General features: G+C 40.0%; 1 protein-coding gene and 1 long non-coding RNA gene across 15 annotated transcripts; both read right to left on the reverse strand.

The window, feature by feature from the left end:
- Positions 1 to 3,136: 3,136 nt before the first annotated feature.
- Positions 3,137 to 120,043, reverse strand: map3k7 (mitogen-activated protein kinase kinase kinase 7). 14 transcript variants are annotated; one of them, XM_069887078.1, is made up of 19 exons: positions 119,759 to 119,817; positions 74,692 to 74,758; positions 72,685 to 72,795; positions 72,239 to 72,304; positions 71,414 to 71,459; positions 59,687 to 59,761; positions 57,392 to 57,530; positions 53,290 to 53,414; positions 52,217 to 52,345; positions 36,934 to 37,064; positions 36,474 to 36,555; positions 33,177 to 33,328; positions 27,644 to 27,809; positions 26,843 to 26,923; positions 16,616 to 16,683; positions 14,617 to 14,731; positions 8,138 to 8,199; positions 7,301 to 7,416; positions 3,137 to 4,942 (listed from the first exon to the last, which is right to left on the reverse strand). In XM_069887078.1, exons 2-19 carry the CDS (start codon positions 74,728 to 74,730, stop codon positions 4,762 to 4,764), a joined length of 1,884 nt encoding a protein of 627 aa, XP_069743179.1. In that variant the 5' UTR covers positions 74,731 to 74,758; positions 119,759 to 119,817; the 3' UTR covers positions 3,137 to 4,761. The 14 variants fall into 14 exon arrangements, with proteins under 14 accessions (XP_069743179.1, XP_069743178.1, XP_069743177.1 ...); XM_069887077.1 differs by lacking the exon at positions 74,692 to 74,758 and having other exon boundaries at positions 16,616 to 16,680; positions 119,759 to 120,043; XM_069887076.1 differs by lacking the exon at positions 74,692 to 74,758 and having other exon boundaries at positions 119,759 to 120,043.
- Positions 120,044 to 147,674: 27,631 nt separating this feature from the next.
- LOC138736902 (uncharacterized) lies at positions 147,675 to 170,654 on the reverse strand. The gene is made up of 3 exons (XR_011340650.1): positions 170,571 to 170,654; positions 148,096 to 148,188; positions 147,675 to 147,753 (listed from the first exon to the last, which is right to left on the reverse strand). It is a non-coding gene; the product is annotated as an uncharacterized lncRNA (long non-coding RNA).
- Between the last annotated feature and the right edge of the window lie 117,704 nt (positions 170,655 to 288,358).

Raw genomic sequence — 288,358 nt, forward strand, 5'->3', positions numbered from 1 at the left:
AAGGAACTGAAGACATTTTGGTTTGAGAGCTTCCATCAGTCTGGAAACATTGAACCTACCCTCCCCCCAAACCCAACCCTGTTATCATTGCAGAGGCTGTTTGACCTGCTGAAATATTGCAGCAGTTTTTTTTGGTCCATATTCCAGCATCTGCAATGTCTTCTGTCTCTAGATGCAATTAACAAATTGATAAAAAATCTATCAGGCAGTGCCATATATGAAGGAGAAAGGGCACTTACCTGTAGTAGCAAAGAGTCTGTCTTCTGTTTGAGGCCCTCTCTGGAGAATAGGTTGACGAGGTAGCTGGTTGCAGTCAATTAAACCAGGACTTCTTGATTAAAGTACTCTTGCTCTCAATTAGTTGAGCAGTGCTATGTTAGAAGTAGTTGCACAAACTTCTACAGTGCATCATTGATGACTTACCTTTTGATCTTCACAGGCTGCCAGATCAATGGAAATGAACCCAAGGCTCAATTTTAGGAGTGCATTTGGCCTCCTCATCTGGATGTGGAATCTGCTAAAGAAAGCTACTTATTGTTGCATAAATTACACAGTGAAGAATAGGAATCCTCTTGTTAGTAAATTTATGGTGAAAAGTTTTGTGGGCATTCAGTATCCAGGTGGAGACTGTCAGATTCCAAGTTTTAAATAACACAAACGTAAGCAATGGTTAAAAAAAGTTTTGCTGTCTGTCCAAATGAATATACCCAAACAAAATGAAGTATGTCCAACTGCTCTCTTCAGTAGAAGGCACAGAAGCCTGAAGTCCAACACCTCTGGGTGCAAGAACAAATTTTATCCAACAGCTATCAAGATCTTGCACCTCCCTGTAATGCTCTAAACCTAACCATAAACTACACTGGGACTACCAAAAGATCTGCATGCAGTATTGAGATGTCACTTCCCTTTTCCTGCACTAACTGCAACTGTGTATATTTATCAATCTATCCTTTTATATTATTTTTTTTTTCTGACTTTGCATGCTATGGTAATTTAATGTATATTATCGTAGTTGGGTGCCACAAGAATTTTGGTGCATCTGTACATTGTAGTTGTGTGTACAATAAACTCACTAAATGTTGATGTACCAAAATTTCTTTGGAATTCAAGAAACCAATATGCAAATTATTAGATGCACTGAAGTAATATGAAATAGATACATGTAATTTGGCAAAATCATAAATATGGCAACAGTGCTTTCAAATGGAGAATACAGCTGAATTATGTAGTTTGAAATTATGTTTAACACTGCAAGCTCTGCAAAAGGCACAGCAAATGTATATTTATTTGGAATTCTTTCAACCTATTCATGCAAACCTGGTTATTTTGCTGTTAAGTGATTATTTTCATTTGGAAGACTTTCACAATACTTCACAAAAATTTGCATAAAGCAGGGCATTGTGAATTAGTTATATGACAAAGGATATTATTCCTGTTCTCTTTTATGTCAGATAACAAATTTGTTTCGAGACAAAAAAAAATTGAAGCATTATTTTAGACCCTTCTTAAAATATTTAAAACTGAACTTGGAACTTAGCTAAAATAAGTTTATCCTTAATTAAATCTAAGGCACCACATTAGATTGAAGGAAATGAAAATTTTCTAAACTTTTATTTTCCTTTGTATTCTTCAGAGGACTCATCTTTTATATTCAGTAACAGCAAATGTCTTAAAATAGAGCCCTCATCCCTAAATAAATACACAGCCCATGTTTTATACAAAGCTCTTTTCTAAAGTTTTTACCCCCACCTTGTCCACCTGTATTCCTTCTCCATCGTATACTAATATAATTTTTTTTCAGTTACACTATCTCATGCATAGTTCTACAAATGCCAAGAGCTCACAAGTAACCTGCATACATCACCATTGTTCATCCTGGACTTCTGCTGCGAGCTAGCAATCCAAATGTGGGAGAACAATCCCATTCTGACTCAATGTCCGCACATCTTTCTGGCATAGACTGTAAGAGTGAGATTTCTCTCCCTTGCCAATCATAGTATCCCCAGTGCAACCCTGTTAGGGAACTTAAGATCACAGTTACTGGTCAGCAATGGTACTATGCCATTCTGGAGAATTTATAAATGATTGGAGTGTTTTTCAAGTTAAAAAAAAGACAACAATACGTTGGCAGAAAGAAATAACCAGGTTGGAAGGATATACAAGGAGAAAAATCATAACTTCTCAGGACCCTGGGAAAGGACCCTATTCAATATTTAAAAAGTGCAAAACTTAACACACAGTTGGTTGTTGTTTTAAATTCTCACAGATGGTTACAAAAATAGTCCACTAAGCAGTCTCCACTAATTTTGTTGAAGTATTTCAACTTTCTATTGACAGTCAGTAATGTTCAGTTGACCAATGAACATTATAATTTAACCCAACCCACTGTGGGGGAAAAAAAAACTTTGACCTACAAAATACCATTCAAAATAAGCCACTCTCAAATAAATGCGTACAGGCAGTTCACGGGTTTTGAACATCCAACTTATGGACAATTCGTACTTATGAACGGACTAGACGCAGCTTCCGGTGCGTCGGCTCGAGTAAATGAGAACAGCATCTGCCATTTTAAGGCAGATCAAGTTACCGTTAACACTATTTTGAGTGTGCCTACTTCAAGAAATCGAATCCAGTAGTTTTATATGCATAGTATACGGAGACAAACATTTGACAGTTATAACTGATGCTAAATAAGAACCATATGTACCTGTTCCAACTTATCTACAAATTTGACTTAAAGACAGACTTAGGAATGGATTTTGTTCATAACCTGGGGACTGCCTGTATACAGTTACTGTTTTACAGAATCAGTTGAAGTTTTTCCATATAAAATCTACAAACACTAATTTTTTGCAATGATGAAAATCAAGCGAAATATGGAAAGGGAGAAGCACAGAATTTTTTTTTGTTACCGCATATTGGAATAAACCAAACAAGAAAACTAATCCTAATATTTTGATGCATATATGCTTGTGCAGTACTCATGGCTTAACAGAATGGCTTAAAGTTTTATTCAACTGTTGAACAAGACAGCTGATTATAACTCAATGACTATCCTTTTACTGGAGTGAATACATTTAAACAAAAAGACAAGCTTTCTTTTGAACCAAACAAGTAAAACAAACTGCTCAATGAGTTCTTATCTGATTGTTTTAATCTAGCTTATATACATCCTTCAAAAAGGATACCATCTCTAACAAAAATACTTGCTTTGAAATTGTGGTTGTAACTTTCAGAATTTTAATCTCCCTTAACAGTGAGCAAGTGTCTGGTTGAGCACAAATCGCAAGGTTCTGGTCAGGCTACCAAAACAACCAACATTTCACTTATGTTGCATTAACAAATCCTTTGTAGATTCTCTGCCAATTGTAATTTAGAGAATGTAAACAATTACAGTACTGTTAACTCCATCTGGCCTGGCTGTAAGCCCATCCAATGCTCCATGCTAAGAAAAAAATAAAGTGCAATTTGTACAACTTGTTGTCTTCTATTAAGGTTCATTCTGTTACATGGACATAGTTTCAAACTTAAATTTTATTTTGTGGTAGCTAATTATAAAATAAAAGGAAACTTTAGAAAGGCTGATTGAGAGCAAATTTGTAATCTTCTCTTGGACAAATCTACACATACATTTTAGAGTCTTACTTAGGACAGTATAAAATGAAAACATACAAGAATAGGTCTGTGATCCAATACTCCCAGAAAACACAGGAAATGAATGATTGTGGGTTGAGTGCATTGTAGTACTGTTCCCTGCATACTGGATCACCCCATATGTTTCATCAATGACTTTATTATTTCAGATTCAGCTTTCTAATATAAGTGGTATGTTAAACATAATATTCTATCTATATATCTATATTGATATATAGATATATATATCTATATATATCTCTATATATCTATATATATTTAAACTTAAAGCTGTACGACACATACCATCCATATCAGAGAACAACAGAGAGTACTGTAGTGGCATCAGCTTTGAAAAAAACTATCAAGGTATTGTTTTTCCAGCTTATAAAAACTTCTGTAATTTAAAAAAGGTAGTTTTCCTTCTGTCGGACAAACTGGTTGTGCAATACGAGTTTAGAATAGCTACACTCAATGCACTTGATTTGATTTACATTACAAATACCTCAGAGATTAATACTACTGGATGCTTTCAGAACTTTCAAAAATATCCAGCCAGAGGACCCTTTTTTTAATTAGCATAGAGCTCTGGACAGCTACAGTTACTGTAGATCTGTCCCAATTAAAGGATATTATAGTTAACGTATGGCGACCAGAGGAAAATGCTGCTAGCCTCCAAGGCACATTAGCATCCAGCATTATCAGCAATCAAGTCCATAACAGGCAAGAATTATGTCGGGCCCAACCATCAGTTTGTTTTGGTTTAGATATACCCTTCCCTTCTTGTAACATGTTAACTGAATTGCAATTTCTTACAAATAATTTATTGCCACAATTTTATCTAAAACATCTCTCAAATCTAATTGGTGATTGAACTAAAATATGCATGGAATGAAATTAAATACTATCCTATTTAAAAAAAAAATCAACTAAAGACAATGTTTTTCTGATGTACAAGGCTGCAATGGAGATGCACAGAAATCCACTTCCAGAACACAACAGAGAGGCCCGAACACTGAATGAAGTTATTCAGAGCAGGTCATCTCCCAATAAAAATCAGTCTTTGTGTAACTAAGCAATAGTCTCGTGCACGTAGCATTGATACAAGGGCCCACACATTCCATTGCCTCAGGATGTGCCCTGCCGCTTCTGCTGCTGGGCTCTTATGTATTCTAGCCGCTTCTTACATTCTTGATAGTATGTAGATAAGCTTTTGTTTTCTTCCAAAAGTTTCTTATGTTCTTGAACCAGTCGGGAGGTATTCTGTTGATCTTTTTCATCCTGGTCCAGTTCTGCTATTAATTCTTGCCTGTAATTTGCATCAATTTTTAAAACATTACCTAACTCCACACATGATAACACCGGACTACAAAATATGCTCTGAATTAGAGAGAGAGGATGCAGATGAAATTTACTGGGATGATATCAGGGAGAATATTCCAAAGTTTAGGATCTCAGCAACAGGAAATAAATTATTTAGAGGCATGAAAGAGGTCTGTCTGGTGCAACACAAATATACTAGTCTGAAAGGAAGGCAAAGCTGTGAAGGTATTTCTCAAATAAAGACAAGAATATCAAAATTGAGGATTTGTTCAACCAGGTAAGAACAAACAGAACTTTGTTTGGAAATAGGATAGGAAATCAAGATGATTTCAACTTCATTCTTAGCTCATCATTCTCTCACCTGAAATTTCATTGTACTCTCTTCATTTATTGAGTCCAGAGAGATTCTGCATGTCTTTCAGACTCCTGAGACTATGCTGAATCCTTTGAGATGTATAGGTTCCCTCAAGAGGAAAATAAGGAAGGCAAAAAAGGTGTGCAAGGCATATCAGGCAGATAAGGTTAAAGAGAATCCAAAGAGATTCCATAAGAATATTAAAGGTAACAGTAACTAGAATAGAGAATATGGGTCTTAAAGATCAACGTCATCTACGTGTGGAGCCACAGGAAAGAAATGGCTGAGTTCCTAAACAAGTATTTCTCATCTGTATTTACTGTGGAGAAAGACGTGGAGACTAGGAACCATGGGAAAGTAAACAGCGATGTCTTGAAGAGAATCCGGATTACAGAAGAGTAGGTGCAGGAGATAAATTAATTGGGGCTTAATGAAGTATATCCTCAGAAAATCTGGGTATCTAGGGAAAAGAAATGACAGGAGACCAGAGATATTTGAATCATTATTAGACACAAGTGAGGTGCCTGAAGAATTGAGGTTTGCTCATATTGTGCCTCTCTTTACAATAGGCTGCAAGTATAATCCAGGGAACCACAGACTGATGAGTTTGACAGTCATGGGCATGTTACTGGTGGGGATCCACATGTATTGGAAAGCTTAGGATTTATTAAGGATAGGCAGCATGTTTTTTTAAGAATTGACGAAGAATGTTGATGAGCACTAGACATAGTTTACATGGACTTGAGCGAGGCCTTGACAGGGTCCTGCATGATATGCTGGTCCAGAAGATCAGATCCAGAGTGACCTGACTAACTGGATACAAGATTAATGGTAAGAGATTGAGTGTGTTGGTAGACAGTTGTTCCTTGCATCGGAGGTCTGTTACCAGGGATGTGCCGCAGGGATTGGTGCTGGGTTCACTGTTGCTTTTCATCGATGATAAAAACTTGGATGACAATGAAATTAGCATAATTAATGTTTGCAAATTACATCCCAATTCGTGGTATTGTTGACAGTGAAGAAGGTTAAATCAGACTATGTCAGGAAAATGGGTCAATGAATGATATTTAATTTGGACCAGTGCAAGGCATTGCACTTTGGCAGTTTAAACCAGGGCAGGAATTACACGGTGAATGGTCGGGCCCTGGACAGCATTACAGAACAGAGAGACTTAGGGAATCAGGTAGTTAATTCTATGAAAGTGGCAACAGGATGGTGAAGAAGGCATTTGGCTCGCTCACCTTCATCCATTAGGGCATTGAGTCCAGGAGCAGGGAGGTTATGACATTTGTGAGACTGCACATTTGGAGTATTATGCACAGTTTTGGTCACCCAGTTATAAGAAAGATACAATTCAGCTCAAAGGATGAATAAAAGATTCAAGAGAATATTACTGGAACTGGCGGGCTTGAATTTAAATAATTAGCTTTTCAAAATTCCTTCCAAAATGGAAAACCTCACACTTTCCCTCACTATAATCCTTTAACATTTTATCGCAATACTCAACCCATTTATATTGCACGGTGACACTGCTATTCCTTGGTCATGGCCAATATTCCTGGATTAATACAACTGTTACAACACCATTACCACAATAATGGGTTTCTTTCATAATTGCTATTTTTGTCCTTCGTGAGAATTTGTGTTAGAGGGTTGCTCTTGAAGTAACTTTGAAGAACTCTGGAAAAGAGGCAAGCCCCTGGATTTGGAAATGATTGAAATATTCAATCTCTCCCTTGCTCTTATGGCTTGTCTGCCACTTACTTCTCAAGACACAAGGATTAGCCTTGATGACAACATCCCAAGCACAAAAGAAAAACTGACAGACACATGTACCAAGTGATTTTCTTGTTGTTACTTCTTTCTCTTAGAAATACTCTGAAATAATACAGCATTATCAGATACTCTAACAACAGCAAAATCTGCAGGTTTGACATGTTAATTTAAACTCCTTGTACAACAAGGAAAATACAAGTAACTTTCACTTACTTTCTCTGTAGTAACAATGCTATTTCAGTTTGAACTTTCAGGTATTCCTGAGCCATTTTGCAATGCTGCTCAAATACAGACATGGATTCTTTGGAGTTTGGACATGGAGCTAGTGGCTGTAGAAAAATGTAAATGTCACAAATGAAAACTGTACTAAATCATGTTTAATAATCAAATTAAAATTGATTAAAGAATTTAATCAAAAACATATTTTGAAAACTAAATACTGTAGGGTTTATCCAGATTATCAGGAAATAATAGATTTTCAGGCTTATATTCAAAGAACATTGTGGAAGAACAGATAAGAACAAGGCAATATTTACTAAATTATTAACTGCATCAATACACAGGCAGAGATGTGGAAAAGGCACCCGCCAATTTTGTGGAAGTGGAAGGATAATTTCACATACCTTTGAACCTAATCAATCAATAAACAAAACTATATTCCTGCTCTCAGTATCAGAAACTTCCATGGAAGCAAACACATGAAACTTAAATATTAACTTGAATTCTTTCTCTACAGATAATGCTTGACCAGCTGAGCACTTCTAGCATTTTCTGTCCTTATTGCCAAGATAACAGCTGAAACAAGTGCTTGACAAATTCCCCTTGTCTGCAGTCACCAACATTTCAAAGTGGACACAGGCCATTTAGAGAATATAAAGCCTTATCTTTGTTATAAGAACATGTATCCAACTGCATATTCACTGCATGAACTAGTACATATTATTTCCTTGAGAGAAGCATTCTATACATAAGTACCAGCCATTCAAATAAACTTCGCAATGATTATTTTAAATACTGAGAAATACTCAATGAAAACAGTGGCATTCTTACCTGTAACTGGTGATCCAGTGTTAGATATGCCATTGGAATAGAGTTATCAGAACCATTTGTATCTGGAAAGTAATTGTTAGAGCATTAACTCAAATTATTAGGTTACATATATTTTGTTATGTTTATTTATGGGAACTGACTTCAAATCTTGTCAAAGTCCAGCTGTCTGAAGGCAGCTGCTTGCTTAGTCTGGTAAAGAACATCATTTATAAAGCAAGTTCAACAGACCAGCTGTTTGTTCAAGTGGATTTCTGCTATCTATAGATTCAGTAAGTGAGGACAGATTTTTCTCATATGTTTTCTTCATTACTTAAGCTTTACCTTGGAACTTCACATTTCAGAAGAGATGCACACATGATGGAGTTACAGTCATTATAATTCACGACTTTTGCATGCAAGTGGTAGGTGGATTTTTACCAAGATAGGACATGATCTTGCTTTCAGATGGCAACTCAGCAGCAGTGGTACCAGCAGGGCAGGGAATGGGAATACAATTGAAGGTGATCAATTGATCACCATATACTGACTCATCTTAGATCAACATTGGTAACATTGTTTCCTGTCCCAGCCAAAGAGTTCATAATGTTGTGAGCTTTAAAAAATAAGATGACACTTAAGGTATGAAAAAAATAGCTGTTAATAATAATTTCTTAAATTATTTCATGAATTCTGCATCAGATTGTGGCTGTTATGAACAAAACTGCCTCAATTCAATGCCATTTTTTGGATCCAATTAACTACACCCACTACAGCATGCAAGCTGAAGTTATGTTGCTATACAATTAAGAAATTATTTGAGTTGATTTGCTATCATTTTGGTTGTGTAATTCACTATTCTATTAATTTTCTTAAATATTTTCCAAAGTCAACTAAGATCACAAGAGGACAAATTATATCGTCAATATCTGAACTACAGTAGACTGCATATAATGGAATCTAAAGCTAAACACAATCTGCTGGGGGAACTCAACAGGTTGAGCAACATCAGTGGAAGAAAAATAATGGTTCATGTTTTAGTTACAGCTCTTCATCACGATTCAACCTTGATGAGGGATTCCAGCCTAAAACAGCAACCGTTCCAGTGTCACTCAACTTGCTGAGTACCTCCAGCAGATTGTGTTTAGTCTCTGAATTGCAGTATCTTGCATTTAGCTTTTTATTCACTTTTCAGGGATCTGGAAATTGCTTGAAATATCAGCATTTACTTATTCCCCAACCCTCAATGCCCAAGAACTGAGTGGTTTGCTAGCCCATTTGTGAATCTGGAGTTACATATAGACCAGCCAGGATGCAGCTTGCAGATTCTCCTCCATGAAGGACCACAGTGAGCAACCTAGAACAACCTGGAAATTTTTGGCCATCATTATTTTGATAAATGATTGAGCCCAGCTCTAAGATCAAAGCCTACTCCTCCTGTTAGTTAACCATATATATCATTACTTATATTTTAGTTTTTTTTCCCCCCAAATGCCAGATTATTAACCAAATTTTAATTTCACAACTTTTCTGGTGAGATTTCACCTTTGATTTCTGGATAATTAGTCCTAATTTATCTGTTGCACCAAAGTATGTGCAGGGAAGGCAGCCTAATTAAACAAAAAGGCAATGTGGCACATAACTATTCAACTGCATACCTATAGCACATCACAAACTCCTTTTTTCTTTAATAATTTATAAATGATTGTGAAATTGAAATGGATAGATGATTTAAAATCAACAATACAGCAGCCTCAATCACAATATATTATCTGGTGTTTTCTGTTGACCGATGTTTCCAGTATACAAACAACAGTTTATTCTGCTCAGGCCCAAAACCTTGGCTACCCTTTACTTTTGATAATGCTGCATGACCTCCTGAATTTCTCCAGCAAATTTGGGTATTGTATACAACCCAAGTGTCTGCAGACTTTCTTGTTCAACTCCAGCAGCTTAATTCCATTAGTTCTTGACAGAGTTAACTTAATCAAGTGCACAATAAAATCCTTGTGGAGTATCTCACAACAGGCTAGTAGCTTAATTGCAAACATCAATAGTGTTTAAATTATATTACCAAATGTAAAGTACCAAGGATTTGAAGTTTTGATTGTTTCACCATTGTCAGAAATGTATCCAAAGAAATGTACAGGTCATTTTGGCCCTTGAGCCTATGCCACCCAATTCACCTACACCCATCCCCACCCGTTCCATCTTGCAGTGACATTCAGGGATGATCTTTTATCTCAGCATCACTTCCCTGCATAAATCCCACACCTTTAATTTCTTTAACACTCCAATCTATCCCAACCCCAACCAACCAATTTTCCCCTGCAACCGTGTCTGCCTGTCCCGCATCGGACTTGTCAGCCACAAACGAGCCTGCAGCTGACGTGGACATAAATCTTCATCCGTGAAGCAAAGCCAAAGGAATCTATCCTGTGTATATTCAGTGGCTGAGTCTCTATAGCCCTCTTCATTAATGAACTCCAAAGTTTCATTACCCTCTGCATGAAGAAATTTGACCTCAACTCAGTCTTGAACATTAGTTTACATGGTGGGTCTCTGCCAATTACACACATTCCATTGTATTTACCACACTGCACCAGATTTTCAAGCACAGGTACATTAACCCATTGTTAATGACTGAAGCTGCATTGATAGAGGTCACTCCAAAACCCATGTCTTTTGCATATTGATCCTACACTTAATTCACCTTAAAAGAGTAAAAATTCAGTCAATTGATCCACTATTTGTATACTCGGCTCATGACCAATTGAAACCACTTACTGGTCTGATTACTTTCAGCTGGTGCAATTATTTGAACTCAATTTAAATTCAAATTAGTTTATGGCCCTTGACCTGTCAATAATTGCATGAATATCATTAATGAAGGCAACAACAATCAACATTTATCTCGTATTGTCAATGTAATAAGCTATCCCAAGGCACTTCACTGATTTGATATATAAAATCTTGACTATAGAGATGGATTTCATGGGAACCTACAGAATAGAAAGACAAGAGAGGTTGAAGAAATTCACAGTTTAGATGCAAAACAACTAAAAACTGGATGGTGAAGGGTGCAGCCATGAAAATTGGTGAAATTCAAATGTGTAGTATGAGGAGAGCAGAGAGCTTGAAAAGTTGGTGGGGAAGAAGGAGTTGCAGAGAAAAGATAGAGTATTGATTTTGATGACAGAGGACTTCACACTTTTGGCTCTCAGAAAATTTGGGGTGATGTCCTTTGTTGCAGCAAAAATGAATTACAAAAGATTTTTCTATTTTTGTGTCAGAACTCTGCAATGGATAATTTCCTCCACTTCAGCTGTAAAACCAATACAGCCTGTCCTCTGAAAGTTCCACTTTACAACTCATTCAGATGCTATTTTGAACTGCCACATGATGGAAAGTCCTGACGTAGAGTTCAGGACAAGCAAACAGGAATGCCTTCACCACCTGATGAGCAAATCTCCCAAAAGTTTTATTCTCTTCTACAGCATGCTGAGTAAAAATTTGGATGATATTTAGCAGTTTTTGCATCATTTTAATTAGTGTCAGACACCAAGCGATAAGAGAATATTTAGCTTTCCGAAAATCAGTGATCAAATGCAAAATACAAAAGAACTGGAGAAACTCAGCAGGTCATGCAACATCCATAGGAAATAAAAGGTGACCAATGTTTTGGCTCTGATCAGGTTATGCAGCATCCATAGAAAGTAAAAGATAACCACATTTTGCATCTGAGCCCTTTGTTTAACATGGCCTTGCTTATCCTTCAATAATCAAATGGTATTTTACAAAGATCTAGTTGTTTCATACCAGCTTTCTGCACTTGAATTTCCATCACTAATATGTTAATGTGAAATAAGCAAGTTCAATGGATTTATCCTTGCAATACACCTGAGATAACTCTGAAAGTATGGGAAAGGAAGCCATTTCTCTACCATGATGAGAAAATAAAAATATACTTAGGTTAGAATGATCCCACCCAGCTGAAGGAAGATGTTCTTTCAAAAGGCCTCAACTGGACAGTGGAGGATGAGAAAGAATAGTTTTAACATTCAGAGTCACTTGGGATACTATTTTGAACTTCTTCTAGAGGTGTTTTAAGGCAACAACTTGTTTGTTGAACATGAATTTGGGAGTCAACAAAAAAAAGGTTGGAGACTATAGTGAAAATAGTGCTGGGTATAAAGGGAGAAAGAACGGGAATTTAGATACAAGATCAAGTGTGGTTAAGGAAAATCCATTTTTGGCTTCATGGGATAATGGGAGGGAAACAATCAAAAGATGTTTTTCCTCATCAAGGGTTTTAGCCTGAAACGTTGACCATCTATTGGCCCATTGAGCTCCTCCAGCATTTTGTGTGTTGAAAAGATATTCTCCTTTTTTTTGACAAATTCAGAATTAACATCTTGCACTTGTTGGAAATGTGTGGGGGAAAAAGGAGTGTAAAAGATGAAGAAATAGTTTTTAATAGCATAGTGATGCCAGAAGCTGGCTTTATTTTGCAGATCACGGAAAGCATCTCTCATTAGTGAAAACATCTCATCATCTCCTCTGTCATGCTCCCTGAAGGCCTCATGTTTGAATAAATAATTATTAAAATTAAAATTTAATTTAGACATACAGCATGGTAACACATACCTAAGCAAAGATCTGGCCGCACTGCAATTCGCCTATTGTCACAATTGCTCCACAGCAGATGCAACATTGTTGACTCTCCACTCAGCTCCGGATTACCTCGAAAACAGCATACGGTGGCTCTTCATTGACTACAGCTTGGCGTTCAATACCATTATTCCCTTAGTGCTGGTTAAGAAGCTACAAACTCTAGGTCTCTGTACCCATTAAACCACTGGATTCTTGACTTTCTCATCGGAAGACCACAGTCAATATGAATTGGAAATAACATCTCCTCCTCACTTATTATCCACCCACTGCTCTGCTCATTATACACCATGACTATGTGGTCAGGTACAGTTCTAATGTTATCTACAAGTTTGCCGATGACACCACAGTTGTCAGTAGAATCACAAACGGCAATGAGGAAGTGTGCAGGAGGGAGATGGAGCAGCTCTTTGAGAGGTGTCACAACAACCACCTTGTGCTCAATGCTAGCAAAACCAAGGAGATGATTGTGGACTTCAGGAGGGAGTCAGGGGAACACAGGCCTGATCTCATCGAGTGGAGAGAGTCAAGAGCTTCAAATTCCTGGGTGTCAACATCTCAAAGGATCTGTCCATGATGATGCAATCACAAAGAAGGTTTGCCAGCGGCTATACTTTGACAGGCACATGAATGTAAAAAGAAAAAAGAGGGTTATAGGCTGTAAGCTTGGTAAGAGTTAGATTAATGCTGGAATAGGTTTATATAGGTCAGCACAACATCATGTACTGAAGGGCCCACACTGCGCTGTAGTGTATGTTTTATGTCTGCACTATTGTAAGGTTATACTTAATTACTTCCTCTTGTCATACTGCTTGCATTACAGTCTGGGTCTTGAATTTCTGCTTTAAACACACTTGGGAAACTATGCCCAAAGTATGCTTGAAATTACAGTGGTTAGTTCTAGTTCAAAATAGTAGTGCAATTTATGTAAATATAAGATCTTCTATGAACCAGCAATCTCTACATAATAATTTAATGCAATTATTTTACTTTAGTTAAAAAAGCATTAATTGAAGTGTTTGTGTGGGTATCTGGTTCAGTTTTATTAATGCAGCTGCTAATGGGGTGACAGGCAAAACTAATACTTACTGAGATTACCAGTCCCCTTGGAATAAATAATACAATTTAATATCATTGATATGCACTTAAAATACTTATGTATGACTGTGCATGAAAATATACAATTTAAAGATTTTTCCTGAACCAAAGAAATTAGCTGAATCTCACAATTCCAACATGGCAGCATGCCAATTCTGCAGACAGTGTTCAATCTGGGCAAATAGAATCCTGAACAGGTATAAAAGATGAACATAAATGGTTATGGGCTTTAGTCAGCTTTAAATCATCTCTAATACTTGCACTGGTTTCATCAATGTCACCCTAACTACATTGCTATGTAGTGAGTGGAAAGGGCATTTTTAATTGAATTGCTGGCAAAGGGTTGGTGGGACCCCAAGGATTGAGGCTGTCATTCACACGAGTGAAGGTGAGGAAGAGGTTGGGGGTGGGGGTGGGGGTGGGGGTGGGGGGGGGGGCGTCCTGCACTACAATACACTTGAAACAGAACAACGGCATTTGTGACAAAAGTAGGACTCTGAGGACTACGCGGGAAGTGCATGAAAGAGTTGTACTGTAACGTATAGATGTATATTTGAGACAAACCTTCAAAGAATATGTGGTTATCACGTGTTATGTATTTGTTATGTGCCCCTATACATCCAACTACAGTTTGAAGTTAAACTTAGTTCTTTTTTTTATTTCCCCTCTGCTGTTTCTCCCAGGACAATTCCATCCCACATATTGGACTGTTTAGAACAAAACCCATAACAAACCTGCTAATTCATCTGGTGTCCATGCATAGTTGCGAGTAGTTTTCTCAGAAGGATTTCCTGTGGCAGTAATCATTCTCACACTTGGACTAGACGAGCGGCTGCTATTTCTGCTGCCCTGGATGTGAGAAATGGAATAAAATTTCTTATAACTTTGTTTGAATTAATCATATTTATTATAACATTTGACCAGTTTAAAAAAAATAACTATCACAATGTCAGATGACCAGTGATATTTTGACATACTGGAGCTCTTAAAAGTTAGTAGAGTTGTGTTTGAATCACTCAAAACAAGTTTTAGCTATTCTGAAAGATTCAAGTAAATATAAAATCTGACCAGATTTTACCACTTGGTTAAAAAATATCCATGAAAATAAATTTCCATTATGGGAAATTAACTTTTATTTCGCTACTAACTTTTATTTCAATAAAAGTTATTCTATGTGATAGTAACCAGTAAGTGTCACTCTAATTTACAGCATGTGTTACAAAAGTTAATAGAGATGGGGCAGTGGTCAGGAAATAGCAAAAACCTGGAGTTAGAAAATGTGACAGAAGAAATATTAGAACTATTATCTTTTGATTTCTGAATAACTTAAAAACTGCACAATAAACCTTTTCTGTGGAACACACTCAGTATAACCAGTGACTGAGACATTCAAGCTAGGAGAGTGCCAACTTCATTATCTTGCTAAGTTTATAGTTCTTCTATTGATGAACTGTGGAATCGTAGAAGGAAAGCTAGAACAATTAACCTCAATATCATTATGATAAAGAAATTTAGCCAGGTCATTTGTTCCTGATGGCTATCTGGTGACCCCTGGTGGATGCAGATGTATTAGCAAATCTGGTCTGATAATATTTTTTACCAGAGTAACTGTCTTGTCTATTCATTTCTTGGAATACATGAATAGTGTCCAATTTCACAGAGAAATATACAAAATCATGGACTGTGATATTCAAAACATGTTGAATTCTTTCCACCTCTTTGCATTTTAATTAAACTTAACATAAAATCAGCCACAATGAATCAGTAATTTCAATTATTTGGATAAGAGTAATTTGTGCCTTTGAAATTAATACTTTTAGATAGATGGGAAGTAGTAAAAAATATTTATCACTTTCTTAAACACAAAATTTCAAATTTTTCAGCTTAGTTTACCAAGTAAAAGTATACTATATAAAAAAAAAACTACAATACATTGCAAAAATCATCCAACGAATCAAAGCTTGTCATATGATGGTACATGTTTTCGATGTTATTTTGCTGGTTGATTATCATCCTAACAGTGACCTGCTGCCCAAATACACAGTTTATGTTGAGTGGGGATGTAAAGAGGGGACTTAGCAGTTTCAATTCAATCTTCACATTTTGGGTTGGGTGTGAGGTGGGCGACAAGACATTTTTTTAAAAACTTAGAATAATATATTTGATGTCATTTAACAAGCAATCATTGATCTTGAAGTGGCACATCAGACTTGCAATGTTCAACATTAAGAGAAAAGTAAAAGATTACTTTCCACAACCTAAGCAATGTTACCATGGAGCTCAACTGTTGCAAGGATATAATTTGATTCAATCAATATATTTTCCTCATTCACCTGTAGATCTGTTTATACTATTTCTTAAAAGTCTAAGAGTGAAGTTGTTGTCTTAGAAGAGTCATCACCAGCTGACAAAAAGTATAGAAATGGGATAGATAAGATAAAGGAACTCAAATGATGAATTAATGAACTTAATTGTCATACATCCTTTTCTGCTTAAAAATATTAATTTATCATTTTCTCTTCATAATAATCGAATCTGTCGCTTATTACTAATTTACACACAATCAAGCACCTGGTGAATTTGTTAATAATAACAAGTCAATGTTTTTCTACCATACTCCCTTTTAAATACACAAAAAGCCTTCTTTATACCATTATCCAACATTTCAAAATGTTCTAAATTGTTAGAATAATTGCATGTTTTAGGATTATATTCACAATCGGTAAGTCTTACCTGGTTAGACTCAGTTCCAACAATTGTTAAGTCCTGAATCGACCTGCGTCTTTGTTGTTCATTGCCTGCTGAGCAAAAGAAAAAGACAATAATGGTTTGAGAGCAAGAGTTCAAACGCAACCTGCTGCTGGTGGATTTCAGAGAGGGGAAAGAGAGAGGGAGGGAGGGAAAGAGAGAGGGAGGGAAAGAGAGAGGGAGGGAGGGAAAGAGAGAGGGGGAGGGGGAGAGAGAGGCCGAGGGGGGAGATGGGGCCGAGGGGGGGAGATGGGGAGAGAAGGGGGGGGGGGGAGAAAGAGGGGGAGAGATGGGTGGGAGAGAGCGAAAGAGAGGAGAGAGGCAGCTGCAGTGTTCTAACTAGGAGCATAGTGTTGTTGCCAACATAACTAAGTCTAATCTAGTGACCACTCCTCCCACATGAATAGCTACTTCAATCTCTTCACCATTTTTTGTCACAAGCTTTGAGAGACCATATGCAGGAGACTAGTGTTGATTATGGCAACTATTTAAGGACTCTTACGTGATGATTTGCAAGAACAGGACTGCTGACATTATTGCTTCTTTACTCTTAGACTTCTATTCTTCTATTCTTGTTATACTTTCCCAGTGTAAAGGTAAGACAAAATTGATTTTGCGATAAAATTTCTGGCAGTGTCTAACTTTTAAAAAAAATCACCCAGACTATTAATAGAATACTCCTTTAAATATGCAAGTATTTTCTCAGTATCTATTAATTTGTCTTTCGCATATTAAGTAGCTGCAAACCTAAATGTTGCTTGCTAGTGTATTTACTACAACTCTTGAGCTAAAACAAATGCCACAACTTTATATTCACCCTGCCTTGTCAGGTAACAAACTGCCGACAGTGTGGTTTATGGCCAAACAAACCATAATCACTCCAAATTCTGTAGTGGCATCTGAATATCATGTAGTTTCTCAGGGTGCAGGGTTTTAATTGGTAAACATAAATTGACAGACAGTACCAAATGGCTGTCAATTTGGATCACCAGAAGAGTTTTTTTTGGGAATTGACAGTCAAGTTGAGACATGACAATCAAAGACTTAACGTTGCTTTAAACTATGAGGGATTTTGGTCATTTTTTTAAAACAATGAGCTGGAGGCTTTGAGCAAGGATATGCATTTTAACTTGTCCTTGTTTCTTTTGCACAATATTTTTTTTAAAAATCCTGTTTTTCTTTCTGACGTGACATTTTAATTATTACTACTGCCCTTTCTTCATACAGGTACTAATATAAAAAGCCAGCATGCACTACAACAATAAAGACTGATCACCAGTGACAGCCAACTTACAACTAAGCCAATAACACTTAACAGTGAATAAACTGCTTGTGTAATAAACAAAGCCTCTCAAGGCCAGGCTTAGGATTCATATCACACAAAATACCCTCCACTCACTTCTGCACCTTGATAGATATTAAATAGTATCATTACAATTGAGCATGGATTTTTGAAGGGAAAATCATGCTTGATTAATCTTCTGAAATTGTTCGAGGATGTGACGAGGAGGGTGGACATGGGAGAGCCAGTGGATGTGGTGCCCTTGGATTTTCAGGCTTTTGATAAGGTCCCGCATAGGAGATTAGTAGGCAAATTAGAGAGCATGGTATTGGGGGTAGGGTACTGACATGGATAGAAAATTGGTTAACAAACAGGAAACAAAGAGTTGGGGTTAACGGATCACTTTCAGGATGGCAGGATGTGACAAGTGGGGTCCCGCAGAGCTTGGTGCTGGGTCCTCAGTTGTTCATCATATATATTAATGATTTAGATAAGGGGATTATAAATAACATTAGCAAATTTTCAGATGACACAAAACTGGGTGGCAGTGTGAAGTGTCGGAAGAATGTTAGGAAAATGCAGAAGGACTTGAGTAGTTTAGGTGAGTGGGCGGATGCTTGGAAGATGCGGTTTAATGTGGATAAATTTGAGGTTATCCACTTTAGTGGCAGGAACAGGAAGGCAGATTATTTTTTAAATGGAGTCAAGTTAGGGAGTGGGGAAGTGCAGTGTGATCTAGGTGTACTTGTGCATCAGTCACTGAAAGCTAGCATGCAGGTTCAGCAAGCTAAGAAAAAGGCAAATGGTACGTGGGCCTTCATAAAAAGGGGAACAGAGTATAGGAGTAAAGATGTCCTTCTGCAGTTGTACAGTTGTGTGGTGAGACCACACCTGGAGCATTGTGTCCAGTTTTAGTCTCCTAATTTGAGGAAGGACATTCTCGCTATTGAGAGAGTGTAGCATAGAGTGCAGGTTAGTTTCCGGGATGGTGGGATTGACATATGCCGAAAGGTTGGATAAACTAGGGTTGTACATGTTGGAATTTAGAAGGATAAGGGGAGATATAATTGAGGTATATCAGATTATTAAGGGATTGGACACAATAGAAACTGATTACATGTTCCCAATGTTGGGGGTGACTAGGACTAGAGGTCATAGTTTAAGAATACGGGGAAGGCCCTTCAGGACAGAGAGGAGAATTTTTTAAAACTCAAACAGTTGTTGGTCTGTGGAATGATTTACTGCAGAGGGTGATAGAGATGGGTTCTCTGGATAAGTTTAAGAGGGGGGTTAGATAAGGTTCTTGTGAACAGGGGAATTCAGAGTTATGGGGTGATGGCAGGGAGAGGGTTCTGATAGTGGAAGATCAGCCATGATCTAAATGAGTGGTGCTGGCTTGATGGGCTGAATGGCCTACTCCAGCGCCTATTGTTTAAATTGTTTCTTGCAATGCAATGGGATTGATTAAAATTGACAGCCTGCAGTCAGTGGCGCACAAACAGGGCAAATCCCTTGCAAATGCCCAAGATTTTCAATGAGTCTCTCAATCAAAAATCTACTCAGCACTCTGAACAGGAAGTTTGGGGCCTCTAAAAAGAGCAAACAACAGTGGCTCTGAAACTGTATTAGTGAATTCTTCAGATTCACAGGCCTTGCGATTGAATGCTACCATTTTTTTGGGTCCAATAAACCACTGTGGCCATTTGCATTGCTTTCAAGACCTTGTAAAAAAAAAAATTAGCCAAAGCAAAATGTTTGACAGAGCATTAGGGTGGTTTACAAAGAAAACATGCTAAACCAGAAATGACATGGTTCCCGATGGGATTACATTCAGTGCAGCTACTGACATTTTGCTGCAAGACTGTGTCAGAGAGACACCAAGCCTTAAAGACAGGCAGCCAGTCAGCAACAATACACAAAGGCATGGGCAGTGGATAATGAGGACAACAGTAAATTGAATGGAAAAGTAAATTGTAGAGAAGATGCAAGGTCTGCAGAGAGATATAGATGTGTTAAATGAGTGGGTAAATGTCTGGCAGATGGAGTACAACATTGGTAAATGTGAGGTCATCCATCTCTAAAGGATAAATAGCAAATCAGACTATAGGAACAAAATTTACCATGGTCTGGTGCAATTCAATTTAAGAGCAGCATGTTCTGTTGCCTCTGTACCAACATTGATGAGGGTGCCACCTCAAGATTCCTTTATTGTCATGTCATAAAACAGATGTAAAATATACAAAATTTGCTTTGGTTTACCATAAGGCACACAAATTTTGCCATCAGCCAAAATTGCTGGGCACCTCTTAGTCAGAGAAAGAGAAACAAAAGAGAGCCTACCCAGAGTCACCAAGAGCCCATGGATTCACCTCCATTGGATTTAAGACCTTTTGGCGCAGCCGTTTTGGTGCAGCCTATTTGGTGCAGCCCAATTTACCGCAGACCCATTCGGCGCAGAACTTAGTTAAAAACATTAATGAAAGCAAGATGGGAATTGATAATACTTTATTATGTTTACATGGAGCTAAAAAAATGTTTATTCTCTGTTGTAAAGATCTTAGATAGTGATGTTAATTACGAGCAATCTAAAATATAACCTTTATTCAAAATTATGGGATATCCCTCTTCAATACTCAACATAATTTCTCCCACTAGATTTTCTTACGAGTGTTTGTATTCGAGCGTCTGCTTCCCTGAATTTCTTTAATTTCAATGGATTATCGTGCCCAGCTACAAGATGCTCATAGTTCATCTGGAAGCACATCAGCCAAATGTTCAATAGCTTCATTAATGTTTTGAATTGGAATAAATGCAAGACCAATTATCATTTTAGCTCTCAAAGAAAATTCCAAGTCAATGTTATACCTACTCAAGTGTCCCAAACTGACAAGATGTTTTCTCACCACCTTGGGCCCGGTCCTTGAAACAATTAAGGAGCTGTCAGTGCCCAAGGCCCTTCAGGAGCCATGCTTTTGCCATTACCACCTTCAAATTAATGTCTGAATACCTGGTTCCCACGAGCCAGAAGCCCACATCCTCATCTTGGTGTGAGGCCTTTGTCTGCCAAGTCCTGTGCTGGTCTGCTGTGTTTTCTACCCTGTAGAGTCCTCGACTTGACTTTCTCCTTCTCATCAATAGTGAGGAGGGTGGGGGAAGAAATGTTCTCCTCTTCAGCTGCCCTGTACTGCCGATCTTGTCTACAGGCAGTTTAAACATGTCAGATGGGACAGATGGGCAGTAGGACCCTGCAGAGGGGTGCTGGAAGACCACGACTCCACTCCCCTGATCTCTCTGGATCCCCACCAGTGGCAATGATGGGAGGAAAGGAATAACTATGATAAAAACTGGAAGGTTGTTTCCATTGGCTTGGCAGGTGGGGCTAAAACCAGGGGACATAATCTCAAAATTCAGGATTTACGATAGAGATGAGGTGGAATTGCTTTTCCCAGAGAGCAGTGAATCCATAGAATTCTCGGCCCAATTAAGTATCAAATGCAGTTAAGAACAAAGAGAGATTTTTGAAAAATAGTGGAATTATCAGTCAAATGAAAGGGAATGAGGGTAAGTGGACTCTGCATGACTTTTTAATCCCATAGACCACAATCAGTGAGGACCAGTAACAACACCTCCTCCACCATCATCCTCAATAATGGGGCACCACCACACAAAACATATTATTCACACAATTTTAAAAGATATTTTTCTGTTATTAATGGGTTTCTTGGAAATTATTCATTTTTTGGTATTCACATCATCTTTCAACTGCTGCCATTATTTGAGGAATGGACATCCAAAGATCATGACAGATAATACTCCCATATGGTTTTTTGTAAAAGAAGAAATTAACTATATTTCCTCCACTGAATCTGGTTTAAAATAATACATGCAGAATTCCTAAATGCAAAAGCGCTTCCCTGAGCTTCGCCAGAACCAAGCACTTGTGAATATTTTGGGAGTTAAAACACTAAAATGATTGGTTATGATGAGGTGCCAATGTTATTTTGGTTCTCATTACAAATATATGCACTGACAGTTAAAAAGCCAATGACATTTTAATATTGCTAACTTGCTAGAAGGATAACTGAAATAATACAAAATGGATATTTGAAGATGCTTCTCTCTAATCTTTATGGGTGAAAATGTCAATAGCCATCAAACCAATAGTATTACATTTTTTTTCCAGATTTAGAAAAATCTCCTATTCCCTCATAAACAGCACCACTATATAAAAAAAGGCTCTACTAATATAGGCCCAGTGGGTGGTGGATGAGTGAACTCTCACGACTTTTTAAAAATATCTAGACAAGAATGTGAATTGATGAGGCAGGGAAAACTGTGGTCAAGTGCTGGTAAAAGGTATTAGTGCAGATAAGTACCCGATGGCCAGCATTGACAGGATGGGGCAAATAGTGATAATCATAGAGGAATCTCTTTATGTTCAACTGCTGGTAAAAAATAAATGAAACTCATCCTGGCAAAAGATGATGCCCTTGCTCAGTTTTAACTGTAGCTTTCTTTATACCCTGTACTATTTAACTTATTATAACACTACTCCTTACACTGTTGTTTATTTATTTGATATTATTCCAATATCCATGTAGCCTTGATAGCATGCAAACATAATTTTTGACTGTTTCTTGGCAGGAAAGAAACTGTACAGTTTCAAGTACATGTATTTTCTGCCTGATGGAAGGAGGTCTGTGGTGGGATAGGCCCTTTAATATGTTGGCTACTTTCCCAAGACAGCAGGAGGTATCAATGGAATCAATAGAGGCAGGTTGGTTATATGGCAGTCTGAGCTGCTTTCACAACTCTCTACAGTTTCTTGAAGTCTTGGACAGAGCAAGCAGTTCCTGTACCAAACATCTGGACAGATAATGTACTATAGTGTTCCTGTAAAAAAATAAAAATGAATGGGTGAAAGACTTCAGGGGCATGCCACATTTCCTCAAGCTTCTGAGACTGTAGAACCTTGGTGTGCCTTTATAGTTGTAACATGAATCTGGTTGGACCAGAACACCTGTGGGTGATGTATACTCCAAAGAACTTGAAGCTCTCCACTATCTCTGCCTCAGCACCTCTCTTTTTTCTGAAGTCAATATCATTTTGCTGGCAAGCTGAGATAAATTGTTATCCTGACTCTCTGTCTCATCTTTGTTTAAGGTTTATCTTGTAGATGGTGTCAGAGGGCTGTGTTAGAAGAATGTCTAATGATAGAATTTTTTTTAAAAAGTAGCTACTTTATGGAGATCTGACAGAGGGAAAATTGTCAGGTGATGAACAGAAAAAGATATTCAAGGTCTTAAAGAATCCCTGAAGAGTTTTAAAATTTATAAAATAAAGGTAAATAATTTAATTCATATAAATGGTTAATTTTTAAAATCAATTTTAATACCCAAATATTTAATTTGATCTGACCATTTAAATTGAACAATATTCTTACAAGAAGTATAATCAGCCTCAATCAATGGAATAATTTCACTTTTTTCCCCAATTAATTTTATAACCAGATGTTTCTTGATATCGTTCCAATCTATCATACAAGAACATCAAGGATTCTTTTGGTTCAATTGAATAAATCAAAACATCATCTTCAAATAAATAAATTTTAAATTCATAGATTTCACTTTAATATTACTATCTTGTCTTATTAACTGAGCCAAAGGTACAATAGCCAATGCAAACAACGCTGGTGACAAAGGTTAGAAAAGGCATGGAGTGATAAGGGAAAAGAGATTTGCACATTAGGGACAGAATGGAATTGGTGGGTGGAAAGCTAATTTCTGTGCTCTACAATTCTATGATTTACAGTTCACTAAACTTTATCATGATTCATCTAACTGGATTAAAATCCATCATCTATTGCACATATTGCAATTGCTCAAATATTCCAGTGTTCACTGCTCATCAAACCATGACATTTCTTTCTTACTTGCCCAGCTACTCTCTTTCCAATATCTCAAGGAATTCTGAAATTCCAAACACCTCAACTATTGATTGTAGACCACTGTATGGGTGTCAGAATGTCAACAAACTTTGAAATGATAATCCAAAGTCTGTTAGAATGAACTACTTTTAACACAAGTAATGCCCAATTGTGATCGCGAGGAGGTGCAGTGAACAAACCCCGGTAAATCGGGGGTCTCTGCCCCCGTGAGTCCTTAGCTCCGTAACCCGGTTCGCTTGCAGAATGGCTCAGCCTGCCATACTATGTTCTTTTTAGGCTGATTGGAAAGGAAAATTTAAAACTGTAGAGGCAGTGCACATATTAATAGCTTTCTCAAAGAGACTTAAATAAAATAGAATTATAATTGTTCTTTACAGAAACTAAATTTTAAAAATAAACTCAAAGAATTTGTAATTTGAACAACATGTCCAGACAAAGTTCAAACATTCAGACACAAAATTATTTGCACCTTTCAAGTTGGCACTGTCACAGAATAAGCAGTTAGATCACAAACAACTAGGGTCTTCAACTTTTCTTTTGAAAGCAGCGAATTGTTACAGAAAAGGCACTGATCATATGCTTGTTTTGTATACATTGTAAAATTTGTTAAAAAGCAAAAACAAAAGTTGTCTTTGAATAAATGTAGAACTGTCACTACAGTATTCAAGACAACTCAAGAATTTAACATGTTCTGTGAATACATTTCTTGTTTTCAAAGTACAAAGTCTCAACGTGACTTACAGATATGCAAAAACACACATGATAAACACAAACACTAAAAGTCATGCAAGTGCTGAAAAGACACACACACACACAAATTTATTCATTGTGCAAGCATAGTAATCAAAAGCTCAATTATCAAAGAGAATAATTAAGGTGAAGAAAAATACTTTTTGCTCCAGAATAACATAACAACAGATTAAGTAATTCATGACATCAATTTAGGAAACTGTTGGGCCTGCCATGTGTGTTCACTTTACACATTGATTCCTTTTTATTGAATTTTAGTGTCGATTCCTACATGCCCTTGAGAAAGCAGTGGCGAGCCACCTTCCTGAACTACTTAGTAAGTTCCGGAATTGTGATCCATCTATAATCAAGGAATAATGATGTATTTCCATGGGAGGACTATGTATGCTTTATGGGGACATCTCCATGTGGTGGTGCATCTGTGGAGCTGCTATGATAGTCCTTTTTATTTTAAGTGGTACAATCAGTATGAGAGGTGTCCTCATGTACATGTAAATGCAGTAAATTTTGAAGAGAATAAATAATTAATCCAAGGGCCAGTGATGAGGGAGATACGGTGCTAATCAAGCAAGATGGATGATATCAATCATCAAATGTCAGAATTGCACTTAAAATGGCGTGTGAAGAGTATTTCATCTTGATTCATTGAATTACAAACCTACGTGGAAGATTAACAATTTTAAGAAAATCTTCAGGAAGAGCAAATACACTCCCTCTCCCCACCGAATTAATTTGCAACCAAGTCCATACAACCCACCACATCCCCCCAAGCCCATTAAAGTTGCTCCAGGCTTCATAGATGTTTATAGGCTCCTTAGGATGTCTGGTCATGAAGGTCATTCTGAGATCAAAGGATTGCCTTAATTTTTTGTTTGTAATTTCCCCAATTCAATTCTAATTTTCATTAAAAGAGGTCAAAATTCAGTTATATTATAAACTTTGAAGGATTTTCCCAGAATAATACTTGATACTTTAATTTCAAAAAGGTCTAAATTTTTCCCCATTTTTTTGATGTTAATGAATTTAGCTTAAATAGAGTGGTATCAACAAATTTTGCTAAGAATATAAAATATAGAAAATAGCTATAAAGTTTATAAATAAAATAAAAACCATTAAGGCTTTGAACTTGAGTAAAATACTTTAAAAAAAAAATGTATATTCCCCATTTCAGAGCTCAAGAATCATTGTTCAAATCAGATTCTATGCAAGACCAGTCCTGGATTCAAATCCAAATGGTTATTCTGCATTTGTCGTATGTATCATTCAATAAGCCCTGAACTGAGAATGGGCAATTACAAAACCCAGGATAACTTTCGTGCAATTGGTGAACATTGGTGATTCCTTTGAAACATCAGGCCAATGTGACTTAACCCATTATTTCCATTTCTCTTTCATCAGATTCTTCTGTCTGACTTTTGGTGTCTCCATCAATTTTGGTTTCAATTTCTGATTAGTATCTGATTTCTTGCATTAGTTAGTAGTTATTACATTGGCATTAGACGCAGTCAATTGTGATCTCACTTTTCTCATAGGAAGAAAAGAAAAATTGGATTAATGAATGATGATAAGGAGAATGTCAATGAGGATGCTTCAGAGAGTGTACACTACAAATGGAAGTGATGTAGTTAAACATTTGTATACATCAGGTTATTAGAAAATCGCAGTAAATAAGGTATCAGGAAAGGATGGATATGGTGTTTTTGGAAGGTTATGGAGGATATGCAGAAGAGGGCATTGATAACCTGCCATCAGCTGTTGCTTCCCTCTTTAGGTGGTCCTGCATTATTGAGATGGACCAGTCATCGATTTTTTTGCACATTTACATACATTTTATTTTCCATTTGAGCCATTTCCTGGAGAAGCAAATTTTCAATGCAGTGAATGCACAGTTTGGAGGATTTGATCCAATTTTTAAAAATAATGTTTCAGTTATGTCATTTATACAAACCATGGCTCTTTATTCTTCTCCTATATGACAAAAGTGTTTTAATTCAGTCTTTAAAATACAGACACAAGTCACATCACCAGTGGAAACTTTAGTACTAGAGTTCAGTCAATTTTGCTGAATAAAATAACTACTACCCTTTTTCCACTGCATAATGTAGAAACTTACATCAGAAAATTGTCGAGTTTTATGTGGATTCTGCAGCAGTCTCTGTAATTTGGAGCAAGAAGTAACAGTTGAACACCATATTTATCAGCAGTTAGCCAGACCAGTAGTTAGAACTGGTACCTGATATGACGATCTGTGGAACATCCAGTATGTTACCAAATGAAGCAGTTTTACGGTGGCCTCGTTTTGGCTTTGGACGGGCTGCAAAATACACACACACAGGTTCGCATGCAACAAATAGCTAAAACAGATATGAAGCACATTACAACTTGGAACAATGCCATTCTCCTCACAGAAACAAAAATTTTACGTGGGTTCAGTTCATGCACCACACAAGGCATCATGCAAAAGCAAAACATGTTACACTTCACCCAGACTTGTGGCACAGGAAAAGCAAATAAAGCACAGTACAGCCAACTTCGTCATGGTTTACAAGATATTTTACCCATTAAGCCTTTGAAAAGCACAATGCACATTCACACACCTCTAAAAGGCTATATTCAAATAACAATGCGTAATCAACACAGTACAGTGCCAAATATAACTGCAGATATGGTTGAGAAATGAAACTTATTTGATGGAACAAGATTCCATAGAAAATGTCTTCCATGGCTGGGGAAGGGTATGGAGGGAAGGTGAGAATAAACCTCCCTCCTTCACTGCTATCCCTCCAAAGATTGGTTAGTTTGTAATCAATTTCTTTTTGTAAAGTAGTGACATGAGCAAACATATTCCTGGAACATCGATATGTAAAAAGACACAAACCAATGGTAACTCCAAAACTAGCACACGCAGGATTAATCGGTTTTAGCCTGACAGTTCAATCTTGAAAATAGTTAGCTTCAGAAACCAGTTCCAAAATTCATCTTTAAGGTTATTATTACTTTATCTAATTCCCATCTGTTATTTATAGATTTTTACCTGTAGTAGCATTCATGATTCTGGCCTCCAATTCAGAATAACTGCTGAGGTCAGCACTCAATCTCTTTTCCTCCAGTGTAGCAGCCGCTGATTGAGTTCGCCCTCCAGAAAGACTCTCCACACTGCTCCCTCGAGACAGTGGCAGATTTAATCTTGTAGAGTCACCCTGTTAGAACAACTAAATTTAAGCTGTGTGCTAAAGTGCAGTGTGTTTCCCTTATTTGCAAATTCTTCACGAGTGGCATCCTTTGTGTTCACAATGAGCACAACATTTTGCAAACTTACTGATAATGATATCCATTGCAATATTCATTTCACTGGTCTCTATAGAAAAACGATGCTTTTCAGAAACTGAGCAGGCTTTTAATCAGTACATTACACCCCTTTCAGTTAATATTTCCTCTTAAGCTGTGTAATATAGTACTCAGTCTCATTTTCAAGAAAAGTTACTACTTACTCATACGAATTTCCCCAGTTTGGAACCCGAGAGATATCCAATTTAAAGGAAAGCATTCACAGAAATGTTTGATAATTTTAAACAAATTTTTTTACTCACAACTTGGAAAGTTTGCACAATGTAACCAAAACAAAATGCACCAAAACTTTAGCTTCCTTCTTAATCAGACTGTGTGGGTTTCTCCACCAGCTCTTCAGTTTCTTTCTACATCCCATAGACAGGGTTAATTGGCTACAGTAATTAACCCTAATGTAAGTGGCTGGTGTGGGAATAATATGTAAGAGAACATGTTACAGAGCAATAAATCAGGACATGGAATTGATCTGGGAGCTGGCAATGACTTGATGGATCTCATTACTTTCTATGTTGTAATGAAATAAGTAGATTTTGGAAATTGCAATTTTATGCTTTCACCTATCATTGGTCCATGACAATTGGTGTCTGCTTTTGGAAGTCAGATAACAATTTTGAAACTGGTAAAATTCTGAAGTCATCAATAACAATAGAGATGTTTCTGTTGCACTAGCCCCATTTTGCATTTTTTAAAATACCTTCAACACTTTTGAGACTTACTAAATCTTATTTCTTAATTGTAAGGATAGTCTCCAACTTTCTCCTTCTGTCTCCCTGTCATATACACTCACATTATTGTGTTGATTTCCTTTAATTTCACCCAAAATTTAATTGGTTGTGCTATATCTTTTATGTATGTTTATAGGAGACATAAATGTATAGTAGAAATTTATGGTAAATTTGTTTTGATCATTTAGAGTAGTATGTTAGTGTGTTCAGTTCTGGTCATATATTACAGAAAGGATATTGAGCCAATTGAGAGGATGGTGATAAGAATTACAAGGATAATACGAGAAATTAAAAAAATACTGTTCAGAAAAAAAAATGGATAGACTCTTTTCTTTTGATTAACATAAGAAAAGATTTAACAGATCGGATATAAAGGACACATTTTCACCTGTGGGGGGTAAAACATAATAAAAGACTGTCAACATAGGTTGGTTACTGAGAAATCCAACAGTATTTTGAAGATTTTCTCTAACATGTGGAGTGCAGAGAATGTGGAACTCACAAATCTGTATTTAAGAGGAGTTTGAACAAAGATGTGACAGGGATCCAGAGGTTGGCATAGTGGTTAGTACAATGCCTTTACAGTGGTAGCGATCTGGACTACACTAGAGTTCGAATCTTGCGCTGTCTGTAAAGAGTTTGCACGTTCTCCCTGTGTCTATCTGGGTTTTTTCTGGGAGGGAGTAGGTTAGAAGGGTGTAAAATGGGCCAAAATGGCCTGTTACTGTGCTTTCTGTCTGTATGGCTAAAATTAGCAGTGCTCATGCCATTGATATCAGTTTATTTAATTTTTTTTTGCTCAGCTGTTTTAGCTGCTTCTTCTTTGGCTTGGCTTCGCGGACGAAGATTTATGGAGGGGGTAAAAAGTCCACGTCAGCTGCAGGCTCGTTTGTGGCTGACCAGTCCGATGCGGGACAGGCAGACACGATTGCAGCGGTTGCAAGGGAAAATTGGTTGGTTGGGGTTGGGTGTTGGGTTTTTCCTCCTTTGCCTTTTGTCAGTGAGGTGGGCTCTGCGGTCTTCTTCAAAGGAGGCTGCTGCCCGCCAAACTGTGAGGCGCCAAGATGCACGGTTTGAGGCGTTATCAGCCCACTGGCGGTGGTCAATGTGGCAGGCACCAAGAGATTTCTTTAGGCAGTCCTTGTACCTTTTCTTTGGTGCACCTCTGTCACGGTGGCCAGTGGAGAGCTCGCCATATAATACGATCTTGGGAAGGCGATGGTCCTCCATTCTGGAGACGTGACCCATCCAGCGCAGCTGGATCTTCAGCAGCGTGGACTCGATGCTGTCGACCTCTGCCATCTCGAGTACCTCGACGTTAGGGGTGTGAGCGCTCCAATGGATGTTGAGGATGGAGCGGAGACAACGCTGGTGGAAGCGTTCTAGGAGCCGTAGGTGGTGCCGGTAGAGGACCCATGATTCGGAGCCGAACAGGAGTGTGGGTATGACAACGGCTCTGTATACGCTTATCTTTGTGAGGTTTTTCAGTTGGTTGTTTTTCCAGACTCTTTTGTGTAGTCTTCCAAAGGCGCTATTTGCCTTGGCGAGTCTGTTGTCTATCTCATTGTCGATCCTTGCATCTGATGAAATGGTGCAGCCGAGATAGGTAAACTGGTTGACCGTTTTGAGTTTTGTGTGCCCGATGGAGATGTGGGGGGGCTGGTAGTCATGGTGGGGAGCTGGCTGATGGAGGACCTCAGTTTTCTTCAGGCTGACTTCCAGGCCAAACATTTTGGCAGTTTCCGCAAAGCAGGACGTCAAGCGCTGAAGAGCTGGCTCTGAATGGGCAACTAAAGCGGCATCATCTGCAAAGAGTAGTTCACGGACAAGTTTCTCTTGTGTCTTGGTGTGAGCTTGCAGGCGCCTCAGATTGAAGAGACTGCCATCCGTGCTGCTTATGTACTTTATATAAAGCAAGAAGATCATATTTCACAATAGATTAATAGTTTTTCTTCAAGACATTCTTATCAGAAATAATTGGAGCTTTTGCTTTTTTAGAAATTATTCCAAAGGTTTATCCTTTTAAATAATGACAGGCACATGATGTCTGTCCAATTTTACCTCTTCACATTTGGCTCCCTTGCCCTCATCTTTTCAACATAAAGATGTAATAATCTTGTTTTAGTCCAATGGTTTTTAAACCTTTTTTCTTTCCCCTCACATATCACTTTAAGTATTCCCTATGCCATAGGTGTTCTGTGAATAGTAAGGGATTACTTAAGGTGGTATGTGGGGGGAAAGAAAATGTTTGAAAACCACTGTTTTAATCATACCTAATCAACTCGTTATATGCATGGTTTCATAACTTCAAAAGAAATGGGCCAACAACAATTTTTCTCAAGCAAAATATTTCAGTAACATTTGGGTCTAGAGTAATGATTCTCACCTTTCCCTTCTCACTCACGTACAACCTTAAGCAATCCCTTACTAATCACAGAGCATTGATGATGTAGGGAATTCTTAAAGTGGTATGTGAGTCCAAAGATAAAGGTTGAGAACCACTGGTCTAATCAATCTATTTTACACTTAACCAAAGCCCACTGGCTCTTTGAGCTTGCTGTATGGGCACACCCAATAGGAGGCTGATAAAACCTTATCTTGTTTATCTATGGTAGCCATACATCTTCAGGGAGATGAAAAGACAAATAAGAACCTGTCAATTAATAATCTATTATTTTGCCTCAATTCCAAACAAGTCCCGGAAACCGCAGGGATTATAAAATCCAGACGTTTGTTTATGGAAGACAACAAAAGAGATCCAACGTAATTAAACAACAGGAAAACTAACATCATGTGAATCCCAATTGTCTCATTTTATGATTTAATGAAATGCCGAGCAAACTGCTAAAATAACTCCTGGCATACAAATGATCACTTTTATGAGTTATTTCCATACAACCCTTTGTGGAAATGATTTAGCAAAATGTACATCTTCACAAGGACATTTTTGAGGAAAATTATCAAATAATATAAAATACTGACGAGCTGGAACAGAAACAGTAAATCAAAAATAAAAATGATAACAAATTTGGCATAAAGTGGATGTTGCAATTGTGATGTGCATTTGAATCAAGAGCAGACAGATGATAAAATGAGTCCTCCTTGCTAATAATCGAAAATACATGAGATTTGAGTTTGGAGAGTCTGCATCTAAAATTCAGAGGAGAGATGACCACAATTGAAGGGTCAGTGAAAAGACTGCATTGTTGAAAATGAAGCAGTCGCAATATTTTTAGGAAGTATATAGCGTTAAGACAGAGTGGATAGAACATTACAAGAAACTTTCCCTTGAAAATAGAAATGTACAGTGCAGGACCAGTCCCTTCAGCCCACCATGTATATGCTGGCTAAATAAGGTAACCAAAGCTATTCCCATTTTGGTACACATGGTCTCTACCTCTCTTCATTCCTTGTCTATTCATTTGTCTGCCAATATGGATCTGAAGCATCATGATCATATCTGCTTGCACCAACTTCCCAGATGGTGCATTTCAGGCATTTTCCATTCTCTGCTCAAAAAAAAAATTGCCTTCCACATCTGTAAATTTTCCTCCTCTCACTGTAAACCTATGCCCTCTCGTATTTGACCTTTGTACCTCAGTCTCTGATGCTCTGGAAAAAGGTTTTTCCTTCCTCATCTTCTAGCTAAAGCACTCCAAAAGTTAACTTTTCCTTCCTAAATATTTATTTCACCAGCATGCTAGTTTTTAGAGATATAAAAGAACTCCCAGGTCTCTTTGAACACCAACATCTTTGTCCAATCTTTCCAAACAGCTAATGCACTCCATTCTAAGCAGCAACCTGGCAAAATTCTTCTAAATCCTCTCCAAAGCCTCTGTATTCTTCTTATGGTGCAGCAACCAGAACCACACACACGACTTATCTAAAGATTTGTATAGCACCAAAATGACTTTCCAACTTTTATACTGAATGCCTCGACTGATGAAGACAAACATGATGCATGCATTCTTTATCACCCCATCCACTTGTGTTGCTTACAACCAACTCGCATATTACTGACATGCTGAAAGTGAGGAAAGATATAAATCGAAACGGTAACAGGTCATTTCGGTCCATGAATCAGTGCCGTCCAATTTACACCCAATTGACCTAAAACCCCCAGTAAGTTTTGAATGGTGGGAGAAAAGCGGAGCCCGCTGGAGAAAACTCACACAGACACGGGGAGAATGCACAAACTCCTTACAGACAGCGCGGGATTTGAACCCTGGTCCCCAATCACTGGCACTATAAAAACATTGCACTAACTGCTACGCCAACCATGCTGCTCACTATGTTCCAAGTCACATTAACAACTCTCGTCAGAATCAGTGAGAGAAAATAGTGTAGCGACAGTCGAGAAGAAATTTTTAAAAATTGGCTCTGCAGCATATATTAAAATTCATACACAATTAAAATTATAGAAAATTACATTAAAACAAACAAACACCATTCAATTTAGGTAAAATAATGCCATGCACAGAATAATTTACTCACTGATTGTTTAGATGAGAGTTTTAATGACTGGGCCAACTTTGATTCTAAACGCTTGATTGTGTCGTTGGTAGTATTTGCATGCATGTCACCAGGTTCTGCATTGGCATCACTCTTGTTACTTGTATTTGTAGAGGTATTTTCCAAGAACGATCCTAACAAAGAGATGGCATAATTTATCTGTTGTTTATAAAGAGGTCTTTCTTGATACCACAAAGTAATTTATTAAAAGCATTTATTTAATGCTTTAAAGAGGGCTTAGATAAAAACAACAAAGAACTCCAGGGCAAGAGGGCACAGTCTTAGAATTAGAAGGTACTCATTTAAAACAGAGAGGAGGAGAAATTTCCTTAGCCAGAGGATCATGGATTTGTGGAATTCTTTGCCACATACAGCTACAGAGACCCAATCACTGGGGGAGATTGATAGGTGTCAAGGGATATGGATAAAAGACTGGAATTTAGGACTAGATGTGAGAACAGTTCAGCTCAGGGTGGAGTTGCTGAGTAGACTCAATGGGCCAAATGACCTACTTCTGTTCCTTTATCTTGTGAACTCACTGATGATAGGCATCAATGTTGTTTACAAAATACCCAAATTAACTGAATTATAATGCCACTTTCAATTTATATAAACTAAAATCATAAATTATTTCCTAAAAATTAAGTATAGAAACATTAATCTTACTTTCTGGCTAAACGTAAAAGACAATCAAAATGTAAACAATAGCATTCAAAACAAAACTATTGTTTTAAATGGATACAACTTTGTCAAACTTTTTGTGTAATAGGATAAATGTTTATAGCCAATTTTTAACACAATTAATTGAAAGCATTCCATTCCAGTGACTTGTATTAAAGACGACCAGTTCTCTGGTTGTGTTGAGTTCTGTTTTCTACAATTTGGAAATGACAAACAGTTGATAAAACACGAGTCAGAATTCACTGCAACGCTAGCCAAAAATTCTTGAGAAGTCAGAACAAGATTGGGCTTAATCAGGTCGCCCCATAATTGACAATTAGCACCCTCAATCTTGCTGTATTGGTTATGGATAATGAGTGGCCATTTCACAGAGTTAGGGGAAGTCTGTCAAAGACTTTAACAGTGGGTGTCAGTGACCGTTTCCACCAGAGAAAGATACATTTTAAAGGAAATCAGGGAAAAAATATAAATGACGTTTTTTTTTCAAATATTAAACATGTTCCAATTGATTCTCCTCTAAAGAAGGTACTTATATTGAATTTTACTGTTACAGACAACCCCAGGCATTTCACAGGAGCAAATAAAGAAATATCAATATCAATCCTCCTTAGATTTACTTGGGCAGATATTAAGGAGAATTTTAAAAGAGAAGCAGATGCACTGGGAGGAAATTGCACAACCTTTAAAAATATGGATAGGAATTTCAAAATCAAGACACTGCTTATAAGGAATTATCTGAAGTCAACAAGCACTCATGCAATGGGAAATTTGTAATTTCTCTCCATTTAGATAACAATCTTCATTTTGTTTCCTCTTACTGAGATGCATAAGACTTTCTTGTATTAAACTCCATTTTGCCCACTCACTCAACCCATCAGTATCTTGTTGAAGAATCCAAATAATGAGATGATCGTGGATTTCAGGAGGCCCAGCGACAACCACCCTTCACTACACATCAATAACTCTATATTGGAGAGAGGAGAGAACACCAAGTTCCTAGTTCCTAGTCACTAGTTAAGTGACCTATCGTAGTCACACATCAGGAAGGCACAAGAGTGACTGCACTTCCCGAGAAGAATGAAGCGGGCAAGGCTACCATGATGTTAACCTTCTACAGGAGCTCTAACGTGAGCGTCGTGGCCGGCTGCAAAGCAATCGATGGGAGGTCAATCCACATGACCATAAGAATGAAAAAGTGGATCAATAATATGATCTCAAGATCGTGTTATATGGCGAGCTCTCCACTGGCCACCGAGACAGAGGTGCACCAAAGAAGAGGTACAAGGACTACCTAAAGAAAGCTCTTGGTGCCTGCCACATTGACCACTGCCAGTGGGCTGATATCACCTCAAACCGTGCATCTTGGCGCCTCACAGTTCGGCGGGCAGCAACCTCCTTTGAAGAAGACCGCAGAGCCCACCTCACTGTCAAAAGACAAAGGAGGAAAAACCCAACACCCAACCTCAACCAACCAATTTTCCCTTGCAACCACTGCAACCGTGTCTGCCTGTCCCGCATCAGACTTGTCAGCCACAAACGAGCCTGCAGCTGACGTGGACTTTACCCCTCCATAAATCTTCATCCGCGAAGCCAAGCCAAAGAAAGAAAAAAGAATATGATCCACAGGGACCAGTGTCTGAAGAGGGCACCCAAAATCATTGAAGCCCACTACCACCCCACATACAGCATCTTTCAGCTACTCCCAGCAGGAAAGAGATTTGGAATATCAAGAGTCAGAACCACTAGGCTGAGAAACAGCTTCTTCCCACGGGCAGTAAGAATGCTGAAAGACCACTGGAACTGTTCACACTAACCATCTTCAGGTTCCTCTGTATTGATTCGACTTAAGCAAATTTGTTAAAAAGGATTGGTTGTTCATTATTGCCATGTGTATGAAGATACAGTGAACAATTTTGCTATGCATGCTCTCCAGGCAAATCATCCTATACATAGCACAACAGGTTTGCAAGAATAGAACAACATGAGCCAGGGATAATGCAGGCTATAATGTTACATGAAACAAACAGTGCATGGTATAGTATTAAAGAGAAAAATAAGGTTAAATAGCGCAAGGTTTTAGTAATAGTGGGTCTATTCAAGAACCTGGTAACAGCAGGAAAGAAGCTATAGGAAGTAGAGGTGTTGGTGTGTTCTCTTGGCCCTAGGATCAACTTAGTTGGATCAGGACAAGATGATGATGATAACTATTCCCCCCCAAAATATGATAGCATTCCACCATCGCCTCTGCAGCTCTAATACAGATGGGGAGGTGTGCTCAACCCCACTTCTTGAAGTCAATGACCAGTTCCTTCATTTTGCTGACATTTCCCTCAGATTTACTAGTTTCATAACCACAGTAAATGAGCCTACTCTATAGATTCACATATTTAAAAGACACAATTTCACCAGCTCAAATCACCATTCATATTACATCATGTCTTGAAAGATCAGGCACCAAAGCATAATTGTGTGGTAGTGTATTTCTGCCAAAGACATTTTTCAACCCAACATTTTCCTTTTTAATTTTTAGTTACTTTTAAAGAGCTTGCATAAGCTATTGTTTCCCCTAACAAAACACTTAACCACAGTTCTCCATACCTGTGCTTGTCGCTGAGTTGCTCTGGCTCACATCTGAGTAATGGCACGGATACTGAAGTGGTTCATCAGCTCCTGGGAAATACTAAACAAAAGTAAAGCCATATTTCAGTTGATGCGATCACAACTCTACCATTACAATTAGACACAACAGATTTTTAAAATGCAGGGTTGATACAACTTTTTGATGCCCTAATCACGTTAACAAGTTCAGAACTGAGGACGTTAAACAAAGCTAAGGAACTTTGAGACTGAAGCATCCAACTGTTCAAACAGTTATCTGAAAAATTCTTTTTAAATAGCACAATGGATCACTAAAGAGACAATTTATTTTAGTTGAGGGCATCTTTAAAATTTGTCAAAAGATTGTGGATTCATACTTCACTGATCTTTATCATAAAAGCAAAACATTGGCTGCAGTTGAACTTTGTACTGGAGGTTCCTATTAAATGTAGTAACCTACCTTCATCAAATGAGTCATTATCCTTACTATCTCTTCCATTGAGGGTCGCTGTGCAGGATCTTTCGACCAACAACGGGTCATTAAACTTTCGATTGGCTTGGGTAGGTTTTTGATTAGAGGTGGTCGAGTACCTGAAATATATTAAGTGTATATAATGAAAATCTTTTCAGTCTTAACAGACTTCAAATCCACTACTGTTTTATTAATTTAACTACCACAATAATCAATACGCCACAGTGGTGGAGAAACTCATCAAGTCATGCAGCATCTATAGTAAGTAAAGGGTAAACCAACGTTTTGGGCCTGAACCCTGAAATGTTGGTGACCCTTTACTTCCCATTGATGCTGAATGACCTGCTAAGTATCTCCAGCACTTTTAAGCATTGATCTAAAATCACAGCATCTGTGGATTTTCCTGTTTAACCAATATCAAAATATTACCATTTTCTAACAAAGATTCCTGATGCCAAATTTTCAAAGAAGAAATTCAAAATTATTTTGAAGGTTGGTTGAAGGGTATTAAGGGTACAACAATGTTATTTTTGTCCCCTTAAAAATTCTGAGTAAACCCATACATAATATGATGAAAATGTGATTGATTAATGACAATTATACCACAATTGTAACATTGATTTTAAGCAAGTTAGTTCCAGGGAAGAGCTGGATTCCTACCTTCAAAAGACATGAATAAAGAAATTATTAAGGCGCTACATGTATTCAAGTAAAAGGAAATCTTTTCAAGTATAGATAATGGAAAATCTCATCTACTATACCTGTTCCAATGCTTTTAAGTGTGTAAGCTTTGAGATAAATTATTACTTAGAAAACATTTTGTCAACATTTTTTAAAATTTTTTGACTATCATATATCACTGACAATTCCTCACCTTTGTGGGAAGAATTCTGTTAAGTCACTGTCAGTGCTATATTATAAACACCACCAGAAGGTGCAAGAGTAGTGTCACAGAGTAGACCTCTGATTTACTTTTTTCCCTTCTCATCTAAATAGAATTGTAATCTTCTGGGAGGAAAAGAGAGGAAGGACTAAGTTGAGTTTGACATTATTGTTCTGCTACTTTCTAAAGTTAGATCAGGAGACTTGAGATTTGCTCTGTCCTTCTCTCAGAAAATAAGTAGGGGATTCATGATTTTGGGGAACATGTTCAATCGTTTACTTTTATTGATGAAAAAACATTTACTCTTAAAACCATATTTTAATTAGTCAAAACAAAATAGCCAAAAAGGTCCACTTGGATATCAAATTCTGGAGAACAATATTGCATCTTAGTTACCATCAATGAAAAGATGATTTTGAATTTTAAATAAATAATGAACACAGGTATTGCAATGGAACAGACCAAAAATCCAATACCTCTCACTTATCTTATCACTTAAACTCCTTCTGCCATTTTTTGGCCCATTCTTCTAGATGATCCAGATCCCTCTGCAAGCTTTGAAAATCTTCCTTGCTGTCCACAATGCCTCCTATCTTTGTGTCATCAGCAAAACTGCTGATCCAATTTACCACATTATTTTCCAGTTTATTGATATAGACAACAACCAACAATGGTCCCGACAAAGATCCCCAAGGCACACCACTAGTCACAGGCCTCCAGTCTGAGAAGCAACCATCCTCTACCACTCCGTTTTCTCCCACACAGCCAATTTTGAATCAATTTTACAACATCTTCATGGATACCTAGTGTATCTTCTGAACCAACCTCTCTTGTGGAACCTTGTCAAAGGGTTTACTAAAGTCCCATGTTGACAACATCCACAGCCTTTTATTACATGCTCCCATTTTCCTTTCCATTTCAGTGGGACTGTCACTTCATGAGTTAAAAAATCAAGCTGCAAATTCTGCAAGCTTTGGATATTACTGTGGGTTGACAACAGACTGGTACAGTGTACCCATTTCGCGATTTCTGAAGAGAAGCAAGGAAGTGTTCCAGGGACACAGGTGCAAAGTCATGTGACCAACATATTAAAGAAAAAGCATATTGTTTGTTCAGGGCCATTTTAAAGATGCAGCACTTGGAGGAACAATTTTTTGGAAGGAATACTGTGTTGAAATGGCTGTGTGCTACTGGACAATTTGTTTATTTCTCCCTGTCAGGAGGATTTTGATCCCCACTGTGACCAAAGAAAAGTTCATTTTTGAAGGGGAACTGTTGGACCCTACTGTGGCCAAAAACAGTCACTTTGATTGAGACATATTTGGATTTCTGTAAGGAAAGTAATCATAGCATTTGGATTAAGACCATTCTGATGGTCCTTTTGGACTGACCCACATCTGGGATCTGGAAGTATTGTGAAAGTTGCTCGTTATCGGTTCCCCCACGAAAGGAAAAAGGGGAGTTGTGACCACTGCTTGTCTGAAAGGATATTCGCTCTGGAAGTAACTCGTCAAGGTTTCGTGAGTTTTCTGAAGACTGTCACCTGGACTCTCCCACCTCATTCATAAACACTTATTTGCATCAATTTAAGAGTCTTCATGTCAACACTGGATGTCTAAGAATGACTTTGGAATAACTTTCCAGAATTGTGAACAAGCTGTAATGGTTTGGGTATTTCAACACACACACACATTTGTGCATAGTTGGGGTGTTATATTATTGATAATTAATAAATAAAAATATTATTTTAAATATAACACTGTCTTGGCAAATTTCTATTGTCACTGTCTGAGACGTAATACTTTCCTTCATCTACCTTCTTGATAACCTCCTCTAAAAACTCTACAAGATTCATTAAACATGACATACCATGCACAAAGCCATGCTGACTGTCCTTAATCAGCCCATAACTGTCCAAATACCTATATATCTTTTCTCTCAGAACTCCTTCCAATAAGTTAGAGGCTCACCGGCCTTAATTTACTGGTTTGTTTTTGGAGCCTTTTTTAAACAAAAGGGCAAACGTGAACTATCCTCTAATCCTCTGGCACCTCATCCATGGCTAAGGACATTTTGATCATACCTGCCAGGGCCCCTGCAATTTCCACAATTGTCTCCCTCAAGGCCCAAGGAAATATCATATTTGGCTTGGGAGATTTATCTATTTTTATTCACTGTAAGGCAGCAAGCACCTCTTTCTCCTTGAACCTTGTGTGTTCGATGACACTTCTGTTTGTTTTCCTTCCTTCCTTATACACTATGCCAGTTTCCCGAGTAAATACTGATGCAAAAAAAAACTGTTTAAGATTTCCCTCATTACGTGAGGCTCCACACATAGTTGACCACTCTGATCATCTCTAGGGGACCAATTTTGTCCATTACTCTCCTTTTACTATATATATATATATATATATGTAGAAACCCTTTGGGTTTACCTTCCCATTATCTGCCAAAGCAACATCATGTCTTCTTTTTGGTGCCTTATCCTCCTATTTCTAACCTCTCCAGCATGTGGCATGGGAAACAATACTGAAATCACTACCCTGGATGTCCTCTTCTTCAGCCTAGCACCTAACTCCCTATATATTAAAAAAACTGTTGTTCTCTGTGGATAATCTCTTATTTTTCCACACATTATATCTGTACTCACTCATTCACGTAGCTCTCTGATGCATCTCTGCAAATTTCTCACTGCCAGATGCATTTGTTTCATCAGGAAATCCAGATATGTAACACTTAGTCCCCTCATCCAAATCAATTACACAGATTGCAAATTGATGGGACCCCTTCCTGATCCTTATGGCACCTCACCAACCTCAGTTTCTTCAATCAGTAAATAATCCTCTTAAATTTACCATCTGTTTTCTATTTGTTGACCAATCCCCAATCAGGCCAACAGCACATGCACTAATTTTGTATAATTATTTGGCACCTCGTTGAAGGCTGTCTGAAAGTCTAAATGCACCATGCTCACGGGTACCCCTCATCTATTCTGATACTTACAAACTCAACAACTGTTAAGAAATTTGTCAATATCATTTCTCTTTTGTGAATCCATGACCACTTTTCCCATCCAGCCATTAATTTGCAAGGGCCCAGCTATCACTTAATAAAAGATACAAGAATTGTCCCCATTACCAATGCCAGGCTAACTGCTAATCTAATTTATCAAGCGTACACATTGATTCAAATCCTCGCTAATTACTACATTATCCTTGTTACATAATTGTTTTAACTTCCTCATTTTTATTACCTTCTACATTACTATTTGGAAGCATGGAGACAACTTTACCTAAGTTTCCTGTTCCTCAGCTCCTCCCAAACTGATTTCATGACTTTATTTTCTAGGCAAAATCTTTTCTCTCTACTGCAGCTTATCAGCACGACCCCCATGATCCTTTGCAGCCACCTTCCTGGATCATTGTGATGTCAGCCCAGTGCGAGCCTGCACCTCCATGACCCGGTTCACTTGCAGGTCAGTGCAGCCTGCTACATGACCACCTCCCCCAACCCAAGTTCACAGTTGTAAACAGTTCATACATTTGGGAGGCCGACCTCTCCACCGCCGGGCTGGAACAGATACTGGTCGATTGAGGTCAAGATGTGCTGGTTTGAGGCAGTCGACTATGAACATTTCCTGGCTACCCCTAATGTCCAAAAGGCACATAGTCCCGTTGGGTTGTAACACCTTGTATGGACCATTGTATGGGTGCTGAAGGGGCATCCAGTGCACACCTCTCTTTATGAAGACATATTCGCAGTCTTAGAGATCCTTTGGGATGTAGATGGAGCGGAAGTGAGATTGGGATGGGGGCCAGGGTGCCCACCTTCCTGTTAGCAGCGCCATAGTTGTTTCCTCCTGGCTGTAACCAGCTACCACAAACTCTCCCAGGACTGCCAGTGGTGCCTCATAGATGAGTTCAGCAGAGGATGATGCCAAGTCCTCCTTCAGCGCTGAGCGGATACCAAGGAGCACCAAAGGTAGCTCGTCTGCCCAATCCAGGCCTCGGAGCTGAGCCAAGAGGCTGTCTCCAAATGGCGATGGAACCTTACCACCAGGCCATTAGACTATGGGTGATAGGCTGTGGTGTGCCATTGCTGCCCATAGGTGGGACATGAACTGTGCCCCTCTGTCCGATGTGATATTGGAAGGAGGCTGAAATGGGCTACACAGTTGGCAATGAGGACCCTGGTGCAGGATATGAAAGTATCCGAGAGTGGGACAGTTTCTGGCCATCTAGTGAACCTAACCCCATCGTGAACAGGTATGTGGCTCCTCTGGAAACCAGCAGCAGCCCGACAATGTCCAAGTGGACGTGGCCAAGGCCAAGTCATCTGTATGTTGGCAGGAAGGATCGAAGAGGGTCTGTACCTTGGATGCCTGGCAGTGAAGGCAAGTTCTGGCCCAGTGGCCAGCCTGTTCACGCAAGCTATGCCACATGAATCTGTCTGCGACCAGTTGAATTGTTGCCCGGATGGATGGGTCCACCAACCCACATAGAGTGTCGAAGACACGATGTCTACAGGTGGCGGGAACGATGGGCCTAGGTTGGCCGGTGGACATGTCTCAAAGAAGTGTGACTTTGGATGGCCTGAAATGCATGTCTTCCAGCTGTAACTCTAAGACTACAGTATGGTATGCTGGAATATCACCATCCTGCTGTTGGGCTGCTGCGAGTGCCATATAATCAATTCCAAGGGACAAGGAGTGCGCAGATAGGACAGATGTACAGGAAAGAGTGTTAGCCATGAGGTTATTCTTGCCAGAAATGTGCTTGATAGTCGTTGTGTACTCTGAGATACAAGAGAGATGACACTGCTGCTTTGCCAACCATGGATCTAACATCTTGGCGAAGGCAAAAGTGAGGGGCTTGTGATTGGTGAAGACCGTGAAATCCTGTCCTTTGAGGAAATAGCAAAGATGGCGTACGGCGAGGTCGAGTGCTAGCAACTCCCTGTCAAACGCACTATACTTCTGCTCCAAGGGTCGCAGATGTCTGCTGAAGAAGGTGAGTGTCCATCAACCAGTTGCTCCAGGATGCTGCCAATTGCCGTGCTGGATGTGTTGACTGTGAGGGTGGTGGGCACATCAACAGACGGATACACTAGAAGAGTGTCATTGGCCAGAGCATCTTTGGCCTGCTCAAAAGCTGCTGTAGACTCCGTGTCTCAGCTGAGTTCTTTGGTCTGACTGGGCAGCAGCTTGAAAAGCAGTCACATAATACTTGGAACAGACAGCAGAAACCAATGGTAGAAGTTGACCATCCCAACAAACTCCTGCAAACCTTTGACCATAGTTGGCTTAGCGAACTGACGAATGTCCTTAACCTTTGATGGAAAAGGGTCCATCCCATGATCGATGTGGTGCCCAAGGAAATCAATGGCCATTGGGCCGAACTGACAGTTTGCTGGGCTGATGGCTAGACTGTAGTTGCTCAGTTGCTGGCAGAACAGAAGCTTGGTGTTTTAGGTGCTCATCGCGAACAACTGACAACGAGGATGTCATCTAGGTTAATAAAAACAAAATCCAGGCTGCACCCTGAGTCCATGAGTCTCTGGAAAGTTTGCGCTGTGTTTTTGAGGCCAAATGGCATGCGGAGGAAATTGAAAAGGCTAAATGGAGTGATGAGGACTGTCTTGGGGATGTCACTGGTGTGCAAGGGGATCTGGTGGTACCCCGGACAGGTTGATTTTTCTCTCTCTATGTAGATTGGCCATGAAGTCCTGGATGTGGGGATCTGGCTATTGGTCAGCTGTGTGGCATCACTGAGCTGGCAGTAGTTGCCATAGGTCTCCATCCCCCAGAAGATTTCGGCAGCATGTGTAGGGGAGAGACCATCTAGTGAACAAATGGATACAGTTACCCGCTTAATCCCTTACTTCTCATCCTGGAATCATTTGAAAAAGGCAACAGGAACAACAAAAATGGTTTAAGATCCAAAGCATTTTTAACCATGGGCTGTCCGAGTGCCAAAAAATTTCCATCTCCTCCATTTTCCTGAATTCAACCTTGATGAGCCACAGTTTGACAGGAGGAAGCCTGGGCATATAGCAGTGGTCCCTGCATGGGGATGTGATGCTGGACACCATGTTTTGGGACTGCGGTAAAGAACTGTGGCATTATAATGGCTGGGAACCTTGCCAGGATTCTGGCAAACTAATTTCCCAATAAGGTTATCGAGTCAAGGTGGGGAAGGGGGGGGGGGGGGGGGGGGGGGGCGGTCCAAGAACTTGGGTTCTCGAAGAGTGAAGTTCTGGAAGATCCTGGAATTGATCCTGGATATGATCAGATGGCACCCTTTCAGGTCCACCAGGAAGCAGTGGGCTTGAAGGAAGTCCGCTCCCAGTAGGGGCTGAGACACGTCAGCCAAAGTGAAGGTCCAGGTAAAACAGAAGGAACCGAACTTGAGCGTCATGGTCCGCACCCCATATGTCTTCAAACAAATTCATATTAAAGTTGAGTCGAGTTTTCCATGGTTTATTAAACATATCAGTTACTACATTACTACAAGCATTTAAAATTTTGTTAGACAATATTAAAATTATGATTAAATGGTCAATAAAAGTTGTTGGAACTTTTCTAACGTCTGCATTTTTGAAAAACAAAGAAAATCAAACTGAACTGTTTATCTCAAATGTTTATCTCAGAGAAAACTAGCTATAACCTTAAAGAAAGATGTTACTAGAAGATAGCATGAAATATGTCAAGATCTACTGGCTGCTTACAGAATTTGCTTGCCACTTGCATTTTAACCCTTACAATATTAGCCCCTAATTATTATTTAAAAACAAAAAAAATTCCATTAAAAGAAAAAAAGTGAAAGTCAATTATGAAAGCTTTCTGCCTCCTGTAAAAGAGCGTTGGGTAATTGGTCTGTTCAGAAAACCAGATTTAGACTTGATCCAAACATGAAGTAAAAGTCCTCTTTTATCCTGGATGGCATCAGCAACCTTTCCCATCAACCAGAAATTTCGAGGCGCTGTATAGTCTATGATAATCACAACATCCTCTGCCATAAAAATGCTTCGGATCTTAAACCATTTTTGTTGTTCCTGTTGCCTTTTTCAAATGATTCCAGGATGAGAAGTAAGGGATTAAGCGGGTAACTGTATCCATTTGTTCAGATGTTATCAAAACAGCATTTGTAGTCTTATTTTTGATTTCAGTGTCATCTGGTAGAATTTCTTTCAATTTATCAGAATTCTGAGGTCATTCCTTTTGAAACTGTAGAAGAAATCGTGGCCCAGACACCCACATTTAATTCTTCAGAAAATATTTGACTTTCAAACCTCAGGAAGCCAGATCAGTAGGATTGTTAACTGCGTTAACGTCGTGTTGTCACTGTATTGGATGTGTGACTTTATCAATTTCAATGATTCTGTTAGCCCCGAAAGTTCGAAACCTTGTGGTTTTATTGTTGATGTATTTGAGCACAGATGTGCTATCAGCCTAAAATATAGAGTCTATTAGTTTCATCTTCAACTCTCTTTTCAACAATGTCCATTCTGCTCGCCATGGTAGCAGCCATCAACTCCATTCATGGGATAGTGACTGGTTTCAAGGGAGCCACTCTGGCCTTTCCCATTACAAATCCACAATGTACTTTATCCTTGTTAATTAGCAGTGACAGGTAACTAACAGTTCCGTAATTGTCTTCATATGTCTCAGCAAAAAGATGCAGTTTGCAGTTCCAAATTTTGTGGGTTTGAAGCATGTGTCAATCTTGAAGTTTTCTAGCTTACAAAGATCCTGCATCCATTGTGCCCATTCCTGTAGAATGGATTCTGGTATCTCATCATTCCAACCTATCCTTTTTCTACACAAAGCTTGCAGGATCTTCTTTGTAGACAGGACAATTGGTGTGAATAATCCTAGAGGATCATATATTGAATTGACTGTTGATAGAATCCCCCTATTTGTGAGAGGTCAGTACTTCAAAATGATTTTGAACTTAAAAATGTCACAATGAACACACAAATATACACCTAATACAATCTCCAAAGGAAGGTTGTTATGGTCTGAGTCTAAATTCTTCATTTTTTTTGCCCTCTCTCTTTCAGGTATGGCAGCCAATATCTGGCAACTGTTACTTGTCCATTTGGTAAGTGGAAAGCATGCTTTGAAACAGAACACTTTTAACTCATGATAAAGAGCTACCGAGCCATATCACAATCGCACTTGGGTATTTCTAATCACCTGGCTGTACTTCTACTCCTGGTGTGCAAGCAAAGACCACAGCACCAACAGTGAAAATGGCAAAAGTATGCTCTAGGGATGTGGAGGAGCATCTGCAGGACTGCTTTGACTCTGGACTTGAACATATTAAAGAACTCATCCATAGACTTGAATGAATATGCAACAGGTGTCACCAACTTCATCATGACCTGCATGGACAAGTCAGATTCCTGAATGATCAATGAACCAAAGACATGGCCTTATTTTTCATGCACTACTATTTTTATTATATTATTGTAAGATGGTTCATAATATGAATGTTTGTACTGTGATGCTACCACAAAACACCAAATTTCATGACTTGTTCATAATTCTGATTCTGAGCTACAGAAGTGGCACAACCATCATATAGAAGTTATTCCTGATGGTGCTTATAGCTTGAGAGCTAAATTGTTCCACTTTGTCCTCAGCACACTTCCTAAGGGCAAAATCCGCACAACTTGGTGACGAAGTCACTCCATTCTATATTCTACCATGTTCTGACCATCATCTCCATCAGGCAACCAAAGGATCGTAACAAATCACAGTCTTCATTTGATACTTACACCTGACAGAACATTATTTCAATGTCACCGAATTTCATGACTTGTTCGTGACAATAAATTCTGATATCTGCAGTAATGATGACAGGTTCTTTACGGAATCTAGTTAAGACTCCTATCAACGTACTGGTCAAATCAAGACACTGTAAGAGTTGAAAATTTAATGAAACCCCTCAAAAGGTTGCTCTACAATCACACAAAGTTTTTTTTTTCTTTGGATGCAAAACCCCATGGTGTGGTAAGTACCATTTTTTTGACAGCAACACATTCTGATACTTTCTCTGCACATCCTTTGGATATATCAAACTCACTTTTGGTGTAGACTGAATGAAAGGAAGAATCTTCTCTCTAAATTCAGTGTACATTGTTTGATAGCACTTCTATTATCAGGCATGCATATTTCCCTTTTATTCAAAGGTAATCCAATTCAATAATGATCATTAACCAGCTTGGTAGATTTTGACACAGATTCCAAGAACTCCTGGTCTTCCTTTGAAGGTACTTGGTTGCCCCTGATGCACTAAGAAAAATAATTCTTGAACTGCTGCTCCCACAGCCTATCAAGCTTAACAATCAATATCTTATTGATTTTGAACCTCTTATTTTTTCTAATGGTCCATTAATCATCCGACCAAGCATAATTTTGACTGTGCAAGGTCCATCTCCCACACTCTTTTATGATATCCAGTGATTCCAGAGCTTTTGGTACATCTGAACCAATCAGCAATTCAATCTCAGAGTTGATTTCATGTAAACAAAGATTTTTCAAATGCGTTCACGGTTCCATGCCATTTTGATGTGGGGTGTTTTCTTTATGCCTAGGAGTTCATAACAATCGTTATTATCCAGTCCAGTGATCTCTAGGCCTGAAATAACATTGGTTTCAATGTGTTTAACTTGACCTATAGTTGTCAATAGAATTTTTGTACTTCTTCCTTGAAGATTAAGCTTATTCATTAGTCCCACAGAGCAAAAAGATGCAATGCTTCCTGGGTCAAGAAATGCATAAGTCTGCACTATTGCACTTCCTTTCTTGGCCTTGACTTGCACAGGTACTATTAAAAGTTTGCAGTAGTTCTCTCCGGCCCCAGTAAGACCATTTGTCTGTACCAAGACTTCTGCACCATTTTCATATGCTTTTTTTTGTCATTTGTTCCTTTTACATTTTCTTCTTTTCCTGGAAGCTTTTTAGGATGCTTCTGACTACATATGTCACAGCTGAATCACATTTTGCTAATGTGTCCTTTACACAGACAGCCAAAACATACTCCATTTTCTTTCTAAAAAGCGATTTTCTCACTATGCGTCTTCTCTTCCATCTGTGCACACCTTTCCATAGTATGCTTATCATTTTCTTCTCAAAAGGCAAACTTTCATTTTCTTCAATTTCTCTATCCTGCACTGCCAGTAAGGTTGAAAATGTACTTTTTTCAAAATTTTAGTTAAGGGTATGATTTGGACATCTCAACTTCTTTACTCACTGTTTGGGTGCCTTTGATCTTTCCATATAATGGATCTGTGACAATGTCCACTTGCCCTTCAATGAACTCCACCAAATCCTCAAAAATAGCTGTCACATGGTTTCTTTTCTGGTTTTCAACAACTGAACTTTTCGATACTTCTTTCATCCAATAGGGTAATTTATCCATAATAATTAGCATATTAGTAGATACGTCAAGCTCTCGTAGATGGCCGATCTCCATCATGACATTGCAACATCCTTTTAGAAAGAGAGCAAAAGCTTGTAAACCTTCGTGTCATCCGGTCTTATTGACAACCATGAAAGAGCCTTTTGTGCATAACCTGTAGAAATTTTATGCTTGTTGCTAAAATGTTTCTTCAGTAAGAACTTTGGCTTTTGGCGTCCTTCATTTAGAGCCATATGATGGCAACTCTTTACAAGATCTTGTGGTTGTCCACTTGTGAACTGTTCCAAATAATATACACAATCCCCTTAGTTTTGGCTCTTAATTTCAATACTGTGTTCAAAGTTTTTCATAAACATTTTGGAAATGAAGTGAGTCACCATCAAAAGCTGGAATCTTTCTCTTGGGCAGAGAAAAGAGAGATGTAACTGAATGCAGCCATTTCATCTTGCCTTGTCACGCTTGGGAGAAAGCTACTTTGTTCACCCACATTTCTATTACCTGTTGGGATTAGTTGATATTCGGTTGCATAAGATAGCATTAGCTCACATCTCTGTCCAGTGGGGTCATTATTGGGGTTTGAGATCTGGCATCACCTGTTTAGTTCAGGACCATGCACGTCTTGTAACCTAGACAATGGCTCAGCCTTGGTATTAAATATTTTCCTTTACTGATATCCTTCCTCCAAACACAACTCCACAGCATCAGATGCTTTTGATAATGTACTTTGAGCACTAGATACTTCTGAGCCTTCTAGTGCTTTCTTTTGTCCAATTCCAGTTGGTCCTTTTGCCTTTTTAGCTGCACTTCCTCCCTTCTTCTCTCCTCTTCCTACAGCTCCTTTTCCATTCGTGGCTGCTCCTCTTCTCTCCATAGTTGCTCCTGCCTTATACTTTTCTGCTCCTCCCGATCATCTAAGGCCAATTTAATTTGAAGGATTTATTTTTCCGCTTCAAGAGCTGCCACGTCAGCCTGAACCTTTACAGGTGTAGATGCAGTACTTAAAACACTGGAACTTGTTCTAGAACTCTTCTTGGTTCTCCTGCTCCATGTATTTGATGTACTATCTTCTGGTTATATGTCATTCTGTACATCAGATGCTGCCTTAATATCTGACTCTGTCCCCATTTTGATTGCCCATCCTCCTCACCACCATCTTGTGGCCCAGCTTCAGCCATTTCCACGTGGCAGATCTTAGATTTCTTGCAGTAATTCTGTGGGATTTATACTCCCAGTAGCCATTACCTCCTCTCTTTCTATTGCCTCTTTCAAACTTGCTTGAAGAGTAGTTTTATTTCCACTTGATTCTAATTGACGCCAATGCAATTCTTCTTTAAGTTCTACGACCTTCATCTTCTTGACGTGTAGCAGCTTCAGCCGTGGCTGCCATCTTATCCATTCAGCTGACTGTCGCACTCAGACATCAAACATGCACAACGACAACTTCAAAACCAAAACAGCCCTCAAAGGACAAGCGGCAATTTCTCCAAACTGTGTTCTTACTTCAGTCAATCAGAATTTATTGTCATTTTTAAAACTGTAAAACAGCCATAAAAACAAAATTGCGTTTCTCCAGGACAAAGGTGTTACTTAATAACATAATACTATGCATAAGACCAAGCATAGAAGCGGGGAAAATGGCACCGTAGCGAGAGGTCACTGTGAACAACTGCCACACACCCATCTCGAACCATGGCTGGCATCTTATCCCAGCCTCCTAATTACAATTTTATGCCTTACAAATTAACAACATTACATTCAACTTTAAAACAAACTACACAACGGAATGCACAAAATAACAGTGAACGGATCATGTTTATAGACTGAGTCCAGTCCATGGGATCAGTAAGACATAGAGCAATGTCCATCAGCGTAAAGTGACTCCTGTCTGAGCAGTTACCGTTCTTCCATTGCCGAGGTTCGACTGAACGGCTGGTGCTGGAGAGCTCAGCTACCTAGTGGTCATGGATGAACCCTCCATGTCAGGGATGGCGGAGTGGAGAGCAGAGTCGGTAGTGAAGGCTGGAGTCTGCAGGGCAGCGGTCGGCAGCTGTGTGGGCTTTCTGCATTGCTGGCAGCGCCCTGTATCGGGCTGGAAGAATGGCGAAGACTAGAGGAGGTAGTAGGGCCAAGGCTCCAAGGAACTGTAGACTGAGGTGAGTTTCCCTGAAAAAGAGGCTGGAGGACTCTTGCTACCATTTGTGGCCTGGTTGTGGTTGGAAACCTCAGACGGCAGTGCGGCGAAACTTTACTACATTGTTACAAGCCGTTAAAACTTTGTTAGACAATATTAAAACTATGGTCAATAAAAGTTGTCGGAACTCTTAATGTCTGCATTTTCGTAAAACGAAAGAAAATCAAACTGAAACCTTTATCTCAAAAACACAGAGAACACTAGCTCCCACCTTGAAGAAGGATGTTACTAGGAAACAACATAAATTTGTCAACATCTACTAACTCTGCTTACAGAATTTGCTTGCAACTTGCATTTTAACCTTTACACTGACCTACTCACACTACATCAGAATATTTTTAATACTAACCAGGGCATTGGCACCCACATGGACCACGAGAACTAGTCTTTCCCCTGACAAAATATTCCTTATCAACCTGAAGAATTATGTATCGATCAGATAGCACCTCCTTCAAAGCTCACATATAGGTGCAGAGAACATTTAAAACACTTCAAAATATTCTGTCACTGATCACTACCACATTTCTTTTCACCCCTTTCTCTCCCTCACCCATGTTTGCTCATCTTCTCTGTACTCTCCACTCCTTCAGGCAGCCAAGAAGAATTATTTTTAAAAAAATTGAAAAACCACACAGTTCACAACTTCAGCATCTACTTTCTGGATCTCCGTAACTGTATCACCAATAGTCAAATCTTTCCATGCCTCTTGCCTAACTAATTTTTCAGAACTTAATTCAATAATGGCTTTTAGAACAAGTTGTCAGATAATCATTTCAGCCCCAATACACATCTGTATTCTGAGCAATGGTTCCTCAAGATGCAGACACTATGATTCTGATCGTCATAGATCTCAGTGGCTTTCATGAGCTCTGACACATCACAAATGCATCACTTCAACTGTTTTTTTTAATTGATTAATAAAAGTAACCATTTATACAAGTTTGTCCATTCAAGTTTCAAGATGCCAAATTTTAGTTAAATGTATGTAGCAGAATACAGTTTAGAGGGAATCTCAATAAAATGGAAAAATAACTCCATTGTCACTATAGAGATAAAGCCTGATTCACCACAAGTTTAACTCATTGAACTATAAGTATACAAGGATTTTTTTTTGGTGTTTTCTTTAACTATGAATCTGCAACTTGTTCATGCTTCCTGAAGTTGACAATCTACAAGTACACCATGCTAAAATGATGTTCTGGCATAATCCAGAGGGATATACAGGTATACCACAATTCTGAATCAGCCCTTATACCAGGCAACCAGTCTACCTGGTTGCTGAACTCTGAATCTTACAAACATCTTGCTTACCACTGCAAATAAAAGTTCAAGGTATAGAAAATTAAACAATAAAACTGGAATTAAAAAAAATTAAAACATTAGTGTTTACAAAGTACAGTAAAACCCCCAGCACCTGGCACTTATGTGGATTGATAGATGTTGGATAAATGAATTTTCTGGTTGTTTGAGACTGCATGATGTGTAGATTGTTACCGATCGTTAAGGGGCACCAATTTTAAACTTATATATTTTTTACTCATTTATTTTCTGCAATTTTTTTTACTGGTGCTTGAGGCTGCCAGTTGCTTGAGTTTTAGATAAGAGATTTTACTGTACCATGCAGCACAAACAACATCGACCCAATATATCCAGTCAGCATTTTACTGTACGTCAAAACTGTATTGAGCAATGCACATGATACCAAATGATGTTCCAATCTCAAAAATATCAAGTTATTGCCAAGAGAACATTTTCCAAGCATTAACTTACCATTATGGACAGCCCACATGATGCGAAATGCAGGACCACCAATTTCATCAAAAGGTTTTCGACGAGTTATTACTTCCCATAGAATAATTCCCCAACTGAAGACATCACACTTTTCACTATAGTTACTTCCTGTGATACAAATTCAACAAGTTACTGAAGTAGCATCACTATAAATTGGAATAAAGTTTAAAAAAAAAATTAGTTTGAAACATTCACTCATCAGAGGAAATCCTATGCATTACTAATAAGTGTGGGGTTCACTGCACCTATCAATACAACACATTTGGCACAATTTTAAAAATTAAATTTTGAGTGTAGATTTTCACAAAGTATTTTCTAAATAAATCAAGGCATGTTGCTATTGGCAAAAAGAAAAATCATCTTTGTATCAAGCAAAATACCCTCTCAAGCAGTGCAGCAGAAGTATTATTTATCCTGTTAAATATGGATTTATGTGTGTACGACAGAATCAGAATCTAATTAAACATTTTGTTTTGACTCATGTACTTGTACATAGCCAGTATCAAGGCTTAGCTTAAATCTGAGAGATTTTTCTAAAAATCCCTTGTCAACTTTAAAAGAAATCTGGTCCCTATCAATTAAAGTCTAGGAAGCAAAATGATTATGTGAGACCTAGCATATTATTCCCATCCTATCTCAGAAAGTTTGTGTCACCATATTATTTGCAGAATATGTTTTGGACTGACTAGAATCATTTAGGGAAAATCCAGCATCAGAGCCTACCACTAAATTGGTGCCACATGATATTGATATTTTTCTCTTCCTCACTGTTGCTTGATTGTTTACAATCACACATGAAGAGCAACCAAATGATCTGTCCACACATGCAGCTTTCCATAAGTCACCAAATCTAGCCAGTTGTGGATAAACTAATAATTCATTATTTATGTAGCAATAAGGATTCTCCTGCAGTAAAAGCACTGCAATTAATTAATTTGACAACATCAAACACTGGCACCTTTGATTCTGATGCCATATTACATTTTGTCATGCTTTTAATCAGAGGAGAAATTCAAATGATGTCTCAGCAAATCACAATCTGCATTGCTTACCTTCAAAAACTTCTGGAGCCATCCAAGCAGCACTTCCCTTGTTGTTGGTCATGTGCGTTTGAATATCACAAGCTGTGCCAAAGTCACAGATCTTCAGAACTGTCCCACCAGCAACCAGCAGCAAGCTTTAGAGTGAAAAACAAAACTGTAACACCAGCAATCTCTTTTGTAGAGTATCTTTTTTACTTACAGCATAGTAGAAGCCGATTCCAGCCATTTAAACTCGTGCTGCCAAATTACACCCAGTAAATCTACAAAGCCTTACGCTGTAGTCGGTGGGTAGAAATCTTATCTCTCCTTTCAGTACAAAGTAAATGAAAATAACACTATGTGAATGACAGTTCACATCATTTAAAAAAAAACAATACACTCAATCCCGTCATAACCGGGAAACAGGATAACCATGATACAGGTGTAGAATCAATAAACAAAACTAGGATGGATGATCAGCTGCCTTCTTTTAGTCAGTGATGTTGGTCAGGAAAGTACAACAGAACCAGCCTTCAATCTTGGGTGAAAAGAGGTTGGTATTCAACTCAGGTCTACAGCATTGTGAGGAATCAGATGTACTAGTTACACAACTATGTTATACTCTCTTGCTGTAGTTTAGGGTCCTAGTGAGTTTACATATAAAATATTATGTACATCCAGTTTTCCTATCAAAGTACTGTAAAACCCCTAATATCCAGAATTCAAGCAACTGGCAAAAAAATAAAATAAATAAGAATAAAATAATAGGAAAAAATACAAAGTTCAAAATTGTGAAAGTAAATGCTCTCTGAAGTAACATATAAACCTTTGAAGATGGTAGCAAATATTCAGACAATGGAATGTCTTGGTTGTGCTTTGCTCATAGCAGCTGTTTGAATAAAATTGTGTGAAGCAGCAATGGCGTCGCCCAGGATGAAGAGATGGTTGATGCCACTCACCATTGGGGTGATTCTCTTGAAGTGTCTCCTTATCCCTGCTTATTAAGAGTCGTCCCACTCAGAGGCTTTATCTGAAAACTTGGGGGGAGGGTGTTAATTATCTATGTTATTGTTCATCTTTTGGGTAGCTCTGTGGAGTGGGAGAAACTTCCTGAAGTTGACAATCAACAAGTACACCATGCTAAAATGATGTTCTGGCATAATCCAGAGGGATTATGTCTCAAACAATCGCACCACCTGTAGATTTTCTTATTCGACAAATCTATCTCTTCCTGCCTTCCATGTGAATATATAACCCTTAAAGCATTTTACTTTATTTTCAGTCAAATTCTTTGTAAAATTTAAACATTGCTACATCTGCAAGTTTAAGTACAGTGTGGTATTTTTGTGTTAGTAAACAGTTTGTAATACTCTTAATGCAGGTGTCTTAGACCTTGTAAGAGTAAGTCTCAAGTAACCAGAAAATACACTTATTCGTCATCCTCCAATCCCCATAGTGCCGAATACCAGGGTTTTTTTTACTGCATATACTGAAGATAGAAGGACTGCAATGTAGACTCAATGGCAGGGTTTGTGGAAGTGATGAAATAAACTTGGTTTATAATCTACTAAGTTGGTAAAAATAACATGATTTTATTGAAATATGCAATCTTCTTAAGAGTGCTAAGAAGATAGAAGCAGGAATGATGTTTCCCCTGACTGAGGTGCCTAGAACTTGAAGTTGCAGGAATAAAATAAAGGCTCAACTAATCAGGACAGAGTTAAGAGGACATTTCCTCCCTTTGGAATTCTATGCCCAAGAGAGCTATGGAAGCTTGTTACTGCACAGAAATTAATATATTTTTAGGTATGAGGGGAGCTGGAAGGGATATGGATATGTGCTGAAAAGAGGGCTCATAAAAAAAAAAATCAGACATGATATTACTGAAAGGCAAATTTTTAAAAAAAGGGGAGACGGAGGATAAACAGAAATAGGATAGGCTTCCTCTTGTCTTCACCTCTCACCCTACAAGTGTTCAGATTCGACACATCATCCTTTGTCATTTCCAACAACTGCACAAGACCCCAACAAAAAACATAACTATCCCTTCGGGCAAAAACACAATGCTGGAGAAACTCCTGAATTGCTGGTTATGTATCTTTACTACATTAAGTCACTGTTTAACCTGCTGAGTTTCTTCAACGTTGTGCTTTTACTTCAACCATGGTGTCTGCAGACTTTCGTGTTTTACCCCTTCATGTGCCTGCCTGCATTTTTCTCACACCTTGAAGGGCTCAGGCCCGAAACATTGGTTGTACATCTATATATTTGCAACATAAAGAATGGTGCGTGACTTGCTGAGTTTCTCCAGCCATTTTGCATAAATTACAATCGCACCACCTGTAGATTTTTTTATTCAACAAATCTATCTCTTCCTGCCTTCCACAGGGATTGTCCTATATCATCCCCACCACTTTTCTTGCATTCATGGGAGGGGCAAACTTGTTCTTACATCTCCACTCTCACCACCATCCAGGGACCTAAACAGTCCTTCCATGTGAGGCAAAGATTCATGTACACCTCTCCCAACCTCGTTATCAATTACAGTTGGTGCTCACAATGTGGCCTCCTCAACATTGGTGAGATTAAGTGTAGGTTTGGGACTGTTTCACAGAGCATTTATGCTCTGTTCACCTTGGGCTCCTGGTTGCATGATATTTCAACTCTTCCCATTCCTGCATCAGCTCGTCCAGCCTTGGTATTCTTCACTATATGGTATGGCCATTGAATTATCCAACTTGAGGTAACATTCCTTCTCTCTTCTTCCAGGCTACTTGTGTTCTTCCCCCTGCATCCTCTTTTTGTCCCCTTTTCTACTCAGCCCCCCTTTTCTACACAGCCCCCCACCCATTCTTACCCCCTTTCCTCTTTGGCTCCATTCTTTTTCACCCATATTTCCCCCTATCCCCTTGTGTTGGGTAAACTTATACCTCCCATTTTGTTCGTTTTAGATTGGTCACAGTATTTGAACTACCAAAAGAAAATAGACACACACACCGAAAACAGTTCATGAATCTAACTTCTCACCCCAACTAATGGGTGGTCCCAACAAAGACAGGATATTGGCCGACATGCCAAACTCATCATCTTTGGAAGTCCATCCTGGAATTAAGAACTGCTCAGGGCTCACCTCTTTCTTTCGGCGAAACATCTTGAGACCAACCCTGCTCGCTGCGCCAATTGTCTTGGGTAAACTTGCACCTCTCATTTTGTTCATTTTAGATTGGTCACAATGTTTGAACTACCGAAAGAAAATAGACACACACACCGAGAGCAGTTCAGATTATACAAGTCCCAACTAATGGGTGGTCCCAACAAAGTAAGGGTATTGGCCAACATGCCAAATCCATCGTCTTTGGAAGTCCATCTGGAATCAAGAACTGCTCAGGGCTCACCTCTTTCTTTCGGCGAAACATCTTGAGACCAACCCTGCTCGCAGCGCCAATTGTCTTGGGTAAACTTGTACCTCTCACTTTGTTCGTTTTAGATTGGTCACAGTGTTTGAACTACCGAAAGAAAATAGACACACACACCGAGAGCAGTTCAGATTATACAAATCCTGGAATCAAGAACTGCTCAGGGCGTGTGTCTATTTTCTTTCGGTAGTTCAAACACTGTGACCAATCTAAAACGAACAAAGTGAGAGGTACAAGTTTACCCAAGACACCCCTCCCCCCACTCTCTGTTCTGACTGGTCTTTCATTAAATCACAAGTCACCACTTCATCTTCTTCCACCTGACCCATTCATTGCTCTCTCTCCTGCCAATCAACTGTCTCTGATATCCTTTGACTCTCAATGACTCATCAATCCCCCCCCCCACCTGCCCTACCCCTTCCACTTTGTCCTCATCCTACTAGCTACGTCCCCTCTACACTCATAGCATGGTAATTATTTACTTAATTTCCACAAGGTAGCAGATAAAAACACTTTTCATTTTCAGAATTTAGTATCAACACTAAGCATTTCCACTAACATGAATGATAAGGCATGCAATCATCAAAGAGCTCTCTACTGTACGTTAGCTCCTATCTTAAGGATATTCATAATAAAATAATAATGTATTTGCAGTGCTTCTGTCTATACAGTATTAGCTGTTATTCTTTGATTGTTCTTTTAAAGAAAATACCTACTTTGGTGGTTTGAGGTCCCTGTGGATTAAAGCCTTGGGTTTCATGCCATGTAGGTATGCCACTCCTTGTGCACACTGTAAACACCAATTCATTGCATGGGCAGCAGCGTAATGCGGTAAGGGTTCAGCTCCATGTAGCACTGAGGATCAACAAAGATTTATATTGATATATTATTGAAAAATATTCTTTTAAACCATATACAACTTTAATTTCAAATTTTGAAATATATAAAAATAGCATTATTACAATTTTAAATTGGTAGCTACAGCAATGAATGGTTGCATCCTAAATGAACAAAACAACTCCATCTGTAAGGAACTAGTTTTATATTTATAACATGTAGAATAATTGACCATGGAATTGCGTCACGTCAAATATTACCCCAAAAAAAAAATCAAGAGATAATCAGGATGCTTTTGTAGAAAAAGATGTGGTTAAAAAGCAAAAAGATCATGTTAAAGAAAGCAAGGCTAATACATAACCAGAGAATGAAAAACCAGCTTTCCTCTGTTTTTACGAAGTTTTATAACATTTTCTAATTTTTTTTTGTGAATAGCCCAAACCAAAATGCATGTTTCCCTGCAAAAAGAAATGCATGCTAATTGGACAATATAACATGCAATTCCTAAAACCTAATTATCACAAAATATTCTCCCATTTATCAGTGAAAAGTTATTCAGATTGGTATTCCATATTAAAATTTAGTTGAGTCTGAACACACATTCAGATTTAAAGCTGAAAATGAATGTTAAATGTACTATTGTGTCCTATTTCTTCCAATAGTTCATATCAGAAATCTCTCCAGTTATATATACATTGTTCAGCCATGGGGTGACAGGCAGCTTCCATTTTCAATTTGATGGGTGTCAAGATGGTGGCGCTGGTGTTGCTGGCACAGACTTGGGACAAGCAGGGTAATGGAGATACATTTTTCAGTGCTGCCTGTAGAATAGGGCCACCACTTTTTTTTTGAAGATCCAGTGACCTCAGTGCCAATAGCAGGGAGGCCAGAACCCATGAGTTGCTGATTCCAGGGGAGTAGTGGACCGAGATCAACATCAGAACATCTTTCAAGAGGGTGAAAGATGGAGAGGCAGAAGGCCCTGACAGCAGACCTGGCAGGGTATTGAAAATCTGTGCCAACCAACTAGCTGAAGTGTTCGTGGACATTTTCGATCTCTCATTGCTACAGTCGCAAGTTCACTCCTGCCTCAAAAGGGCCCAAGAAGAACAGAATGAATGATCACTCAGTAGCACTTCCTTTTACTGTGATGAAAAGGGCTGAGAGATTGATCATGGTCAGAATTAACTCATACCTAAGACCTAGAGCCTCTGCAACTTGCATACTGCTACAATCGTTCTACAACAGATGCAATCTCAAATCCTCTCCACTCAGCCCTGGATCATCGAGACAACAGCCACAGGTACATCAGGCTGCTTTTCAGCTCAGCTTTCAGCGTTCCCCTCAGTACTGGTCCACAAGCTTCAAAACCTGGGCCTCTGCACCTTCCTCTGCAACTGGATCCTTGACTTCCTTATCGGAAGACCACAATCAGTGTAAATCGGTAACAATGTTTCTTGGTCAATGACAATGAATACAAGCACACCTAAAGGATGTGTGCTTAACCCACTGCTCTACTCTTTCTCTCTACACCCATTAATGCATGGCTAGGCAAAATTCAAATGCCATTTACAAATTTGCAGGTGACAACACGATCATTGTCAGAATTACAGACAGCATGCAGAAGTGAGACAGTTCAGCTGGTTGAGTGGTGTCACAACAACAACCTTGCACTCAACATTACCAAAACTGTGGATTTCAGGAAGAGGAAACCAGCAGTAGAAAGGGTAAAGAACTTCAAATTCTTGGGTGTCAACATCACTAAAGATGTCATTGTAATCATGAAGGCTCACAAGCAGCTACACTTTGTGAAAAGTTTGAGGAGATTAGATAAGTCACCTATAACTCTTGCAAATTTCAGAGCATTCTGACTGGTTGCATTACTGTCTAGTAATGAAGACTCCAATGCATAGGACAGAAACTTGTGATCTTGGCTAGCCCCACCATGGGCATTCAGCTTTACTCCAATAAGGACTTCCTCAAGAAGCAATGTCTCAAGAAAGCAGCCTCTATCCTCAAGGATTGTCTCCACCCAGGCCATGCCCTCTTCACACTGCTACCATCAGGAAGGAGGTACCGAAGCCTGAAAACAAACACTCAATGACACAAAAATGGCTTCTTCCCCTCCACCATCAGATTTATGAATGGACAATGAACCACAGACACTCACTCACTTTTTAATCTTCTTTTCTTTTCCAATATTTTTATTATCATTGAAATTTCACATCCAGAAATACAGAGTACATATGCTAAAATTTAAAAAGATACATTACACTTAAATCATATCATCTCATCCAAGGTACTCTACATTTTAATCAAATAGATTATATTGTATTGATATTATATTATTTTATTATTAAAAAAGGGAAAATCTAAACCCAGTACCAAGAAAGCTGTTTGGCCAAAAAAAAAGACAGAATTCTTATCAGTGATATATCATCTCATAACTTCATAACAAATCAAATATTATAAAAGTACTTCAAAAAGCGTCCCCAAAGTGTTTGAAATTTTACATTCAAATTGGAAATTGAGCATCTAATCTTCTCTAAGTTTAAATATGACCTGATATCACGTAGCCATTGAGCATGATGAGGTGGGGTAACATCCCTCTATCTGAGCAACATTGCCCACCTAGCCATGAGAAATAAAAGTTAATACATGTAGCTCAGATGTTATCATTCTTTCCAACAATACCAAATAAAGAAGTTAATGAATTTGCTTTCTTCGCCTCTACTTTTGCAGTAATTTATTTATTTTTAAAACGTAATTTATAACAATTTTTGCACCTGTAATGCACTAAACAACAAATTTCATTGAACATTTTCATGAAAATAAATTCTGATTCTGATGTAGGTCTTCAGAGCGAGAGAATGCCACCTGCTGAGCAGAAGAAGCTGGGAGAGGACCCTGCAGGGTAGAAAAATGCAGTAGTGGACTAGCAATTAGCTTGATGGCCAAAGGACTCGCACCGTTGTGGACTTAGAGACTGGCTCGTGGGAAGAATTAGAAGGTGATGTCGATGGAGAGAAGGGCTCCCAAAGGGCTTTGGGCGTTGTCAACTTTTGGATACCATGAGCCTGTGATCATTGCTGGACAGGATAGGAGGCCCTGTATTGGAGGTTAAAAGATCACAGGGAATGGTATATTGGAGGAGGAGGTGGGATGCATGGACAATTTATGCCTCTGAAGGGACTCTCTTTGCATTCATTTCTTGTCTTGACAGTAGTGCCCAAAAGACAACAAATTTTGTGTCCATGACATAAAGGAACCCTGAATCCTGACCAGCAATTCATGGAGGTTTAAAATGATGATGCATTGCTCCTGTCCCAAAATCAGCACTGGTAACATTAACATACCAGTGGGTTTATGTCCTTAAATGTAATTAAATTCCTATGAGATAGTAAAGTGATATTATTCCAGGGATTATACAATATTTCTCTGAAGAGAGTGAAAGAATTTGCTTTACTTAGAAATCAGAGACAAGTTGCAGTTTCTTCCTGTTTCCAGATTTTTCACAAACTAGGGACAATTGTCATATTTTCTTTACCTAAAGAACAAATCCACATAATTAATTGGTCTATTGCAAGGTGAATAGCTAATAGACACTACTTAAACTTGGATTTTCCTTCTCATATAAATCCTGTAAATTAAACCTGAAAAAACACCCAAAGATGCTCTCATCTTGCCTTAATCAAGTTACAATCAAATCACTTTCCAGCCGGTAACTCAATATTAATGTCAAGGAAAATCTTGGAGCAATAATCATGGACAAAATCAATGCACATTTATATAACAATGCATTTGTAAATGGAATCACCTCAGCTTAAATACAAATTAAATGAGTTCATAGAACATTACAGCACAGAACAGGGCCTTTGGCCCTCAAATATTGTGCCTACCCATATATAAAAAAGTACTAAACCCCTTGTAACCTGCCATTACTCTTCCATCCATCTGCCTGTCTAAGAGTCTCTTAAATGCCTCTAATGAGTCAGCCTCCACCACTACCCCTGGCAAGGCATTCCAGGTACATTCTGCATAAAAAAACATTCTGCATAAAAAAACTTCCTGCTGATGTCTCCCCTAACCTTCTCTCCCTTCACTTAGTACATATGTCCTCTGGTGTTTGCTATTGCTGCCCTGGGAAACAGGTGCTGCCTGTCCACTCTATCTATGCCTCTCATAATCTTGTAGATCCTTCTATGCTCCAAAGAGAAAAGTACCAGCTCTGCTAACCTTGCCTCATAGGACTTATTTTCCAATCCAGGTAACATCTGTTACAAGCCCAGAGGACTTCAAAATCCAGCAGCAATAGAAATTCACCAAGACAATGGTTACTTTAAAAAAATAAAAGCAACTTTTGTTTTTGAAAATTTTATTCATCACTTGCATCAATACAAAAAAAATCAATAATACAGTAATTATGGTAAGTCATACAAAATGATACAAAAATGTTTTATTTTCTCCCCAACTCCCCTCCTTCCAAAAAGATAGGAAAAAAGGGAAAAAAGAAAAAGAATACCTACTTCTACATATATAGTATTATTAACATATATAATATTCATTGGTTATTTTTTATATTTTCTAATTGAGAGGGGTGGGTTAAATGCAAAATGTGAATGGAATTTTATTCATAAAATTTATATATGGTTTCCATATTTTATAAAATTTTTCAATTCATTTCTTAAAATATATGCTATTTTTTCTAAAAGTATCCAATTTTGCATTTCAATATGCCATCTGTCTAATTGTACTACACTCTCAGGTTTCCACATTACCACTAAACATTTCTTTGCAGTTGCTATTGCTATATTTAAAGATTTTTCTTGATATTTATTCCAATTTCAATTTTATATCTTTTTCATATATATTCCCAAATAAAAATATTCTTGGATCTTTTTGTATCTTTATCTTCATAATTTGTCCTAGCAATACACTCAAATCATTCCAAAATCATTCCACTTTCTCACAGGACCATAGCTAATGTAAAAAAGTCCCTATTTCCTTGGTGCATCCAAAACACTTAACAGAATAATTAGAATTAAGCCCATTTAATTTATATGGAGTATAGTATAATTGATGTAGAAAATTATATTGAACCATTTGATATCTAGAATTAAAAGTATTTGTAACACTTCCTTGACACAATTTTGATCATATTTCATCTTGTATTTGTATATTTAAATGATTCTCCCATCGTAATTTTGATTTATATAAATCATTTTTACTTGTAGTTTCTTGTAATTTTATATACATATTAGTAATAAATTTCTTAATAAGTGCATAATATACCTTCAAAGTGACTTTGTTCTGGGAGTCTTAAATCTGTTCCAAATTTATTTTTTTGTACAATTTTAATTGGTAATATGCAAAAATTGAATGGTTTTGTATATATTTATCTTTTAATTGCTCAAAAGTTTAAAAAAATCTGTATACCCTTACTATACCAATGATCAAATAAAGAATTATTCAGAGTGAAAAGAATAAGTCAATTTTGTTTTAACAACATTTTAGGTAATTAATAATTTTTAATTCCTCTCTCCATATGAATCTCATTCCATATTTTCAATATATGTTTTAAAATTGGTACTTCCATATTTCCTTTAAACAATCCACCATTCCATTTATACAAAATTTGTTCTAGGATAGTTTATCCAATCTTATTCATTTCAATCTGAACCCAATCGGTTTTCTTACCCTCTTGATAACAGGAGGACAAAAATCTTAATTGAGCTGCTTTATAAATATTTTTTTTAATTTGGTAATTTAAATGTTAATTTTTTGAGACCAACTCTTGACATTTTACTTTTCCAAATAAATTCTTGTGTAATTTTATTCAAACCCCCAAAAAAATAATTCTGGTACATGAAGGGGTAACGATTGAATAAAATATTGTATTCTCGGAAAAATATTCATCTTAGTACAATTCACCCATCATATTAACGTTATTGGTAAATCTTTCCATCTTCTCAGATCTTCTATCTTTTTCAATAGTGAATAATTTAACTTAAATAAATTATTTCTATTAATTTTTATTCCTAGATTGCTTCATTTTGCCACTTAAATTTTAGCTATCTTTTACAATGTGAACAATCCATATTCAACATAGGTATCACCTCACTTTTATCAACATTAACCTTATAACCCAATACTAATCCATATTCTTTTAATCTCATTCATTTTGTTCAATGATATTTCTGGTCTTGTTAAATATACTATAAAATCATCATAAACAAATTAATTTTATGTTCGTTATTACCTATCTCAAATCTCTTAATTTATTTATCAATTCTAATTATTTCCACTAATGGTTCTGTTGCTAATACAAATAAAAAAGGTGACAAAGGGCAACCTTGTCTAGAAGGTTTTTCTAACAAAAAAAGATTTTGATATTTGTCTATTTGTAAACACTTTTGCTTTTGGCTGATCATACAACACTAAACAATCTATTAAATGTTTTTTTGCATCTCACGCTGCTATCTTTCTATTTTGTGCTATATTTATCAAACTTAAAAATTTAACTATATTATCTGTCAGCCTTATATTTTTAATAAAAACAGTTTGATCCATATTTATTAATTGTGGTAAAAATTTAACTAACCGATTAGCTAATAATTTTGATACAATTTTATAATCTGTATTCAATAATGATATAGGTCTGTATGAAGAAGTTTGTAAATATTTTTTTCCTTTCTTTGGAATTACAGTTATTAATGCCATTTTAAAAGATTCTAGTAGGTCATGTACATCTCTCATTTGGTCTAATAACTCCATTAATACAGGTACCAATAACTCCTTAAACTCCTTGTAAAATTCTGGTGGAAAACCATCTTCACCTGGTGCTTTATTATTCTGTAATGTCCTCAGGATCTCATAAACTTCTATTTCAGAAAAAGTATTAGACAATCTTCATCTAACACAGATAATTTAACTTGTCTCAAATACTTTTCTATTTTATTATCATCTTTCAAAGATTCTGATTAATAAAGTTTGACATAGAATTCCTTAAAATTATCATTTATTTCCTGCATTTTATGTAATCTGACCAGTAGTGTTCTTAGTGGCAATTACTGTTCTAGAAATTTGGTCTGTCTTTAATTGCCATCCTAATACTTTATGAGCCCTTTCAACTAATTTATATTTTTGTTACAATCTCATTCTCTTCATTCTATAAGTTTGTATTGTATTAAATCCTAATTTTTTTGATTCTAACAATATTCTTTTCTCATTTTTGCACTCATATTTCCTTCTCCAATTTCATTATTTCTTTTTTCCAAATGATCCACCTCTTTCATATATCCTTTCTTTACTTTTGAAGTATCTTATCGCTTGACTTCTTAAATATGCCTTCATAGAATTCCATATTACTGAATCATTATTAGTTTCAAGAACTTTATTTGTCTCATAAAGTCACAAAATTGTTTTTTCTTATAACCTCTACTTATTTTTTGTTCTTCTTCCAACAAAATTGACAAAATTCAAGGTGAATGACCCAACAGAATCCTCAACATTTGAATGATCCTCAACTTTTTGTACTCTATTGAAATTGTGCAGAATTTAAAAACATATCTATTCGTGAATATGTTTTATGTTGAAAAGAGTAAAGAGGATAATCTCTTCCACCTGGATGATTGTTTTCTCCATATATCCTCTAACCCCATGTCTTTCATTAATCTAATGCTATTTTAGCTACTTTAATTTTTATCATTTTGTCTCCTAATCTATCTAATTTAGGGTCTAAAGTAAAATTAAAATCTTCCCCCAATATAGTTTTCCCTTAGCATTTGATAATTGCATAAAAATAAATTGTATAAATTTACCATCATCTACATTAGGTGCATATATATTCATTAAGGTCCATTGTTCTGAATAAATCTGACAATTTATCATAATATATCTTCCTGCTACATCTAAAATTGTATTTAGTATTTTCACTAGTAAATTTTTATTTATCAATATTGCTGTACCTCTAGCTTTTGAATTAAATGTTGATGCTATTACAGTTCCTACCCAATCTCTTTTTAATTATTCATCCTCTTTTTCAGTCAAATATGTTTCTTGTAAAAAGTCAATATCTATTTTTTCCTTTATCATATATACTAATATTTTTTTCTGCTTTATTTGATTCTGTATCCCATTAATATCAATACTAATAAAATTCAATTTTATAGCCATCGGATCACTTTACTAAATCTATTAACCATCCATCTTTACACTTCCATCTCTCTCACTTTTAAAACATTAATGTTATATTTCATAATATATTTGTTATATTTAGGTTTATTAAAAAAAAAAGAAAAGGATAGAACACCCCACCCCCACCAAAGGCATACATTATTAATGATATGTCTTTAAAACCCTGATCTACTGGAGTTGTGGTCGAAACCACACCTGCACTCATGACTCGGTAGAAGTTCGGCCTACACTCTCAACTAACTCTCGAAATACTGTACCATCTCTTGTTGTATTTGATCTATACAATCGTTGACATTTACAATTTTTCACTCATGGGTTTTCCAAATGATAACCTCTTCTTCCAGGTCACCACAGTGTTCCTCTTGTTTCTCTTATTTCTGAAGAAACACTCTAGCCAGCCATTTCCTCTTGTAAGGACTACAAGGGTTTTGAACAGGCTGAACTCAGAACTCACAACCTGTCTTCAAAATGGGGTCTTTCAACAAGCATGCCAGCTTGCCATTTTGCAGCCTCAACTGCTACTGTAGAACTGACTTCTCTCTCTCTCTCTTTCTTTGAGAGAAGAATCTTGTGTTTTTCTCTCTCTCTGATTGTAAAAGCCAAATGACCTCTCCCAAGGCTCCAAACCCAATCTTTGAAACATCTTATCAGCACTTGAGCCCTGACTCTATTCAATTTGCACCTCCTTTTGAAGTTCTTTCCAAAGCAGTTCCATTGTCTCTGCAAAATCACTGGATCTTCAATGTTTAGCTTCAGCAAAGCTCAGGCATTTAAATGAGATGTCTTTTGTGAAGTGCTACTCTGTTTGTGAAGTGACCTACACTAATCCCCCACAATCTCTCTCTTTTAAAGACATATTTATCCATAACCATTTTAATATCTCCCGAAACACATCCAGAAATTTCCTCTGGACCCTCCCTATACCTTCCACATACTTCCTATAATGAGGTGACCAGAACCGAACACAATACTCTATGGGGTCTTACCAGAGGTTTGTAGAGTTGCAACATGGCCTCTCAACTCTTGAGCTCAATTCACCTATTAATAAAGCCCAGCATCCCATATATCTTTTAAAATTATCCTATCAACTTGTGCAGCGACCTTGAGGGATGTATGGATTTAGACCCCAAAGTCCCTCTGTTCATCAACACTCATAAGTAACTGACCATTAACCCTGTACTCAGCCTTCTCGTTTGTCCTTCCAAAATGCATCACCTCACACTTATCCAGATTGAACTCCATCTGCCTCTCTGTATCCTCTCTATATCCTCTTGCAACCTTCAATAACTTTCAGATCCATCTACAACTCCTCCAACCTTCGTATCATCCGCAAACATACCGACCCATCCTTCTGCCTCTTCATCTAGGTCATTTATAAAAATCACAAAGAGCAGGGGTGCCAGAATAGAGCCTTGCGGTACTCTACTAGTTACGGATCTCGAGGCAGAATACTTTCCTTCCACTACTTCTTTCTATCTGCAAGTCAATTTTCTTATTCACACAGTCAAGGTTCCATAGATTCCATGGCTCATGATTTTCTGAATAAGACTCTCATGGGGGGCTTTGTCAAATGCCTTACTAAAATCCATATAGACCACATCTACCACCGTACCCTCATCAATTTCTTTTGTACCTCCTCAAAACACACAATTAAGCTCGTGAGGCACGACCTTCCCTTCACAAAGCCATGTTGTCTATGTTCTCCAAATGCTCATACATCCTATCCTTAAGAATCCTCTCCATTAGTTTGCACATCACATCCCTCTATTCCCAATACTCCTAGCATTGAAATAAGACACATTTCAATCTCTCTAACTGGCTACATTTATGTTTTGTCCCCTGCCTGCCTTCCTCAAAAACTCAGAACACATAGCATCATGCTTTTCATTCAAACTCTGGTTCCTACCCCCTTTCCAAACTAGTTTAAGTACACCCCCCCCCCACCCCAAGTAACTTTGAGTTACTTGATAAAGTTATAGAAATAGATAAAAGTAGTAGCTTGAGAACTTGATCAGGTACTGCATTAGAGGTTATTGCGGAATATACAAATCCATGGCATTGGAAATAATATTTTGGCATTGACTGATTAGCTTGTCAATAGGAAACAAGTGGTCTTTCTTTTGGTTGGAGAGATGTAGTGTGGGTTGCATCAGTGATATGAGCTGGGCCTAAACTTTTAAAATTCACTATTTGAAAATAAGGAATAAATCATTTCAAGCATAAAATGCAATCTTTTATCTCTCACAGACTCATATATGTTTTTTTTTAAAACAGCCACTGCATTCCAGGACATTATTCCAAATTTCCTGGATCACAGTCTATGTAAGATGATCGGAACAGGAATAAGGACTCATTCCCGTTCCGATATTTCACCTCCTTGACCCCTAGGAAACTTTCCGGAACACCTGCATTCCAAACTGAACTGCAAGCATTCCGTGAACAATGGGCTAATGAATAGCAAGTCCCACCTCTTTAAGTACCACACTTCCAATATGCTGTCTAAACTCGCGTAAGGAAACGGAAATTTTGAGTTTTGGTCATTTGTGTGTGAATGGCCAATGCCATGACCTCCGAAATTCTTTAAACCGGTAAAATCACGCAAATTCTATTTAAAAAAAAAACATAATAAACCTTTGGGACTCACTTTCTCAAAGGAAGGTGGAAGCATTGTTTTTAAGGCAGAATTTTTGATAATCAAGAAGTTGAAAGGCGATCAGGTGATAAACTGTAAAGTGGAGTTGAGGTTACAATCAGATCAATTATGTTTATTGAAAAGCAGAGCAGATTCAAAATGACAACCAGTCTGTTCCTACTCCAAATTCAGATTTCTGTACAATGTTAAGTACCTTCCACGTTATATTACACAATGTAAAAAATGTAAACTTAACAAAAAACAAAGGATTAACAGAATCAAATCTCTTCAGATCCCGGCAGCTTAAATGCAAAATTAGCTCAGAAAAATAAAGAATGAAAGTGAGAGTTTATTTTTTCCAAACACGACAGAAGAATATCACATAGATTGCTACTAAAATCACTGTTACTTTAGATATACAATATCTTAGACCTGTGTATCCAGGAGAAAACTTCTAAATTTGAAAAATACTAACTGGGATACATGGTAAATCTTGAAATTAATTGGCATTCATCCAATAAAACTCTTCTCCATCTCTTGGGACAGATTCCAAATCCCTTTGTTCCCCAAAGCAGAACTGCAATAATTGATAAAATAAACCAGTTTGGCAATTTTCCTTTCTCTTTGTGGGGTAGATGTCTGGGCGGAGGAGAAGAAACACCAGTTCCTCGCTTGCTCTGTGTTGCAAAAAGGTTTTAATTTGGGTAAGGAAATGGTAAGAATTTGGAAAATAAAAACGGAATGAATATAGATTTAGTGTAAATGGGTGGTTGATAGTCATAGTGAACTCTGTGGGCCAAAGAGTCTGCTTCCGTGTCAAAGGATCTGCTTCCGTGCAGTATCTCTCCATGACTAAAACCTCTGTAGACACAAGAATGTGCAAATCCTCCCAAGCCGCTAAACCAAAAATGGTACAAATTGATAATATTCAAAAATATCTAGTACATTTTAGAAAAGTATTGTTTTAACAACATCTATGGACTGTTAAAACATACCTTGCCAGCTAAAATCTCTTCTATCTTGGTTGTAGGTTTGGAACTATGGCAGTCAGGATGTTTTTGAAAGGTGAAAATATGTAACCACATGAAAGCATTTGCCTTTCCTTTGGTCCACCTAGTGGTAATGTCCAGTAAAGCTATTCTCCTTTTTAAATATGATTTCTATTTATTAATTTACCATGAATAATTGTAACACCACTGGTAAATTCAGCATTTTTTGCCCATTTCAAACTATTATGCAGTCATACAGCATAATAGTTATGCTATTAGTTTGTCCTTCGAGTCTGCACCAGCCACCAAGCTCCCATCTACACTTTTCCAATTTTATTCTCTCACACATTTCATTCAATCCCAGATTCTACCACTCATCTACACAGTGAGGACAATTTGCAATGGCCAATTAAGCTATAAATCTGCATTTCTTTAGAATATGGGAAGAAACCAAAAATTGGAAGAACATTACCTATTTGCTTCAGATTTTAAAAGATCATTCAACTTTCATTATCTTCCAAATTATTTATTTATTTTTCACACAGCCTGTCTGCTTATATAAATGTTTATTTTTACTGTCATTGGTGCACTTTCTCTTCTCATCCCAGACTACTATATTGAATGGTCGGAATGTAATTTGTTTTTTTTTTCCTTATCTGACTGTTCATTTCTTCATCCATAAGTTTTTAAACCCACGAGAACATGGTGATAACACAACCAAATAGCTTGCTGATCTATTTTAAAAATCAATTAAAAGTCAACAACATTCACAAACATTCAGGAGAATATAACAGGTGAAAGAAATAGGAGCAGGAATAGCTTATCTAAACCCAGCATTGATTATGATCACATCTGAAATTGTACCTCAGCACTGTTTTCTTGCTACAAGGAACAACATTTATTATATCTTACCAACCTGGAATAAGACCTACTCTGTTTCAAGTCCATGACCAAATTATCTATATCAATATATCACATGAATTGCAGTGCTATCCTTTTGATTTAGAATATCATGAAAAGCAGTACAATAAGGAAAACAATGGCTAGGTACATAGAAAACCAAAAGTGCAAAAGCAAGGAAGGTATGTTAAACCTTTATAATAAATACACGTTGTACTAGAATTTAAGAAACATTTGAGAAGGTGCAGAGGATGCCTACCAAAATGGACACACACAGGAGACTGTGGCTCCAGATTCCAGCATTGGTAAACAATTTGCTTGAGTAGCATCAGTCGGAGAACAAGCATTATCTAGGTTTTGGGTTGGGACCTTCATTTAAACTTGATCATTTCAAATCTTGGGCTAGTCATTAATTATGATCAATATTATTTTAAAATTTGACTGAGTGACAGCGATTGCAGATGGGGGTGTGGAGGAAATGATGAATGGTAGTATTTAATTTATGGGAGCTTGAGCATATCTGCTTTGTCCACTGAAGATAGATATAATCTTTGAGAATCAGTGCAGTATTTATATGGAATTTCTAAAGTTAATACTTAACTACAGAAATCAAAGCGATGTGGCAAATTCTGTTTTTGGAAGCATTGTATAAGGATCATCAACATCTTGCATCAACACTTCAATATGTAGCACCTATTACTTAGATCCTGTAAGTGCCAAACACTTCATTTATTTTTTTGCCATCTTGCTCATGTGGACTTTAACAGTATCACCAAATTAATAATCGGTCTGCACAAATGGCCAAACCTGTTCCAGTCTTCATCTACCACTTGCATAAACACACTTCAACATGTTGAGAAGGAAATTTGGCCGATTTTGCAAGCATCTTATTCCAAGAGTATCAAGACCAGCTGGAATATTCCTAGTGTTGCCTCAATTATAAAAAGCAGTAAAATAAAAAATGGGGCTTCCTTTCCATTAGGTTTAGATAAATACTACTGTTTTATTCACTAAACACCAGAGGAGATTATATAATTTTTTTTATTTACAAATCTATAATTCTGTGAATTTTTTAAAAACTTTAAAGTCATTGCAAACTGTAACCATGCATCAAAAAAACAAGCATATAAGTGTTACACTCCTAGCAGGACAGTCACTAAATGTGACTCTAAATTTTTACTTACCATTATAAAGGGAGCCTCCCTCTGCATATTCCATAACAAGGCATACCTGGAATAGAGCATCATAAGGAGGTTACAGAAATATTTGTAGCCTTCTAAAGAAATACTGATTGTATAGATAATTAAATGAAAACATTGTTGAAATTAAATCTGAAGAGATCAAGCAAATGGCTTGTTTTATTTAACAAAATAAATTGGATCAAACAGATAGGGATTTGCAGCCTATGTGAAAAAACAACCCATGTCATTTTAATTTAAAAATACCATCCAACAATAGAGATCTTCAGCTGCAATCTCAAGTGCTATATTCTGAAATTTTCCTTCTGAGCCTTTTTGCTTATTCTCTTTTATGCTATTAAGCTTCAAGCTTCTGGAAGGAGAGAATTCAGAAGTTTTGATCTTATAATAAGTAGCAGTTGATACAGTTAGCACTCAGGATAAGCCAAGAGCAATGTAGCCATTTCAGAAAATGTCTTAAATTTAAACATACCGCCCTCTCCACCCACAAACCAATTGCACACAATTAACCTACACCTATGCTATGTTTGTTTTTGAATGGTGGGAGGAAACCCGAGCACCCGGAGGAAATCCATGCAGACACAGGGAAAACATACAAATCTTTACAGACAACACTGGATTCGAACTCCAGTCGCCGGCATTGTAATAGTGTTGTGCTAACCACGACACTAACTGTGCCATCCAAAAAGTGGATGGAATGTTTTGAAAAATGGAAAGAAGTTCCAAGAGAGATAAAAAGTATGATTTTTGGAGAACACAACTCACTCACAAATTTTTCAGAAAATATTACTGGAAATTGATTCTACATACTGGATTTAAACAGGCTCCATAGAGTTTCACAATATTCGGGTGAGTCACACGTGACAACTGTCGAAGCTGAAATAGAAAATAGAAAGCTAATTACAAAAACAATGTTAAAAAGTTCTTCATAAAATACACAGTATAACAGCCTTGGTTGGCTGCACATTGAGGAAACTATCATAATATTCAACATATGGGGAAAAAAAATGTTCTTTCTCTACCTCTTCATTTTACTCTTCTTAAACATATACTCTTTTGTTTTAGACACTGCTGCCAGAAAAAGGAAGGGGGGTTGGAGAAAGAGAAGTGATGGTGGGGAGAAAGGATGCATGTGTTACCTGAAATTAGAATTAAAATTTTGGTCTCCTTTCAAATAACTTATCTCAGAATACATGTTGTATCAGAGAAATTATTGCTCTGAAGCTCTGATTAATTCAAGGATAAAAATACTGTACCTCCACAATGAATGCTTTCCTCTCTGATTCACTTTCAATCTGCTTTATAGCTACATCTTTTCCACGCCATTTTGCTTTGCAGACAACTCCAAAGGCTCCTCTCCCAACAACCTGCAAATCATAAAGAGAAAAGTAATTAAAATTGTTTCCAAAATTCTTTTTATGTTATTTATTTTCTTATTCTGAGTTTAGCATTCACATTATCTATGTTTGGAAAAGGATAAGTTACAGGGCAAGAGGAAGCCTACTTGCTTAATGAAAGTGACATCCTCAGCTGTACTTTCATAATGTACCTGAACGAGCTGAAATCAATCTACTGCTTTTAGAACCAGGAACGAATTGAAGGGCACCATTAATAGGGAGATCATCCCCCGTCTGAGGAGAAGCAAAGAAGACAACCCTACAGGATGGTGACCACAGTGGTGGACCAGTGAGAGGCTCCGTGGCTGAAGAACACAGAAGCGGTGGGCTGTTGTTGACTCAGGAAACCCATGTGGGCTGCTGGAGACTGAAACCTGCTAGAGACTGGCTGAAGGAGTACCAGGTATCAGAAATGGGATGTGAAAGGATGCTTCGTATGCTGAAGGCTTCCTGATCATGTCAGAGATTTGGATTTGGAGCTCAGATTGCCAATGGTTTGGACTGAAGTCTGTGCGGCCACAGAGGTTGCAGGAGTGCTGAAGACAAATCCATGTGCACTCTGTGACCCTAAAGGGATTCTCCTTTTCTTCTATTTCTCTGACTCTAGACAATTTCTGCTGATGGTGAATTTTATTCTGCCTTACATCAGACTAAAGGCAATTTTGTGTAATATTACGTTTTATTACATGACAGTAAAAGAATTCTGAATTCTTGAAATTCTTGAATCTTGACCAAACCTGCAATATGTTTTCAATGGAGGGGATAATTGAGGGAAGGTTGATTGGGGTTCCTTCTGATAGAATACCAGAAACATAATCAACCTGCCTCATTTCAGCAATGAGACAGGCACAGGACCTCATGGCAGAACATCTAATCCAGACATGACCACTCATTAGATATCATTGTCCAAGTAAAAGACCTTAGTAATGTTCACATCACCATGCCATCACATGCCTAACAAATGCATTTCACAATCAACTCAGACCCAAAACAACAGTTACTACAGAAAGTTTGCCGATAAAACCCTATTGTTAAAACTCTCAATGTCCCTACAAATATTGTTCTTCTTGATAACGATAATCATAAACGTGAAATTCTCACTTGCTGCAGTCAAATAGATACTTTGTGAGAATAAAACAACTCCAATGGCTATTTCAACAGTGCAGAGAGATCTTTTGGTGGTGCCAGAGTAGTTTATGATCAGAGTTGCAAGGGGAGGTTCAAGAGCCTCATAGCTGTTGGGCAAAAAATTCTCTTGAACCTTGAGGAGCTGGACTTCAGGCTTCTGTACCTTCTTCGTGAAGATCTCAGATGGTGCTTCCGAGACAACCTGACAACTCCGGACCAACAGGAACCAGAGCATTCATAACATTTGGATTACCCTGAAATCCACCACACTTAGTAATTGTGCAGGTACCTTGGTCTCTCTGCCAGAAAGGATAACCTAGAAATCTAGAATCTAATTAACTACAACTCTTTATCATTTAACAGGTGACCCTTAGAAGCTATTTGATAGCTGCAATTCATCTTTACTCTCAGTGCACCAGCCCAGCTTATAGCCATCTAAGGAAATGTAACCTGGATTGTAAAACCTTATGATACATCAGGTGGCAATCACTGTATGGCTTCCTTCCCACATGTTTCTGAGAATTTGATTTTTTTTGCAATCATTGCAAGGCATTGGAGATTACCAAAGGAGCCTCTGCAAACTCCTCCAAATCCCAAAGCAGAATAGTTGAACCACAATCTGTATCTCTCCCAGAACAACATCCCCTTCCCCAGACCTGAGGCAGTAATTACACCCAGTTGCCTCTGGCTGGCAAGTCACATTATCACACAAACATCCCTTCCATCAACTCCACCTACTTCTTGCTGGCTTGGCGGCCAACATGTTTCAGAACTCATCCCAACTGGTCACACTTTCTTCTGCCTCCTGTCAGGAAGAAGATTCACAAGGGTGATGTTACACAACAGCAGATTCAAGGACAGTTTCTTTCCCGTCTCTGTCATATCTGCTTCCAAGATAAGGTGCTCCAGTCTAGATCATCCGAGATGTCCTCCTTCTTCAAAAGAAATGTGGCTTCCCCTCTACTACCAGGAACTCAGCCCTTACCCACATCTCCTCCATTTCCTGCACATCTACCCTGGCCCACTCTGCCCCTAGGTGCAACAAAACAGGATTTCCATTGCCCTCACCTATCAACCACCAGCCTCCGCATCCAACTTATTATCCTCCACAACATCCATCACTTATCATCAGACACACCTTCCCCTCTCTGCCTTCCATAAGGACTGCTCCCTCTGTGACTCCCTCATTTACTCATTCCTTCTCACTAACTGCCTCCTTGGCACTTTCCCACATGATCACAGGAAGTACTCCATATGCACCCACACCTCCTCCCTCACCACTATTTGGGATCCCAAATTGCCCTTCCAAGTGAAGCAACACTTTACTTGTAAATCACTAGGAGTTAGTTACTGAATCCGGTGTTTCTGTTGTGGCCTTCTCTATGTCAGAGAGACTGGATTGGGAGATCATTTTGTTGAACACCTTTGTCTGTCCACATCTTCCTTTGGCCAACCATTTCAATTTTGCACCCCTTTCCCACACTGACCATGGCCTCATGCACTGCCAAACCAAATATTCAGAATCAAAATTTATTGTCATGAACAAATCACGAAATTCAGTGTTTTGCAGAAGCATTATAGAGCAAACATTCATATAAAACACTTTTACAACATTAAAAAAAAATAGTGCACAAAAAGTAAGGCAGTGTCTTTGGTTCATTGATTATTCAGGAATCTGATGGCAGCAGGGAAGAAGCTGTCCTTGTGCCGCTGAGCGCTCATCTTTAGGCTCCTTTACCTTTTTCCCAATGGTAGCAAAGTGAAGAGGCCATGGCCTGGGTGTGGGGGTCCTTGAGGATAGAGGTTGCTTTATTAAGACTCCGCCTCTTGCAGATGTCCTCGATGGAGTGGAGGCTGGTGGCAAGTTAACAACCCTCTGGGATTTTTTCTTGCCCTGAGAGTTGGCACCTCCATTCCAGGGAGTGATGCAATCAGCCACAATCCTCTCGATGGTACACCTGCAGAGGTTTCTAGAGTCTTTGGTGACATACTGACTCTCCTCAAGCACCACACAAAGTATAGCCGTTGGCAAGTTTTCTTCATGATTTAGTTGACATGGAGGCTCAGGACAGATCCTCAGAGATTTAACACCCAGGAATTTGAAGTTCTTGACCCTCTCCACTACTGAGCCCTCGATCCCCGACTTCCACCAGAAGTCCACAATCATCTCCTTGGTTTTGCTAATGCTGAATGCAAGATTGTTGGCATCACACCACTCAACAACCTGATCTATCTCCCTCCTGTATGCTTTCTCATTGACGTTTGTGATTTTGCCGACAACTGTGGTGTCATTGGTAAATTTTTAGATAGCATTGGAATTGTGCCGGCCCACACAGTCATGGATGCATAATAGGTAGAGCAGTGGGCTAAGCATGCATCCTTGGGGTGGACCAGTGTTGATAATCAGTGAGGAGGAGATGTTGTTTCCAATTTGTACTGATGGCGGTCTTCTGATAAGGAAGCAAGAATACAGTTGTGGGGGTTTGGGGGGGGGGGGTGGGTTGCAGAGGCTCAGAGTTTGTAGCTTCTTGACCAGCACTGAAAGAATATTGGTGTGAAGGCTGAGCTGTAGTTGAGCTGTAGCAGCCATATATATGAGTTGCTGTTTTTGAGGTGATCCAGAGCTGAGTAGAGAGCCAGCAATATTGTCCCTGCTGTGGAATGATTGTGACAATTCTGTCGGACACTCTCCAACATCAACTTCTCCGGCTTCTGCTAGGCCATGCACCATTCTCCCTCTTTCCAATCCCTTTGTCCCCTTCCCTCTCCATTCACAGACCCATCCCCCCTCTCTTATCCACTTATTACCTCTTCCCTGTGAGCCTGTACTCCTCCACTGCCCCTCCTCCCATTTTATTTAGGCACCTGCCTATGTTTTACTCTCGCCTTGATGGAAGAGCTCAGGTTATCTATTTTTATCTTTACTATATGAAGTACACTGTTTGACTTGCTGAGTTTCTCCAGCACTTATACTTCAATCACGTAATAGCAGCAATAAATAATTTTGAACCAGAGCATGTTGTTTTTTACCACAATGGGATAGTTTAATCCAGTCTTTAATTTAGCAAAGACAAAATTTCAGAGTGGATGCAGAAAAGATCAATAGGTAAAGAACATTATGTAGAAACACGGAAGAAGATGGGTTATGTTCTTTGAAATGTCTAAGATTGTGTGGTTATCAGAGGTATTTAAAATCATGACCGATATAGTCAAAGTACATAGTGTTAAAAAAAGTCCCTTTAGCCAAATGGTCAAGAACCACAGGACACAAAAGGAAAGTTAAACAAGGAATACTTTTAAAGAAAACTCACAACAAATGATTGGTGGCAGGAATACACCTTTGGAAAACTAGATTCAATTGGGTTGTTCAAAAGGGAGCTGGATAAGTTCTTATAAGAAAAGCATTTGCAAAATTGTGAATATGAGCAGGTGCAGTGAAATTATCTGAACTGCTCCACACAGACCTGACAGGATCAATATTCTCCTTTTGTAGAGGAACATACTAGACAGTTGCAGTCTGTAATCATCCAGCTTGCGTTTAATGTCCACAATGTATATTAAATTTAAGGGGTCACAAGCAAACCATTTCTTTTCATCTGCAGTGCTGGAGCCCTGAGTGTTGAGGGGAAAAAAGGTAGTGGAGCTATTGCATCACAGGAATAGTGAATCATACCACAAAGTCATAAAGTTAATGTACAGCCATACCTCGACTTATGGCTGATTGAGTAACGTCGGATCGCAGATACGTCCGAGGTTACCGTAAGGGCTTAATAAAAATTTTAACATTTATGCTGGGACTGATGTCGGTAGGCATTAAGTCACACATCACACATTTAACACTTGGGCTCAAAAGCCAAAACAAAGCAATTATACTGCTAGCCATATAATGGTACACAGTATACACCAAGCTTAAGTACACTACATTGAAATCTATAATGCTATGCTTGCACTTTTTATTGTTATTGGGTTATCACGTTAATGTGTACTGTCTCTATTTACTAAGAAAAAAAAGCACACTACTGTATAATATTTTTCTAGTCTCAATAGCATGCAAGACACCAATATCTGGCAACAAATCATGTTCTGTACAGTCTCTTGTTTGTGTTTTATCTCATTGGTTAAAAGAGGAAATAGCTAAAATAAGCAGAGCTACAGCTGAACTGGCAAATGGATGAGGAGGCTAGAAGTCAGCAGATAGAAACCATTCCTGAGTAATTGACAAATGAAGATTTGCTTGAACTGGAAGAGTAGTGTGCTGCAAAAGCAGCAGCAAGAGAAAACTTCCCTAATATTGAAAGGCTAATTATGAAGGGATGAGGCAGGAATTAGCAGGAGTAAATTGGAAACAGATGTTCAAAGGTGAAAACAGAAATAATGTGCAGGAAGTTTAGGGACCACTTGTGCTGGGTTCAGGATAGGTTTGTCCACTAGGACAAGGAAAACATGATAAGAATAGGGAACCATGGCTGATGAAACAGGTGAGGGAACTAGTCAAGAGCAAGGAGGAAGCATATGCTATATATAGGAAGCAGGAAACAGGAAGGGCTCATGAGAAATTTATGGCAACCAGGAAAAAACTTAAGAAAGGACTAGAAAAGCTCAAAGGGGGCACGACGAGGCCTTGGTACAGTGGAACCCCATTTTAACACGCCCTGATTTAACACTCATTCATATATAATTGGACCCTTAACGTCCACGTTCCATTCTTTGAGATAGGACATTAAGTGAGCCCATTATAAAACGTGCAGTACCAGGGATGGCCACCCTGTGGTCAATGGAATTATTAAGGCAAGTACTGTAATGTTTATCTTGATGGAGAATTCATTGCATGGATGGGGGGGTGTGTGTTGCAGAGAATGGGGGGAGGGGGTATGAGCGTTGTCGTGAACGGGAGTTGTGGGGGGGGGGGGGGTGTTGAGTGCTTCCATGAATGGGAAGGAAAGGGTGAGTGCTACCATGAAAGGGGAGGGAGAGTGGTGTGGGGGAAGAGGGAGAGAAGGGTGAGCACTGCCGCAAATGGGAAGGAAGGGGAATGCTGCCACAAATGGGAGTGGGGAGGGTGAGCTGCAAACAGAAGGGGGTGGTGTGGTTGCTGTCGTGATCGATGTGTACACTATAATGAAACCCCAAGTTAGTGTGACCCTGCTTTTATCGCGATCCGATTTTTCTGGACCCGAACCATCATGTTATAACAGGGTTCCACTGTATGTAGGATTAAGGAGAACCCCAACGCATTCTATACTTATTTGAAGAACTCAAGGATGATGAGAATGAAGGTGGGACTGCTATAGTATAAAGGAGGCAACATGTGCCAGGAGGCAGAGGAGGTCCTAAATTAATAATTTGCTTCAATATTCATAAGAGAAAAGGACCTTGATCAGGGTCAAGTCAAAATAGAACAGGTCTGTGTGCTGGACAATGTGGAGATTAAGGAACAGGAAGTGTTGGATCTTCTTAAAAACATCAAGATGGTTCGGTCTCACGGCCAGACACACTATACACCAGGCTGCTGTGGGAAGTGAGAGAAGATGTAGCTGGGGCAGTAGCTATGATCTTTGAATCGTCTTTGGCTGCAGGGGAGATACCGGAGGATTAGAGAATGACAATATAGTCCCCTTGCTTAAAAAAAGGTACGAAGGAGAATCTTGGGAATTATAGACTGGTGAGACTTATGACAGTGGTGTGCAAACTATTGGGAGAGGATTCTTAAGGAGAGGATCTATGAGCATTTGGAGAAGTCCAGCATGGCTTTGTGAAGGGAAGGTTGTGCCTCACAAGCCTAATTGAGCTTTTTGAGGAAGTAACAAAATAAATTGATGAGAGTTGGGTGGTTGATTTGGTCTACATGGATTTTAGCACGGCATTTGTCAAGGTTGGCCATGAGAGACTCTTCCAGAAAGTCATGAGATGTGGGATCAGTGGAAAATGGCTGTGTGAATAAAAAAATTGGCTTGGAGGAAGAAAGCAGAGAATAGTAGTGGAAGGAAAGTATTCTGTCTGGAAGAATGTGACTAGTGGAGTGTTGCAAGGATCTGTGCTTGGACCTCTGCTCTTGGTGATTTTTATAAATAATCTTGATTACGAGGCAGAGGATGGGAAATTAAATAGCTATAGCAAAAGACTCTATCAATTACCAATGCAAGAAGATCCTCAGTTAAAGAAAAAGAACACTTCAGAAACTGAAGATGTCATCTCCATGGTGAATAGACTAAATGCAGACTGTTTTAATGCTTTGTGGAACTATATTATATCCTCAAACAGGATTCTGATCCTTCATCCCTCTCCCATTATTGACCAGTGTATAATTACAGTGCACTCTTCCAATGCAATTCAATGAAAGTACAAATAACCATTCTTCATCTCTTAATTAGGGACATCATAGATTTCTAAATCAAATAATGTTGACAAATTTCAGACAATGATTCTGTTATTCCCATAGTCCTCTATTTTGGTTCACTTGTCTTATCACTACTTCACTTTCTGTTACATCCTCAAACTTTGTCATTTGCTTTTTACTGATTTCTTTTTGCTTATAAAGTTTGTTTTGTTTTCGTTCCACATCACCACCAATCTAAATCAGGGCTTTGCACCATGACATTTATTGTACCTGGTTTTCACAAAAGGCTTATATTTATGTAAAATATTTCATGATCTGAAATATTACCCTTCTGTCTGCCTCTGCAGTTATCGTAAAAACAAGGTTCATTTTTTTTGGGTTCTCATGAACAAGAGCAAATAGATGAAAGAGTTATGTTACACACATAACTTTTCATGTAAATTTTATAATATCCAGTTTTAGGGAAGTGCTGTCTCTCTCAGCAGAGGTCTTCACACACAGACAATATGCAAATAACTTTGTTACATTCATAATTTTCCAAAGAAAAAGGTTAAATATAACAAATGAAATCATAATTTACGCTATGAAACTCTAAATAATGCTAGAATGTTACAGAGCAATGACATTGTGGGAGAAATTTCCAAAATGGAAGGATACTGTAGATGGCAGAGTAACTCTTAAGGAGTTAGTGACATGATATAAAAGTTGTTTGTGAGAACTAAATGAGTCAGCAAGGGGGAAACCACAAGGACCTCTGGTCCCAGGTGCTGCTTGCAAAAGAACAACTCCAGATAACATTTAAGTCTGCTAAAGAATATCTCTAGATAACTTTCTTTGTTTTATAATAAATACTTTAACCACACTATGTTCTTTGAACAACCTTCACTTCCCAGGATGTGATCAACTCATTATTATTGTAACCCATTCTGATGGCTTTACAAACTAGTAACTAATCTGTATAAATTCAAGTTGTGCAACTGTGTAGTTCAGAGCTGAGCCCTAGCTGGTACAGGGTCTGCTCTCCGAGATATCTCGCTCTAAAAAAACTCTCCCAAAGTTGACTCTGAAGCTCACATCCTTGTAGTTATTTCTCCTCGACAGACATTTGTAAATTAATGGATCATTTTAACTCGTGTTTATCGGCATGTTTCATGATCAGTATCTTGTAACTATGAAAATCATCCCAAATATTTATATTTATTTATTTTGATTATGTTATCATTATGAACAGTATATTGTGCTTTTGTGCCTGCACCTTGGTCTGGAGAGACATTGATTCATTGGGATGCATATCCTTTATCTTCATCTGATGCTGCTCAACCTGCTGAGTCAATAGATTGTGTTTAGCTATTCTTTGTTGCTGATGTTGACCAAGGTAAGATGTTGGTTTGGGTAAGAACCTGATAAGTTCTTTACTCTTCGAAAAATACCATGGAATCTTTTAATATTCAAAGGAGATAGCAAATATGTATAATTAAATTGCTCAACTGAAAGATGCCACTCTCCTCCTCCATAAAAAAGTAATTCATTCATAGCTGCAGTCAATATCAGTGTAAACTTAAAGCAAGAAATGAAAGGAAGGAAGGAAAATATTGTCCAATATTTCATATTGAATTATTTTCGTACTTGTATCTTATCATTTCAAGAGATGGAGGACTGAAATGGGCGGTTTCTAATATATTCTATGTATGGTTCCCAAATTTGTTCAAATAAAGCATATGTCTTTGGTTTGTAGGTAATTTTTTTTCTAACGGAAATATTCTATGTACCACTGTTGCATTTTTAAGGTTGCTTCCATTTTCCAAGTTATCATTATGCACTTTTATTCTGCTGTAAGTGTAATCATAATAAATCTTTTTTTGAGCCATGTCTAATTTTAAACTTAGTTCTTTTTCTTTTATGTTGTTTAACAGGAATATTTTTGGGTCTTTTGGTATCCTATTTTTTGTAATTCTTTTTAATATTAGGTTTAAATCCTCCCAAAATATTTTCACATTTTTACATGTTCAAATTGTGTGTATTGTTCCAATATTTTGTTTACAACTGAAGCATTTGTCCGATAGTGTTGGATTCCATTCTTTTAACTTTTGAGGTGTAACATATAGTCTATGTAGCCAATTGTATTGTATCATACGAAATCGAGTATTTATTGTATTAATCATGGAACCTGGACATTGTTCCTTCCATGTTTCATACTTTATTTGTATATTTAAATCTTTTTCCCAACCTTGTTTATATATTGTTTCATCATTTTCCTTGTATTGCAATTTGCTATACATGTTAGTAATATTTTTTTTTACTATGCAGTGTCTGTAATTAAGTATTCATAGCAGCTACTCTCAGGTAATCTTAGACAAGTTCCTAACTTTTCTTTTAAATGAGTTTTCAACTGATAGCATGAAAATATTGTACCATGTGATATTCCATATTTATTTTTTAACTGTTCAAATGTCAATAAATGATTTCCCTAAAAGCAATCTTTTAATCTTTTAATTCCTTTTCTTGCCCATTCCTTAAAAAAATATAAATTTTCTATTGTAAAAGGAATTAATGGGCTTTGCGTTAGTAACATTTTTGGTATTTAATAATTTATCATCTTTCGTTCCAGATGTATTCACTTCCATATTTTTAGTATATGATGTAGTATTGGTAGATTGTTATGTTGCCCCAGTTTCTCATCCAATTTATAGTGTAAATTTTCAGGGACCTTTTCTCCTAATTTGTATAATTCAGTCTTGAGCCAATCGAGTTTTTCTCCCATCTGATAAAAGTCTGATAGATATCTTAACTGTGCTGCCCTGTAATAATTTTTCAAATTTGGTAGCTGTAATCCTCTTGTCTATACCCTCACGTTAATTTTTCCAAAGGGGGGGGAAATGAAAATGTCACTGTGTATATTTTAATGCTGAATATTTCTATCTATTGTTACTAATGTGGTTCACAGAGGAGCTCAAACACAAAATCTTCTCATGTTTTTTTTAAAAAGTTGGTACACAGCAAATAATGCAGTTCTCTTTGTTGTCCAGTATTCTGTCAGCAAGAAGGATAGAAAAGATTAAACACAAGGCAAATTGATCCTCCAAAGATTGCATTGTGCAGTTCCAATGGGACTAAAAATATCAATGTTAGCAATAACAAACAACTTGACAAATGAAAAGCGAGGCTGAATAATGGCCACCTGACCATCTGTTCACCGCAGCAATAGTGGTATATTGGCCATGACTCTATACAAATACAATCTTTTAATTATAATCCTAAGTGTACAGTACAACAGACAGTCAATTCACACTTAAAAATGAATTGCGACATCTAAAGCCATTGTTATTAAATGTTCTACATTTCGATATTAAACAAATTTGGCCATTAATTCATTCAGCCTACATTGCATTGAGAGATTTTCCAAGGAAGACTGCTCCATCTTTTATTTATGCTTCAAACTGCTGGCAAATAAATCTTAACCACCTTACAATATTAATTCTTATGAACTGGTAAAACCAATTTAACCATCTATTTTTTTAGGCTAGTTTAAATGCCTTGAAATGAAACACAACATTATAAGAAATAGATGCAGGAGTTGGCCATACAATTTCATTCTTCACAACTGCTCCAGCATTCAATAAGAGAATGTCTGATCTATCATTAAAAAACCCAGAAAATGGTGAAAATACTTTGCATATCAGGCATCATTTGTAGAAAGAGAAGCAGTTAATGTTTCAGGTCTAGAACTTTCTATAAGAACTGGGAAAAAGCCCTTGTTCAACTTTTCTACAATGAACCAATGCCCATTGATTCCCTTAATATATCAAAAATCGTTAGATCTCTATCACTGTAGATGAGTGTCTATAGTTTTTAATGGGAAAAGCATTAAAAAAACACTACACTTTGCATGAAGAAATTTATTCTCATTGCAGTCCCAAATGGCCAATGCCTCACTCCAAGACTGAGATTCCTGATTTTAGACAAACTAGCCATAAGAAACATCACTCTCTTCATAGTTTATCGTCAGACAAGATTCTTTTTTTTTTAAAAAACTCCAAAGTCCCAGTGTTAATCTTGTAATTCCTCTTAGATAATTCACACACGATCCATTCCTTCAACCCACCCACCATCCCACAAATCAACATAGTAAATTGTTCAAGTTTACTTGTCATCCAATGGTACTAGTCCCAACTTACGAAACCGCGCTTACTGTGCAAAACACAGTACAGACATAATGCACATACAGGCATACGATACATATACAGAACATACCAATATATTAAAATACTGTAAATATTCTAAATAGCAGCGTTATGGAGAGTTGTTTTAGCAGTCATTCAACATTCTCACTGCCCGTGAGAAGCTGTTCCTCAGCCTGGTTGTTCTGGCTCAGATACTTCTGTATCTTTTTCCCCCAACGGGGGTAGCTGGAAGATGCTGCGTGCAGGATGGTCGGGGTCTTCCCTAATTTTGCTTCTGCACTCTCTTTATCCTTTAAGAAAACTAGATCTGCACAGAATATATACATGCTGTACACAAAATCTAAAAAGGACAAGGAATAAGAAGTCATTCATCTGATCAATGCCAATGCAGATTTTCCATTTTGCATCATGGTTCTGATTGTTTAAAGATCTACATGTACTATTCTTTATTTTTCCAACTATTGTTCAGTGATTTTGGTGAAATGTGTGCAGAAGATGTTCAGCTGAAAAAAATCATCATATACTGCAAACCCTTGTCAATATTTCCAACATAGATTAAATATTATGAACTTCCATGTTTTAAAGGAAAACCATAGACTGCAGATATCAATACTTTCAGATGGGAGGGATGCCAGTACAATAACTGCCACATATTTTCTTGTTGTTTTATTCATGAGATTGTTTTATCAAAAACCCTAACTGTAGCTATTCAGGTCAAGACTGAACTGGAATTCAAACTCATAATCTACTATTTATATATCTATACAAATTTTAAAAAACTCCGATTTCTAAAGGCAATGACAAATAGAATATATTAAAACAGCTCATTCTTTCATAACCAAACAGCTTTCTCCAACAGTACTATCTATCTATATATATATCTATATATATATATATAGATATATATGTAAAAACAATAATTTGCCCCTACTACCAAAACCACAAGACCATTTCAACTCTAATTTTATCTTTTTAATGGTTCTTTGTTAATACATTGAGCTATTTGTTGTTAAATCGGTTTTAAACTTAAATTTCTACTTTGCAGTCAAGTCTTTATTTACTACCTTGCACGTAAGCATATATAGCTTCCATGTGTAACCAAATTCTTCTTGAATATAATGTATTCATATCATTGGTTTAATTATGCGAATTTCCTCTGTTTTTCAATCTTTTTGTTAAACAATTATCTTGTGACTATGATTGCAGCAATGCTCTCCAAAACAGACTGAATGACTTACGAATTTCAACAGCTAACATCCTATCTATTCTATGCTAATACATTGCAGCAAACTGAATTACAAAGATTATACACTTCAGGGATCAAGTTGAATAGAGTCGGCTCTATTAAGGGAAGCAAGGAAGGATAGTGTCAGGACTCTGACATATTTTCAAACCTTCCATGACTACTAGCAAGATGGCAGATGACAAGAGGACAGCAAACTTTGAAGATTTATTCAAAAAGGAAAGCAGACATAAGCCAGGTACCCATATTTTCACTCATATAACACTCACACACCTATAACATGCAGAAAATCATAAATTGTGCAAAAATATTGTCAAATAATGCCTACATGCATAAAATGCATGGGAGTAGCATTCTAAATTCTGACGGGCAAAATCAATTTCAATTTAAATCGGACATAAAACAAAGCACATACCAGTATCTGCTATAGTTAATCTTTTGCAATTAACACCCAATCAACTTCCCCCAAAGATGTCAATTGCCCAATATATAGATGATATCCTGCTGCAACATATTAACAAGCTTTGAAGAAAATCTATTAAATAGATCAAAGACAAGCTTCAGAGTTAAGCACAATTTTAATTCTAATGTTTTATCAAATCAGAGGCACTTGATATGTTTATCTCCTCCGTCAGGGACGCGTCTGGTGCAGTGCACGAGCAAGAATGTCCTGTTTATAGGAATACCATGGCATTCAATACAATCAGATATTCCCAAGATCAAAATTTCCTATGCCCACTTTAAATTATGCTCATTCTTTCATTGCCACTATTACATTTTCATACTCGTTATAATTTTCCTACACTCGCTATAAGTTGCCAGTTCAACTTCCCCCCCACCCGCTATTAATTGTGCGCATTCTTTCATCATGTAAAAATATTCTTAAATAGAGTGCACATGCCTATAACGCACAGGGGTGGGGGGGGATTACAGGGTTTGTAAAATATGCATCTATGCATGCGTTATATGCATAAAAATATGACATAGGCCTTTATAAGCCAATGAATCTAACATCAGTTATTAGGGAGAAAGCTCAAGGTCTAGGACAAATAGATACATGAAAAGATAGAACATGGCAGCACAGTACAGTCTCTTCGGCCCTCAATTTTCTGTCAACGCAGATATTCCTTAAAAAAGTTCTAAACCCACTCTCCCCCATAACCCTCTATTTTTCTTTCAGCCATGTGCCTGTCTATGAATCTTTTAAATACCCCTAATGTTTCAGCTTCCACCACCATTCTCGGCATGACATTCCAGGAACCCACAACTCTCTGCATAAAAAAGAAAACATCCCTGATGTCTCCTCTGAACTTCCCTCCCTTCCCTTCTGGTGTTTGCAATTCCTGCCCTGGGAAACAGGTGCTGACTGTCCACCCTATCTATGCCTCTCATAATCTTGTAGACCTTTATCAAGTCTCCTCTCATTCTTCTTCGCTTCAAAGAAAAGTCCCAGTGCTACTAACCTTGCCTCATAAGACTTGTTTTCCAATCCAGGCAACACCCTCTCCATAGCTTCCACATCCTTCCAATAATAAGGTGACCATAACTGAACACAATACACTTAAGTGTGGTCTTACCAAAGATTTGTAGAGTTGAAACATGATCTGTCTACTCTTGAACTCAATCCCCCTAATAATGAAGCCCAGCATCCCACAGGCCTTCTTTACTATCCCAACAACTTGTACGGCCACTTTGAGGGATGTATGGGTTTGAACCCTGAGGTTTCTCTGTTTATCCATGCTCTTAAGTAACTGACCATTAACCCTGTACTCAGTCTTTTGGTTTGTCCTTCCAAAATGTATCACCTCACGCTTCTCCAGACTGAACTCCATATGCCACTCTGCATCCTCTCCATATCCTCTTGTAACCTTCGATAACCTTCAGCTCCATCCACAACTCCTCCAAACTTTGTATCACCTGCAAACATACTGACCCGTTCTTCTGCCTCTTCATCCAGGTTATAAATCGCAAAGAACAGGAGGATCCCAGAACAGATCCTTGCAACACTCCACTGGTCACCGACCTCCAGGCAGAATACTTTCCATCTACTACTACTCCCTGCTTTTTACCTATAAGCAAATATTTTTATCCACACAGCCAAGTCTCATGGAGGATCTTGTCAAATGCCTTGCTAAAATACACGTAGATCACATTTACTGCCCTACCCTCATCAATTTTTTTCTAACCTTTAAAATACTCACTTAGGGTTGTGAGGTATGACCTTCCCTTCACAAAGTCATGCTGGCTATCCTTGAATTGACTGTACTTCTCCAAATCCTCAAAGATCCTATTCTTGACAATCCTCTCCAATAGTTTGCATGTAATTGGCAGGTCTCATCAGTCTATAATTCCCAGGATTCTCCCTATTGGCAAGGGGACTACATTTACCATTCTCCAATCCTCCTGCATCTCCCTTACAGCCAAAGAGGGTTCAAAGATAATAGCTACTGCCTCAGCTAGCTCTTCTGACTTCCTACAAAAGACTGGGAACCTAACAATCTTGATGATTTGAAGAAAATTTAAAGAAAATTCATCACCTCCTGTTCCTTAATCTCTACATTGTCCAGCACCAAGGCCTGTTCTATTTGGACCTCATGCTGATCAAGGTAATTTTCTCTTGTGAATACTGACAAAGTATTCACTTAGGACCTCCACAACCTCCTCTGCCTCCAGCACATGTTGCCTCCTTTATCCTTTAATGGCCCCATCTTCTTTCTCGTTGACCTCCTGCTTTTCACATATACATGGAATGCCTTGGGGTGCTCCATAATTCTAAATGCCAAAGCCTTCTCAAGCTACCTTTGAGCTCTCCCAGTCCTTTAAGTGCATTCATGGCTGCCATATACTTCTCATGAGTCCTTCCTGCTTCCTAGATCTAATGTATGCTTCCTTCTTCATCTTGACTAGTTGCCTGACCTGTTTCATCAGCCACAGTTCCTTTTTCCTACCATCTTTTCCTTGTCCCAGTGGGACAAACCTATCCTGAACCCTGCACAAGTGGTCCCTAAACTTGCTCCACATTACTTCTGTGCTTTCATCCTTGAACAGCTGTTCCTAATTTACTCTCACTAGTTCCTGCCTCATCTCTTCATTATCAGCTTTTCCCCAGTTAAACACGCCCATTTTGTTTGTTATTATCCTTTTCCATAGCTATATTGAAACTAAGGGAGTTGTGGTCATTCTCACCAAAATGCTTCCCTACCGAGCTGTCCACCACTTGACCAGGTTCATTACACAGAATCAGATCCAGTATGGCCTCTCCTCTCGTCAGCTGGTCCACATAAGGTGTCATGAATCCTTCTTGAACACCCCTGACAAACTCAACCCCATCCATCCCTCTTGCAGTCATGAGATGCCAGTCCATATATGGGAAGTTGAATTTGCCCTTAACTACAACCCTATATTTCCCACACCATTCCAAAATCTGCCTCCTTATCTGCTCCTCGGTGCCTCAAGTGCTATTTGGGGGCCTATGGACTATTCCCAGCACAGTGATAGTCCTTTCCTATTTCTGGCTTCCACCCACACCAATCAGTAGACACTTCCTCAGTGCCGTCCACCTTTTCTATAGCCGTGATACCAGTAATGTCAGTAATGCTATATTCCCCCCTCCCCCACTACATTTCTACCTCCCATTCTATTCCTTTTAAAACACTTAAACCTGGCACCTGCATCAGCCAATCCTGCCCTTCCTCCAGCCAAGTTTCAGTAATCGCCACAATATTGTAGTTCCATGTACTGATCCATGCTTTAAGTTCATCCCTTTTATTCCTAATAGTCCGAGTGTTATAACAATATAACCGTTTACAGCACGGAAACAGGCCATGTCGGCTCTTCAAGTCCGTACCAGTTCACTTGAACAACTCTACTAGCTCCTCCGCAAACTCCTGAGGAAGTAGAGGCTATCTTCATGATGCCATTGGTGTGTTGGTTCCAGGAAAGATCTTCTGAGATAATGACTCCCAAGAACCTACATTTGCTCATCCTCTATTGATGACAATAAAACAATCAAGTCATTAAGGAAAAGTTCAAGGAAGCCAATTTGAAATCATAATCTGATCTTGTCTTTATGTGATCCACAGCCCTGTTGTTGATGGTTTAACAGAAAATGAAATATCTTGGCAAATCATTTAAATCTGCAGCATATTCTGAAAATGTTCTATACTCTAAAATAGAAAATTTCAATCCCTCTAATTGGCTACATTTATGTTTTGTCCCATGCCTGACCTTCCTCACAAATTCAGAACATGGGGGCGTGGCAAGATGGCGTAGGGAACAGACGTGCCTTCCAGACCTCACCTGACTCTGATTTATTGTTTTGTCTTTAAGTGCCTGTTAAAGTTCTTTTAAAAGTTTATAAATAATAAGAAGTGCTGGATTAATACCTAATGGTTTATATGCAAAAAAAAGTAAAAGAAAACATCAACAGACTGTTAAAAAAACTACATTTTCCGAAATTATCTGAGCCTACTTGTTTACAAGAAGCCAGGACTTAACGTAGAATGGATCCAGAAGAAGACGTACAGAATTCGGCAATGAAACTCCGTTTTAAACTGGTAAGGCTCTCTGAAGGTCGCACTAAGCAGCATTCAGAACAAAGGGCTGGCCGGGTGCCAGTATTTCACACAACGGCCACTGTGAGTGCTGTTACTGAGACTTTGACAGTTGAATCAGCTGGGGCGCCACCAGCTGGAGAGTTAAAGAGCTGTCATTCGACTGCTACAGTGGTGGCGCTGCAAAATGCATCTTAAATTACAATGGATTTTTCCAGACATCGATTCAGTGAAGATGATTAAAGAGATTTGACTTAAAGATAACCCTGATCTTCAGTCTCCTGGCATTGCTGGGGGGACTTTGAGGGGGATTTTTATACGAAGTCAAACTGCTAGAAAAGATACTAAATTAAGGGAAGGGACAGAAGATCCCGTGGTCTCTAAGGAACAGCAAGACCCCATTATGCCTGAATCTACTTCTGTTGAAATGTCTGTTAAGGATCTTGAAGATAAGATATATTCTGTATTGAGTCACTTAGCTAATTTTGTGAACCTGTCTATTTCCAAGATTAATGCGATGGCGGAAGTCATTAATAGAGCTTTTAAGCTTGAAACCATTGAAAGATTTGAAATGTGTGATCAAGGTTTAGTCGATGTACAGGATCAACTGCAAGATGAAAATAGAATAATTGAAACATTGCAGATCCAAAATAAAAATTTAGCAAAAAAGGTTGATTATTTGGAGAATCAATCTAGACAGAACAACGTGAAAATTGTTGGTTTGCTAGAAGGCATAGAAGGAAGGACCAGATCCAAGAAAATTTTTTACTGAATGGATTCCACGAATGTTAGGACAGGATAAATTCCCTGAAGGTTTAATACTGGAATGTGCTCATAGAGTTTTAAGAAGAAAATTTTTTTCAGGACAGAATCCAAGACCTGTTCTGATCCGTTGTTTAAACTATTGTGACAGAGAGACAATTTTATGTACGGCTATTAGAAATGTCCAGCAAAATAGATCTCCTTTGATGGTTCAGAATAATCCTGTTTTCTTCTGTCAAGATTTGAGTCAAGAAATTATGTTTCAACGACGCGAATTTAATTCTGTGAAAGAATGGTTGTGGAAAAAAAGACATATGGCAACATTCAGGTATCCTGCGGTACTAAAGATTTTTCAGGATGGAAATCAGCCAAAGTTCTTTGACAATCCTAAAGAGGCTATGGACTTTGCTCAGTCTCTACCAATCATGCAGTTTCAGGAACGATGTAGTCCTTCAAAGTCTCCAAAGAGAATAGAGATGTAAGGTGGGATCCAGATTTTTAAAAGAAATGGAAGCAATGGTGACCGAAGTGGTAACGTTGATTTAAAAAAATTAGTCTTTTATCTTTTTTTTTTGAGAAGAGTTTAAATAATTTAAATAATGATGATAGTTTAATGAAATGGGAGTTGGGAGAGGGAACTAGGTGGGCACTAGTTTCCAGAAGTCATCAGCTACCTGTGTGTTATCTCACACCCAATATTTTGGGGGAGTTACCGCTTTGGGCGGTTTAAACAGGAGGAGGTAGTCGTGACCTCCGACCTGTTTTTTTTTCTTTTTAATTTTCGGGTTAAGAAGTGAAGTTTTTTTTTAATTATTTTTTTTTAAAATAAATAATTTTTTTTAAACTCTTTGTTTTCTGATTGTAATTGAGAGGAAATTAGGAGGTTTTTTTCTCTCCTTTTTTTTCTCTTTTTTTTGGGGGGGGTTTCTCTTTTTTCTTTCTTTTTTTAAGAGGATGATGTCACAGAAGATAATAAGTCAAATATTGAGGATGTTGAATTAGATGAAGAGAAAGATGAGGGGAAAGGTGATAAGAAGAGAAAGAAGAAAATTAAGTACAAATACATTGAGGGAGAAGAGTTTAATAAAATTAAGTTAATTTCGATAGAGAATTTTGAAGATGTTATAAATGAAGAATATGGAGAATTTTATAAGAGTTTGAACTTTTTTTTATATAAGGGGAGGGGAAGGGAATAAAAAGTTTATCTGATTGTTTTTCTAAGGGATGTTTTTGTTCTCTCGATGAATTATAATGGAAACTTGGTATTAATGGAAATTCTGTATTTATGTATTATTAATTATGATTTTTTGTATAACAGATATGTGGTTGATATATGATTTTAATATTTGAACTTAGTTTTAAAGTGGATTTCATTTGTTAAATACTTGTATTATGTTTGATTTAAATATATGTTTAAGGGTATTATTTTAGTATTGATATTTTTGTTGTTAAGTTTTATCCTTTTTTTTGGTAAGTGGGGTTTTTTCTATTTTATTTACAACATTGTTAATTAATTCTTCACTCTTTATTTTGGGGGGGAGGGTTGGACTAATTTTAAATTAGACGATTAATGTTGTTATAATTATTGGGGGGGTTAATTTGTGTAGTTTAATGATGTAGTATTCTAATTTTTATCATCTTATTTTTTATTATTTATTTAAATGTAATTTTTATTTTATTCATGTCATAAAATTTTAAATAAAGTTTAAAAAAAAAACAAATTCAGAACATATAGCATCATACTTCTGACCTAATCTCTGCACTCACATTCTGATTCTCACCCCCTACCAAATGAGTTTAAACCCTCCCCAACAGCTCTAGCAAATCTGCCTGCCAGGATATTGGTTCCTTTCCAGTTCAGGTGCAGCCCATCCTTTTTGTACAAGTCAGGCCTTCCCCAGAAGAGATCCCAATGATCCAGAAATTTGAACCCTGTCCCTGCACCAACTCTTCAGCCATGCACTCATCTGTCACAACTTCCTGTTCCTTCACTCTCTAGTGTGTGGTACTGGCAGCATTCCTGAGATTACCACCTGCTTTTTAATCTCTTTCCTTACTCTCTATATTCCATCTTCAGGACCTTATCCCTACACCTATCTACGTCATTGGTCCCCACATGGACCACAATATCTGGCTGCTCCCCCTCCAGAATGCCATGAACTCTATCAGAGACATCCCTGACCCTGGCACCTGGGAGGCAACATACTGTCTGGGAGCCTCAATCTCATTCACCAAACCTCCTATCTGCTCTCCTAATCAACAAGTCCCCAATTACCATAGCTCTCCTCTTCTGCCTCCTTCCCTTCGAAGCCAAGAGGCCAGCCTCTGTGCCAGAGATTGACCCCTGATAGATCGTCCTCCCCAACAATGTCCAAAACAGTATACTTGTTGTTAAGGGGAATGGCCACAGGGGTACTTTGCACTGTCTGCCTCTTCCCCTTCTCTCTCCTAACAGTCACCCAGTTACCTGACTCCTGGCTTTTAGGGGTTACTGCCTCCCTGAAACTCCTTACTATCACTACCTCTGCCTCCCAAATGACCCAGAGTTCATCAAGCTCCAGCTCCTTAATATGGTATCCAAGGAGCTGCAGCTGAATGCATCTCTTGCAGATGTAGTTATCAGCGACAATTGTGCTGTCCCAGAGTTCCTACATCCTGCAATCAGAGCATTCCACTCCCCTAGCTGCTGGCTCCATTAACTCTTTCTAATTAAATTCAAAGATCTTACCTTAGTAGAGTCAAGTTCGGCCTCAGCCTCTATTCACTAAAGCCACATGAGCCAAAGCCACTAAGTCCCACTCCTACACTGGGCCGCTCACATACTGGCCGCTCTGCTTGAGTTAGCCTTCTTTTTATTTGTCACTACCACTTATCTTAATTACTCCTCCCACCAATCACTGTTCTATTTAACCTTTAACTTGCTTTTTAAAGGCACTCACCTCCAGCTGGATCCTGACAGACCCTTGCTCCTTGTAAAGGTGAATTTCTAACCTCATCCTCTAATTCCTTCAGTGTACATTTGCTATTGTCTCAGGTGTGAACGTAACTCATGGAGGCACAAGAGATTTACAGAGGCTGGTATCAGGAGCAAAAAACAAACCGCTGGGAAAAAAAATTGTCTACAACAATCTTTTTTCAGGAAGCAAAATTTTTGGGGAAAAAACTCAGCAGATTTTGTAGCATCTGTGGAGGTGAAGGGATAGTTAATGTTGTGGGTTTTGATCTGGCAAAAAGAGTGATAAGTCAAGTCTATTACATTGGACAATGAAGATTTTTCTTCCTGAATATATCTGTGTGTATTTTATAACTCTGGTCACAAAAATCATCTTAAAAATTTCCTATCTCATCAGGCTACTTGTAATGGTCCCGAGATATCTGTGTACTGAGTCCTGCTATGCTTTTGTTTTTAAAAAAGGCACTCACCTCCAGCTGGCTCCCGACAGTCCCAGCTCTTTAGAATATTCAAATATAGTCATCATGGTTTTGTAACAGGAAGTTCCTGTTGGATGAATTTCATCTGAATAAACTTTGAAGAGAAGACAATGCACCAAAATGATCAGTGTTCATATAGTCCATGTGACTTCAGTAAAGCCTTTGACAAGTTCTTGCATGAAAACCTGATCTGAAAGCTTACAGCCCAAAGCATGCAATACAAATTGGAATGAAATTGGCTCTGTCATGGGAGTTAGAGGGGGATTGCAGAGTATGGGTTTTATGATTGAAAGTCTGTGACCAGTCTCTACATCAGGGGTGATGCTGGCACCCTTAATAGTTTGTTGTGTATATTAACTTTGTGGTTTTCTTTTCTTTCTAGCAAGCTAACCCAACTGACCAAATTTTTAGTCAATCAAGAATAACATTCATAATAACTTTCCAGACAGAGTATTGACTATTAGTTTATTTGCTGAATTATTTTGGTTTCTGGATTAGGTAGTATGTGGTTACTCCATTCTCATCACTTCACACTAACCACATAAAATTAGATTGCAGGACCAAAGATAATGTTCTGTGTACAAAATAGTCATAGCTCTTTGCATCTCAAACAGTAAAACTCTACAAAACATTCTTGCATACTATTCAATGGAAAATAATCAATAGTGAAAGCTATGTAAAGCCTAGGACGTTTGCTATGATGCTCAAAGAACTGCTAGACAGCTTACCTGTGCAAGTGGAATAGAATACAACAGTGATCTTTCACACTTTCCTGCTTGATCCTTTGTTAACTGTAGTCCATGAGAAAACTCTCTCAGCATTGTACAAACTTAATGGCTCAATATCCACAGTTAGCTGAGAGAAAATTCGAAAAGGTTCGCAACTCTCAGGGAAAGAAATTCCAAATTCTCCCATTAATGTGTATCTGGCATCCATCTTGACACACTTTTTCAGGATCTTGTATCATTCTTCTAGACTTCATGAGAAAAGGTTGAGCAAGTTATGTGGTTAAGAAAGCCTGTCGTCTCATGAATCCCTTCAGTAAACCTAAGTTATATTCTCTCAAAAGGAAATATATTTTTTTGTAAAAGCAAAATTTCACAGAGGACTTGGATGTAGTTTCACCAAAATTCTGTCCATCCATACAAAGATTTCTTTACTCTTGTACTCCATGTCCCTTAAACAGTAAATCCAAAAGAAAAATACTGCTAAGATGCTCAAAGTTATGATAAAAGGTCACAATGATCTCTTGCAACATCTCACTTCCATTCCACATTTGGGGAAGACCACAATCTCCTGGTTCCACTGCTATCTAATATGTTATAACTGGGGAATTATTTGCAAAGGCTCATTGTTACATCTGGTTTTATTCTTGGTCTATTCCAATTTTTCACCAACATTATTATTAAACAGATAAAACACATTAGCTGATGATTCCCAACTCCTGGTCACAACAGATTTGCTCACACTGATGTTCAATATTCAGTTCTGTCGGAACCAAAGCACTCGATCTTAAGATTATCCCAATTGTTACCATTATATTTAAACCACAATAGACACTATTATTTTTAAAATTTTAAAATATATTTCATTTATAAATTTAAAACCACAAAAGATTCACGCATTTTACAGTAATACATCAATTTCAAACCCTCTACAAAGCAAAAAAGAATGGGTCAAAAGGAGCACTCCTTACTTTAAGTCTTCTAATATACAGAGACCTTTAGGAGAACGGGAATGTCTGAGATTCATTCAAGTAGTCATACCCACAGTTTGTAAATATGGGCTCCATATTTCCAAAATATATGATTTGTCTCGTAGTTATTTTCTCAAGTGGTATACAATTCCAAACTTCCACGTGCTATGTCTCCATTCCCAAATCTATATCACAGTTCCAAGTTATAGCAATACATTTTCTAGCTAATGCTAAAGCAATTTGAACAAATTTTCTTGATAGATATTCAATTTTAATTTAGGTTCAACCCCTCTAATATCAGCCCAATAAAAAATAACATTGGATCCCGTAGTTTAACCTTGGCATACTTCCAAGTAGAATGAAAAAATGTACCAACTTCCTGTCCACAGCTGAAGCATAAATCTGAGAAAGTCTGATTCCAACCTATATCTCGTATTTATTGTGCTTTTCACACTTTCTCTACACAACTTGATGCAATTGCATTCATCTCTTTACTTATTTAAACCTTGATTTATGAATCCCTACTTTCTGAGCTTTTTTTTTGTTACATTACTGAAATAAATGTCTTCATATCACCATTACTCAACAATGACTCAACTTCTCTCCCTGCTGGCAATAACAGATCTTGTCCAAAATGTTCATGTAAGAATCTCATAACCTATACCCTGTAATAACAAAATCTGGTTCCTTTATATACCTTAAACTTTTCCTTCACTCTACTAATATTAATAAATTTATTCGCTTCAAAACAATCCTCAATATTCCTAATATGATGACATTGCTAGATCTTCAGAAATTGATTTCCCATAGAAAATAGAATGTCTATTTTGAAATAAGGGTGTTTTTCTTGACATGAAACCTCCTCCTCCAATAGCTTTAATCAACATTATTAAAAAACTCAATTAAATGTTTCATTATAAGAGTTTCTCTATTCGCTGTTAACAATTGTGAACTCCATTTATAAATAAAATCTTGTATGTTTATTTCCCTTATTTTACTAAATTCTACATTTACCCAAGCTGGTATTTTATCTAACTCATACATTACATTAATTAAATGCAACTGGGCTGCTTTATAATATTTCATAAAATTTAGGGATCTTCAAACCTCCCAAATCATATTTCCACACTAATTTCCAAAGAAGCCCTTGCAATTTTCCCTTTTGCTAACATATGCATTTAATTCCTTTAAAAAAAAACAATTTGCAGGAATTGCAACCACAATTCATTGAAAAAAGATATTGTTTTCCAGGAAAAACATTCACCTTAACACAATTTACTCCACCTATCAAAGTAATCGGTAACATATTCCATCTTTCCAAATCTCTTATTTTCTTCAATAATAATGAATAATTTAATTTAATTTTTTTTTTTAAATTCTGGTCCTACACAAATACCTAAATATTTTATTCAGGCTTCTGACCAACTAAAATCAATTGCTCTCTTACATGGAGTATAATCTACATTTACTAAGGGCATAATTTCACTCCCCCAATTGATTTTATAACCAGATATTCTTGTCATCTAACTTTAAGCTGGGTCAAGAATTTAAAGGATCTGTTAAATAAATCAAAACATCATCTGCAAATAAATGTATTTTATATTCTTCCTAATTCACCTTAATAACAATTATCTTTGAATCCAGTCTTATTAATTCAGCTAAAAGTTCAATTGCTAAAATAAATAAAGTTGGTGACAATGGACAAACTTGTTCTCTTGATCTAGTTAACTGAAAAGTTGCTGAGACTTGACCATTAGTCTCTATTTTCGCACTAGGTTTCTTATAACATTTTAACCCAATCTATAAATATTGATCTTAACCCACATTTTTCCAAATATTAAAGAGGAAATTACATTCTAATCTATCAAATGCTTTTTCTGCATCCAAAGCCTCTGCAACACTAAATTCTCCCCTCTTTTGACCTGAAGGTATTAAACTAATCAACCTTGCCACATTATCTGCAGTTTTCTGATCTTGAACAAATCCAGATTGATCCTTAAGTATTAACTTCGGTAAATACTTTGCCAATCTATTTGCTAACACTTTAGCTATCATCTTATAATCAATATTTAATAATGAAATTGGTCTATATGATGCTGGTTTCAATGGATCTCTATCTTTCTTTGGTATCACAGTAATAACTGTTGTTGAAAAGGAATCTGGCAGAGAATGTACCTTCAACACTTGGTTTAACACGTCTATAAATGGGGTATCAAAAGATCTTTAAATTACTTAAAAAAAAGCTCTACAGGAAAACCATCTTCCCCTGATGACTTATTATGCACGCAGTAGACGACAGCAGCATAACACACTGTAACACATCCCTTAACACAGTGAACTGGCATGGTTGAAAGCTGGAGCAGCACAAGACCAGCAGCCCTAAAATGGTAGTGGCCAAGCTGCCCAGCTAACAGATCAATAACAGGCTGGGGAAGAAGGGTATTCACATGCAAGAATGTTCCCGCCTGCTATTGTTATTCATGCGGCTGATGTCAGCCAATCAAACAAACATCAGGAATTCTAATGGTATAAAAGGAGGCTTTCCAGCCTCAATAAATCTTACAGCTTAACCTCCCACACTGCGAGTGTGTGTGTTCCTTTGTAGCAGTCGGCTACAACACCATGTTAAAGATGACCCCCATATTTTTGGCCCCAAAATCTGGAATTTTCCATAAATCACGTGTAAAAGTCAACCCGAGGCTATCACTTCAGCCACGGCCACCCACAGGCTGAAGCAAACTCAGTCGCAAACTCACTTGTGAACCCGCAGAGGCCATCAGTGCTCTCGTTGTGGTCTCCTCTAAATTGGAGAAACTGGATGCAGACTGGGAGATCGCTTTGTTGAGCTACTTGGCTCCATCCGCTGCAATAGAGGAATCTCCTAGTGCCCACCCATAGTAATTTCTGATCCCATTCCTTTGTCAATTGTCTGTCCATGGCCTGATGCACTGCCAGACTGAGATCATCCACAAAATGGAGAAACAACATCTCAAATTCCATCTGTGCACCCTCCAACCAGATGGCATTAACACTGACTTCTCCAGTTTCCATTAGCTCTTCCCCAGCTTTCCCTATGTCTCCTTTCCTTTAGCTCCATCTCTCTCTCTCCCCCCCTTTTCCCTGTCTCTTTTACCCTAGCTTTGCATACACAGAGCAACAACACCCTCCTCCTATCATTTGTCATCTTTCCTTTCTCCTGGTCTCTTCCCCTTATCCAATTATCACCTTTTTTCCTTATTGCTCACTACGCCATTTCTTTCTTTTATTCAGGTGCCTGTCTGCTTTTCTCATACCTTGCAGAAGGGATCAGGCCTGAAATGTTGGTAATATATCTTTACCTTCTATGGACTGTGAGACTTAGTGTGGTTCTCTAGCATTTTTGTCTTTTTACTACAATCAAAGTTTCTGCAGACTTTCGTGTTTCATGATGTCCTAAAGGAACATGGATAACAACTTACTCAAAAAGGTCACTCTGAAAACGGGTCTTCCCCATGCATAAAATGCAGTAACTACACAATAACTCAGTTAGGTACCCTTTTGTAAAAGCTGATCACAACATTTGAATATTTTTAAAAATTGATCTATTTTAATGTTTTTTTAAGAATTAAATGTATTTCTCTGCGGAGTTCCAAAAATTAACAAATACATTTTAAATAGATTAATGCTGGAAGAAAGAATCGCATTCAGCACTATTCAAATAACTCAGTTTGAGGTATCATGCCCTATTTCAACCAAGTGGCAAAGCCACATCAATAAATGAAGTTTAGCAACAATAATAGAAAATAAAGAAAATACACATAAAACCAGATATTGATTCAGGCCTTCTGTACAAACATTTCAATTTATTTCACTCAATAACTACAATCCCTTCTGCTATTATTAAATAAAGCTTATATACCTAGATGCAAATTCATTGACATCGACCTGATTGACAGGGAATGCAAACTCTGGAAAATGGTAGACAAATGAGGTACAAACACAATGCAGAACTTCGGAAAATATCTCTTGGACCTATTCGTTATATGTGATAGAAAGGGAATACTCCGAGCTGCCATTAATTAGTTGACTGAAATCATTTTACAGTATTCTAGAAAAAAAATCTTTTCGATATTCGAATTTTTAAGAAATTAAACTTGGGTTCTGAAAGAATATAGCAACATCCCATTAATAATAAAGCCCACATGCATGCACATGGTGATGTTACTGTCACCATTCATTGTTAACTTTTTATGGCTGGGGCGAGGTGGCGTCACATGATGAGGTAGTGTCAGTTAGTGAAACCCAGCTTTTCCCAAAAAAATGCTAAAAAGGAAAGAGACAGAGGAAAATGAAGGAAAAAAGTAATATTTAAACCAACAGAGAACATCCTAAGGATGTCTTTGAAGAAGGAAAAAGCTGCTGCTCGCTGGCAAGAACAAAAATCAAAGCAAGCCAAAGAAGAAAGGCCTACCTCGAAAATGGGTCCAGGGGCTGTCCAGAAAGTGGCGACCCATTTGACAAAGACAACGACTGAGGGGCTCTAGGCATTGCAATGTCGAGCCCCCTCCGACCATGGCTGGAGGAACCGCAAGAAGCACTTCTGCGCATGTGCAAGGACTCGCACATGCGCAGAGTGCATAAAACGGAAAAAGTGTTGAGAGAAGGAAGCAGATATAGAATGCTCCAGCTGAAAGAAGAATCAGGTGAAGAATTGGATTCCAGTGATGAAGAAGTTCTACAAAGACTTAAAAAGAGCCTGGAGACTGCTAAAAGCTAGAAAAGGGAAGGCTGTCAAGTCTCTAGATGTGTATGAATTTCAAGGATTAATGAAGGCTTTAATGAAAGAAATGAAGCAAATTGGAGCTGTGGTATTGAAATCAGAAGCTAGAAGTAAACATGTAGAAGAAGTAATGATAAATATGCAAAAAAAATTGAAGAGTAAGAAAGAGTTAAAGGAACAGAATTTGAAATTGAATCAATTAAAGGACAAACTGGAAATATGTAAACTAATTTTAGCAGAAGAAATAATATAAACATTTTGGACTTAAAGAAGGGAATAAGGGAGATAATATTACACTATTTTTACAATGCTGGATTCCACAAAGTTTTAGAGTTAATGAATTTCAGGGAGATATCGAGATAGAGGACATTGAGCTTTAAGACCTTGACCACAACCAGATCAAAAGCTGTGTGCAATAGTGGTTAAATTTCTTCGTTATCAATTTAGAGAGAAGATTTTAGAATTAGCAGCAAAACAAGCAAAGGAAAGACAAAGTCTTTTAGAACATAATAGAAGTAAGATTTTCTTTTACCCAGACAAGTTTGGAATTGTTGAAAAGAAAGTTATTTAATCAAATAAAAAATGTGCTGCGGAAAAAAGGCTATGCCTTTGTTTTGCAAAATCCAGCGACCCTGAAGATCTTTGTTCCAGGAGGTCAAAACAAGTTTTTTTTTGTTGAACCAAGAAAAGCAAAACAGTATGTTAACTCTGCCAGATATTTGCTGTGAAGAAATGACTGCTGAGCAGCAAAGTGCAATTTGAAGGAGAATGTGAATTACAGTATGTGTAACTGATAAGGGGTGATCTGTTAAGTAAATAGAATTGTAATAAAATGAATTTGAGAGAGTAGGGAGGGAGGGGCTGATAGCTGCCAATTCACGTGTGCATATTTGGCACAGGCCACTGCCCGTAACATGGAAGGGAGTAATGTTTTTTTATATTAATAACAACATTAGCAGGGAGATTTTTATTTTCTTTCTTTACAAGATTTCTTTCTTTTCTCTATTTTCTGTTTCATCTCTAGTAGTTAATAATAATAGTCTTGAATATAGTAGAATTAGGATTATGAAGAGATGAGGTATGGATGAGATATGGTATTATTACTACAATATTCAATGGGTGAAATGTTATTTTTTTTTAAAGTATTAATATTAATGGGATTTAAAACCAGGTGAAAAGGAAAAAAAAATTACTGGCACATATAAAAAAAGATGAAAGTAGATATAGCTTTTTTTTTACAAGAGACACATCTGATTGAAACTGAGCATCAAAAACTGAAGAGATTCGGTAGGATATGCTGCAGCGTCTTCATTTAATTCTAAAGCAAGCGGGGTAGCAATTTTGATTAATAAAAATCTTCCAGTTAAGATATAAAATATTATTACTGATCCAGTAGGCAAATATATAAATGGTATAAATTTTTTTCTGAATTCTGGACCTTTTCGAATATATATATATATATATATATATATATATAATGTACTTACCTACTGGATCAGTAATAATAATATATATAAATTTAAATAAATAATATATATATAAATTTATGTACCAAATGTAGATGTTAAGAAATTTATACAGGAAATATTTTTGAATTTAGCAAATGCTCTAATGAAAATATTTTAATAGGAGGGGACTTTACTTTCTTTCTTGCTGGATAGATCTGGTAGAAATATTATTAGAAGCAAATAAAGTTACATTGTCATTGATGAAGGATAGGAGATTAGTTGATGCATGGAAGAGAATTCATCCAAGATGAAAGCACCATTCTTTTTATTCTAATAGGCACGATACTTATTCTAGACTTGATTTCCTCTTGATATCAGCACAATTGCAAGGAAAGATTTTAAAAGTTGAATATAAAGCAAGAATTTTGTCGGATCACTCACCTTTATTGTGAGCAATATCAATGGAGGATAGAGAAAAACAAGTTTATAGTTGGAGGTTTAATTCAAAGTTGTTAAAAAGAAAAGATTTCTTTAAACATGAAAACAGAATCAAACTAACTTATCTCTATTAACTTAACTAACCTAACTTGACCCGCTTCTAATTCTAAGCGCTCATGTATGTGATGTGTGTGTAAATTAAAAAAAATTATTTGGTTCACAGTTCAATCTCACTTCTCATTCTTCCAAGTTCACTGGTTGCAGGCAATTCTTATACTGTGCACAGAATTTTATATGTATAAAGTTCACCAGGCTTTGGTGCTCGAAAGATAAATATTTACCGCTCAGGAAGGTTCTTGAAGGGTTTGCAGAGAGAGATTTGTTGTTCCAGGATTTCCACAACTGAGGTACCACCATTAGTCACCTCAATGTCTTGCTGATGAAACTTGCCCCATCAGGGTTCTCCAGATGATAACTTCTTTCTTTCAGGCTACCAGAGAGTTCCTTTCTGTTCCTCTTATTCCAAGAGAAACATCAGACAGATAGCACTTCCAGCCATCTGCCACTCTGGATTTTTTGTTTTAGTTCCAACAGCTACTCCTGCTTGTTTCAGCTGTGACTGTTCAGTTCATCTTCAGCAAACACTAGGAGTTAGTCTTCTGCTCTGATCTGTTGTTTTTCGGTAAACCATAACCCAGGAGTGACCCTTGAGTGAGCACTTTGCAGAAAGGTCAGAAGTCTTGTAAAAATGTTCAACACAGATGACCGGTCTCCAGTCCATTCATTTCATGACATCATTTCACCTACTTGTGAAATGTACACAGCATTCTCCATAGTTTCTATAAAGTCACTGAATATGAAATTCTTCAGTATTTCAAATAAGATCTGTTTTAAAGTGTGTGTATGCTAATTTTACCAATTTATCACCAAAGTACATCTACAAATATATCACAAGTGAAAATTCTATGCACAATATAACAATTGCCTGCAACCAGTGAGATTAGACTGTGAATTAAAGAACTTTTTTGAACTTACACACATATTACATACATGTGCACTTAGAATTAGAAGGGGGTTAAGTTAGGTTAAGTTAATAGTAATAAGTTAAAGTTTGTTCCTGTTTTTATGTTTAAAGAAAATTAAAAGCAACTTTTGTTTAAGTAACCATTTGTCAATATTTACCTAAATTAATAAATATGGATGAAACTGGATTTGTTAAAAAAGAAAATCAGTATATAATGTGAAAAATTAATGATCACAATACATCTTGCGCAGTTAAGAGAAGAACCTAGTGTAGCAGTCACTTTAGATATGGAAAAAAGTGTTTGATAGGCTAAAATGGGACTTTTTATTTAAAGTATTGGAAAAATTTAGGATAGCACCTAATATATAATGGATTTGAAGGAAAAATGTTAACAAATTGGTAAATTTTGGTAAATATCAAAATCCTTCTCATTGACTAGATCAAGTAAAGAAGGATTTCCTTTGTCACCTTCATTATTTATTTTAGCAATAGAGCCTTTGGCATCATTGATGAGATCTGATAATGATATCAAAGGTTTTAGAATGGGCAGAAAAGAACACAAGATCAGTTTCTTTGCAGATAACTTTATAACATATTTGACTAAACAAGAAAGATTACATAAACTATATTGAAGATTAAGGGAATAAGGTATAGTATCTGGTTATAAAATAAATTGTGACAAGAATGAAATAATGTCAATGCTTACAGCAAATTATACACAGTGTAAAAGGGAAAGTTAGTTTAAATGGCAAATGGATGCAATTAAATATTTAGGTATTAAAAAAGATTTTAAAAATTATAAAATTTATTTAAACTGAATTATATTCCTTTGCTGAAGAAAATTGATGAAGATTTAAAGTGGATGGAGCTACCTATAACTTTAAGAGGAAGAGTTAAATGTATAAAAATGAATATATTTCTTAGAGTGCAATATTTATTTCAATCATTACCTATATTTACATCATCAAATTTTTGTTCAAGAATTCAAGAATTTTCAAGTGTGTAAGAAAATTTATTTGGAAAGGGAAAATGGCACGAGTTGCATAAGTAAAAATAACTTGGAAATTTGAATTAGGAGGGTAACAAGTACAAAATTTTTAAAAAAATTATTATAGGGCAGCACAACTGAGATTTTTCTCTGCATTCTTTGAAACCAGTGTGGATTCAGATAGAAATCAATAAAATAGGAGAGGATAATCCAGAGAACTTTATATATAAATGGAATGATAAATTGTTAAGAGGAGACAGAGATATGCCTTTAGTTAAAACAATTTTTAAAAAATGGAACAAAATACATTTGGAAATAGGAATGAGAATTTATTAGATACCAAGAATGATATTGACTTAAACTTGTTCCTTTTATGACAAGTAATAAACTTTTTAATATTTGGTTCAAGAAAGGAAAGAGGAGAATAAAAGATTGTTTTCAGGATACAACTTTAATGACATTTGAACAATTAAAAAATAAATATGGAATACAAAGTAATACAATATTTTCTTATTAGCAATTAAAAACATATTTAAGGGAATAAATTAGGATCAGTTTTGGAATTACCTGAACAGAGTCATTTAGAAAACTTAATTACAGATACATCTATTAAAAAGCTTATTTCAGTTATGTATACAATTTGCAAAAATGTATAAATGAGGCGTTCATAAGTCAAGACATAGACAGGAGATGGATTTAAATAAATATTCAAGAGAAAACTTGGTTGAAACTTTGTCAAGACAGTATGACCAATAGATCAAATTTATTTTACACTTAGGAAATTAAACCCAAATTTTTCAAATAAATATTTTAGATGTAATCAGGAAATAGGTACTTTTTTAACATTCTACCTGGATATGTCCAAAGTTAAGACCTTTCTGTATAGAACTAGGTTTATTTTTAGAGCGAGTCACAAAAGTTAAATTCCCTCAAGATCTAAATATTTTTTCTACTTGGAAATGTATCAGTATTTAAATTAAATAAATATCAAAAGAATTCATAAAGATTGTCCAAGCAGTAGTGAGGAAATGAATAGCAGTATCTTGCAAGTCAGTTGTTTATTTGGGGATGGATAGATGGCATGCTGAAATACATAGTTGTATACCACTTGAAAAGATTTACAGAATAAATTTGAAACTTTTCAAAAGACTTGGGAACTATTTCTTCACCAAACCTAAATCTTCTGACTCCTTAAAATTAAGATATGCTTTGGTGATAGTTTTTTAAAAAAAATCTTTGTTTTAATAATATCCAGATGTTTTCTTCCTTCTTTTTCTTTCTTTGGGGCTGAATTATTATTTTGGGGGAAGGGTGGGTGGGTGTTTAAATTACTATGTATGTATATGTATTTTTTATAATGTGCATATGTGAAAAATTTAAATAACATTTTCAAAAAACTTTTATGGCTTTACAAATATCAAGTTTAACAATACATTAATAGGAGACATAAGAAAATGAAGATACAAAATCTTGAGCAAACAATGAGAAGGTGAAGGGACTCAGAGGGTTAGGTAGCATCCATGGAGAGATATGGGGTGGCACCAGTGACCTGTGTTTGAATCCAATGCTGCTATAAGGAATATGTTCCTTTGCTCGGTGTCTGCATGGCTTTCCTCATGTGCTCCAGTTTCCTCTCACCGTCCAAAACGTAAGGGGTTGAAAATTAATTGGATGTCTTTGGGCAGCATGGGTTTAAATGCCCAAAATTGGCTTCTATAGTGTAAAAATATATATAATTTTTAAATGGACAACTTTTTGATTTGGAATGCTTGTTATTGTCTGGGTAACTCACAACTTAACTTGATGTGCATTGAATTTCCAATTTCAGTTAACTACCACCTTGATCCGTTCCACTGCTTCCATCTGTCTTTCACCTGTTTCCTTTCTCTGTGAGTGAACCGGCCCCGCTTGTACCACCGCGCTGGCGGGGCAGCTGCAGTAAGATTGTGCCGTCGGGGCTTGCTCTTTGCCTCGTGGCTTATGTCACAGCTCACGCCCTGGGCATCATGGTGATGTCACAGCTGCGCAGGGCAGAACTCCCGATGGCCTTAAAGAAGTGTGCGCAAAATTCCATATAACCACTTACGGCACAGAACAGGCCAGTTCAGCCCTACTAGTCCATGCCGTAACAAATCCCCACCCTCCTAGTCCCACTGACCAACACCTGGTCCATACCCCTCCAGTCCTCTCCTATCCATGTAACGATCCAGTCTTTCCTTAAATGTAACCAATGATCCCGCCTCGACCACGTCTGTCGGAAGCTCATTCCACATCCCTACCACCCTTTGCATAAAGAAATTTCCCCTCATGTTCCCCTTATAATTTTCCCCCTTCAACCTTAAACCTAGTTTGAATCTCCCCCACTCTTAATTGAAAAAGCCTATCCACGTTTACTCTGTCTGTCCCTTTTAAAATCTTAAACACCTCTATCAAGTCCCCTCTCAATCTTCTACGCTCCAGAGAAAAAAGCCCCAGTCTGCACAACCTTTCCCTGTAACTCAAACCTTGAAATCCTGTCAACATTCTCGTGAACCTTCTCTGCACTCTCTCTATTTTATTTATATCTTTCTTATAATTTGGTGACCAAAACTGCACACAGTACTCCAAATTTGGCCTCACCAATGCCTTGTACAATTTCATCATAACCTCCCTACTCTTGAATTCAATACTCCGATTTATGAAGGCCAACATTCCAAATGCCTTTTCACCACACCATCTACCTGAGTATCAGCCTTGAGGGTACTATTTACCATCACTCCTAAATCCCTTTGTTGCTCTGCACATCTCAATAGCCTACCATTTAATGCATATGACCTATTTAGATTTGCCTTTCCAAAATATAACACCTCACACTTATCTGTATTAAATTCCATCAGCCATTTCTCAGCGCACACCTCCAGCCTTCCTAAATCACCTTTTAATCTACGGTAATCTTCCTCACTGTCCACAACACCACCAATCTTTGTATCATCCGCAAACTTGCTGATCCAATTCTCCACCCCTACATCCAGATCATTAATATATATAACAAACAATAGTGGACCCAGGACCGATCCCTGAAGAACTCCACTAGTCACCGGCCTCCAATTGGACAAACAATTTTCTACCACTCCTCTCTGATACCTCCCATCCAACCTTTGCTGAATACATTTCACTACCTCCTCATTTATACCTAATGCCTCCACCTTTTTTCCTAACCTCCTGTGGGGTACTTTGTCAAAAGCTTTACTAAAGCTTTACAACATCCACAGCTTTCACTTCATCAACCTTTTTTGTAACCCCATTGAAAAACTCAATCAGGTTTGTCAAGCATGATCTACCCCTGGCAAAACCATGCTGATTACTCCCTAGCAATCCCTGTACCTCCAAATATTTGTAAATACCATCCCTCAGAACACTTTCCATCAACTTGCCCACCACAGACGTCAGACTCACGGGCCTATAATTCCCAGGTTTACATTTAGACCCTTTCTTAAACAGCAGAACCACATGCTCCACCCTCCAATCCTTTGGCACTACCCCCGTGGCCAGTGACATCCTAAATATCTCTGTTAATGGCCCCACTATCTGTCCACTAGCCTCCCTGAGTGTCCTTGGGAATATTTTGTCTGGTCCCAGAGATTTATCCACCTTTATCTTTTTCAACACACTATCACTACCTCCTCAGTTATCCTTATATGCTTCATTACCTCCCCACTATTTTTCTTTACCTCAACTGGTTCAATATTTTTTCCCTAGTGAATACCGAGGCAAAGAAATCATTCAAAATTTCCCCCATTTCCTCTGACTTCTCACTTAGCCTACCCTCACTATCTACAAGGGGTCCAATTTTATCCCTCACTAATCTTTTACTTTTAATGTACTTATAGAAACCCTTTGGATTTATTTTTACTCTGTCTGCCAAAGCCTCTTCGTGCCTTTTTTTTGCCTTTCTAATTTCTTTCTTAAGATTCATTCTGCACTCCTTGTCATTCTCCTTCAAATTGTCAGCTCCCTGCTCTTTATACCTCTTGTACACCTCCCTTTTTCTCCTAACCAAATTTCCAATATTCCTCGAAAACTAAGCCTCCCTATGACTTCCAGCCTTTCCTTTGATCCTCACTGGGACATAACTACTCTGTACCCTCAAAATTTCTTTTTTGAATATCCTCCATTTTTCATTTACACCCTCACCTGAAAATATCCTGTCCCAATCAATACTCCCCAAATCCCTTCTTATTCCTTGGAAATTTGCTCTTCTCCAATCCAGAACCTCAACTTTAGGCCCCTCTTTGCTCTTCCCTAAAACTACCTTAAAACTAACAGAATTATGATTACTAGACCCAATTGGATCTCCAACATTAATGTCTGATACCTGACCTAGTTCATTCCCCAACAGGAGATCCAGTATTACACTGTCCCGAGTCGGTTCTTCTACTAATTGATTCAGAAAACAATCTTGAACACATTTAACGAACTCTAGCCCATCCAGCCCTCTAACTGTATGTGAGGGAAGTTAAAATCTCCCATGATCACTACCTTATGATTCTCACACATATATGTTATCTCTTGACACATTTGTTCCTCTAGTTTTCTTGACCCATTTGGTGGTCTGTAATACACCCCTATTAGCACCCTCATGTCTCCTTCACCCCTCAATTCCACCCAAACAGCCTCACTGGACGATCCCTCCAGACCATCTTGCCACCTCACGGCAGTAATGTCCTCCTTAACAAGCAATTCAAATAAACAGTTCAACTGAAACCTCCACCATGTCCTGTGGTGTGTTTCTGTCTGTATAGCAGCCGCTACATTGGTGACCCTGCAGAGTCCAGACGTTATCTGGTCTCAAACATAGATTAGTCAGCGATCAGCGCTGTCTCCTTGAAACTCCCCCCCCCCACTTTTGCACCCATCGGCTTCACATGTGGTTCAGGCAGGTAGAGGCGCAGTTTTATCTCAGACAGATCACCTCTGACTCCATTAAGTTCTACCATGTGGTGAGCACCCTTGATGAAGAAATCGTGGCTAGAGAGGACAACCTGATCCACGATCCTCCAGGGGAGGACAAGTATGTCACCCTCAAAGCCCTCCTGCTCAACACCTCAGTCGCTCCCATTGGCACCATGCAGCCAGGCTGATGCACCTCAATTGCTTGAGGGTCAGATCCCCGTCCGTGCTGATGAACGAAATGCACACACTGACAGAAGGCCACAAACCGTGCCTGATGTTTGAGCAAGTCTTCCTTGAACAAATGCCAGAAGACATCCAGCTCCTACTAGCGGACAAAGACTTCTCGGACCTCCCCAGAAGGTCACAGCCCGCACCGACGTGCTGTGGCGAACCAAATGGGAGAACGAGGTCGCCATGAATCAGATCACTCACCCTGGACCTAGCTGACCACAGCCCGCCCCCAGGCAGAAACCGAAGGAGTACCAAGCCACCTGGTGTTTCTACCACCAACTCTGGGAAAACCAACCCTGCAAGTGCCGCCAGCCCTGCTCATAACAGGGAAACAACCAGGCCAGCTGCCACTGATGACTGCGATGGCTGGCCACACGAACAGCCTCTTACATGTGGTCGACAAGACCAAAGGGCAGCGGTTCCTGGTGGACACCGGAGCAGAGTGTCGTGCTTCCCCCGACAGCCCTTGAATCCCCCACGAGAGCTTGAGGCCTGACCCTGTGGGCAGCGAATGGCACCGACATAAAGACCTTTGGCACACAGACCATTCAGGTACACCTCGGGCCAGACAAATACCGCTAGAAGCTCCTGCTGGCCATCATGAGAACTGTGCTGCTAAAAGCTGAATTCCTCCGAGTGCACAGCCTGCTGGTCAACCTGAAGGGCAAGAGACTCGTGTATGCTCGTACCTTCCAGTCCCTTTGACTTGAGCCATCCAGTGTGCACAGCCCAGGGATAGCCACAGTCTGCATGCCCAAGAACAAGTATTCCCGCATCCTAGACGGGTTCCCCGCCATTCTAAGGCCACAATTCACCACCGATATACGACACCGTGCGGGTAAGGACAATTTCGTTGCCGACGTGCTCTCCAGTCCTACCATCCACAACCTGTTCCCCGGCTTGAACTATGCCCAATTAGCTCAGGCCCAAAGGGAGGATGAAGAAATGCAGGCCTTCCAAACCACCATTACTGGCCAGCGCCTTGAAGACCTGAAGCTGGTGGGCAGCCACGACATGGTCCTGTGCGATGTCTCAACCGGCTCGCCGTGACCAGTAGTATTCCGCAGTGGAGGCAGGATGCGTTCTGGATGATGGACAACCTGTCGCACCCCTCAGTCAAGATATCAGTACGCATGGTGGCGGAAAATTTCATCTGGCATGGATTGAAAATACAAATAGCCCAGATGGCAAGAAATTGCATACATTGCCAAGCCTCCAAAGACCAGCGCCATGTTAGAGCCCCGATACAACATTTTGACCCGCCAGCCAGGTTTGACCACATCTACTTCGATATAGAGGTCCAGGGTTGCCTGCTACCTCCTGACTGTGGTCAACCAGATGATGAGGTGGCCAGAAGCCATCCCCATCAGGGACACTTCCGCCGAGTCCTGCGCCAGAGCCCTGCTTGCTAACTGGGTCTCTCAGTTCAGTGATCCAGCCCACATGACCAGCGACAGGGGCACCTAGTTCACCTCCGCCCTCTGGGCACAATTGGCAAACCGCTTGGGAATCAAGCTCCAACACACCATGGCCTATCATCCCCAGGCAAATAGACTCATAGAGCGCCTCCTCCTCAAGGTAGCTCTCATGGTGCGGCTAAAAGGACCCAACTGGTCAGACAAGCTGCTTTGGGTCCTGCTTGGCATTTGAATGGCTCCAAAAGAGGACCTCCAGGCTTCATACGTGGAACTCGTATACGGTGCACTGCTGTTGCTACCAGGGGAGCTTTTCAGAGTGGGCACAGAATCCGGAGGTGAGATCCCAACCCTTCTCACGGACCTCCGCAACAGACTCACCTCGCTGGCACCCCCACCACAGACCCACCACGGCAAACACCCAGCAAGCTGGCCTCAATGGAGTTCATGTTCGTCCAGTGTCGCCCACATCCGACTCGCTGCAGCGCCCATACAAGGGCCCGTTCAAGGTCCTCCACCGATCGGGAAAGACTTTCACTCTGGACTTTGGGAGCTGGGAGGAACTATTCACGGTCGACTGACTGAAGTCGGCGCACGTGGATTTAGACCAACCTGTGCAGACGGCCCAACCAAAACAGAGGGGTTGCTCGTCCAAGCGGCTGGACGCGCAAGTCAGTTGTGTGTGTGTGGGGGGGATTGTGTGTGGGGGGGGGGGGTTGTGTGGCGGCACACATCTCTTTGAGCGAACCGGCCCCGCACGTACCGCCGCACTGGCGGGGCAGCTGAGAAAGATGGCGCCGTCAGGGCTTGCTCATTGCCTCATGGCTTAGGCCACAGCTCGCGCCCCGGGCAATGTGGTGATGTCACCGTTGCGCGGGGTGGAACTCTCGTTGGCCTTAAAAGGGCACGTGTGAAATTCAAATAAACAATTCAATTGAAACCTCCACCGTGTCCTGTGGTGTGTTTCTGTGTGTGTGGCAGCCATTACACTCCCATCTCATTCCAGTGCTGTTTTTCACTCAACTCCTTGGTGGTCTCCAATCCCAATCCCCTGCCTGTCTCCGAATTCAATCTCTCCCACCTTCATCTGTTTGGTATCCTACCTCTCAGCTCCTCCATAATCCTTTCCACCTTCCTTTTTTATGCTTATTTCTTCTTCCCACCTTGATCTCAACCCAAAAAATTGATAGTCCACTGCTCTCACCATGAATGCTGACTGACCACAGTCCCTCCTGCGTCTCATCGTTTGCTCATTAATAAGACTGACAAGAAATACAGAAGAACAAATATTACCCAAATATTCAGGAGCAAATAAATCACTTGATTGCACAAAACCCTCCTATTCAGCACAATTCAGGAATGTAATGGAATAAAACAAGGATCAATAACAAAAATGCTGGAGAAATTCAGCAGGTCACACAGCGTCCATACAAGGCAAAGATATATCGCCAATATTTTGGGCCTGAGTCCTTCACCAAGATTTGAGCAAAAAAAAATAGATCAGGCAGGCATCTGAACACTTGCTTGCTTAGAAAAGTAAAGCTCCAATAACATAGACAATGAAACAGCCCATTCAACTGACACCAGATTGACCATATTCATTAATTACTCTTTCCACACCAAATGGCCTGTTGATGCTTCCTTTCTTCAATAACATCTCCCAAACATGTGATTTATGAAATAAAAAAGACAGGAGTGACAAAAATGGGAATCACAAGCTTTCTGTTCATTTGGAGGTGCAGCACCATCACTGTTCTGTCATATTCGTGGATCTCCCTACTACTCACCACCATTGTGAATAGAATTAAATTCAACTACTATGTTCAAAAGGGATTTAGACAGACATTTAAATAGGCTAGGTATAGAAGTCCATGATCCTATTGCAGACAAATGGAATTAATCTTGATATGCAATGAATGTGGAGGGCTGAAGGACCTGTTTATGTGCAATTCTATGAAATTCAAGTTCAAATTTACAGTATTGTCAAAGTACATACACAGCAACACATATAACTAGATTATTTTTCCTGCAGGCCAGACAGTAGTCGATAATGTAAACTGTACTCAAGAGAAAGATACATATACAAAAGAAAGAAATGTAAACATTCTGACTGCAAAATAGTGCAAAGTAAGAGACATTAAATGAGCCTCGGAGTTGGTTGTTTATGTGGCTGATGGCAGAGAGATTGCAACTGTTCCTGAACCTGGTGGTTCGAGCCTTATGATACCTATACCTCTTTTCTGATGGCAGCAGCGAGAACAGAACATGTCCTGGGGAACATGGAGTGAAACACGAAAGTCTGCAAACACAATGATTGTAGTAAAAACACAAAAATGCTGGAGGAACTCAGCAAGTCTCTCAGCGTCCTAGGAGGCAAGATATATTACCAGTCTTATGGGCCTCAGCACTTCCAAAAGGTGTGAGTAAAAGGCAGACAGGCACCTATATCAAAAGACTGGTGAAAAGAGGTGATCTTCCTCCAATTTTTGGGTGGTCTCAATTTGGCAGTGCACGAGACCATGGTTGGCAAGGGAACAGGGTGATGTTCAATGGGTGGCCACTGGGAGATCCCTTCTATGGCAGTGAACAGAGCCAAGGTGCTCAATAAAGCAATCTCCCATTTGGTGTCCAGGATCTCCAATGTAGAAGAGACTGCAATGGGAGATAACCCCTGCAGATTCACAAGTGTTTCTTCACTTGGAAGGACTGCTTGGGGCCCACAATGATAGTGAGGAAAGAGGTGTGGGTGCAAGTGGAGCACCCTCTGGGGTCACAGGGGTAGATGCCAAATAGGCGAATGGCAGGAAGGGAGGAGTGGACGAGGGAATCATGGAGAGAGTGGTCCCTGTGGAAGGTGGAGCGGAGCGGAGAAGGGAAGACATGTCTGGTGGTGGGATCATGTTGTAGGTGGCAGAAATGACTGAGGATGATACACTGGATGTGGAGGCTGGTAGGTGAGGAAAGAGGAATCTTGCTCTTGTTGCACTTGTGGGGGGGGGAGGAAAGAGGACAATGTGTGGGGCAAGTTGATAGTGGTAGAGGGGATGCAACATTATTTGAAGAAGGTCATCTCTGATGATCTCTCCGCGAAGATGTTGTCCTGGGAGCAGATGCAACAGATCCAGAGGAATTGAAAAAAGGAATGGAATCCTTATTGGAGTGTGAACAGATGTAGTTGAGACAGCTGTGGGAGTTGGTGGGTTTGTAGATGATGTGGATTGAAAGTTTGTCTCCCAAAATGGTGAAAGAGATTGAGAAAGGGGAGAGTATTGCTCGAGATGGACAAGTGAATTGAGGTTGGGGTGGAAGTTGGCAGCAAAGTGAATAAAGTCGAGGAGCTCACCCTGGGTGCACGAGGCAGCACTAAAATAGTGGTCGATGAAGCAAACAAAAGGCAGCCATAGCTGGGGCCCATGTGGGTACGCTATTCCTTTGACTTGGAACTTGACAGTGTGGATCCTTGATTATTGTTCCTGCTCTCTGACAACAGATTTTCACTTAGATTTTCTCAATGATGGGGAGAGGTTTCCCTGTGATGTTCTGGACTGTACCAACGATCTTTTGCAGGGCTTTCCGCTCAGAGGTATTTGTGCCACCATACCAGGCCGTGATGCAGCTAGCTGGTCACCACATTTTTCATCTGTAGAGGTTTGCCAAGGTTTCTGATGTCATACCTAAACTATGCAAACTCATGGGGAAGTAGAGGTGCTAACTTGCTCTCTTCATGATGACGTTAGCACGTCGGGCTCAGGAAACGTCCTCCATGATAGTGACTCCCTCTGCATCGATGAACACTACATCATACACCTCTGGTTTTCCCTTCCTCAAGTCCACCATCAGCTCCTTGTTTTGGTGGCATTGAGTGAGAGGTTATTGTTAGTACATCATGTATGCCAACTCATCACCCATTTTTATACAGATACTGTATAAAAATGCAACCTAATTCACCTCAAGAACAATTAGAGATGACATTAAGTACTAATCTTACATGTTACATGATATAGCTATCCAGCAAAACTTAGTTCACTCCAAGCATCACAGCTTTCCAACAACTGAAAGCTTTTCCTGAAATATTCATAGATTCTTGGATTGGCAATAGGTAATGTTAGTCCATAAGCTCAGAAATCGGTGAAAATCAAGGCTCTGTGAAGGAAGATTCATAAACATTTCAACATTATAATGGGAAGAAGTTTGTTTTATTTTGGAATTTCAGTCCCTGCAGTATTTTAATACACTTTTAAATTTTTGGATGCCACCAAAAACACCAACCACCAAAACCCTAAAAAAAATTACTGCTAAAAAGTATCAGCTTGATTGTTTCTCTTTAAGGTTAGAAGTGTAAAAGTTTCCAAACTGAGTGTTACAAGTACAGTATGCACAATTTGCAAGCAAAATATTTTGATTTTATTTTCCATTTGTTAACCTCAAAAGTCTGTTTTTAAACAATTAGTAAAATATCAACGTGCCAGGGCAGTGCTCCATGATCATTAAAACGAATACACATGGTGCTATGCCTTTTAGAGATTGTATTGTCTTCTTTTTGATGGTGTTTTCCCCATTCAAAAACATATTTAAATGTCATTCTGCAAAGAACCACAAGGAGGTGTGGACAATGATACCAACAAGAAGAAATCAATCCTTACACTCAAGCAGAAAAAATGAAAATGTACACTGAATTTCTCTAGATTTGAGAGCTGATATTCTTTGGCTAATTTGATTAAAACAGAGAAAATGAAAAAGGTACATGTTCTATGCAAAATGCTTAAAAAATACAAAGATGCTCTGAAGTGATCACAAGTAAAGCTGGGGGAAAAAATGAACTCACATTTGGACAAATACCATCATATGTGACATAGTACTCAACACAACAAAGATTGAAACTAATTTTTAGTTTGCTGTAGAGTGTAAACAAATTCCAATAACCAAAAGGCTTGCGGGTTACAATTTATTAGTTAAAAAAAATAAAGATACAAGGTTGTTTAAAAGATAAAGAGCTCAAAAAGACAATTTGTTTAATACCTTTCCTTAAAGGTAATAAAGATAAATGTGATTACTTTTGTAAAATAAAGTTAAAAGTTTTCCAACAAAGTAGAGATGTTTTCTTTATGCATCAAATTCCACTCATTTATCGTAATGGATTACAACTTTGGACTAGCCTCAAACAATTAGATCAGATACACACAATGAAAAGAGGTTATAAATTGGCACTGGCAAAAATCATGGCTTTTGTCTGAAGTACAAGGTAGATTCCCAAGTTATACAATTTTTCTATATGAATAGTTTAAATGTTATAATCAATATGAATGAAATCTTTCCAACTTTTTAAAAAGAATATCAATATAGCAACAGATGCTACTGCAGGATTCTTATAATTAAATATTGATAATCAGAAACAATCCAAGTGTTAAATCTAATGAAAATCCATTCTAAACTCCATTTCTCTTCTGCAACCTTAATATCATTTGGAAAGGTATATACAGAAATAGATATTCTACTGGATTTTTAAAATCATTTAAAAAGTTACTCATTTATCCATGCAAGTTATTTTGCTACTCTTTTGTTCTACTTGTGCAAATGTTAACCTCTACATGGATAAAAATATGAAAGAATTGAAGAAATGACATTTGTTGTGATTTTCTAGGTTTACTGAGATTGGATAACATTTACTAGATAAATAAACCATACAATTAAATTATGAATAAAATAAATACTTTTTGGACCATTTAGAATTGGCAAGATGTAATAAGTCTACATTGAAATTAATTAAAGTGATTTTATTATTTACATTATCACTTTTTCTTGTACATATAATATTGGTTAATATGTATTTAACATACTCAGAATGCAGTTTGTGTAACAAAGCACAAAATGGATTTTATTCTAATGCAGTCTGATAGAATAAAGTATCAAATAATTAAACACAGGAAATCAGAAGGCTTGATTCCATCACTCAAAGCATCTGGAGTGATTTGATCTTGAATTCAAATTCACTTCATTGCCTGATCCCAATGATTTTCAATTCTTGTGTAATCTAAAACTATCTCCACCCTGAACGTGCATAATGACTGAGCACCCACAACTCACTGGGTAGAAAATTGTCAAATTTCAGTACCTTCAGAAAAGAATAATCTTTTGGCCTTAGTACTAAAGTTAACTTTTTATCCTGCCACAAAGTCATTTAATTCTAACTGGTCCTTTAGAAAGAAACATCCTCTCAACACTCACTCTCCCCAATATTTTAAGTTTCAATGAAATCACTGATCATTATTCTAAACACCACACAGTAGTCAAAATCTTTTTTTCATCTTTCCTCACAAGACAATATTTCATCCTGGAAAGCAATCTTATGAATCTTCTTTCAATGCAAATACTGTATATCCTTCCTTAAATAAGGATACAAAAGTGGTACAAAAATTCAGTGTCAAAGCCTCTTACATTTACAATACTTCTACCCCTTTTGAATAAATGCCAACATTCTGATTACCTTCTTCTTAACATGACATGTCTGGTTTCTAATTTTCTATCTTTTGTGAGAGGTTATCGAGATTTCTATGAATACTAACATTCATTTAAATAAGGAAGCTGGTTAAAATCTCTTGCTAAAAATGGAGGATAATATGCTAAAAACTAAATATATTTGGCTACGTTAATATACATTTATTATGAAAGGATATTTATTGCATTTAGTTTGCATAGAATAAAATGTTGCTAAATTGAGCAAGATTTTAAACAAAACACTTATGAGCATCTAAAAATATTACAGGTATCTGAAAAATACACTCATTAATACCTGATATTTCAAATAAGTAAGGTGCTATGGGCCATCAAGCAATTATTTGAAAACCTACGACTCCAGTCCATACTAAATAAACCAATCATATATGTGACTGAGAGCTTCCAAGTCAATCAGGCTACTGGATGATGGTTAAGGTAGTCTAGGACTCCTCCTCCTGACCACTTTGCAGAGACCTCTACCTTCAGTTAAGCATTGGGTGTGTCATTGTAGTATACTGTTACAGTAATTTCTTTTACATTGAGGCACCTCATACCATTATTTAAAACATTTAGCATATTTAGATTTTTTTTTACTTTCCACACATACATATCATGATGAGGTAATAATTGGAAGAAATCCTGTCAGACTTTAAATAGTTCCTTGCAAAAGCTGAAAATTCTGTATCTATCTAGGCAATCAAATGATGATCAAGTTACATCAGTCAGTTGGACATCTTTTATTTTATAATTTACCCAATTAAAACATTTAGTGACTGACGCTCATCATTCAAAATACACAATAAATATATAATTTACACTGGATATGTGAATGATGCTCTCATTGTCATACAAGGAATTTCAAAACTTGATTTGTTATACCCAATTTAACCATAGCAATAATAATTTTTATTTATGACATATCGACATATCATTCAAAAACAACAATCAACTTTAAAGAACTGGAAAATATGCAGTTGCTTAAAATTTGAAATAAAATCATAAATTTAGATACTCAACAATTCAGGTGGCACCTGACAAGAGAGAAAATGAATAAATGCCTCAGATTGATTACCTATTGCTAGACATTGATGCTGGGTTGTCTCTCAATGGACACTACTTAGTAATTCCAGCAGTCTCTGATTTTATTTAGATATTTACATGTTGAAGATGTCACAATTCTATACTGCTTCCTCAATTTTTGAAGTAAAACTTTAAATAACATAACTCAAACTAGCAATTAATGCAGAGTATCTTTGGAAATGTTCAAATTTATAAATATGCACAAAACTTTAAAACTAAAGTTCTGTCACCCCTTAACAAGCGTTTGCACTGCAGTAGCTTCGTGGTGTCTTGCACAAAACTTAACACTGCCAAATAAACTTTTTGTTTAGATAACTATTAGTTGCAGCATAGTCTTGCATTGAAATAACATTGGAGATATTTGTTCAGTTCCTGATAATGTTTCCCTTGTGATTAAAAACGCGTAAATAATAAAGCACAACAAAGTGTGCTCCATCTGGCCACTTTTAAGTTCAATCACACTAATGGTGGGGTAGAGTGAAAACATTTTTAAAAAGCTTAAAATAACAGCCACACAATGAAACTTCCCCCAGCTCTGTACTGCACTGTATTAGGAGATAACCAGACCAAGTAATACATTACACAGAATAGGATGTACCTTTCAATAACCTGCTTTCAATCCGACTAAAATATTCACCACTGGACTTCAACCCGTTTCCTTATTCTCCAAAAGAAAGTGCAGGCCAAGGGGCTGGGATGGAAAGTAGGGCAAGTGTTGTCCTGGCCTGTCCTCTGCTGCTGGCTGGTTGCTTCTGGCCCTCACCCTGTCCCCTAGCTCTCTCCCCTCTTACCTCCTCCACATCGATCTCCTTGTAGTCGATCTCCTCGAAATGCAACGCCTGCGGGGCATCGATGATCTCGGCCGACATCCCTGCAGCTGAGGACGGGGATCGGGCCCGGGCGCAGGCCGCCCGCCCTGCCCCTGCTGTTGCTGCCGCCGCCGCCGCCGCACTCAGCTGCTTGAGCTCGGCGCTGCTGTGAGAAGCAGAGGTTGCCGAGGCCGGATGGCGATTGCTGCAGAGCTTCACTCCCACCGGCTTCACCCGGCATTTCCGGGGTTAATCGTGTCCGCAAACATCCGGGGACCGTCGTGGTCTGCCGGATCTGACGTCGCCGCTCGAGCCCAGGTCGAACCAGTTGCAGGAGAGCGAGAGAACCTGCCTCGAGTTCCGTTGCACATGCGCGGGAGGGCAGGCTTGCTGCTTGTGGAGTTTGAATTTGGGCGGCAGAGAGAGGCTCTGTCGCCAGCCAGCAAGCGGCAAGGGCACAAATCCCACTAGGTATGTAACATGAAGTAAAGGAAGCATTCAGCAGGTGAGGCCTAGATAAAAGCTCAAGTCAAGCTAAATTTCTGCTGCTTGCCCATGATGCTTATCCTTCTAGTCCCTGCATTGTCATATCTCCAAATGGAGAAACACAAGATCTGCAGATGCTAGAACCTTGAGCAAATGGGAGGATAGATGGAACAGATTTGTGTTCATCTTTAAAGTTGAATTCTTTAGTGATAAAAAAATATAGTTCTTAGTCAAGTAAGTTATAGAGTTGAATTGTTCTATATGTATTTTTAGTAAGTTGGTTGTGGGCTGGTACAGGGACACACACAGGTCACAGCACATTTCCAGATACACTATTGAACTCAGAAAGGGTGTTTGTTTTCAGAGTCGATGTGTCTTGGAAAGACAGCAAATGGAACTGAAGTGGATTTAAATTTGGATTCAAGAACAATAGAGTGTTTGCTTTACTTAAAAACTAAAGCATTCAAGTCATCAAGAAGAACTGCTCATGGAGGCCATCTGTTTAAACAGAACTGGTTTGGCTTGTAGTCATTATACTTTGTGAAATCATAAAACTACATAAGCCACTTGAAACAGAGGTGTGGTCAAATGTTATGGATGGAAGTGGTTTGGAAAAGGCAAGACATTTTGCAGAAATGAAACTAAAACTGGTGACGTCATGTCATATGAAGACAGAGAGACATTTTTGAATCAGAACACTGAAGAGATTGGAGAAATGACATCCTGGAAAGACAGGAAGGATTGGGACAATAATCTTTAGAAAGAGAGGGAAATGCTGTTCTATGTTGTATCATCCTTATCACAGGAGATACACAACATAAGTGACTTTTAAATAAGTAAGACCACTTCTGACTGCTCTTAAGAAAAGAGAGGCAGCCTTATTTATACCCAGAAGATGGTCACTCCTGTTTGAAGACTATCTCCCTGAAAGACAACTCATCAAGAAACTTAATAAGATCTGAAAAGATAATGTTTAAAAGTGCTTCATAATCATTTCTGTACTGAGATTTAAAAGGATCCTCAAAGTTCAACAAGATACTTGAAACTAGACTTTAAAATTGACTTTTTTCAGAATCAAGTTTAAACTTTAATGGTTTTGGACTTTAGCACAAACAGACTCACATTTTCACATAGTGGTGTTAAGGTTAGAGATAAGTAAGAAATGTTATGTTATTAATAATTTAATAAAAACTATGTTGAATTTACCATTGTCTGGTGAATTTTCCATTGTTGTTTTTTTCAGTAATAATAAGATTTTATTAATCCATAACAGTAGAAGACAGTGGAAGTGGAAGCAAGAAGTGGTGAGCACAAGGCTAAGAAATGTAGTTCTCTGATAGGAGAGGGAAGGGGAGTGATCTAGAGAAAGGGATACAGAGGCAATGTAAAAAGAGAGTGGGAACAAGGGTTAATGGAAATTGGAGAGTTGATATTGATGTTAAGGCAGACAAAAAGGACCTCCTAGTGACCAACCACTTTAGTTCCAACTTCCATTAACACATTGATGTTTGTCCATGGCCTTCCATTCTATCAGGTTGAGACCACCTGCAAATTGCAGGAAAAACTCCTTGTAATTCCATCTCAGCAGTCTAAACAGATGGCGTAAATATTGATTTCTTCAATTTCTGTTAACCCTTGCCTCGGTCACTTTCTAAATCAATTTATTGTCATGAACAAGTCACAAAATTCAGTGTTTTGCGGCAGCGTCACAGTGTAAACATGCATATTATGACCCACCTTACAACGGTAATATAAAAAATAAAATTGGTAGTGCACGAAAAGTAAGACAGAGTCTTTGGTTCATTGATCATTCAGGAATCTGATGGCAGTGGGGAAGAAGCTGACTTTGTGCCATTGAGTGCTCTTCTTTAGGCTCCAATACCTTTGTCCCGATGGTAGCAGAGTGAAGAGGGCATGGCCTGGGTGGTGGGGGTCTTTGAGGTGATGCAACCAGCCAGAATGCTCTCCACAGTACACCTGTAGATGTTTACAAGAGTCTTTGGTAACATACCGAATCTTCTCAAACACCTCAAAGTATAACTGCTGGGAAGCCTTCTTCATGATTGCATCAACGTGGAAGCTCCAGGACAGATCCTCAGTGATGTTGTCACCCAGGAATATGAAGTTCTTGATCTTCTCCACTACTGGACCCTAGACCACAATCATCACCTTCGTTTAGCTGACATTGACTCAAGGGTAATGTTGTGACATCACTCAAAACAGCTGCTCTATCTACCACCTGTACGCTTCCTCTTTCCCTCATACCTCTGATTCCCTTCCTCCAACTGCTCACCTCTTCCCTCCCTTCTCCTATTAGAGAGCAGTCTTTAGTCCTCTGTCGTCTCCCTGCTTCACTTTTCAGTTTCTATCTCTATTACCCTTGTACCTGCATCTTTCTTCTTTGGCTTGGCTTCGCGGACGAAGATTTATGGAGGGGTAATGTCCACGTCAGCTGCAGGCTCGTTTGTGACTGACTAGTCCGATGCGGGACAGGCAGACACGGTTGCAAGGGAAAATTGATTGGTTGGGGTTGGGTGTTGGGTTTTTCCTCCTTTGTCTTTTGTCAGTGAGGTGGGCTCTGCGGTTTTCTTCAAAAGAGGTTGTTGCCCGCCGAACTGTGAGGCGCCAAGATGCACGGTTTGAGGCGATATCAGCCCATACCTGCATCTACTTATCACATATTAGCCTGTGTTCTTCCCCCGTCCCTCCTGCTACCATGTGCCTGATTTTTGGCCCCCTTGAAGAAAGGCCCTAGTCATAATCACCTTTTATTTTCAATAGATGCTGTATGACTTGCTGAGTTTCTCTAGCACTTTTGTGTACTACATTAGATGTTTGTACCAACAGATATTTTTGTTTATCTCCATTTGGACTCTTGTTAAAGGGTCCCAACTTGAAATGTTGACTGACTATTTCTCTCCATGGATGCTGCCTGACCCAGCTGAGTTCCATCCAGATTCTCTTTATTTTCTGTAGAGTTTGTTTCAGGAGATAGCAAAACAGATCTGTAGGAGCATATGTGTGTCAGATATCAGAAAGATTTAATAAAATAGGATGTTTCCTCTGGTGTATTTCAGTTTCCCAGATGTTAACTGGAATTACTTGTGTGCTAAAGGCTTCGAATATGGATGCAGTATATGGATGGGGGTGTATTTTCCAAGATGGTGCTGAAATGTGATGATATTTTGAGAACTCCTGGTAAATTCTTTGCTTGTATGCATTACAATATATTTAAGTGAGAGTTGACTTGCCTGGATAATAAACAAAACAAATCTTTTCATTGTATCTTAGTATATTCAATTAACTAGATAGACTAATGAGGGAAAGAGAATTATTGACCTAATTTTAGAGAATGAAACTAGTAACAAGGAGAAAGTGTCAATGGGAATAATTTTGGCAGTGAGATTAGCAGGTGCATGTGAAGGCCAATTAACATAAGGGAGGACCTTTCAAAGGTAATTTGGGAGCACCTACTTGCATCTGCCCAGTGGAAAACATTCAAAGGAGAAATAATAATGCCAACATGTTCGTGCAAAAGTAAAAGACAGGGGCAGTGAGTATAGGAAATCCTAGATGTTCAGAGATACAGAAAGTTGGATAAAGATGGATAAAAAGGTATATGACAGGTACATGGAACTAATGATGATAGTTGGGGGGGTGGGGGGTGGATGAGCTGTGTTGATCATCAAAAGTGTAGGGAAGCTAAGAGTAGTATTGGCGGAGACGTGGCGGCAACTCGGGAGACCAAAAAAATGGCTTGCGTTCTCACCTAGACGACGTCCGAGATGTCTCCAGACAAGGTGACAACCAATTCGCCTGGAAGTCGATGCGACATCTCTGGCAGTCACTGTGACGTCGCGGAGACTAATTTTGTCCACGACTGGGGAGACCGGCGTTAAGGCTCCTCACTCTCCTTGGTCTCCAGCAGGTCGCAGCGACGTCTCCCCAGTTGCAGACAAAATTAGTCTCCGCGACATCGCCACAACTGATGGAGACGTCTCCAAGACTACCTGGAGATTGGAAAGAGTCTACAAAAAAATCGAGTATGTTTGAATTTCCCGCGAAGACCCAGCTAGTCTCCGCAACCAGAGTCGCCATCAGGTCGCCACCTAGTCTCCAGGTCAATGAGATAGGCCCTTAAGAAATTATTGCCAGATGAAATCAAGATAGAATCCATTTGGATTTACAAGTATATTAAGATCAAAAGAATATGTAGCGCTTATGAGGGACAGCAGGAGCAATCTGTATGTGGAGCCAGAAGGTATAGATGGGTTCATTGTTCACAAAAGAAGCAGTTTGTAGTTGGGGAATTTAATTAAGCAGAACATATAACATTACAACACAGTACAGGCCCTTCACCCCACGATATTGTTCCAACCCATTTATACCTATCCAAAAAAAAAACTAAACCTTCCCTCCCTACCTTATAACCCTCTATTTTTCTTTTATCCATGTGACTAAGAGTCTCTTAAATACTCCTATTGTTCCATCCTCCTCTACCAGCCCTGGCAATACATTCCAGACACTCACAACTCTGTATATAAATAAAAACCTTATCCTTGATGTCTGCTAAACCCCACCCCCCCTCCCTTCATTTTGTACAGATGTCCTCTGGTGTATGCTACTTATGCCTGGGAAAAATATACTGACTCTTTACCTTATCTATGCCTCTCATAATATTGTAGACCTCTATTAAGTTACCTCTCATCCTTCTTCGTTCCAAAGAGTAAAGCCCCATCTCTGCTAACCTTGCTTCGTAAGACATATTTTCCAAATAGGCAAATCATATCATCAGCTATGGAGAGCGTACAGTGACCAGAACTGAAGATAATATTCGAAGTGTGGTCTGCGACACGACTCTTGAACTCCATCCCCCAATTAATGAGGCCCAGCATACTTCTTAACTGTCCGATCCACCTCTGTGGTGACCTTAAGAAATCTATGGAGTTGGACCCCAGATTCCCTGTTCTTCCACAGAATTAAGTATCCTACCATTAACCATGTACTTCAAGTTTGACCTACCAAAAGGCAACACTTCACATTTATCCAGATAGGTGAAAGCCTTGCTAAATAAAAAAGGTGCACCTGATGCCTTGGCAAGTTTAAAGGAGGATATGGAGTATGTGGATATTCCCCAAGAAAGAACAAGTTTGTTGGAGCTCTGGTGAATATTTTTGAATCTTTTCTGGACACAAGCAAGGTATCAGAATGGGAAACAAACCTTATCCCAATAAAATAATGTTGCTTTTGCTCTGTGTTAACTGATTCCTTTGCAGCCCTGCACTTTCTGTTCTGTGTTCTACTATGGTACGATGTATGAGTTAACTAGTTGGATTGTCAGCAAGACAAACTTTCTTCTTGTACCTCAGTGCCTGTGACAATAAACTTGAACTTAAAGATATCTTGTGTGGCTTTGTCAAGGCCAGATCCTGTCTGGCTAATTTGAATAAATTATTTGAAGAGGTAACGAAATGTATTGATCAGGATAGGCCAGTAGATGTGGCTTGCATGGATTTTAATCAGATCTTTGACCATGTCCCACTGGTCTTGGCAACAGGAGACAGAGATGATGGAAGGACATTTTTGTGATTGAAAGCCTGTGACTTGTGGCATCACACAAGGATCAGTGCTGGGATTCTTGCTGTTTGTAATATTACTTTGATGTGGGAAGTAAAATAACTATGTTTATTGGCAACACGAAATTGGGTGGAGTTGATTGTGTGGAAGGTATTCAAATCAATGTGTTGCTGAAATGGGCTGAAAAAGGGTTGGTTTAATTTAGACAAATGTGAGATGATATGTTTTGGGAGCACAAATGAAGCTAGAGATCATGAATGATAGCATATTGGGAAGTATTGAGGGACGTTCCTAGATCTTTGAAGGTGGAAATACAGGGAGATAATATGGTTAGAAATGCATATGGGATTCTGCTTATATTAGTTGCAACCCTAGACAAAATATAGAGGTTATGCTTCAATTTCATAAAAATGTACACCTCAGCTGGAGTACCAAGTGCAGTACTGGTAACCAAGGTGTAGAAAGGATGTGGTTACACTGGAGAGGGTGTCTAGGAAGTTCCTAGGATATTGCTAAAGATGGAACATTTATGAGGAGAGAGTGGAGAAGCTTGGTTTGTTCTCCCTGGAGCAGAAGAGTTGAAGAGGTTTATAAAACTGAGGGGAATGTATAGGATAGACTGAAGGGCACTTTCCTCATCTCAGGTAGAATAGGGTTAAGGTAAAATAGAAGCGATTTAGAGGGCTTCTAATGGGGACCTTCGTGGTCCTGAGAGCAGCAAATGCCCAAAATGCAATTCCTGAGAGGATGGTTGATACTGGGTTGATGACAGCATTTAAGATGTGTCGAAGTGAGCATTTGAATTGCTTGAGCATTGAGGTTTATGAACCAAGTGCTGGGTGATGGGATTAATACAGAAGGGTGCCCACTAATAGATATGGATGGGTAGGCCCAAATTGCTTTTTTCCATGTTGTATGATTCTTTCTACTAAGGTAGTAAAATTAGAAAAGGCAGTATTTCCTTGCAGTTCTTATCTTCAAATTAAACACAGTGCATTGCTCACTGGAGTTTTGCCTTTTTTTTAATTCCTCCTAATCAAATGGTTCTTATGCTATAGATACTCTGTGCTTAGTAAGGGACTACTAACCACAAATACCTATGTGAATGGGGGTGGGAAAAAAAATTGAAAACCCCTGTCCGAATTAAGGTAGGCCTGTCTATTTGTCTCTTTATTCTCTTATTTTTATTTTTTCTCTTTTTGAGGTGAGGGGGAGAGAGGAAATGAGTGTGAGAGCAGTCTGCTGTTCTCAGTGCAAGATATAGGAGGTCATGGCGTCTTCTAGCCTCCTGGACATCCATGTCTACATTAAGTGTGCTGAGCTCTACCTTCTCAGGGACTGTGTTAGGGAACTGGAGCTCCAGCTCGACAATTTTGCCCTGGTCAGAGAGAGCAAGGAAGTCATAGACAGGAGTCACAGCCTGGTGGTCACACCAGGGCTACGGAGGGAGGATAAGTGGGTTACAGTTAGGAGAGGGAAGGGGATGAGTAAGGTACTAGAGAGGACTCCTGTGACTATAATTCTCTACAATAGGTATTCCTCTTTGAGTACTTTGGGTGGACAGCCAAGCTGGGAAAAGCATCAGTGGCTATACCTCTGACACGAAGTCAGCCTCTGTAGCTCAGAAGGGTAGGGAAAGAAAGAGGAGGGCAGTGGTGATAGGGGATTCTGTGGACACGCTAAGGAGAACCGGATAGTGGTTTGCCTTCCTGGTGCCAGGGACCAGGATATAGCTTCCCGTGTCTAAGGCATCCTAAGGTGGGAGGGAAATGAGCCAGAGGTCATGGTACATGTTAGTACCAACAACAAAGGGAGGAAGAGTTAAGAAGTCCTAAAAAAAAATGATTATAGGGAGAAAGCTAAATAAAAGGACCACAAAGGGAGTAATCTCTGGATTATTACCTGTGCCATGCGACAGTGAGGGCAGGAATAGTATAAGGTGGAGGATGAATGTGTGACTGAAGGGGTGGAGCAATGGGTAGGGATTCGAGTTTTTGGATCACTGGGACCTTTTTTGGAGGAGGTGAGACCTGTACCAAATGGATGGGTTGCATCTGAATCCCAGAGGCACCAGGATCCTGGTGGGGACAATATCTAGGGCTACTCAGGAGGCTTTAAACTAGAATGGTTGGGGGGAGGGAACTAAATAAAGGAGAACAGTAAGAAGAGGGTTAGACTGCAAACAGAGAAGGCTTGTAGACAAAGTTTGGGGGTGGACAGACAGGTGATTGAGAAGGAAAATGATCAATACAGTAATGGAGGGGAGATGATGGAAAGAAATAACAGTTGACTGTAAAGATAGGGACAAACAGAAAAGAAGTATGAAATCTCTGAAATGCATTTACTTTAATGCTAGGAGTATTGTAAGGAAGGTGAATGAGCTGAAGGTGTGGATAGACACGGCAGAATTATTTGGTAGCCATTAGTGAGATGTGGTTGCAGGAGGATTGTGACTGGCAGCTAAATACTCCTGGATTTCACTACTTTAGGTGTGATAGAATTGGAGGGGCAAGAGGGAGTGGTGTAGCATTGCATATCAGGGAAAATGTAACAGCAGTTCTGATGCGAGATGATTGGAGGGTTCGTCAAGGGAGGTGATATGGGTGGAATTGAGAAATTGGAAAGGAGAAGTTACACTTATAGGGGTGTATTATAGACCACCTAGTGGGGAGTGAAAAATAGAGGAGTAAATTTGTAAGGAAATAGTACAGGGTTGTTAGTGGGGGATTTTAATTTCCTTATATTGATTGGGAAACACATTCTGTGAAAGGGCTGGGTAGAATTTGTAAAATATGTGCAGGATAGTTTTTTTTTTGCAGCAATATGTTGAGGTACTGACTAGAGAAGGGGCAGTGTTGGATCTACTGTTACGGAATGAGATAAGAGTTATGTGTTGGAGTACTTTGGATCCAGTGATCATAGTACCATTAGTTTCAATATAATTATGGAAAAGGATAAGTCTGGTCCAAAGATTGAGGTTTTTTGAGTGGGGAAAAGCCAAATTTGAAGAGATGAGAAAGGAGTGGATTGGGATAATTTGTTTTATGGGAAGGATGTAGAGGAGAATTGGAGGTCTTTTAAAGGTGAGATTTTGAGGGTACAGAATCTTTATGTTCCTGTTAGGATAGAAGGCAGAGCCAAAAGTTCGAGAGCCATGTTTTTCAAAGGACATTAGAAATTTGATTCAAATAAAAAGGGAGACCTACATTAAATACAAGAAACCAGGTGTATATGAGATGATTAGAAAATACATTGATTGTAAAAAAGAATCTTAAGAAATTCATAAAATAAAAACATTAGGAAAGCAAAAAAAAGGTATGAGGTGGCTATAGCAAACAGGGTGAAAATAAATCTGAAGAGTTTTTACAAATATGTAAAAGGAGAGTGAGGGATAAAATTGGTCCCTTAGAGAATCAGAGCAGGCAACTGTGTGTGGAGCCAAATGAGATGAGGGAAGATATTGAATAAGTTCTTTTCTTCGGTATTCACGAGAGAGAAGGACATTGAATTGTGCAGAATAAGAGAAGAAAAAGGGGTAATTGTGGAAAATGTAGAGAATCGGGAATGAGGCGGTATTGGAGATTTTGAAACATATAAAGGTGGATAAGTCTCCAGGTCCCGATGGGACTTTCCCCAGGGCCTTGAGGGAAGTCAGGGAAGAAATAGCGAGGCTCTGACAGTGATTTTTCAAAAGTCATTAGAGAGGGGCATTGGGCTGGACGATGGGTGTGTTGCACATGTAGTTCCTTTGTTTAAAAAAAGGTTCGAGGAGTAAGCCTAGCAATTATAGGCCTGTAACTTTGATGTCATTGGTCGGTAAGCTAAAAGAAAGCATTCTTAGAGATCAGGAATACTTAACGTGGATTTGTGCGTGGAAGGTCATGTTTAATAAATCTTGAATTTTTTTGAAGAGGTGATGAGGGTAGAGCAATAGATGTTATGGATTTCAGTAAGGCCCTTGATAAGGCTGCATGTGGAAGGTTGGGAAGGAAGGTTCAGGCGCTAGGTATTAAGTTTGAGATAGTCAAATAGGTTCAACAGTGGCTAGAAGGTAGATGCTAGAGAGTCATGGTGGATAACTGTCTGTCCAGATAGAGGAAGGTAACAAACGGTGTGCCTCAGGGATCGGTATTGGGTCCTTGTTATTTGATATTTACATTAATGATTTGGATGATCTGCAAAGATAGGTGGAGTTATGGATAGTGAAGAAGGTTTTCAGAGACTGCAGAAGTTTTTGGACCGTTTAGAAGAGTGGGCTGAAAGATGGCAGATGGAGTTTAATACCGATAAGTGTGAAGTGCTTCATTCTGGGGAAAAAATAATCAAAGCAGGACATATGCAGTAAATGGGAGGGCATTGAGGAATGCAGAAGAACAGAAAGATCTAGGAATAACAGTTCATTGTTCTTTGAAGGTGAAATCTCAGAGTGGTGAAGAAAGCTTTTGGTATGCTGGCCTTTATAAATCAAAGCATAGAATATAAGAGTTGGGAAGTGATGTCGAGATTATTCAAGGCATTGGTGAGGCCAAATTTAGAATACTGTGTACAATTCTGGTCACCAAATTATAGGAAGGATATCAGTAAGGTAGAGGGGGTGCATTGAAGATTTACTAAAATGTTGCCTGGATTTCAGAATCTAGATTACAAAGAAAGATTGAGTAGATTAGGTCTTTATTCATTGGAACGTAGAAGGTTGAGGGGGGATTTGGTAGAGGTATTTAAAATTATGAGAGGGATTGATAGAGTAGATGTGAATAGGCACTTTCCCTCGAGGGCAGGTGAGATTCAAACAAGAGGTCATGAGTTCAGAGTTAGGGGGGGGAAAGTTCAGAAGTAACATGAGAAGGAACTTCTTCACTCAGTGGTGGTTGAGTGGAATGACCTTCCAGAAGAGGTGGTCACAGCAAAGTTAATTTTGTCATTTAAGGAGGGGTTTGGAGGGTTATGGGCAAAGTGCAGGTAGGTGGGACTAGAGGAGATCAATTAGATCAGTGTGGACTAGAGGGGCCAAGGTGGCCTGTTTCCGTATTGTGATTGTTATATGGTTATGGTTAAGATCAAAATTTAACGTATTTTTCCCTTTTGCCTTTGAGAAGGTGATGGTAACACTCCTTTTCCCACTGCTCTTGTGTCACTGCACTTCATATCGTGAAGGTTACTCCCATATTGTTGTTCAGTGGGGATAGGTATGATCAGAATTCATTGGCATGAACAAGTCATGAAAGGTGGTGTTTTGCAGCAGCCTCATCGTGTAATCGTTCATATTATAACCATCTTACAACATGATTTTTTTTAAAGTAAAAATAATAAATGATAAAATAATGAAGCTGATATTGATGGCTATTTTGGTTCTTAATTCTGAGATACAAGTATATTACAACTAGACCTTTCCTCTGTATGTTGCCCTAGAATTCATTGCTCTCAATTCCTAATCCTTTTGAAAGTCGCAATCTTCACAACCCTCTTGAGCATGCGTACTAGGTGCTAATTAAGGCTTCATATTCTTTTGTTGCCTTAAATTTATGCATTCTGTGTTAGTGTCTTGTGTTCTTGATCCTTCCACACTTTTTTCTATGCCATTCAGCCTTTAAAGTTTTTGAACACCTGTAGCAGATCTTTCAATCTTCTCCAGTCAAAATAAAGGGTGATGTATTTTTTTCCAAGTTAGAATGACATTACATGGAGGTGCATTTGGGATGGTGCCCTTCTTTTAGATGCAGGATGTTACAGGTTTGGGAGGCCCTAAGAAGAAACTCATGAAGTGCATTTTCTAAATTGCCATCACACTGTTGGTTGTGGTGTCTACAATGGGGGCAATGGATAATTAAAATGCAAGCTAGGGATGCTGTTTGAGCCAAGGTGTTTTGGCCTGTATTTTGTCAAACAATGTTTTTGGTACTATCCTCCAATATTTGGGAGCATTCCTTCACATGTTTGATTTGTATCTTGCAGACATTGAAAAGGGCTGCTGAATGGAAGATTATTTGCTGGAAGTTATGTAGACTGGTCAGCTGCCAGATGGTTTGTTCCAGACCCACTATCTGATTATCTGTAAAAATAAGATGGGATGCCAAGAAGGCTCTTTGATCTTATTTGACATTAGTGACCTATTGCTCAGAAGATAGAGCATAGGGCCATCCTATTTGTTCCTGATTCTGAAGGATGCAATTAGAATTTATTTTGACATTTTTATAAACCGTTTCAGTTTATAGACGTACAATGAGATGAATTATGTGAGTGCTTCCATTGCTCCGCTCCACCCTTTAACATAATTCTCAGCTACACATGCAAATGAGGTTTCTGTAGCAGACCAGAAAAAGGTAGAAAGAAGAAAAAAGAGAAATAGCTCTTACAAGAGACTGGGTGGGGAGAGGTGTAGTCAAGGTGTCTGTGAGAGTTAGTGGGTTTATAAAAGATGCCTATAAATAGTTAGTCTCCCAAAATAGAGACCAAGAGGTCAAGTCAGGGAGGAGCGTTAACAGAGATGGACCAAGTAAATTTGAGGTCAGGATGTGTTGCAAGCAATGTGGCTAAGATTGATGAGCTTGTTGTAAGTGTAGAAAGCAGCACCAATGTAGTCACTGTCATGGAGGAAGAGTTGAGACTTGCTGGCAGCATTGGATTACTCCACATATCCAAGGAAAAGACCGGCATAACTGAGACACATGTGAGTACCCAGAATTACACTTTTGACTTGGAGAAAGTGCCATGAGCCAAAGGAGAAACTATTGAGGGCAAGTACAATTTCTGTCAGGCCTAGGAGGGTGGTGATGGAACAGATCTGGTTAGGTCTGTTATTAAGGAAGAAGCAGAAAGCCTTGAGACTGCCTTTAGAGAGGATAGAAGTGTTTTGGGACTGGATGTCCATAGTGAAAATGAGGCAGTGCAGCCAGGGAGAGTATGTGATGTCCTGGATGTAGGGACTGTAATTGTGTGAAATAGCTATTGTCACCTTGCATTCACTATACACAAGAGTCAGAAAGCAGGATGGAGATCAAGAATCTGGTTGTGTGGTGCCAGGACAACAATCTTGCTTTCAATTTCAATAAGATTCCACCTGCATTGAATTCGTCCATCGTTATTGAATGAAGATCTACCGGGACCAATGCCTGAAGAGGGCGCACAAAATCAGTGAACCGGTGCGGACTCGAAAGGCCAACATGGCCTGTTTCTGCTCCGTAAATGCTTATATGGTCATATGGTACCAAGAGGGACAGAATGGAGTTGAGATATTATGCTACCAGTTTGTGCGGGCAGGACCATGCAGAGACAATAGGTCTCCTGAGGTAGTTGGATTTATGGATCTTGAGTAAGAGGCAAGACCAGGCAGTGAAGTGTTGGGGAAAAAATTAGATTAAATACTGTGGAGGGCAATTACTAGAAGTGCGGAGGCCAGTGATGGGACAGAATATGGTGGCCTGATGTGTGTTAAAGGGGTATGTAAGAGGAGGTGACATAGCTTCAGCAAGATAGAAGTTAGCACAACCTTGTATGGTGAGATTGGATTCCTGCAGAGAGAATGGATGGCATTGTATTCTGAGGGGGTAAAATTTGAATAGGTGAGTGGAATGGGGAAGTCGAGAGGATTGATGTCTCGGCAGCAGTTTGAAATTAAGATATCAGTTGGCAGGTGGCTAGAATAAGGTGTCCAAAAGGAGAAAGAAGGCTTAAGGCAGGAAAAGGGGTCCTCAGTAGGGGTGGAGAATCCTTGTTGAAGTAAGTTTGGAGCCAGTTGAAGAGGTTAGCATCGTGGGAATTAATTGAGCTTTGTGAAAATAATTTTGACTGCCAGGAACTGAAACATTCTGAAATTCTGTGGATCATGAAGGTTTTTAATTTGAATCCTTCCAATTAGCTTCCAATAACCCCATCCAAGATGCTTGTGTATGCAAGATAGATTTGTATTTAAATTTGTTGATTATCAAAGTTGAAGTTTTGATGTCGACAATTTCAAATATATTTTCCACAAGACGCGAATTTTGAGAGCCTTCCTTTGGAAGCTCAAAAAAATTGCATACTTCTCAATAATGCAAATGCATTGAATTATGTTCTGTCTCATTTAATACTTCTATCAGTTGTCAAGCAGTTGTCCAGTGGTAACAACCTGACACTGAGCAAGGACTTTGCAATAAAAGTGACTTCTGCATTCCTAGAAAACTATCTGTATCTCAATTCTTCATAATACAAAAACGTTTTCTCAATTGAATTCCATGTTACAAGTAGAGATGTGTTCCTAAGGGCCTTTTTTTCCCCCTCTCTCACAGCTATAATGATAGTATACACTGCAGCTGCTGGTTCACAGCAGGGGGCCAGTTAAGAGCTTTGCTTTGGAGGCTGACAGCACATATTTCTTCAGTGACTAGCAGCTGCATTTGGAGACACAAGTGACTGCAGACACTTTTGCAAGTCCCACAATTTTAGCTATTGAGCCTTTGTATAATATGAAGTTTTTCATTTGGTGAAATTCCAAAACATGGTTGTTTTTGTTTAAACATGGTTGTTTGCACTTAAATTTACTGTTCCTGTTTTGGACATCTTGAAAAATAATATGGAAAAGGTTTGGAAAAAAATGCTACTACACAGCAAAATGAACCTGCAATGCTAATAAGAAATGATGTCATCTGCACATGCATCTAGAAATGAGAATTGAAAAATTAAAAATAGGCATTTTTTTTGCATTTTACTTTTAATGTAATTTTCCCCACACTAATTCCATGAGTCAATTTCATTTAATATTTCAAATTTTTGAAGATGATCTGTGAATTCCATAAGAGTGAATTTCCATAACCCGAACAGCCAGTGACAGACCTTATTCTTGGTCGCTTCTATTTTTCACTTGGGCGTTGAACATGAAACTCTTGCCAGAAACGGACCATATTCTTGAAGGGTTAGATCTTTCAGGTTATTGATCTTAAGACTGCTTTCTCTATCTATGAGCAAATAGTCCTTTAACAATAACAGCTGCACTGCCAAATATACTACCTTCTGCACAGTTGTGATCTCCCGGGTTGCAGAAGGTAAAATTGTGATTGAGGATGAGTTTATTATCTTGTGTGCTGCAGCTGAACAGGTACAATAAAATCTATAGTGTCCAGAATTCAAGCAACTCGCAGCATCCAGCAAACAGCAAAAAAAATTGAGGGAAATAAATTTTAAAAATAAATACGAATAAAATAATAGGTTTAAAAAAAAAAATGAGTTTAAAATAGTAAAATTAAATGTTCTCTAAAGTAACACATAAACCTTTGGTGAAGATAGGAGCAAATATTCAGCCCATGAACTACCTTGATGGTGTTTTGCTCATAGCAGCTGTTTGAATAAAGGTATGTGAAACAGCAATGGCATAGCCCAGGATAAAGAACTGGTTGATGCCTCTTGCCATTTGGGTGACAATCTTAAAGTGTTTCTTATCCCTGCTTTGTCGGAGTCACCCCAGCCAGATATTTTAGTTATAAACTTGGGGAAGGAAGGGGGTTAATTATTTATAATGTTGTTATTCGTTTTTCAGGCAGCTCTGTGGAGGGGGAGGAACCTGTAGATGCAGCAACAGTTATTTTCAAAGAATGTGACTGAAAATCAAGTAAAATACTTAAGGTTTATATATTCATGCCAGTGAAGTTTGTTCAGTGTAAATACAGTATAGTATTTTTGTCTAAACTGTTTACTCTTAATGCTGCTGTATTACACATTGGAAGAGTAAGTCTCAAGCAATTGAAAAGTACATTTATCTGGCATCTAACAATCCTCAGGTGCTGGATACCAGGGGTTTTACTGTATTTTTTTTTAAACATGTAAACCCTGCTTTATGAAACTAGAGCACACCTATGAAACCTGTCGTAAGCCAAAATGGCGTAAAGCAGACCCATTCACTACTATTTGAGGCTATTTTCGTAAAAGTGAAATTTTCAAATCCTTTCGTAAAAACAAACACGTTTCTTCACAAAAGTGAATTTTTGTAAAGTGAGTATTTGTAAAATAGGATATACCTGTATATGATAGCATACTTATTAAATAGCATACTTATTAAATACTTTTGTGCAAACAGAGGAACTACTGACATGGTCTTTGCCCTCAGACAGCTCCAAGAAAAGTGCAGAGAACAAAACAAAGAACTCTACATCACATTTGTTGACCTCACCAAAGCCTTCGACACCGTGTAGGAAAGGGCTTTGGCAAATACTAGAGCGCCTCGGATGGCCCCCAAAGTTCCTCAACATGGTTATCCAACTGCTCGAAAACCAACAAGGTCGGGTCAGATACAGCAATGAGTTCTCTGAACCCTTCTCCATTAACAATGGCGTGAAGTAAGGCTGTGTTCTTGCACCAACCCTCTTTTCAATCTTCTTCAGCATGATGCTGAAACAAACCATGAAAGACCTCAACAATGAAGACGCTGTTTACATCCGTGTAGAGCTCGTCGAAAGAACCAAAGACTTGTTGATCCAAACCAAGGCTTTTATTAGCAAAAGACCGGAGCTCTTCACAGGTGGCCGACCAGTCCGGAATGATCCGACCTGGCTAGGGACACAACCCTTTAAGGCCCAAACAATAGGTGTGGCTTAGCTCTCAGCCAATCGCTGTAAGCACAGTCTAGATACAGTAACTATATACACTATGTACATTGGTGATAGATCTGTACTATCACATTCACCCCTTCTTGGAGAATTGACCCTGGAAAAAAAAACAAAAACGAGGGAGAGAATGAAAAGGAAGGGGTAGGTCAAGGACTGTAGCGGTCAGGGGGTCTGACCATCCGGCGTGACTGCCGTGGTGCCGGGATTGGGGTCGCTGGAGTGGTGTCGCCAGCGGGCTCATCGGGTGCGACTGCTCCGTCGCTCAATTCCCCAGTCGTTTTGTCGGCAGGGTGGCCCGAGTCATTGGGGTGCTGTTGGTCCTTCTGTTGCGGCACGGGGCCTGGAGCATAAGGAGTTGGGGGGTTTGCTGGGTCTACCGCGTCCTGAGCTAGGTCCCACACTGAAACAGTGTCCTCCCGCCCGTCTGGGAACTCCACGTATGCGTAATGTGGGTTCGCGTGGAGTAGAGTCACTCGGTCGACCAAGGGGTCGTTCTTTGAGTGCCGGACGTGGCGTCGCAAAAGGACAGGGCCAGGGACGGTGAGCCATGCCGGTACAGTGGTTCCCGATTCGGATTTCCTCGGGAAAAGGAACATCCTTTCGTGGGGGGTGGCATTTGTTGCAGTACTTAGGAGGGAGCGGATGGAGTGTAAGGCACTAGTGAGAACCTCCTGCCAGTGAGAGGTGGGGAGACCTTTAGACCGGAGAGCCAGTGTAACCGCTCTCCATATGGTGGCATTCTCCCTCTCGACCTGGCCATTACCGCGTGGGTTATAGCTCGTGGTCCTGCTTGAAGCAATACCACACTCCAGAAGGTACTGTTGCAGCTCTGCACTCATGAATGAGGACCCCCTATCACTGTGGATGGAATTGGGGTACCCGAAGATGGTGAAAATACTGTGAAGGGCCTGTATCACTGAGGTGGCAGTGGTGTCTGGGCAGGCCACAGCGAATGGGAAGCGGGAGTATTCGTCGATGGCCGTAAGGATGTAGGTATTACGGTTGGTAATACCTACGGTTGGTCAGGATCTGGCATGACTATCCCGTTTTCCACCACACAACCTAGAATAGCGAGTCGTGTGGTCCGGAAAACACACTTGTCCAAATTGTAAGTCAGGTTTAGCTGACGGGCAGTTTGAAGAAATTTGTCTAGGTTGGCGTCATGGTCCTGCATGTCGTGGCCGCAGATGGTGATATTGTCCAGATACGGGAAGGTAGCGGTTAGCCCGTTCTGGTCCACCATCCTGTCCATTTCCCGCTGGAAGACCGCGACACCATTTGTGACCCCGAATGGTACCCTGAGAAATTGATATAGCCGCCCATTCGCTTCAAAGGCCGTGAATGGTCGGTCCTCGCAGCGGATCGGGAGCTGGTGGTAGGCCGAACGTAGGTCAATAGTGGAGAAAATGCGGTACTGGGCGATCTGGTTCACCACATCCGTGATGCGTGGCAGGGGGTACGCATCCAGGAGTGTGAAGCGGTTAATGGTCTGGCTATAGTCGACCACCATCCGTAGTTTTTCCCCATTCTTGACAACCACCACCTGGGCTCTCCAGGGGCTTGAACTGGGTTCGATGATGCCCTCATCCAGCAATCTACGCACCTCACTCCTAATGAATTGCCTGTTCTCGTAACTATATTGCCGACTTTTGGTGGCCACAGGCTTCCAGCCAGGGGTGACGTTTGCGAAGAGTGCTGGCGGGGCAATCCGGAGTGTGGAAAGGCCGCAGGATTGGCCCCGGGGCACGGGGGCGGATTGCTCGGGTGCTTCGGGAGTGGGGCGATGGCAGACCGAGAGGGGGGCGTGGGGTCCCCCAAAGTGTAGGGACACCGTTTGGAACTGACACTAGAAGTCTAATCCCAGCAACACTGGGGCGCACAATTGGGGAAGGACGAATAATTTAAAGTGGGTGACCGTCACGCCCTGTACTTCCAGCGTGGCGATGCAATACCCCTTTATCCCAGTCGAGTGCGACCTCGTCGCTAATGAGATCCTCTGGGTAGTGGGGATAATGTCAAGTCCCCAACGGAGGGCCAGATCTGGCTGGATAAAACTGTCAGTTGACCCAGAGTCAAATAAGCAATTGGTGTAGTGTCCATGCACTTTAATCAGTTCCATTGCTCTGGTGAGGGGATGAGAGCATTGCTGGTTTAATGTTATTGAAGCAGTTGACAGGCGAGTTTTGCGCGATGACGTCACGCAACGGGATGACGTCACGCAACGGGATGACGTCACGCAACGGGATGACGTCACGCAACGGGATGACGTCACGCAACGGGATGACGTCACGCAACGGGATGACGTCACGCAACGGGATGACGTCACGCAACGGGATGACGTCACGCAACGGGATGACGTCACGCAACGGGATGACGTCACGCAACGGGATGACGTCACGCAACGGGATGACGTCACGCAACGGGATGACGTCACGCAACGGGATGACGTCACGCAACGGGATGACGTCACGCAACGGGATGACGTCACGCAACGGGATGACGTCACGCAACGGGATGACGTCACGCAACGGGATGACGTCACGCAACGGGATGACGTCACGCAACGGGATGACGTCACGCAACGGGATGACGTCACGCAACGGGATGACGTAGTCAACGCTCGATGAGCAGGTTGGAGGACCTCCCGGAAGTGCTGTTGTGGCGGCGTCGGTGGGTGAATGGTAAGTCGTGGGGTTTGTAGTTGCTCGCGATCGGCGGTCGGGCCCTGGCGGTCGTCAGCGATGGACGCCAGGGTGAGCAACTGGTTGGCCGCGGGGGTGGCTGCGGCGGCGGTAGCGTCGGCCCCGGGGGTGTCTGTGGCGGCTGCAGCAGCGGCGGTAGCGTCGGCCCCGGGGGTGTCCGTGGCGGCGGCAGCAGCGGCTGTAGCGTCGGCCCCGGAGGTGTCCGTGGCGGCGGCAGCAGCGGCGGTAGCGTCGGCCCCGGGGGTGTCCGTGGCGGCGGCGGCAGCAGCGGCGGTAGCGTCGGCCCCGGGGGTGGCTGTGGCGGCGGCAGCAGCGGCGGTAGCGTCGGCCCCGGGGGCGTCCGTGGCGGCGGCAGCAGCGGCGGTAGCGTCGGCCCCGGGGGTGGCTGTGGCGGCGGCAGCAGCGGCGGTAGTGTCAAGTATTCCGCACGGGGGCGAGAGGCAGGCCATCACCATGGTTGCGACGGTGGGTTGCCCCTTCCGGGTTCGGCGTCTCCGTGACGTCAGGCGTTGCCGTGCAGGGGAGCCCTCGCTCTCATTGGACGAGAGCTCTGGGGAAGAAGAGTTTGAATGGGATAGTGGCGGTTGAGCTTCACACGAGGCACTGTGTTTGCTGGCGGCCATTTTAGACCTACAGACTGCAGCAAAGTGGCCCTTTTTAAGGCACTTCTGGCACCTGGCTTTTCTTGCTGGGCACTGGGATCTGCTGTGCTTGTCCCTCCCGCAGAAATAACATTTCGGGTTCGCACGGGGCAGGGTAGCAGCAGCCGACAGACCGTCAGGGGTAGGGTAGAAGGGCACTCTACTCACATCAGAACGAGGGGTCCAGTCCCTAGAGAGCTCGGTGGACTTTAAGGCTGCATCCTCCATTGTGATTGCAATCCGGGCCACGTCCTCTAGTTTTTCTACCCCTTGCTCGAGCAAACGCAGCCTCACTTCGTTCGATCGGAGCCCGGCCACATAGGCATCCCGGACGAGGTCGCTAGTGATCTCGGCAGCAGTTTTGTCCACACAGTTACAGTCCTTGCCCAATGCCTTTAATACTTGTAAATATGCCCTGCTGGACTCGCTGGGCTGTTGCTTCCTCGACGCAAGCATGAGCCGGGCATGAACTCTGTTCACCGGTTGATCATACAGTCCTTTCAGTACCTTTATGGCTGCGGTGTAAGTGGTCTCATCCTGGATGTTCTCGTAGACTCTCAAGGACACCATAGACAGCAATGCTGTTAGACGCTGGTTATCCTCCTCTACCTGAATGAATCTCAGGAAGTTTTCAAAGTTCAGCAGCCAGAACTTAAAGGCTTTGAAGGCTGTAGCTGACTGTGGGTCGATATCAAGTTTTTCTGGCCGAGTTAAACGCTCCATCCCTTTCAAAAAAAATTCTTTTTGCTAATAAAATTGTAGAGCTCGTCGAAAGAACCAAAGACTTGTTGATCCAAACCAAGGCTTTTATTAGCAAAAGACCGGAGCTCTTCACAGGTGGCCGACCAGTCCGGAATGATCCGACCTGGCTAGGGACACAACCCTTTAAGGCCCAAACAATAGGTGTGGCTTAGCTCTCAGCCAATCGCTGTAAGCACAGTCTAGATACAGTAACTATATACACTATGTACATTGGTGATAGATCTGTACTATCACAATCCGGTACCGCACGGACGGCAGTCTCTTCAATCTGAGGCGCCTGCAAGCTCGCACCAAGACACAAGAGCAACTTGTCGTGAACTACTCTTTGCAGACGATGCCGCTTTAGTTGCCCATTCAGAGCCAGCTCTTCAGCGCTTGACGTCCTGTTTTGCGGAAACTGCCAAAATGTTTGGCCTTGAAGTCAGCCTGAAGAAAACTGAGGTCCTCCATTAGCCAGCTCCCCACCATGACTACCAGCCCCCCCACATCTCCATCGGGCACACAAAACTCAAAACGGTCAAACAGTTTACCTATCTCAACTGCACCATTTCATCGGATGCAAGGATCGACAACGAGATAGACAACAGACTCGCCAAGGCAAATAGCGCCTTTGGAAGACTACACAAATGAGTCTGGAAAAATAACCAACTGAAAAACCTCACAAAGATTAGCGTATACAGAGCCGTTGTCATACCCACACTCCTGTTCGGCTCCGAATCATGGGTCCTCTACTGGCATCACCTACGGCTCCTAGAACGCTTCCACCAGTGTTGTCTCCGCTCCATCCTCAACATCCATTGGAGCGCTTTCATCTCCAACATCGAAGTACTTGAGATGGCAGAGGCCGACAGCATCGAATCCACGCTGCTGAAGATCAAACTGCGCTGGGTAGGTTACGTCTCCAGAATGGAGGACAATTGCCTTCCCAAGATCATGTTATATGGCGAGCTCTCCACTGGCCACCGAGACAGAGGTGCACCAAAGAAGAGGTACAAGGACTGCCTGAAGAAACCTCTTGGTGCCTGCCACATTGACCACCGCCAGTGGGTTGATCTCGCCTCAAACCGTGCATCTTGGCGCCTCATAGTTCGGCGGGCAGCAACCTCCTTTGAAGAAGACCGCAGAGCCCACCTCACTGTCAAAAGACAAAGGAGGAAAAGCCCAACACCCAACCCCAACCAACCAATTTTCCCTTGCAACCGCTGCAACCGTATCTGCCTGTCCCGCGTCGGACTTGTCAGCCACAAACGAGCCTGCAGCTGACGTGGACTTTACCCCTCCATAAATCTTCGTCCGCAAAGCCAAGCCAAAGAAGAAAAAAGAACTTATTAAATAAAAAGAGAATAAATATAAAAAAGACAATAAATATATATGGTTATTCAAATGCAAAAAAAAATTACTGCAATAGAGCAAACAATTTAGCCCCTTTCACACCGGCACCTTGTCCTAGTAATTGACGGCCAATCTACTAGTTAAGGGTCCAGCGTGAAAGCTTTTTTAATCGGCAACCAAGGTAGGTTGTATCATCGCTAGCATCTGATGACACCTGCGTGCTGATTAGCCCAATGTGAAAGGGTCATGGGGTATCCTGGGACACAATGCTGATGATGTTTGTGCATGAGTGCTTTCACTACATGTTTAGGCAGCCTGTAGGAGCCTTCACATGAGGTAAATTAACAAAATAAATAAAATTAATGGTAGTAAACTGGGAGGGGGGGTAGGGAGGTGCTCCTCTCACTGAGGCTGTAGAAGGCTGAGACATTAAATTTAATGGGAACCATTAAGGTTTATGATCAATTGCAGCCAGACTCAGGGAGATAGGGTTCCCCAGGGATGTCCCAAGTGATAAATAAACTGAAGACACTTCAGAGGAAGTTTCTGCAGGTTAAGGATCACAATGGGAGGAGTGAGAAGGAGTGGGTGGACTGGTCCTACTATGACCAAGCTTATAATATCTGGGGTACTAGCAAGTCAGCATAGTCCCTGTCCCTACTGGCCAATATGGATCCCAGTGAGAGGGCCTCTGTACATTCACCATAAACCAGTTTACGATTACAGGAGGAGGTGAAGGAAACCAATTCCCCCTGTACCTAATCTGCCCCAGATTCCCCATCCATTCCTGGTCCCTCATCTGCCCCATGTGCCATATCCCCATCCCCCCCAAATTATCCACTTCTGCATCCACCCCCTCCACCTCATCCACTATCGGTACCCCAGCCATCCAGAGGACATAAACTGCAAGCAAGAGAGGAAGTGACCTAGAAACCGCCTCTGCTGCAGCACCATATCCAGGTAAGAACTGCTTTTTAAATCTGTGCCGTTTATCTATTGTGTCTTGTGAGTTTCTGTCCATAATGTGCCAGCTCTGTAATCTCCTATGTGCTGCACTGCTATGCAGGAACCAAAGGGAAGAAGAAGAGGAGGAAGACAACGAAGATGCAGGAGATGATGTCTGAGATTCGTGACTTGATGCAAGTCTTCGATGAGGAGGACCGTGAGCACACTGCCTGCCGCAGTATAGGCAGGTGGAAATGGTGCAAATGCTGTTTCACACACAACAGGTAGAGGCGGAGGGGCAGGAACGGGGGTGTGGACTGGCCTCTTCAGACTAAAACAGATCTGCCAGGAAATGCAAATGGGCGTGATGAGGGACCTTGGCTCATCGACTGGGGTGCTCGTGGGCCCTGTGCCTCCCTCCTATGCCTTCCAACCTTGGGCATCCATCCTCCAGTCTCCTTCCTCATCCTGCCCTCAGCCTAGTCCCTCTTCCATGCATCCACATCCCTTCTCCCTCAGCCTTCCCCTTCCACACTTCTCCATTCTGCCTCCATCATCACTTTTCCCCATTCAGTTCTCCTCCCTCCCACTGCCTAGCTTTGACTTCCCCCTTGCCTCCTGCCTCCTCCCACCATCATCCACCTGCCCGTATGGCAACCCCCATGTACAGTCCCAACCTCGCAGTTCCCTCAGTATCTGGGCCAACATTAACTAGCAGTGGTTCATTGTCTGCAGATATCTCTTTCACCACCTCTTGCATGCAGTTGTTAGAAGAAGATGAGGACTAAGAGTGTAAAGGGAATATGATGTACATAGTTTTCCACTAATAACAAAATTTTATTTCCAAAGTTTGATGTAAATAGTTTTATACTTCAGATGTTAGCTGTTTTTTTTTAAAAAAAGTTATATGACTTTTCAAGGTTCATTCCAATATGTTTAAAATTTTGAGATGCACTACTTTATCAGATGTGCAATAAACTTTGTTTACATTTCAGTGATATGTTTCAGTTGTGTGCCTCAGGCGCACTCAAAATGGACATGATAGCCTCACATAAAGCCATTTGAACCCTGCTTGTTGCTCCCCATTAAAGAACCTATATGGCCTCCTTGATCATCCACTCTTCCAGGAAGTGCTCCTTGTTAATCTCACATATCTAATGCAGGACATAACAGGCAACAACAACATCAGACACAAAGACAATACTAATATCCCAGTCATTTTATCCAGCAACCTTTGAGACATCCAAAAACATTCTCCACAACCATTCAAGCTGAGGTCAGCTCATGGTTGAATTTGCACTTATGGTGATTAGGTATGTGGTGTTGCATGAAACCCTTCATCAGCCACTGCTTGTGTGGGTAGCCAGGGTCCCTGATCAAATGTGCAGGGATTTCCACGCTGTCAACAATCTTGGATACTTGTGTCAAAGCAATGCAGAGGTATGGGTTTCCACACAAACAGCCTCCCCCTCCACGTCCTCCCCCTCAAAAGATGTTCACAAACTCAAGCTAGCATGCTGGAACATCAGAACCATGCTAGACAAGGCTGACAGCCACCGACCTGAACATCGGTCTGCCCTCATTGCACATGAACTCCTCAGACTTGACATCGACATAGTCGCTCTCAGTGAAGTCCGCCTGGCAGATGTAGGCAGCCTCCAAGAACGCGGCGCGGGCTACACACTCTACTGGTCTGGCAAGCCTTCGGATGAACGACGCCTATCTGGTGTAGGCTTCATGGTCAAGAACTTCATTGCCTCCAAACTCGAAAACCTTCCGACAGGCCACTCGGACCGAATCATGTCCATGCGACTCCCCCTTCAAAACAAGCGTTGCATCACCCTCATCAGTGTCTATGCTCCAACCCTCCAGGCGGAACCAGCAGAAAAGGACAAGTTCTACACTGACCTGCGCAACCTCATCCAACGCACCCCTACAGCCGACAAGGTTGTCATCCTTGGCGACTTCAACGCTCGCGTCGGCAAAGACTCAGAAACCTGGCCAGGAATCCTGGGCAAGCATGGCGTCGGCAAGTGCAACGACAATGGGCACCTCCTGTTGGAGCTCTGCGCAGAACAGCGGCTTGTCATTACAAACACTCTTTTTCAATAGAGGGACAGTCTTAAGACTACCTGGATGCATCCCCGATCCAAACACTGGCACCTCCTGGACTACATCCTGGTGCGAGAAAGTGACAAACGAGATGTGCTCCACACCAGGGTCATGCCCAGTGCGGAATGCCACACTGACCACCGGCTGGTTCGCTGCAAGCTCAACCTTCACTTCAAGCCAAAGCCCAGGAACAGTAAAGCCCCCAGAAAGAGGTTCAATGTTGGAAACCTGCAGTCAGACGAAGCGAGAGGAAACTTCCAGGCAAACCTCAAAGCAAAGCTCGACGATGCAACCCGCCTCACGGACCCGTCCCCTGAAACCCTCTGGGATCAGTTGAAGACTACCATACTGCAATCCACTGAAGAGGTACTGGGCTTCTCCTCCAGGAAAAACAAGGACTGGTTCGACGAAAACAGCCAGGAAATCCAGGAGCTGCTGGCAAAGAAGCGAGCTGCCCACCAGGCTCACCTTACAAAGCCGTCCTGTCCAGAGAAGAAACAAGCCTTCCGTCGCGCATGCAGCCATCTTCAGCGCAAACTCCGGGAGATCCAAAATGAGTGGTGGACTAGCCTTGCCAAACGAACCCAGCTCAGCGCGGACATTGGCGACTTCAGGGGTTTCTACGAGGCTCTAAAGGCTGTGTACGGCCCCTCACCCCAAGTCCAAAGCCCGCTGCTCAGCTCAGACGGCAAAGTCCTCCTCAGCGACAAGATCTCCATCCTCAACCGATGGTCAGAACACTTTCAATCTCTTTTCAGTGCCAACTGCTCAGTCCAAGATTCCGCCCTGCTCCAGCTCCCTCAACAGCCCCTAAGGCTAGAGCTGGATGAGGTCCTCACCCAGGATGAGACATATAAGGCAATCGAACAACTGAAAAGTGGCAAAGCAGCAGGTATGGATGGAATCCCCCTAGAGGTCTGGAAGGCTGGCGGCAAAACTCTGCATGCCAAAATGCATGAGTTTTTCAAGCTTTGTTGGGACCAAGGAAAACTGCCTCAGGACCTTCGTGATGCCACCATCATCACCCTGTACAAAAACAAAGGCGAGAAATCAGACTGCTCAAACTACAGGGGAATCACGCTGCTCTCCATTGCAGGCAAAATCTTCGCTAGGATTCAACTAAATAGAATAATACCTAGTGTCGCCGAGAATATTCTCCCAGAATCACAGTGCGGCTTTCGCGCAAACAGAGGAACTACTGACATGGTCTTTGCCCTCAGACAGCTCCAAGAAAAGTGCAGAGAACAAAACAAAGGACTCTACATCACCTTTGTTGACCTCACCAAAGCCTTCGACACTGTGAGCAGGAAAGGGCTTTGGCAAATACTAAAGCGCATCGGATGTCCCCCAAAGTTCCTCAACATGATTATCCAACTGCACAAAAACCAACAAGGTCGGGTCAGATACAGCAATGAGCTCTCTGAACCCTTCTCCATTAACAATGGCGTGAAGCAAGGCTGTGTTCTTGCACCAACCCTCTTTTCAATCTTCTTCAGCATGATGCTGAACCAAGCCATGAAAGACCTCAACAATGAAGACGCTGTTTACATCCGGTACCGCACGGATGGCAGTCTCTTCAATCTGAGGCGCCTGCAAGCTCACACCAAGACACAAGAGAAACTTGTCCGTGAACTACTCTTTGCAGACGATGCCGCTTTAGTTGCCCATTCAGAGCCAGCTCTTCAGCGCTTGACGTCCTGCTTTGCGGAAACTGCCAAAATGTTTGGCCTGGAAGTCAGCCTGAAGAAAACTGAGGTCCTCCATCAGCCAGCTCCACACCATGACTACCAGCCCCCCCACATCTCCATCGGGCACACAAAACTCAAAACGGTCAACCAGTTTACCTATCTCAGCTGCACCATTTCATCAGATGCAAGGATCGACAATGAGATAGACAACAGACTCGCCAAGGCAAATAGCGCCTTTGGAAGACTACACAAAAGAGTCTGGAAAAACAACCAACTGAAAAACCTCACAAAGATAAGCATGTACAGAGCCGTTGTCATACCCACACTCCTGTTCGGCTCCGAATCATGGGTCCTCTACCGGCATCACCTACGGCTTCTAGAACGCTTCCACCAGCGTTGTCTCCGCTCCATCCTCAACATCCATTGGAGCGCTTTCATCCCTAACGTCGAAGTACTCGAGATGGCAGAGGTCGACAGCATCGAGTCCATGCTGCTGAAGATCCAGCTGCGCTGGATGGGTCACGTCTCCTAAATGGAGGACCATCGCCTTCCCAAGATCGTGTTATATGGCGAGCTCTCCACTGGCCACTGTGACAGAGGTGCACCAAAGAAAAGGTAAAGAAATCTCTTGGTGCCTGCCACATTGACCACCGCCAGTGGGCTGATCTTGCCTCAAACCATGCATCTTGGCGCCTCACAGTTTGGCGGGCAGCAACCTCCTTTGAAGAAGACCGCAGAGCCCACCTCACTGACAAAAGGCAAAGGAGGAAAAACCCAACACCCAACCCCAACCAACCAATTTTCCCCTGCAGCCGCTGCAACCGTGTCTGCCTGTCCCGCATCGGACTTGTCAGCCACAAACGAGCCTGCAGCTGACGTGGACTTTTACCCCCTCCATAAATCTTCGTCCGCGAAGCCAAGCCAAAGAAAAGATACATAGATATGCTCATTTCAAAAACAACTGAAGGCATTTCTCTCATGCTTGAGATCCTCCCAAACACATGTTGCAGGCATCACCATTAGCATTCATCATATTCACTTACTTCATGGGGGACTAGATAACTGCCTGCATCCTCAGCCTTTCTGTAAATGGATGAATTCTGTCGAACTTGAGCATCATGGGTGCAACCAGGCCAACCTACATACACATCTGTGAAGCTGGGAACACAAACATATGGAAAACCATAAGTGAAGTCAAATACTTATAACTCAGGCATGATACTTACTGGCAGTTGTGATCAACAACAGCTTGCAGAATAATGGAGTGCCTCCCTTTTTGATTGTAGTAGGCTGCTGGGTCATCGAGTGGGGCAATGATGGGAATATGTGTGGCATCGAGGGCACCAGCACTCATTGGATAGGCACCACCTTTTGCAAAAGCATTGATTGTCTCCTGAAGATGAACTCCACTTGTAGGTCAATGAAACATTTAGTGAGGGTCTCCCTCAACATACAGTGGAAACACCACACCAAAGAGAACACTAATTGATCAATACTCACAAGGGGTGGCATACTCTCACCGAGCCAGTGCATGTCAGATCTGAGGCTTTCAGCAGTTGGTGCTCTTATGCCTCAGCTCAGGCTTGAGAATCCCTGGAATAAATTCAAAAGTACTCTTGAGTATTTCTAAGATTCTCACACCACTCTTAATAATCATATTTTTCGAGTACTTCAACTAGAACACAGGCCCCTCCACATTCTTCTATTAAGCTGTCCAAAAGCATTCACAACCATTTGAGCAGAGCTCAGCTCATGGTTGAATTTGCGCTTACAGTGATTAGGAATGTGGCGTTGTGTGAAACTCTTCATCAGCCACAACTTCAGTGGGTAGCTGGGGACTTCAATCAAATGTGCAGGGATTTCCATGCCGTCAACAATCTTGGATACCCTCATCCACATTCTTCTATTATTATTCATCCATTCAAGATACCGCAAGATAAGGAGGTATCTTCTCCACCGGCTAATCAGCTCAGCACTCCTCAAATCCCTCCAAGTTTATCCGCAACATATCAATGAAATTATTCAACCTACAAGCAGGTGGACACTCAAGAAGGCTCCGTTATTGTCTGTACCAGCTTGTATATGAGGATGTTGATAAAACCTGTCTGTCCGGTGACATAATCACACCTTTCATGATAGACAAAGTGATCAAACTGACATCTGCCATTGTAGAAAAGAAGTTGATGTCACTTCCACATAATATTACATTACTTAGGATGCCTTGTCCAGAGATGACTTGTGGTAAATGTGACAAGACACAGTACGTGAAAATGAAAAATGTCTTCCTTAACCAGTTCACTGAATGGCCAATCTACTGGTTGGCCAGTGTGAAAAGGGCTGTTTTTGAAGTGTCAGAGAAGTTTCTGATCAGTGTAATAAGGGGATGATCAAGAGCCTGTTTGATGTGGTAGAATAAACTTCGTAAACCTTGAGGTACTGATCTTCTGTACCTTCTGCCTAAAGCTAACAGTGAGAAGAGGCTTTGACCATGGTGATGGGGGTACTTGTGATGTTGGCTGTCTTTTTGAGGCAATGCCTCATATAGATGCATTAAATGGATGGGAGGTTGGAGCCTGCCTATATTTATCTTCTGGAGCAGTTTGCATTCCTGGGCTGTTGAATTCCCAAACCAGACAGGAGTAACCAGTCAACATACTTTCCAGGCTGCACCTGCAGAAGTTTGATAGAGTTTTTAACGACTTGCCAAATCTCCTCAGACTGCTTATAGAGTGGAGGTGTTGATTGCTTTAATGCTGGCTCCAGGAGAGGTCTTCTGAAAGATGGGCTCCCAGTATGTTGAAAGTTCTAACCCTCTCCACCTCAATCCTATCCATAGGTATGTGGTAATCATATCAACCCAAATATAACAAAGCTTCAGCCTCAGGAGAAGACAATATCTCTGCTGAAATTCTGAAGCTCAATGGTGAAGAGCTTAGTCACAAATTCACCATCTCATCATTCACATCTGAGAAGATTAGGTTTACCTTGAGACTGAAGAGCTGCCATAACCATGACCATCTTCAAGAAAGGAGACAAGTCTGACTGTGGTACAGTCTCTGTTGACTGCCATGATTAAAGTTATTACCAGAGTCCTGCCAGTGGCCAAGAGCTGCTTCCTGAATCATTGTGCATTTCAATAATTGAGAAGCATGGTGGAGATGATCTTCACAGTATGACAATTTTAAAGAGAATGCACAGAGTGGTACCAGTCACTGAAGTCTAATTCCATAATTTATTACAGGTAGAACACTTCCTCAAATTCAGCTGCCAACAAAAGTTAATTTCCATGAAGTCATGCAAGCCATGACATTAACCAATAAACCTACAACAGTGCCAATCCATGCATCAGGAGCACAGAAGCCCCACATTACTCACAACCTGCAGCCCCATCCAACATCTCCTGTTCTGTTTATGGGTCTATGTTTCCACCTAAGAACCATTGAGTCCATTCTGCCATTCCAGAAAACAAGACATTATTGATCCTGAGATGCTGCCTACGAAAAGGAAGTCTGACCAAGAGGTGGCATGATTAGTGTAGTGGTTAGCACAAGCTTGTACAGCACCAGCGATGCTGATTTAAATTCAGCGATGTCTATAAGGAGATTGTACATTCTCCAGGTGTCTACGTAGACTTTTCCCAGGTCCTCCAGTTACCTCCCACCTACCAAAATGTAGGTTTAGATTAATTGGGTGGCACTTGTTTACTTAAATGGCTGGAATCAGCTTCTACTGTGCTGCAAATTTTAAAAAAATCAAATTCTTGCCACCATAGGGAATTAGTGAGAGAACTAAGTGCACAATTTGAAAACAATACGCAGTAGTGTTAAAGCAAAATGACTGAAAATTCCAGAAGACGAGAGATTTAATTTGTGAAAATAATTTTTTTTTTTCCAGGTAGGTTTTTTTTTCCAGATTTTAATCAGCTAAAATGAAAAATAAAGTTGAACTCTAGATACACATCAGTGCTGTGGATCACATTTGTTCCTGCATAGTTTTACACCTTTACAACATTAATTAAATAAATAGCTATTAAATTCAGAATAGCGATCACTTCATTTATATACATTCAGTGGGCTCTCAAGTCTTTCTGGTCTTCTACATTGTTACCAGGGTGAGATGGGGGGTGCAGTGCTTGAGGCCTGCTGGTTCAAAGATGTATGAGAAATCAAACCAGAAGTCTTACTGATTATAAATTCTGCCTGGCCAGCAGGAAAAAGAATTATAGGTTATATATGATGTCATATATGTACTCTGGCAATAAATCTGAGCTTTGAAATTGTGTAAGGTTTTGCTCGCGGTCTTGTTTAGGGTTATAATTCTGGCAGATCATTGACAAGAAATGGTGTCATGCTGTCTTTTCTTTGGTTACAAGTTATCTAGCCAAGCTATTCAGTTAAGGAATCTGCTGGTCTCAAGGCCTGCTTAGCCTGATCTGAGGGAAATGGAATTTTGTTGGAAACAAGGTGCAAATAAAAAGCTAGTAGCACCATCCAAGACCCAAAGTCACTGAATCGTGACCTGATTTTCAGCCATTTTGGTAGAACTCTACAAACAAGTGTGCAGTTACAGAAAGTCTATGGAAAGTCAATATTTTTTTCTTAACTGTGTTAAGAATATCAGCATGGTTGCCATTGGCTTATCCAGTCCATAATTCAGCTGGGACCAAAAGGTAAACCTTATCATTGTTTTGATCACAGCTAGTAAAATAAAAAAAAATTGGTGGCTTATTTATAGCTGAGTTATCAAAAGGATGAGAGATGATGGCTATAGTGGAGTCATAAGGAGATTGCAAACAGTATGCCTTTTTGAAGAATTTTGAGATAGCTCTAATCTTTCTATCCCATACAATGCATTGTAGGAGATGTTGTCTGATTCAAAGGAGCATATTCAAGGTTGAGGTCAAAGTTCTGCAGCCTGTGTCTATAGGGTTGTCTCCCAGGCTTCTTCTCAACAGGTGGTGTTCTCCAATTTCTGGTGTTCTATGCCAGTCCGCTGCTTCCTCGGAGTCTGTAACCCTTTGTGATCTGCTACCCAGCACAGATGCCTCTACCTTGGGCACATACTACTGTGGTTACAGGATTTAAAAAAAAAACAATGGCTCCTCTAACAGGCTGTTTAAAGCCTGTATTAGAGCTGTTGGCATCACGATGGGAAATAGGAAAATATCATTTCTTTTACATGCCAATTCAAGTCTGTCTGTCATGCATCCTTTTGTATAAAATACCCCATTTCAGCTCTGCAGAAGACAACAAAAGAAAAATTAATTTCTTTTGACACCAATATTGGAAATTGATGAGGAATGCTGGCAGTTCCATGCATCTATCTCCAATACTACTTCTTCCTTAATCTCAACATTATCCAGCACATAGGACTGTTCTATTCTGACCTCACCCTGATGCAAGATCCTTTTCTCTTGTGAATACTGAAGCAAAGTATTCATTTAGGACCTCCCCAACCTTCTCCTCCAGGGATATGTTACCTCCTTCATCCTTCAGTGGTCCCATCTTCATTCTCATCATCCTTCTGTTCTTCAGATATGCATTGAACCCCTTGGGCTTCGCCTTAATCCTACATACCAAGATCTTCTCATGCCCCCTTTGAGCTCTCCTAAGAACTTCCTTAAGCTTTTTCCTGGCTACCCTATTCTCATGAGTCCTTCCTGTTTCCTATAACTAATATATGCTTTCTTCTTCCTCTTGACTAGCTGCCTCACCTGTTTTGTCAACCATGGTTCCCTTTTCCTATCATATTTTCCCATTGCTAGTGGGACAAACCTATCCTGAACCCAGAACAAATGGTCCCTAAACTTCCTCCACATTAGTTCTGAGCTTTCACTCTTGAACATCTTGTTTCAGATTTACTCTTACTAGTTCCTGTCTCATCCCATTGTAATTCGCCCTTCCCCAATTAAACATTTTCCCATTTTGTCTGCTTTTATCCTTATCCTTAGCCAAGCTAAAGCTCAGGGTGTGTGGTAACTTTCTCCAAAATGCTCACCCACCAAGCGGTCCACCTCCTGACTAGGTTCATTACCCAGAATTCAAGATTCAAGTTTCAATTTATTGTCATAGTAAGAAAACAGTGTCATATTCGGCAGGAATTGCCTTCTCACCTCTGACAGTTTTTACAGTCAGACTTGTAGTCAGAGAGAGAAGCAAAAGAGAGTCCCCCATAGTCACCAAATGTCCATAGATTCACCTCCAGCACTTACGCAGCCTTTGCAGCCACACAGAGTCCAGTCCAAACCATTGGAATTGGATCCAGTATGGCCTCTGCTCTTATCAGCTGGTCCACATACTGTGTCTAAAACCCTTTTTGAACACACCTGACAAATTCAGCCCCCTCTTGCAGTCAGGAAGTTCCAATCAATAATAGGGAAGTTGAAGTTTCTCTTATCAACCTTGTATTTCCTGCATATTCCAAAATATGCCTGCTTATCTCTTCCTCAATGTCCCAAGAGTTATTTGAGCGGGGGGGGGGGGGGGGGGGGTGGTGTGGAGAGGTCGAAAGATGACTCTCAGTACAGTGATTGTTCTCTTTGTATTTCAGACTTCCACCTGGACCGACTCAGTGGACAGTCCCTCTGCAACATCCTTCACTTCCACCTACATCGACTCAGTAGACAGTCCCTCTGCAAGATCCTTCCCTTCCACCTGGACCGACTCAGTGGACAGTCCCTCTTCAACATCCTTCATTTCCACCTACATCGACTCAGTGGACAGTCCCTCTGCAACATCCTTCACTTCCACCTACACTGACTCAGTGGACAGTCCCTCTGCAACATTCTTCACTTCTACCTACACCGACTCAGTGGACAGTCCCTCTGCAACATCCTTCACTTCCACCTACACTGACTCAGTGGACAGTCCCTCTGCAACATTCTTCACTTCTACCTACACCGACTCAGTGGACAGTCCCTCTGCAACATTCTTCACTTCCACCTACACCAATTCAGTGGACAGTCCCTCTGCAACATCCTTCACTTCCACCTACACTGACTCAGTGGACAGTCCCTCTGCAAAATCCTCCATTTCTATAGTCGTGATACTATCCCTGACCAGTAATGTTACTCTCCCCCCCATCTCTTACCTCTCATATTATTCCTTTTAAAGCACCTAAACACCAATAACTGCATCAGCCAATACTGCCCTTCCTTCAACAGTAGTTCTGAGTACTGATCCATCCTCTAAGTTTATTTATTTTATTCCCTACTCCAATCAATATCATTAGCCCCTATGTGGACCGCGATATCCACCTTTTCCTCTTCCCTTTCCAGAATGCTGTGACGTCCCTGGCCTTTGCACCTGAAAGGCAACATACCATCTGGGAGCCTTGATTTCATTCACAGAATCTCCTATCTATTTGCATAACCATCGAATCCCCAATCATCATATTTCTCATCTTCCCCCTCCCCACCCGCCTTCTGAGCCGAGAAGCCAGTCTCTGCACCAGAGACATGACCACTACAACTTGTCCCTGGTAAATCATTCCCCCCCCCCCCACCCCACCAACATTATCCAAAATGATATGCTTATTGTTGAGGGGAAAAGCCACATGGGTGCTCTGTACTATCTGCCCAAGCCCTTCTCCTAACAGTCACACAGCCACCTGCCTCCTACACTTGGGGATCACTATCTCCCTGAAGCTCCTCTCTATCGCTGCCTCTGCTTCCCAATGATCCAGAGTTCTCCCAGCTCCATTTCCCTAATTCGGTCTCTAAGGAGCTGTAGCTGGATGTACTTCTTGCGTGTGTGGTCATCAGGGACAATTGTATCCCACATCGTGCATCCAGTGCATTCCACTGTCATAGCTGCTGACTCCATTAACTATTCTTGTTTAACTGCAAAAGTCTTAGCTGGCCTTACCTGACTGGAAACAAGTGGAAATCTCGTGAGCCAAAGCCTCTCACACACTGGCAGCTCTACACTGGCTGCTCTGCTTAAACTTCCCCTCTTTTTACTTGTCACTTCGACCAATCACCGTTGTGTTTAACCCTTAAATTGCCCTCCACTCCCTTTTAAAATGCAATTTTTTTTCAAGGTGGATTAATATCATATATTTACAATGAATTATTGGATTTAAGATCAATGGCTGGATTAGGAATGATTGTGAATGAGATTTGAATATAACCTTTTCAGATGAGAACTTGATTAATGATTCTTAATTTTGTGGAAAGTATTGCCTTTTGCAATTTAAGGTGGTACATAGAAAACACATCTAAACTTCAACTATCTCAGTTTTATGCAGATATTGATCAATTATGTGTGAAATGCACAATTTTTGAAGCTTCACTGATCCACATGTTTTGGGAATGCTCAAATTTAGAGAGTTTTTGGAAAGACATTTTCCAAACTTTATCCATGAATTTTAAAATCAAAATAGAGCCTTGTCCTTTAATTGCTCTGATTGTTTTTTCGCGTGAACCAGATATAGCTCTGTCTGCACTCAGGAAAAGGTTTTACTTTTTAACTACGCTGATGGCCAGATGAGCAATTTTACTGAAATGGAAGGATGATTCTTCACCTACCCATGCAGAGCAGTTACATAATGTAATGTCTTACTAAAGTTTGGAGAAAATTAGGTACAATATTAAAGATAGAAAATTTCAATTTGTAAAGATGTGGAGCCCATTCTTGGAATACTATTATAGTTGGAAGAATTAAGAACTCTGAAGAGACCGGGAGTTCGCCACCTGATGCCTAGAGGTCACTATCTAATTCCAAACTTCCTTTTGATTAGAGGGAGGCAGTAGATTAGTTTTAGTTTTATAGGTTTTCTTTTTATCTTTTTTTAACCCAAATAATTAGGAAAATGGATTTAATTATATACATTAAGGGTATTTTAATTGCTTTGTTTTTCATATGAACTGGCTAATGTTATAGTATTCCTTCTAATTTTCTTTACATGTATATGAGATGACTGGTTATATATCTCACTGAATATTGTATGCAAGTTTATACATTAAACTCAATAAAAATGTTTTAAAAAGAAAGAAAATACACTTACCAAAGGTTGGTTCCCGACACTTGCTGCTCTCACAATGGCCTGAGTCCCTTCATGAAGTTATACTTAATTCAGGTTGACATAATTTTGGCATTGCCCATAATTTGCTGGACCACACTTGGTTTATTTTCTGTAAACTTAGTCATTCAGAACTCTGCTGCCTCCTATAAAGTTTTCCATCCATCTTGTACATGATTGATTAATTCCTAAATTTAATTTATTTCCTGCTAACCACGATGCCTTTAATCTGACATCCAATTGTTCGGAAATACTGATGGTGTGTCTGACCTACACATGAATGTGAGCTGGAATTCCAAAGTGCAAAGTGGGTTTGCAGCCAGAGCCAGTTGTCACCTCGGACTAATATTAAATGTATTCAGTAAAGTTTTCTCAAACAGTAAGTAGATTATCTTAACCGAAGGGCAGAACAATAGACCTCTTGGGAAATGAAGCAGGGCGAATGACTGAGAGAAGCACTTTAGGACCAGCGAGCACAAATCCATTAATTTTTAAATAGTTGTGGCAAAAGAATAGGACTGCTTCACAAGTTAAAGTGCTAAATTGAGGCAAAGCTCATTTTGATGGGATTAGACAGGAACTTGTAAGGTTGATTGCGAGAGGATGTTTGCAAAGGGATACTTAGCCAGCGAGAGAGAGGATTTTAAAAGAGAGAAATAGAGAGTTCAGAGGAAACGTGGATGAGGGTCAAAGTGCTTGTATACTTCCTGCTCACTTTAAATACTGGCTCCTCTGTGATCTCACCTTCTGGCTCAGCCTACTATGCGGTTGTGATAGTACAGACCTATCACCAATGTATATAGTTACAGTATCTAGAGTGTAATGACTGTGCTTACAGCGATTGGCTGAGAGCTTAGCCACGCCTGCTGTCTGGGCCTTAAAGGGTTGTGTCCCTAGCCAGGTCGGATCATTCCGGACTGGTCGGCCACCTGTTAAGAGCTCCTGTCTTTTGCTAATAAAAGCCTTGGTTTGGATCAACAAGTCTTTGCTTCTTTCAACGAGCTCTACAGCGGTAGCTTGTCAAAAGAAATGATACATTTCACTTGGACAGTATCTGTATCCCTCCCTTTGTCAATCTTCTTGTTCATCAATTTAAAAACTTAATTACATTCATGAGAGATGATTTACCATGCACAAAGCCATGCTTACTACCCATAATCATTCCTTGCTTCTCCAAATCCAGATCGATCCTGTTTCTTGGAAATCCTTTCAGTAATTTTCTCACCGCTGACGTTAGACTCATTTGTCTATAGTTCCTGGCTTGTCTTGCAGCCCTTATATTAAGGCACAACACTAGCCTCTCCGGTACCTCATCTATGGCCAAGGATGATACAAAAATCTTTGCCAAGATCCCTGAAATCTCTACCACTTCTACCCCACCAGCCTTACAATATCCCAGGATAGATTTGATTAGGTGCTCCCAAAACATCCAACTTTATAGACTCCTTTCAAGTTCTGTTGATATATTTTAGATCATCACTGTTCTCTTTCCTGAATGCCCTTGCATGTATGATTTAAGACCTCACTCATTTCCAATGACTTAACATAGAGATGACGATACGGGTCCTTAAAGTGACTTATTTTCTCTTAAAATGGTCATAGAATCTCTTGAGTTCTCCTTTTTATTGGTCTCTCTTACAAGAATCAGTGCAGGGTAAAACCTGGTAATTACAGACCTGTTAGCCGAACTTGAGTATTAGGGAAATTGTTGGAAAAATTCTGATTGACAGGATTAATAACTTTTGGGAAGGCTAGGACTAATCAGAGATAGCATGCTTAACTTTGTCAATGGCCAATCTTGGCTGACCAATCTGATTGAACTTTTGAGGAGGTAATAAAATGTCTTGATTCGGGCCATATGTAGATGAGGTTTACACAAATTTCAGAAAGGTTCCACTTGGGAGACATGGTGGCCAATGAGCTTGTTTTTGTGCTACATGATTCTAAATAATATGGCATATGATGTTACATGAATTTACCAAAGGTATATCCTCTTAATTCTGCATTTTACATCACTTGAAGCTTAACTCCTGAAATCTCTCCCTTTCACTCTCTACACAGATGGCCAAATTGCTTTGTAAATTGTTTGTACACTACTCTTTCAAAGTTAAATTTTATTTATTCTTGAATTGTCAATGATTTTGGACAAAAATTACCATAGTAACTACTTAGGATTTTCTGCCGATAAGTCCTTGCAGCCTAAACCCTTTCTTTGAGTTCTCTCTGCTTATAATCCCAATTTAAAACACGTGAGTATTTGATTGGCACATCCTGCCCATTTGTACTATTTATTACTCCTTGCTTGATGTAGGCATGTTCCTCCAACCATTGGGAGAACAAAGGTGATTTGATGGAAGGGTTTGAGTTTGTCAACAGTCGAAAACATAAATAAATATTTCCCCACATATTCATACAGTTCAGGTCTGAGTTCAAAGTTCAGATTTATTGTCAGTACATATATGATATCAAATACCCTGAGATTCTTTTATTCCTGCAGGCGAGGCAGAATTTCTACTTATCAGTAGTGCAAAAAATTATACTCAAGTAAAGATACATATAGAAAAGAAAGAAATGTAAACAAGAAGGAAGTGTAAACAAACTGTTAAGTACAGAAAATAAGTATTTAATAAGAAAGAATGTGCAAAGTAAGAGTCCTTAAATGAGTCTCTAATTGAATTTGTTGTTGTGGAGTCTGATGATGGAGGGGAAGCAACTGTTCCTGAACCTGGTGGCGGGAGTCCTGTGGTGACTCCAGTAGTGAGAACAGCATATGTCCTGGGTGGTATGGATACTTGATGATTGCTGCTGCTCTGTGATGGCAACATTCCATGTAGGTTTTCTCAATGGTGGTCAGAGCTGTGATGTACTGGGCTGTGTCAATCAGCTCCCTGGTTTGGTTACACTGAATGCAAGGTTGTTAGTACACCATTCAGTCAAGTTTTCGGTCTCCTTCCTAAATGTTGACTCATCAGCCCCTTTTATGCAACCCACTACCATGGTATCATCACCAAATTTGTAGATGGTATTGTCGTACTGAGCCACACAGTCATAGGTGTATAGCTAAGAATACAGCCCTGTGGTGCTCCAGTACTGATGGTGGTGGTGACAGAGCTAGATGCAGCAGAGTTACTTTGATATTTAAGTAATTTGTTGTGACTTTGATGATGTCATCCAGCATGGAGCTAGAAAAGATGATGTGTTTGTGTGAACAAATATTTTAGGATTTCTTTTTTGGTTTGCAGCCTGTTTGATACGTGAAGCACTAATACTGAATGCCCTACAATACCATGGGATATGGTAAAATTTTTGGTTCATAATGAGTAATGTATATATACTAAAAGTATCCAACTACAAGTCCTGAGCACTGTGAAACCTCATTAGTAACAGCTTATGGTAAAATTTTTGGTTCATAATGAGTAATGTATATATACTAAAAGTATCCGACTACAAGTCCTGAGCACTGTGAAACCTCACTGGTAACAGCTGTCCAGTAACAAAAACACCAGACAACTATTACCATGTGGCGGCCCACAATTGCAGAGATCGGGCTGGCACATCGCGTGGCAGCAGTTGCGGACAGAGATCGCTAAAGTGATTCCCAGGACAACGAACCGGTGGGGGTACAAGATGGGGCACCATCAGACCACAGCCATAAAATTGTGTTGATTAAACTGCTCAGCTAAACAGACTGGGGAAGAAGGGCATTCATATGCATGGATGTTTCCACCCGCTATTGTTATTCATGTGACTGACTCAATCAATCAGCAAAAACGGCGGGAACAGTATAAAAGCAGCCTTTCCAGCTCTAATAAAGGAGTGAGCTTAACCTGCCACATTGTGTATGTGTGAGTTTCTTTGTAGAGGTCGGCTACAATTGGTGACCCCGACGGGTTTAGACGGCATCTAAACCCAGTGACGGATAACGAAGTAGCAGTCAGCGCAGTCGGCCTGAAGCTTCTGACCTTCTGGACAGTTCGACCCGGCATGTGGTTCGACCAAGCAGAGGTTCAGTTCTAGATTCAGGGCATCACAGCAGAGACCACCCGGTAATACCACGTGGTCAGCGCCCTAGATCCTCAGACTGCAGACAGAGTGGGAAACTTTATCCACAGGCCATCATCGAAAGGCACTTAGACTGCCTTTAAAGAGCTATTAACCGAGACATTCGGACTCTCATTGCGAGAGCAAGGAGCACATTTGCTCCACCTGGATGGGCTTGGAGACAGATCCATGTCAGCACTCATCAATGAGATACTAGCCCTCCTGGAAGATGAGCACTCCGGCTTCATGTTCAAGCAGGTGTTCCTGGAACAGATGCCTGAAGACGTCCAACTGCTCCTGGCAGATGCAGATTTCACTGACCCCCGGAAAAAACACATCATGGGCAGACATACTGTAGAAACAGAAACAGAAGTGCTCGGCTACTGTGGGACTCGTAAAGAAGTCCAGCAATCGGACCAGAGCAGTCCCAAGCAAGGAACAGCAGAGGAGAAGTCAGGAGCAAGTCCAGTGACAGATCGTGCTTCTACCACCGGAGATGGGGCACCGAGGCCTGCCAATGCCAGTCCCCCTGCGAGTTCCAGGAAAATGACAAGGTCAAGTCGTCGCTGATGGCCATGACGGCTGGCCACCAAGAGAGCCTCCTGTACATCTGGGACCGCCTGTCCGGCAGACACTTCCTGGTAGATACAGGAGCAGACATCAGTGTGATGCCCCCGACAGGGTTGGACACTAGGCGCAGGCTAGTGGAACCCATGTTGAGGGCTGCCAAAACAGCAGTATAAGGACCTATGGCACTCGTAGGGCTGAGCTGCAGTTCGAGGGCAGTCACTTCTCGTGGGAGTTCATGCTGGCCACAGTGGAACAACCATTCCTCAGAGCGGATTTCCTGTGAGCCCACAGCCTCCTAGTGGACCTTAAGGGTAAACGACGACCACACCGAGACCTACTAGATCATTGCATTGAGGGGCACTAGGTTTCCGGCAATGCACCTGGACTCTGTCCACAGCTCGGAGGATGAGTTCTCCAAGGTGCTAGCGGGATTCCCGGCAATCCTTTCCCCTCAGTTCACAGTGGAGATGCCTCGACATGCCGTCAGACATCACATCCTGACCAAGTGCCCACCTCTCCACGCAAGGGTGAGACGACTTCCCCCGGAGAAGGTCCGACTGGCCAAGGAGGATTTCCGTAAGCTTGAGGAGTTGGATGTTGTTCAATGATCAGACAGCCCATGGGCCTCGCCCCTGCACATGGTGCCTAAGGCAACTGGGGGCTGGAGACCACGTGGCAACTATCGCCGGCTCAACGAGGCCACCACCCTGGACTGTTACCCCATGCCACTCATCCAGGATTTTGCGGCAAAACTGCACGGGGCAACAATATTCTCAAAAGTGGACCTCGTGCGAGGATATCACCAGATCGTGGTGCATCCTGATGACATCCCTAAGACGTCCATCATCACTCCATTTGGGCTGTTTGAGTTCCTGAGGATGCCATTCAGGCTCACAAATGTGGCACAGACATTCCAGCGACTGATGGATGCAGTAGACCGAGACCTGGATGGCACTTTCATCTACCTCGACGATATCCTCATAGCAAGTAGAACCCGCCAGGAAAACCTTCAGCACCTCCGAAATCTCTGTAGTTGTTTGCAGGAGTTTGGCCTCACCATCTACCTAGACAAATGCCAGTTTGGCCTGAACACCATCGACTTTCTGGGCCACAGGATTACAAAGGACAGGGCCACACCACAGCCCGACAAGGTAGAGGCCATCCGCAGCTTCCCAAACCCAGTACAACCAAAAGTCTGCAGGAGTTCATGGGGATGATAAACTTTTATTGCAGGTTTATCCCAGCAGCTGCCCTAGTGATGCGTCCTCTGCTCATCCTGATGTCCGGCAAGGAGAAGGACCTGACCTGGGACAACGAATCCGCACGTGCATTTGTGGAAACCAAAGAAGCCCTGGCCAAAGCTACACTCCTGACCCACCCCAGACCAGATGCACCCACACCCCTCACAGTCGATGCCTCAGGAACAGCGATTGGTGGAGTCCTGGAGCAGCAGATAGAAGGAAGTTGGTACCCACTAGCTTTCTTCAGCAAACATCTGCGGCCCCCTGAACTAAAGTACAGTGCTTTAGATAGAGACCTGCTGGCGCTGTACTGAGCCATCTGCCACTTCCGGTACTTTCTTCAGGGAAGGGCGTTGACGGCTTTCACGGACCACAAACCACTGACTTTTGCCCTGGCTAAAATCTCTGACTCCCAGTCAGCCTGCCAACAGAGAAACTTGTCTTACATCTCGGAGTACACCACCGACGTCCAGCTCATCTCAGGCAAAGACAATGTGGTCGCGGATGCTTTGTTAAGACACAGCATCCACTCCCTGGTCAAAGGGCTGAACTTCGCAGTACTGGCAGAGGCACAGCAGCAGGATGACAAAATCCCACAGTACAGGACCGCTGTCACAAGCCTTCAGCTTCAGGATGTTCCAGTCGGCACAGGTACTACCACCCTCTTGTGCGATGTGGCCACCAGGCAGGTTCGACCTAGTATCTCAACAGCATGGAGGCAATGAGTTTTTGACTACATTCACGGACTGGCACACCCATCCATCAGGACTACGATCCGGCTGGTGCCCAGCAAGTATGTGTGGCATAGATTGCAGAAACAAGACTGGGGGTTGGCCAAGGTGTGTACACAGTGCTAAACAGCCAAAGTACAGCGACACACCATTGTCCACCCACAGTCTTTTGAGCCAACAGAACGCAGATTTGACCACATTCACATGGACATAGTGGGACCCTTGCCAGTCTCTCAGGGTTTCCGCTACCTGTTCACAGTAATCAGCTTCACTCGGTGGCCAGAAGCAATTCCCCTGGCCGACACATCCACCAGGTCCTGTGCCAAAGCACTCCTCTCGTCCTGGCAAGATTCGTACTTCCACAGCCACATCATTTTTGACTGAGGCGCACAATTCACCTGCAGTTTGTGCACCGAATTGCCAACCTGTGGAGTGCTCAGCTACACCATACGATGGCATACCACCCGCAAGCCAACAGCATGGTGGAGTGTTTCCACAGGCACCTCAAGACCGCCCTCATGACCAGACTCAAGGGCTCCAACTGGGTGAACGAGCTACAATGCGCACTATTGGGCATCCGAACAGCACCGAAAGAAGACCTCCACACATCCTCTGCTGAACTCATCTACGGAGCCCTACTCACGGTTCCATGGGATTTTGTTCCACAGACCAGAGGACAGCAGGAGGAGACAACCACCTTCCTGGAAAGGCTGCGCGAAAAGGTCGGTAGCCTGGCTCCGATCTCACCCTCCAGACACAGACAAGCCAAGTCCAAAATCCCCAGAGAGAATCCCATCGTTCACCACTGCAGAAGCCATACAAAGATCCCTTTCAAGTCATCTGGAACAACAGAGCCACCTTTGAGCTGGACATTGGTGGTGAACTAAAGGTCTTCACTACAGATAGACTCAAGCCTGCCCACACAGACCCAGCAGAACCCATGGAGTCACCAACACCTTGACGCAGAGGCAGACCACAAAAGACTTTGGGGACTATGCCTACGAACACTATAGACTGTAACGCCAGTTCTGGGGGGGAGGTCATGTGACAGCACACAACTGCGGAGATCGGGCCGGCACATCGCGCGGCAGCAGACACGGACAGAGATCACTAAAATGACTCCCAGGACAACGAACTGGCAGGAGTAGAAGCTGGGGTAGCATCAGACCAACAGCCCTAAAATGGCATTGGTCAAGCTGCCCAGCTAACTCAGCAGAAACAGGCTGGGGAAGAAGGGCATTCATATGCATAGGTGTTCCCACCCGCTATTGTTATTCATATGGGTGACTCAGTCAATCAGAAAACGGTGGGAACTTGAACAGTATAAAAATAGCCTTTCCAGCCCTAATAAAGGAGTGAGCTTAACCTACCACACTGTGTGTATGTGTTTCTTTGTAGTGGTTGGCTACAACCATTCATTTTATCAGAAAAAATTGAAATCTAAAATAAAAAAAAGAAATAATAAATGAAAGTTGCTTCTAATATTAATCAGTGTAACCACTTGTTTCTTATACCTCTTCTTTAATGTCTTATATCATTCAAACAAATGCCAATTCAAGCTGAAGGAATGGTATTTCATCTTTCATCTTGGCACAACGTTGCCATTGGGAGTTGATGATCAACGAATTGAACAATTTCCAATAACATTTTAGTTTGTATCTAGTAGGTTCTGATTAAGGGTCATCAACCTTTAAGTAACTTGGTTTTCTTCTCTTCATGAACCCACTGGGAATTGATTGGATTTTTAATATCAGATTTACAGCAACTGCTATATCTTGTCTCTCACAGTTCCAGCTCTTTTTTTTCCCCCTCTCTTCTCAGTAATTGTATATACATATTTTCCTGACTTATCAGCTCCAATTATCACCCTCTCTTAGTCAACACCATGTCTCTTTCTTCACTACAATCTCCCTCTATACTTCAGCTTAAAATATGTTTGATCTATTACCTTTCCCCGTTCAAATGAAAAATCATCAAACTGTTTTCTCACTACTGATGCTGTTGTTTCTTACAATAATTTCAGCCCCTTTGCTTTTATTACCCCTTACTTCTTGCCACTGAGCTAATTTTGTATCCAATTTATTGTTTTGTATTGGATAAGATTGAATTGCTTTGATGAGATTACCTTGTGGAAATTTTTCTTAAAGCTTTCTAAAAATCCTTTTGCCCACGTTGACCTTTTATGTTACTTCCTTAAAAAAATTCAATCCTGAAGGAAGCTGCAAATTAAATTTTGGCTCCAAGTTAAATGTTTCTTCAACCTATAAGTTCACCGGAGGCTTAATCAAACTGGCTCGGGAGGTTCTGAGGGACGTCACAATGAGGTGATGTCATTTGGAACGCACGGAATTTAAAAAGCTGCATGGAACTACGTCGGATCATTTTCTCTTTCTTCATTTCGCACTGGGACACGGTTGCTACATTGGTGACCCCGACGGGCCCAAACGGATTTTGGACCCAACATGGACAAAGCAGCGATTTCACTCAAACTGCCTGTCTTTTGGACCATTTAACCTGAAGTTTGGTTCGGGCAGCATGAGGTGCAGTTCCACATTCACAGATAGAAGTTGATGCCACTAAATACTATCATGTAATAAGCTCTCTCGATCAGGACAAGGCCAGTCGAGTAGTGGATTTCCATCAGGATCCACCAGTTCTCAGCAGGTATGAAGCCTTAAGGGCCCTCCTTCTCCAGATTTATGGTCTCTTACGATGCAAGTGAGCTGCATGGCTTCTCTATGTCGATGGCCTCGGGGACCCCACCCCTTTGGGGTTAATGAACAATAGGTTGGCACTAGCAGTTGTTTTAAGAGCATATGCCAGAAGTCATCTGCCTCATGTTGGCTGACGAGGACTTTCACAACCCTTGAATAGTGGCCACCCATGCAGACATTCTGTGGCATGCAAAACAGTAAGGCTGTGTCGCACCCAAAGTCCCAAGCTCCACGAGTACTGGTAACGAGGAGAATCATGTTTCCGTGACAATGGCTACGGCGACTGGCCACGGTAACAGCCTACTCTATGTCTGGGATGAACACTCCCTGCGCAAATCTCTGGTTAACATGGGTGTGGAGGTTAGTGTCCTTCCTCCTTCAGGCTTTGACACCCATACCAGGAGCGTGGGTCTGGTGCTCACTGTGGTAAATAAGAGTTTGATTCGTACGTATGGCACATGGACTATACCACTGAAATTCAACAACTCTAAGTTCACATGGAAATTCATTCTTGCTGCTGTGTCCCGACCATTGGTGGGTGCCAACTTCGTCAGAGTCCACTCATGCATGGTGGACTTAAAATGGAGCTGGTTGGTGAACACCATAATGTTCCAGATTTTTCGCCTTGGAAAAGCCAAACTACCAGCCCCAAACCTAGACACCGTGGAGTTCTCAAACAACAAATTTTCCAAACTTCTTGTGGAGTTTCCGGACAGTTCTCCACTGTCACACCCAAACATGGTGTCACACACCACATCCTCACCCAAGGTACTCCTCTACACACCTGAGCCCAACACTTGCCACCTGAAAAGTTGCAGCTTGCAAAACATGAGTTACACAAAATGGAGGGAATTATACACAGGTCTCATAGCCCATGGTCTTCCCCATTACATATGATGCCCAAAGCCACAGGAGGCTGGAGACCTTGCAAGGATTACAAGCATCTCAACGACACTACCACTGCAGACTGCTATCTTTTACCCTATATACAGGGCTTTACAGCTAATCTTCATGGGGTCAGGATATTTTCTAAAATTGACAGTGCATGGGTATCACCAAATACCTGTAAACCCAGAAGATGTGCCCAGACCGCCATCATAATACCATTTGGCCTCTTCAAATTTTTGAGAATGCCTTTTTGGCTCAGAAATGCTGCACAAATATTCCAACGATTGATGAATGCAGAGGGGCATGGCATGGACTTCCTTTTCATATACTTGGACAACATACCCGTCACCAGCCACTCACACAGAGAGCACCTGCAGCATCTATGTTTACTCTGTCACCGCCTACAGGAGTTGGGGCTAACTGTGAACCCTGCCAAGTGCAAATTCTGGCAGTCCTCTATTGAGTTCTTGGGATATCAGATCAGAAGCCGGGGTGTTGTTCCATTGCTAGCAAGGTGGAAGCCATCCTCAAATTCTTGAGGCCTGATACCATTAGTGGACTCCCAGAACTTATGGGGATGGTCAATTTCTATCATCTCTTTCTACCCCCTGCAGCTCATATTATGAAACCCCTCTTCAACCTCATGTCCCGCAATGCCAAAGAACTTGAGGGAACAAAAGGGACAATGGTAGCATTCCAGCAGACCAAAGACACACTAGAAAAGGCGACATTGATGGTCCATCCACAAATGGATGCATCAACTGCCTTGACAATAGACGAATCTGACACAGCAGTAGGTGAGGTCTTGGAACAGTACACTAATGGACAATGGAAGCCTCTAGTGTTTTTTAGTAGACCCCTCCACCCTCTGGAAATGAAATACAGCAAATTCGATGGGGAATTGCGGGTGCTGTACCTAGCAGACAGATACTTACACTATTTTTTTGAAGGCAGGGACTTCACGGTTTTTACTGAACACAAACCGCTAACGTTCGTCTTCATAAAGGCATTAGATCTCTGGTCAGCCCGCAGCATTGCCACCTATCTTATATATATTCAAGTTTTCAACCAGGATTAAACATATAACATATAACATAACATAACATAACAATTACAGCACGGAAATAGGCCATTAGGCCCTTCTAGTCCGCACCGAACCAAACACCCCTTTCTAGTCCCACCTCCCTGCACAGTGCCCATAACCCTCCATCTTCTTCTCATCCATATACCTGTCCAACCTTTTCTTAAATAATACAATTAACTCCGCCGCCACGATTTCTCCCGGAAGATCATTCCACATGGCTACCACTCTCTGAGTAAAGAAGTTCCCCCTCATGTTACCTCTAAACCTCTGCCCCTTAATTCTTAACTCATGTCCTCTTGTTTTAATCTTTCCTCCTCTTAACGGAAATAGTCTATCCACATCCACTCTGTCTATCCCTTTCATAATCTTAAATACTTCTATCAAATCCCCTCTCAACCTTCTACGCTCCAAAGAATAAAGACATAATCTGTCCAATCTCTCCCTATACTCTAGATGCTTAAACCCAGGTAACATTCTGGTAAACCTTCTCTGCACTCTCTCCACTCTGTTTATATCCTTCCTATAATTAGGCGACCAGAACTGCACACAGAACTCCAAATTAGGCCGCACCAACGTCTTATACAATCTCAACATCACCTCCCAACTCCTATATTCCATGCAATGATTGATAAAGGCCAGCATACTAAAAGCCTTCTTCACCTCCCTATTCACGTGAGTTTCTACCTTCAGGGAACGATGTACCGTTACTCCTAAATCTTTCTGCTCTTCTGTATTCCTCAATGCTCTCCCATTTACCACGTATGTCCTATTCTGATTCTTCTTACCAAAATGAAGCACTTCACACTTATCAGCATTAAATTCCATCTGCCATTTTTCAGCCCACTTTACTAAGCAGCCCAAATCCCTCTGCAATCCTTGAAAACCTTCTTCATTATCCACTATTCCACCTATCTTAGTATCATCTGCATATTTACTAATCCAATTCACCACCCCATCATCTAGATCATTAATGTATATAACGAACAACAATGGGCCCAATACAGATCCTTGAGGCACACCACTGGTCACCGGCCTCCAACCTGACAGACAATTATCCACTACCACTCTCTGACCTCTCCCTTTCAGCCAATGTTCAATCCATTTGACTATCTTAAAATTTATACCTAAAGACTGCACCTTCCTAACTAACCTTCCATGTGGTACCTTATCGAAGGCCTTACTGAAGTCCATATAGACAACATCCACTGCGCTACCCTCATCCACATTCCTAGTCACCTCTTCAAAAAATTCAATCAGATTGGTCAAACATGACCTTCCTCCCACAAATCCATGTTGAGTGCTCCTGATCAGACCCTGTCTATCCAGATGTTTATAAGTACTATCTCTAAGAATTTTCTCCATTAATTTACCTACCACAGACGTCAAACTTACAGGCCGATAGTTGCCAGGCTTCCTCCTTGAACCCTTTTTAAATAACGGAACCACATGCGCAATGCGCCAATCCTCCGGCACTATCCCCATATCTAATGACATTTGGAAAATTACCGCCAGAGCCTCTGCTATTTCCTCCTTCACTTCTCTCAATGTCCTGGGGAAGATCCCGTCTGGTCCCGGAGACTTATCCACCTTTATATTCTTCAAAAGCCTTAAAACTACACCTTTTGTAATCTCTATATTCCCTATATTTACCCAATTTGCTTTTTTTATCTCACATCTCCCAATATCCTTCTCCTTAGTGAATACCGAAGAAAAGAAACTGTTCAATATCTCCCCCATTTCTCTAGGCTCCACACACAGTTTTCCGCTCTGATTTTCTAAGGGACCAATTTTGTCTCTAGCTTTCCTCTTACCATTAACATATTTGTAGAACTCTTTTGGATTAGTTTTCACCCTGCTTGCCATAGTTTTGTCGTACCTTCTTTTAGCTTTCCTAATTCCTCTCTTAAGATTCCTCTTACATTCAATGTATCTTTCAAACATCTCCTTAACTCCATGCTTCTTATATCTAATGTACACCTCCCTTTTTCTTCGAACCAAGTTTCCAGTATTCCTTGAAAACCACGGCTCTCTCAAACCTTTTGCCCCTCCTTTTAACCTAACAGGAACATAAAGCTTTTGCACTCTCAAAATCTGATCTTTAAAAGACTTCCATCTCTCTACTACATCCTGCCCATAAAACAAATTGTCCCAATGCACACCCTGCAAGTCCTTTCGCATCTCCTCAAATCTAGCTTTTCCCCAATCAAAAATCTCAATCCTTGGCCCTGATTTCTCTCTTTCCATAATGACATTGAAGCTGATGGCATTATGATCACTGGACCCGAAGTGCTCGCCAACACTAACCTCCGTCACTTGACCCATCCCATTTGCCAACAGTAGATCTAACACTGCTCCTTCTCTGGTCGGCACCTCTACATATTGTTGTAAAAAACTATCTTGCACACATTTCACAAACTCTAACCCATCCAGTCCTTTCACAGAATGTGTTTCCCAATCTATATGTGGAAAATTAAAATCTCCCATAATTACAACCAGCGGTTGCAAAATAAGAATAATGTGGTGGCTGATGCGCTGTCCCACTCCTTCATTCAAGTCGTCCCTTCTCTGGGTGTAGACTACGTGGTGCTTGCCAAAGCTCAGCACCTGGTTGACAAACTCCTGGCTTATAGTACTCCTGCCACAAGCCTTCAAACCAAGGATGTAGCCTTTGGACCACAAGGTGCCAATCTCCTGTGCCATGTTTCCACAGGTTAGCCTCACCCTATCATCCCTGCTGCGTAGAGACATTGCATTTTTGATGCTATTCATGGACTGTCCCACCCCTCAATTTGAGCGACAGTCCGCCTGATAGCTGACAAGTTTGTATGGCACGGAGTCAAAAAGCAGGACTCGTACTGGGCAAAGACGTGCATGGACTTCCAATCTGCCAAAGTGCAAAGTCTCATGAAGGTGCCGCTTCAGCCTTTCCAGCCACTGCAGGGCATATTTGACCACGTTCATGTCGACATTGTTAGCCCACTTCCGGTGTCTCAAGGGTCTAGGTATTTGTTAACAATCATTGCTAGATTCACTAGCTGGCTGGAGGCAATTCCTATGACAGACTCATTGACTGATTCATGCGCTGGAGATTTTATTTCTGCCTGGGTATCTCAGTTCGGCCTACCCACACAGGTCATCTCCAACAGAGTCCTACAGTTTTCCTCCGCACTCTGGGACGTTTTGTCGTGATTGCTGGGAATGCAGCTCCACCACATGACAGCCTACCACCCGCAGTCGAAGAGCCTGGTGGAGAAGTTCCAAAGGCTGCACTGATGGCCTGCCTTCAGGGACCTGATTGGGCAGACAAACTACTTTGTATCCTCCTGGGAATAAGAATGACACCCAAGGAGGATCTCAGCTTCTCATCGGCCAAGTTGGTTTACAGAGCCCCGCTCATTGTACTTGGGGAGTTCGTGCCCGTTACACGCGAACAGGAGGTGGCACCAACTGAAGTCTTAGGCAGACTGCAGGAGCAGCTTGGAAAATTGGCCCAAGATCCCCCATCAAGGCATGGAACAATGACACCCTTCATCCCAAACGAACTCCAGGACTGTGAGTTTGTGTTTGTGCGTAGAGGTTCACACAGACCACCCTTACAGAGGCTGTATGAGGGCCCCTTCAGAGTGCTACAAAACAATGGTATAACTTGTGTACTGGACATTGGGGGGCATCCAGAGATACTTACAATTGACTGTCTTATCACCGGTCATCTCGACCTTGCCACAACCTCTGATGCAAAGGCACAGATGACTGCCCATTGCCTGTCTGGGGTGGGGGGGGGGGGGGAGGCGGTGCATGTAGCGGCTGACCAGAGGCTTAACGGAACTGGCTCAGGAGGTTCTGAGTGATGTCATGAAGTCACAATGCGATGACATCATTTGGAACGTGCAGGGTTTTAAAAAGCTGTAGGTGATTGTTTGAGAAACAACTTTTACTGAACTTTGACTCGACTACGTCTGATCATTTTCTCGTTCTTCCTTTCGATTGCGACACAGTTGCTACACATTGATGAATTAGGTCCTGTTTTGTTCCCAGGATCCCTAAAGCTCTGACTTATTTTGCACACTGGACTTCAATCAGTATTTTTAAAAGTCCCTCTAGAATTCAAGTTAAAAAGAACAAATGGTAAAAGTATGTTTGAATTGTAGTCAAGAAATAATTGCTCTTTGTCATTTTATGCCATATGATCATAGAATTATGGAAAAAAAATCAACATTCAAAGAGGCCATTGAGTTTATCATTTCTGTGCCAGTATAAAAAATCCACTTTGATGCAGCCATCTACCTGCATCCTGAGTACTTCTTCAGGAGTGCCAAAAAGCAGGCTTAATAAAAGAATTGGAAAGGGGGAAGGGCCCAGGCTAACAGGTGAGGGGCAATATGTGAATACAGGAAGGAAGATGGAAAAAAAGCTGAAAAGTGACAGGGAGAGGACAGAGGGCTAAGAGAGGTAGTTCTCTGATAGGGAGTGGGGGGGTGGGGTCAATGGAAAATTGAGGTCGATATAGGTGCTGTCTAATTGGGGACTGGTGAAATGTAATGTAAGGTGTGGTTCCTCCTCTTTGCAGGTCACCTCAACTGGGCAGTGCACAAGGCTGTGGACAGACATGTCAGTGAAGCAATAGGGTGTGGAACTGAAGTGATTGGCCACTGGGTGGTCCTTCGTTGCAACAAGCCCTCTGCCCTACTGTCATTTCTCATTTTCTCACCTGTATTATCTCTTATCTGTTAGCATGAGTTCCTCCCTCTCCCCACACCTTTTTATTCTGATGTCTGTCCAATCTTTACTTCCGAAGAAAAGCTCAGATCCAACGCAATGACTGCCTTTCACTTTCTGTGGGTGTTACGTGAACATACTGATTTTCTTCAGCACTTTTGTATATTGCACACATATAGTCCTCTCTGAATATGATCATATAAGAGCATTTAAGTTTTCAAATTGTGCTACTTGTGAAGAACTGCAGATCAAGTTACAAAATGCACCTTTAAAACGCCTTCCATAGTGAAGATAAAAACTGAATTATTTTAGCTTCATTGACTTCCCATTTTTCTGTTTAAAATAAGTAGCAGTGATTCATCATCAAGATGGCAAATGAATGGCCTTTTCAGGAAGAATTTTTGATGAATTTGTGAGACTAATATAAATCTGATAGAATGCGAAACATTTATCATTTGAAAAGCTGTTAAATAATGGCACCAGAGATAAGATTATTGATCTGGCCTTTCCCTGCAAACTCACAAGAGAATCTGCATGTGCATTTTCTCTCAAGGCCATATGATGGCGCCAAAAGGCAAATATTGTGCTCAAGCATTTATTTGGTTAGCTTTTCTTTGGCTTGGCTTCACGGACGAAGATTTATGGAGGGGTATGTCCACGTCAGCTGCAGGCACGTTGGTGACTGACAAGTCCGATGTGGGACAGGCAGGCACGGTTGCAGCGGTTGCAAGGGAAAATTGGTTGGTTGGGGTTGGGTGTTGGGTTTTTCCTCCTTTGTCTTTTGTCAGTGAGATGGGCTCTGCAGTCTTCTTCAAAGGAGGTTGCTGCCCGCCGAACTGTGAGGCGCCAAGATGCACGGTTGGAGGCGATATCAGCCCACTGGCGGTGGTCAATGTGGCAGGCACCACATTAAAGGCACCACATTAAAGGCACCTTTAAGCAGACATAATAAAAGGTACAGAGTGACAACTATGGTAGAGGAAGAGAAATTTCAAGGATTAGAGCTCAGACATTGAAACATAGAATGCAGAATTCCAGCAATTGGATGCAACCAGCTAGCAAATTTTTTTTTAAAAACAGCTCAGGAGAAGTGTCAGTTTTAGAAAATACAACTTGTTAATCAATTAAAGGAAATTCTTATCCTTTTATATTACTTATATATCTATAGCTATCATGTGTATCTCAAAAGAACATTAGGAAGAATACTGATCCAAAGAGAAAAAATTAAGCAAAGAAACCTAAATTTTGAACAAATAGATGAATTAATTCAAATATTAAATGATATTGTATTATTTAAAATTATATTATATAAAATTATATTATTATCAGGTGCCAAAATGTGGGTGAAGGAAAGGTATTTCTGTTAAAAAAGGCTTGTGTGGTGGTAGAACATTAAAATAGTAATTTTAAACAGTTGTATAAAGTAAACACCAGTAGAAAAACTCTCGTCTAGTTTTTCTTGAAAGATTATGATGACCCATCCTCTTGCACACTTGTAGGCCTTTAGTAAATACGAAGGCACAGCTATATATTTCAATATCTCCATGGTGTACAACTTGGAAATGAACCTGCAGATGGTAGTATTTCCATATAACTGCTGAACTTTTCCTTCCTGGTGATTAAAATTGCAGTGTTGGAGGTGTTATTGAAAAAGGCTTGGTGAGCAGGTGCGAAGATTATACACAGTCGAGTCAAAGTGCACCGATGATGAAGAGATTAAATGTTTAGAATGTTTGATGGGTTATTATGCTGGATTGTGTTGAACATTTCAGAAATCTTTGGAGTTGTACTTATCCAGGCAATTGTTGTACATTCCATTAATCTCCTTTATAGTGCCTTGTAGCTGGTAGAGAGACTTGTAGACTACTTTGGTGAATCCTTGCCATAGGATACAACTTGGGGAGAACAAGATTATTGGGGAATTAAACAGAATAAAACTTTAGACATGGTGACCCAGGATGAAATATTTGAGAGGGGAATAGGGAAGACAGGGATGTAAATAGCTCTGAGGTAATGAATAATTTAGAAATCGGTTAGGTTTGACAGGGAAATACAAGGTCACCCAAAATGGATTTGGAGTACATTGTGTAAATGCACATGGTGTGATATAACACAGAAGAATGAAAGATATCTCAATTACTCATGGAAGGGAATTTAATATTTCTGGATACCAAGTATTTCAAAAGAAAAGGTTAAATAAAAAGCTTGACAGCATTCAGCAAATAAACTAGATAGGTTGATGCAATTTAGGAGTTAATGACACAGGAAGAGAAATTTATCATTGCTTCTGCAAGAATATTGGTTGTTAGTTGTACTCAACACTGTACATTAAATTCCATTGACTTCTTTTATATATTTAGGACCAGCCATGAAAGACTAATTTCCCATCTCAAATCTATTTGATTAGAATTAGAGAATGGGTGTTCAACAGTCTGACAGTACTGAGACATTAGAGAAATTGAGAGAGATGATGGAGAGGATGTTTTAGGAGTCTTTGGTATTTGTATGTAAAATAACACTGTAACTACAAATAAAAGTAGGAAAATATAGATGCTAACTCATCATCACCTATTTTACCCAATGACATATTGTGAAGAGATATTCTAAAGAACATAAAAAAGTGACTCATGATGAAGAATTTGTTTACCATTGAATCAGAGAATCTGTTAATTTAAATATTTTTATTGGTTAATATTGTGACATTTGAACCTCAAGACAGTTCATGACTAACTACGGTACAAAACTAACATTGGATCAGACAAGGAAACAGCTATTTATTTAACAGTGGTAACATGAGAACATTAGCTTCAGCAAAAACATCAGAATGAGTCATATGTGACATGACACTCAGGCACTCAAGGAAAGAAAATATGTCCCAGTGCCAAAAACCTCATTAAGTCAGTAACAACATGTGTTTTACTAAAAATTCTGGGAACATTTGTTCAGGTAAAAGCAATAAATTAGTTGCACTAAGAAGATAGTTACTATGCTCGGATAATATTGATTTTTTTTTAAATCAATATATTCGTAACAAAATTACAACTACCTGTCAAAACAAAGAGAACATAGAGTGCGTAATGATGATGGTAGAGGCAAGTCAATCAAATACAATTTCTTGAGGTCTACAATCTCAACTCTTCCTATAGTTTTGCCCTTTATAAGATGTCAACAGATTTGCCAAACTAAACACGTTATAATGGGAACAGTTAATTTCAGACTCAGTCTGGCCTCTTGAAGATTTTATTGCCTTCAGTATAAATGTATACATCTATTTTTAATTATACTGAAGATGGAATTAATTTTCCATCTATCAATTAATGCAGAATCACCAACACTGTTGTTTGACAATCACAATGCAATAAAACAGAATCCTTTTTGTCTGTAAAAGGCAAATCGTTTGGTAGTTTACACAAAAAAAAATGCTGGAGAAACTCAACAAGTCAAGCAGCATTCTTTATGTAGCAAAGATAAAGATACATAACCAACCTTTCGGGCTGAGCCCTTCATAAAGAGAGGAGCAAAAATCAGGCAGATGCCTTTTCATTTTGTTATTCATATGTTTCTGTCCCGAACAGGAGAGTACGAGATACAATGCCGCAACTTTGAAGGCCAGGGATTCCTTCTTTAGTTAGTTATGATTTTGCTTGTTTCATCAAGAAGTAGGGAATTTATTGAAGAATGTCCTTTGGAAAAGTGTTTACTTTCACGGAGCTTTATGGATAATCAGCATGGTTTTGCACATGGATGATTTGACTCATAAAGTTAGTTGAATGTTCTGAGGAGGTAACAAAGATGATTGAGTGAAAGACAGTGGATATTGTCTACACTTGACAAGGTTCCTGATAATAGGCTGGTCAAGAAGATTAAGTCACAATAGATCCACAGTGAATTGGATTCAAAATTGGCTTAGTCAGAAGACAGAGGGTAGAGAGGAGCTTCTTTTCTGAGTGGAGATCTGTGACAATGGTGTTCTACAAGGGCGCATGATTAGCCTAGTAGACAGTTTAACACTGTAACAGTGCCAGCAACCGGAGTTCAAATTTGGAGCTGTCTGCAAGGAGTTTGTACGTTCTCCCTGGGTCTGTGTGAAATTCCCCCGGGCGCTTCGGTTTCCTCCCATCCTTCAAAAATGTAGTGGGTTTGTAGGTCGATTGGGTATAATTAGGCAGCATGGGTCAAAAGGGCCTGTACCATGTCTTTAAAAAAAAAGGATTGGGGTTTGTAATTTATACAAATGATCTGAATAAAAATTTGAATGGTCTTATAAGTAAGTTTGCAGATGCCATGGAAATTGGAGAAGTGGATAGTAACAAAAGCAGAATAAATATCAGATGGAAATTTTGGCAGACAAATGGCAGATGGAATTTAACATAAACAAATGTGAGACGTATTGAGGTAAAATGCAAAAGGAAAGTATAGACTAAATATCCATTAATGCAAAGAATGATCTTGGGGTGCAAGTCTATTGCTCCCGAAAGTGGTATAAGGTGGTAAAGAAGGAGTAGAGCTTGCTTGCCTTCATTGATTGGGGCAATGAGTATAAAAGTTGGGAAGTCATGTTGTAGTCATAGAAACATTTAGTTAGGCCTCACCTGATGTGCAGTTCTCTTGCCACGCTCTCAGAGGAATGTGGAGTCTTTGGAAAGGGCGCAGAAGTTCACCAAGATGTTTCCTGGATTAGTGTATTCGCAAAAGGAGAGGTTGGACAAACCTGGGCTGACCATCGGAAACTGAGTGGCAACAGATAAAAAAATGAATAAAATGATGAAAGGCATAGTTAGAATCTATTTTGCAGGGTGAAAGTGTTAAATAAGGAAAGGAATAGGCTTAAGGTGAGAAGGGGAAGTTTGAAGGAGGCGTGTAAGGAAAGTCTTTTACACAGAAACTGGTAGGTGTCTGGAACGTGGTGCCAGGGATGGTGGTAGAACCAGATATAGCAATACATTAGAAATCTGATAATCCGAATTGCTCAGGGATTGTGTCTGGAATTTTGAATTGTCCGGATTCTCGGGCAGTACTTCTAAAATTCAAATTTAAGGATGAATAAAGAAGAGATAAACATTGTATATTCATTAGCAAATACAGCATGCTTCACTTATCAAAACTACCAGTTGTAAAGAAAAAATAAAGTAGTTGCTTGTTGCCAACTGCATTTATGACACTAACACATGCATGTGCTAAAAGCCTGCTAAATTTAAAAAGTTTGAGAGTTTTCAAAATATTCGAATTCTTGGGTGGTCTGGATTTCTGGCACCTCGATTTTTGGTCTTCTACTGTATGTAAGAGGCATTTAGACACATGAACAAGCATGGAATTTGATGATATGGCCATATATAGGTACACAATCCTTTATCTGGAACCCTTGGGGGACAGTGTGTTCCGAATTTCAGATTTTTCTGGATTTCGGAAAGCCAGATTTAAGCCCACCCGAATTGTGCTGCCGTATCCTCCACCGCCCCCACCCCCTCGCCTGCCCGACTTGCGCTGTTGTCTCTTGCCCCACTTGCCGGTTTTTTGAGCTTTCCGGATTTTAGATGTCCGGACATAGGATTGTGTAGCTGTACCGACAACTGAGATATTTTAGACCACACATGTCAAACTCTGGCCCGATATAATTATATTTGGCCCGCAAGATCATTTCAAAAATGTATTAGAGGTGGCCCACCCTGCAGCGAGAGCCGATGCTGTTTTTTGGTAATGTCACCCCCACCATCCTCCCCCTTCATTGCACATCCTTCCCCACCCCCTAACTATCCCCTCCCCCCTAAAACCACCCCCCTTAAAAGATGGCCAGAATATTCTCAAAAAGGAATCCAGAATGGTAAAGTTCCACAAACCTTCTGCTGGGAATCCTAACAACACCCGGGCATCAGATCCACGGGACGCGGAGGGAGCAAGAGTGTTGCAGGTTGACCGTGCAAACTTTGAGAACGGGGAAAACAAAATTGTAACACGAGAAGTCTGTCGATGTCATCAGCCGGCAAGCCAGTTGGAAGGCTCCCCGCACAACCAGTCACTTTTCCCACCTGTCGAGCGGTGCGGCGGATTGGCGAGCGCCTGTGATTTCCTGTCAGTGCGACGGACATGGCAGGCTGCGCACGGCCCCCGCTGTTCCGCAAAGGCTGATCGGCAGCGCGCTGGGCCTGAGTGGGTGGGTAAGCAGGGGTGGGCAGAGGGTGTAGGTGAGGAATAATGGGCAGGGGAAGTTATGGTGGTGCAAGGTGCAGTTAGAGGGAGGGATGAGTAGAAGGAGGGGTGGATAGGGAAGAGGTAAAAGGGGAGGGGCAGGGTGAGTAGGGGAGGGGTGATTAGAGGGTGAGAGATGGGTAGAGGGAGGAACAGGTTGAGGGGAGAGGCAGTAGAGGGGCGTGTATAGGATGGGGTGGGTAGAGGCAGAGCGAGTGGAGTGAGGGGTGAGTAGAGGTTGGGTAAAGGACTGGTCAGGTCGAGGGTTGGTGGGTGTAAGGTAAAACATCATGAGATGGGAATGTGTAAGGAGTTACCCTGTGCAGGGCTGTAACAAGAAGGGGAGGTGTCCTTGTACTCCTGTTAGGTAAAACATCATGAGATGGGAATGTGTAAGGAGTTACCCTGTGCAGGGCTGTAACAAGATGTGAATGCATCCTTGTACTTACAAGATAAGAGAGACATTGATGGATTGAGAGGCAGGAAGCTAGCAGGGAAAGGATAGCAACAGTTTTAGTCATTGGACAAGTAATGATATGATGATGTTCTAAGCACGTATCCAAGGGTATAAAAAATCACCATTTTGCTGATAACGGCAGAATGCATTCTCCGACTAACATGGTTAGTTGCAAGTGTTACAATCCGGTAATAAAGAACAAAGAACCCTGATTTTGACTCAGTCTGGTGTTTGTCTCACTCATTCATGAACAAAGCAGACCTAACAGTGGGTCGAGGGTGAATAGAGGCCTAGAGCCTGAGGAGTGAGCAGGAAATGCTAAGTCCTGATGCAGGCCAAAATGGACACAGCCTGTGAATGCTGACTACATCTCCACAGGGACCAAATAGGTTTCCCTCAGGTCAAGCAAAGGGTGAACTTGAGCTACCTACTCCTGACCTGTAACATTATCCTCCTAAAGTTATATCCTAAAGTTTAACATTACATATGTTGAAAGAAGAGAAAACATGCAGATGTTGTTGAAAATTTTCAATAAATATTTAGTTCGGCCCTCGACTTAGTCCAAGTTTTTAATTTTGGCCCTCCGTGAATTTGAGTTTGACACCCCTGTTTTAGACTGTCATCATGATCAAAGCAGACATGGTAACCAAAGGGCCTGTTCCTGTGCTGTACTGTTCAGTGTTCTGAGTTAAAAAAAGTATAATCTGTTCCTGTGCTGTACTGTTCAGTGTTCTGAGTTAAAAAAGTATAATCTGTTCCTGTGCTGTACTGTTCAGTGTTCTGAGTTAAAAAGTATAATCTTGGGAAGTTTGCGTACACTTTCTCACAATTGATTGCAGAAAATGCTGGTAGAATGCTTGAGTAGTGGTCTTGTGGGTTGAATGTATAAATGGGGAACAAAAACCTTTGTATAATTAATGCTCTATCAGTTAACCACATTAGAATAGAAGGGGTGAATGTGATAGTACAGATTCTATCACCAATGTGTATATGTACAGATGGTAGTGTAGGATGACTGTGAATGGCTGAGAGTGTAGCCACACCTACTGGCAGGCCTTAAAGGATTGAGAGTGTAGCCACACCTACTGGCAGGTCTTAAAGGATTGCTCCTAGCCAGACCAGGTCATTCTGGACTGGTCGACCTACTTGTGATATGCTCCAGTCTTTTAGTTAATAAAAGCCTTGGTTTGGATCAACAAGTCTTTGGTTCTTTCGACACGCTCTACAGTGATTTAATTACCATAAATCATTAGCTCGTTTCACATGTTGTTGGCCCAGGTACTGAGGAAGCGGTTTGGGCGTAACAACCTTTGTGGGGATTCTGAGGGGAGGGGGGGTCACAGGTTCAGGGCGTGCCAGCCTATACAGTACATTCATACAGTGGTTGTTTCAGAAATAACCATAAAGAGGTTTAAAGGCTTAGCCTGGTATTCAGATGTTAATGGATTATGGCATGTAATATCTCTTCAAATTTAAGTAGCAAAAATGCAAGTTAAAAAGATGCATTTACAAAGTGTGTTTCTGATAACATGTACCCACCCCACCACCCTATTTATTTCTCATGTCACAATTTGCAAGCGATTGAAAACAGTGTGCTGTGGATTAATATTTGTTACCTACTAAAATGTTCTGGGTTGGGTCTGATATTAAATGGGTGGAAAGAACCCTTCTTAGTCACGAAGAGGTCAGATTGTTTACTCGTGACCAGTTTCTTTCACATGTCTTCTCCAGTCCCATCAACAGAGGACCGAACATAACTTTGTTTTGCCCTTGTGGCGTGAAACTCCTTGGGAAAAATATATATTCTATCAGTCACCTACAGGATTGTGTTTAAAAACAAGATGAATTTGATTCAGGCTCTATATAACAATACAAAGTAAAATCTCAAGCAGCAGTCGCGTTCTCATGAAACTGCTGTGGCAGTGGTTGATAAAAGTGAGAATCATCTTGCTGATTGAATTGGAAAACAAAGGATCATCTGAAGGTGGTGGCGGGGAGGGGGTGGGGTGTGTCAGGGATAAAATGTTTTTGAGATTTCATTCTGGAAGAGTCAGTTTCAACAGTGTCAATTTCCGAGGTACTCGTGGCACTCCAGCAGCGTATACAACACATTATTTTAAGATTACTAGTATATTTTACTTTCATTAAAAACAACTCAAACCTTGTTCTACTAATTCTAGACATAGCACAATATTTGGGTTTAATTTCTTTAAATAAAACAATAATTTTATTTTTATTTACAGCAAGAAAGGAAGTATGGATTCCTTGCAAAGGTCACAGTTCTATTGTGTTCCTCTGAATTACAACGTCTTCAGGTAATTTGTGTGAAAATCTAAGGAGGCAATGTGAAGCAAAGCCTCACATTCAGATTTATTGTCAGAGTACGGAGATGACATTTTTTAGGACTTTGTTCCTAAATATTAAAATAAGATGTGATATATTCTAAGAATGCACAGAATCCTTAGACTATATCAAACTTTATTTCAATATTTTATAACACAACAGAGCCTCATCCAATCAAATTATTACAGTGATTGAAAATTATTATTTTTTTAAAGAACAATTTATTGGCATCAACTGTAGATTCACTGAGTTTCTCAACTGTGCATGAGTACTTCAGGGTTAACAACTTAGCGCGCTTCTTAAAAATTACTTTAAACAACTCACTAGTGTTGTTTTAAATTAAGTGACAGACACAATTAAATCAACCCCTGCCTTTCCAAAAAGCTGAACAACCGCTGACGCGCGTAAAGCAGATCAAATAAGCCTGGTGATATGCAAAATGGGTAAAATTAGCTGACATGTAAAAATTTATATATATGTGTTTTTTTTTAATTTAAGGCCCCTTTATAACATATGTTACAAGCTTCTCAGTAGCTTTATCTGGCCCAGAGTATAACTATGATGTTACAGCATGGTGTATTTGCTAAATTGCAAGTTTTGATGCACATATTCATAATCTGAGAACAATCTTAAAAAACAGTTGCTCCACGTTTTCAGATATTAAACTGCACATTTCATATTACTCCAGGAAGCCTCCAGGACACAGGTGCAGCATGCAGGAAATATAGTTAGTTAACACAAAATGTTAGAAGATGATATATATTCTTTGATGCCTTATTGAATTCTAATCCTCTTTATTACCAAATTTTTTTTCTTCGTCTGGCTCAGTGATCAGACAATTAATTTTAGAATGTAAAGTATATATAAAATTGCAATGAGGAAAGATCATTTATTTAATCAAGCTTTACAGATCATACATACACCTAGAAAATCAGAGTGGTCAACTATGTATGGAGACTCGTGAAATGGGGGAGATTTTAAACAATATTTTTGCATCAATTTTTACGCAGGAAACTGGCACAGTGAATAAGGATGGAAGGGAAACATATGGAAATTAAGGAGAAGGAGGGATTTGCTGCCTTGCAATGAATGAAGGTAGACAATCCCCTGGACAGGTTATGATATTCCCCCACACCTTGAAAGAGACAAGTGCTGAAATTGCTGGGCCTCCTGGTGGATATCTTCAAAATGTCCTTAGTCACGGTGGAGGTGCCGGTGGATTGGAGGGTCTCATGTTGTCCCGCTGTTTAAGAAAGGCTCCACGAGAAAACTAAGCAATTATAGGCCAGTGGTATCAGCATATCAGTGGTATGTAAATTATTTGAAGGATTTCTGAGAGATGTATATAGTTATTTGGACTGTCATCAGCTGATTAAGGACAGTCAGTATTGATTGTACTTTTTTGAGGAAGTTACCAAGAAGGTTGATGAGGCAAAGGACATGGATGTTGTCGAGATGGACTTTAGTAAGGCCTTTGACAAGGTTCCACATGAGAGGTTGGTTCAGAAGGTTAGGGCACTTAGTATACGTAGAGAGGTTGAAAATTGGATTCAAAATTGGCTTAGTGGAAGAAAGTAGAAAGTGGTGGTGGATGGTTGCTTCTCAAACTGGAGATCTGTGTTGAGTGGTGTGCCTCAGGGATCTGTGTTGGGACCATTATTGTTTGTTATCTATATAAGTGACCTAGATGATAACATGGTGAATTGGATCAGCAAGTTTGCTGATGACACAAAGATAGGAGGTGTTGTGGACTGTGAGGAAGATTTTCAAACCTTGCAAAGGGATATGAATGAGCAGGAAAATTGGGCCAGTAAATGGTTGGTGGAATTTAATGCAGGTAAGTTTGAGGTGTTGCACTGTGGAAGAGCAAATCAGGGTAGGATGTACACAGTAAATCGTAGGCCATTGAGGAGTGTGGAGGAGCAAAGAGATCTGAGAATACATATATGTTGTTCCCTGAAGGTGGTATCGCATGTGGACAGGGTTGTAAAAGAATTTGGCATCTTAGTCTTGATAAGTCAAAGTATTGAGTACAGAATTTGGAATGCTATGTTAAAAATAATACCAATTGTGTGCAGTTCTGGTCATCCAGCAGCAGGAAAGGTATCAATAAGATTGGAAGAGTGCAGAGAAGATTTACTAGGATGTTGTTGGGTCTTCAGGAGTTGAGTTACCAGGAAAGATTAAACAGGTTAGGACTACTTGGAGCAAAGAAGGATGAGGGGAAACGATAGAGGTTTCTAAGATTATGAGGGGTATAGACAGAGTAGATATGAGTAGGATGTTTCCACATAGGTTGGGGTAGATAATTTCGAGAGGTCATAGCTTCAGGCTGAAAGGGGAGAGGTATAAGGGGAACATTAGGGGAAAGTTTTTTTCACTCAGAGAGTGGTAGGAGTGTGGAATGAGCTGCCATCTGATGTAGTGAATGCAGATTCAATCTTGAGGTTTTTTTTTAAATTGGATAAATACAAGGATAAGAGAGGTCTGGAGGGTTGTGGATTGAGAGGAGGTCAGGGAACTAGCTAGCTTTATTGGTCAGAAGGGGTGAATGGCCTGTTTTTCTGTGCTGTAATGTTCTATGGTTCTAGGAGTCTACCATATTTGTATGACCTCTGAAAATATAAAACTTTGTGAACATTTCCCCTTTGGTAAAGGCCATCATTAAATTTTGAAATGCTGGTTAAACCAGATATTTCCTTTATTGAACATCAACATGATACAGTTCACAGATGACATTTATTTTTCCTTCACAATGGCACATGAGTAAAGCATGCTAGAAATACAACTATTCCCTGTGCAAGGACAAAAATACATCTGTTCCCAAAATGCCAAATGCTGAACCACTAGTATTGAGGACTTGTGTTTGAAAAGGAATTAGATATCTTCTACATGAAAATGGGAATTTAATGACTGTTACACATTGCTTTCCTGAATTTTAAACTGCCTTTGCCAGACCAATGTATTCAGTGTAATCAAATGCACATGGGGCTTAACCCATAGTCCTTAAAGAGACCACTGGAGGACTTCACTGAAATATATTTAAAAAAAATAAAGCAGACTGAACTGGAGGAAGTGGTGCTCCTCCTGGCTCCAAAGACTTTTGCAAGTTCCCATTGACTCTCCCAAATTACCCCCTCTCTCCTGATCTGTTTATCCTCGCCATCAGTCTCCCTCACAGTTACTTCCCTCTTTGCAATTCCTTTGAAAATGACAAATATGAGATATCAATCATATATCCATTGGATATTGTGAATATGTAGAAACATTTGACTATTTTAATAATATATTAGACCCAGTGTCATGCCTTAATAGGTGTCAAAGCATTGTGGCATCCATAACCCAGGATGATGAGTGGGCTGCCTTTCGGCGAGTGAATCCGAGGACAGCATCTGGTCTAGATGGAGTACCCAGCCAATTATTAAAAATCTGTGCTGACTGACATACCAATGTATTTACAGATATCTTAAACATCTCACTCCAGCTGAGAGTGGCACCCATTTATTTCAAATAGGTGTCTATTGTATTGGTGCCTAAGTAGTGTGTAACTTGCCAAAATGACTATTGACCAGTGGCGCTCACATTAACAATGATGAAGTGTTTTGAAAGGCTAGTGTTGAAGAATATCAGCTCCTGTTTGAGCACTGACATGGATCCATTCCAATTTGCCTATTGTAGTGACAGGTCTATGATGGATGCCATCTCACTGGCTCTACCCAGACCTGGGACTCAACACCTCACTATGTAATTGGATCCTGGATTTCCTTAATCCAGACCACAATTATTGAGGCTTGGTAAGAACATCTCCACAACCTCCATCAGTATCAGAGCACCACAGGGTTTTGTTCTTAGGACCCTGCTCTATTCAGTTTACACCTACGACTGTGTGGCTTGGTATGACAGGAATATTATCTACAAGTTTATTGTAGATATCCTGGGAAATTTCTACAGATGTGTGGTGGAAAGTGTGCTGACTGGGTTCATCACCATCTGGTATGGGGACACCAATACCCCTGAGTGAAAAGCCCTACAAAATTTTGCCCCAGGACAAAAATAAAACCCTCTCCACCACCGAGGACATCTACAGGGAATGCTGCCATTGGACAGCAGCAGCAATCATCAAGGATCCACACCACCCAGCACATGATCTGCTCTTGCTCCTACCATCAGGAAAGAGGTATAGACGCCACAAGGCTCACATCACCTCCACCATCAGACTCCGCAACAACAAACTCAATCAGAGACAAGACTCATTTAAGGACTCTTACTTTTGCACCTTATTGATTATTTTTCTCCATATTTCACAGACAATTTGTTTACATTTCTTCATTTGCTTACATGTGTATGTTGAGTTTTTTTTTGCACTGCCAATAAGTGGCAATTTTTCCTTGCCCACAGGAAAAGAATCTCAGGGTTATATGTGATGACGTATGGGTCTGACAATAGATCTGAAAGTAAAAATCTAATTAATGCTTAGGATATCATCAGTTGGGAGTTTTCTGATAGGAGACTGGGGAGCACATAGTTTTGTGGAGTTTCAGGTGATTGATTATTATCAACTTAATGGAAACATTTTCATTCCATGTAAATGATTCAATGATTTTTCAGTAGCAGTATTTGTACAGTTGAGAAATACTCATCTATAATCCATAATTGACTCTTACATTCAAATTCAGAGTGGCACAGGCTCAGAAAATTTGAGATATATACTCAACCACTTTGCATGACAGGCAGAATATAATTGAAAATTAGATCCAAACCTGGGCTAAGTATCAGCTGTTGCTTTTTTATTTTCTCTTGGTTAAAGGACAAGGCACAATTTAATTGTTTGTCCATTAGTAAATTATTTAATTAAGCCCATACAGCCCAAATACACTAATTACCCTACAAACCCCATATGTTCTTTGAAGCGTGGGAGGAAATTGGAGCGCCTGGAGGAAACCCATGCAGGCACGGGGAGAACATACAAACTCCTTATAGGCAGCGCCAGATATGAACCTGGATCACTGGCGCTGAAATTACATTGCCATAACCATGGTGCCCAATTATATTTTAATTCAGAGGAAGGACTGAGTTTAAAATGACGAAGATTTTACAATCTTTACCTCTTTTATATGATAACATTGGAGTGGCAGAAGAGAGCATTGTAACCGAGAATATATTTAAGTTTATATTAGACCAGTTGGTTCCAGATGTGGGGAATTTGGCTGTCGTGTCACCATTGCTTTCAGCTTGAAGGCCAATAGATAGGGCTAACTGCCAGGGGAGGTTGGCAAAGACAAGGGAGAATGAGCTCTCAGGACTGTAACCACTTACAGCAGTTTTAATTTTCTGATTTGTCTAGGCAAAAATGTTCAAGCTATTTCTCCAAGGAAGTCCCAACAGATGTCTATTCTGCAGCTAAACATGCAGCCATTGGAAACACAATCAATTTTAATTTCAACACTTCTGACTCTTTCCAGACTGATGCTGAAGACAGTAGCAACATTCCTTATGTGCAGCACACATAAATGGAAGTAAAAGAGGCTCAATGCTTTGGTCAAGGATATTTCAGACAATGAGCAGGGGAGATGTTTAAATATAGTGGCTTCCCTTGCTCATTACCTGAGAGGTTTCACATCAAAATTCTGGAATGTAGCAATACACAGTAAAGTGAAGATATTGGAGTCTGAACCTAAATACTATCTTTTCCTGTCCTCCCAGGGTATGAGGGATGGTCCTTGACCCAACCTTCTCACACTGTCCTGTTTACACTAGCTTCTTCTATATTTATCCACTCTTGATAAAAGGGTTCAACTTGAAACATCAGCTGTTCTTTTTCTTCCACTGATCCTGCTCCATCAGTTTGATTTTAGCTTTTAAAATATCATTCACACAGTGCCCATCTGACCTATGACCATACCTTGAAATAATGAAGGTAAATGCATTGTACCCATGGAATGACTATGACGTCATAAAATATAGCAGCTTCCTTTTTTGAGTTACTGTTTCAGTCTAAAAAGGATAACAAATTGGGAACATCATCCCTTATCTGCCAGAAGCTTGCGCATTTCTGATGAGAATGTTACTTTGAGTTAAATTCTCAAAGAACACCATTGGGGACCTGGACCATTCAGGAGGCATCTGCATTATAATTTAGAGAGATTATAACGTTTTTAAATTATTGTCTGGCTTCTCATTTCATCCTTTACCAATAACTGAGCAAGAGGAGCAGTAGGAAGAAAAGGAGGAAAATGGTGAGAAACTGTTAGGAGAGAGGCTCCTTCTGGCTGGGCATTTATGGAATGACTGATAGAGCAATGCATTCTATAATGAGAACCTTGAATGTAATTGTGATGTGTCAGTTAATGGAGCCAACTGTTTTCATGTGCAGGAAAATCTAGAAAATATTCAGTTTTGAGCTGTTAAATGGCAAATAACTTATGCACTGCACAACTTCCAATTAATGATTACTTATAAGAGAGTCTGTTATCACCTCAATATTAGTAGCATTACCTTCACTGATTCCTCCACCATCAACCTCCTGAGAGATTAGCATTATCCAGAAACTTAAGTGAGCAGGCCATACTATAGCTACAAGATTAGGGTTAAGTCTAGCAATTCTGCAGCAAGAGATACCGTTTTCACATCCTTAATGCTTTTCTGCTTCTTAGATATCAAGAATGTGATGGAATTGTCACAACTCATCTTTTCTTCTTGTAGTTCAAACAGCTATTAAGATGATAAGCAAAAACAAGAACAAAGTTTGATCAAGCCAGTACCATATCCTGTAATTTCCCCTTACTGTTGCAACAGTGTTACAGTTATTTCTTGCAAAAGATTTTAGATCTCAGTTTGACTTCTGTCATACCTTAGAAAATTGGAAACTTAAACTACTTACCAAGAACGAGGGTAAAGGGTGAAATGAGGGAAAGAAAGTTTAACTCTGACCATTATTGACCATGCTGTTTATCAATTTAGGTTGGAGCAAAATACTGAAACTCTCTTCCTATTTGCAACAGGGCAAAGATTGCAACAGCTCAAGGAGATGGCTCCCACTACTTTCTGAAGGGAACTTAGAAGTATTTATTAAATAAAAACAGAAAATGTTGTGGAAAATGAAAAGGATACTATTTTGGTTTGTAGATCTTTCACCAGAACAAAGAAAGGGAGGAGGGGGGGGCAGGGAAACAAATGAGTATTGGCAACAGAGAAGCTGGGAAAGACCTCTCGAAGGAAGAAAAGGAAATTCATGCTATAGGATGAAATAATGTAGTCCTTAAAATGGATGGTTGAACTTTGTGTTATATGCTGCTAATGTTGTAAAGTCTGGATATTGTGGTAAAATGAAAGAAAAATAAAAGAAGAATGATCACCAAAAATGGCCAATCCTGATACAAGCAGAAGAAAGAGGAAATTATCTAAAATTAGAGAATTCAGTATTGACCCCTACAGACTGCAACATGCCCAGGTGAAAGGTCAGATTTTGTTCTGTTGCAGGGTATATTATATTATATATAAATGTCTTTAAAAGAGATAGATTGTGGGGGTTTAGTGTGTAGATCACTTCACAAAAGACATCTTATTTAAAATGCAAGAGCTTTACTGAAAGAGAGACATTGAGGCACCAGTGGCTTTGTAAAAGACAAATGAATTGCTTTGGAAGGAATTTCAAAAACAGGTGAAAATAAACAGACCAGGTTTAAAATGATGATAAGATCTTTCAAGGATTGGGTTTTGGAGCCTTGGGGAGGTGTTCTGGTTTTTCACAAACAGAGAGAAAAAAAACAAACAGGATTTCTCTGAGAGAGAGAGAGAGAGAGAGAACTACTTTCTACAGTGGGATTTGAGGCTGCAACATGGCAAGCTGGCAGGCTTGTTGAAAACCCCATTTTGAAGACGGGTTGTAAGTTCTAACTTCAGCCTGTTGAAAACCCTTGTAGTCTTTACAAGAGAAAATGACTGGCTAGGGTATTTCTCCTGAAATAATGGGAACAAGAGGAACTCTTTGGTGACTTAGAAAAAGGTTATAATTTGGAAAACCCATGATGGGGCAAGTTTCTTCAGCAAGACACTGAAGTGACTGATCAGATGGAATCAATTTGTGTGTGTCCAACGAGCAACAAATATCTCCCTGAAACCAACAAGAACCTTCCTGAGTGGTAATCATTTACCTTTAAGCACCAGAGCCTGGTGAAAATTCATAAATGTTAAATTCTGTGCACAGTATAAAAATTGCCTGATACCAGTGAACTTGGAGGAGTGAGAAGTGAGATTGGACTGTGAATTAAAGAACATTCCTGAACATATACACATTACATGCACATGCGCTGAGAATGAGAAGGGGGTTAAGTTAATAGTAGTAAGTTAAAGTTTGTTCCTGCTTTTATGTTTTAAGAAAATTAAAAGCAACTTTTGTTTAAGTAACCATTTGTCTTGGTGAATCTCTATTGTTGCTGGGTTTTGCAGTCCTCTGGACTTGTAACAGTTCTGTGAGCTTGTATTTGGTCTTGTAACAGTGCAGAAGGTCACAGGCAGAGAGGTCAAAGTTAAGAGTAGGTTGGGGAATTAAAGTAGTGGGCAACTCGAAGTTCAGGATTATTCTTACAGGTTGAATGGAGATACTCCCTAAAGTGATCACCTTTTTTTGGTTTTTTTTCCCCTCAATATAGAGGAGTCACATTATGAATGACAAATGCAGTACCCTCAATTGGAAGAAGTACAGATGAATCTCTGCCTAACCTGGAAAGACTGGGTCCCTGGATGGTAAGAAAAGAAGAAGTAAAATAATAGATATTGCACCTTCTGTGATTACGTGAGAAAGTACCATACAAAGGAAGAATGGACCAGAGAGTTGTAAAATAAGCAATCACTTCAAAATGCTGAAACGAGAGGGAGAGAAATATGTGTTTGGTAGTTGAAACTTGTTGAATTACTTTACCGGGTATTAAATAATTCCTGCATGTTTTACTCACATCCCTGGAATCAAAAAGTTAGAAAAGTGATACTCCTTATTCTTCTACTGTTCCTATCTTCCCTTCCCTCACCATCTACTTGTGCACAACTAAACAAGCTAAGACTTCAACAAGTCAATGTTTATGCTGGGTGATGTCAATTTCCACAGAAATACATGGTTAGCATGGCTGTAAGTACAACACTATTACAGCATCAGCCATCTGCGTTTCAATCCTGTGTCTGTGTGGGTTTCCTCTGGGTACTCCAGTTTTCTCCCACTCTCCAAAAACGTATGAGATTGCAGGTGAGGATGATCATTTCAGTCCACTATCTTCCCATGAGTGGAAGCAGTCAAGGCTTAATGCTGATAGGATACATTGGGTAGATGTTGTTTGTGCTGCATTGATCATGCTACAGTAAAATTCCCATTAATCAGAATTCAAGCAACTGGCAGCCTTAAGTAACTGGCAAAAAAAATTGCAGAAAATAAATAGGTAAAAAAATACAAATATTTAAATTTGGCACCACCTAGCAGTCAGTTCATCAATCCATGCAACGTGCAATCTCAAGCAGCTGGAAAGTTCACTTATCCGGCATCTATCAATCTCCACAAGCTCCAGATGTTGGGGGTTTTACTGTATATTGAAGCACTGTGATCCATGAGGAAGCATTCCAGTCCATCAAGTTTGCATTGAAGATGTTGTGGTATCATTTGGTTAGTGTATTGGTCCACATTTTGAAATGATCTTGGTCGCCATCACATGATAGATGATTTTGATTCTATGTTTTGTAGAATTTCTTGTTCAAACTTCATGTTCCTTGATAACTTGCGCCCCCTTGCCAAGGCTCCAGTGAACGCCTCTTCTGTTTTCTCTGCAGCAGCTTACCAGCTGGATAATGTTCCTGGGGCTTTCCTCTCCCATGGTCCTGGATGATCTTTCATGTTCAGTGAAAAATTCTGCTATGAACATATCTATGTTGTTGATATTTGACCTGTAAGCTTCCCATGTGAAAATAAGGACTAAAATTGGTTCTTCATTGTCTTTATTCCAATTAGACAGGCTAAATCCCATGAATAGTGTTATGATGGAGCTTGTTGTAGTGCAATATGAAATTATTATTTCTCTCTACTGCAGCTTAAATATCAACATGGAGTTCATAGAAAGAGAGATATGAGTGCAAAGAATAATAGGTTTGACCATATCTTTATCAATAGTATCTGTGTCACAGTCTATGGTGACTAATCCAAAAAATAGTCAGCGCGTAATCCTTTAGAAGGCCAAGCTGCTGGACTTGAGCTACTGCTTGCTGGTTTGGTATCACTGGCATCAACTGCTTTACATTACCACCTCCAAGATAGAAAGATGAAAATTAATTGCAATGTATTGCAAAGTATTTGTGTAATATGTCCCCTGTGCTTTAGTAGAAGGAAGGCACAGCAATGGTGAAAAATGAGAATGAGAGTTAGTGACGTTAAATGTTGAATAGTAGGTTTTGCCCCGATTGTTGGAGGGTAAGTAATGAGAAAATGTGAAATATTTGTGGGGCATTTGTTTGGATGGAAGTTGATAATACAGTAAACGCCCCCCCCCCACATCCCCCCCCCCCCCCACCATTATCTGGCACATGCAGGGATTGCGGATGTCGGAGATGCAACTTTTCTGGTTGACTGAGACTCAATTTTACACTTAACTAAATACACCTGCAGTAAGCATACACCATTTGCAAGACATAAGACAGTGCAAAACATAAAGTAATTTGAAAAAAAAAAATCAGTATTTTAGTCTTTAATTACGTAAAGTTCACTTTAATCAGCTAATTCTGGTAACTTATAAAATATAAATTTGAACCCTGGCTGCTGTTACAGTGTTACAGGAACCGTTACATTAACCCTCCTGTCATGCTGAAAACCCATCTCACCTCCACGCAAGCATCCCAGTCAGACCCTCAGCACACCTTCCTTACGCTGCCAACCCTTCTCACCTTCACACAAGTGTCCCAGTCAGACCCTCAGCACACCTTCCTTACACTGCCAACCCTTCTCACCTCCACGCAAGTGTCCCAGTCAAGCCCTCAGCACACCTTCCTTACGCTGCCAACCCTTCTCACCTCCACGCAAGTGTCCCAGTCAAGCCCTCAGCATACCTTCCTTACGCTGCCAACCCTTCTCACCTCCACGCAAGCATCCCAGTCAGACCCTCAGCACACCTTCCTTACGCTGCCAACCCTTCTCACCTCCACGCAAGTGTCCCAGTCAAGCCCTCAGCGCACCTTCCTTACGCTGTCAACCCTTCTCACCTCCACGCAAGCATCCCAGTCAGACCCTCAGCACACCTTCCTTACGCTGCCAACCCTTCTCACCTTCACACAAGTGTCCCAGTCAGACCCTCAGCACACCTTCCTTACGCTGCCAACCCTTCTCACCTCCACGCAAGTGTCCCAGTCAAGCCCTCAGCACACCTTCCTTACGCTGCCAACCCTTCTCACCTCCACGCAAGTGTCCCAGTCAAGCCCTCAGCACACCTTCCTTACGCTGCCATCCCTTCTCACCTCCAAGCAAGCATCCCAGTCAGACCCTCAGCACACCTTCCTTACGCCGCCAACCCTTCTCACCTCCACGCAAGTGTCCCAGTCAAGCCCTCAGCACAACTTCCTTACGCTGCCAACCCTTCTCACCTCCACGCAAGTGTCCCAGTCAGACCCTCAGCACACCTTCCTTACGCTGCCAACCCTTCTCACCTCCACGCAAGTGTCCCAGTCAAGCCGTCAGCACACCTTCCTTACGCTGCCAACCCTTCTCACCTCCACGCAAGCATCCCAGTCAGACCCTCAGCACACCTTCCTTACGCTGCCAACCCTTCTCACCTCCACGCAAGTGTCCCAGTCAAGCCCTTAGCGCACCTTCCTTACGCTGCCAACCCTTCTCACCTCCACGCAAGCATCCCAGTCAGACCCTCAGCACACCTTCCTTACGCTGCCAACCCTTCTCACCTTCACACAAGTGTCCCAGTCAGACCCTCAGCACACCTTCCTTACACTGCCAACCCTTCTCACCTCCACACAAGTGTCCCAGTCAAGCCCTCAGCACACCTTCCTTACGCTGCCAACCCTTCTCACCTCCACGCAAGTGTCCCAGTCAAGCCCTCAGCACACCTTCCTTACGCTGCCAACCCTTCTCACCTCCACGCAAGCATCCCAGTCAGACCCTCAGCACACCTTCCTTACGCTGCCAACCCTTCTCACCTTCACACAAGTGTCCCAGTCAGACCCTCAGCACACCTTCCTTACGCTGCCAACCCTTCTCATCTCCACGCAAGTGTCCCAGTCAAGCCCTCAGCACACCTTCCTTACGCTGCCAACCCTTCTCACCTCCACGCAAGTGTCCCAGTCAGACCCTCAGCACACCTTCCTTACGCTGCCAACCCTTCTCACCTCCACGCAAGTGTCCCAGTCAAGCCCTCAGCGCACCTTCCTTACGCTGCCAACCCTTCTCACCTCCACGCAAGCATCCCAGTCAGACCCTCAGCACACCTTCCTTACGCTGCCAACCCTTCTCACCTTCACACAAGTGTCCCAGTCAGACCCTCAGCACACCTTCCTTACGCTGCCAACCCTTCTCACCTCCACACAAGTGTCCCAGTCAAGCCCTCAGCACACCTTCCTTACGCTGCCAACCCTTCTCACCTCCACGCAAGCATCCCAGTCAGACCCTCAGCACACCTTCCTTACGCTGCCAACCCTTCTCATCTCCACGCAAGTGACCCAGTCAAGCCCTCAGGGCACCTTTCTTTAAATTTGAATCCTGGATGCTTCCACTGTAACAACATTGCACTAGCCACTATGTTGCCATCATAATTAACCCCTCCCTTAAGTTTACAGATAAAGCCTGATTTCTTTTTGGCTTGGCTTCGCGGACGAAGATTTATGGAGGGGGTAAAAAGTCCACGTCAGCTGCAGGCTCGTTTGTGGCTGACAAGTCCGATGCGGGACTGGCAGACACGATTGCAGCGGTTGCAGGGGAAAATTGGTTGGTTGGGGTTGGGTGTTGGTTTTTTCCTCCTTTGCCTTTTGTCAATGAGGTAGGCTCTGCGGTCTTCTTCAAAGGAGGTTGCTGCCCGCCAAACTGTGAGGCGCCAAGATGCACGGTTTGAGGCGATATCAGCCCACTGGCGGTGGTCAATGTGGCAAGCACCAAGAGATTTCTTTAGGCAGTCCTTGTACCTTTTCTTTGGTGCACCTCTGTCACGGTGGCCAGTGGAGAGCTCGCCATATAACACGATCTTGGGAAGGCGATGGTCCTCCATTCTGGAGACGTGACCCATCCAGCGCAGCTGGATCTTCAGGAGCGTGGACTCGATGCTGTCGACCTCTGCCATCTCGAGTACTTCGATGTTAGGGATGTAAGCGCTCCAATGGATGTTGAGGATGGAGCGGAGACAACGCTGGTGGAAGCGTTCTAGGAGCCGTAGGTGATGCCGGTAGAGGACCCATGATTCGGAGCCGAACAGGAGTGTGGGTATGACAACGGCTCTGTATACGCTTATCTTTGTGAGGTTTTTCAGTTGGTTGTTTTTCCAGACTCTTTTGTGTAGTCTTCCAAAGGCGCTATTTGCCTTGGCGAGTCTGTTATCTATCTCATTGTCGATCCTTGCATCTGATGAAATGGTGCAGCCGAGATAGGTAAACTGGTTGACCGTTTTGAGTTTTGTGTGCCCGATGGAGATTTGGGGGGGCTGGTAATCATGGTGGGGAGCTGGCTGATGGAGGACCTCAGTTTTCTTCAGGCTGACTTCCAGGCCAAACGTTTTGGCAGTTTCCGCAAAGCAGGACGTCAAGCGCTGAAGAGCTGGCTCTGAATGGGCAACTAAAGCGGCATCGTCTGCAAAGAGTAGTTCACGGACAAGTTTCTCTTGTGTCTTGGTGTGAGCTTGCAGGCGCCTCAGATTGAAGAGACTGCCATCCGTGCGGTACCGGATGTAAACAGCGTCTTCATTGTTGGGGTCTTTCATGGCTTGGTTCAGCATCATGCTGAAGAAGATTGAAAAGAGGGTTGGTGCCAGAACACAGCCTTGCTTCACGCCATTGTTAATGGAGAAGGGTTCAGAGAGCTCATTGCTGTATCTGACCCGACCTTGTTGGTTTTCGTGCAGTTGGATAATCATGTTGAGGAACTTTGGGGGACATCCGATGCGCTCTAGTATTTGCCAAAGCCCTTTCCTGCTCACGGTGTCGAAGGCTTTGGTGAGGTCAACAAAGGTGATGTAGAGTCCTTTGTTTTGTTCTCTGCATTTTTCTTGGAGCTGTCTGAGGGCAAAGACCATGTCAGTAGTTCCTCTGTTTGCGCGAAAGCCGCACTGTGATTCTGGGAGAATATTCTCGGCGACACTAGGTATTATTCTATTTAGTAGAATCCTAGCGAAGATTTTGCCTGCAATGGAGAGCAACGTGATTCCCCTGTAGTTTGAGCAGTCTGATTTCTCGCCTTTGTTTTTGTACAGGGTGATGATGATGGCATCACGAAGATCCTGAGGCAGTTTACCTTGGTCCCAACAAAGCTTGAAAAACTCATGCAGTTTGGCATGCAGAGTTTTGCCGCCAGCCTTCCAGACTTCTGGGGGGATTCCATCCATACCTGCTGCTTTGCCACTTTTCAGTTGTTCGATTGCCTTATATGTCTCATCCAGGGTGGGAACCTCATCCAGCTCTAGCCTTAGGGGCTGTTGAGGGAGCTGGAGCAGGGCGGAATCTTGGACTGAGCGGTTGGCACTGAAAAGAAATTGGAAGTGTTCTGACCATCGGTTGAGGATGGAGATCTTGTTGCTGAGGAGGACTTTGCCATCTGAGCTGCGCAGCGTGCTTTGGACTTGGGGTGAGGGGCCGTACACAGCCTTTAGAGCCTCGTAGAAACCCCTGAAGTCGCCAATGTCCGCGCTGAGCTGGGTTCGTTTGGCGAGGCTTGTCCACCACTCATTTTGGATCTCCCGGAGTTTGCGCTGAAGATGGCTGCATGCGCGACGGAAGGCTTGTTTCTTCTCTGGACAGGACGGCTTTGTAAGGTGAGCCTGGTGGGCAGCTCGCTTCTTTGCCAGCAGCTCCTGGATTTCCTGGCTGTTTTCGTCAAACCAGTCCTTGTTTTTCCTGGAGGAGAAGCCCAGTACCTCTTCAGTGGATTGCAGTATGGTAGTCTTCAACTGATTAATAAACTTAGTAATATACTAATAAAGATAAAGACTCTTACTAGCAAAGATAGGGAGACACTTTGGAAAAGTTTTCCCAGTGGTGAATGGCATTGGCCATCTCTTCATCCTGGACAACGCCATTTTATTCAAACACAATTTTATTGACATTTTATTCAAAATGCTGCTGCGGGCAGGGCATGATCAGGGAGCTCCACCAGCTGAATGTTTACACCCAGGGAGTTGTGTGTTGCTTCAGAGAATATTCTTATTCTTATTTATTGTAAAATTTATTTATTTATTTCCTTTTGTGGTTTTTTTTTGCCAGTTGTTTGAATTTCTGGTTGATTGAGGGCCAGATAATGGGGATTTCACTGTATTACCACATTCTAGAGGTAATTAAAACTCTTGTCTCAAGGCATTCATGCCCTTGTGGTTTGAATTCTACCATTTGATCTCATTTGCCACTTACTTTCACTGCACTCAGCTAGTTTCAGACGAAAGTACCACCAATAGTGCCATGTGGGGAAGGGACTCCTTCTGTATATCTGTTATGAGTGAGAAAACAGATTCGATGGGTCTCAAAAGGAAGGACTCTGAGCACAGTTTGGTAGTAAATGATTTATTTACAAAAGACGGGTGTGGAAAAATGGTAGAGGGGATAACACACACACACACACACACACACACAGAGAGACACACATAGTTTATAGCAAGTGTGGGAAAGTGGTAGCAGCAATAAAACATGTTCACAATTTTTAGCAAGTGTGGAAAAATCACATCGGCAAAGAAACACACATGTACAATTTATAGACGAATGTGGGAAAATCATACTGGGGATAAAATAAACATACAAACACACACACAAAAACAATGAACTGGATGCATACAACAATCAAGGAAAATGCAATACGATATCCACCACCCCTTGACTCAGTGTGCTACTAGGAATACTAATTAAACACTTCCAACCTTTTAACAGTGCACATCGTGCCAACAATTTTTCCAGTGCTGTTCCACGGTTCTAGACTTGGTGTGAAGCAGTGTAGTACCAAGATGGTAAAGAGAAAGACCCTAGCTTAATAATGCTGAAGGACTGGGGGAAGGGGGTCCAAACAGGCCATTCGCATGGCTCAGTGCCAGGAAGATTAATTTAATTACAACAGCCAATGGCCCAAGACCAAGCACAGGCTGGCTGGAGAGTGCAGCCCAGGTAATTTATAGGGTTCCAATGGCTCGTGCCAGCAAGGTTAAGCTGATTAGGCCAAAGGAATTTAAATTGGCTAATGCCAAGATGTGCACTAATGTGTGGGGCTAAACTTTGATTGGCTGGTAGTGTGTTCCAACAAGGTAGTAGGCAATACTGTCCCGTAACAGCCTCACCCTTCAATTCATACAGTCCTCTGGAAATTGAGATGCCCAATCTCCCCATCTTTTTTGTATAAGCTACATTACTGCTTGATACCTTAAAGAAATTCATCTCCAAGAGGTAAAGTTATCATTTTAATGACTTTGAACATGCATGACCAATCATGTATTTAATCTTTGAATATTCACTTAAACCTATAATATCATGATTAGTCCTGGTGTGTGGTGAAATTATTGATGAGATCATATCATGAACTGTGTATTTGAATTTCATTATGGAAAAGAGAAGAATGCTTCAAAAGAATAACATTATTTATAAAATTATGAGAGGCATAAATGGAATCAACAGAGTCTTCCCAGGGTGGAAATATGAGGCCATAATTTTAGGGTGTGAAGGGGGTATATTCAAAGGAGATTTATGAGGCAAGTTATTTTTACAGAGAATGAGCCTGAAGTATGCTGCCAGGGAAGTGGTGGAATAAAATACAATAGCAATATTTAAGAAGCATTTGGACAGACATCAGAACTGACAGGGAATCTTAACAATGTGCAAATAGATGTGCAGTTTAAATTGGCATCAAGGTTAGCACCAATATGCTGGGCAGAAGGGTCTTTTGCTATGTTGTCTTTTTCCATGTTCTTAAGACTCAACAAGATAAAATTCAGTTACCCTGAAGCAGAAATTGAGACAATCCTATGGCCAGGAACAGGTTCTTTGGCCCACCTAATTCTTTCAACACTCATCAATTCCACAGATTCTACCACTTATCTGGATGAATATGCAGTGGCCATTCTATTGGGATCACAATAAGAGGTTCATTAATTCTTAAATGGGCAGCATTTCAATGTCATGCTTGTGAATAATATCATACTCTCACAGCTTAGGTACTGTGAATAGTCCTGAAAGCATGTTATGGGGCTTAACCTTGGAAAGGTAATGCCAGCTCTGGAGAATGAGTGTTTTGATGAGATAACATATAAGTAGCATTGTTTTCCTTAGAACAAGGTCATTGAAGAACGATTTAATTGAAGGGTATAAACATGAGGTAAAACACAAAAATCTGCAGGCACTGTGGTTGACATAAAAACACAAAGCTGGAGAAACTCAGCAGGTCAAGCAGTGTTCTTTATCTTTGGCTTGGCTTCGCGGACGAAGATTTATGGAGGGGGTAAAAGTCCACGTCAGCTGCAGGCTCGTTTGTGGCTGACAAGTCCGATGCGGGACAGGCAGACACGGTTGCAGCGGCTGCAGGGGAAAATTGGTTGGTTGGGGTTGGGTGTTGGGTTTTTCCTCCTTTGCCTTTTGTCAGTGAGGTGGGCTCTGCGGTCTTCTTCAAAGGAGGTTGCTTCCCGCCAAACTGTGAGGCGCCAAGATGCACGGTTTGAGGCGATATCAGCCCACTGGCGGTGGTCAATGTGGCAGGCACCAAGAGATTTCTTTAGGCAGTCCTTGTACCTTTTCTTTGGTGCACCTCTGTCACGGTGGCCAGTGGAGAGCTCGCCATATAACACGATCTTGGGAAGGCGATGGTCCTCCATTCTGGAGACGTGACCCATCCAGCGCAGCTGGATCTTCAGCAGCGTAGACTCGATGCTGTCGACCTCTGCCATCTCGAGCACTTCGACGTTAGGGATGAAAGCGCTCCAATGGATGTTGAGGATGGAGCGGAGACAACGCTGGTGGAAGCGTTCTAGGAGCCGTAGGTTATGCCGGTAGAGGACCCATGATTCGGAGCCGAACAGGAGTGTTGGTATGACAACGGCTCTGTATACGCTTATCTTTGTGAGGTTTTTCAGTTGGTTGTTTTTCCAGACTCTTTTGTGTAGTCTTCCAAAGGCACTATTTGCCTTGGCGAGTCTGTTGTCTATCTCATTGTCGATCCTTGCATCTGATGAAATGGTGCAGCCGAGATAGGTAAACTGGTTGACCGTTTTGAGTTTTGTGTGCCCGATGGAGATGTGGGGGGGTTGGTAGTCATGGTGGGGAGCTGGCTGATGGAGGACCTCAGTTTTCTTCAGGCTGACTTCCAGGCCAAACATTTTGGCAGTTTCCGCAAAGCAGGACGTCAAGCGCTGAAGAGCTGGCTCTGAATGGGCAACTAAAGCGGCATCGTCGTCTTTATATAGCTAAGGTAAAAGTACATAACCAATGATTCGGTATGGAAAAATGTTGGCAGGCATTTACGATGCACTAAATGAGTGAATAAGAAGGATCTATTTTCTTTAGCAAAAGGGATAGTAATTGCTATATAAATTGGTGCAATGATAAAAGGAGAGGAGAGGGTTTTGTTTTAACCACCCAAAAGTTAGTGGGACCTTGAATCACTGCCAAGAAGCAGAAACTTCTATCATATTTTAAAAGCTCTTGGATAAGTACCTCATGGGCTGTAACTTTCATGGAAACAGATTGAAAGATAGGAAATTTACTCTGAATAGCTCTTTTATTTGGAGTTCATGGACATCATGGATACAATAGCTTCATGTGTCATAAATTTCTATGATACCAATTAATATTCATATTGTAGTGAGGCTCCATTTCCAGGAGAGCCCCGATTTTGTATGTGATTTAGCAAAGATCTTCAATTGCAGTTTGTTTTACATGAAAGGCATGATTCTTTCAGGGATAATCTATTAATGCATCTGCTCCAAAGCTTTTAAGATTTGAATGTCAAGCAAGGCTGTCATTCATCATTAAATAATGCACACTATTTAAAGCAAAGGCATGTTACTTAATGCTAAACTGCAGGTCAGAATTAAGGGGCATTGTGATTTCAGTAGATGCTGTCAGACATCCAACAAGTGAACCTGAGTGGAAAAATTTTGAAGAATATCACAAGGTCGAAGGGAACAGGTTGCACGATTTTCAAGCATTGCAATGGAGGCCTTAGTGAATGGAGTAAAACATAAAAGTGAAGTTCCCTGTTTGCAATGGCCTAGGGTAGACCTAAATCCCAGGAGGTATTGGAATCAGATAAATCACAATACTCAGGAAACCAATGTCTGGAGTGCAGGTGATGACAAGATTACAAATGAAGATGTCCGTTCTGAAGTGTAGGGTTTCACAGATTACTTCCTGTTGTGGCTCAAGATTGAATATTTGTTTTAACCCTGGTAGGATTAAACCTCCATCTGAGGGCCCAAGCCTCTGATGTTTTCCTCCCATTTCCCACATTATGTTCTCTTCTGGTTGTAATCAAATGGGGGGGGGGGGGGGGGGGAATCATGCATGGTAATACACTCACAAATGAAAGCAATTGATTTCTACATTAGTGATGCTAAACAGCTGCAATCCCACATCTGAACATTTTTCAAAGGACTCAAGAAAACTTCAGACACTATTAATTCATATCAACATTCAGTAGAAATATACTAGCAACTAAACAAAAAAAAGCTGAATTTAGGTTTAAATGGTGTGAAATATGTATTATTCATACTTAAAAGATGTATCTCCCCAAATTGGTAGAACTGGCATTAAATCATGGTTAAACTCTAGATACTTGATATAAACTCTTTGCTACTCTGCAGTCTGGGTAGTATCAATGTGCCAACATCTTCCTCTAAATGTTCTGTGCATGTTGCACTACACATGAATGCATGAGTGTATTAACACTGTTTTGGAATCAAAATTTCATCAATAATACCCAAATGAATCATAATTAAAAAAAATTTTTTCAGCTAGTGTCTTCAGGAAAAGAGAAAAGACATTAGAAGAAAATATTAAAAAGTAAACATTTGAATACTCATCTTAGCTAATGTGCTTTAGTGCTGAGCAGTAGGTGGAAAGCGATCATTTTTGCGAAATATATTTATCATTTGTGGTTTCATTCATTTTGTTATAAATCCTCAATATGAAAAGACTGCCACTTCATACAGAAACAGTTCATAATTTTGTACTTGTTTTAATACTTGTGATCAACTTTTCTAATTTGATATATGACTATGTGAATTCTATTAATATTTCTTTGGCGGGAGTTGGTCTTTGCAACGCCTACTTCAAGTTCTTTTCACATTCTCAATTTGTTCCAAAGTATTTCATAGTTAAGGAGTTGTTCTAAATGTAGTGATGAAATTCAATAAATTATTGCATCTCAATAATTAAAAATGATCAATATAATAATTTGATAATTTCATTAATAATCTGATAATTTATCAAATTATACCTAATCAATTATATTTATTCATGCAATGAATAATTAAAATGACATTTTTATGTCAAAATGGCATTTGATTGACTCACCGATTAAAAGTTTTTAATATTGTTTGGTTAAATTGGAGAAAATAGATCACAAGTTTTGTATCCCCTTTATAGACTTCAGTTTGGTGAGGAAAAGGAAGAGACTGGGGTCAGCAAAGTTAGTGAGTCAATTAAACTGATTATTTTGTTACATTTGGTGTGTAGCTCCTTAATTTTTGTTGTAGGGGCATCTAGAAGAGAATATTTAATTTGACCTCCAATGACAATCTTTAGAGATGATTCTGTTCATATTCTTGATGCATTCTCATGCAGCGTCAGATCTTCGGGCAATTAGACTCATGAAAAATCAGCCAGGTTCCAATGGATAGCTCCTGCTTCAAAAAATAAACATTATGGGGTAACTTTTAAGTGCCACTAGATCTGTGTAAAAAAAAAGGTTAATTGTCTGAAAAAGTTAGATTTTGATGACATTGACATGACTCTTTGAATTCACAATGAATTACAAATAATGTTGAGCTTGTTGTTAGTAAACAACTCCACTTTTGACTTTATGAAGGTTCTGATGAAGGTCATTAATGAAACAAGAATTCCTAAAACTGTAAGTACCTGCAGACATTGGCAAGTTTTCCCTAATTATCTTTGACTTTGTTTTACGAGACTTGTATGTACCAAAATCAGTTGAATACCATTTTGATATTCTCACCTTCAGGTATTTTCCAACACAATATTTAAAACTAAAACTTTAATCATACAGGAAGAATGGGTTTGCATATTGGAAAACTGTGTTATAGGTAAGAAAATATATTTTTGATTTTTAATATTATTTTACATACTAAATTTATTATTTCTTTATATTAATTTAAAAGTAATTGAGAATGTGCATTTTGTTTAACAGCACAATTTTAATGTTTGTTTCCTCACTTAATATAAATTGACCAAAGGAATTTTTTCCTTTTACAAAAATGTGGCGAACTTAAATGAACTCCAAGTAATATTTTACTGCTATCAGTAATTACAGAGTTAGTAATGGAAGGTGACTTTCTAGAGCATATTTAATACTGAATATCATGTATATTTAAAAAATCAAAACTCTAAATTAATATAACTGAGATGAAGCGACTTGGCAAATGGACAAAACAGCTCAAAGCAATTGTCATTGTGGTAGCTGAATTAACTGGTGGAGGAGAATTTCCAATGATCATTTCCACATAAGTAAGGAGATGAGAGGGAAATAAACAAAGTTCATATAACTTCATGTGTATTACAATGCTCAAATAAAAAAAGAAAGACATGCATGGGACCATTAAAAGGCACAAAAGACATAATCTAATGAAATTTGTTGATAGTTTGTGCTTCTTTGAAAAGAGCATCTCATTTGGCCTTCATTTTTTTACAAGTTTTCACTGCATTTTATAACAATCACTATTAAATTCCTTTCATTTGTTGGATAATTATATGCTTAATTGGCCAAAACTTTGTTGCCAAATGTTACCAACCACAGCAATGAGAAAATATCTTCTTCAGAGGTGTTCAAGTAGGTGCAAAGCAAAACAAATTAATTGAGGATATTTCCACAATACTTTTTAAGATGCAACAATCAGCACATATTAAGCTTGCAATTTTACTAATTAGGAACATAACTTTATGTTGTGAGACCTTTAGAGACATGATTGAGCAAAGTGATAATGGTCTGATGATACTATTTCTGGCTTTGTGATTTACAATGATTTTTCTTCCAGAAAAGATGGAGACATTGGAATTTAAAGCAAAATATATTCTTTTGAAACCTATATGAGCTAAATATCACTATCTGCGTAATGTTGATTATACATCTTTGCCTCCTGTGGATATTGTGAGACCTGCTGAGATACTCCAGCACTTTTGTATTTAGTAAAATCACAGCACCTGCAGACTTTAATGTTTTACTCCATTTGAAATGTCCTCTTTAAGAAACATGACTTCCCTGTCCTGTTGTCTTTGATAAAATCCCCTGCCTACAGCTTCTTCATTTCTCCTGCTTCTGCTCTCACCATACTCTCCTTCCCTGACAAGCCAGAGTTGTTTTTTTTTTTAATTTTTTTATTTTTCACACCATAAATCACATTAGCCATGATATACACTATTTCTTTTTCACACATATACAGTGACTTTTTCTCCCCCCCCCCCCTTTCCTCCCAAACCACCCCCCCACCCCCCCCTCTCATCCATTTTAGGTATACAATCTAGGTTGCATTAATTCAGTCAGACAATGTTGTCATTCAACAAAAATACACCAGAAATTCTACAGAGTTCATTATTTTCTTTCCTTCTCCTTCCATCAACTTAGGTAATGTTTGTCCCCGGTAGGTTTTCGCTATTGTATTTAATGTAAGGCTCCCATACTTGTTCGAATATTTCAATATTATTTCTTAAACTATGTTATTTTTTCTAATGGAATACATTTATTCATTTAAATTTAGTAGTTTCTTCCTTTTAATTTGGTTATGTATTCCATTAATATTTAAAGACATATAGTTCAGCGTAGCCCTTTTATATTTTGTTTATCTTCTCTTTCCGTTTTTCCATCATTACCTTTCCTCCTTTTCCATTTCTGTTTTCTTATTTTCAACTCTTTATAAGACAACATTCCTACAACATCCAACATTTTCCTTATTCTCCTATTTCTATCTTATTTATCCCCAATCTCCCCTTCACCTCCTGAGTTGTCCTTTATCCCTTGTTGGACAACCACATCTCCCCTCTCCATTTGGATTTGCGAATCCACTCGCAAGCGTCAACTGATTTTGCAGTGACCGCTATTTCCCCCCACCCCGCCCCCCCCAGAAAAGATTTCACTTTTCATATGTCACAAAGGTCACTCTTTTAATTCCCTCCTTATTCTCTCTATTCCATTACCTTCCCTTATTAATTCTTGTCTATACTATCTATATTTTCCTCTAAGTACAGATACATTCATGTATGCTCATTGTCTCTATTCACTCTTATACCTCTTTACCCGCATACATATCAATCGTGATCATTTTTACTCTCATTACCCGTCTTCATCCCTCAGTCTATTTTTGTCTTTACCCACATACATATCAATCGTGATCATTTTAACTCTCATTACCCGTCTTCCTCCCTCAGTCTATTTTTGTAATTGTTCTGCAAATTTTCGTGCTTCTTCTGGATCCGAGAATAGTCTGTTTTGTTGTCCTGGAATAAATATTTTCAATACCGCTGGATGCTTTGGTATAAATTTATACCCTTTCTTCCATAAAATCGCCTTTGCTGTATTGAACTCTTTTCTCTTCTTTAGGAGTTCAAAACTTATATCTGCATAAATGAAGATTTTTTGCCCTTTATACTCCAGTGGTTTGTTGCCCTCTCTTACTTTTTCCATTGTCTTCTCCAGTACCTTTTCTCTTGTAGTATATCTTAGGAATTTTACTACAATAGATCTTGGTTTTTGTTGTGGTTGTGGTTTAGAGGCCAATACTCTATGTGTCCTTTCTATTTCCATTTCTTGCTGTAGTTCTGGACATCCTAGGGTCTTAGGGATCCACTCTTTTATAAACTCCCTCATATTCTTGCCTTCTTCATCTTCCTTAAGGCCCACTATCTTTATGTTATTTCTTCTGTTATGGTTTTCCATTGTATCTATTTTTTGAGCTAGTAGTTCTTGTGTCTCTTTAGTTTTTTTATTAGATTTCTCCAATTTCTTTTTTAAGTCTTCTACCTCCATTTCTGCTGCTACTGCCCGCTCTTCCATCTTGTCCATTTTCTTTCCCATTTCTGTTAAGGTCATCTCCATTTTATTTATTTTCTCTTCTGTGTTATTTATTCTTTTTCTTAAATCCTTAAATTCCTGTGTTTGCCATTCTTTAAATGACTCCATGTATCCTTTAATAAGAGCAAGTATATCCTTTACCTTGCCTTTCTTTTCTTCTTCTATTTCCCTGTACTCTTCCTCTTCCTCTGGGTTGGCCATCTGTTGTTTCTTTGGTGCCCTTTCCTCCTCTTCTTTCTTGTTTCTATTGTCTTCTGTGTTCTCTTCTTGCTGCAGGTGTTCTGCAGCTGTCGTTGCCGGCTGTGGAGATCGACTCCCCAGCTGGTCCCCCCTCCCGTCGGTGTGTTTTTTTTCATTCGCATCGCGCATGCGCGAAGTATCGCGCATGCGCGGTTGCGCACTTTTACACAGCTCTGCAAGCCATTTTTGTAGTCCATTATTTACCGACCTGAGGGAGCGGGTTTCTCTCTCCGCAGCAGGCCTCTTCGGACAGGTAAGGCCTTCACCTTTTTCCTCCTTTGTCTTCTCTTCCTCTCTTCTTACCGTTGCTTTTGATTTTTCTTTTTTTGTCGCCATCTTCTTTCCACCTTTATACTCACTTTTCTGTAACTTTTATTTCTGTGCCTTTGTGTTTTCTTTTGTTTTTCCCGACTTTTCTGGAGAGGGCTGGAGTTCACCGTCCGGCCACTACTCCATCACGTGACTCCTCCCCTGACAAGCCAGAGTTGAAGTTCCCTTGGTGTTCACTGTTCATACCTCCAACATTGTTCTCTGACATTTCTACCAATTTCCACGAGATCACACCACCAGCCAAATTTGCCAATCAATCTCTCTGTGACTCCCTTTGCATCCATCCTTTGTCGCCCATCCTTCCACCTCTTGGTCACTTCCTGCAATATCTGCAAAAAGTCCCTACATTTCTCCCTTCATCTCCATTCAGGGCCATAAGCAGACCTTCTAGGTGAGGCAGAGTTTTACATACACATCATTCAACTTAATCTATTGCATTTGTTGTGGTCTCTTCTACACCAGTGAAATCAAATGTAGATTGGGCAATCAGACGGCCAATCATCTGCACTTTGTAAGCCCCAAGGGGTTTACATGTTTCCACACAAACATGTCTGTACTCATCCTCAGGCATTTCTAGGCTGAGGTGAAATGTAAAGGAGGAATAATATCATATTCCTCCTGTGCAGCCTTAAACCCAATAGCATGAATATTGAAAGTGTTCAATTTTAGGTAACCCTACTTTAACCTCGTTCCATTGTTTCCATCTCTCCTTTACCTACTTCTCTTCTACTTTCATCTCTAACTGTCCTCCACCCAGAGGTCTCTTCCTCTACCTGTCCCTCTAACTCTGTTATTTTCTTCTGTCTAGTAACCTATCACTTCTTGGCACCACCCCCACCCCTTCAAATTCCCTTCTTACTTTAATCTCAATAAAAGAACCTGACTTATAACATTGACTGACTGTTTCTATCTACTGGAGCACAATAGAGAGTGTCATGTCTCCCTGCATCATAGTGTAGAATGGAGCTGCTGATAAGATCGCTGGTATCTCCCCTTTTTCGATGTTATCTTCTGGGACCAATGCTTAAAGTGGGCTCAAAGAATCATTGAGGACTCTTAACATCTAGCCCACTGTGTCTTTGAGACACTACCTTCAAGGAAGATGTACAGGACCATAAAAACCAGGACTGCCAGGCTGGAAAACAGCTTCTTCCTGCAGGCAGTGAGATTGTTGAATAACCCGAGATATCCATAAATTATTTTTCTATATATTTCCTTGAGAACACTATGTATATAAGTCATTTGTATGCAAGGTGTAGTGTGTGTTAGTGTGTGGCACTATCATCTGGAGATGCAAGAATGGTGCTACATGGCCCACTGAGTCCCTTCAGCTTCTCGTTATTCAACAATGTTCAAATGTCTGGAGACCTTTAAAAGTTGAAGTGACTGATGATTCTTTGGTATTATTCGCACAAGTAATGATCTCTTAAACATCCACTGTGCTCTTATCTGCCCTACCAAAAAAATGTTGGAGGCTATTTTGCAACCTGCCATCCTCAAAGTATACTCACAGTAAAACAAGTAGCAAGCCACATCACAAGTCGGTTGGAAGATATAAATTAAAAGACTCCAACCAAGACTTGCATGTTTGGATGCTTGCACCTGTCTGCCTGAGTTTTTAATATGCTGGCAATCATGGTTGGAGTGGCCGGGAAAGTTGTAGCAGAAGGTAGGATGCAAAGCAGTGGTGAAGATGTGTGTATTCATGACCTGAATTTTCCACCAATTGCAAGACGATATTTTAAATAGCTGATCTATATGCAGTACATACTATTCTTTTAAATGTTTAACTTGCCATAATTCCCAGCAGCAGACATAAGCTTTTCAGGTAGCAGTTACCAGGAAAGATGCAGTATCCCATTTTAAAATTACAACCTGGGTGAAACCCACCCTATCAATTCCAAAAGGTAAATTTTCCTAACCTTACAACCTTTTGGGATTCCTAATTGGGCCTTGAATGCAGCATTCCTTAATATAATGAGGGTTACATCTAATTTCTAGGCAGTGATCTTTTCTTTGCATTGGAACAAGTGGAATCTTTTCTTTGGCTTGGCTTCGCGGACGAAGATTTATGGAGGGGGTAAAAAAGTCCACGTCAGCTGCAGGCTCGTTTGTGGCTGACCAGTCCGATGCGGGACAGGCAGACACGATTGCAGCGGTTGCAAGGGAAAATTGGTTGGTTGGGGTTGGGTGTTGGGTTTTTCCTCCTTTGCCTTTTGTCAGTGAGGTGGGCTCTGCGGTCTTCTTCAAAGGAGGCTGCTGCCCGCCAAACTGTGAGGCGCCAAGATGCACGGTTTGAGGCATTATCAGCCCACTGGCGGTGGTCAATGTGGCAGGCACCAAGAGATTTCTTTAGGCAGTCCTTGTACCTTTTCTTTGGTGCACCTCTGTCACGGTGGCCAGTGGAGAGCTCGCCATATAATACGATCTTGGGAAGGCGATGGTCCTCCATTCTGGAGACGTGACCCATCCAGCGCAGCTGGATCTTCAGCAGCGTGGACTCGATGCTGTCGACCTCTGCCATCTCGAGTACCTCGACGTTAGGGGTGTGAGCGCTCCAATGGATGTTGAGGATGGAGCGGAGACAACGCTGGTGGAAGCGTTCTAGGAGCCGTAGGTGGTGCCGGTAGAGGACCCATGATTCGGAGCCGAACAGGAGTGTGGGTATGACAACGGCTCTGTATACGCTTATCTTTGTGAGGTTTTTCAGTTGGTTGTTTTTCCAGACTCTTTTGTGTAGTCTTCCAAAGGCGCTATTTGCCTTGGCGAGTCTGTTGTCTATCTCATTGTCGATCCTTGCATCTGATGAAATGGTGCAGCCGAGATAGGTAAACTGGTTGACCGTTTTGAGTTTTGTGTGCCCGATGGAGATGTGGGGGGGCTGGTAGTCATGGTGGGGAGCTGGCTGATGGAGGACCTCAGTTTTCTTCAGGCTGACTTCCAGGCCAAACATTTTGGCAGTTTCCGCAAAGCAGGACGTCAAGCGCTGAAGAGCTGGCTCTGAATGGGCAACTAAAGCGGCATCATCTGCAAAGAGTAGTTCACGGACAAGTTTCTCTTGTGTCTTGGTGTGAGCTTGCAGGCGCCTCAGATTGAAGAGACTGCCATCCGTGCGGTACCGGATGTAAACAGCGTCTTCATTGTTGGGGTCTTTCATGGCTTGGTTCAGCATCATGCTGAAGAAGATTGAAAAGAGGGTTGGTGCGAGAACACAGCCTTGCTTCACGCCATTGTTAATGGAGAAGGGTTCAGAGAGCTCATTGCTGTATCTGACCCGACCTTGTTGGTTTTCGTGCAGTTGGATAATCATGTTGAGGAACTTTGGGGGACATCCGATGCGCTCTAGTATTTGCCAAAGCCCTTTCCTGCTCACGGTGTCGAAATTAACATATCCAAAATTAATTTTTTAATCAGTTTTAAAAGGGAAATAAATAATTAAGGTCAAAAAGGAAAACAAATTAAGAGAAGAATGAAATGGCAATAAATACCAAGATCTGTCAGAGTTCTCTCATGGATGGACATGATTGGCTTCCATCCATGATTGCAGTTTCCTGCTTATACAAAGTCATAGCAGTTATCTCTCTCAGATGTTTAGTTTTCCATCCTGAACACTGAATGATAAAATTGTAATAAAATTACAGATATGAAGTAAAGATAATGAAATATATAACCCTGAAAACTGATCAGCAAACTCCAAGACCTGGGAGTTAACACCCAACTGCGTAATTGGATCATGGATTTCCTCACCTCCAGACCACAATCAGTGAAGATTGGTAAGAACATCTCCTCTATAAACTTCATCAGTACTGGAGCACCACTGAGCTGTGCTCTTAGCCCCCTGCTCTACTCACTTTACACCTACGACTGTGTAGCTCAATAATAATGCCATCTACAATATTGTCTACAATACCACGGCAGTGGGTTGTATAACGGATGGGGATAAGTCAGCGTACAAGTGGGAGATTGAAAACTTGGCTGAATAGTGCACCACCACAACCTTGCACTCAATGTCAACAAAATTAGAGCTGATTGTTGACTTTAGGAAAGGAAAGCCAGAGGTATACATTTCAGTGATCATTGGGGGATCAGAGATGATAGGGGTTCTCAGCAGTTACTCTCTCAGAGGATGTTTCCCGGACTCAACACAGGAGTTTACGGAGGTTTAGTATGACCCCAGAAACCCTGATACATTTCTATAGAGGTGTGGTGGAAAGTGTGCTGACCAGCTGCATCATGGTCTGGTATGGGAACACCAATACCCCTGATTGTAAAGCCCTCCAAAAGGTAGTGGATACAGCCCAAGACATCACAGGCAAATCCTTCCCCACTTTTGAGTACATCTATAGGGAACACTGCCGTCGGAAGTCAACAACAATCATCAAAGACTCACAGCACCCAACACACACTCTATTCTCGCTGCTGCCATTAGTGAAGAGGTATAGGTGTCACAAGACTTGTACCACCAGGTTCAGGAACAGTTCCTACTCCTCCACCATCAGACTCCTCAACCACGAACTTGTGAGAGATGGGAAAATTGATCTAAAATTATGAACATGGAAGAAACTAAAATTCATCAGTTAATGGCTGTAACCAGTACAAACAGGATAAGCTTGGGGGTTAGGATGCAGGAAAGCAGAGTCAGCACGATTAACATAAGAATCTTCTAGTCTTTGTGACAAGACCATAAGACTAAGAAAAGGAATGGTAAGGTACAATAGAATGTAGGAAGTTGAGGTAGTCTGGATCAGATAAAGGTCTCCTAGCCCTGGACAGAAGTACCAAGTCCTACATATCTAATTAGCTAACCATACACAGATTTATACATATGAAATTAGCCAACCCTAGATAGAATGAGTCAACTCCGCATACCAAGAGATTGTAGCCCCGAGAATCAGGAAGGTGTGAATAAGGACAATGACATGATGGGACACCCACAGGATACCCCCTGGTCCTCCAAGTGTACTGAAACTGCACGTAGGCAGGAAGGATTACCTATGCCAAACCCATCCAGGGGGCAGAAGAATGTAAGGGGGAGGGCACTCTGATACTGAAATTGACTGTATAAAAGTTGGGTGAGCCCCAGTATGTGTGTGTATTCCCAGGGTAAGGGGAAGCACCCAACTTTGCATTGTTGTTGTAATAAATGTTCTTTGTTCTCAATTTTTGTCTCGAGCAATTTCTTTAAAGGTACTTTAATTTCTAACAAACTCAATCAGAGACTCATTTAAAGGCAATTACTTGTGCAGTTTATTGATTTTATTTTCTTGTTTTTTCTGTATTGCACAGTCAGTTTGTTTACATTTATTATCTGTTTACATTTTATTTACATGTTTACACGGTGTGCAGTTTATTTTTTTGCACTACCAATTAGTGGTAATTCTGCTGCATCTGAAGGAATCTCAGGGTTGTGTGTGATGTCATTATGTACTCTTGACAAATCTGAAATCTGAAAATCCATTCAACCATGGGCACAATAGGATACTTTTTGACTATTCTTTCTGTGAATTTAGCAAATTCCTAGATATCATATCCTTGCCATTTAAAGCCAAGCTCTCTGGAAGGTTTTAAAAAAAGAGCCAGGGTAAATAGTGTCAAAAAAAAATTGAGTTTCACAAGTTTTTTCATTTTAAACTGTCTTCTATTTCTTTCTGCTGGCAATTGTGCACTGGTGCCAAAATACCTCTGGAAAGCTATATTTTCTGATTCAGTTCTTATTCAGAGTGAAGTGAATGATATGTTGCAGTATTAAATGCCTGATTATTATAACACCAGCAATAGGCCTGTCAGGTGAGAGCAGAAGAGGCATTAATCTTCAAGGATTACACGCATCTTTTGTTTCTTCCCTTCCAGCTATCATGATAAAACCCAACTAGACACTTGCTAGTCTGTTTGCATGACAAGTAAAATTACATAGCCCAGACAGAGGCATTTTTTATTCCCTAGCGACAGTGAAAATAACTGGAAAAAAAACTGAGAAAAATTGAGTCAGTCAATTTTATGATATCCTAAGGCATATAGAGAACAGTCAGAGAATGTTTCCACGATGAGAACATAAATGTTGACCTTGATATTGTTATGATTTATGTGGATGTAACCAGGCAGTTGTCACTATTCCAAGTCAAAATAGCAGACAAGTGAATATTTTTTATATAGCATTGAATGGCAGATTCATATTCTATTTTCCAGCAACTGAAATTTCTGAGCAAAAGGTCAAAGATTTAAAAAAAGAGAGTACACGACTACTTTTCTTGTTTGTATCTACTTTCCAAAACAATGGTTCTCAACCATTTTTCCCACTTGCCATGCGTGTTCTGTAGTTAGTATGCAATTATTTTTGGTGGTATGTGAGTGGAAAAAATGGTTGAAAACCACTGTTCTATACAAATGGCCATTTGTAGGAATATTGATCGCTTACAATTTATGACATTTGAGTTAACTGGATGAATACAAATAATTTAGCCATCTAAATGTACAGAAGTTTACACCTGTAGGAAGACATAGATCTTTATTTATAAACAGGCTTTTGTCTTTATATTTGAAAGGAGGTAAAGACATTCAAAAATGAGATCTTATCAAAGCTACTTGGTGTTAGATATTGAAGTGTCACATGTTGAACACAAGGCATTGCAGCACTGTGCTACAGCCAATGAGTAGAACACTGCAAATGATTAGGGTTAGATGGGGCTAGAGATGGGTCGGGAGCCTGGTTTGTCTTGTTGACTAGTGTGGGGAAGTACTCCGTTTCTCAAGAGATTTTAGAATTATATAAATTCCATCCAGTCATTTCCTCTTTTTTTTTTGGATTTCCTGATACAGGTACAATTAGCACACAATTCAAGGTTTCTTACATAACACAAGCATAAGCTAAAATGTTTCATTGTATTTGAAGAGCTCAGACTTCAATCTTTCATGACAGAGTCGGCATTAGAAGAAGTAGAAGACGTCAAATGTGGTGGGGGCGGGGGGTGGGGAGGCAACTGCACAATGCAAGGAATGTGCACAGTTGCAATGTGTACTCTTGGGTTGCTCCTCAGCTGGAAGCCCATCAAATTATGGACAAACCACAGAAGCTCTCTGACCAGTTAACTGTGTTCCAGCTGCAAATGATATTGATTGGGTTTACAATTTAAAAATGCCTTCATGAATGGTTTCTGCATTTCAGCAGAACTTTTTAGCAGGAGGCATTCTGTCATATTGGAAGGAAGCTATCTGAGGAGGCATGCAGATGCTTGGTAAATCCTACTGAATAGGAAGCTGTGATTTTTTTTATTTTGGTAAATATTCTTTACCAACATATTAGGTTCAAAAAAATAAATAGGACAAGAATGGCACAATTTAACTCTAATCTTGGCCTAAATACCCTGTTCTGCAATTCGATCCTGAATTTAATCACCTCCAAACCCCAATCAACGCGATTAGCAAGAACTTCTCCTCCACAATCTCCATCAGCACCAGAGCACGACCTGCTTTACTCATTTTACATCAATGACTGTGTCGCTTGGTACGACAACAACAGTATTTACAAATTTGCCACCTATAGTGCACTCCTATAAAAAGGAGTGATGATTCAGCATAGAGGAGAGAGATTGAAAACTTGGCTGAATAGGGTACTAACAACAACCTCTCACTCAACTTCACCAAGACTAAGGAGCCGATTGTAAATTTTAGGAAAGGAAAAACAGAAATTTACAATCCAATGATCAATGGGGATCAGAGTGGGGAAATAAAAATTATTGGCAGTCACCATTTCACAGGATCTTTCCTGGACCCAACATACAAATGTAATCCTGTTAAACCTCTACAGATGTGTAGTGGAAAGTGTGCTGACCAGCTGCACCATGGCATGATATGGGGGTACCAGTAGCTCTGAGTGAAAAGTCCTGCAAAAGGTAGTGGACACAGCCCAGTACATCACAAGCAAAACTCTCCCCACCATCGAGAAAATCTACATGGAACCCTGCTGTCAGAGAGCAGCAGCATTCATCAAGGATCCACACCACTAAGGACATATTCTGTTCTCGCTCCTGCCATCAGGAATGAGGTAAAGGTGCCACAGGACTTGTACATCCAGCTTCAGGAACATTTGCTATCCTTCCACCATCAGACTCCTAAACAACTGACTCAATCAGAGACTTATTTAAGGACTCTTACATTACACATTATTTAATACTGATTTTTTTTCTGTATTTGCACAGTCAGCTTATTTATATTTCTTTCTTTTGTAAACAAATCTTTCTTCTTGAGTACAGTTTGAATTTACCGACAAGCAGAAACTCTGCCTGGCCCGCGGGGAAAAAAAAGAATCACAGGGTTGTGTGTGATGTTATGTATACACTTTGACAATAAATTTTAACTTTGAATTTTGAACATTATAAGTGAGCAGAAATTCTTGTTGCTGCACATAAGCAAGTATTCATAAGCAAACTATATTAAGAACAAGTTATTCAACAAAGCTATTGTTCTTCGTGTTGCTGTGGAATGGTTATCCTTGCCTTTGGCTGCTTTCAATATTCCCTTGATCAAATCCATCTCTCCTCAAAACTTGAAATGAACATTTTTTTCTTTCTCAGTTCTGATGGTTCTTAACATCATCTGTATCTTTTTTCTCCAGATGCTGTCTGGCCGGCAGAGTGTTTCCAAACTTTTCGCTTTTTGCTTCAGATTTTGTTTTCTGTTGTTTTTCATTGTTTTCAGTTGACAACTGTGTATCTTGTTGAAGGTATGCTGTTTATTTAGAATTTCTATATGGGTCTTGTTAAGCCTTGGTGTCACAACCTTTGCTTGACGTAGGTAGGGCAAGAATGTTTTCATGGTGATGCCTCTGGATGTTCTATTTATGGTAATGATCTGGCCTGATGTCTTTTGGTTCAGATCCACTGATATCCATAGCCTCTACAAATGATCTGACACTGTCTTTTGAACATGAGCTTCTTTGAGTTACACATTCCGGCTGATCACTACTTCCCTGTGGAGCTGGTTACTGCACCATCTAATGTTCAAACCAGCATTGGCACCTGAATATAAATAAAGAAGAATACTTTTTTTATTCATTCAAAGGTTGGTGGGCTTCACAGGCTGAACCAACATTTCATCACCCATCATTAATTGCCCTTGAGAAGACGAAGAGCTGCAGTCTTTGAGGTATGGGTTCACCCACAATGTCGTTAGGGGGAGAGTTCCAGAATTTTGAACCAGCAACAGCGAAGACATGATAATATATTCAGAATGTGTCAGAATGGTCTGTACCTTGGAGAGCAACATCCAGGTAATGGTGATGCTGTGTTTTTTTGCTACTCTTATCATTCTAACTCGTAGAGGTTGTGGGTTTCAAAAGTACTGTTTAAGGATTCTTGGTAGATTGCGGCATTGCATCCTGTAGATAGTTCAAACTGCTTTCATTATGCATAATTGGTGGAGTAAGTATGGTTTTGTATGGACTGCCTATCAAATGATCTGTATGATGATGAGTTCATGTGTCATTCAGGCCAGTGGAGAGTATTTCATCACACTCATGATATGATCGTTGTAGATGGCAAATAGGTTTTGAGGTGTTAGGAGATGAGTTACTCGCTGTAGAATTCTTAACTTCTGTCTTGCTGTTGTGGCCACATTGTGTAAATGACTACTCCAGTTCAATATCTAGTCAGTGGTAACCACAAAGATGGAGACAGTGGGGGGGATTCAGTAATGGCCCAATTGTCAGGGAGTGACTGCTGGATTTTCTCTTTTTGGATATTGTCCAACAATACAGTTGATTCTGAACTAGCTTCTCCGTTCTGGAGCTATAGTGATAGACAATAAATGCTGCTATTTCTAGTGTCATGCACATTTTCTGAGCAAATGCATTGAATAAAAAGCTCAAGTTTTTAACATTTAAACAGTAGGTTAAAAGAACAAGCAAGTAACCGATAAATATGCAAGGTGTAAGGCTTTAAGGGATGCTACTGAAGGCTCCTTGTCTCTTTATTTATTGTATTTCAATCTGAACTGAGTCGAGCATTGAAATTTCCCAACAAGCATAAGGTCATGATTTAAATATGAAAATTTGTTTTCTGAATCATAAGGAGTGAAATACAAAAGACTGCTGATGCAAAACACAAAAAATGTTGGAGGAATTCAGCAGGTCACACAGCAGGTCACACAGGGTCCATTGAAGAAGGGCTCAGGCCTGAAACACTGGTAATATATCTTTACTTCCTATGGATGCTGTGTGATCTGCTGAGTTTCTCCAGCACTTTTGTGTTTTTCAGAATCATAAAATTATTTCATCACAGTTGGAGGTCATAATGTTCGTGACAGGTGTCCAGCAAAACTACTCCATCTCCCAATTCCCACCGATTTCACTGAAACTTTGCAAATGTCTCTATCAAATCTCTCCTTGGATTTGTCTTCAAAGAAAACACTCCTTTAATCCATTCTTTTAATGTAGTCCTTCATCTCAGGAACTATTCTTATAAATCTTGCCTCTGATGTTCTCACATGTTTTCTATACTGTGGCAACCAGAATTAAAAGAGTATCCCTGCTGGGCAAAAATCATACAATTATGAAAAGACATTTGGACAGATATATAATTAGAAAGGGTTTAGAAGGATATGGACCAAATGCAGTTGAATGATTAGCTGAGAATACCAATTTTGAAAAGATTCAGCTTTATACTCAATGCCTTGAATGATAAATCTCAAAATTCTCTACGTCTTATTAATATCACTTCTTCCTGGCCATGCTCAATGATTTGTGCGCACAAATCGACAGTTCCTTCTGCTTCTGCATCCCTTTGGAACAGTCTATTTTATTCTATGAAAATCAAACAAAAACTGCAGATGCTGGAAATCTGAAACAAAAACACAAAGTGCCAGAAAACACAGGTCAGGCAATATATGTGGAAAGAAACTTAACCTTTCTAAGTTGCAAACCTTGGTCAAAATTTATGATTTTGGACCAAGGGTTACAGACATAAATTATTGACTATTTCTTTCCACAGAATTTGCCTGACGTGTTGATTTTTTCCAGCACTTTCTGTTTTTGTTGTTTTATTCTATATTGTCTCCCTTTTTGTTTAGCTAAAGAGTGCCACCTCTCATTTTTTTTCCACATTAAGCTGCAACTGGCCATTCCACTAGCCTGTTTATAATCTGAATTGTTTGTCATGCACACTGGCTGACGAAAGTGCTCAAATAACAAGAACAGTGGGCAAACATTTTCCTTTTTCTTGCTAGAAATGTACTGCTTGCTTGTCATTTGAGGACAAAGCTGTTTTACCCTGCCCCTGGATTGTTATGCTTACTTCTCACCGGTTGTGCCACCCCTTAAGTAAAAGTTTCTTGGTGAGCTTGGCTGGGTCCTCCTTCTGTTGTAAATTCTCTCAGGATGCACAATAGGGCTGGATTACTTGATTAAAGATAATGATAGCAGTGGAGTATGAAAGACAGCCAGGCTGTGTATTAATTCTCCTGATCATTGTTCCAATTCCAGCTACTTGGACACTGGTTTCCCCAACAGTTCACAACATAGGGACAGTTGGGTAAAGTTTGAATTGAGGTCCTAAAATACAAACTGTTCTTAAAACTAATCCACTGGAGATCTTTTATTCACTAACTCTACCTTTCACTTCCCCAAGCAAGTATCTTAATATTGTATTCAAGTTTCAATAGTGGAAAATACAATAGCAGTTTGAGGGAATATTTCAGTACCCTTCCTCTAGCATATCAATATTTTAATTGTCACATCGTGTTTTGCAAATGTCGACAATACTGTTGATAACATTATGTGATTTCACAAGAAGAATACCAAGTGCAGAACTGTGAAATGGTAACAAGAGAGTAAAGAAGAGCATGCAAAAAATTAGTTGGATTTTGATCCTGATTTGTGAGTGCTATCCCCTGATGACAGTGCCAGTTTTGAGGTTGTCATTTGTAGTTCACAGTGTGGTGCTTGTCTTTCCACACTTGATAAGACAGTTTTCCTGCATGAAGCAAATTAAAGCACTTTCACAGTAAATTGAGCACAGCATGAGGATTCAGCTTCCTTCAGAGAGGTCTGTGGGTTTTCTCAAACATCTCACACTTTTGTAAATGAAAAATTGAGTGCTCTATTCTTCCATTTTCTAATTCAATCTGAATAGATTGACTTCAATGTATCCATTTGATATGAACTCTTTTCAAGTGATACTCTTCATCGTGATGAAATTGAAGGTTTGTTATGTAGCTGCGCATGGATTGGCCAAGCAGTGGGAGCCTGCATTCCACTGGGCGGATCATGCCTCTCACCTGCATGTGCCTCAGGGAATCTTATGCACACATTATGAGGCACAGTTCGTGTCGTTGTGAAGCCAAAGTAACTTCCTATTAATGTAAAATGAATTAATGATAGTCTTTTGAAAGTAACTTCTGACCACTACAGATTTCCAAAGTTACACTTTGTAAACCTCATTTCCACCACATCTTGCAGAAAAAGTTGGAAGAACCTTTGGGTATTGGGTGGCCACAAAATAAAAGATGTTGAAAATATTTAGCATGTCAGGCAACATCTGTGGAGAAAGATAATTTTTTAGTCACTGATCTATTCTGTTTTACGCTGTTTCTTTCTCATTAGTTGTTGTCTAATCTACTAAATGTTTCCAGCACCTTCTATTCTTATTTAACATTTCCAGCATTTGATGTTTTGTGAGGGGTGGATAAGTAGCCCTGTGTAAACATTGCCTCAAGAAATCACATGCTGCACATCAAAGTTGGAGGGCTGAGAATTTGTCTCTTCTTAGGTTTTTACCTTTGGAGAGAATTATATTTGTGCTGAATTCAGAGATCCAGATGTGTTCTAGCATTCTAAGCAATTAAGGAAAACTGATCTTTCCTTTGGGTACCAGATATAAACTCAATACTCTATCACCAATGCTTTACACAGGTCCATCTCCTGTAGTCATAACCTGATGATAACTCTTTGGAAGCTCCTTGGGGCTAAGAGATTATATTCTGATTTCAGAATGCTACAGAAATAAAGATATAAAAATGTTATTAGTCCAAGAGAAGCAGATTTGCTTTTCATTTCTTAATAACATTTTTAAAATGTGAGTTCATATGCAAATACACTTCAAAAGCCAACTTAAAGTATTATCTCTTGGGTAAAGAAGAAATCTGCAGATGTCAGAGCCTCATGCAGTACACAAAAGTGCTAGAGAAACACAGCAGGTCATGCAGCATCCATAGAATTTTGGGACTGAGCCCTTCTTTAGCAGCCCTCCTGAAGAATGGCTCAGGCCTGAAATGTCAACTCCCTTTTGCTTTCCATGGATGTTGCATGACCTGCTGAGTTTCTCCAGCACTTTTGTGTACAAGCATAATTAAAACTATTTTTGTGTATTTTTTTTAAGTGGAAAATGATGCTATACAGAGAATTAAGATATTTTCAATAGAAATATAATAAACATGATATGCACAGTTATTAGTTGACTGCAGAAAACTGACTATTTACTAAATTAAGATGTATACTGTTTTAATCTGCCAAATCTCTCTCTCTCACACACACACACACACACACACACACACACACACACACACACACACACACACACACACACACACACACACACACACACACACACACACACACACACACACAGTATATGTGTGTGTGTACAGTGCCCTCCATAATATTTGAGACAAAGATCTTCATTTATTTCCCCCTGTGCTCCACAGTTTTAAATTTATAATCAAACAATTCACGTGATTGAAGTGCACATTCCAGATTTTATTCAAGGTTATTTGGATAGACTTTGGTTTGACTATGAAGAAATTACAACACTTTTATATATAGTTTCCTCATTTCAGGCCACCTTAATATTTGGGACCTACCAATAGTATGAATATTAAAGTAGTTATGTTTCATTCTTTGTTGCATATCGGTTGCCTGCCATGACTACTTGAAGTCTGTCATTCATAGACATCAGCAGGTGCTGAGTATCTTCTCTGGGATGCTCTGCCAGACTTCTGCAGCCATTTTTACCTCCTTCTTGTTTTGGGGGCTTGTCCCCCTTAAGTTTTCTCTCCAGTATATGGAAGGCATGCTCAGTTGGATTTAGATTGTTGACTCATTTGACCAAGAATTTTCCAGTTTTTAGCTTTGAAAAATTCCTTTGTTGGTTTTAGCAGTATGTTTGGAATCATTGTTTTGTTGTAGGATAAAGGACCATCCAATGAGTTTGAAGGCATTTGCTTGAACTTGAGCAGTTAAGATATTTCAATGTACTTCAGAATTCATTTTGCCTCTGGCATCATCAGATACATCATCAATGAAGATGAGTGCACCAGTACCTGTGGCAGTCACATATTCCCAGGCCATAAACCCCAGCACCATGTTTAACAGATGATGCAATATGCTTTGGATCTTGGGCAATTCCTTTACACCTCCACATTTTGCTATTGCCATCATTCTGATACAGGTTAATCTTGGTTTCATCTGTCCACAAGACCTTTTTCCAGAATTCTGCAGGCTCTTTTAAATACTTCTTGGCAAAATGTAATCTGGGCATTCTTTCATGGTTTGCATCTTGCAGTGAAGCCTCTGTATGAAGTTTCATGAAGACTCCTGCTGACAGTAGTCATTGACATATCTACACCTGCCTCCTGAAGAGTGCTTCTGATCTGTCTGACATAGGATTGGAGATTTTTTCTTTTTTTTTGAATATTTTATTTTAATTTTCATAGACTCGTAAAATTCAAACAAACCATATTTTTTTAACATTCATGTAACATACAATGTCAACATTTATCCCTCCCACTTCCCCTCCCCGACCACCTTTGTAGAACTGAAAGAACAGTCAATTAAATTACAATGAAATTAAATGAAATTTTTAAAAACTCATAATAAAACTGAAAGAAACACATTGGCTGCGCCATGTCTCACTTTGATCACAGAGATTTTACTTCTTTATGATGAGAATTCTTCTGTCATCAACAGTGGAGGTCTTCTTTGGAATACTAGTTCCTTTGCGATTACTGAGTTCACCAGCACACTCTTCTTAATGATGTTTCAAACTGTCAATTTTCCTAAGGTTTGGGTGATGTCTCTTTCTGTTTTATTCTTGTCTTAGCCTCATAAAGGCTTCTTTGACTTTCTCTGGCACAACTCTGGTCCTTGAAAAAATGGGAACTATAGACCCCAAAATTGTTCAAAAGCTTGGAAGCAAGTTTAGCTCTCTTAAATTGCACTAATGAAGCAATTTTAAAAAACCAGCAAGCAAAGGTCCCAAACATTATGGTGCCCTAAAATGAGGGGACTATGTATAAAACTGCTATAATTTTTTACATGTTCAAACCACAATTTATACAAATAAACTTGTATAAAATCTGAAATGTGCACTTTAATTACATTGGAATTGTTTGATTACATATTTCAAACTGTGGAGCACAGAGGCAAATAAAAGAAAAAAAGTGTCTTTGTCCCAGATTATGAGGGCATTACACACTCTCTCTCTCTCTCCTCTCTCTCTCTCTCTCTCTCTCTCTCTCTCTCTCTCACTCTTTCTCTCTCTCTCGCTATATATATATAAATACACACACAGGAACACTGTCCCTTCCTTACATATGTTCCGAATTTTGGATTTTTCCGGATTTTGGAAAGCCAGATTTATCCCCACCCGAATTGTGCTGCGTACCCTTTCCAATCGTGCTGCCATTTCACGCCCCCCCCCTTCGCCCGCCCGACTCGCGCTGCCGTCTCTCTCCCCAATTGCCGGTTTTTGGAGTTTTCCAGATTTTAGATGTCCAGATAAAGGATTGTGTACCTGTATATAAAATCTCACACATACATATGCATAAATGTGTCTATAAATGTATGCATCTTTATATATGTACCCATACATATGAATATTCTTGCATTTATGTGCATTTATTTGTACATGTATATGTGTATATACAAATGTACTTCTGTATATGTAAAAAATAATTGTTTTCTCTATGTTCCAACTCTTAAAAGTGTTTGCTGAATGCTTATGAGTAAAGGTGTAGGATACATCATACCAATTTTACTTACAACATTTATGTGCTAAGAGCATGAGGATAAAGGACCTGTTTAAATTATACACCCTTCAACACTTTTCTTAGTGGTTTTTCGATAATGGATTGATCATAGTGGCGGTTTAAAAAAAAAAAAATTATAACCAGCTAAGGCAGAAAATCAAATGGTTTGCCTCAAATTATATTTCCTGAAAAAGATACTGTCAAAGAAGGCTGTCAGTTTTAGATGATCACAAAACATTACATTACTGGAAAACATTCATCCTCCTTTACAAGGGACAGTAGATTGGGTTAACATTGTTTTTCATTTTAAAACAGATGTATAAAAGCAGTCTTGGGTTCCGATGAAGCGCTTCAGCCTAAAATGTTGACTGTCGATTGGCTTCTGTGGATGCTGCCTGTACTGCTCAGGTCATCCAGCATTTTATGTATTGCTCCTACATAAAAACAGATAAGCACGAAGTCGGTCAAAGCAACATGAGGAGCAGAATAGTAAATCGACTTTTACAATTTTTCCACATTTTCTGGCTGAGGCAGACCAAAGAGAAAACCTTTTCAGGTTTCAGGTATCATTCTGCAATGACTGTGATATTGCTGTCATTTAGGACTGAAATGGTTGCCATGTGAGCATCTAGAAAGCTGTACACTCAAAGAAAATTTGCAAGCATTTTTCTTAAGCAACACCATTGGATCAATGATAATTGACTTCCACTTGGTTTTGTGGGTTCTGACTAGGCTTAAAGAGACAAACGTGAGAACCACAAGTTCCTAATTAACCACTCTGTAAAAGACAAACACCAAGCCTAAGAACTAAATCTATGATCCTAGGCCAGTAGGAAGAAGCCATTAATAGGCTGTAGAACGAAATTATAAACAAAGCTAATATGATGCTCTTGCACTGGTGAAAATCTAGCATCTAACACATGGCTTTGTGTGGAGATGTAGGTGCTTAGACCTTAATGGGTGGAAAATAATTAGTTGTAAGGATTCAATGAACTTTCTGTGAACTTATTTCCCTGCAATGATCCATTCTATATGTGTAAAGAAGAACTTCTAAGTCTCAAGCAGGTGTACCGTTGTTTTCTTAGGAACATCAGCTAAAGTCAGATGCTGTAGTATCATGGCATTTTTCCAGCAGAAGATATTTAGACTAATTTTAAATATTTATTTGCTGATTGGAGAAAGATAAAACTGCTCCCTGGAGAGCTGCATAAAAGTAGTTGCAAGATAACATGAGGGCATTTCATTGATGAACATTTACTTTGGAACATGTCAACTTGTGCCATACTTTCTGGGCCCATTCATGCAGTACATTATATTTTTGGGTGGCCTTCTCAGATTCAGTCCTGAAAACAGTGGAAATGAAGTTAAGATGTAATGCCAGTTATTGCCTGAAGTGGTGTAATGCTGTTCACTGGGTAAGTGCCCTGGAGTACAAAATAACATAATTTCCTCCACTCATCTTGTGTCCTCTTTACCTTCCATCTAATAGGATGCTGATTTATTACTGCCCCAAAACCCCTCTTTCCCCTTCACTTTTAAATTAATTAAATAAATTATTTTAAGTGTCTTACTGCTATTGCATTCCAAATGAAGGTATCACATACACTTGGGAATGCACATCCGTGAGACTCAACAACTGCACCTGTTAGGATGTGTTCAGACACAGATTACAGATTACAGTAGCAGAGGGACACCAGGGATTGCTATGTGGTTGCTTCACTGAGACCTGACTGAATGTGGCCATTTCGGACACTGCGCAACAGCCCGAAGCCTTCAAACTCCACCATGTGGACCAGATGCCAGTGTCAGGAAAAAGCAGAAGAGGCAGCGTTTGCATCATCATCAATTCATTGTTGTGTACAAACATGACGGTTATCTCCCAATCCTGCTCCCCTGACCTGGAACATCTGGCAATCAAGTGTTGTTCAAACTATCTGTCAAGGGAGTTCACCACCATCATCCTGATCATGTGTATATTCCACACTAGACTAAAATCAGGCTGGCAATGAAGGGGCTGAGCACTGTGATCATCAGCCATATGAGAGGACACCCTGATGCCTTCCCAGTCATTATAGAGGACTTCAACTGGGCCAACCTGAAGGAGTCTTTCACAAATTATCACTAACTTGCTATCTGTGCAACCAGGGGAGCCAACACATTTGACCACAGCTATACTGTGGTGATACACCACTGTATACTGTTAATTGATTACTAGCCCTGTGTATATGTTTGGTTCATGTGTGTGGCTGGCCTACCTTCCCTCGGTGACTCCGCCTCCTGGAATCCCCTAATAAATGCAGTAAGTCAAGTCCCTCCCTCAGTACGAGTCCTGGGATCAAGTCAGAGCAAGAGCATGCTCCAAATCTTATGGTATTAAAAACCTGTTGTCCTGCAACTCTAGTCTTCTGGTATTATTGATAGTGTATCATACACCACATCCCATGCCTGAATTTCGGCAAGTCTGATCACCTGGTTGTACTTCTAGTCTTGGCGTCTGAGCAGAGACTGAGGACTACAGCACCAGTGGTGAAGACGGTGAAAGCACAGAGAGAGGCGGAGGAGCGCCTGCAGGACTGCTTAGAATCGGTGGACTAGAAAATATTCAAGGATCCATCTTCTAACGAATGAATATGCCACGGCTGTCACTAACTTCATCAAGACCTGCATGGATGAATGTGTGCCCATGTGGGCACAGGGTGAGTACCCTAACCAAAAGCTGCAGATGAATCACAAGATTTGCAACCTCCTGAGGGCAAAGTCAACAGCATTTAATACCAGTGATCCACATCTCTAAGGAAGGCCAGGTACAACCTACAGAAGGCTCTCATCAGCAAAGACGCAATTCCGAAGGAAACTAGAAACACAGTCAAATACTAGCCAGCTATTGCAGACTATTGCATCCTTCGTGGTGAAGCCAAACATCATAAATGGTTGTGATACTTCAATCCCTGATGAGCTGAAGACATTTTATGCTCACTTTGAAAAGGAGATTTTAATGGTACCAATGAGAATCCCTCCAGAAGCTGACAACCCTGTGATACCTGTCCCTAAGGCAAACGTTAGAACATCTTTCAAGAGGGTGAACGCCAGTTTCTAATCTCATTGAAATATATTTTCTATTTGGTGCAATTTTCGTGCAAACACTTTGTATTAAGTTCTTCTGCATGGATTTTTACAACAGTTTGGCCTTGTTTAACACTGTAATGGACATCATATTAGTTTCTGGTTTGATATTTACTGCCTTTCATGCAAAGCCTCCACCTGGAGGCCGGCTATAAGCACGAAGGGAATGTAGATGCTTTTAATGACTACATACAAACTGGTGGTCTGAAATACAATGATTATTTCAATGCTAATTTATCCCAAAATTTCCACAGTGAAATAACTGGAAATGTTATGTTGCATTCTGACTAAATGACATGACAAACAGCAGGATCTTTCTAACAGCCACGAAAGCTTTTGATTAATCTGAAATAAGCAAACAGGCCACTTACATTTCCTTTATGCTGATTATTTCATTACATCCTAGAATTAAGCATCCTAACATGTATGTTATGAAACATTCCAGTGAAATTGCTAATAGCCCAAATTAAATGAGTCTGAATCGGGGTGTAAAAACAAAAAAAAAACAATCTCATGAATGCAGAATCTTTTGGATAAAAGAAAATTTGACCATCATATCATGTCTACTTCTGCATGTCATTATTATTAAGTTTCCTACCCCCATGCACCTCCCCCTCTAAACCAAAAGCATGTGCCAATATTCAATCTAAATTTGAAACAGCAGTAAAAATTGCTTATACTGTTAATGAGAGCACATGAAGTAAAGTGGCCTTAGTGTGCCTTGTATATTCAGTTCTTCAGTTAATTAAAGAATGAATTAGTGTCTTGTTATCCTTGCCACATAATGATGATTGAAATAAGATAAAGGCTTATGGTTACATCCTGTGGGATTGATTAGGGATTCTTATCCATTGTTCCTGCAATGCAGAGAATAATTTGAGTTTCTTTGGTTAATAGCAGAGACCACAGCTTTTGTCCCTTTAGAATCTTTACACTTATTAAAGTGTTCCATGTGTAATAAAGTGTATCTGAATAAGAGTAAATTACAGCTTAGTAAGATGAGCAGTTCATATTACTGAATCCTGTTCTTCTCCTGGTGATATTTGAAACAAACAAACTTGAGCAAAGGTAGAATATTTTCACAGTAACATTTATTTATTACCATGTAAACAATTATTAGACAATGATGGAATCATAAATGTTCACTGTAGGAAGGAAACTACCCAGTTGCATGTCTTACTATTGCTCCCTTTAAGCATTTTTCAAAAGCTTCCATTCCTCTCTTTCTATACCTTGCTTTTTTATTTTTCATTTTCAAATAGTATCAGCTTTTTGAAAATGAATATACATTCAATTTTGTTTCTATTAGTTTCTGGTTTGATATTTACTGCCTTTCATGCAAAACCTCCACCTGGAGGCCGGCTATAAGCCCGAAGGGAAAAATATAAACACCTTTCATGGTGCAGCCCTAAATGGCTGCTCTTGCATCACATTCATGTTGAGTAGTGCCTTGTCGCGCCCTCTGAAGCTGATGGAGGTGGGGCGACTGGTTCCATAGCATCAACTGTCTTAAATATGTGGCAGAGCAATGACCGTCTTCCCTACCCATAATCTTCCATGGAGCTGGAATTGTACTCCGTTTGTGGAACAGTTCCAGCTGCATGGGGGATTATAGGTAGTTAAGACGGCCATTGCTCTGCCACCTTTTGAGCTGCTGACAAGCGGCCCCAAAAGCCGAACTGGCTCGGTGAGGTGCTGGAGCAGCTGGCGGGGCTATCACAGCTCACACCAGCCACCCCTTGGCTTGATGCCCCCTGCTAGCTACCCCTACCCTGACAGCCCCCTCTGGCTACCCCTACCCTGACGGGCCCCTCTGGCCACCCCTACCTTGATGGCCCCTGCTTGATGGCCCCGACCTGATGGCCTATGTCAGCCACCCCTGACCTGATGGCTCCCACTGACTGCCCCTCCCCTGACGGCCCTGGCCTGCCAGCTCCCGCCAGCCACCCCTGCCCTGACGGCCCATGTCAGCCACCCCTGACCTGATGGCTCCCACTGACTGCCCCTCCCCTGATGGCCCTGGCCTGCCAGCTCCCGCCAGCCACCCCTGCCTTGACAACCCCCGCTGGATGCCCCTGAACTAACAGCTCCCACTGGCCACCCCTGACCTGACAGTTTCTCCTGATGGCCCCTGACCTGACAACTCATGCTGGCTGCCCTGCCCTGCTGGCCCCTGACCTAATGGCTCCCTCCGACTCCCCCTGCCCTGACAGCCCCAGCCTGCCAGCGGGCACCCCTGACATGACAGTCCCTGCCTTGACAACCCCACTGGCCACTCCTAAAGTAACAGCTCCCATCGGCTGCCCCTGACCTGACGACTCCTGCCGATAGCCCCTGACCTGATGACTCCTGCTGGCTGCCTCTGGCCTGATGGCCCATGACCTGACGGCCCTTGCCAGCTGCCCATGCCCTGAGGGGGAGGGAGAGGGGTGAATGAGTGGGAGAGAGAGAGAGAGAGGAGATAGGTCATTGGACCTAATGATGTCATCGTGACATCATTAGCCCGCTCCTAGCCAGCCACTTTCAGCTGGATGATCCTTCCATGAGAGGGATTGTAGTTGGCGCTTTGGAGCCGCCCTCAGTGCCTTCTTAGTGGTAAGTCTCCTGATATAAGAGAGAAGAATCTCTGCCTTTACAGTCAGGCTTTTTCACTGCATGAAAGGGCCTTAAGAGAGAATGGAATGGGAACCTTGAATTGCTCTGTTACACAGTGCCAGCATAGACTTGATGGGCCAAATGACCACCTTTGTCATGTTAAGTAATTTGAAACAGATATCTCTTTCTTTCATTCAAGATCATTTTAAATGCATGTCTTCTACTTATTGATGAACTGCTAAATACTGCATAATAGGTTTGATATTTCAACCCAAGGTTCCTGCAAGAATAGCTCATGCTGGGAACAAAGCATCATCAAGTCACTAAGGTCAGCTGAATTCTAAAATGAGATTACTTTTGAAGTATCCAAGTGTATCATTATCACCTTCTACACTCCTCATGGTAACTGTAATAGAATGGTGTTTTCATTTTTCAATTGCAGAGATTTTTACCAAAGTGTCATCAAGTCGGACATTTCTGCTTATACATATTACATATACAAATATCTGAGATCTGCAATATTAAAATGCAAATGTTGAAGTTATATCTCTAGTCTGATAAATAGAAGACATTTCCCTGCATTTTATGCAGGCTAGCTCTGTTTAGTTGGCTCTGATCCAACTGATTTACAAGTATTGCCATCATTTTTAACAAAACCATTCTTGGTAGAAATGATAACTTCTGTGGTGAGTTGGATAGCTTGACGTTTCTATCTTATTTTACTTAAAATAAAAATAAAATGTGGGAGTTGTTTGAAAATTTTAGGTACTTTCCCTGCTATGAGTGTGTTGTTAGTATTAAATGTAATGTTCCGACATAAATGAAGGATGGCCTGATCGATGGCATTTTATTATTCTTTAGTCTGATGTACACTCAGAACTGCAATAAGCTGCTTCCTTGCATTAATGAAAATATTTAAAAAGGATTATTGGGTCCTGCAGCTTAAAAATTCAACCGAGGTAAAAATGATGATTAGAATAAAAAACAGTAAAATCTCTGCTATCCAGCACCTATGGGGATTGGTAGATGTTGAATATGCAAATTTTCCATGCGTCTGAGGCACATTCTTACTATGCATAACTAATACAACTGTATTAAGAATAAACAGTTTAAAAAACAAAAGACGATGCAAGATGCAAGGTAATTTGAAAGAAAAATCAGTATTGTAGTCCTTAATTGTGTAAAGTTCACTTTAATCATGTAATTCCTGTAACTTACAAAATTTAAATTCAAACCCTGGTCAATGTCACTGTAATAGTGTGCTGCAAATCACCCACACCCCCCACCCCATCCCAAGTTTACAGAAAAGCCTCACTAATATATTACTAATAAAGATAAAGACTCTTACTAGGCAGGGATAGGGAGACACTTTGGGAGAGTCACCTCAGTGGTGAGTGGCATTGGCTGGCTCTTTATCCTGGGAGCCTCACTTTTATTCAAACAGCTGCTGTGGGTGGGGCACGACCGGGGCGCTTCGCTGGGTGAATGTTTGCTCCCACCTTCACCAAGGGATTGTGTGTTGCTTTAGAGAACATTTAGTTTTACAATTTTAAACTTCTATTTATATTTTTATTTATTCCTTATTATTTTAATTACCATATTTTTCAGCAGATAAGTCGGCCTTCAGATAAGTTGGGTCCCCATTTTCAGCCTAATTTTTATGGTTTTATCATATATCGGGTATATAAGTCAACCCCCCCTAAAAAAATCACGTTTACTGAGCAGATGGGTGTTGCCAGAAGGTGGTTGTTATCATGGAGCCTCCAGCAAAATGACAAAAGTATGAAGCGAGTTTCAAGTTAAAAGTAATTGAAGGGGCCAAGAAAACCAACAACTAAGCTGCTGCAAGGACATTTGAGATAAATGAGAAGTTGATAAGAGACTGGAGAAAGAATGAAGATGCTGTAAGAAAAATACCAAAGAACAATATTTGGTGATAAGAGGACTCCTCATTGGCCAGAGTTGGAAAATCACATTGCAGAATAGGTATGTGAACAGAGGCAGGATTACCACATAGTCTCAAGAAATAAAATTGGAGTATATGCACTAAAGTGGGCAAAGTTGCACCCAGAACACAGTAAAGATTGTCAAGGTGCAACCTTTTCATGAACAGGAAAATTTGGTATTATGACAAAAACAAAAATTGCTCAGAAACTTTTTTCACCAGTTTATTATACGTTACCAGTAGAATCATCAGTTTGCATTGTCAAATATTGGAAACATAGTCGAAGCCTCCGTGAATTTCGACATGATAGAGTGATAGAATATTTGGATATGTTTTTGGGAGAAAAATTGGTGAAATTAGAGTAGTTTATATACGTACACACACTTTAAAACAGATCTTTTTTGAAATACTGAAGAATTCATATTCAGTGACTTTATAGAAACTATGCACATTTCACAAGTAGGAGCTAATTGAAATGATATCATGAAATGAATGGATTGGAGCCAGGTTGTCTGTGTTGGACATTTTTGCAAGGCTTTTGACCTCTCTGCAAAGTGCTCACTCAAAGGTCTTTGAGAGGTTTGTTTACCTAAAACAACAGATGAGAGCAGAAGACTGACTCCTATTGTTTGCTGGAGAAGGAGGGGGTTTTTCAAGTGAGAGAGAGAAGGACATGTGGCTAGCGGTTTGAATCTCAGATGGAGAGAGAGAAAGAGAGAGAGGCAGCCGAAACAAGCTAGAAGAAGCTTGTTGGAACTGAAACAGAAGCTCCAGAGTGGCGGATGGCTGGAAGTGCTATCTGTTTGATATTTCTCTTGGAATAAGAGTAACAGAAAGGAACTTTGTAGTAGCCTGAAACAAAGAGGTTATCATCTGGAGAACCTTGATGGGGCAAGTTTCATCAGCAAGACATTGAGGTGACTAATGGTGATACCTCAGTTGTGGAAATCCTGCAACAACACATCTCTCTCTGCAAACCTACAAGAACCTTTGTGAGCGGTAAACATTTACCTTTCGAGCACCAGCCTGGTGAACTTTATACATGTTAAATTCTGTGCACATTCTAAGAATTGCCTTCAACCAGTGAACTCAGAAGAATGAGAAGTGGTATTGAACTGTGAACTAAAGAACTTTTCTTAAATTTACACACACATTACATAAACGTGTGCTTAGAATTAGAAGGGGGTTAAGTTGGGTAGTTAAGTTAATAGTGATAAGTTAAAGTTTGATTCTGTTTTCATATTTAAAGATAATTAAAAACAATTTTTGTTTAAGTAACCATTTGTCGTGGTGAATATCTATTGCTGCTGGGTTTTGGGGTCCTTTGGACTCAAAACGTTAGGCAATAAAACAGTGGAATATAAAGGTGTGGAAAATGTGCAAACCAGAATTACAGGTCATGAAAGGACCAGGTTTACAGTGGTGTTATTGTGCAGAGCCAATGAAGTTAAAACCCATGGTAATCATCAAGTGCAAATTTATACTTAAAATAAAATTCCCAGCAGGCATTTTTGTACATTTTCATGAAAAACAATGGATGGATGAAAGTGTAAACAATGGATAGACAATGTGTGGAACAAGAGGCCAGGCGGTATATGCAAGAAGCAGAGTTTGCTGGTCTGAGATATGTTTTGAAGCCATTTAAATGAGAATGCTAAAAATAGATTAGCACTAAATAATACTTTCATTGCTGTTATCCAACGTGGTTTGACTTATATATTGCAACCACTTGATGTCTGCTTGAACAAGCCCATTCAAAGAAGTCACGTGATGGAGTAGAGACCGGTAAGAAAATACCAGCCCTCACCAGAAAAGTTTTTAAAAAGTAAGGAAAAAACAAAGCTACAAACACAGAAACCATAACAAATTAAAAATAAAAGTGTGGAGAAAATGGCAGCAAAGAAAGAAAAATCAAAAACAATGGGAAGAAAAGAAGAAGGAAAGATGTCGGAAGAGAAAGGTGAAGGCCTTACCTGTACGAGGAGGCCCGCCGTGGAGAGAGAAGCCCGCTCCCTGAGGTCAGTGGAAACCCCGAACTCAGGACTACAAATATGGCTCACGGAGCCAAACAAAAGTGCACAACCGCGCATGCATGAATCCTCGCCATCCGCAATGCACAAAACAAAAACAACACCGACGGGAGGGGGGACCAGCTGAGGAGTAAATCTCCACAGCTGAAACAGACAAGTGTAACACAACAGCAAGACTCCCAACAGGAAAACATAGAAAATAACGGGAACAAGAAGGAAGAGAATAAAAATAGAAAATCAGAGAAACAACAGATGACCAACCCAGAGGAAGGAGACCAACACCAAGACACCTTTAATAAAAATAATAAAAACAAAAATACCCAACAAAATAAAATAAACAACCCAACAAGAAAATCAGAAGAGACAGAGGTAGAGGACACAGATTCTGGAGTGGACTCAGAAGAAGAGGAGAGAGAACATCAAACTACACAGAGAAATGGAAGATGAAGGGAAGGGACAGTACATGGATAAAAAAACTTTTTAAAGAATATATGGAAACATTAAAAGAAGGGCTGACACAAGAATTCAGTGAAATAAAACAAAGAATAAAAGGTACAGAAGAAAAAGTGAATAGATTAGAGATGGTCATGACAGAAATAGGAAAAAGAGCAGACAAGGTGGAAGAACGAGAAACAGCCATAGAAATGGAGGTAGATGACTTAAAAATGAAATTAGAAGAATCTGATAAAAAAAAGTTAAAGAAACACAGGAACTGTTAGCTCAGAAGATAGATATAATGGAAAATTATAATAGAAGAAACAATATAAAGATAGTGGGCCTTAAAGAAGATGAAGAAGGCAAAAATATGAAAGAATTTATAAAAGAATGGATCCCCAGAGTCCTAGGAATGGCAGAATTACAGGAAGAAATGGAAAGAGAAAGGGCACACAGAACATTAGCCCCTAAATCACAACCACAACAAAAAACCAAGATCCATTCTAGTAAAATTCCTAAGTTATACGACAAGAGAAAATATATTAGAGAAAGCAATGAAAAAAATAAGAGAAGACAAAAAGCCACTGGAATACAAAGGTCAAAAATTTTTTTTCTATCCAGATATAAGTTTTGAACTCCTGAAGAAGAGGAAGGAGTTTAATGCAGCAAAAATGACCCTATGCAAAAAAGGTTATAAATTTATGTTAAAATATCCAGCGGTGCTCAAAATAGTTATCCCGGGTCAGCAAAGCAAACTGTTCTCGGATCTGGAAAAAGCATGAAAATTTGCAGAACACCTACAAAACAGACAGAGAGATGAAGAGATATAACAAGAACAAAAATGACAACAAACTATATATGAAGAAGAAGAATAAAGTATAAGTAAGAACTAAGAAGAGAAAGAAAGGGAAGAAAGGAAGTAAGGAGGGAATTAAGAGAGGGGAGGGACTATTGGGGGTAAAGGAATTTTAGATATGGGAATAGTGGAAATATTTTATGTTTTAGAAATGTTGTCTTACAATGTGTTTAAAAAAAAGAAAACAGAAATGAATAAGAAGGGAAGGTGGTGATGAGGAAACGGAAAGGAAAGATAAACAAAGTATGAAATGGCCATGTTGAACTATATGACTTTAAATATTAACGGAATACAAAACCAAATCAAAAGGAAGAAGCTGTTAAATTTACTGAAGAAAGAAAAAATTGATATAGCGTTCGTGCAAGAAACACATTTAACTGAAGTGGAACACAAGAAATTAAAGAGAGATTGGATAGGACATGTAACAGCAGCATCATATAATTCAAAAGCCAGAGGAGTAGCTATATTAATCAATAAAAATGTACCAATCAAAATAGAAGAGGAAATAACAGATCCAGCAGGGAGGTATGTAATGATAAAATGTCAGATATATTCAGAATTTTGAAATTTACTCAATGTATACGCACCTAATGAAGAAGATCAAAAATTTATGCAACATATCTTTTTGAAGATCGCAGATACGCAAGGGAATATACTAATAGGAGGGGATTTTAACCTTAATTTGGACTCAAGCATGGATAAAACTGGAAAAAAGACTAACAGAAAGAACAAAGTAATCAAATTTATAATTAAATCGATGCAGGAAATGCAACTTTTGGATATATGGAGGAAACAACACCCAAAGGAAAAGGAATATTCATATTATTCGAGTAGACATAAAACATACTCAAGGATAGACCTATTCCTTTTATCAGCCCACATTCAAGGAAGAATTAAAAAAACGGAATATAAAGCTAGATTGTTTTCAGATCACTCACCCCTGTTATTGGCAATAGAGCTAGAGGACATCCCACCAAGAATGTATAGATGGAGATTAAACTCCATGCTGCTTAAAAGACAGGATTTTAGAGAATTAATTGAGCAACAAATTAAAATGTACTTTGAAATAAATACGGAACCAGTGAAAAATAAATTTATACTATGGGATGCAATGAAATCATTCATCAGAGGACAGATAATAAGTTATGTAACTAAGATGAAGAAGGACTACAATCGAGAAATAGAACAGTTGGAAAGAGAAATAACAAATACAGAAAAAGAATTAGCAATAAAGGAAGATACAACTAAAAGAAGAGAATTGACAGACAAGAAAATAAAATATGAAACACTACAAACATATAAGGTGGAGAAGAACATAATGAAGACAAAACAGAAATATGAGCTAGGAGAAAAAACGCACAAAATACTAGTGTGGCAGCTTAAGACAGAACAAACGAAAAGAACGGTATTGGCATCAAGGAAAAAGGACAAACAAATTTCATATAACCCAATAGAGATCAATGAAAACCTCAGGGAATTCTACGAACAATTATATCAAACTGAAAATGAAGGGAAAGAAGACAAAATAGATGAATTTCTAACTAAAATTGAACTACCGAAATTACAGACAGAGGAGCAAAATAAATTAATAAAACCATTTGAAATAGAAGAAATACAGGAGATATTGAAAAAACTGCTGAACAATAAAACACCAGGAGAGGATGGACTCCCAATAGAATTCTATAAAACATTCAAAGACTTATTAATTCCTCCTCTCCTGGAAGTAATGAACCAGATTGAAAAAACACAAAACATACCAGATTCATGCAAAACAGCAATAATTACAGTAATACCAAAGACAGGGAAAGATCCACTAACACCAGCATTGTATAGACCAATATCTCTACTTAACACAGATTATAAGATAATAGCTAAACTATTAGCAAACAGATTGGCCGACTGTGTACCAAAAATAGTAAAACTAGACCAAACTGGATTTATTTAAAAAAGACGAACAACGGACAATATCTGTAAATTCGTTAACTTAATCCATGCAGTACAAGGAAACAAAACTCCAACAGTAACGGTTGCTTTAGATGCAGAGAAAGCCTTTGACAGAGTAGAATGGAATTATTTATTCAAAGTACTACAAAAATTCAACCTACCAGAGAAATATATTAATTGGATTAAAGCATTATATAAGGGACCATTGGCGAAAGTGACAGTAAATGGATATATATCAAACCAATTTAAATTAAGCAGATCAACAAGGCAAGGATTCCCACTATCTCCCTCACTGTTCGCGTTAGCTATAGAACCACTAGCAAAACTGATAAGTACAGAAAATAAAATACGAGGGATAAAAATAAAAGAGAAGGAATATAAAATCAGTCTATTTGCAGATGACGTTATAATATACTTAACAGAACCAGAAATATCAATAAAATAATTACATAAGAAATTGAAGGAATATGGAGAAGTATCGGGGTACAAGATCAACGCAAATAAAAGTGAAGCAATGCCAACGAATAATGCGGATTTCACAAAGTTTAAGGAAGAATCACCATTTAGATGGCAAACACAAGCAATTCGATACCTACGTATACAACTAAATAATAATCTCGCCCATCTATATAAACTAAATTATCAGCCATTAATGAAAAAATTACAAGACGACTTAGACGACTTACCACTAACACTGATAGGAAGGATAAACTGTATTAAAATGAACATCTTCCCAAGGATACAATACCTATTTCAATCATTACCAATTCACCTAACAGAGAAATTCTTCAAGGAGCTAAAGAAAATAATAAGGAAATTCTTATGGAAAGGGAGGAAACCGAGGATAGCACTAGATAAATTAACAGAATGGTACAAACAACGAGGCTTACAACTACCAAACTTTAAGAATTATTATAGAGCAGCACAATTAAGATACCTATCAGATTTTTAACAAACAAGGGAAAAACCAGATTGGACCAGATTAGAGTTAGATAAAATAGGGGAGAAGATACCTGAGCATATACTCTATAAGTGGGATGAAAAATTGGTGCAACATAGGAATTCACCAGTATTACACCATTTGCTCAACATTTGGAAGAAGATTCACGTAGAAAGGAATAAAATAAATTGTCAACTACCAAAATTAATATTGACACAAAATCAACTAATCCCTTTCACAATAAACCTTTCCTTCAGAGAATGGGAGAGAAAAGGGATCAAAAGAATAGAAAATTGTTTTTTGGGAAATAAATTATTATCTTTTGAACAAATGAAGGACAAATATAATATAACTCACGATACAAGGTTTGCATACCACCAACTGAAAACCTACTTGAAGGACAAATTGGGAAACAGTCTGAGGTTACCAGAAGAAAGCAATTTTGAATATGTGATTACAGACACAATGATAATTAAAAAAATTATAACAAACATGTACATCAAACTGCAAGAAGAGGAGAACAAGGAAACAAACTGTAAACCTAAACAAAAATGGAAACAAGATCTAAACATAAAGATAAAGAATGAAACATGGGAAAAGCTATGCTCCGGAACCATGAGAAATACAATAAACACGAGGTTACGCATGATACAATATAATTGGTTGCACAGGCTACACATCACACCCCAAAAGTTAAATAAATGGGACCCAACAGTATCAGACAGATGTTTTCGCTGTAAAAAGGAAATGGGAACAACAATACATGCAATTTGGACATGTGAGAAAGTGAAAACATTTTGGGAAGATCTAAACCAGATATTAAATAAAATCACAAAAAGCAATATACCAAAAAACCCAGAGATCTTCCTTCTAAGTAATATAAGAAATAAAGAATTTGGACTCGATTTGGATGGAGCACAGAAAAGATTTATTATGATAGCCCTATCTGTAGCAAAAAAATGTATTATGTCAACTTGGAAATTAGAAGACAACTTGAGAATACAACAATGGTACATAGAAATAAATAAATGTATTCCATTAGAAAAAATAACATATAATTTAAGAAATAACATCACAATATTCGAACAAATATGGGAACCATACATGAAATACAATAGAGAAATCCTACCATGAACCTCCACCACCTAAAATGACAGAAGGAGAAGACAACAAAATGAACTGACTCAGTATATAAAAGTAAAAGATAAAAATGTCTTGTTTATTTTATTAAGTGACAACATTGTTTAATGGATTTAATGTATCTTATAGTTTGAACTTTGAATAAATGGGAAGGGGGAGAGGGAGGGAGGGAAGGGAGGGGGGAAAACGGGAGAAAATGACACTATATATTCAAGAGAAAAATGTCTATGTATTTTTGTCAATATGGTTTATTGTGTAAAAAATAAAAAAAAATTTAAAAAAAAACAAGCTCATCCAAAGATCATGGTCATGGAAAATGGAATACATGGATGACGAGTGCAGAAAGAATTGTTCACAAAAGGTGTGCTGTGTGACTTCACGCTCAAGGCATGGGATAAAGTGAAAGAAGAGACTGTAATAAAATCTTTCAAAAAGTGCAGTATCTCCAGTGAGGATGATTTGTTGTGGGACACTGATGACAAAGCAGAAGCCAACTCACCAGATTCAGACTGGAACCCATATGATGACAGTGAGACTCTGGATGCGCTTGTTGAAGTCTTTGCCACAGACAGTGATGGTGAGAGTAATTTTGTAGGATTTTAAATGTGTTTTTTTTCCCAGTAATTATCTCTTTCTAATATAGTGGTCGTTTGAAAATTTGTTGTAGGTTGGGTTCTTTTTTGGTGTTTCAGGGTCGTCATATATGCCGAATCTACATCAAGCTTTTTGTAGTTGAAATTAAGGTCTCATTTTTGTATCTGGCTTATAAGTAAACCCTGATTTTTGAGTGCTTTTTGGGGGGTTTCAAGACTTGATATATGCTGAAATATATGGTAAATTAATTAATTTATTTCCTCAATTTTTTTTGCAGGTTGCTTGAATTCCAGATACTGGGGATTTTCTAATTATTTTTCTAACTTGTTTGTTCCATACTGGATAAATACTCAAGTTTCCAGAATATTTATATCATTAAAATATCACAACTTTGTCTACTCAAAATATTTTAAATGAATTTGGTTCAGCAAGATATGAATGTTACTAAAATTAATTGGGCATCTTTAATTAAAGTTTCAAGAAAATTGTATTTCTCCAGTTAAAGCTGACAAGGGCTATTTTTATTGATCCTGGAGGTGATTCATTCAAGGTAAGACAACTAGATGCAGCAACAGTCTTTATCCTTTTGGTGAAAGGAAGCTTCATATTACTGACTGTTAAACCTCATAATTAAGATTCATTATAAAAAATTTTAAATCTGTTCCCACTGGACATAAGCTTTTAGCACAAAATTGCTTATAACATGGTGCAATTACTAATAATTTGACTATTCCAATTGAATAGATGTCTGATGTATACAATGTAAATATTGCATTTGTACTTTTAAGAGACCATTGTTGACACTGTGATTTTGTGTTATATAAAGTGTGAAATTAGGTGATGACACATGTAACCTGTAAATGCATGACATTGACATTGGATGCAAAGACAAAAAATGCTCCAACCAACTAAAATCTGCCCACAAACTGAGAGGTAGACAATCTGAAATTGCTGTCCCTCAGATTTGAGTTTGACAAGCTGATAAAAGTACACCTGCAGATGTTTCACTCACACAGTGAAGAAGCCCTACCAAGCAATGCCACTGATTACATTAGAACCAAATATTATTCAGTGAAGCATTGTCTGAAGCAAAGGCAAAAAGAAAACTGAATTAAAGAAAATAAACTTTTAACAACTTTATTTTGTCATAGAGCAGTTATTATTCAAGGAAATCCTGAAATTGATGCTGCATTAATTGACACTACACCTCTGGATCTTAAAGGACAACTGACCATTGAAGCTGTAATTCTGCCATTTTCAGCGAAGGCTTATGGCTGATGAAGTGGAGAGCAGAAAGAAGGTGCTTTATACCCCTCATGTACCATTATCACCATCCGTCACAACAGAGCAGAGGCAGCGGATGGAGGAATAATTTCAGAGAGTGAATTTGTGTAGGGACCTGCTCATTGTAAGAGAAATACTCCATGATCGCATTTGTTTGGTAAAAATGAATGCTGTAATCCTCCTTTGAAACCAAACCAGCCCTATAATGATGGAAGTGTTCCACCTTGGGCCCCAGCACTGGTTTACAGCTTGTTAATCCAAAGAGGAAAAAAGTTAGCAAATTCTTTTTTTAACTTAAACATTCCACGTTGACACATTTTTACTCTTGCTCGAGCTTATCAGTCTGATGGGTTTTTTCATTATATGCTTGTCAATGCAGTACAAAAATGCAAAAAAAAACTATAAGATGTGAAAAGATTCAAAAAAGTTATGAAAAGGTAGAAGACCTTCTGTGACCTTTTTGTGAATGGCGAGGTTCTTGAACTTTAATGTAATTTATTTTGTGTCATTAATTTATTGCTTCCAACCTTATTCTCGCTTTTGGGACCAATGAAGGAAATTAGTAGTTAATCTAGGATACTGTCTATTTCCTTGGTGAAAGCATCTATATTCAAGATGATTGGTTATATTTTTCTTGTTGTGTTATTGGGACACAAGGTATAAAATTAAGATGCACATTCCAGGCACTTGATCATTTATAGCAATTAACGGCACGACACCATCTGTTTGACAGGGAGTAGCAGGATATCAGAGGAATAAAATATTGACTGACTATTTTGACCCACGGATGCACTCTGACCTGCTGAGTTCCTCCAGAAGCTCATTGTTTGCTTAAGATTTCAGTATCTGCAGTTTTTGTGATTCTCAGGGTGTTTCTGTTGCTTCATGAGAAGGAATAAACTATTCTCAAACCCTTCAATGCATCTTCCTTGTGTTATGGACCTTTTGGACTGCGGACTGTCATCTTAAAGGATGGAATTCTGCTGGGAACTCTTTGTGACATGTGGTGCAGCTGGGTCGAGCTGTGCAGACAGAGAGAGAATGGATCATGCAGAACGGCAGTTGAAGCAGCAGAACTGCAGCAATTAGAGCAGCAGAGACCAACCAGGAGAGCCGTGTGAAAGGCACATATCTCATAAGATAATGGTTATCAAACCACAATTTGAACACCAAGGGAAGTCATATAAGGAGGCCTTGAAAAAGGATATATAAGCTTACGGAAATTCAATGTCAGTCATTTCTCTCTCCAACGTTCAATACGGCATCCTTTTGTTATTCGTTTGAGGGAACTGAATTTGTTCATTGAGCTTTGGGATTGAATTCTGTGGACTGTGTTTTCGGACTGACTTGCATGATTGACTTACCTGAGGTATTTTGGGGATTTTTCTCTTTTTGTATATTGGGCACAGACTGTAATGGTGTGGGTTTTTTTTTATATACATACTGTTAATGAAGATATTATATCTGTATATTTGCTATAGTTACTTATAATGTGGTTAATTGGGTTAATATGTTATTGTTAATAGTCATTCATAAATTTAGAGTTAAAATTTAATCTTTTTGTATTGTGTCTTCTATTGTTGCTGGTTTGAAGCATAACACTTGATTGTTGACTTCCAAATCTGCTGACAAGATAAGTTTGGATTTGGGGTTTGTTTTGTGCCTGGCAGTGACTGAAAAGCAGAAAACACAGACCTTTTCTGAGGCCAGATGGTGCACAAAAATAAAAGATGAAGACTTTTCCCTGTTGTGCTGTGAGTAATCTTTAATGGCCCTTTTTGGGGGCCACTGTTGAGGCCATTCAATTCTGATGAAGATTCATGGAGTCTATAATCTGCTTTAGAGTGTGTTTTGTATAATCTGCATTACAGTGTGTTTTGTATAACAAAATCACATTAGCTCTATGTATAGTCACAGAAAGAAAGCACAACTTCCACACAATTGCACTTGAAGCCAGAGCTTGCAGGGCAGCCACAAACTACCCTTACATATTGTCACACATTTTTAAGTCTGCTTTTTGCGCTCTAACATAATTACCCAACTCATCCTGGTGCATGCCCAGACCTTGGCAAAAGTATCACCTAAAAAGAAAATTAAGAGAATTATAAATCTAATGTGCATTTTCATCCTCTTGAGCCTGTCTCACTTGGATCATAGTCCTATATATTTGAATGTTTACCTACCCACCTTGATCCTAGAACCCTTGATATTGTTTACAAAAGGGGAAAAAAATAACTATACTTTTGATGACAGTGCAAAGGGTCACAGGGTTTACAATCTTTTGACTGCTAAAAGAAAAAAAGTATAATGAAATCTGGACAGCTTCAACTGCTGGTCGGCAACTGTGCTCTTTGTGGAGTAATTTATGCCAAATGCTCAGTTGTGAAGCCTTTATGATGTGCAGTCAATGCCAACTGGAAGCATGAACGTAAATAGGTCACAATGTTAATCAATGTGTGGTGCTGATTCACTTCCACTGCTGCCAGCTGGGAAATGAACGTCTACCTAATGCCTCTGACACACGCAAAGTCGATTTCCTGCGATGAAGCAAGAAGAAGCCCAATTTGGACTTATCAATAATGGGTTATATAAATGAGACACTTACGCAAGGGTCAAAACTGCACCATTATGCAAACACATGGTAGTTGTTATTGGTTTGCAATAAAAGTTTTGAAATTCCTTGTGTTTCCTAAAGATTTTTTTTAGCAGTCATACCAGCAGACATAGACCACTTCCAACTACTGATGAGAATTGTAACAGCAACTTACACAGCAGTTCCAGGAAAAGCACCTTTAAAGAAACTCTTTGGAGCATGTAGAGCATTGCTGGTTGATAGGGCAAACGTCAAAACCTCAAAATTCCACAGTGGCGAGAACAAGCTGCCTGGTCACAGTGGGTTTCCTGTGTATACAGTTAATCAGCACATCTCTGCATATAGTTTCAATTAAAAAGAGAAATACAGCAGTCACCTTTGGCAAGTCAGAAATTTGAACATAAATGGGAAATGAGTGGAATACTGAGTCACCGCATAATGCCATAATATAGCAGGGAAATGAGTCAAAATGGAACTCTACCACAGACCTTGTCAGTCTGGGAATCTAGAAAAATGTACAAGCAGGATGGCTTTTCGTGGCTAAATCCTGAAAGTAGAGGATCATGTTCAAAACGTAGGCACATCACCTCAATACGAGACAAGGGGAATCCAATTGATTGAGATTGGCTCTGCGACCTATCACACATTTACTAATCAATGGTAAACCAAACACAGAGGTAACATAGAAATTGGAAGATTTTTCATCCATTCAGAGAATGTGGGCTTTACAGGTTGAGCGAGCACTTAATTGCCCTTGATAAAATGGTGGTATACAGACTTTTTGAATCATTGCAGTCTCTGAGGTATGGGCATATCCACAAAAACTTTAGGGACAGAGTTCCAGGATTTTGAAAATGAATGTGAAGGAATGGTGATATGGTCTGAGTCAGGATGATGTTTGGCTTTGAGGTATAGTAAGAAGGTTTGAGGGGTCATAGCCTTCTCCCCAGTGGGAAAAAGAGAAAAGTAAAAGGTCACACCAATCAGCTTAAAGGAAGTTTCTTCCCTATAGTCACTAAGCTGCAGAATGAACTCCATAACAGTGCTCTCATGCTGCCCTTCCTTGGTGCTCATTAATCTGCCTTTTCATTGTAATCCTGATCTCTGCAAATTGTGTTCTTTACACAGCTGTATGAATATTAGAAGTAACCTGTTGATCTGTTCACAGAAGAAACCTTCCCACTGTGTTAGGTATTAGGTATTTTGTGGGGAAAAAAAAATCTTAAAGCAATGGCATTGCCTGATTTTTCTGTTTTTGTGGAAGTTTTGGGTTGGAAGGTGCCGACTAAAGATTTAGTTCAGTGCATCCTGTGGATGGTACAAACTGCTAGTTCTGTGTAGTGTTGTTGGAGTGAGCAAATGGTTGAGGATGGGGTGCCTATCACGCCAGCTTCTATGGTCAGTTTGGTGTCAAGCTTCTTGTGAATTGAATCATTTATTTATTGTCATGTGCACCAAGATCGGTGAAAAAAATTGTTCTTTGTGCTATCCAGGCAAGTCGCCCATACTTATGTATAACAGGTAATGCAAAAATGAAACAAAGGTGCAGAGTGTAGTGTTACTGTGAGTATAGTTAAAATTGTACAAGGGCTGCATGAGGAAGGGTTTTACTGAGATCAAGAATCCATCTTTTCCTTATGAGAGGTTCTTTCAAGCGTCTGTTAACAGAAGGAAAGAAACTGTCCTTGTATCAGCTGTTGCATGTTTTCACAATCATATGCATCTGCCAGATAAGAGTGATGAGTAGAGTCTGCAACCAGGTTGGAATGGGTCCTTTGATATGTTGGCTGCTTTGCTGAGACAGTGGGAAGTGTACATGGAGTTGATGGAGGGGAGGTTGGTTTGAGCAATGGCCTGAGCTGCATTCACAGCTCTTGCAATTTCTTGTGGGTCTTTAGCAGAGCAGTTCCTGTACCAAGCTGTGATGCAACCTGGCAGAATACTTTCTAAAAATTGCATGCAGGGACATGCTGAATTCCCTTGTGTTTCTGAGGAAGTAAAGGATTTGGCAAGCTTTCTTGTCTGGAAGGTCAATGTGGTTAGACCAGGTCAGATTGATAGTGATATTTACACCTACAAATTTAAAGGCTCTCTCTCATCTGCACCATTTATATGGTCAAGGGCTCATATTCCATCTTCATCTTGAGGTCAATTACCAGCTCCATTGTTTTGCTGACATTGATGGAGATGCTCATGAAGGTTTTGTGTTCATCTCAAGAAATGGATAGTATTCCATCATATTACTGACCTAGAGATGCTGAACAGGTTTTGGGGAGATAGAAGGTGAGTTACTCCCCACAAGATTTCTCACTTCTACCTGCATTTGGAGCCACAATATGTAAATAGTTATTCCAGTTCATTCTTCTGATCAGTGATAACCCTAGGATATTGCTAGCATGGGGTTCAGTGATGGAAATACCTTTGAATGTTCGGGATATTAGCTGGATTTTATCTTGATATATTTCATCATTGCCTTCACTTAAGTGAGTGTGACTTGCCACCTTTCAACCCAAACATGGATATTGTTCAGGTCTTGATGAATTTATGTGGACTGTTTCAATGCTGCTGAACATGAGCAATCAGCACTTCTTATGTTAAAATTGAAAGAAGAACATATTTAAATTGAGACATACAGCATAGTAACAGGGCCTTTTGGCCCGCGAGCCCATGCCATCAGATTACATCCAATTAATCTACAAGCCCTAGTATGACTTTGAACAGTGGGAGAAAACCGGAGACCCTGGGGAAGCCCACAGAGACATGGAAGTATGTACAAACTCCTTACAGCATGAAATTCAAACCCAAGTCCCGATCATCTGCGCTGTATCAGCATCATGCTAATCATTGTGCTCACTGTAGCTGAAGATAGTTGAGCCTAGGATGCTCCCCTAAGGCACTCCTCCAGACATTTTCTGTGTCTGAAATAATTGATCTTCAACTACCACAACCATCTTCCTTTGTACTATGTGCGATTCCAACCAGCAGAGGGGTTTTCTGGTATTTTCTTTGAAGAAGTCAAGAAATAGGAGCTGGATTAGGCCACCTGGCCTGTCAAGCCTTTTACACCATTCAATAAGACCACGGGTGATCTGGACCTAACTTCCTTTTCTCATGAACCCTTAATTCTCCTGCTATGCAAAAATCTATTTTACTGTGTCTTAAATATATTAAAGGAGTCAGCTTCTCTGCTTTCATCGACAGAGAGTTCCACAGATTCACTTCTTCCTGCGTAAATCAATTCCTCTACATCTCTGTCCTAAATCTACTCAACTGAATTTTGAGGTTATGTCACTGGTTCGAGACTCCAATTTACCAGGAGACCTTGATGCCATCCAGACCCAAAAAAAGATTTCAGTTTCAAGGGCAGACACTCTTCACTTCACCCCTGAAGTTCAGCTCCACCGTTAATCCACTATTATATAAAATAGCTGAAAATTACTGTTTAGAATGAAGAATCAAAGTACATGAGAAACAAGCAGTGATCACTTTGTGCATTAAAAACTTGAACTAGACTTTCTAATGTCAGTATATTCTTAAAGTGTAAGATGCTGGATTAGATTGTATGTTACTTAAATAATGAATTGACCTGGTTCAAACTCAACCTGTGGAGTCTTTTATTTGAGTCAATGGAAATGGCAATGAAAAAAACCAAAGAACCATCCATTATCAGGCACAGCATGAAATTTAGTCAGAAGGCAGCAGTGAAAACACCACGAGAGAAACAAAATCAGTATCATATTAGCACAAGTGTCTTGAGCATTTACTACAATATAACAATGCAATTCAAAGCAGGTCTATTCCTTTGAGATGCAAAGTATTATTTTCAAGTTCAAGTTTATTATCACCAGACTGCATTTCTCCAGACCATGGTGTACACTCATTATACATTTCTCACACAGCACATAATAATCACATACATCAGTGATTCCCAACCTTGTACTTTCCACTCACATACTACCTTAAGCAATCCCTTACTAATCACAGAACACTTATGGCATGGGAAATACTTAAAGTGGTATGTGAGTGGAAAGTAAAAGGTTGGGAACCACTGACATACATAGATAAAAATATAATACAAAATCACAGAACCTTCATTATCTGGTCCTCTAGTATGGTATGCCTGCAGATTTTAGTGTTCCTTTCACTGAGTAATGCTTTTTGATCATAGAGAATTTTTAAAATTTACATGTTAATTAAAAAAAAATAAATTTAGACATACAGCATGGTAACAGACCCATTCATCCCATGAGCACGTGCCATTTAATTACTCCCAATTGAACTACTCTCCTGGTAGAATTTTTGAAGGGTAGGAGGAAAACGGAGCACCTCGAGGAAACCCTGGCAGACACGGGGAGAACATACAAATTCCTTGCAGACAGCGCCAGATTCAAACCCCGGATGCTCGTGCTGTAGTAGTGCTGCACTAACTGCTACATTAATCATGCTCCCCCATGGTTGGGAAAGATGAGCAGAGCAAGAGTTTCCACAGTTGTCTGGAGCCGGAGAGGCTGGTCTGTGTGCACCACCATTTTTTTTCCCACAGAAGAAAGGACAAAATGATGTCATGTAAATCCAAACCCAGCACAATACAGTATAACTGTTAATCCTGCATGTTTGACACTGAACTTGTTTCTCCATGTCAAATGGATTATTTCCAGATTATCAGATGTTGAAATCATTAATACTTCCACAATCATTCAATTAACTTAAAATTGACATTGGAGAATGACATTTCAAAGAACCTGGTAAATTTAAAAGTAATCCAGGAACTGGGGTCTAGGCAAGTGGACAGGGAGCATGGAACTGGGATGCAGGCAAGTGGTCAGAGAATGTGGCAAAATTCACTTGCTGAGCCAGATGTTGAACAACTTGGATTTCCAAATCATCAGGTATTGGATTGTTTTACTGTGACCAGAGCTGTGATAGCAATGAGAACCTTGTACATGGGGAAAAAAAGTTTGTTCAACAGGAAAATGCAAAGTCAGAGCATGCAAAACAACACCAGCAAAACTGAACTGGTATGGAAATCATATCATTAGTCGAAATGGTAAGAGGCAGCAAAGAATAAAATACAAGGAAACACCAATAAAAGTGAATATCAATTCAGCAGCAGATTCTTTTATCCACTGCAGGAAGTTCAGTTTCCTCCCATGACCGAAAGTAGTCATTCTCAAGACATATTTAGTGCTAAAGGTACTGAATCAGATTCAATGTCTCATTTGTTAAGTAGCCAACAATTAGAATTGGCAATAGCGGACTATACTGGTCAACTAGCACTTCTTGTTAAGTATTGGCTGAAAAGATCAAAGACTAATTGTCGATAAAATTGTGGATTGCTTTATTCAGGCAAGAATGTGAAGTTTCCAAATTAGATAGTGAAAGTGTGAATTTTATTGAATAGCTAGTGACAGATATTATCATACTTTATATTGTACATAGTTATGTTTTAAAGGAGATAAATTTGGGTTTTTTTTAAGTGTAGATCACAAACAAACAAACACTTCACAAAACAGATCTCATGTAAAATGCAAGAGCTCTGCTCAAACCAGACACTCTGGACCCAATGCCTTTGTAAAGACAATGGAAACTGATTTGCTGAAGGACTTCACAAGTAGGTGTTATTGGACATGCTGTGAAGTAATGAATTATTGTTTTGAAAACAATAGATGAATGGTACCACAATCTGTCTGAATGCAGTTTGCTGTTCTAAGACAGTCATGTAGTTTTGAAAGCAGAGAGAGAGAAGAGACAAAACAGGCTTCCTCTAAGAGAGAAAGAGAGAACAGGTTTCTGCAGCATGGCAAACTGGCAGCTTGTTTAAAACCCCATTTTGAAAACGGGTTGTGAGTTCTGAGTTCAGCCGGTTGAAACAACCCATGTGATGCATGCAAGAGTAAATGGTTGGCTAGAGTGTTTCACCTGCAGTAAGGGAACATAAAGGAATTCTGTGGTGACCTGCAGAAGAAGAGGTTATCGTTTGGAAAACTCTGATGGGGCAAGTTTCTTCGGCAAGACACTGAAGTGGCTGATCAGAGGGAATCAGTTTGTGTGTGAACAATGAATCTCTTTCTGAAAACCAACAAAAACCTTCCTGAGCAGTAACCATTTAACGGTTTCCACCAGAGCCTGGTGAAAATTCTGTGCACAATCTAATAATTGCCTGGTACCAGTGAACTTGGAGGAGTGGAGAAGTGAGATTAGATTGTGAATTAAAGAACTTTATCTAAACTTACACACACATTACGTACACATATGCTTAGAATTAGAAGGGGGTTAAGTTAGGTTAAGTAAGTTAATAGTGATAAGTTAAAGTATGACCCTGTTTTCATGTTTAAAAATAATTAAAAGCAACTTTTGTTTAAGTAACCATTTGTCTTGGTGAATTATACTGTGCACAGAATTTAACATTTATGAATTTCACCGCTTTGGTGCTTGAAAGGTAAATGGTTACTGCTCAACAAGGTTCTTGTCAGTTGTCAGAGAGATTTGTTGTTCAATGAACACAAATTGATCCCTTCTAATCAGCCACGTCAGTATCTTGCTGAAGAAACTTGCCCCATCAGGGTTTTTCAGATGATAAGCTCTTTCTTTCAGGTCACTACAGTGTTCCTTTTTGTTTCCCTTATTTCAAGTAAAACATTACACAGCCAACCCTCTCCTCTTGTATGGACCACAAGGGCTTTGAACAGGCTGAACTAAGAACTCACAACCCATCTTCATAATGGGGTTTTTCAGTTTCAGTCCCAGATGCTGCTGATCTGTGGAATTGAAGAACTGAATTCTCTCTCTCACTCAGAGAAAAGCCTGTTTGGCTCTTGCTCTTCTTGCAAAAACCATATGACCCTCTTAGAACAGCAAACTGCACTCAAACTGCCTACAGCTCCTAAGAGTTCTTTCATCTGTTGCTTTTCAAAACAACAATCCATTAGTGAAGACCCTTGGGCACTCCCCAAAGCTTTTCCAAAGATATTCGGAGCCAACCTGTCTGGGTTGAACAGAGCTCCAATATTTTGAATGAGATTTGTTTTGAAGTGTTTGTATGTGACCTACACTAGAAAAACCCTGCCCCAATTTATCTCCCAAAATCATATCTATATACAATATAAAACACAACATATTCTGTTACAAATGACAAACCAAGATGAATGGCAGGGCACTGTGGAATGCAGTAGAACAGAGGGACCTGGGAATGCAGATCCATAATTCCCTGAAAGTGGGGTCACAGTTGGATAGGGTTGTAAAGAGAGCTTTTGGCATATTAGCCTTCATAAATCAAAGTATTGAGTACAGGAGTTGGGATATTATAATAAATTGTATAAGACATTGGTAAGGCCAAATATGGAGTATTGTGACAGTTTTGGTCCATCATCTACAGGAAATATATCAATAAGATAGAAAGAATTTAGGGATGATTTACTAAGGTGTTGCTCAAACTTCAGGAACGGAGTTACATGGAAAGGTTAAACAGGATAGGACTTTATTTCATGGACTGTAGAAAAATGAGGGGAGATTTAATAGAGGTACAATATTTAAAATTATGAGGGGGGGGATAAACAGAATAAATGTAGATAGGCTTTTTCCACTGAGGGTAGATGAGATACAAACCAGAGGATATGGGTTAAGAGTTAAAAGGGAAAAGTTTAGGGGGAACTTGATGGGGATCTTCTTCACACAGAGAGTGGTGGGACTGGAATGAGCTGCCAGCTGAGGTGGTGAATGTGGGCTCAATGTTAATATTTAAGAAGAATTTTGACAGGTATATGCATGGGAGAGTATGGAGGGATATGGACTGGGTGCTGATGGGCCTGTTTCTGTGCTGTAGTTTTCTATGGCTATAAGGAGATGCAGAGAATGTTGTCTTTTTGGATTTTCAGAAGTAATTTTACAAGATGTCACACATGAGGCTACTTAACAAGATGAGAGCCCATGGAATAAAAGGAAATATACTAGCATGTATAGAGTATTGGCTGATCAGCAGGAAGCAGAGAGTCGGAATGAAGGGATTATATTCCGGTTGTCTGCCAGTTGATAGTGATCTACAGTGGCCAGTGTAGGGGCTGTTTCTTTTCATGTTAATGATTTGGAAAATGGAATGAATGGCTTTGTGGCCGTTTGCACAAGATATGAAGGTAGGTAAAGGAGTTGGTAGTGTTTTGGAAATAGAGAGGCTGCAGAAGGTCTTAGACAAATTAGGTGAATGAGCAGAGAGTATCAAATTAAATATAATGTCGGAAAGTCTACAGTCATGTAAAATAGGAAAAATAAATGGGCAGACTATCTTATAAATGAGGAGGAAGGTAAACTTAAAAGTTGAGTTAATTGTGAAGAGGGCGAATGTAATGCTAGTATTTATTTCAAGAAGAATAGAATATAAGATCAAGGATGTGATGTGGAGGCTTTATAAGGCACTGTTGAAAACTTTGCCTGGAGTATTGACAGCAGATTTGAGCTCCTCATTTAAGAAAGAGTGTGCTGACTTTGAAAGGGTTCAGAGCAGTTTCTCAAGGATGATTCTGGGAATAAAAGGATTGTCATATGAGGAGTATTTGACAGTTCTTGCACTGTACTCATGGGAATTTAGGAGAATGAGTGGGATCCAAATGAAATATTTTGAATGTTGAAGGGCATGGATTGAGTAGATGTAGAAGGGTTATTTCCCATGGTGGGAAAGTCTTGGACAAGAAGGCACAACTTCAGGATTCAAGGATGTCTGCTTTGAACAGAGATGCAGAGTGGGGCCGAGTGGGAAAATGGATCAGCTCATGATTATATTGTGGGGTAGACTCGATGGGCTGAATAGCCTATTTCTGCTCCTATCGTGTGGTCTTCTGGTTATCTGTATTCACTTCCACTGTGCATATGTCTGATTGATCTGCTGGGCCCCTAAAGGGTATCTCCTATATGCCTTTCAACAACAGGACCTTTACTGCACATCCAAAAACCATTCGCCCCACACCCACCCCTCTCCTGCTACCCCCAAATTATACATTTTTTAGGTTCACTGATCAACTTCCTTTCCTGCCAACACCTGCTAGAACTGGAGCTCCATTTTAAGAGATGCAGGTAAGTTTTAAGCAATGAGAACTTTCATTAATTGATCCTGTTAACTCATCATGTTCGATCTCTGCACCTAGCCAATGAACAGTTCTATATTCAAGAGTTTGCACTGGTTGGACATAGCAACTATGGAAATAAACAGATATGGCTTAACTTGGCATGTTGTTTGCATTCCACTAGATGAAATGACTTATGTATATATTTAGACCCCTGTTTCCTCAACCAAAAAAAAAATGCATTTACCTTTTACTGCCCATCACTTTGGTGCATGTCCTTTTGGGTGCCATAATGTGTTAAAAGGCTGAAAATCCAGTATAAGCACTTGGCCAGTTCTCAGGGGAAAAAAAATGCTAAGAAAGTGGAAAGGAATTAAATTAGCTCTGGGCGCATTTTGGCTCTAATCTGGATGAGTTAATGTTTTGCAAGAAATCTGTTTTTCTCATTAGCTGGAAGTCTTAAGATTGTTTTCATTGATTGTTTCAATAAAGCACAATGCCAGTTGAAGTTTATTGTGAAGTTAATAAGCAGCGCCTGTGACAATGCCAGAGAATTTCCAGCACTAGTTAAAAAAAATTACATGGAAGAATGTACTGGAAGTTCAGAAATGAAACTTTTGTGTCAGATCTGTGTGGCATGAAGGTGCAATTAAATTTTTTATCCTTGAGTAACTAACATTGTGGTATTTGTGCATGATGTGTTGCTTTTTCGACCGAGTCAGTGGTAGCCAATGTAACCTAAATATAACAAGTCTATAACATTGACAATTATTTCAAATGCAATTTATGCCCATCAGGTTTAAACTGGAATTCTTCATTCCATTTGTATTTTACGAAATCCTTTTTATTGGCTTGTTAAACACATAACTAAACAATGTCTTTATTTCCTCTTTGATGCACCATCAATCACTCCAATGACCAGAACTTATAGAGAAACTGAGAGGCTTTTATTGTCAACAGACTGGAGGCTCGTCCATGCTGGTCGACTGTCCGGGACTGAGGAGGGGCCTTTGTTCAGGAGTCTGTTGGAGGAGCCTCAGGCACAGTCACCAAAGGGTGTGTCCTAACACAACCAAACATATTGGTTTACCACATTCTTTGAGGTTACTTTAAAATATTTGCCCCTGTTATTTGAAATCTCACTCTAAAAAACAAACAAAGAATACTTTTAATTTTTTTTTAATGCTTCAGTTGTTGAAATTCTACATCCTGGATCCATTGCAATTCATTGTTTATTTGCTCAAAGGTAGAATAATCATATTTTGAGATTCACTATTCCTGTAAAATAATGTTGGTCCCTAATGTTGTCTCAGTCATCATATACTTTGAAAATAAATTGGATATCTTTCTCTTTCTGTCTCATGTGAAGAAATGTACAAACTCAAGATGTTATAAAAGGAAAAATCACCCTCATCATTAGGTGAAGGCTTGACAAAATTTGAATATTGTTCTTGAGGTCTGAATCAACAAGAAATTCTTCAGATTCTACCAGTATGAGGCTAACTGCAGAAACTAATGTGGAACCTTAGAGTGATTGAGTTTAACAGATAGAAGCAGACCACTTGGTTCAAGTTGTCTACTATTATCAAGCTGTTTACCCATGCTAGTCCTTTTTGCCTTCATTTGGCCCAAAACCATCTGAATCTTCAATCCACAAACCTACTGAAATGTCTCATAATTATTTTATAATAGTACCACCTTCACCACTTCCTCTGGCAGCTTGTTCCATGTACCCACCTCTGGCTGGTAAATGGTAGCAAATCTTTCCCCTCTCATCTTAAATCTATGCCTTCCCGTTTTAGACTCACATGCCCTGGGAAAAAGTCTGAATATTTACCTATCCCTCTTGTGATTTCATAAACCTCTTTTATGTCCCCCTTCAGCCTCCTACATTCCAAGGAGAAAAGTTCCAGCCAATCCGGGCACTTACAACTTAAGCCAGCCAGTGGAGGTATCACATTTGCTCTGCATAAGTCAGTAAAGTCTTTTGTGTGGAAGGCATAAATGGGCATTGAATTCTAATTTTATATACAATATGTCTTACTCCCATTTCACTGCTCCAGCACTTGGTATTGGTACACACTGTGGAAAATTGTTTAAGAAGGTCAATGCCAGATCATTGCTATGGGAGACTTGCAGTTTTGGATATGCTAAAAAAAGAAAATTGATAAAATTGACCTAAAATACATAAAATAAGATTAGGTTATGTACCCATTTAATGGGACATGGTGAACCTGTGACTTCACTGATTATCCCATTACTGGAACAATTCAAATGGTTTGAAAATGGTCCAAAGAGATTAACCAGCATTCTGCCTGGATTAGAGAGTATGAGTTACATGGAGAGGTTGGACCAACTTGTTTCCTTTGGAGCGTTGGGAGGCTGAGAGGAGATCTGATAGTTTATAAAATTCTGGAAGGCACAGGAAGGGTAGATAATTAAAATCTATTTCCCAGGATAAGAATTTCAAATACTAGAGGGCACTAGAGGATAGGGGAGGAAAGTGTAAAGGAAGGTGCAGGGCAATTTTTTTTACACAGAGTGGTAAGTGCCTGGAATGCACTACCAGGTATAGTGGTGGAAGTAGATATAATAGTTGCTTTTAGATAGACACATGATTATGCAGGAAATAGAGGTGTGTGGATTATGTCCAGATAGTAGAGATTTAGTTTTTTTTGTCATATTTGACACACACATCATGGCCCAATGGGCCTTCTTCTATGTTTTACTCTTCATATATATGCAACTGAATCCTTGACTTCCTCATCGGAAGACCACACCAAATATAAATCAGAAATAATGTCTCCTCCTCACTGATTGTCAACACAGGGGCACCCCAAAGATGTGTGCTTGGCCCACTGCTCTACTCACTATACACTCATGACTGTGTGGCCGGGTACAATTCCAATACTATCTACAAGTTTGCCAATGACACCATGGTGTCGACAGAATCACAAACAGCACTGAGGAAGCGTCCAGGAGGGAGGTAGATCAGCTCATTGAGTAGTGTCACACTAACGACCTTGCACTTAACATTAGCAAAATCAAGGAGATGATTGTGGACTTCAGGACGAAGTCAGGAGAATATGAACCAGTGCTCATCGAGGGCTCAATAGTGGAGAGGGTCAAGAACTTCAAATTCCTGGGTGTCAACATCTCCAATTACTTTCATGTTAATGGAATCATGAAGAAGACTTGCTAGTGGCAATACTTTTTGAGGTGTTTGAGAGATTCAGTTTGTCATTGAAGACTCTCAGGTATAGCATGGAGAGCATTCTGACTGGTTAGATCACTGATAGAGTGCTGCCAACACTCAAGACAAGAAATACCTCCAGAGAGTTATTAACGTGGCCTGCGACATCACGGGCACCAGACTTCACGCCACTGAAGACACCTACAAGAGGTGGTGTCTCCAAGGACCCCCATCATCCAAGCCTGAAGATGAGCATTCAGTGACACAAGGACAGCTTCTTCCCTGCTGCCATCAGAGTCTTGAATGATCAATGAACCAGATATTACCTTACTTTGACTTGTTGTGCACTCTTTTTATTTATTTTTATAAGGTGGCTGTATAAATGTGTGCACTATGACAATAAATTCTGATTCTGATATTCACTTCATATATCCCTGTTTTCCTGCATCACATTCCTATCTAATGGATATTATCAAATCTGTATCCCTCAAAATTAACCCACCATTGACTGCTGCTTATAAAGGAGATGTTTGGATTTCTACTGCCCTCTGCATGGCGAGGTAGTCCCTAACTATGGTCATGAAAGGTTTGACCTGAATATTTATTTTATGTTCCTGGTAGAACTAGTGGAAACAGTTTTATTCTAATTAGTTTCTGATTCCCCTCTATATCCTGAACAAAAATCAGTTTAAACATTCCTTAACTTTCTAAATTTCATAATAACATATAGTTAGTGCAATCTTTTTCCTCATAGTTTAAATCTTAAATTTCAACTAAATACACACTGCAGTTCCTCAAAGCATGATGGAGTCCAAAGTGGTGCCTAAAACCCCTCCCATATTCCAGATGTGGTATAAAACAGCCTATTTAACATTAATCCTTTTGGTACCCAGTCCTCCAGATTTTCTATTGCGTCAATTTGATTATTTTCTTTCCTGTCCACAATATTTCAATAAGCTACGCACGTTGACCTTCTAATCTCTGCTGACCTCATCTGTTTCTAGCTTTCATGATTTCAGTACCAATTCATTCAGTCCAAAGTGCATGACTTCACATTTATCTTCACTAACATCCAAGTGCCACAGTTTTGCCTACTTACTTAATCCATTAATCTTGCTTTGTAATCTAATACATATGTACTGTTTACAGTTATGCCATTGACTAACTTGGTTTTGTAGCTTTTTACTCATCACCTAAGTCCTTTATAATTATAGTGAATAGTTGCAGCCCCAACGCAAATCCTTGTGGGACACCACAAGACATGCCCTGCATTTGAGTGATGACTAATTACTTATCCCAACTCTTTAACTTCTGCCAATCAACCAATTTCATAACATTTAAAATTTAATATCAATTTATGTTTTATGCTATAAAAATAAGTTCACGTACTTAACCAGTATGAAACAAAGGCTCTCAAACTCTGAATTTTCCTCATTGAACTTGTTACAGAAACATAAAAGTGTGAGAATTAATGGCAAGGGTATGGAACTCACAGACACTCGATAGTCATTTGTACAGCTAGCAGAATGTTGAATATTATTTGCTCACCACACCAATATATTGTCTGGATAAAAAGCTCTGTACCTGCCTTAGGTTTAGAGCCATTAAGAAGGAGCAAAGCAACAAAAAATTTTTCTTCCTCTTCTATTAAATCACAATTTATTATGGAAATATTTCAGGAACAATGCAATTAATTGAGTTTTGAGATTATAAAGAGATACAGGCTCTTTGGCCCACCGTCCATATCAACCATCAAGTGCCTTTTTCACTAATCTTACCCTAAACTATTTTATCCTCTCTACATTGTCATCAACTCTTTCTAAATTCTATCATTTATCTACCTCACATAGGAGGAGCATTTTACAGAGGCCAAATAACTTACAAACATTGGCTATTTTGTCAATCTGAGAAAACAAGCAGCTGGAAGAAACCCACTCAGTCACCGAGAGAAGATGCAAACTCCTTACAGATAACACCAGAGGTCAGGTTTGCACACGCAGTGCTGGAACTGTGAGACAATGGTTCTACTAACTGCAACACTCTGCTGGCTACAATGAGAGAGTCAAGCACCTTTTCACAAGCAAAGGAATTAGTCAATTTTGAAAGATTGCCTCCAGTTTTTTTTTCTCATGGAGCAAAATTGTGACTCCACTAGAGAAATTTAATTTTATTTGCAAGATGTGGTACTTTATTTTTGGAATATTATAGAGATTGGTTGAAATTTAGCATTTTGCTAACCAGAATCAGGAACAACTTTCCCATTTAAAGAAGGGCAAAGTCAAAAGGAGCTTTTCACTTTTGGAACTCATTCACTTTTGCATGTGCAGGAATGCACAGAAGCTACACTAGATGGCAGACTATCCATTGACAAGCCACCAGCACAGCCCAGTTTTATTGTTCAGGACATTTCTACGTTGTTTAATATTTTGCTCATTATATTGCTTGTATTTTCTCTCCCATATTCCATTTTGTAAATTTATCATTTTCAGGTACAGAAAATGAAAGTACAAAGCCCAATAAGTTTGTTTATTTTCACCTCTTGACATCTCATACAAAGTACAAGAAGAAAGACACAGGGCAGAAGAAAAAGTGGGGAGTTACAGAAAGAGGATAGTGCAAAGGCAACATGAGTTTATTATTTTGGGATTCATTCAAGGGTTTGATAATGATGGGAATGAAACTGTCCTTGAATCTGGTGATGGATGATCTCACACTTGAGAATCTTATTCTTGATGGGGGTGGGGGGGGGAGGGGTGGTGAAAAGGGTATCAAGAAAATGAAATTTAAGCCCCTTTTTCACTGGCATCCTGTCCCAGGAATTATCTGGTAATTTACTGAGACAGGGTCCAGTGGAAAAGGAACATTGTCCGAATGACAGCATCAAATGTAATTTCGTACCAGGGATTAACCACCTCTACCTCTACTCATATCCCCGGTGTTTGCTGATGCCAGTGTGCTGATAAGACCTGTGGAAAAGGGACAGCAGAAAGTCATCCATTTCCAGTTGAAGGTAGAACACCCTGATCCCCAGGGATGAATGTGCTCAGTAGAAAAGCAATTAATATCCCAGTTAAGGGTGGCCCAGTGGAAATGGCCAAAGGCCTTCGTATCCCGTGAAGCTCTATAGCAATTAACTGGGATGCCAGTGGAAAAGGGGCTTTAGATAGCACATTGTTAAACAAGAAAGTCTGCAGATGCTGTGATTGTAGTTCAGAGCACAAAAGTGCTGAAGAAACTCAGCAGGTCACACTGCTCTCTTTATGTGGCTCGGAAACTGTATTTAACCAATGTTATGGGCCTGAGCAAATGAATAGCACATTAAGACTGATTTTAATTAATGGTTTAGCAAATAAAGTGAAGGAAAGGAATTAATGGGATTCCTTTGGGGGTTGACAGAATTATTGGTTGAATGGCCTTCTATATTGTATGAAATTTAAGACAAATTTCTAAAAGACAATTGCAAACCAAAATCAATCTTATAACTTAGCAATGAAATCTGATTCACTTGAAAGTTTCAATTTGAAGCTTATGTCCTATATATATATATTATTAAATATGAATTTAAAAATCAAAGTGCAAAGCTGATTTAAAAATAAGAAGAAATGTGAAACATTGTTTTAGGCCTCATTCAATCGTAGAACAGGTTGGTAATGGTTTCCCTCTTTTATATTCTGTGATGAACTGCACAGCAGCAAGTCTTCTTCGAACCGAAGGACTACCATTACTCTGTGATGGAAAAGAAGATCAGGTAAACTACCTCTGTCGCTTTCAGGTCTCCTTCCCACAGATGAATTCCATAGTGAGTTACCGAATGTCTCGACAACGACACAAAGTTTAGAGCAGCCCTCCATTAGACAGGTGAACCAGTTACACAGCAACAAATGCCATGGCAGGGTTAAGATTATACTTCATCTGAAAATGACAGTGACTCAATATGCTCGCAGACACCAAAGTTTCTTATAAAAATGCAGGCTTTGCACTCACAGAAGTCATTGATAGAAGATCAGTGCCACCGTTTTCCAAGTCATGCTAGGAGATCCATGTTATGAAATTTCACTGTGGCAATCAATAAACCCTGTATTTATGTTGGAACTTTAGTGCAGGTACAAAGCATTTTTATTATCAGAGCAAAGCTAAACTGTGTGTAAACTTTGAATCAGACCAGAACTCAAGAGTGACAATACATAGAATTTGAAACTCTTAGAAACTTTGCAAGCCAATATCATCCTAATTCAACCATTTAGAAGCAAAGATTCTTTACTTCTTTCTTTCTAAGTACTGAAATATTTAACTTTTTGGAAGTATTTCTATGTTTCTGCGAATCCAGGAAATAAAGCTCTTGTGTTAAAGGCAAGCAAGACCTAGCTGGCATGGTTGTGCAATGTACCTGCTGTGTGACTATTGGTTTCCTCTTTACTAAATTGTTGAAAGCATGGTGTCTCCTCCAACATTTGTTCCTAGGTCTTGTAATTCTGGTGCGTTAGGAATGGTGTGTTTGCACCATATGAGAAAAATGCCCTTGGGATGTGAGACAGGCAGGACCAGAGGAGATATATTCACATTGTCTCCTCTTCCTCTTCCTGTTCAGAATTCTGCTTCTCGTTGATGACAAGGGCCTTGCTTTGAAATGGTAAAGTGTTATTAAGTGTATAGATGTGGCCATGAGTTTCGCTACCTGCTTTGCTAAGTAATCCAGGGCTCTTCCTGAGCACTCCCGGAAGACAAATCAGTGGGTTGGGTTGCATTTATTCCAGTCCGTACATCATGGGGATTATTTAGACTAAACCTGAACAACAATTTTTGTGACTGTGCAGGTTTCCAAGGGTCTGCTAGCCTCACTGCCTTGTTTGTTCTGTGAAGCAAAGACTTCCACAAGCAGCAACTAGGCCACTGCTGGCAGAAAAGAAGGCCATGACTGGCCTGATGCTCTTCTAACAGCTTGTGCTGACAAAAAAAGGCATATTCTCCATTTCTCATTGTTATCAGTCGTATAGCACAGAAACGGGCCTTTCAGCACAGCAGACCCATGCCGAGTGCTGCCCTGGAGAAGGAAGGGCACTTAAATCTTGTGAGAGTATCTACCTCCTGTGCTTCATCAGGTGGCACATTACAGAATTCTAATGGAATGTCACCTGATGCAGCTGTGAATCTAGTGGCACATTGAGAGGTCAGATGTGTCCCAATCCTACACGATCCATAACTTTGTGCTTGGTGGGCAGACAGTGCCACAGCTAGCATGTGGTTGCCCATGGATCCACTACCAGCATCCACTAGCAGTCACCCATCATCCACTGGAAGTAGAAAGCCAGTCAACGTTTTGGGACTGAGCCCTTTGTTGGGAATCTGGGAAAGCAGGTAAACAGGTGAGAAATGTTGCTGGAATTTCTCCAGCAATTTAGTATATTGCACCCATAGAATTTTTTGTTTGACAGCATCATTAAAACCATGATTTGCAACCAGTGGTCCGATTTCAGATTTTATGTGGCAGTATTGATATTACTATTTAACTTTTGTGCACCGAATGATTAGCCATGCCAGCAGCAAATAGCTTTTATCACCTGGTAGTTGGCCTCCAAGTGTCTCAGAATGAAGGCAAAAAACAGCTGCCGGAATGCAAGGCATCGACCTGCACCATCCGATGTCTTTGGTCTCATTTATTCAATATTAGTTGGTTGTTTTTCCAATCTCTTTTGTGTAGTCTTCCAAAGGCACTATTTGCCTTGGCGAGTCTGTTGTCTATCTCGTTGTCGATCCTTGCATCCGATGAAATAGTGCAGCCGAGATAGGTAAACTGGTTTTGAGTTTTGTGTGCCCGATGGAGATGTGGGGGGGCTGGTAGTCATGGTGGGGAGCTGGCTGATGGAGGACCTCAGTTTTCTTCAGGCTGACTTCCAGGCCAAACATTTTGGCAGTTTCTGCAAAGCAGGACATCAACTCCGTTGTCATACCCACACTCCTGTTCGGCTCCGAATCATGGGTCCTCTACCGGCATCACCTACGGCTCCTAGAACGCTTCCACCAGCGTTGTCTCCGCTCCATCCTCAACATTCATTGGAGCGACTTCATCTCCAACATCGAAGTACTCGAGATGGCAGAGGCCGACAGCATCGAATCCACGCTGCTGAAGATCAAACTGCGCTGGGTAGGTCATGTCTCCAGAATGGAGGACCATCGCCTTCCCAAGATTGTTTTATATGGTGAGCTCTCCACTGGCCACCGAGACAGAGGTGCACCAAAGAAGAGGTACAAGGACTGCCTAAAGAAATCTCTTGGTGCCTGCCACATTGACCACTGCCAGTGGGCTGATATCGCCTCAAACTGTGCATCTTGGTGCCTCACAGTTCGGCGGGCAGCAACCTCCTTTGAAGAAGACCGCAGAGCCCACCTCATTGACAAAAGACAAAGGAGGAAAACCCAACACCCAACCCCAACCCACCAATTTTCACTTGCAACCATTGCAACCGTGTCTGCCTGTCCCACATCGGACTTGTCAGCCACAAACGAGCCTGCAGCTGACGTGGACATTACCCCTCCATAAATCTTCGTCTGTGAAGCCAAGCCAAAGGAGAAATTCAATATCAAAAGAATGGAAATCCTTTAATATTCAGCTCAAGGCAAAGTCGACTGTAATATGTCCTGTACATTGGGGAAGATGAATTAAGCATGTGGATTATTGCTAAAGGAGGCATGTAGTCTCATTCATTGAGCACTAGGTGTAGGGAGAAGAGAGTGTTGTTGCAGTGTTTTATTTGTTTTATTTTGCATGTTTTATTTGCATTGCCCTAGAAAATAACATAGCAAAGGTTATAGACAGGACTTTAAAATAATTAGAGAGAAGAGATTTCAAGTGAAATGAAGTTTAATAAGAAAAAAGGAAGAGTAGTGGTACATGTTTGTGAAGGGGGAAATGACAACAAAAAAGGCACAGAAAATACAAGCGTTAAGTGAGATAAGAGCAAATAAAAATTGTAAAGAGTCAAACTTTTTATCTCAATGCACAAGTAATTAGATCAGTTGATGACACAATGGAAAACAAATGCTTACAGAGATATGTGGGGTGACCAGGAATGGGAACTCACTATTCCAGGTTATTCAAATTCAAATTCCACTGTTATTCAAACAGTGCTCTGTTTTTAGTTCTAAATTCCATTGTTTGCGCTCTCTTATCCTTGTGTTCATCTGTCTTGGCCTTTGGAATTATGAATGGCGCAAATTCCTCTTCTGCTCTGCAGATTATGCTATCCCTAAAGTAAAATTCAGATCAGGGCAGATGTACAATTGAAAGTCCTTGTCTGCTGCAATTCCAAAACTGAAGTATATTTTCCCATGATATTAACTCTATGCACTGTGATCTAAACCAATGCAGCACCCATTTCTGCTGAGTTTGTTCATCCATTTGAAGTTTAAGGTAAATGTTAACCGGAGAATAAGAACATGATGATTAAACTTCATGATGCTACACACATCTCGACTTGATCCTCTGAAATAATCTTTTTTTTTTTTTTTTTTTTTTTAAATTTTTTATTTTTCACACCATAAATCACAATAGCCATGATATACACTTTTTCTTTTCCACACATTTACAGTGACTTTTTCTCCCTCCCCCCTCCCTCCTCCCAAGCCACCCCCCCATCCCCCCCCCCCCCCTCTCATCCATTTTAGTTATACAATCTAGGTTGCATTAATTCAGTTAGACAATGTTGTCATTCAACAAAATTACACCAGAAATTCTACTGAGTCCATTTTTTTCTTCTCTTCTCCTTCCATCAACTTAGGTAATGTTTGTTCCCGGTAGGTTTTCGCTATTGTATTTAATGTAAGGCTCCCATACTTGTTCGAATATTTCAATATTATTTCTTAAACTATATGTTATTTTTTCTAATGGAATACATTTATTCATTTCTATATACCATTGTTGTATTTTCAAATTATCTTCCAATTTCCAGGTTGACATAATACATTTTTTTGCTACAGCTAGATCCTCTGAAATAATCTTGAGGTAAATCAAATCAGGGTCATGACTCTCACTGCCATTGGCAATGATGTATTCGTATCCAATTCTATTTGTGCCCAATGTTCAGTAGATGGCACAGGTTGTTCATATACACTGGTCTTCATTTCAGCTACCAGAACAAACATTTTTCCTGGCTAGTATAGTCAGTATATCAGTATGAGTGAAATGGAAGACTCATTTAAACCTTTCAATTGTAGCTGCCCTCTACAGCTTTTTCATTTTGAATGACACCTGCAGCACAATTAAAGCTCTAATGCTCATGTGCTATCATTAAACCAAAACAATCTGTAGTTCCTGCAGCAGCGCTGATTATATATTGACATTCTCCATGTGCAGCACATGCAAAGTCACATTGCTAGAATTCTGTCCCCATCTTTGACATTTTTGTCTCTGATTCTAAGTTCCACTTGAGGAATTAAGCATATTATCTAGGTTGAACTTTAGTCCACTACTGAGAAGGTGTAGTTCATTGAATGACGTTAAATGGTTGCATAGGTAAGCGAATGTTAAGTGATTTTATGGCATTGATCGAGGAAGATTACTGAGTCCTTTCGAGGCCAAGTATTTTACAACATTCTTGAAATTGTAAGTGCATTAAAGGGATAGGCACTTCTAAAAAAAATACCTGGTTTACTAATGTTTTTGAGAAAGACAAAGTTGACACCCTAGCCCAGGGTGGACTATTCAGATTCTGGTCCATTCAATTTAATTTTGGGGCATGTTGGGATGGGCAATAAATACTGGATCTGCCAGTGATGTGCTAATTCTGTGAACAAACAAATAAACAAGTGACTGTCAACTAACACACATAAAACTTGTCAGACATGGGAGACTCTGCGAGAGATTGCCACATTGTATCCTTGATTTAATCTTTAGCTGGGATAACATGATCTTCAGTCAAAGGGTGAAATGTCTAAGCCAACATGATTCTGCTCAGAAAATCAGTTAGCATCTTGATTTTGTTTGTTATTCATGCATGCTAGAGATTATGATTTGCACTTGGCCATCTTATTTGGTTTTTCTGTCATTGTATTCATCAAAGCAAAAAAAAACCTGTAGTTAAACATCAATTACAGTTTTTAGACTGCAGTGATGGGAAAATCACTGAAAAAAATGAACTTAATTACTCACCTTGTGGTGGTTTAGACTGCACACCTTTTTAGGCTCAAAGTTCCTGAGCACGTTAGTCCCAATGATTGTACATAGAGCAGTGTGGCCTGTGTTTGAAATTAAAGTTCGATGCATATCATCCAATGTGGGCATATCCTCAGATGTGCCATGCAGTTAACAATTAATTTCATCCTCAGCATGGATGCTGAGGAGGTCTTTTGGGCGGCAGTCTAGTGCTTTGTTCCAGACATCATGGGTGATTGACTGCTGGTACTGGTATTCAGAATATTTAAAACACCCACACTGGTTGTCACATCCTGAGTGCATCATAGCTGGATGTCAAATTCATGAGGTGAGTTTTGCGGTGCGATTTAGACTGCAGGCTTCCACTGAAAAGTAGTAGAGGGTCCTGCAGGATGAATCACGGTGCAGGAATTGACTCAAAATTCCTGCACATTCCTTTTTAGACTGCCCATGTAGTGGCAAAATTCCTTGATTTTTTTGCTGTTACTTGCCTGCAAGTCTAAAAACCATACCTGAGTATAATTCTGAGAGGCTCTCCAATCCACAAAATTGCCAGAAAATAGTGCTGTATTGATCTGTATTGATTTGTGAATGGTGTTACACGTGTCAATTTATATAATCATTTGAACCTTTCTCATTTCCAGGCAGACTTAATGAATTGCAATAATTCATCCATTTCCTTTTGTAGTTCTTAAGTCAGCATCACCAGCTCAATGGAGGCCATATGAACTCCATTGGAACCACAATACACGTGGACTGAAATCATATAATAGTTTGAATGATTTTTTTTAAAGTAGGAGAGGAGTACAGAAGAAATCAACTGAACTTGACTGCTTCAGAAGGAAGGGGGGCCCTTAAACTTTGAGCAGTCTAAAGGGGCCATACCCAAAAAAAAGTTGAGGAAAAAAATTACGAGTGGATTTTCAACAGGACCTGAAGCTGTTTGTCTTGGGGGATATTGGAGAAGTGCAGTTCAGTCTGCCTAAATTCCAAATTTTGTTTGTGAAGGTCACTTTTGCAGTAGCCAGGAGGTATATAGTGGTTTCGTGGAAGTCCGAATCCCAGCTAAATACCACACGACGGAATATGGAAATGCAGAGTTGCATTCCCCTGGAGAAAATCACATATAACCTACGGAGGAAACATGACACATTCGAGCCTGGCAACCTTATTTGCAGTACATTGGTTCTCAGATTAGATTGATTCCCCCTTTTAATAGGGATAAGGTTGAATGATCTCAGTACAGCCAGAGGTGTGATTACGGAGATAGGACTTGGTGCAGATAATGTATATGCCCTTTTCTTTCAGGTCCTTAGTTTTCTTTTTCTTTTGAGTTTCTTTCTTTTCTTTTTAGTATTTTCTTTGAATGATGTTGCTATTGTGATTTCTTTTCATCACAGGTCTTGATTTGGGGACGTGTGCCTCTTGATGAATGGGATTGAGAGGTTTTTGGAATGTATTCGCTGTGGTGGGTGGGGGGAGTGGTGGGGACAAATATGGGCTTTGGATATGCATATGTACATGAATAGCTTTGTTTATTAGATGTTGTAAATCTGTGAATACTAAAATATTCAAAATATGGTTGAGAATGGCTGTTGTATCAGCTATAATTTATCATTATGTTCAGTAGGATTACTCTTGACTTTGACAGTATGTTTGATTTCTTTAATATCCCATATCTATCTATTTATCTATATACATAATATTTTATATTTAATACATACCATTTAATATGATATTCCACCAAATGTTCTTCTTCAACCATATGTCTTAATCAGGGGAAAGTAATCTCCAAAAGTGATATTTAATCACTAATTTCTTGCTGATTTGTTACTTACTGAGTTCAATTGCTGTTGCGACAATGTTTGGCACTTTCTAACCCTGAAGTTGCTGTAATCAACAGGAATTGGTGTAGCAGGTGTTAAAGATCGATTTGGTTGTAAAGTTTTTGCACTCTACCATACAGTTGCTACATTTTTCCTCTATTGATGTATGGTTGTGAGTCATGGACCATCCCAAATGCAATGGAAAAAAAGAATCAATGTAGCAGAGATGTGGTTTCTCAGAAGAATGCAGTGTATCATATATGGACAGGATAACAAATGAAGAAGTTCTACAAAGAACGAAAACAAAACATCATGAGATTACCCCGGTCACTGAGGATGAAGCAGCGGTACCCAAAGGGCATGAAAATATTGTGGACCATCTTGATGGTCATGTCCAGGCAAGGGATGGTGAAAGGGAAGTGGGAATACTCATGGGCGACGGTAATGAAGTTAATGTTTTGATTCAAAGAAGGGAGAGGCCCCTTGAAGTCAATGTTCAGGTGCTCGAAGGGGCGAGTAGCTTTGATCAGTTGTACCTTGTCCAGATGGTAGAAGTGTGGTTTGCATTCAGCACAGACCTAGCAGTTTTTCATCATTGTTCTGACTTCCTCAATGGAGTAGGGTAGGTTCCATACTTAATGAAGTGGAAGAACCTAATCACTCTGGGGTGGCAAAGATTGTTGTGGAGGGTCTGCAATCTGTCCATTTGGATAGGGCATCTGAGGGCTCATTAAGTTTACCAGGCCTGTTCAAGATATTGTAGTTATAGGTGGACAGTTCGATTCTCCACCTGAGGATTTTATCATTCTTGATTTTGCCCCTCTGCTTATTATTGAATATGAAGGTGACTGCCCACTGGTCCGTGAGGAGGGTGAAACATTTGGCAGTGAAGTAATGCCTTCAGGGTCATACCACATCCACCGTGGCCTGAGCTTCCTTTTCGACTGAGAAATGCCAGATTTAAGGGGCTTTGAGGGTGCGTGAGAAGAAGACAACGGGTCTGTCTGCTTGGTTGAGTGTAGCAGCCAGGGCGAAGTCAGTCACATTGCTCTCAACCTAGAAAGGAGTGGAATCATCTATCGCATGCATCGTTGCCTTGGTGATGTCATCCTTGATACAGCTGAGGGCTGTGCTAGCCTCTGCTGACAGGGGAAAAGAGGTGGCTTTTATTAATGGATGAGTCTTTTCTGCAAAGTTGAGGACACAGTGAGTGATCGTTCTGAGTGGACTATGAGAAGAAATCCAGGGCTTTGAGGTGTGGGGGAGGGGAAGCTCCAGTAGAGGGCGCATACGGTTAGGGTCGGGGTCAATGATAGTCTGGCTATAGTCTATGACCATCCTGTTCTTCGTCTTCCTTTACTACGACCACCTGGGCCCTCCAGGGACTATTGCTAGCTCAATGATGACCTCACCCAACAAACGCTGCACCTCTGACTTGGTGAATGCTCTGTCTGCAACATCGTATCACCCGTTCCTGTTGGCCACTGGCTTGAAATCAGGAGTGAGGTTTGTGAACAGCAGTGGAGGGGTGACTTTGAGGTTCAAGAACCCACAAGTTGTGCGCAGAGGGCCATCTAGAAACTGTTGTTTGCAAACGGTGAGGGGGGGGGAATAGGGCCCATCGAACTCCAAAGTTACGCACTTAAGTTGGCACTGGAAGTCCACCCTCAGTAGCAAAGGGAGCGCAGAGCTATGGCATGAAGAGGAGTTCAAATGTGTTTGGGGCATTAAGAGGATCGACCGTCTGTGTTGAGTCTCTCAGGTTTCAGGTACTGCTCCATTTTCTTTACAAGATATAGCCAATAAAATTGATGCACCATCCATTACCACAAATGTCTGAGGTTGTGAAACTGTTAGGGTTTTATTGACTGTAAATGGGAGCACCCACCAACCTTGTTGACTGATCATGGCATGAAGAGTGGGGAGCATACAAGGGGTAATGGGTAGGATTGGTCTCATGAGGCGTGTCCATCCGGCAGGAGCCAATCACAGTATAATAGTGGTTTACCACACTGCCCTATAGCTCTTCATGGATTCTACATGACCCTACTGAGTTCCTCCAGCACTTTTGTACATTGTCCCAGTTATAAATTGATCTTCTCAATGTGAATGTTAACTGTTGTCCTGAGCTGCTGACAGAGGGTCCATTGACAGGGTGGAAGTGATGCCTTCATGAATACCATGAATCTGGGAAAAAGGCACTATGGAGTCTAGCTGGGAAAGTTCTTGGAATTTATGATATATTCCAACCCCTTGCAGCAATGAAAGCATCAGGTTGAACTTACATGGCAATCTAAATTCCCACAACAACATTCAGGTTAAGTGTAAGTGTTCGCCAGGTGTTGTAATTTGATTCAATCCAACAATATGGTGACGGAGGTCATTACCAAAGCCTTAATCCAAAAGTACATTGCCTGGCCCCTCCACACTCCCTTACACTGAATAGAAGCCTTCTTATTTTCCAGAACCTGTGGTGTTCCATTATTATGTCTCTGCATTACTTGGGAGGCTTCTTAAATAACCTAGAGATGCAAAATTCAAATAACAGAAGAGATTTTACTTACTGATAGCCTCCACCATCTCAGGAGACTGCTCACACACTCACTCATATAGATACGCCCCACAGTGGTGCACTACAGTTACTACAGTGAGAAGGGTGTATTCTTACACAGTTACAAAATAGTTCACATTATCCTGATTATATAACATCCCTCCTTCTCAAAATAAAGAAAAAATTAGTGTTCTTTATCACTTTCTTTCCAGTGCAACTTAAGTAACTGAATTCATATTTACACAACTAATTTTTAAAAAGTTCTTATCGATTTCACCCTGGTGGCAGTATGTTCCTTTGCCATCTTGTGGATTTGGCTTCGACCATAGGGCTCTGTGTGGCTGATACATGTGTGGTGATGGAGCTTGTTGTATTTCACCAGGCAACTGCTGTGTTGATGTTTCGGTATTAGTGGTTGTGGTCTCTTCACTTGATATCTCACTTGATATTGGTGTTGCAGGTTTTTCTGGTATTAAAACTTTTTGCTTCACCACATCTTGTGTTGGCCAGATGTGAATTCTGTTCCTCCAGAGTCTGTCTCGACAATGTATGATCTTGGTGTCTCAGCTTCTCTGATGACCTTTGCTTGGGTCCATGTTTTTAACATCAGCTCTTGAATATGCACATGCTGAAGAGATCTGGCAATGTTTGTGCACGTTTGTTATAATGCTGTGTCCTTCTTCTTGCATGTCAGCCAGTCTTCTTCTGGTCTTCCGGAGGGTGTATTTTGCTTGGCAGAGTTGTTTTATATTTTCTGCCCTTTATAAGTTCTGCCGGGGACTTCATGTCAGGCCTTAAAGGTGTTGGTCATAATGATAGATGAACGAGGGATGGGTCTTCTTTTGTTTTGTGACACTAAACTAATGTGGGTTTCACAGTTTCCACTTGTCTTTCAATGAACCCATGTCTTTTGGGATAGTGTGGGGATGATGTAGTAAAGAAACTCAGGACGTAATATGGTGGCAGCAGTATAAGAGAACACGAATAAAGCCATACAATTGATTGTCAATCACTAAAATACAAAGGGGAAGAAATTTTTTTTAAAAATTACTAGAAAAACTGGCTGGAGCAACAGCAGTTCACCCAGTCATGGATTGGGAGGCTGAAGACATTGTTGAATTGTTTACAAAGTTTCAGCAAAAGTGGAATTTAGCATTCAAAAGCTATTTTAAAAATGCATTAGCAGAGGAGAAGATCAGTTATATACTTCTCTGGACAGGGGAGTAAGGCCTTGACTGTAAGGTGGGAGTTTACAGAGGTGGAGAAAAGTAATCCAGAGCAGATATTTGCAAAGTTGTTTCTCACCTTGAACCCTGGTCTAATCATAGAATTAAATGCTTTGAATTTCAAGGCTTAATGCAAGAGACTGATGAAACTGTTGATAACTTCCTCACTAGACTAAAAATTGGTGTGATACACCAAGACACAAGAGCAACTTGTCCGTGAACTACTCTTTGCAGACGATGCCGCTTTAGTTGCCCATTCAGAGCCAGCTCTTCAGCGCTTGACGTCCTGTTTTGCGGAAACTGCCAAAATGTTTGGCCTGGAAGTCAGCCTGAAGAAAACTGAGGTCCTCCATCAGCCAGCTCCCCACCATGACTACCAGCCCCCCCACATCTCCATCAGGCACACAAAACTCAAAAAGGTCAACCAGTTTACCTATCTCGGCTGCACCATTTCATCACTTGCAAGGATCGACAATGAGATAGTCAACAGACTTGCCAAGGCAAATAGCACCTTTGGAAGACTACACAAAAGAGTCTGGAAAAACAACCAACTGAAAAACCTCACAAAGATTAGAGTATACAGAGCCATTGTCATACCCACACTCCTGTTCGGCTCCAAATCATGGGTCCTCTACCGGCATCACCTACGGCTCCTAGAACGCTTCCACCAGCGTTGTCTCCGCTCCATCCTCAACATCCATTGGAGCGACTTGATCCTTAACATTGAAGTACTCGAGATGGCAGAGGCTGACAGCATCGAATCCACGCTGCTGAAGATCCAACTGCGCTGGGTAGGTCACGTCTCCAGAATGGAGGACCATCGCCTTCCCAAGATCATGTTATATGATGAGCTCTCCACTGCCCACCGAGACAGAGGTGCATCAAAGAAGTGGTACAAGGACTGCCTAAAGAAATCTCCTGGTGCCTGCCACATTGACCACCGCCAGTGGGCTGATATCACCTCAAACCGTGCATCTTGGCGCCTCACAGTTCGGCAGGCAGCAACCTCCTTTGAAGAAGAGTGCAGAGCCCATCTCACTGACAAAAGACAAAGGAGGAAAAACCCAACACCCAACCCCAACCAACCAATTTTCCCTTGCAACCGCTGGAACCGTGTCTGCTTGTCCCGCATCGGACTTGTCAGCCACAAACGAGCCTGCAGCTGATGTGGACATTACCCCTCCATAAATCTTCGTCCGCGAAGCCAAGCCAAAGAGAAGAAGACTAAAAATTGTTGCTGTAAAATGCAGATTTGAGGATATAGAGGAATGATCAACTAATATGGGGGAGTGCCCATCCCAAAGTGCAAAACTCTCTTATAGGGAAGGATAGGTTGAAGCTGGCATAAGCTATAGACACAGCCAGAGTATTTGAAGCCACAAGGATGCAAGTGAAATCCCACCGCTGCCACCATGTTATGTCTCTGAGTTACTTGGGATTCAAGATTCAAATAACTGAAGAGACTACTTACTGCTGCCTTCCACCATCTCAGGAAACTGTTCCCACTCACTCATATACATACGCCACACAATGGTGCACTACAGTGAGAAGGGTGTATTCTTACATGGTTGCAAAATAGTTCACATCCTGACAATTATGAATACTTCTTCTCTAGCCTGGCCCAGTAAAATTTGCATCCACAATAGCAACTGTGCCCTCCAAGTGAGCTGGCATCCTCATATTTCTTGACCCCTACTGGGCATAGATCTATCATTTCCCATGACTCACTTTATACAGATTGTGCTCTAATCTGTTCTTTGAGATCTGCACTCTGTCAGTATCCAAGCTGTTAATTGCAGTGTGAATGCAAATAGTCGAATGTCTTGCCATCATGTTTTATTTTTGCTTGATAGATTGAGGTTTTTGCCTACATGAAAGGTATAAGGGTTGGGTTATGAAGTGGGATAAAGTTCAAGTAAGGGACAAAGCCAACTCTCCTGCAACGTGAGTCAAAAGGGACTGAGAATTTGAGAAGGTTATTTCTGTTTGAGGATCTCTAGTTCAACTGAATTGATTTTACTGCTTGTCAGGACCTCAGCAATGACTATTCTCTTCTGCATTGTTTTAGTCTCATACATTTATGTGTTTGATTACTTCCTGCCCAAAATCAGCATTTTCTGCTACAGCCACCACCTATCTCCTCTTTAAGAGGTAAACAAGAAATCAGCCGATGTTGGGGTCTAGTGCATTACACAACAAATGCAGGAGAAACTCAGCAGGACACTCACCATCCATGGAAGGCAATAGGCAGTCAATGTTTCAGGCCTGAGATATTCTTCAGGAATGCTGAAAATCAGGGAGTCATCCAATTTCCATCACTCCTGAAGAAGGGCTCAGGCCTAAAATATTGGTGACTGTCTTTTGCTTTCTATGGTGATGCATGACCTGCTGAGCTTCTCCAGCATTTATGTGTACACTTCTTTGAGTGGCTAATCTTAAGTAATGCAAGATAGGTTTAGGTGGTATGTGGAAGTAGGTGATGCCACAACATAGTGGTCAACTTTCAAAGATACAGAGGCCTGGCATTATTGAATCAGAGACATGATATGAATCCCACAACAGCAGTAGAGGAACTTAAATGCAATGACAAATGGCTTCTTTTTTAATATATAAAAAATATTTTAATTTGCTGTGACTGACAATACTGAATAAAAGTCTTCAGGATCACTCGTGGTTTAAAGTAAGACATCTGTCTTCACATTGATGTCCAATTCTTACGCAGCTCTTTGAAATCATTTACCAAGATAAGCAAATCCTTGGGCACATAAGGATGAACATTACGTTCATTCTAACCTTGCCAACAGTGTCCTGCATCCTTTGAAGAATAAAAGGAATGTAGGGTCTGTAGAGCTCGTCGAAAGAACCAAAGACTTGTTGATCCAAACCAAGGCTTTTATTAGCAAAAGACAGGAGCTCTTCACAGGTGGCCGACCAGTCCAGAATGATCCAACCTGGCTTTACACAACCCTTTAAGGCCCAGACGGTAGGCGTGGCTTAGCTCTCAGCCAATCACTGTAAGCACAGTCTAGATACTGTAACTATATACACTATATACATTGGTGATAGATCTGTACTATCACAGGGACCTACATTAATTCACCAGCACCATCATGCAAAACAACAGAGAGCACAGATTCGCTATCAATGTGTGTGCATGAATCATTCATCAGCATCCCAGCAGCTGGTTTCAAAACCAGTCAACCTACATCTCGAAGAGCATGCCTTGGGCATTCTTGCTCTCTCTTCCTCTGCAGCGATGGCAATCTGTTAAAAAACGGTGTTGGGTGATGTTCATTCATGCACATTTCCTTGATGTCACTACAAGAGAAGGAAAAGCTACCACGATGATACAGGTAGGCCCCAACCTACCTTTATTCATCACGGATTCTGATCATAACTTCAAAATATCGTAAGTTGGAACATTGTAAGTCAGAGTCTATCTGTATTAGCCTGCGTTTTTCTCCCTTCTGGTTCCTCTCTCCTCCCCCTCCCCCCACCTTTTTATTTGGGCATTTACCTATTTTGCTGCATTCCTGACAAAGGGCTCAGGCCCGAAACATTGGTTGCCTTTTACTTCCTCTGGATGCTGCGCGATCTGCTGAGTTTCTCCAGCACTTTTGTTTATTTTATTCTCAGTTTTAAAGACATCAAGCATAACAAATCCTTTGATTTTTTTTCTGTTTTGGAGTTAATGCTGCATCTAGCAGGTGAGATACTTCTACTCTTGATTAGTTTATAATGCTTTATGTGGTTGACTTGTGATTTGGTTTATTATTTAGGTATCTCCCCAATCCTAATTGAAGTACTGAAGCAAAGTCTCGACCTGAAACGTTGACCATATCTTTGCCTCCACAGATGTTGCTCAACCTGCTGAATTCTTCCAGCAGTTTTTTTTTTGGCTCCAGATACTAGCACTTCCAGTTTCTTGTGTTCTTCAAATGAGAAGGACATTTTCTTAAAATAAAACTCATCCCATCTGTAAAATCTTTCCCGCCTGGTATCCTATAAAATTCTACTGCATCCTTACCCTGCCTTTGATGTCTCCAGAAAAAAAATATTGGTAGTCCTTTGATTCAAAGAAGACACTTTGTTGTGCAGTTCATCTGTAGACAGGAAGATGACTCTGCAGTCCCAGTCTGGAAACGCAGAATCTAGCACAATGGGGGCACTGGAAGTCCGTTGTTATAATAACGGTGGCTGCTGCTTTGTGATGCCGTTGAAGGTTTTCCATCAGTTTTTGGCAGCGCCTGTCTTCAAGACTGGTGTAGGCTTCATAGCACAGAGCTCACCAATGGGATCTGTCAGCAGCTGTAGCTTGTAGTTCTCTTAGCTGGATGTCACAGTAGTGTAGGGTTTCCTTCACAGTGTCTTTATAGCGCTTGCATTGATGACCTTGAGATCTTTTCTGGTCTCCAGCTCACCATAGAACAGCTGGCAAGGCATACAGTGGTCATTCATTCTGATGATGTGTCCCACTCACTGCATCTAGGCTCTGATGATCAGGGACACAATGCTGATGGACTTCTCAAGACCCAAGACCTCCAGGTTGGAGAGACGATTTTGCCAATGGATGCCAAGGATGGAAATTTCTCCTGTTGTTTGATGTGACATCAGTACAGAGTCCAGTTAAATAAAATAACCATAAATATCATAAGTAAGCACTTTATCATTACATACCTCCCTGCTGGATCTATTATTTCCTCCTCTATTTTGATTGGTACATTTTTATTGATTAATACAGCTACTCCTCTGGCTTTTGAATTATATGATGCTGCCGTTACGTGTCCTATCCAATCTCTCTTTAATTTCTGGTGTTCCACTTCAGTTAGATGTGTTTCTTGCACGAATGCTATATCATTTTTTTTCTTTTTTCAGTAAATTTAACAGCCTCTTCCTTTTGATTTGGTTATGTATTCCATTAATATTTAAAGTCATATAGTTCAACATGGCCATTTCATACTTTGTTTACCTTTCCTTTCCATTTCCTCATCACCACCTTCCCTTCTTATCCATTTCTGTTTTCTTTTTTTGAACACACTGTAAGACAACACTTCTAAAACATAAACTATTTCCATTATTCCCACATCTAAAATTCCCTTAACCCCTTTTGTCCCTCCCCTCTCTGAGTTGCCCTTTGTCCTTTGTCGGGCAACCACATCTCCCCTCTCCATTTGGATTGCGAACCCGCTCACAAGCGTCAACTGATTTCACAGTGACTGTTATTCTTCCCCACCCAGCCCCCCCAGAAAATATTTTTATCTTCACATATAATAAAGCTCACTCTTTTAATTCCTCCCTTACTTCCTTTCTTCCCTTTCTTTCCCTTCTTAGTTCTTACTTATACTTTATTCTTCTTTTTTATATGTAGTTTGTCATCATTCTTGTTCTTGTTACATCTCTTCATCTCTCTGTCTGTTTTGTAGGCGTTCTGCAAATTCTCATGCTCTTTCCGGATCCGAGAACAGTTTGCTTTGTTGCCCCGGGATAACTATTTTAAGCATCGCTGGATATCTTGACATAAATTTATAACCTTTTTTCCATAGGGTCGATTTTGCTGCATTAAACTCCTTCCTCTTCTTCAGGAGTTCAAAACTAATGTCTGGGTAGAAAATTTTTTTTTAATCTTTGTATTCCAGTGGTTTTTTGTCTTCTCTTATTTTTTTCATTGCCTTCTCCAATATATTTTCTTTTGTTGTATATCTCAGGAATTTTACTAGAATGGATCTTGGTTTTTTGTTGTGGCTGTGGTTTAGGGGCTAATGTTCTGTATGCCCTTTCTATTTCCATTCCTTCCTGTAATTCTGGCATTCTGAAGACCCTGGGGATCTATTCTTTTATAAATTCTTTCATATCTTTGCCTTCTTCATCTTCCTTAAGGCCCACTATTTTTATATTGTTTCTCCTGTTATAGTTTTCCATTATATCTATCTTCTAAGCTAACAGCTCCTGTGTTTCTTTAACTTTTTTATCAGATTCTTCTATTTTTTTTTTAAGTCATCTACCTCCATTTCTATGGCTGTTTCTCGTTCTTCCACCTTGTCTACTCTTTTCCCTATTTCTGTCATGACCATCTCTAATCTATTCATTTTTTCTTCTGTATCTTTTATTCTTCTTTTTATTTCACTAAATTCTCGTGTCAGCCCTTCTTTTAATGTTTCCATATATTCTTGAATTTTTTTTTATCCATGTACTGTCCCTTCCCTTCATCTTCCATTTCTCTGTGTAGAGTTTGATGTTCTCCCTCCTCTTCCTCTGAGTCCACTCCAGAATCTGTGTCCTCTACCTCTGTCTCTTCTGATTTTCTTGTTGGATTGTTTATCTCAATTTGCTGGGTATTTTTGTTTTTATTAATGGTGTCTTGGTGTTGGTCCTCTTCCTCTGGGCTAGTCATCTGCTGTTTTTCTGATTTCCTTTTTTCACTCTCCTCCTTCTCGTTCCCGTTATTTTCTGTGTCTTCCTGCTGGGAGTCTTGCTGTCAGGTCATTCTTGTCTGTTCAAGCTGTGAAAATCTACTCTTCAGCTGGTCCCCCCTCCCATCGGTGTTGTTTTTGTCGTGTGCATTGCGCACTTCTGTTTGGCCCTATGAGCCATTTTTGTAGTCCTGTGCTCATGGTTTCCACTGACCTCAGGGAGCGGGCTTCTCTCTCCACAGCAGGCCTCTGCCTCTTCGTACAGGTAAGGCCTTCACCTTTCTCTTCCGACGTCTTTCTTTCTTCTTTTCTTCTCATTATTTTTGGCTTTTCTTTCTTTGGTGCCATTTTCTCCACACCTTTATTTTTAATTTGTTGTGGTTTGTGTGTCTGTGGCTTTGCTTTTTCTTTACTTTTTTTCTTCTTTTCTGGAGAGGGCTGGTATTCTCCTACCGGTCACTACTCCATCACGTGACTCAGTATGGTTCATAGAGACCATCCTTTTCCCAAAGCATTAACAATTAGTTACACCTCAGAATATGTTTTCAATACACCAAATTTAACATTGCATGGTGTTTTTAGTTATTGTAATTTTCACTGTAACATTTAAAAGGCAATTAAAAGATTTTAGTTCTGTGCAGGGGGGCAGTGCTAAATTTTTAGGTGCTAGAGCTGACCAAAAATGGTGACAAGGAGGTGCCCAGAGCCATCCCATGAGGTGCCCAGAGCTGCCCCCTGAGATGCCAGAGCGATGGTCCGGTGAGCTCCAGCAGCACTGTACCCCTGGATTGTGTCAATCCAACATTCAAATATCTGATTGGCAAGTGAAATATAAAAAGCATCCTTATGCTGTTGAAAGCATATTTAAGTTTTTATTCAATACTTATCAGATCACAAGTTTGATAAATTCCAAATTTTTTTTAGACAATATGCATGGTTACAGTTAATTTCTCCCCATGAGCCCATGCTGTCCAATTACACCTAATTAACCTACAACCCTGGTATGTTTTGAATCGTGGGAGGAAACCAGAGCCTGGGTAAAGCCCACGCAGTCTCCAGGAGAAAGTACCAACTCCTTAGAAACAGTATGGGATTTGAACCCCTGTCCCGATCGCTGGTGCTGTAACAGTGTTGCGCTAACATAAGAACATAAGAAATAGGAACAGGAGTAGGTCATCCGTCCCATTGAGCCTGCTCCGCCATTCAATAAGTTTATGGCTGTCCTGATCATTGACTCAACTCCACCTACCTGCTTTTTCCTCATATCCCTTAATTCCTTTCTTTATGTAAAAATTTGTCTAACTTAACCTTAAATATGTTTAATGAAGTAACCTGAACTGCTTCCCTTGGCAGAAAATTGTACAGCTTCACTACTCTCTCTGTTTTTCCTCATCTCCGTCTTAAATCTATTCTCCTGAAGCTTGAGGCCGTGTCCCCTAGTTCTGGTCTCACCTACCAGTGAAATCAATTTGCCTGCCTCTATCTTATCTATCCCTTTCATAATTTTATATGTTTCTATAAGATCTCACATTCTTCCGAATTTGAGTGAGTATAATCCCAGGTGATTTAATCTCTCTTAATAGGTCAACTCCCTAATTTTCAGGATCAACCCAGTGAACCTCCTCTGGTTTGCCTCCAAGGCCAGTATATCTTTCCTTAAGTATGGAGACCAGTGTCACATTTGTGGCCCGAAATGTGAAGTTAATAAAACATCAAACACAAGTTTTATCATGTAAACTTCTCAGGGTCTTTATTTTCCAGTTTCCTTTGTTCTCCTGCTTGTGCTCTTATCTCCCTCTCATACCACGTGACTTCCAGTACATCTCATACATATTCATTATCATGACATCCCTATTTAATCAGAAATAAACTTTACCTTCACTTACCAATATCCCTTGGAAACATACAAACATCGTAACTAATGGTAATACTATAACTCAACTACATAAAATTTACTTCCTACAGCACTCATACATGCACTTTATGATATAAGATTAAAATACTGTCCCGAAGTTCTTATTAAAACTATGGCACAAAGTCTTCATATCGTTTGGGCACTTTCCGGTTTCGTTTCAGCCTGCCTGCGATATTGTCGTCGCTTCTCGGTTGTTCACTCTCAGCGTCGGAAATACTGCTCGCCACGGCTTCGGGTTTCTGGCGCTCTAGTCACTTCATCAGGAATGCTGGTAACTGCCTCTGGAACATCATTAGGTCTCTCAGTTTCAGCATCTCGTATTGGCCTTTCAACCTCTTCGCTCGATGTATCTCTGGACTGGTACCTTCTTACACCTGATACATTTCTCTTATACAGGACTCCAGTCGGAGACTTGACTGTCACCATACTGCCACTTCTGGATACGACAGTATAGGGTTGATGGTAATAAGGTGTGTCTAGCTTACCACCAGTTTCATGCCTCACTAGAACATTATCTCCTGGCATGATGTCTGAGTACTTGGCTCCACGTTTCGAATCTGTGTACAGCTTTGCTGCACCTTTCTTTTCAGCATCGTGGTCCCTCATCTCCTGGTCGTCTCGGATTTCCTTTATTTCTGGCATTTTTGTGCGGATTTTTCTCCCAAAAAATGCTTCTGCAGGACTTTTTCCAGTGGTTGCATGAGGCGTTGCTCGATAGACAGCCACATAAGATAGCAGTGCTTCTCGCCAATTTTGTCCTTCTGCGTGTGCAATCTTCAATCATTTTTCAATGGATTGATTTTGCCTCTCTTCTTCTCCGTTGGCTTGCGGCCATTTCGGAGTTACTTTATGATGGTGGATACCTGTGGTCCTCATGTATTCTGCAAATGTCTCTGAAATGAATTGTGGACCATTGTCAGAGTATAATGTAACAGGTAATCCATATCTTGCGAATATCTCTGCTAATGCTTGTATTGTTTTTTCAGTGGTTGTTGACTTCAACACCACGTACTCATAGTATCTGCTGTAGTAATCTATCACTACCCTAATTGATTCACCCGTCGGTAAAGGTCCGAGAAAATCAACAGCTACGTCGATCCATGGTCCAGTCGGGAGTTGCGTACTCTGGATCGGTTCTGGCGGATTACTCCTACTTGTGATTTGACATCCGTGACAAGTTTTAACAAATTTCTCTGCGTCCTTATCACAACCTGGCCACCATACCTTGGTCCTGAGGTTTTGCTTGGTACCAACAATACCTAGGTGTCCTTCATGCGCTAAGGATACGATCTTTGGTCTCAATCTTTGCGGTATCACCAATCTGCAACCTCTTAATACACACTGTCCGATGCAACAAAGTTCGTCTCTAATGGGAATGTAAGCCTTGTGAGTACACTTGTCCCATTGTCCACTCTGTATGCATTCTCTTACTTCCATGAGTTCTGGATCACGTTCGGATTCTCTCTCGACTTCTTTCGTAGTCACAGCTTTCGGCGTCGACTGAATAGCTACGAAGCGTACAAAGCTCTCTGTTTCTGTTCCCAATTCTGACTTGGATTGTGGACCACTATCCTTCACCAATCTGGACAGCGGATCTGCAATGTTTGTTTTCCCTGCAATGTGGATTACTTTATATTTGTAGGGTTGTAGTCTGAGTACCCATCTCTCTATTTTGGCGCATGGTTTGGATCTAGGTGCATAGATCACCTCTAATGGCTTATGATCTGTGATGAGTTCAAATTCAATGCTGTGAACCTCTCACAGGCCCATACAAGTCCGAGTGCTTCTTTCTCTGTCTGAGAGTATCTTCTTTCCACATCTGATAACGATCTGCTGGCATAGGCAATGATTCTTGGTCCTCCATCATGCATCTGGACCAATACGGCTCCTAAACCAACCGGGCTGGCATCCGCTATGACTTTGGTTGATGCCGCCGGATCGTAATATCCAAGAGTTTTTGCATCTGTCAGGCTTTCCTTCAGCGCTGTGAACGTTTTCTTCTGCTCAGATGAAAAATGAAAAGGTACACCTTTCCTGGTTAGTTTCCTTAGTGGTTCTGCCACTGTAGCGAAATTAGGAATGAACTTTGCACAAAAATTGACCAATCCCAGGAAACTCCTCACCTCTGTTGCGTTCTGAGGTGCACGTGCCTCTGCAATAGCTTTCACCTTGGCCTCTGCAGGGTTTAGTCCTTCCCGTGTAAGTCTGTGTCCCATGAAGTCCATTTCTGACACACCGAACTGGCACTTGTTTCCATTCACGGTAAGGCCTGTCTCCTGTAGTCTAGATAGTACACGCCTCAACCGTTTGTCATGCTCTTCCTTCGTTGGTGCATGGACTATGATGTCGTCAGAAAGGTTGGCAACTCCAGGAATGCCTTGAATCACTCGATGGATTTCATACTGGTAGATCTCCAAAGCTGCATTAATTCCAAATGATAGTCTCTTGTAACGATACAATCCACAGTGAGTCACAAATGTTGTTACATCTCGGGAACCTGGATCCAGCTCTAATTGATGATAGCCCCATTTCAGATCAATTTTTGAGAATACCTTGCTGCTAGTTAGTTCTTGAAGTATTTCCTCCACTGTTGGTATAGGGTGTCATTCTCTAATTATAGCTTCATTGGCCATTCTCATGTCAACACATAGTCTTATGTCACCCTTTGGTTTGGGCACAATCACTACGGGACTGACCCATTGTGTCGAATGTTCCACCGGTTCAATAATGTCTTGTTTGATCAATTCTTTAATTTTGGCTTCGACTTTCCCACGAAGTCCAAACGGAGTTCGGCGCATTGGTTGTGCCTTGGGTTTGACCGTTTCATCTACCGCTAGCTTCAATTGTCGACCTTTCAGCTTTCCTACTCCTTGGAAGACTGCGGGGAATTCTTGCTTCATATCCTCGTATGACTGAATTGAATTGACACAAGCTCCAATATGAAGTATTGCCAGGTCTTGCGCTGTGCTTCTACTCAGCAATGGTTCTCCCCTCTCTTCTATGACCATAAACTCTGCTTCGGTGTACTTATCTCCAGCTTCAACAGTTGCAGTAAAACATCCAATGGTCTGCAATGGCTTGGTTGCTGTGTATGGATACAGTTTCTTGGAACACTTCTTTGAGGTACAGATGATCTTTTTCCTTTTCAACTTCTCCCATAAATGTCGATCAATCACATTACTGTCACTGCCTGAGTCTACAATGACCTGCACTGTCACTCCACCAATGATCACTGGGATCTTCTCATGATGTACTTCATTCAACGTAAATTGGTAACAACTCTGTTCCTCCTGGGTATCATCATCGTCACCGTCTATCTGGTGAATGGTATCTTTCTTTCCAGGATACTTTCCTTTCCCCCAGGCTTTGCCTTTGGAAGTTGTACTCTTCCTCTTCTGGTCTGCATTGGACTTGCTTTTGCACTTCTTTGCAAAGTGGTCCTTACCTCCACACTTTCTGCAAACTTTGCCTTTGGCCGGGCAATATGGGTCTTTTCCAAAGTGACCTCGGTTTCCACATCGATAACACTCCACGACCTGTGTCGACGTATATCATGGCTGGTTATGGCGATGTGAGAGCATCTTAATTTGCTGGCTTGAGTTGTCTTTCAGGGTCATGGTATGAAATTGCCCTTCAACAGCCTCTAATGAAGCAGCAATGGCTAAAGCATCAGTGAGTTCCAACTCACTCCCTCTTTCCAGTAGACGTCTTCTGAGTTTATCTGATCTGCAGTGCTGTACGACTTGATCCAGTAATTGGTTGTCCAAATCAGCGGGCATGTAATTGCATCCAACAGCTAGCTGGTGTAGTCTTGTCACGTACTGAGCAATTGTCTGGCCATCTTCTTGTCTCGTTCTCCGAAACAAATGGCGTTGAAATGTAGCATTCGGTGTCACTACATAGTGTGCATTTAATGCATCTACCGCTTTCCGGTACTCATCCTTTCTTCCAGTATTCAAAAGTGTCTTAAATGTTTCCCGAACTGAGGGTCCAGCAGTGAAAAGAAGTAACGCCCTCCTCTGCGCTTTTTGTTCAACTGTACCGGTATCTAGAAATAGACCACGACTGTCGGCGTAGGATTCAAATTCTTCCAGCCATGCCTTCCACTTCACACTTACAGTGCTTGCATCACCCGTTGGGTCAAAATGAGCAATTCCACTATGTGTTAGAAAGTCACCGTCTGCCCCAGCCATGAGGAAATATTCCAGCCCCAAAAGTATTGAGTCAAAGAGAAAATTCTTATCACCTTGAAGTTCTCTTTAATCCTCTGTAATCTTCTTTAGTCTTTAATTTTCTTCAAGCTTATCCCATCCTCGTCGCCAATGTCACATTTGTGGCCTGAAATGTGAAGTTAATAAAACATCAAACACAAGTTTTAACATGTAAACTTCTCAGAGTGTTTATTTTCCAGTTTCCTTTGTTCTCCTGCAGTACATCTTCCAGTACATCTCATACATATTCATTATCATGACAACCAGAACTACACAGTTCTCCAGGTGCAGCCTCACCACTACTTTGTACAGTTGCAGCATGACCTCACTTTCTTGAATTCAATTGCTCAAGCAATGAAGGCCAGCATTCCATTTGCTGCCTTAATAACCTGTTGTACCTGCAACCCAACTTTTTACAATTCATGCACAAGCACTCCCAATTCCTTCTGCACAACAGCATGCTGCAGTTTTTCACCATATAAATAATAATCTGCTCTTCTATTTTTCCTACCAAAGCGATGACCTCGCATTTACTAACATTGTACGCCATCTGCCAGAACTTTGCCCTCTCACCTTACTTAACTATATCTTTCGGCAGCCTCTCCATATCCTCTATACAATTTGCTTTTCCACTCAGTTTAGTATCATCTGCAAACTTGGGTACACTCCACTCTGTCCTCTCTTCTAAGTCATCAATGTAAAATGGTGAACAGCTGTGGACCAAGTACCAACCCCTATACCAATACCACGATCTGCCAATCCGAAAAACACCCATTTATCCCAACTCTTTGTCTTCTGTCAGTTAACAAATCCTCAATCCATGCCAATATTCTGTCCCTAACTCCATTCATCTGTATCTTATGCAATACCTTATAAACTCCATCTGGAAATCCAAATATACATCAACCTGTTCTCCTCTATCTACTGCACCCATTATATCCTCAAAGAACTCCAGCAAGTTTGTCAAACAAGACCTGCCCTTTCTGAATCCATGCTGTGTCTGCCTGATTGAACCTCTTCATTCTAAATATCTCGCTATTTCATCCATAATTACAGCTTCAAGCATTTTCCCAACTACAGACATTAAGCAAACTGGCCAATAGTTACCTGTCTTCTGTCTACATCCCTTTTTAAAAAGTGGCGTACATTTGCTGTCTTCCAATCTGCTGGGACCTACCCAAAATCCAACAAGATTTGGTAAATGACTACAAACGCGTCAACTATAACTCCTGCCATTTCCCTCAGTATCCTGGAATGCATCTAATCAAGACCAGGGGGTTTGTCCACTTTCAGACCCATTAATTTTCTCATCACTATCTTTTTTGTCACAATTATTTTATCGAGGTCCTCACCTCCCTTCGCATCTCTATCACCAGTCTTTGTCATGCTGGATGTGTCTTCCACCATGAAGACTGACACAAAATGTTTGTTCAATGCCTCAGCCATTTCCTCATTACTCAGTACTAATCTCCCTTTCTCATCTTCCAAGGGACCTATGTTGACTTTAGTCACCCTCTTCAGTTTTATATATTTACAACATTTTTTGCTATCTGTTTTTATATTTTGTGCTTACCACTGCACTAACTGTACTGCCTTATAATCTGTAATCAAATTATTCCGAAATCCCAAAGTTTCAACTTCTGGTTCACTCCTTTGTTGTGTAAGTCTCGTTATTCATGGTCATAATTTCTGCAGATCTGCATTCTCACACATTTGGCGAGAATGAGGAATGTGGGATGGTGGCATGTCCAAAGCTGGCATCAATGTTGGGAACACCAGGGTTCAGGAACATGAGAAAGATTTGTGTCTAGAGACAGGGTCTGGATCGCTTGTATGCTTTAAGATGAGATTCAGCGGGTTTTGTTTATTGCATTACCTTTACGTTCACAGGCACTCAGATTCCTGTTCCCTTTAAACCTCCATTACACACGTTAGTTACAGGTTGATGCGTACAGAGAAAGTTCAAAGGTAGCCAACTGAATGCTTTGAACAGCTGCTAATTTACATATTTGCTCTGCAGGTCAAGTATTATTGAGCTGGAAATTGGAAGCATAAGAGATGGATTTGTTAGTATTGATTTAAAATTGGAATGACTGAACAATAACACACACTTACTGAAAGGATCAAATGCTACTTTCCATAATTTCTAAATTATATTCAAATTGTTTGGATTTCTTGAAATGTTAATTATGTGTTTTTCAGCATCTTCTTACCTTTTTATCCATATTAAAGGATCAGTAGAATATAATAGAAATTATTTTAATTGAAATCTGTATAAATGTACTTAGTTGAATGCAGGATATATATCAGGGAAAATTAAAATAGGAAAAAGATGTTACCATCATGTGAATTGTACATGATTGATAATCTATCATATTATAATAAATCATATTATATTCATTACCACATACATGACTTGGACTTTGGCTAAATTTATCAAGTTCATTTAAAAATAATGCAATGCATATTTACTTTATTCTTCTCATATATTTTTCAGTCATGTTAAATTAGAAAGAAGACATTGAGAAAAGGCCCAGGTGGGAGAGTTCAAGGCCATAAGCAATGCTGACAATTATCGAGATGGGTTGGGGATCTGAGATAAGTCTTCCATTTCAGTAGAGGTTGGGGGATTGGAAATCAGCATTGTGTGTGTGTGTGTGTGTGTGTGTGTGTGTGTGTGTGTGTGTGTGTGTGTGTGTGTGTGTGTGTGTGTGTGTGTGTGTGTGTGTGTGTGTGTGTGTGTGTGTGTGTGTGTGAGTGTGTGTGTGTGTTTGTGTGTGTGTTAAACAATGAGGTGCACAGATCAATGAGGTGGAAGTGAGCTGGAGATTAGGGTGAGGAGAGGGAGGCAGTCACTACACTGCTGGTTGGATATGCTTGATGATTCATTTTTTTCTGACAGTCACCAGTCTAACTCTTGGCTATGATGACCACATTATCCATGCAGTCTCCAACAATGGAAGCCTTTGGAACAATGCTGTCCAAATTCCATTGCTGTTTCCCAAAGGAATCTTGCACAAGGAACAACAACATCATATGCAACCCTGATTGGAAATAATACTAAAACTTCCAATGACTGATAACAGGAAGAGTCCAGGAAAACATCTCAGAAATGCTCCACCCCTGGGGAAAGAAATAATTTTTTGTTTGTCTATTACTGAAAAAAGTATTATACAATTCATTTCAAAGCAGATAATACTGGGCAATGACAATTTTGCTTCTTGAACACTCAGTGAATGTCAGTCAACCTGGTAACCTTTTGGTAGAAGTTAATTAGGTTTGTATGAACAGAGTGTCCCATTTTAATATGTATTGAAGAATTTTCAGGCAAATCCTTTTAATAGTACTGGAACTGTTTTAAGGCCTTGAATTGCATGCAGTAACCCCAGTGGTGAGAATAAAACCTTCAATAAGATTCATTCACTACATGATTTGAATAACCCTCAGGCAAACATTCACCTGAATACAATGAGAAGCATCCCAACTATCTACTTAACTCGCTCGCACAGGAAGTATTCCTAAGATTACCACTCTAGAAGTCCTGTTTTTTGACATTCTACCTAACTCCCTAAATTCTCTTTGCATCACTAACTAGCAATGTTACCAGTATTTAAATCAGCCATTCTCAACATTTTTTTTCAGCTATTGCCCCCTAAGACTCTGGTCGAAGTTTATGGGCCCCCTTCCCTGCAAAGCAGTCGAGTTTTGTTTTCTTCCATACTTCTCTCCTGCCGATTACATTAAAAAAAATGTTCCTTGAGGTGAAAAGAAAACAAGGCTTTTACCTAAATATGCTGTTGAGAATGGCTGAACTAAATTGACCACAAGCTCACCCTCCCCTTTCAGAGTGTCCTGTGCCCCCTTCTAGATAACCTTGACCCCAGCACTAGGAGGGCAGCACACCAATCTGGAGTCCACTCGTGGACACAGAATTGCCTGCCAGTGCCTCTGACACCATGGCTTGCCTAGTTTTTAACCTTTCCTGAAACACCCACTCCTGGTACCACTGATCTGGCTGTTGCTCTTAATCTTTTCTTTTGAGGCTCCAACAGTGTCTAAAATGGAATAATTATTTGACAGGGAGACGGCCACAGAAATATTTCCTATTCCAGGATATTCCCACATTTTGCCAGCCTAACCTTTCAGCTACTCTGAATAATGTTATTCAGTGAGCAAACAATGAGATGCTGCAGGGACTCAGGAGTCAGGAAACATCCATGGAGAGAAATGGTCGGTCAATGTTTCTGTCCCTTTACAAGATTCTCAATGGTCTTGATAAAGGATCATTGACTAAGCATTGACTAATCATTTCTCACTGTGGATGCTGCCTGATACGATGGTCCCTCCAGTTTCTCATTCTTTGTCCATAGAATCTAGCATCCAGTCTTGTGCTTCTCTACTTCTGTTTATTGGTTTGCTACAGATATTAATGGTGGAATGTACAAACACAATAACATGAAACATGAAAATCTGCAGACACTGCTACAGTAGTCAAAACACAGAAATGCTGGTGGATCTCAGCCATTCTTGCAGTGCTCACAGGATGTAAAAGTATATTGCAGGCATCGTGAGCCTGAGCCCTTCCTCAAAGTATAAGTTAATAAACAGATGTCTGAATTAAAGGCTAGGGAAAGGGGGAAAGAATATATCTTTACCTCCTATGGATGTTGTGAGACCTGCTGAGTTCCTCCAGCATTTCTGTGTTTTAATCACAATTATAAAAACATTGATAGTAACACATTGATACTATATATTAAATTGCAAGTGATATTCAGCATCTGATATTGTTTCATTCATACCTTGTAATGCTCTATTTGTCAATTAAATAAAAATTAAAATGGAAAATTGCAACAATAATATCACTTTGGCAAAAAGACAAATTTAGTGATCATTCAGTAAGATAGCTAGTGACATAAAGGGAAGGTCACATAATATCCATAACCTATAGGATGATAGGTGTTAGAGGTGAGGTTAAGAAGCTGGTGAAAGGAAGGGGGGGTGGGGTGGGGGAGGAGAGAATAGTGAAGACCTAGGTATCTAGTTGATCCTCAATCAGGTCAGGTAGCATGGTTAGTGAGTGGTTTGTGCAATGGTATTACAGGGCCAGAGACCAGGTTTTGAATCCAGTGCTGTCTGTAAGAGGTTTATACGTTCTCCCCAGGTTTGCCTGGTTCTTTTCCGGTGCTCAGGTTTCCTCCCACCCATAAAAACACATGGGAGTTGTAGGTTAATTGTGGTATTTGAGTGGCAAGAGCTCATGGGTCAGAAGGACCTGTTACTGTGCTGGATGCCTATGTACAAATTTAATTTAAGAACTGGAGCTGAGATTTTTACTGACCAGAATGGTTTGAAGTGAATCTTGAACCTTATGGTTTCACACTCAGAGGTGAGAAAGCAATTTAACACTGACCTTACCATGTTTTGGAAGGAGTATAAAAAATTGTTTTAACTAGTGAAGAGGATGCAAAGTAACTAAAAGCTTTCCTGTTTATCTCACAAGCAGATTGCAAACAAAGGCAGAGAGCAAGCTGATTCACAGCTATCAAGATCTTTGGAATCAAAACACAAAATGAGGTTAATATGTTCAATGGCATGCAGCACTAAGAATTGAACAGGAGACATTATATCTTTAATGTGATGATTCAGCTGTCTATTTACAACCCATTGAAATGTTATCCTTGCAGTCCAGATTAGGTCACACTGAGGTAAAAAAATATGGAATTGTGAAATATTAATGGTTTAAGTTATTGAACTCGAGATCATTGCATTTATACAACATATATTTGTTTATGAGCAAATTATAACAATCAACTTTCAGGAGTCACTAGAAAAATTTCATTGCCCAAACTATTTTGGGAGATTTTTCAAAGGACATGCACACAGAGTAGCCACTAAAAAGTAATAGTTGCTCATGCCTTCATTTATATATTTGCTCTCTGGTTTAGGAATTACAGTGCTGGCTCACTGGAAGTGTGGGAGAGAGATTTAATGTTATAAGTTGATTTCAAAAAGGAATATTTCAATATTAAATTCCATGCAATAAATCCAATATGGATGAAGATCATAATCCCTGAGTTTATAAGGAATTTACAATCAGCAATTTTAAATCAAATACTTTTGATTTCTTTAATGTTAATTAGGCTTTATCCAATCTCCCCATACCTTTCTTTCATCGAGAAAAAGCCCATATGGGATAAAATTCAACTGAATCTAAATTGAAGCTATTATAATGATAGTCCTCAGTTGAATGCACAATGCAGAAAATTATAAAATTAGAACTGAAAAGAAGAAAAATAATGATAGTGTCATGTGAATTCTAAGCAACCAGTCATTTTATGTGTGTACGACTGTTGCATAATTAATAAATCAGATTCATTTCAATTCATACTCCTTGCTCAGAGACTCCATGTGTTTACACGTGAGATTATGGAGATAATCTTTAAATTAAAAAATAAAGGCATAAGCAAAGACATTCAAAGCTTCCACCACCACCCCCCCTCCCCACGTCCCCCCTCCCCCCTCAACCAGTTGCATCTCATCAATAAAACATCTAGAGAAAATTACTATAACCTTGGGGTATAATCAAAACCTGGCTCTCTCTCACTCACCTAACATGGTCAGAAATTATGGCTTTGTGACACATTCACTGTTTTCTTTGAGTGAGGTGAAGAGGACTAAAGAATGAAATAGTTTGTTTTCTGTTAAATAAAGCAGCATGACCTATAGATTGGTAATGTTGATTAATTATTAATATCGTTATTAATAGCAGTGAGAGATAATGAGTTGAAAAAGGTTCCTGTGGCTAATTTCCATTAAATAAATTGAAGATGATGATTAAACCTGACCTCTGCTCTTTGTCATTTAATGTCCTGAGGACAATATCTAATAAATTCCTGAACTGCACTCGAATTTTACAGGTTTTTTCAAGGCAATTTTTTCACAATTTTTTGTGTCGCTATTAGAGAGAGAGAGAAAGAATGGCCAAGTGTTTTACTGGTGCTCTTCACAACTTCAGGATATCCAAAAGTACTCTACAGCCAATAAAATGCTTTTGAAGTATTAACACCATTCTTCTTTTGTTCTTTGGCTTGGCTTCGCGGACGAAGATTTATGGAGGGGGTAAAAATCCACGTCAGCTGCAGGCTTGTTTGTGGCTGACAAGTCCGATGCGGGACAGGCAGACACGGTTGCAGCGGCTACAGGGGAAAATTGGTTGGTTGGGGTTGGGTGTTGGGTTTTTCCTCCTTTGCCTTTTGTCAGTGAGGTGGGCTCTGCGGTCTTCTTCAAAGGAGGTTGCTGCCCGCCAAACTGTGAGGCGCCAAGATGCATGGTTTGAGGCGATATCAGCGCACTGGCGGTGGTCAATGTGGCAGGCACCAAGAGATTTCTTTAGGCAGTCCTTGTACCTTTTCTTTGGTGCACCTCTGTCACGGTGGCCAGTGGAGAGCTCGCCATATAACACGATCTTGGGAAGGCGATGGTCCTCCATTCTGGAGACGTGACCCACCCAGCGCAGCTGGATCTTCAGCAGCGTGGACTCGATGCTGTCGACCTCTGCCATCTCGAGTACTTTGACGTTAGGGATGAAAGCGCTCCAATGGATGTTGAGGATGGAGCGGAGACAACGCTGGTGGAAGCGTTCTAGGAGCCGTAGGTGATGCCGGTAGAGGACCCATGATTCGGAGCCGAACAGGAGTGTGGGTATGACAACGGCTCTGTATACGCTTATCTTT

The sequence above is a fragment of the Narcine bancroftii genome, chromosome 6 (assembly GCF_036971445.1).
Source record: "Narcine bancroftii isolate sNarBan1 chromosome 6, sNarBan1.hap1, whole genome shotgun sequence".
Taxonomy (NCBI): domain Eukaryota; kingdom Metazoa; phylum Chordata; class Chondrichthyes; order Torpediniformes; family Narcinidae; genus Narcine; species Narcine bancroftii.

Bases quoted from the DNA above. Each gene is read 5' to 3' on its own strand.
- map3k7 (XM_069887076.1), bottom strand. From the start codon at position 119,836: ATGTCGGCCGAGATCATCGATGCCCCGCAGGCGTTGCATTTCGAGGAG. The intron at 72,796-119,758 runs GTAAGAGGGGAG...TATGATTTGCAG, and splicing joins AGGAGATCGATGTGGAGGAG to GTTGTTGGGAGAGGAGCCTT. The intron at 57,531-59,686 runs GTGAGTGAGTGT...GTTGATCCTCAG, and splicing joins AAAGAAAAGAAGATTAAAAA to TGCTACATGGAGCTGAACCC.